The sequence below is a fragment of the Spermophilus citellus genome, assembly GCF_964194105.1.
Source record: "Spermophilus citellus genome assembly, chromosome: 1".
Classification (NCBI taxonomy): Eukaryota; Metazoa; Chordata; class Mammalia; order Rodentia; family Sciuridae; genus Spermophilus; species Spermophilus citellus.
In genome coordinates this window covers 34,183,220-34,471,577 of record NC_138182.1, presented here as the reverse complement: position 1 = coordinate 34,471,577, position 288,358 = coordinate 34,183,220, and the positions used below count along the sequence as shown (strand labels likewise).

General features: G+C 34.7%; 2 protein-coding genes, 1 long non-coding RNA gene and 1 pseudogene across 4 annotated transcripts; 2 read left to right on the top strand and 2 right to left on the bottom strand.

The window, feature by feature from the left end:
• Window positions 1-4,101: 4,101 nt before the first annotated feature.
• LOC308653581 (N-alpha-acetyltransferase 50-like) lies at window positions 4,102-4,929 on the top strand (annotated as a pseudogene). The gene has a single exon. The product of its transcript is annotated as an N-alpha-acetyltransferase 50-like (transcript).
• Window positions 4,930-51,647: 46,718 nt separating this feature from the next.
• On the bottom strand, window positions 51,648-67,125 carry UFM1 (ubiquitin fold modifier 1). Its single transcript, XM_081287210.1, has 6 exons — window positions 67,001-67,125; window positions 66,868-66,924; window positions 65,277-65,334; window positions 62,263-62,302; window positions 61,223-61,255; window positions 51,648-59,741 (listed from the first exon to the last, which is right to left on the bottom strand). Coding segments are annotated over exons 1-6 (258 nt in total). The 5' UTR covers window positions 67,003-67,125; the 3' UTR covers window positions 51,648-59,673.
• A 467-nt stretch (window positions 67,126-67,592) lies between these two features.
• LOC308650096 lies at window positions 67,593-191,466 on the top strand. The gene is made up of 4 exons (XR_014022247.1): window positions 67,593-67,701; window positions 71,703-71,755; window positions 119,663-119,782; window positions 191,349-191,466. It is a non-coding gene; the product is annotated as an uncharacterized lncRNA (long non-coding RNA).
• Window positions 191,467-213,436: 21,970 nt separating this feature from the next.
• On the bottom strand, window positions 213,437-214,957 carry LOC308644195 (sperm motility kinase 2B-like; the record flags this gene model as incomplete). The annotated part of the gene is made up of 1 exon (XM_081285028.1): window positions 213,437-214,957. The coding sequence occupies one exon, from the start codon at window positions 214,955-214,957 to the stop codon at window positions 213,437-213,439; it is 1,521 nt and encodes a 506-aa protein (XP_081141154.1).
• Between the last annotated feature and the right edge of the window lie 73,401 nt (window positions 214,958-288,358).

The following is a 288,358-nucleotide window of genomic DNA, read 5'->3' as shown; positions in this document are numbered from 1 at the left end:
ATCAATATTTTTACATGTATCTTCTCTTAAATTCATTTTTGATGTCTAAAAGTATGCCATTGCATAAATATACCACATTTTATTGATCCATTTACCCACTGATGGACATTTGGATTGAACCCAGGGGTGCTTTACCACTGAGCTGCATTCCCAGTCCTTTTCTTAAATTTTTATTTTGAAACAAGGTCTTGAAAAGTTGCTGAAGCTAATCTTAAATGTGTACTCCTCTTGCCTCCACTTCCCAGGTTGCAGGGTTTATGAGTGTGTGCCACTGTACCCAGTGAAATTCCCAAGACTTTTGAAAAGTAAAACATATACATGTTCCAAGCATTCATTATGTCAATACCCTAATTTCACACAATATAATATTCAAATATTTATATGTGTTTTAAAATGCAAGAGAGTTAAACCAATATGTGGAAGTTCTTTAAACTCTTAGAGAATTGTTATCATTTAAATTTTCTGCCTTATACAGTCTCAAGTATTGCTTCAGAAAATATTTGAAAAGTGTTTTGTTATGATAATTTCTAGTAAAATTTGCATTCCTATGCTACTGAGTATGTGTTTACATAATTAAATTCTAGGCAATTGCTCTAAGAGACTATTTCTGAGTTTTCTTGAACAAGCTAGAAAATAAGAAATATGACATTATATGACATTGATGATTTAACTGAGTATCATGTAAAACATATGAATAATTTTACTAGAATATGTTGATCAGTCACTGATGTTGTAGTGTCAAAAGGAGAATCTTTCTCTTAACTGAAAGGAATTCATACTGAAGGGTAATTTCAGCCAAAATTGGCCTGTTAAATAAAAAATTAGGAATAAATGAACAGTGAAGTCAAATGACTGGCACTTGTTTAAATGGCAGTTGCCAGACATAGGGGTTGATTCTTAGTTCTTGGCAGCTGCTGTACCTGGATGGTTGTGAGATCATACTTGAACCTGAATCTGTACAGCTCAGAATATCCACTGTCAGAGAGAGGGGTACTGCTGCCAGAAGTACACTGGGGCTTTTAGTTCCTCACTAGGACTTTGGGGTATATATTCAAAATCACATTTAAAGAAGAATAGTCAAGCACAGCTACAATGGAGCAGGAGACCAAAAAATAGACTTTTACAAAGTCAACTGGTCTTTTGACTAAAGAACAATGGCAGGACAATGGAGCCAAGAGAGTATTCAATAAATTATACTGGGGAAACTTCACATTCACATGTAAAATTTAATTCTAAACATAGGTCTTTATGCTTTCCACCAAAATTAATCCAGAGTGGATCAGACCTAAATACATAATGCAAAACTATAAATCTCCTAGAAGATAACATAGGAGAAGGATCTAGATGACTTTGTATTTGACAATGACATTTTGATTGCAACACCAAAGGCATGATCCATGAAAGGAAGAATTAATAAACCAGACTTCATTAAAATAAAAAACTTCTGCTCTGAAAAGGATGACTTCAGGAAAATGAGAAGAAAAACCATACAAAATGCAAAAAACATGTGAAATAAACAACAGTTATCTAAAGTATAAAAAGTACTCTTAAAACTCAACAAGAACATAAATGCCCCAATTAATACATGGGTCAAAGTTCTTAATAGACACCTCACCAAAAAAAGACATAAAGGTGGAAAACATGCATATGGAAAAAAATGATCTGCATGATATGTCTTCTAGAAAATGCAACTTAAAATGATAAATTAAATGAGGCACTACTCAATTTCTATTAAAATTGCCCAAATTGACAATACTGATAACATCAAATGCTGGCAATATGACGAGCAACAGGAACTCTCTAATTACTGGTGAGGATGCAAAGTGGTACAATCATGTTAGTGGGGAGATTTTAAAAGAAATAACAATATTCCCACTTTAGGATCCAAAAGAGTTTTGCACAAAAACTTGGACATAATGTTTATAACAGAATTTTCATAATTGTCAAAACTTAGAGGTCCTTCAATGCCCTTCAGTTAGTGAAAAACTGATAGATCTAATGAACTATCAAGCCATGAAAAGACAAGGAGGAAGTTTAAATGCATTTTACTAAGTGAAAAAAACCAATTTGAAAATAGTATCTGCTGTGTTATCTAACTCTTCAGAGATTTGGAATTCTGGAAAACACAAAACTGTGCATCTTTCAATATGAATTCCTTTCAGTTAAGAGAAAGATTCTCCTTTTGACACTACAATATCAGTAACTGATCAACATATTCTAGTAAAATTATTCATATATTTTACATGATACTCAGTTAAATCATCAATGTCATATGATGTCATATTTCTTATTTTCTAGCTTGTTCAAGAAAACTCAGAAATAGTCTCTTAGAGCAATTGCCTAGAATTTAATTATGTAAACACATATTCAGTAATATAGGAATGCAAATTAGTGGTTGCCTGGGAGAGGGAAGGATGCACAGACAGACACATAGGATTTTTAGGGCAGTGAAACAACAAGTTCAATGTTATCATGTTCAACACACATAATTATCCATTTGTCCAAACCCATAGAATATACAAAACCAGGATTAAACCCTAAGGCAATTATTAATTCAGGGTGATAGTGATTTCTAAATGTGGGTTCATCAATTGCAACAAATGTATGCCTCAGGTGGAAGATATTGGGTTATAGCATTGGAAATCTCTGTGTCTTCTGCTAATGTTTTGTAACCAGTTTCAGTTCTAAAAAAAGACACTTAGTAAAATATATTTAAATAATTTGAACTTTTCAGATTTAAAAAACAACTCAACTGATAAGGAACCCAGAAGCTAGAAAAAAAAACAGTAACTGGCTCATCCCCAGTCCCACAGTATCGTCGAAGCCCTGCATGCATACTTTGGCTGAGTGAAAACCATTTTGGACTTGTGACCTCCAAAACTTTAAGAGAATAATTTATGTTATTTTAAGCTACTATGATTATATTAATTTGTTATGGCAGTCATAGGAAATTAATATAGATAGCATATGATAGTGTCTGTTTATATTTCCCCATTCCCACTCTGTTCATTCCATCCTGAATGCATAATTAATTCTGATAAAATTTATGTTTTCAATCTTTTTAATCACAGGATCTACCATAATTCTTGGCACATAGTAGGCATTTGATAGATATCTGTTGCATCAGTAAATGAATGAGAGACTGTTTTGGATTTACTTTTGGCTATGTATTCCAGGTTTATCTTTTCCTACCATATAATTTTTTTCATGGCCTCATAGTTTGAAGTTGCCCAAGCTCCCTCCCACTGACAGACAAAATAGAGCAGCAAATTTGGCAATTTCATAATGCTAATCAGATATTGAAATAGATTGTTAAAAATATCCATCAGAAGTTGCACACCCCTCTGGCCTCCACCTCCCACTGCCTTGCTTTTCTTAGTTTCACAATTGAGTATAAAGTTTGGTTCTTGTAAACCATTCTGGTTGCCATTTTTAAATGGATTTAAGAATGAATGGGTCCTGGAACATAACCCTTGCAAATAGAGTGTGAAACAAACAAAAAGCCTGTGAAAAGCTATAGAAAGCCTGAGAGACTCTAATTTGGAGTTACAAATCTTGATGTTTTTGTTTTACCTTCTTCCACCAAACTGGTTAGCTCCCACTTAATGGTTCACAGATATTAGTACTTACATATGTCTACAGGGACCTCCCTGTCTCTCTGATAGTTACATTGGAACACCCTGTCTCACAGATGGTGAGATTGTAAAGATTGGTTTCTCATTTGTTTTTAGCCGTTTCATCCAAAATTTTTTATAGTATAAAAAAAACTTCATAATATAAATTTACTAATCACTATCACAGAATTATAAAATTTAACTATGAGCACTTTGAATACTTAACATTGTATTGAAAGCATTTTTCGCACTTTAAAAATATTTTAGAATATAGAAAAACCCCAGACAAAGCAGGTAAAAATCTCATAATCTCACTATACTTTCGTAAATTATGTAAGTAACCACTTTGAAGTTCTGTTGCTCATTATTTCAGACTGTCTTTCCATTTTGAAATTTTAGGCGATTATCTTCAAAGTATTCTTTGAGTTGACACGTAATTTGAAATTACTACATTTAGTTAGCCATTGGAAATAAAGATGAAAGGGCGGCGGGCGGGAGCGGCACCAGCGCGGCTGCTGGAGACACCCCCGCCCCCTTCGAAGACTCAGGGCCGCCCTCGACTTTCGCGGCCTCCGTCACCCCTTTAGCTCTGTGCCCTAGGCGAGGAGGCCGGCTTGTGGGGTTGAGTGGCCCCAGCTGAGGGCGTGGTGAGGACGACGGCGTTGATAGCGGCGTTGATAGCGGTGGTAACGACAGCCTCAGCAGGCGGGAAAGATGAAAGGTAGCCGGATCCAGTTGGGAGATGTAACACCACACAATATTAAACAGTTGAAGAGATTGAACCAGGTTATTTTTCCAGTCAGCTACAATGACAAGTTCTACAAGGATGTGCTGGAGGTTGGCGAGCTAGCAAAACTTGCCTATTTCAATGATATTGCTGTAGGTGCAGTATGCTGCAGGGTGGATCATTCACAGAATCAGAAGAGACTTTACATCATGACACTAGGATGTCTTGCACCTTACAGAAGGCTAGGAATAGGAACTAAAATGTTAAATCACGTCCTAAACATCTGTGAAAAAGATGGCACTTTTGACAACATCTATCTGCACGTTCAGATCAGCAATGAGTCAGCAATTGACTTCTACAGGAAGTTTGGCTTTGAGATTATTGAGACTATATAGAACTACTATAAGAGGATAGAGCCTGCAGATGCTCATGTGCTTCAGAAAAACCTCAAAGTCCCTTCTGGTCAGAATGCAGGTGCGCAGAAAACAGACACCTGAACAAATTACAAATGAACTTTCTTGCACTTGCTTGTCGCCAAATAAAAGAGAGGCCCATTGATTCCCTGCCCCTGTCCCCCGCTGCCTTTCCTAAGTTTTCCTCCCTCCTTGTTCCTTTTTTTCCTCATTTCTTTTCTTCCTCTAGAAGTTTTAATACTTTCAAGGACTTTTAAAAATAATCATGTTTGGATTGTTTTAGTTTTTCTTTTTCTCTCTGTTTTTTTTTTTTTTTTTGGTGTGTGTGTGTACGGTAACCACACTTCTTGAAAGAAGGAGAAGGTAGATCTGTTTAGTTTCACAGTTAAAATGTATGGTCCCAACATTTGGGTGTCAGATGATTTCAATTTTTTTTTCCTTATTTCTTGCTTTCACATTGAAGGGCAGAGCCTACAGATATTGTTTATTTCTAAAGATAAAAAGAAGCAGCAGCAATATCTTGTTCTGTAATTCATAGACAAGTTTAGTGTGTTTGTGGTACTCTAGGTTCTTAAAAACTATTTGTGGGATGTTAATCCCTAGACATTGCCTTCACACCACCTTTAGTCCTTCTGAGCACTTTCTCAGGAGTTGGGCCATTTTTATCTTCGTAAGAAATATCAAGTTTATTTAGGTTTTTAAAGCAATTTTTTTCCCCAACTGATGGATGAGGCAGTTTGTGTAGGTTGTGTTATATTTTGGTCTGAAAGCATTTGAGTTAAACTGCTTTTTTGCTAATGAGTGAGCTCTGGTTATTAGAAGATTTGTTTTTCTTGCTATTGATATTAGAGTCATTAATTTTTAGAGTATGAGCTGGTGAAAAAAACTTTTTTTATTCTCCCAGCTAGAGATATGGCCTTTAACTGACCTAAAGAGCTTTGTTGTGATCTTTTTTTTTTCCCCCAACCTTTTTCCTTCAGCAAACCCAATAATAGTCTAACTTTAAAAGTGGAGTTGATGTCCTTATAGGTCAATATCCCTAAATCAACCTAAAGCAGGTGTTTTCTCGTATACATATTTAAAAAAATACCTAAAAGGAAGCCTAGATGGACTGTGGCACAATAAATGCATTTAATGTCAACTAATGCAGGTTGTTAATTGAAAGTGTGGCCACTGAACATTTGATTGTATAGGAAAAAAATATCTAAACAGTATATTTGAGAATAACATAGCTATGCTATTGCTTATCTGTTGGAGAACATCCCAGATTTGCTTATACTCTGTGCCTACAATATTGAGTTTAAGGATTTGGGATAAGGGGAATTGTTAAACAAATTGCTTCTAAGAAAGATAGAAGCATAAAGTATTAATAATGCAGATATCACTGTGACCTCCACTACTGACAGACTGGTTTTTGTCAGAACATTTTCTGACACGTAGAGAGTGGCTTTAACAGGTTGATAGCTTTACGAGAGACATCTGAAATACTTGTGTTTTACTCCCATTGCCCCATCTTCAATATTTAGAATTTTTTGGTTTGTCAATAGTGATGGTTCTAGAAATGCTCTCATTAGACTTTACAAACAATGCACAGGGCTTGAGTTTTCTGTCATTTGACTTTAAGGAAGTTTGATTCATAATATTGATCCTCATGTAAAATTCTGGTATAAAAGTCTCATGTCCAAATAGGTTAAATGACAATATTATTTTATAGAATGTACACACTTTATATCCTTAAGTTTTTATTTGTAAGTGTGAGAGTACAAAGTAAAATAGGCTTCCATAGTCTTGAGTGCCAAGAAAAATATAAGAAAGGAAGATGGTTGGTGAATGAATTTTTAGTGTTCTAATCTTAAATTAGTAAAAATGTGGAAAGACCACACTGTTTTCTTCATTATCAATTCCTTAAACAATCCAAATGTAGGCTTAGAAGAAAAGTTTAGCATTAAGCACCTTTACCTTTGTGGATAAGATTCAGCTTGCTCTTGACAAGAAAAGAGTGCTTGAGTTACAGGAAGTGTAATTAGTGTGAAGAATTCAGCCTTTTTGTAAACTTCCAGATATCAAAATAGATTTTGATATATAACTGAGTTTTCTGAGATGACACTTCCTCTATTTCTATATCCATTTCACCTGGACTTTCTAAGCAGTCCTATGAATGTATCCCTGTATGTGGTTATCAAAAACCGAATAGCTGCCTCATGACAATTAAGTACTTGTTATTTAAAGAGGGAAAAATATTAAAGTTTGAATTGAGTTTGTAAAAAAAGAAAAGAAAAGAAAGATGAAAGTCAAAATTGAAAGATTAAATAGTAGATTAATTTTGAGAAAGACCACTAGAAACACACCAGGAGATGAATGAGTTGGGTTACCTGCTAGTTTCGATGCCAAAGAATTCATACCATGGGGACCAAGGGTGTATCCTGGTAAGGAGTTTTAACAAGGGCCAGGCAGGATCAGGGCTCTGGTTAGTGAAGTATGTGGGGTTCAAGGAACCAAAATTTACTATGACCCGACTTTGTCAGGAAGCAAGGATAATTCTATAACTGAGTATCTCAGTCAATATTATCTGGAAGGAGGGTGCTTTCTGGTGATTTCTAATGCCCCACTCATAACCAGACAAGCTAGGAACTTGTCTGGCAATGTCAGCATGCTCTGGTGTTGCAAGCTACTGGCTTGGCAGCTAGCTAATTTGGCCACTAGCTAACTCTTAGTAGTCTCCTACTATAGAAAATTTCAAAACACCAGCATCAGAGAAGGTGCAGAACATGGTGGTCAAGATAAAGATAAAGTCTCTCCATAATGAAAACTGAAACAGAGAAACAAACACAGACTTTCTCAGGTAACAAAAATAATGAAACCCATATTCAATATCCCATATTGAATAATATAAGTAATAACTGCTTCTCTACTAAATATAGCACTGGTCTCACACTCATTCTCCCTCCTTCCAGATGAGATTGATGGAGATACTTGTTATAGAATTATCCCTGCTTCCTTCAATCCTCCTTAAAGTCACTAATCAGTGTCCCAATCCCATAGACAGTTCTCTATAGTAATTCCGTATTAAGATGCAACCTTATTCCCATGGCACTTATTCTTTGCCACTGTGACTAGCAGGAAACCCAACTCTTACAACTTTATGTGTGTTTCTGGTTGTCTTTGGCCAACAAACATTAACATTTTAGAGAATTACTTCAAATTGAATGAAAACTACTTTATCCAAAAGTTGCATATTATTATATATTAAGTGAATTGTTTTAAACATTTACTATATGTCAAACTTAATTCTATGTGTTAAATAGTTAATAGCAAATATAGCAAACATCTGTTACTTTTGGATTGCTATGGTCCGAATGTTTTTACCCCCCTCCCCCTAAAATTCACATGATGAAAACTAAGCCCTGGGTGATGGTATTAAGAGGTGAAGCTTTTGGAAGATGGTTAGGTTATAAGGGCCCACTTCATGAATAAGGTTAATTCCTTTATCAAAAAGGCCTGAGGGAGCTTGTTTATGTGACGATATATCAAAAAGGTGCCCTGTATGAATGAGAAGTGCTGGTGCTTTGAACTTGGACTTTTAGCTTCCAAATTTGAACAAAAAATTTTACTTATAAGTTAATTTACTTATAAATTTTACTTATAAGTTTTACATATAAGTTTTGTTATAGCGATATGAACTGATTAAAACTTGGGATTAGCATTGTATTGGTATTTGACATTTTTTTAAAAGATTAAATATTTCCTTAAGATGTGGATGATACATTCACGAAACGAGTTTTTTTCTATAGCATGCTCACTGCATATAAGTGTCTCTGTGTAGCTCTCTTCCTAGGCTTTCTCATAAAGAAATGTATACTAGAAAGATATTATTATACAGCATACACATAGTTATAAAGAAAAATTATAAGACAGATATACTTTATTTTATTTTTATTTTTTATTTTTTTTAAAGAGAGAGTGAGAGAGGGGGGAGAGAGAGAGAGTGAGAGAGAGAATTTTTTAATATTTATTTTTTAGTTCTGGGCGGACACAACATCTTTGTTGGTATGTGGTGCTGAGGATCGAACCCGGGCCGCACGCATGCCAGGCGAGCGCGCTACCGCTTGAGCCACATCCTCAGCCCCAGACAGATATACTTTAAAGAAATTATCTGCATGTGCACTATGTATGGCAATATGCTCGTGTTTATGTAATATACTGGGTTAGATACAAGAAATTTTCTTGTCATTTTTCCAAAATTTTCATTATTTAAACATAAAAATATTTATAGTTCAGCCATCTTGATTATAAAAATCCTGTATGTAGTATTTTACATGTGGATTGATTTTTAAAATTTTTTTTTTGAAAAATGTTTACTGTTCTCAGATTTTCTAACATTCATTCAGGGTGACTTGGAATTGTATGAGAAATTTCTCAGGAAGAGTGAATTAGGTGTGTTGCTTTTAGAAAATACAAAGAATATAACTGGCTGTTTTTTTCTGAGAGTCCCATGTTAGACAGGCAATCTCCTTTTGTCATAGTGATTTTCATTAGTGTGGTGACATTGCTATATATCTCTGCATAATTTTAGCTAAGGATAAATATACTGTTAGCAAATTTAGAACAATTATAATATGTATAATTTCAGAAGGCTCTCTCTCCTCTTGTATATTTGCAAATGAACTATTTTCTGAAAGAATTTGTTACTTTATCTCTGAGTTATGTTAGGTTGATTTTGAGTCATAGAAGCCAAATTGGAATACACTGGTATTGGGTTTACAGAGTGTGTCACCCTTAACACAATGGAACACTTTTTACCCTGGATCCATTAATTCTATCAGTCCACCAACATTTTACATTGTGATTAGCCTATATGCAAAGAGAAGTCCCTTAGGTGCAGTCCATCAAATAGAAAATAAATTACAGGTGTGCAACGCTTGATCTTTTATAAAATATCCCTGGTCTGACTCAAAATAAAACAGAATTTTCAAACCATTTTAGTTTTAACATTCTATTTAGAATTTGGAATACTTATAGATAATCTGGCATTCATTTTTCACTTATCAGTGATAAGAACAGTGAACAAATTAATTACTAACATGAAAGAACTATAATCTCTCATAATTATACTGATTTGAAAAGTCCATGTGGGTGGACTGTTATTAAGTATTGGTACAATTTGTTCCTGAGTAGGTGGCAGTGCTGTGCCTGACCTGTCAGGAAACAAGACTCTATCCAAACTAATGCAAGAAGCATTTTCTTCATCAGAAAGTATCTAAATATTTCGGAGAACTAACCCCATCGTCAGACTTGTTTTTAGGATAACATTCAAACTCCTCAGCACATGCTTGAATGTAGCTTTTTTATCATCTCACTCTGTCTGCTCTCCAATTTCAGCTCTCACCACTTCTCAGTTTTAACACAAGGCTGTAGACATTAGCTACATGTCATTCCCTGAATCAACTTTCCCAGCCTTCATTATTTTTTCACATTCTCCTTCCAGCCAGGAAAACTCCTTCTCCCACTTTTCCAGTCTCAAGATAATATCCTGTTAAAGTTTCCAGACTCAGTTCCAGTATCATCTCTCCTAAGGAACCTTCCTGAATCTCTTTGGGGTTAAGTGCCCTTCTCTGCATTGCCATAGCACACTGTGGATCAACACTTTAATCATTAACCACATTGCTTTAAATACTCATTTTCTTGTTTACCTGTCCATATGGACTGTAAGAACTTTAAGTTCAAAAAATCTTCTTCATATTTGTGTACCTGAGCCTTTCAATAATTTGCATGAATGATTCAATAAATGAATATAAATAAATGGATTAGTCAATATTAATAAATGACTTAATATGCTAATGTATATAATCCTTAAGGCCTATGTTTAAATAAAGTAGCTGGATATCTTACCTAATTGTAATGTATTTAGTTAGGTAGATTGATTTATTTGTTTTGTTTTTTCAGTTGAAACTAAGAAGCCCATATTTACATATACATATTTATGGCAGTATTATTCACAATAGTAAAAAGACGGAACTCAGTCAAAGGTCCATAGACAGATGAATGGATAAATAAACTATGGTATATAAAATGGAATATTATTCAGTTTGAACAGTAATGAAAGTCTGTCACATGCTACAACATGAATGAGGCTTAAAAAATTTGTGCTCAATGAGGGCTGGGATTATAGCTCAGTGGTAGAGTGCTTGCCTAGCATGTGTGAGGCACTGGGTTCAATTCTTAGCACTGCATCTAAATAAATAAATATATATATAAAAGTTCTGTCAACAACTAACCAAAAATATTTTTTAAAAATATGTTCAGTTAATAAACTGGATACAAAAGCACACATCATCATCATCATCATCATCATCATCATCCTTATTATTATTATTTACTTTTTGGTGGTGATGTTTGGGATAAAACTGAGGACCTCATGCATTCTAGGCAAGCATTCTACCACTGAGCCACATCATGAGCTAAGCACAAATGCTTATGATTTTATTTATACCTAGAAAAGTTATTTTCATAGAGGCATAAAATGAAATAATTGTTATTAGGGAAATGGAGAACGCAGAAATTAGGAGTTGTTTAATGAGTTCAGAGCCTCAATTTGGGATGATGAAAAAGTTATGAAAACAGATATTGATTGTGATTTCACAATGTAAATGGACTTAATGCAATTGAGTTGTACATTTAAAAGTGGTTAAGTTGGCAAATTTTATATTATACGTATTTTGCTACGATATAAAAGAACTGTATTAGATATGGAACATGTATGTATTGTGTCTTTATATAACACAGATGTACATGTGTTAGAACATCTTGGACTGGGTCAAAGTTAGAACAGAGGTTAGAGAATTGCACCCTCTGGAAAGGTTCTCTATTCTAAGAAAACTTGCCTTTTATTAGCACAAAAAGTTTGGAAGAATGAGCCCAAAGATCTGGGACACATCTTAATTTACATCAGGCTCAAGGGACTAAAGGAAAAAACTTGTTCCTAGTCTACAATTTGGATGTAGACTTTTCTCTAAGGATAAGATCCAGAAAAGATAATGGAGTTCCTGGGGGTACTACACCAGCAAGAGCGATGCAGAGCTGTATTTGGCCAGTCCTTACTCCTTCCCCCAATGTCTCTGTGACCAAAGTAGAGGGTTGTAATTCAAAGCAAAAAAGAGTTACAAGGGAGACGGCTGTCTTGGGGGGAATCAGTCTAAATGAACTTGTCTTGAGAACAGACAGGAGCTCTCCTACTGAGAGGAGAAATAGAGAAGGAGCAGAAGTCAATGGTTTGATGGTCTGAGGTAGGACCACGGTGGTATCCAGGAGTATTAAGGATGGAAATCAGCCAAATAACAACATACAGGTCTCAAGGGCAGCAGGGCTATAGTGATAAAGACTGTCAAGAGCAGTGAATGGAGGAAATGCAGAGCTGCTGTCTGAAGCTCAGACTATGCAAAAGAAAGAAGAAAAGCTTGAATATCTTTCCATTAAGTGAAGACTTAGAGCATTGAGATATGTAGTATTTACTGTAAATGCGAATTACTTGAGTTCATCTGTGTATAAACCCAGAACTCATGAGGGTTTTAAACTTTATGGATAGATTTAAAATATTAATGTTAGAGTCTTAGTTGCCATAAATTGAGACTTCATATAGTACTAATGACATTTTCTTTAATTCTCTGATTAAAATTTAGATATTGGGCTGGGGTTATGGCTCAGAGGTAGAGCACTCACCTTGCATGTGCGAGGCCCTGGGTTTGATCCTCAGCATCACATAAAAATAAAAATGAAAACAAAGGTATTGGGTCCAACTACAATAAAAAATAAATATTTAAAAACAAAAAACTTAGATATTAATTATTTCTATCCCATCCGCCTCCAAACTCCAAGCCCAAGAACCCCACAAAGAATGCTGATAGTTAATATCATGCGATAATTATAGAAACTAAATCCCTTAATTTGAACCATAGATTTTTAAACATCTATTTGAATTACCATTACTTTCTACTCTAGAACTAATTTTATTCTTGCATTAACTAGGTTATGCCAATGTAAACCCAGCAGGAAGCAGGAATGAGGAAAGGCTTTTCTCCCATTTAACTGGCTTTAGTGAAAGCCTGTGGAATGTACTTAATTTGACTCCACCATTGAAAATGTTTGAAATGGAGAGCAGGAAATTCCTGCATAGTAAACCATTCTCCAAATATCACCTCCATATATATTTCACTGAAACACTATACAAGGGTATATATAATAAACTCATTCTAGCCATAAAAAGAAGAAATTGTAAATGTAAACTGTGTTTTTCAGGGTAAAGTTATTTCAGCAAGATAGTATCTATTATTGTTCAAGGCATAAAGACTTAAGACAAGAATAAGAACATTCAGTAGCTACATGAAAAGAAAGAATTTAGGGCTGAAACATATTAGGTGGAGTAGATACTTCTCAGGATGACCATTCAACAATACTTTATTATAACAGTTGTCCCTTCTTTGCAATTGGTCATTCTGAGAATAGACACCTAGTGCAAGTAGACCAAGGAGATGCTTTCTCTCCAGATTGGAAAGTGGTCCAGAGAATAATGGAGACTAGTAGTCACTAAGCTAAATTCAATAAATTATCATATTCTAGAGAAAAATAAACACCTGCTTTTTCCATGCTTTAGTCCTCATGGCAGTAGAGTTCCCAAGACTCTCTTCCTTCCTAAGTCTGAGATAGTTCAACCTTTTCTGCTTCTTTGCGAATACTCAAGTATTCTTCAAATATTTTATTTCTGCTCCTCCTCCTTTTAAATTTAAGACCACCTGAATTGATGGTTGTAGTTTGCTTCTAAAAGAACTTAGCAAATACACTATTTATGACACAAAGCTCTTCAAATGTGCAGCGGGCTCAGGAAAACTTCCCAATAAGCATCAAGAAAGAAAGTTCCTCCAGAGATGTTGGTCCAAGTGCCAAGAAGAAGAGGAGGATGCCAGGACAGAAGAGGACATCAAGGACCAGGAATCAGGTTAAAACATTACCAGAAGAACTACAGAAATTTCTCCTTTGACCTGTCTTTTTGTGCATAAATCAACTGTTCAGTAAATATTTATTTTATTCAAGTTTAAAACAGCACTCAGGTATGGTTAATAATCTTTAAACTATAATAGACCCAATAACTATCATAATGTAAGATATTTAATCTAATTTATTTTTTAGGTGTGAGTGTTCCCCAAAAGCTCATGTGTGAGACAGTGCAAGAAGGTTAACCAGAGGCCTGGCGTGGTGCCACATGCTGGTGATCCCAGCAACTCAGGAGGCTGAGGCAGGAGGATTACCAGTTCAAAGCCAGTCTCAACAATGGCCAGGCACTAAGCAACTCAGTGAGACCCTGTCTCTAAATAAAATACAAAATAGGGCTGGGAATATCACTCAGTGGCTGAGTGCCCCTGTGTTGGGGATGCAAATCAAGTCAAGATGGCGCCTGGCACTTTGCCAGGAGGAGTGGTTTGTGAAGTAACGCCAGCTAGCCATTAAGATGATGAGGATCCCTTAATGACTGACTGCTGTATCTAGATGATGTTAATTAAGTTAAGCTGTGTATAATTAGTTGGGTATATGTATCTCTGCTGTCTCGCAGAAAGGCGGCTCCTGCTATCTAACTTTGAGTTCTCGCTCAGTTCCTGCTGAGTTCACTCGCAATAAAGTAGTTCTCGCTTCAACCTTCAAGTTTCTTATCACCTCTCGGTTACTTAGCCCAGCCAGACTACGGCACCCCTGAGTTCAATCCCTAATATCCCCTGCCCCCCCCAAAACAAAGAAGGTTGAAGAAAAATGATTGGGTTGTAAGAGTCTAAACCCAATCAGTGATTTACTCCCCTTGTAAGGATTAACTGAGTGATAACTAAAGTGGTGAGGTGTGACTGGAGGATGTGGGAATTGGGGTGTGGTTTTGGGTTTATATTTGTATCTGGAAAATGGACTCTCTCTCTGCTTCCTGATTATGACATGAGCCAATTCCCTCTACCATAAAGTTCTGCCTCCCCTTGAGCCTAAATAATGGAGCCCGCTATTTATGGATTGAGACCTCTGAAACCTCAAATAAACTTTTCCTCCTCTACAGTTGTTTTGGTTGGGACTTTTTAGTAACAGCAGTGAAAAAGCTAACTAAAACATATGGCCTATGCTTTACTAGTGAGAGACCTCTCTCTTTAACCTAGGAAACTCCATTCCTGTTCAAGTTACCCATAAAAAAATCAGTTATAAGAGTGAGCAAAAAGATTTCAGGAAATGGAGAATACTCGAAAGCAATTACTGTGAATTAAATTAAATTGTAACCTATGTTCATAGCTACCATACAATTAGCACTTATTATATTAAAAGTCTCAGGAGTTGCAAGCACGACAAACTGTATCCCTGGTCTGGGAGACTAGGTCCAGAAATATCACCTGCTGAAAATGAAATCAGGAAAGGTCTATGAAATGTGTTAACCATTCATATATGCTAGCTTATAAAACCCTATGAAAGTTTTTCTTTTTCATTCCAATGTTTAGTTTACCAACAACAAAAAATTAAATCTCAGAAATTCATTAACTCATCTAGGGATGCAAGGATTAAGTAATGTTTTGGGATTCCGTAAGATCTGTTCAAATCTGAATTGTTTGATACTTATGCAGAATGGAGAATTTAGTCTCTAGCACAAAGCTAAATGTCGATTCATACATTTATATAACAAGACTACAGTGTTCACTATGTATTAGGAAATAAGACATATCCTTAGAAAAATGGGCTGTATGTAATATAAAGGAGGATTTCAAACATCAATAGTAGAAATTGGGTCTTTTTTGTGTAACATCATAAGGAAGAACTTTGATATTGGGTATGTAATTTAGTGATAGAGTGGGTGTTTAGCATGTGAAAGGCCCTCAGTTCAATCTCCAACAGACACACCAAACAGAATTACAAAAATAAAAACAACCAGTAAAGGCAAAGGGTAGGTAATGTTCCAGAGAGAGAGAGAGAAAGAGACAGGGTGGAGGACTGGTCGAAACAGTAATGTTTATGATAGGACCAATATTTTCACTCTTGCAACTGGAACTCCATATAAAAAAATTGCTTAATACAAATATTACATTGTCTGTATGGGGAATAAGAGGAAAATGATAATTTCTGAGTGATTGATTAGTAATTATGTGTAAATATGAATTTCACAGACTGATAATTTGCCATAAAGACAATTAAGAGTGAAGGAATAGATTATGTTTATATGCACAACTTCTCTACAGTCTTAGAGACTGTCAAAGGGCTGCCATTCAACAATGAAAGTTGGCTAAATGAATGCAAATGGGTTTCTAATCATTATTTTAATTAAATTTCAACAATATAAAGGTCTCAATAAGTAGCAATAATTTTCATCTTGGGATAAACTTTGAATTTATATTGTTACTGAATCTTCTATAATATGGGGTTCTGTTTTAAAGGTTTCATCATGGATTAACAATTTGGCAACTTCTTTTAAGATCAGAGTAATAAAATAAAAATGTTCTTGACTGAAAAATGCTTTATTTGAATTTTAGGTCTATTTGATAACTAATATATATGAATACTTCTGAATAATTATGCCAAAAACAACTAGATGACTGAAAATAACCTTTTCAAATAAGATCAGGGTTCTTATATGTCCATTGCTTTAACATGTGACAACTAACTTATTTTCACCTAAGTGTTTAATGCTGCATTTCCACTCCGTTGTGAAATGTAGAAAAATCTTATGTTTCATAATTAAAATGTCATTAAATACAAACAACAGAATGTATGTTCACACATTTATTTTAGTAATACATAAAATTGTATCCTAAGGAGTGATTGAAAGTACAATATTTTGATATGAAAAATATAGTAGTAAACATGTTTGTTCAGAATTTTAAGAAACTGCAATAAATTAATTCTTTAACCTAAGGTAGTAAAATATTCTGTATCTCTGTCCTGCAGCTAACTTGAAAATCATTCAGATTACCTACCAGCTTGAATATATAGTTTGGCAGTTACATTTTTGAAGTAAGAAAGAAAGAAAAAAAGAAAAAATGTAAAAAAAGAAAGAAAGAAAGGAATTTATTTTCTCCTTTTGTTTTTAGATCTTTGGGATTTTTTAAAAACATAAACTCTTCAGTTCAACTCTTTTATGTATAAAGTTCTCCGTATGTTTATGTAAGTAGTAGTTTATTATTCATTGCTTAAAACATGTTTGTTTTCTTTGAACTTGATTTTGCTGATAATAATTCACTACTTTTAAAAATCTTTACTATGTTTTATTTGATAATACATATTCAGTATAAATATTCAAGAAACAGAAAAAAAGACAGAATGAAGCAAATCAACTAGGATAGCATTATCCAGATATAACCAATGTGAACACTTAATGATTATAATTCTAGACAAGTTTCCATACAAAAGACATGGGACAAAGAGAAATGATAAACTATACTATACATATTATTTAACATTTGTTGATAAACCTATTTTATACAAACTTAGAAAAAACAAACATTGAAATAAAATTTGGTATACATTCAATTATGTTTGAGATAAGGATTTACAAGGGTTATTAGGCTGGTGTTTGTGGAAGCCAAAGCTAATAGATTCATTTTAAACATGTCCTGGGTTATTATCACCCCAGGGCAATGTACAGAAGCAAAAGAAATTGCACTCTGGAGAAGAAAATCCCTATTTATGGTTTCACATGAATCTGTTGATATTCAGTTGAGCAAATACTAGTAAAAGGTCCAAAATTACAAAACATATAGGGAAAATGTGCCCCTCTTTAAAGTCTTTAGAAACAATAAATATCAGAATTAAAACTTTATTATTTTGAGTGAATTATTTATTACATAGGTTATATAATATATCTATAATAACCTATGTAAAATGTTGGAGGAAATCAAAATTATAAGCAAGAAAAGATATTAAAATAAATTATCTTGATTTGATAAAGATAAAAGAAAACAAATACATCATCAATGAAATTTGAATAATGATTTTTAATATTACTGTGCAGATAAAAATGCAGCTCTAGCCACCTCTGAGAAAGTCTTATATTTCAAGTCATTCAGAATCATCAGCTACTTCCTTGAGTGGTTATTTTAAAAAATTCAAATCAAGTTCTCTTGGTTTTCCACAAATAACTTACAATGTTACTGATGCCCCTTCAACCTGGATAATTATCTCTGTGGGAAAAAAATAGAATATGTTTAAATTGGGCACTTAGTCACTGTCAAAGGAGTAACTTGGTCACTCTGAAATTTGAGATAAGAAAAATTGCTTCTAGATAGAAAAAAAGAAAGATTTAGGAAGTATAGTACAGTGCAAATAGTATGATATGTTGCTTGCATGCTAAAAAAAATCCATGGTTTAAGCAATTTTTGAAAACAAATCACTAGGAATCTTAGTATGTGATGGGTTTCTGCAGTAAGGATTGATGCCAAAAAGACATTACCTTCCTAAAAATTCTGTACATTCGCCAGGCATGGTCGTATATGTTTGTGGTCCCAGCTACTCGAGAGGCTGAGGCAGAAGAATTCCAAGTGCAAGGTCAGCCTGGACAACTTACCAAGTTCCTGTCTCAAAATGAAATAAAAAGAGCTGGCATTGTGGCTCAGTGATGCCTAGGATGTGCAAGGTGTAGGGCTCTGAGTTCAAACCCCAGTACCACCAATCATCATCATCATCATCATCATCATCATCATCATCATCATCATCAAACGGAAAGAAGATGGGATGTTAAGAGAAATACATAAATTCTATCAAAATATTTGTTCTGCCAGTTTTACTAATTTCATACATCCACATGCTTCAAGAAGGAAAATGCTGGGGGTAGATGAAGAATATGAACTAAAAATAAATATGCAAAAATTATATGCAATTATTTTTGAAGAATTTTATTTTCTAGAGCACTTGTTGGTTTTCAGCAAAATTGAAATGAAGGTACAGAGATGTCATATACCTCCTGCACCTACCCATGTATAGCTCCTTTTGTTATCAACATTCCCCTCCAGAGTGGTGTATTTGTTACAATCTATAAACTTACATTGACACATTTTTTTTTATCAACCAGAATCCATGGTTTATTTTAGGGCTCAGTATTGGTGTTGTACATTCTAAGGTTGGACAAATCTATAAAGACATATACCATGGTTGTAGTATCATATAGGGTAGTTTCTCTGCCACAAAAATCATGTGTACTCTGCCTATTCATCCTTCCTTTCCTTAACTCCTAGCCATCACTGATCTTTTTACTATCTCCATCATGTTTCCTTTTAATTAAGGCCAAATAGATGGAAGAAATATATAACTTTTCCAGATTGATTTCTTTCACTTTGAATAATACATTTAATTCTTCCATGACTTTTTATAGGTTGATATCTAAGGTTGTTTTTAGGTGCTGAATAATATTACATTGTCTGAATGTAGCACTTTATCCTTTGGCATTTTATTTGTCAATTATGGTTTGTTGAACAGTTGTCAAGAGTAGAAAAGTAATTTATGACTATAAATGAAACCACTTTATAGGATTAATTGCATTTCTACACAACTAGATAATTCTACTGAATTTGCTGAATGTTTGTTAGCGTCTCTTACTTGATGTATTTGTTCCCCCTACCAATGAGGAAAAAGAAAAAAAATTTAAAAAAGCATCACTGAAGATCTGAGAGCCTTGTTAGTTGAGAAAAAAAATTAACTTCAGGAAGGGATGCCTCTAGTAAAAGCAATTTTATGTTTACAATTTAAATTATTCTTATGAAATTATACTAGGGAGTGATGGCATCTATCAGTGCTAATTCCCATACATAAAATTTCAAAATAAAACTTTTCCTCATCACACATAATAACTTAAGTTCATCAACTATCTAAAATGTGCCAGTCAATGTGCTAAGTTCCCTTTCAGCATTAGCTTGTTTGATTCTCATGTAATAGAACAGGATTCCTATGACAATTTTCCCTGAATTTCTAACGTAATATAACGAAAACCCCAAAGCCATTAACATCATTTGCAAGCAATGCATGTGCATGAATGTAAAAATTAAGTTGATGAGAAGATTAGAAGCTTCAACAGAGTAAAATGAAGGGATAGCAGTAAATCTGAAAGAGGAAAATTGAACAGTTTGTTACAGATGAAAGGAAGAGAGCACTAATTCTCAGGCAATCAGTAATTACAGACTATATTGCTATCAGGTATAAGACTTTAAAACACAAGAATGACAAAATGTCAGACTCTTTGGCAAAGCAGAAGTTTGTTTCTGAGGTGTTTTGACTACTAATCAGGGACACCAAGACCTCTCAATTCAATGAGTGAATTGTTAGACCACTTTCACTTCATAGTATAAAATTAACTCAGTGAGTACAAGTTAATTAGCAGTTTTATGATAAGATAAAGGTTCCATTTATGTGGAAGTAAACCAAAGAACTTTATCTTTCTTATTGAAAAAAAAATAGATGCTAAGGTCATTTTAATTTAAATACATTTGCTGGAATCAAGGCGATTATCCTAGACTCAGGAAGACTGGAAAATTCTTCCTTCATTTTCTTTAGAAAGGCATATCAACACTCTGTATCCAGTGCTGATATGCTCCTGGGCAGACAGCCTGTAAATCTTAGACACAAAACTAAAGGAAAATCCTGTCCTCATAGGACACATTATTTGTTTTCTGTTTCTGGATCTTTTTTGGAAACTCTCTTTGGATAAATTATATCCTTTGAAATAGGTGTGTCAGAGGACCTATCTGTTCCAGAATAAGGAAAATAGGCAAATAGATATTTTCCATAACCTCTCTAATGATATTTCATACAACATAATGTAAGTGAAAGATTATACAATTATTTTTACTACTTAGGATCACAAAGTGTATACTTAAAGATGGATTCACATCTTTACTAAGATGCCAGCTGAACCAGGCAAAACTGGTAGTCTGAGAAGATGAACCAAGGATCTACTTTAGAAAAAATGAATCTTTTTTTGTTCCTCTTAGAGACAATTACTAGAATGAAAGCCATAAATTCTGCTTCTAAAGTCCCTGATAGAGGTAAATCAGAGGTGCTTTCTGATCTCCCGGGTGGTGTTATAGCTGGTGCAGATGAGCCTGACAAGAAGCACAGGTATAAGCACTGGGACAGCGTAGTGGCCTTGCCAGGTTTCCTTCTGGTGAAGATGGCAGAGTCCAGATGGGAAGTCATGCAGTCGCCAGTCTTACAGTTCCTAGACTTTCCTACAGGCACTCATAAATAGCACGTCAAGGCTTAAAATTGCACACCACCCACCAGTGTACCTAACACCCGTTCACTGTTGTGGATTTTTTTCAGACATTTGTTTCAAAATAGCTATAGTTCATTGAGCTAAGGCCTTTAATTTTTGTCCTATACACACATATATACATACATTCTCATTTAGTCTTTCTACAACAAATAATTAAGTAGTATCTGTCAGAGCAACAATACAAATTTTCAGAAGTTGGTGTTATAAATGCTTGCCTGCTAATAATAAAAATTATATTTGTATATAATTAATGTCAAGTTGAATGTAATATATATACATTTAAAGCATCCATTTTAAGTATATAGTTTACTTGGTTTCATAAATATGTTCATCTGTGTTATAAAAATCATTATTTATACACATTAAATAATGACTTTTTTTCTTTTTCTTTCTTTTTCTTTTTCTTTTTTTCTTTTTTTTTTTTTGGTACCAGAGATTGAAGCCAAAAGCACTTAACCACTGAGCCACATCTCCAGCCCCTTTTGTTTTTAATTTTGAGAGAGTCTCACTAAGTTGCTCAGGAAATTCTAAGTTGCTAAGGCTGTCTCTGAACTTGTGATCCTCCTTCCTCAACCTCCCAAGCCACTGGTATTATAGGTGTGCACCACTGCATCCAACTAGACATTTTTTACCACATACACACACACACACACACACACATTTTAACATCATAGAAGGTCCTTTATGTCCTTTATGCTCTCATCCTTCTGTAATTGAACACTTCACTCTCAGTCTAAATGCAACATGTCTTTTGATTTGTATCATTATAACTTAATTGTCCGTGTTCTGGAACTTCATATAGATGAAATCATATAATATATTTTCTTTTATTTTGAGCTTCTTTTATTCAGATCATGTGTTTTGAGATTCACTTATGTTATTGCATGTGTTCTTATTATTACTGAATATATTTATGGAAATATACCAAGACTTCTTTATTCACTATTGGTGGAAATTTTATTGTTTCCAATTTGGATCCATTATGAAGAAATCCACAGTGGATTTACTTGTGTTGTTCTGGTTTTCAACATGTATCTTTAATTTATCTTAATAAGTAAGTAGGAGAAAAAATTGCTATATTGTAGGGTATTCCTTTAGTTATATAAGAAACTGCCAGACTGTGTTCCAAAATGTGTAATTTCATATTTGCATCAGCAACGTAAGAGCGTTCCGTTTGCTCCTCTTCTTTGTCAACAACTAGCAATATTGGATCTTTTAGTCGTATGATTCCCTAGTGTATGTGACAAGACATTTCATGGTGGTTTGACTTCTTTAATAACTAAAGATTAGTAACACTTTTTTATGCTTACTAGTTACTACTATATCTTCTTGTTGCAATATTTTTGTTCAAAACTTTGACTATATTTTTAATACAGAGCTACAGGAAAATATATAATATTTTATTCAAATAAGTTTTCATGTTTTAAGTGTACATTTTGAATAATAGAAGTTTTAAATTTTAATGATCTATTTTATTGATTCTTTTCTTTTATGGTTAATCTTTTTGTGTCTTATGTAAGAAATCTTTTCTTAAACCAAGGTCATATAAATATTCCTCAGTTTTCTCTAGAAGCTTTGCATTTAGTTTTTATGTCTAGGTTTGTGATCTATATCAAATCAATTTTTTTCTGAGATAGAATTGATATTCAATTTTTTCCATATTCTTCTTTAGTTGTTCCAGCACCATTTGTTGAAGACTATTCATTGCACATTGAATTATTTCAATACTTTTGCTAAAAATCAATTTACTACATATGTGTGGATCTCTTTCTAGATTCCATTGACCTCTGCCTATCTTTATGCCAAGACTACATATCCTGACTGCAATGGCTTTATGATAAGCCATAAAATCAAGTAGCAAAAGACTTTCAACTTAGTTATTTTTTAAAAATTGCTTTGGCTATTATAAATCCTTTGTATTTCCATTCAAATATTAGAAATGCCTTTTAAATTTCTATAAAACATCTACTTGAAATTTGGAATTTTATGGATATATAAATTAAATTAGGAATTAACTGACACTAATTTTGAGCCTTCAAGTCTGAAAACGTATCTCCTTTTTGTGTGTGTCTTTAATTTCTCTTAGTAATATTTTGCATTTCTCAAATATTTTATACCTTTAAGTGTAGGTGTCTTACATATATTACATTAAATTGATTCTTCAGATAGTTATGTTTTTGTTATTCTAAAAAAGAATCTCTTATTTTAACTCAATTTTTCAATTACTATTGCTAATATTGAGAAATACAATTGTTAAAATTTTGATCTTGAGTCCTATGACTTTGTTCAAATAATTTATACCTTCCTTTATATGCATCAGAATTTTCTTCTCAAAAATCACACTGTGAAAAAGACAATTTTACTTCTTTATTTACAATGTCTGTGCTTGTACTTGTTTATTTATAACCTTTGGATTCATTAGAACATCCACTACAATGTTGAATAATAGTGGTGAGAGTGGGCCGTCTTGAATTACTTCTGAATTTTGACAGGCACAATTTCAATATTTAACCATTGATAATGATGTTAGTTTGAAATGTTACTGTTGTTTTAATAAATATCCTTTATCACATTGAGTATTATTCCTTCTAGGTTTTGTTGCTGATAATTTAAATGGATGTTGAATTTTTCCAAATGCTTTTTCTGCATTATTGTGATGATCACACATTCAACTGTTTCTATTGTCAACATGATTTTTCCTTTGTCATCTTCACTTTAGTATTGCACCCATGCAATGACTTTTTTGTTTTTTTAAATTTCAAGTGTTATATTTCAGCTTCTAACATTTCCCATTAAAAATGTTTCATATTTCTTTGTGGAAAATTTTTCGTTTTTATTCATTTATTGTGTATTAAGCTTTACTTCATGAAACAGTTTACTTAGTTGCTTTAAACCCTGAACACTTCCAAAATCTGGCTCTTTTCCCAGATTATCATTTCACTTCAGTATTGGTCAGATTCCCTGGGTCTTTTTATGTCACATAATTTTGGATTGGATCCTAGAAACTTTGGCTATTATTTTGTGTAAACTACAAGCTCTCTTATGATCTTCTTGATCATGATGCTCTTTTGTTTTTGTTGTTGATTTAGCAGGTCATCAGCCCAGTTAGGTGCAGGCCACAAGTTCTGGTTTGCTTTATGTGGGTAGTGGCTCTAATCTCAGTTTAGTCTCCAAATTTTTGCTATGCTTATTTGGTCTTTCACACATACATACCATTCAGGGATTAGGCCGAGATTGGGGCTATGGTTTAAATCTTTGTTTAGCTCTCAACATATTTGTTATACTATTTGGAATCTGTTTAATTCATGCATAGCTCAGAGGAGTGTCTGAGACTTGTGCAGGTTTATTTAGAGAGTAAGAAATTCTTTATCACTCTTTCTGAAATTCCCCTTAACAGTCTGCCCTGATTGAGGCTCCTTTTCTAGATTCCTCTTTCATACATGTAGGATTTTTTTAGAAGTTTTATCTTCTCCTGTCTCTGTTCTACTATGCAACTGTGTGAAATCAATATAAACGTTACCCTCATCATCCCTGCCCTATGTCTGACTTCCTTTCATAAGCTATTTACTTTTGTTCACACTTCAGAATCCTCAAGCAATTGGTTTTGCATTTTTGTTTAGAGTTTTTAATTGTAATCAATAGAAAAGAGGGATGGGGGGAGGGAGAGAGAGAGACTATAGGGGTCATTTCTCGCTTTAGCAAAAGCCCAAATTTGTCTTTATATTTAATTATCTAAATGTCTTTATTTTGTTTAATTTTGAAAGATTTTTCTGGGGATAGACTTCCAGGTTAACAGGATTATTTGTTTGTTTAATTGGTTGTTTGGGTTCTTTAGCATGTTAAAGGTACTATTCCAATGGTCAAGGAAGGTAGGTCTCCTTACTGAGTTCTGTGTGTTATGTGTCTCTTCCTTCTGCTATTTTATATATATATATATATATATATATATATATATATATATATATATATATATAAATTTTTTTCTGTATTTGACAATAATATGTCTAGATATAGCTTTATTTTTTATTTTTACTTTTTGCAGTGCTGGGTATTGAACATGGTAGCCAAATATTCTATACCCATCCTCACTAGATATATTTATTAGTCTTGCTTGGTCCTTGCTGAGCTTTCTGGATTTTTGAGTTACTATTTTTAGAGAAATGTGTGAGAATATTTTTGAACAATATATTTCATGCATTTTTTGACCCATTTTCTGCTTTCTTCCCTTTTGGGATTTCAATTACAGATATTGAATTATTTGATACAGTCCCACAAATTATTGAAATCTGTATTTATCTTTTTAAAAAACTCTCTTTTTAGGTCCTTCAACTTGTGCCACCTTTTACTAACTTGTCTTCAAGTTTATAACATCTTGTGTTGTTTTATTTAAGTTGCTTATTCCCATAAAAGACTTTATAATTGAAGCATTGTATTTTCAGTTCTAGGATTTCCTTTTCATCTTTTTTTTTGTACTTTTAAAATCATCTAGCTTTCCCACCATGGTGTTGATCTGTTTCTGAAGAATTTCAAACATGTTTAGCATAGTTATTTATGCTGCTTTTTTTGGAGGGGGGTGCCAGGGATTGAACTCAGGGGTACTATGGCTACTTATTATTTTTAACTTTAATGTCTTAGATATTCATGTCTTTTTTCATTAACTTTTTTTCTTGGATACATGTCATGTTTTTGTGATTTTTTTGCTTGTCTAGTAATTTTATTATATATTCTGCATTGGGAATGACTCATTTAGTCACAATTGTTTATCTCCCTCTCAAAGGTGTTTTATTTTACTCTAGCAGGCAGTTAAATTGTTGAAGAATGATCTTAAATGTGTAGACTTTATTTTAGTTGTTAGGCTTTGCCTTCATTGTAGGGCATATATCTTTTTCTTCAGATTTAGAAGTATAAACTACTTCTCTGAAGTAGGTCTTTGCTAGTTTCAATGAAAATCACAATGTATTTATAAACATCTTTTAGCTTAGACTTGAATTCCAAAGTATTTTCTCTAAAACAGGCAGCAGATAGCAGCTGAAATTTCTGCATCCTCTTTCAGTCTTCTCCATTTCTCCCTTCCTTAGCTGGGCTCCTTAGATTATCACTCAGCCAAATACCTAGCTGAGGTTCACCAAAAGTTTGGTAAATGTTTCTGTGCATATTTGGAGGCGCTCTCCCTCTCTTCATTTTACTGGAATTTTTCTTCTCAAATTTTAGATGTTCTGTTGGTCCCAAAGTCCATCATATGACTTCTGATATCTGTCTAAATTCTAGTTTCCCCAAGCACCATGTTTGGAGAATGCACTTGAGGAAAAATGAATATAAATGATTGTTACACAAATATATAGAAGTGATTCACCATGTCAATTCTGCTTTTCATTTATGATCGTTGACTAATGTTTGAGATGATTGCTAAGTTTGGTCAATATACCAAATTTGACTTTAACTTTATAACAAATGAAATGTGTGTATGTGTGTGTGTGTGTGTGTGTGTGTGTGTGTGTGTGTTTGTATACACATACATACTTGGAATTAGTTTCTACTTTACATATTGATAAATAGAAACACAATTAGAAAAAATAACACTTGATTATGTCTTAAAGTGTGGTGGAGTCAATAGCTATTTTTTAATCTTTCAAAAATAGCTCCTTTTTCCCACATAAATTCATTCTCCTGTATTCTAAAAAATTATCCCTTTTCTGTTGTTGCAATATTACCTTGATAGGAAAAATTCAATTATTCATTTAGAAATAATTTCTGAAGACCTACTGTAGATGGAAAACACTGTGGACCCTGGAGATAAAACAGTGAATATAGTGTTGACATTTTAATCAGCCTGGAATAAAATTTATTTACCTTTAAGTTCAATATGTTGGGAATATGAATTTACACATATTTTTGGAAAAGTGTAATATATTATGTGTTGATTGTCCTTTTTAAAAATGATATTTTGATATAACAATGCTATAGCTACAGTCTAAGAAAAAATTTAAATGTATTAAAAATCTGTTAACCATAGTAAGTGACAAGAAAGAACTCATATTTCCATAATAGAGCTATGTCAATAAAGGATGTTAGCCTATTTGATAATAAACTGTAACCAATAAAATATTGTTTATAAGAAGGGTTTAATGGTGTGGGAAAATGCTTACCATATAATGATAACTGTAAAAAGCAGAATAATGCATATAGTTTAATTTCAGTGATACAAAACAATATGTGAGGAGGCAGAAAATGTACCAAAATTTTAACAGTGCTTATCCCTCAATGGAAAATTACTGATTTTATTGTTTATTATTTTCTTTCCCATGTTTTCTATAATTTCATCCAGCCATTGCTAAAGTTCAGACTTTAATTATAGTGTATATTTCTTATACTAGATTTTATTTTTCTTTTGAATAATTTTGATATTATTACATGATTTATTCATTTAAATTAAGTACAATGAAAGTAGCTACTCAGATAAATTACTTATCACAATAAAGGGAAACAGGCAAAACTTTCTTCTTTAGAAACCAATACTTACATATTGTATTTAAAAACCAAATTCAATTTTGCATTTCTCATACAATAAATGAATTAAAATAGCAAAACTAAAACAATGGAAAGAATTATAAACTACAAACAAAACTAGGAAAATGTAGCAAGAATTTTATGATGCAAAGCAAAAAAAAATCAAAGCAAAAAATAAATTAGGACAAAGGGAGTTATTCTACATTGATAGGATATATAATACACTGTGACAGCTTAATAACACAACATCAAGACATGTAGAGGAGGGGAAAAAAACAGTAAATTCAGAGAAAAACTAGCAGGAGCAACCACTGTGAGAAACTTTAACACAGCTATTTTAGCTTCTGTCACATAAATACATAATAACAAAAGAATACACAGACAAACAGAATTTGAATAATATATTTCACCAAGCCTAATATTTTAACCCTGCATCCTATGGAGAATGAATTTTCTTTTCAAGCATGCCTGAATCATTTTTAAAACCCATTTTTATTTTACACTACAAGGAAAATTGCATCATATTCAAAGAAGCAAAAATTATGGAAGTCATAATCTTCTAAATTTGACACAATTATACAAGCAGGTAGTGACGGCAGGTGACTAAAGGTTCCAGCTGTGTAATAGTTCCCAGCAACAGCAGCCAGGGCAGCTCTTGCTCAGAGGCAGTGTCTCCAGCAGCTTCCAAGGAAGCATGGAGAGTCTAAGGGTTGCAGATATCTGATCATTTATGTGGGAAATGGATTATAATTTTTCTAGACCAAGGAGGAAAGAGTATAATCTGGCCAATTCTATTGAAATCTATGAACTGACAAGAGATTCTAAATTCAACAAGTCAGTTCAAGGAAGCAGGAGTGATACCAATACTTTGATAAAATGATTAACTGGAACCTGGCTTGAACCAAGGACTCTCTTAAATGAAGTTAAGATGCAAGTAGAGAAGGAAATACTAAGTCTTAGGGATATAAAAATTCTGGGATTAACTGATTATCTTTTTTCTAATTGGAAGGACAGTGAGGAGGCTTCCTTCACTGAGTCATTTAGAAATACAATGGTAGAAAAAGTACTGGCAACACTGGAAAGCTCTACAGTAGTTCTCTGCATGATGGGGAGGTCTGACAGAGATGCCTTCATGGGAAGTGACTGTCTGATTCCACTGGGGATTGTGGGGTTCCAAAGTGACAGAGGCTGGAAAGCAGGGATTCACTACCAGAGAAAGGGTGGGCAATATAAAGAGGCAAATAAGAGAAGAACTTTATACTGAAAAAATCTGACTAATATCATCTCAGCAAGATGATCAAAATTATAACAGTGATGTCATTTTGGTAGTCCAGATCCTATATATGATGTGATCTATCCTTAGTCTAATCATGGTAAAAACATCAATTCAGGGACACTCTGCAGGTCACCTTATTGCTACTCCTCACAACTGTCAAGGACATTGAAAACAAAGTCTGACAAATTATCACAGCAGGAGAAACCTAAGGAGACATGATAAATGTAATGTAGAATACTTAATGGAATCCTGTGGGGGTAGAAAAGGACATTAGGGAAAAATTAAAAACATATAAATAAAATATGTACTTTGGTTATTAATGAAGTATCAATATGATGCATTAATTGCAGTATATGTACCACAGGTGAAAGTGTATAGGGTACACAGGGACCCTAAGAACTAATTTTCCTTTCTTTCTGTAATTCTAAAACTGTCCTAACATTTATAATATCTTGGAAATATTTTGAGACAAGTGGGCACTATACTAGGCAGTCCTGTAAAGTTAGGGGACTCTGTTGAAAGAGATTCCACAAGCAGGGTTCTTGGTGGACTAGCTTCCTTCTTATTATTCCTAAAGCATCTTCTAAGTGTCACATAATATTCAGGGATCCTTAAAATAAATAATATGTCATATTCTCTGATTTCCATGGTATCTGGGGAACCTCATGAGAAAGAAAGCAAAACCTTTTGGAATTCAGGGTTTACACAAATACTGTCCCACCAATATTCAACCAACTGTCTCAGTTCTCTGTCTGACATTTTTGCCTTATCTGTGACAACATCTCTGTCATTTGTGTGTGTTAACCACACTGGCCAGTTTGCTCTTCTTCAACCCTCTAGACAAACAATTGGAAGACCCTAGATGAGTTGTAGACTGGGCTTTGTACTCATTACATAGACATCACTTCTAGTGAATTTACCTGTAGTAAACCAGCTATACCTGAAAATCATACTAGTCACAGACTTGGGTTTTACTGCATTGAGTTTTGGTCAATTATTGTTAATTAATGGACATAATTGGACTATATGTATGATCTGATAGCTCCTTGGATATTTGACTGACCTCTTTACAAGAGTACAGCATACTTTAGCCACTTCCAATCCTGCATCTCACAGTGCTCATTAGAGCTTCTCACAGTTTAGTATTTATTTCACATCATTGCACAGTTTGGTATCTGCCACAGATTTTCTATTTACTCCTTTCTCTATGAAGGAGTACTCTTTTATGTGAACTAACCTAGACTTAGAATCAGATTGTAACCCTACTTTCTTTGAAGTTTTCATTTTCATCATGCATAATGCAACATGATGCTTTTATCTAAAAAATGCTTTTAATGCTAAGAGTCCTATCCATTAGTGGTACTGCCTAAGAAATTATTTGTCTTGAAGCACCACAATATCAGCTTTCTAAATGAGAAACAATAAATTATTTGACCCAAAATGTGTATTGCACAAAAGTTATATAAATATGAAAAAAATCCATTTAGATACCTTCTGTGTGTATTTTATTTAATTTTGACTTTAAATAAGCAAATTTCTAAAAAGTACCATGGGCTCAACACATACATATGCAATTCACCAAGACTAGAATTTTTATAGTTTCCTTTCTTTTAGAAAAGAGGCTAAATAGAAACTAGATAAAACATATAATATTAATTTGAGTGTTCATTGTTGTATATGCTCATAAGATCCTCTTTTTTAGAGTTGTAACCATGATAGGGTCATTACAGGTAAAGGTCCTTTCTAAGGAACTACATGGATTTCTTGCTGAGAAAATTCTAACTTCTAAAGAGTAGTGATATGAGAAATTAAATGACAACTTATAGATGACTCTCATCAAAAACTTAAGTGCAATCTCAATACTATTTCAACAGAGAGACCTTTTCCCTTACGTTAATATTCCATTCTGTGGTGGTCTTAAAGTGCAGTCTGCAATCAATACCTCAACATTATCTGAAAACTTGTAAGAAATGCCAGTTTTAAGCCTCATCCCAGATCTACTGAATCAGAAACTCTAAGGGTAAGGCCCATTCATATGTGTTTTAATAAGCCCTTTGGGTGATTCTGGTATACACTAAAATATGATGACCATTGCTTTAATAAAAAAGTTTAAACTTCAGGATCTGCTTTTCATCTTCAGATTAATGGCATTTATAAGTTTTTGAGGCAAGAGAAATAATTTATTTCTTTACTTTCTCTTTTATGTCTCCAGATACATTTAGCTTTTTACTCATTTCAAACTTCTATAATCTGCTGACACCAATGTAATAAAGTATTTTTCATTTCCATTAATCAAGCTTTCTATTTCCTTCACTATGCTTCATTTTGTTTTCCCACATCTTCTGGATATTTGGGACAGCCTAGCTTGAAAGCACAATTCCAAACGTAGCCCATTTCTATATGAATGTTCTAAAACTCTGTCAAACACACTTTTTTAAAAAAATTCAGTCTATCACAGTGGAGACTTTTACCAGTCTTATCATCAATGTTTTACCTACCTTCAAAAATGCTCAGGAAATTATTTCTTTCTTAAAGAAAGATATGGTTCTAATACTGAATTATGAATCCCAGTCTTAGCTAAATTATTCATGATTTTGGTTTGAAAGGATGATACTTCAGCTGCAAGATGTAAAGTCTTTTATTGCTTTAGAACTATAAACTTATTCATTCATGGTGGTCCCTCCAATTGGTATTTATCCTTTTTTTTTTTTGAAAATGCATAAGTTTCTTGATCTAAAATTTTGCATGGGATAAAAAGATGCATTATCTCACAACTGATTTCTGTTATACACAGTTATTTCTTAAAAAGAAAACAAGAACACTACAAGACATTTATAGCACTCAGGAAAAATCATTTTGGAAGTTAATCACATGAAGAGAATTTTTGTAAAGACCAATCTTTCACAATAGTAAAACTGTGAGTTGTGCTTTTTTCAAAGATTATATCCAAACAAGTCTGACAAAATGATATCAAGCAGGAACAGTTTCATGGTAGATACAATCTCAGCTGCAAATGGTAAACAATAAGCCTATGTGCAAACTCATTTTCTTTTTACTTATATGGAAGCATACTGCAATTACACATTAAGACAAAAAGCAGGGGAATCTAGGCTCTAGTCTTGGTGTCATCATTTACTAGACATGAAATACAATTAGCAGATAACGAAATGTAGCTTCATTATATTGATTCACTACTATTTTAAAAGTGTTGAGTCCCATTTTCAGATATATACAGGGATTGTCAGAATAAAAAGATTTCCAGGAGTCCTCTCTAGCCAGGTGTGGTTGTGTGGGCTAAATGATCTTGTCAAAAATAGGAACATAATTTACAGAAACTACTAATTTTCCCTTTCTTCTTCAAACTAGTCTGTGATTATAATTGCTTGAGATTCAGCAGTCTTCTTTGACTAAGAGTTGGTTTTGTGAATGAAACCAGAATGCAGCAGAACAGTAAGAGAAAAGAAGCTTGGATCTTTCAATAGTAAAACCATAGAGCAGCCTTGAACTTGAGAAAGAAGTAAGCAAAAGAGTTTGAGAAAGAACTAAATTCTATCATGTTTAAACCAAAGTGTTTTGGGTTTATATTTCAGCCAGGCCTAATCCCAGCTAATGAACTAGGTATGATATTTAATTATTTTGAATATCATCAGTGTTCAGTCTTGTAAAATGCTAATATTGTATTCACACAGCAATTACTGATATTTATTAATATAAGTAAAAATACTCCAGAGTGATATATTAATAAGTTATCAACATAAATTATGCAATAATTTATAGTAGCAATTTGCAGAAGGAACTCATTTAAAAAAATTTGTTGACTTTTTCCTATAAGAACAAACACATTTAAGAAGATTCTTGGTCAATAATTGTTAGAATGGTTTAGCATAAACTACATTAGAATCCTAAACTTTTCAAGTAATTATGATTTTCAACATTTCAATGGACAATTTTAATATCATTATCTAAAGGTAGTTTCTGAGGATTTTATAAAGTTTATGTTTCATATAAATTACCCAGGAATATTTTAGAATGCAGTTAATAGTTTTCTGTGGAGCTGTGGAACTGGAAAATATCATGTTAAGTGAAATAAGCCAGACTCAGAAAGCTAGGGGTCAAATGTTCTTTCTCATATGTGGAAGCTGGAGTAAAATGAGGAGGAAAAATGTAAGAGGATCCTACAAGAATAGAAGAGAAATCAGTGGAGTAGATAAGGGTTTGAAAAGAAGAGAAGACAGGCAGGAAACAAGAGAAATTGCAGTATGAAATTGACCAAATTATGCTATGTACATATATGAATATACCATAGTGAAATTCCAACTTTATGTATATGTATAAAGGACTAATTTTTAAAACTATACATAAATACAAGGAATATCTGTAGACCAGAGGAAGGAGAACATGGGGAGGGAGCAGAGGAGGGAAAGAGGAAATACTGGGGACTGAAGTGGAGCAAATTATATTCCATGAATGTATGATTATATCAAGATGAACCCCAACATTATGGATAATGATAATGGACTAATTAAAGCATTAAAGAGAATATCAAGTGCCTTAAATATTTTAGGGCAATAATATATTAGGCTATGAATCAGGACTCTGATTTTGATTATACACAACTTCAAGTGCTTGAGAAAGATCTAATTTGATTTATGAGGAAAATTCTGGACTGAATCATAGGTATTCTTGTGAACTTCATCCCATCCAAACAAGTCTTCCATAGTTGGACTATAATTTTCATGAAACAGATTGTGGCCTTGAAAAGCTGTTCATAAATCACATAAAGCTCCTACTAATCAATTACATAGCTTATAGATACTTGTGGTCTTCATCAGGGAAATCATCTTTGATTTGATTTCAGTCTAACACCAAATACCTGGTGAATATGTAATACATTTGATATTCATATCCTGTGATTTAAATTGTTGCATTCTGTTAGATCACAAAAACTCAGTGTACTTATATAGGAAAAGGAGAAAGACGTTCATTGGTTATGATCCATGTTTATACTCTTACCTGAGGGGAAGTTTTTCTTTGATAATTATGTATTTTGTTTTGGTTATACCATTTTTTGAAATATTATTTAATGTTTTATTGAGGATGAATAAGGGAAATTTCCTATTAAATTCTATGAAAAGCCTTTCTCTTTTGATGAGGACATATGCATGCATTCAAATATATTTTATATCAAATGTTATTTAAATATATTTTAATTGGAAAAAAGAAATTCAGTTATTCAAGTATTTTTTTTTTTTAATTTTAGCTGCTAGGCAACTCAGAATATAAATTGAACTAGAAGAGATAGATTATGTTTTACTGTATTATAGAATCCCCAAATTCTTAAGAGTTAAGCCAATATACATCTATTTCTTCCTCACAGCCTTCTACTCATCCGATGACTCAAGCAGCCATCCTCCACAAAGTGACCCCAAAATCAATGCTTCTCACATATTGTGATTCTCATCTTGCACAACACCCCTACAGAGAAAGACTAGGATTCAAGGAGTGCCTTTTCTCTTCCAATTTAGAATTGACAGTGACATATGTCACTTCTGTTCACATTCCACTGACTTCAACTTCGTCACATAGGCTCATCTAACAGCCTGAGAATGTACTCTACTCTATCAAGATAGAGAGTAATTACACTGATGAATAATCAAGAATGCCAGCCTGTTAGTAATGGTGTCTGTGACCATTTACTAGGAGTCTTTGGAAGAAAATGCTCAGAATTGTGTGGGAGTCCTCATTCAGACTAACTAACCCTAGTTCACCAGGAAATAATCATTTTTTTTTTTTAGCTAATGACATTTGCACCATAGCTGATGCTGTATATTTTCTAGGATTCTGATAATAGTTGAAATGAATTTTTAAAAATCTTTACAGGGGAAATTCAAAGAAATAAAATAAACATGTGCTTAGTCATGGAAATAAAAAATAGCACCTCACAAAAATTAATGTGTGACACAAAAGTTTTATGGGGGTACAGATGGTGAAGGAATTCTTATGTCTTAGAATGAAGATAGAGTTCTTATTGTTATAAAACAGCCTTTTTTTTCATTTATGGCAGGAAGAAATAATGGAAGTACAGGAAAAAAAAAAAGCTAAGTTTTAAATGGGGGGCTTTTCCAGTTACTTCCATATGCATCGATTCATGCTTAGTGTCATTTTTTTTTAAAGAGAGTGAGAGAGGAGAGAGAGCGAGAGAGAGAATTTTTAATATTTATTTATTTATTTTTTAGTTCTCGGCGGACACAACATCTTTGTTGGTATGTGGTGCTGAGGATCGAAACCGGGCCGCACGCATGCCAGGCGAGCGCGCTACCGCTTGAGCCACATCCCCAGTCCGCTTAGTGTCATTTTTAAAAACAATTTTAATTTTCTGTAAAAAAAGTAATACAAGATTTAAATCTGCCTTCCTGTGTCTTTCGAGTATGCAAGTTCCCTTCTACACCTAAGAATCTAGGTGACTTCTCCAGCCTGAAAAGGGAGACTGACCTGTTAAACATGATTGTTCTCAGAATTGTGGAAAAAACTGCTCTACAAATTTCCAAACACTAACAATGTGATCAAATCTAGACACCTTGGATCAATTGTATTCAATAAATTTATGGAGAAATCTATGTCTGGAAATGAAATTAATCTTTACAAAAGAACTTTGATTTTTATGCGTATATAAAAATAGATGTGCAAATAATGAAAAGTCCAGGTAAAGAATTTCACAAATATACACAAAGCACATAAATGCTCTGATAATCTCCCGTCAGGGAAAAGATAAATCCAGCCCAATCTGATAATAGAATTTGTAAGAGGAAAAAAAGATTCACAGTAGTGCCAAATTGTAACTGCTTTTGTTAGACATAACTTAATACAAATGTGCCTTAATTCAAAAGCTGAGGCTGGAAGTAGGTGTTCTCTCCATTTATAACAAATCATGATACAGAAGGGTCAGCTGGGGTTATCTTTTGCTTCCTATTTTTCTTAATAGCTGTGGGCTGGTTCTAATCCCAAGATATAGTCTTTAATGGGATGAATTCATTGAAAAATCAAAATAGAAGAAAAATACATAGGTAAAATCATTCAAAGACTTTAAATATCTCGATAGGCAGAAATATGTCCCTCATAGGGATGTGTACATAGTACATATGCACTGACTACATTTCCTGATTATGGTTTTGGTAGTTCATCTGTCTGAAGTAATTAATAAACATTTTGTAAACTTTGGTTTACAGCTTGCCTCTTAATTTATCATTATTGAAAATGTTCTCTAGGAATGAAGACCTCCTAACATCATACATTCTCAACAAATTTTCTCAAACTTTGGCCATCAGTAAGGTGATTTTTTTTTTACTATTGTTGGCATTATGATAGAAGAAATATTTTCCTTAGAAATTATATAGAAGAATACCATCTTCATGGCCATGGGTACAGCTATTAGGGGATCTATGGAAGCATTAGTCTAATAGGAACATCTTAGACATTAAAGACATTGTCAGGATTATTTCCACCCCAGTCTTAAATAATCAGTACTAGTGAACCTTACTCTAATTGATCTTGTTTAGATGAGTAAGTCACAATGATAAGTCATTGGTCTGCCAGCTAACCATGACATTTTTTTCTGTGGTAGGGTTTTGGATGAGAAGCCAAATATGCCTGATAGGATCAGTGTAGCATAGCAACAGATAAGGTGGGATCTGTTGGACTTTGTGAAGGCAATCCTTCATTCAATGTGGTATGAATTTTAGCAAGTTGCTTAATTTTCTTTTTTTTAATAAAAAAATTTTAGTGTTAGGTGGACATAATACCTTTACTTATTTATTTTTAATATGGTGCTGAGGATTGAACCCAGTGCCTCACATGTATAGGCAAGCGCTCTCATACTGAGCTACAACTCTGGCCCCAAGTTACTTCATTTTCTGTTCCTTAATTTCTTTTTCTGTAAGTCATGAATAAATGCAATCACCTAAAGAGTTAAACAGTTAAATCGGACTCAATATAAATAATAAATACTAATTGGTATCCATTTTACTAATAATTTAAAACAGAGAAGCCATAGCAAGACCAGGTGAACATTCCTTCCATGTGGATGTTGGACACTGCCTTCCATGTTTTGAGGCCTTATGGTTCAGATTCAATACATAGTTGTTATATAAAATTTGCAAAAGAATATGGCTTAAACAGGGAATCATTCGGTTCCAAAACATCTCCTTTTGTGTCCTATTAATTAGATAGGTTACATGAGTTTTTCCAGGAAATAAAATCCTCCAAATCCTTAAATTTCAGTTTTATTTACAATAAACAACATAATCTGACTGAGGATACTCTGCTAAAAGCCTTTCACAGATTAAAACTTTTATTTTCCTGCTAATAAATAGCTTTAGTGTATTTATAAGCAGGTCTGATAACTGAAAAGTTGGCAAAGAAATTTGAACGCTTAGCTTTTCCTTTACCAGGCATTTCCACTGAAGGCAGAAAATAGGTCACAGGGCTGCTGGTAGGACTTTAATTCCCACTCACCATTTGTGTTTTTAAGGAATAAATGAGTTAGAAACACATGAAGCACTTAAAATAGCCTTTGCCATATAATTACTCAAAGATATCATTTATTGTTGATATCATTATTATTAGTTTGATATTGGTATCAATGTAATGAAAGGTTAGGTAAAATCTAGTCTGGGGTGTCATTTTGGTACATGTGACTGCTAAAGAACAATCAGGGGAATATGATTAGTACAAAGAAGAGAAAGAGGATGAAAGAAAAAGAGGAGATGCCATGTGGCCCTAAATAAACAAAAGACAGAGAAACCACCTCAAATCTGGGTGCTTCCCTGTTTCAAGCTGAAGTTCATGTGAGATTATCATTGGCTTCATTTCTGAGAGCAGTCACTGAATCTCTTCATAAATCTCATTTAACTATTACAGATTTATTTCTCTTCCTCCAAACAAGAGACTTGTCTAAAATATTGCTACCTTTCCCAGGACACGCAGCAGCCTGGAGTACTTTAATAACAGTGCTACAGATTCAGCTAAACTGAGAAGAGTCTCCTCTCCTACTACTACTTCAGCAGCTGTCTCAGATTAGGGGATCACATCAGCCCTTTCACTTTGGTTGGGAACACATTAAGCTTATGTATGCAGTTCAGAGTTGCTCTCTGTTTCTGCAAAATTCAAACTTTTCTCACTTTGATTAATTGACTGTATAAATAATACATCCCTTGCAACTCATTAAATCCATTTCTCCATGTAATTTCATGAAACCAATAAATGGTGAAAGAAAATCTTTTCAACAAATGGTGTTGAGAAAACTGGATATCCACATGCAAAAAAAAAAAAAAAAAAAAAAAAACTAAGTTAGATTCATTTCATGGGTAAAAGTCATCTTGAAAATGAAACAGACTTAAATTGAAGCCTTAAGAACTATAAAAGCCTTAGCTTAAATTCTTAAAACTATAAAACATTGGAGAAAAATCTTTATGACATTGGATTTGGCTATGATTTCTTGGATGAGACACTAAAGCAGGCAACAAAAGTAAAAATAATCAAAATTCACTACATCGAAATTAAAAACAACTATGCACCAATGTTCACAATCAACAAAGTGAAAATGAGACTTTTCAAATGGGATAAAATAATTGCATTTCATACATGTATATATGAAGAATATATGAATATATGAAAAAATATATGAAGAATATATGAATAAATACTACTACTCAATGACAAAAAATAGATAACCTGATTTAAAAGTGGGCAAATAACTTGAATAGACATTTCTACAAACAAGATAGACAAATGGCTAACAAGCACTTGAAAAGATGTTTGGCATCACTAATCAACAAGGTAATAAAGTTGTTATAATGAGATATCTTGGCATTCATTAGGAGAGCTACTATTGAATAAAACAACAAATAATAAGGGCATGAATAAATCGAAACCACTGTACACTATTGGTAGGAATAAAAAAATGGTGCAGCTAATATAGAAAATAGTACAGTATTACCAAGAGGTAGAAACAAATGTCTATCAATCAATGAATGCACACAGAAAATGTGGTATGTACAAAAAATGGAATATTATTTAGACAAAAAAAGATGTGTCATAGCTTCAACATGAATCAACCTTGAGGATATTAGGCTAAGTGAATTAAGATAGTAATAAATTGACAATAACTACATGATCCTACTGACATGAGGTATCTAGAGTAGTCAAATTCATGAAGAGAAACTACTCTTATTGTTGAAAATAAATTCTGTGGTGTCAAATCAATGTTCAATTTATATTCTTTGTTCTAGATCTTTCAGAGAATTTGAAACAGCTGATCATTTTCTTGCTGAACAATGCTTCAGTTTTCTGTTTGGATTACATACTCTTTCTATTTTCCTGATACAGTCCTGGCAATATTTTCTAGTTTCACTCTCTAGTCATTTCTTGCCTTCCCAAACTTCAGATGTTGGATTACCACATGACATAATTCTTGGAGCACTTTATTTTTTAATCTACCCACTCTCTCTAAGTGTATTTATTCAACTCTTTGGCTCTAAGTATCATTTATATATGCATGCAATTTATTTGTTTATATCTCAGAGCTCACTTCATCTCTGAAATTCAGACCTTGTGTCACTGCCTCCTTCACACCTGAATTTAGATACCTAGTGGGCATCTGAATCTCAATAAGTCCACACCAAACTTTTATATCCACTGTTTTTCTGCTCAGTTATCCCACTAATTAAATGGTAACCTCGTTCAGGCAGTTTCTTGACCCAAGAAAGTAAAAGTCATCAATGATTCATCTCTTTCTTAGCAGATTCTACTAGTTTTATATATAAAACATATTTAGAGTCAGATTTCTTCTAATTGCCTTCATTTCTGGTCCAAGCAACTCTATTTTGCCTGCACTGATACAAGAGCCTTCACATTGGTGTTATTCTTTCCTTCTTTTCCGTCTACAATCCTCACAGCAATCAGCATACTCTTTAAAATTGGAGATCAGATGGCATCACTGTCCTAAATCCTTTTGACAATGTTCCATAACGCTAGAACAAAATCCACAAAACTTATAATTTTATGTATCATTGAAGGTCTCCTTCAATGATACATAAAATTATAAGAGGTTATGAGGGGCTAGGGGGAGGGAAAAAAAGGGAGAGAATTGAACAACAGCAGAGGAGGTAGAGAGGGAAGATGGGAGCGGAGGGGAGGGGAGGGGGGATAGTAGGGGATAGGAAAGATAGCAGAATACAACAGTCACTAATATGGCATTATGTAAAAATGTGAATATGTAACAGATGTGATTCTGCAATCTGTATTTGGGGTGAAAATGGGAGTTCAAAACCCAATTTGAGTCAAATGTATGAAAGATGATATATCATGAGCTATGTAATGTTTTAAATAATCAATAAAAAAAATCCACAAAACTTAGACAATGATTCCATGGTGCATATACTCCTCTGACCTGATTTTCTCTCACTCTTGTCTTTATGCCCTCCACTCTGTCACACTGGTCCTCCTGCCGTTCTTCTAGCATGCCAAATCAGTTTCTGCCCCATGGCCCTGACACCCAGGTTTCCCTCTGCCTGGCATGTTGTCCCTCTGACATGAACATGGTTCTTCCTCCATTTTGTTCAGGTTTCCTCTCCACTGATACCTTCTTGAAGAAGCTGTCTCTGACCACGTTACTGTACACCATCCTTCTCCTTACTTGTGATCCTCCTATGGGGCTGTATATGTTTGTTCTAGAACTTACCACTGTCTGAAATTATTTTATGTGATTTTTCTGGTTACATTTGTGTGAGACTTACTTATTAAAATTGAAAGTCTTTCAGTCAGGGATATGTTTGTTCAATGGCATTCCCTCAGTACCAAGAACAGGTCTTAGAATATAGGTATATACCATAAATATCCATTAAATAAATAATAACCATCAACATACTGAACATGCCCTATTTTATGCAAACATAGAACAAGTTGGGAAAGAAAAGCAAAACTTAGCAAAACAACTTGAAGATAATTTTAAAAAAACTTTTAGTTTGTTCTTTACATATTTCAATATTTTAAATAATTTGTATGGCCATCTATTAGTTTATAACAAAAAATAATCACTTGGTTAAAAACAACACCTGTGTCTGGAAATAGCTTGTGGCATAGTGAAAAATATTAGCAGAGCAGATACCCGTCAAACAACTGAAACATTAGGAACTGTGCCAGAAAGTAGAAAAAGACATAGAAAATTTAAACAGAACAATTTCAAGTAAGGAAATTGTAGCAGCCATCAAAAGCTTACAAACAAAGAAAAGCTCAGGACTGGATGGATTCTCAGCAGAGTTCTATCAAACCTTTAAAGAAAAATTTGTATAAATTCTCCTCAAATTATTTCACAAAGTAGAAAAGGAGTAAACTCTTCCAAACACATTCTAGTATCATCCTAATACCAAAACCAAAGACACATCAAAGAAAGAAAACTTCAGACCAATATCCTTGATGAACAGAAGTGTGAAAATTCTTAATAAGAGAGAAGAAAAAAAGAGTATTAGTTACATTTTCCTCATGAATAAATATTTAAAGGTAATATATTAAACATTTATTATCTCCAAAATTTTCATACATTTTCAATGACCTTTTCTTCCTTTGGTTTTGAGTATTTGATAACAGGAACTCTTTTAAAATTAAATACATACACACAAACACAGTGAAAGGCATTTATTTTATAAAAACCTTGGACAATTCAAAAAATTAAAATCACATATATATAGTTGAATTTTTAACAATCTATATATTTAGCATATTTTATTATATTATCAAGGTATTGCTTTTTATTTTGAATGCTACAGCTTCATAACTGGATCTCTATTATTAAACATTGAGATTAATTTTTTTTCTTTTTTCTTTTTCTTTTTGGTACTCTGGATTGAATCCAGGGTACTTAACCACTAGGACATATCCCCATCTCTTTTTAAAAATTTTTTTTGTTTTGAGACAGTGTCTGGCTAAGTTGCTTAGGGACTCACTTGTTTTCTTCTTTGCTTATGTTAATAATGCTATGGTAAAAATCCTTGTACAAAAATCTATGTGCATATCTCTGTTTTCTTCTTTTAAAAAAAAACTCCTAGAAATAGAAACTGGATAAAAGGGAATATTTAAGACATTTCCCAGTAACCCTCCAGAAAGATTGTATCATTTTACATTTACCTCTGCTCTTATGAGAATGTCTGCTTCTTAAATCTTTGCCAACTCTGAATGTCATATTTCATTTTAGTTTTTGGTATTTGATAGAAAAAATATCATCTCAGTGTATTATTTTGTGCTTCAAGTGAGTTTTGAATTTCTAGCTTTTCTAGTTGTTTGATATCTAGGAAATTTGAAAATGTTTAAATATACTAACAGTTCCTCCCATGATCCCTCTCCCTATCCCACTATGAATCAGCCTCCTTATATCAGAGAAAACATTCAATATTTGTTTTTTTGGGATTGGCTAACTTCACTTAGCATTAGGGGAAGGGAGGGGGCATGGGCTTATTAATGATGGTGGAATGTGATGGTCATTATTATCCAAAGTACATGTATGAAGACACGAATTTGTGTGAAAATACTATGTATACAACTGGAGAGATGAAAAATTGTGCTCTATATGTGTAATTAGAATTGTAATGCATTCTGCTGTCATACATAAATAAAAATAAATTAAAAAAACAATAGCAGCACCCTCAAAAAAAAAAAAGACTATAGAATAGGAACAGAGAGGAGGTGAAAAAAATAATGTTTTCTGGTTGTTGATAATCAATTTGATAAGGAAGAAATGACAGAACATGGACCATGAACTTTTCTGAGGAATTATAGATAAGCAGATTAGTCTTATTTGGGGTCTAGGTGATATCCTTGAAGACAAGAATTCCCTTTTGGTATACAGTCACAAGAAAGTTTCAAGTCAGTGACATATTATTGTTTAGGAGTTTTGTTATCAGTTAAAAATTAGACCAGGTAAATATTGACTGGAAACAGATGGAGTGAAGGAGAAGATTCTGGCCTTAACTGAATGGGCAGAATGGTTTTTTGCATGGTTGGTGTCTGCAGATACTCAACACTTTCCTCTTGTGTTTTAGTATTCCATTATATTTCTGAATTGCTTTGGACCCTACAAGTAATGTGAATGTCAATTCTATAAATCCATAGTAAATAGAACTGGTGAGAAAAAGATTTTTATGAATTCTCTGTAAATAGAAACAAATGATATTTCCAAAATAAATAAATAAAAAATAAATACACTAACAAGCCATCTGAATTCCTTGTAAATGAATTGCTATTCATCACTTTTTTTATTTTCTTATCAAATTGCAAAGACACTTATATGTAAACACTCTACCTACCATATACAATAAAAATATTCTTTTCTCCACTTAAGAGAAATTTATGGAGTTACAACGAGCAGAAACAACTGCTCCAAATTAATTATAAAAATGTGGATTGATGTAATCACACAGTTCAACATATTGATATCTTTTCCTGTGTGCCAAGCACCACACTGGCCACTGACTGAAAATACAGAAAACACATTCTCTGTTCATATGCAATCGACTGGGGACGCAGGTGCATCAAGAGCTAACTAGGAAAAACATGCTGAACTTGAGACATTTACCTGCTGGGTGGCTTCCAGGAGGAGATTGTGTTGTTACTGAATTCCTACCTATCCTTATTTTGCCTTGAACATGGATACACAAATAGATTTACCTGTTGCACACATACACCACTCATTACACACATATCAAAAACAGTAATGAATAGTAATTCATTTCAAATGTTAAATATTTAAATATGTCACACATATACACCACTCATTACACACATATCACACAACATACACATGCACATGCTTTTTCCTCATGTATGCTCTTTACAGATCTCCTTCTCCTGCCTACAAAGTAGGCTGTTGGTCAGGAAAAGGTGGAAACAGGACCATACAGATCTGCAGCCCCTTTGAAATTCATGGTTTAGAGACATCTTTTGTGCAAATGTAGCACTTTGTTTGGTCTGGCCTTCTGCCACCCTAATCAGACAGGAATACAGTCCAGGCTCAGCTGTTAGCTCATCATTCCACATCCCACTGACTTCATATAGAACAGACAAGGAAGTGAACCAAGGATAGAGCTAGGCTAGTTTGCAAATCAAAAAATAATAAAAATAAAACTTATTTCAGGCAAAAGAAGAACATAGAAGTCTCTGTCAAAATAAGATGAAAACATTTAAATTTTTCTAAGCACATAATAATATATTCATTTAGTGTTCAGAAGATAAGCAATAATTATTCCTGAAGAAGGTAGGAATGCCTTCTTTTCTGACATTTTCTGGCCTTTTCTGTACCCTAATTTATACAGATAATGAAATAGATTAATAAAGGTTAAGTAATACAAGTAATCAAAAGTAACATTAGGACTGAATCCAAATATTAAGAGCCCTAGCCCAGCACTCATCTCAGCATAAGATGTTGAGAATATAAAACACAGGCTAGATTTGCAATCCATTCATCCAATACAAGATGTATGGTCTATGTGGGGAATATTAGGTGGATGCTAAAAAGTGAGTGAAAAATGGGGAATTCAGTGTGGTTTAAAGGGGACCCTTCACAACAGTACACAGCCAAAATTTTGATGTCTTCATTCAGGAATCTCTCATCACTATCATCACTATTGTTGCTTTGGTTTGTATATTTGTGTCTCCTTCAAAATTCATATGTTGAAACTTACCCACCAGTGTGATAGTTTTAAGAGATGAGGGCTTTGTAAGATGATTAAGTCATGAGGGTAAAGTCCTAGTGAATGAAATTAAAGCCTTTGTAAAAGATTTCACAAGATCACTTCAGCTTTCCATCATGTGAAGACACAGGAACAAGACACATATTGGAAGCAGAGACTACCCTCACTTGACACCAAAGCCAGAGAGGCTTGATCTTGGACAAATAAATTTTTGTTCTATGTAAATTACCCCACCTATGGCATTTTGTTATAGCAGCATAGACTAAAGCAGTTATCATCATCCTCAATAATATCTCTTGCTCTGCACAAGCACAGCTTCCTGACAGCTTTCACTATGGTCAATCTCATCCTCAGATTTCATATAGAGATTACATCAAGTATTTTGTCAAAGTGATAGAAAGTTGACCAATGCAACATATTACATACAAGATGACATTTAAGTTATTTGACCTCATTCTTCTATGACCTGTCTCCTCCAATTCTCCAGCATTATTTTCCATCACCCTTGTCTCACACTTGATGCTCCAAGTTTATTTCATCCTTTTGGACAATCTCTTTAACTTGGTTAGATAACCATCTGTGGACCTCTGTATATATTACTTCATCACTCTATGTAACACATTACATGAATGTTTTCTAAGGAATCAAATTTTTAATTTTGTGTTTGATAACAGACACTCAGGTCAGGCTTGTTGGGTAAGGCCAATGACTTTATTGGTCAAAAGTATCTGTCATACTCTACAGCCCAATTCCCAGGATTTGAATCACAGATCTGACACTTGAAAAAGTTATCTCATCTGTTTTCCTCAGACCTTCTACCTATAATATGGGAATGATACTGTTTATAATTATGAGGAATAAATTAAATAAATACATAAAGCACTAAAACCAGTGGCTAGCACATACATGATCTACAGATATTTGCTATTATGATGGTGAATAAAGGTAAAATTAAAAATGAACTTATCCTCAAGGAGCTTAGAAAGACTAGGAAGAAAAATCATGTGTGTAAAAAGAAAAGAAATAATAATTGAATTCAAAATACATTAGTACAAAAATGCACAGACTGAGAGAAAGAAGTGTTTCTTAAATTTTGCAGAGGAGCAAAGCATTTTAGGCCCAAGGGTAGAGGATATCTAAAACCTCCTGGAGGTAGTAGGACTTGAAGGGTTAGAGTCCTCAGTAGGTACTCAATGAGCATCTGACACAGAGTGACTCTGTTGTGAGGAGATGTCCATACAATGTGGCATTGCAGATTGTTAAGCATCCCCAAATCCAGGGCACTTATTATCAGAATAGCAACCCCATGGTGATAACCATGGATACCAAGATAATTCTAAACAATCTCCTAAGAGAATGGTATTGCACTGGTTAAAAATCTCTTGCAAAAGAAGAAAAGTAGAAATGGACATTTCAGACAGAAAGAATAGCAAGAACAAAAAAAGTATTGATGTATGCCCATAAAGTGTTTATAAACCAAGATTTAGGCCAAAGCATAGCAGAAATATAATTTTGATAATGACCTCAGGGACCAAAGCATGAAGAACACAGATATTATGAACTGAATAGCTATGTACCCCTCAAGTTTATATGTTGACATTCTACCCATCAATGTGATGGAATTAGGAGGTGGGGCCTTGAGACAATTAGGTCATGAGGAGACAGCCCTCACGATGGGGATTAGTGCTCTTAGGAGATGAGATGCAACAGGTGGTTCTGAATTTCTCTGCTATCTGCCATGCAAGGATAGGTAGCAAGAAGACATCCATCTGCAAACCAGGAAATGGGCCTTCACACTTTCAATGAAACTCAATCTCTTGTCACTTTGGCCTTGGGCTTCTTAGCTTCCTAGAACTATGAGTGTTTCAATCAGCTTTTTCACTGCTGTGACTAAAAAGACCAACCTAGAACAATTGTAGAGGACAAAAAATTTATTTGAGCCGTACAGTTTCAGAGGTCTTAGTCCATAGAAGGCCAACTGCATTCCTTAGGGCTTCAGATGAGGCAGGATATCATGGCGGAAGAGTGTGGCAGAGTGAAGCAGCTAACATGCTGATCAGGAAGTAGAGAGAGAGAGATCTCCACTTGCCAGATACAAAATATATACCCCATAGCCACACCCCAAGCCCCACCTCCTTCAGACACACCCTATCACTTCAATTACCACTCAGTTAATCCCTATCAGGGGATTAATTCACTAATTGGGCTAAGACTCTTATAACCCAATCATTTCTCCCCGAACCTTCTTTGCACTGTCTCATACATGAGTTTTTGGGGGACACTTCATATCCAAATCATAATGGTGAGAAATAAATGTGGTTTTTTAAGCCTTTCAATCTGTAATATTTTGCTACAGCAGCCCAAACTGATTATAACACCTGATGACGAGTTCAGAAATTAGTTTGGAATATTTTTAAGCACTGTTCCCCTATGCCTCACTTTCTGGAACTGAGTGGAAGGAATATAAACCTCGGTGTCAAACAAACATGCGCTTAAATCCTACATCTATCATTCACTTCTGTATCAGTCATTTCATCTTTCTCAATATCCATGAATCAATCAAATAGACTATTGTGAAGAATAAAGAGGTATGTCTCATAAAGCACTTAGCAAAGTGTCTAAAACATAAGACTTATACCAAAAATATGGGTTTGCTTTTTGAAATTCCTCTTTGTTCTTTCTGCCAGCACTCCAGGTTAATAATTTGCACCTGGATAACATTCTACTTCATTTTATTTTTAACTCTAACTAAACACATCTAATTATCAAGTTTAGAGATTGGGAAAGAATGTATTTTGCCCAAAGTGTCTGGAACAAATTATAGTTTTGAGGCTCAATGGAGGATTCCTAGGGGGACTATTCTTAAGGGGGCCACCTGAGTGTAGTTTATTTAGAACACCTAATAACAAAACATCACAGAGAGGCAATTATCTTGTGCCTTGAATATGGGAAGATGAAGAAAGAAATTACTTTGATAGGCAAGTTGGATGTTCATTTTTATATATGGTCTATCATAATTCTTTTTCCAAATCTTGCTTAAAAGAAGACCTTTATAGGCAGATTTTAAAATCTTCTATTTTGAAGTCTCTTCAACAAATAGAAATGTAACTACAATTGGCTCGGCTCCTTCAATTTCCCATTTAATATGAAGCCTCTGCATTAATAACTTCTTGCTGCTTACAGTCTGTTCTTTTAGAGGTTATTTTGGGTACTCACTCCCCCCCTTATTTAAATCAAAGGGGTTGTTGAATGCTGGTTTGAGCTCTTTGTTAAGAATTGTAGGCAATGGAAAGTAGTCTGACTACTGGAAACAAGTAAACAATATTCTGTTCATTGGAATGCTGTGATTGTATACAGTAACACACACAAAGCTATGGCACCTCACAAAGAAAACCTTTCAGCCACTGTTGAAAACCCGAGCTGATGATTGGGGATTAATCGTTAGGTGTATGAATTACTTGCCCGAATTTCTTTGCCTTTCAGAAACCTACCTTTGGGGCCATTGTTCTACTCTTTAGAATTTCCAAGGGAGGACTTAAGAGAACTGAAACTGCTGCTTAACAGTGCTTGGTAATGGACTGTGGTGAGGGTGAAATCTGTAGATTAATAATGCTTCTCTTTTTTTTCCTTCTATTTGTTCCATTTCATTCAATTAACTATTTAAAATTATGGAGATTTATTCATAAATTTCAGATTGGATTTGTGAATTGTAATTACATATGCAAAAAACATTTAGGACACATTTTGCAATTTATATATTTAACTGACAGCCCTGTCTGAAAAGCATCCACCAGCAAATTGTATGAGGTAGAATCTTGCAGGCTGAATTATCTCTCTCCTACAAAGCAAGATTGCTGGAGTCCTAACCCCCAGTACCTCAAAAGTTAGCCTTATTTTGAAGTAGAGGATTTATAGAGAAAATTGGATTAATGAGGTCATTAGAGAGGGCCCTAATCTATTATGACTGATGTATTTATAATAATGGTAAATTTGGATACAGACCAGTGGAGATGGAAAGATGATATAAATGACATGGAGAAGACGATCACCTACAAACCAAAGACAGGCCAGCTGACACTTTGGTATTGAACTTCCAATCTTGAGAACTGTGTTGTTCAGTAAACCCCACGCCCAGTTTCTGGAGCTTTGTTAGTTCTAGAAAACTAATAAATAGGCTTACACTTTAAAATTGGTATTTATTTCTATTATGTATGAATTTCCAGTTTTCCCAGCACCATTTGTTGAAGAGGCTATCTTTTCTCTAATGTACGTTTATGGTGCCTTTGTCTAGGATAAGATAATTGCATTTATGTAGGTTTGTCTCTGTGTCTTCTATCCTGTTCCATTGGTCTTCGTGTCTCTTCTGGTGCCAAAACCATGCTGTTTTTGTTACTATAGCTCTGTAGTATAATTTAAGATCTGGTATTACGATGCCATATGTAACAGAATGAAATTGAACCCCTATCTCTCACCCTGCACAAAACTCAACTCAAAGTGGATCAAGGACCTAGGATCAGAGACCCTGTACTTACTAAAAGAGAAAGTAGACCCAACTCTTCTTCAGGTCCGCTTAGGAACCAACTTCCTCAATAAGACTCCTAAAGTGCAAGACATAAAATCAAGAATCAATAAATGGGGCTGGAGTTGTAGCTCAGTGGTAGAGGATTGCCCCATGCATGACACACTGGGTTTGATTCTCAGTACCACATATAAACAAATAACTAAAATAAAGGTCTACTGACAACTAAAAAAAATTTCAAAAAAGAATCAATAAATGGGATGGTATCAAACTATAAAGCTTCACAGCAAAGGAAACAAGTACATGAACAGAGATTCTACAGGATGGGAGAAAATCTTTACCAACAGTAACTCAGATACATCATTAATCTGCAGGTTATACAAAGAACTCAAGACACTTAACACCATAAAAACAAATAGCCCAATCAATAAATGGGCAAAGGAACTAGGCAAGCACTTCACAGAAGAAATATGAATGGTCAGCAAATATATCAAAAAATGTTCAATATCTCTGACTATTAGAGAAATGCAAATCAAAACTACACTGAGATTCCATCTCACTCCAGTCAGAATGGCAATTATTAAGAATGTAAGTAACAATATTGGTAAGAATGTGGGGAGAAAGGTACTCTCATACATTGTTGGTAGGACTGCAAATTGGTGCAACCACTATTGAAATCAGTATGGAGATTCCTCAGAAACCTTGAAATGGAACCATCATTTGACCCAGTTATTACACTTGTTGGCATGTACCCAAAAGACTTAAAATCAGCATACTACAGTGATGCAGCCACATCAATGTTTATAGCAGCTCAACTGACAATAGCCAAGCTATGGAAACAACCTAGGTGTCCTTCAGATGAATGGATAAAGAAAATGTGGTATATATACAGAATGGAATATTACTCAGCCATAAAGAAGAATGAAATTTTGGCCTTTGCCTATAAATGGATGGAACTAGAGAATATCATACTAAGTGAGATGAGCCAATTCCAAAAACCCAAAGGCGGAATGTTCTCTCTGGTATGTGGATGCTAACCTAAAACAAGGGAGGTTGGATAGTGGAAAAATAGAAATCCACTGGATTAGACAAAGGGGAAGGAAGGGAAGAGGGTGGGGAGTGGAACAGAAAGGACAGTAAAATTAATCAGATTTCCTCCTGCTTCTTGGTTGGGACAGCAAGAGTGGTAAGCTAAATGTCCAATTTCTGAACACTTCCTGAGACACACCTTCACCAACATACCTACAGCATCTTGACCTTTCTATCTCCTATGGGCTTTCTAGTTCTTTTTAGGGGGTAAGGGAGTACTGAAGTTTGAACTCAGGGGCACTTGACCACTGAGCCACATGCCCAACCCTATTTTGTATTTTATTTAGAGACAGGGTCTCACTGAGTTGCTTAGGGCCTTGCTTTTGCTGAGGCTGGCTTTGAACTCATGATCCTACTGCCTCAGTCTCCCAAGCTGCTGGTATTACTACCATGCCTGGAAGCCTTCCTGATTCCTGATGCAGTTTAAACTTTCTCGTCTCATCTTTTAGTTCTTCAATTCTAGGTTCTATTTATTTTTGACCTTCTCCTTTGTCTGGCTATGATCTTGCCTTCTGGCCTTGACTTTTTCTCTTTACTTATAATTCTACCCTATGTTCAGATTCAACAGCATTGGCCTCAGTCTTCCTCTGGGGGCACTTTTGCTCTTTACTAGACACCATTCCAGTTACATAATGAAGGTTAAGTTTAGGTGAGCACAAATGTAGCAGGGATCTGTCAGGCTTTAAGCATTGGATGAGAATATCCAATAAGACCAACAAAATGTGGTTTAAGGTTTAAGACAATCTGTAGTAGTAAGGCATGTTTTTATACTGTGAACAGTTTTGGGTGTACTTACTAAGAAACTTTAGTAGAATTTTTAAAGTAAAAATTAAGACTTTGCTGCCAGCCTGCTCTGCTCCCAAGCCTCTGCATAGGATTCCTAAGAGCAATAAGCAGAGATATTTAATATTTTTGTCTTCAGTTAATAAATGCTGAATAAAGTAATGACAGAACTCCAAATAGATAGATATGAGCCACCATGAGAAAATATGGATGCACCATGTCGCCTTCCTTTCTCAGTGGCTTTAGGATTTATGAAAGGATTAGAGAGTAGGTCAAGAAGAGTAAGAAAGTAAGAGAGATAGGCAGATGTTGATGTCATGGGTAGCAGTATCTTTCTGGGTTTTGAACTAGGTTAACTTACCAAAGAGGCTATGCATTGTAGTGACTGAGAGGGGGTGTCTCTGAAGTCTGCAGGCAAGATTTGAGTTATACCTTTGCTTGTCTATTTTAGCTGTGTAACCTTGGAAAAATTACAAAGTTCCTTACAAAGTTCCAGTTACCTAAAGTGTGATGATGACAATATTATCAAGCTGTAGACTATATTAATTAAATAAAAAGGTAAAACATAACACAGTGTCTGATACATAGTAAAAGCTGCATGAATATAAATTGTTTCTGTGTGCTACCATTTGCAGAAAGAAACACTCATAGTGATTTTATAAGACTTTTACATTTAAGGTTCAAAATAGCAGGTGTATTCCTCCATGTCAAAAAATAAATAAAACATGATTTGATCATTTAGTAATTTTAGGTGGGGGGAAATGAACAGCCTTTATTGGTTGCAAAAGGAAGAGGGAAAATGACAATTACTGCTCCTAAGTGATGTCTGAAAACTCAGTTGCCAGTCTCCAAAGAGCAGCCAATTTTTTGAGGCTTCTTCTAGACCTCGGCCAAATCTGAGAGTGTTGAGTCAAACAGTCTGTCAGGAATACAGGTGCACAGGTTACAAAGGTTTAAAACAATCTATCAAACAGTCTGTCAGGAATACAGGTGCACAGGTTACAAAGGTTTAAGACAATCTGTAGTAGTAAGGCAAGTTTTTATACTGTGAGCCATTTTAGGTGTTCCAACTAAGTAACTTTAGTGGAATTTTTAAAGTAAGGTGAAAACATTGATCATGGTTCTGAACATTTAAAAAGAACAGTTAAAAGTTCAAAGTTAAAAGTCTAGTTAAACCTATATACTGTCAGTTGCTGAGGGTATTAAGGCCAAGAATAGATAGCTTGTAACTAAGAGTGTATAACCTTCTTTGGTATCTAAGACAAACTCCTGACATTAGCCCTGCCACTCCTTCCAAGATGTTCTTTTCCCAAACCTGTTCATCGCACCAATGGTAAAACCATTCATCCAGTTAGTCATTCAGCCCCTAATGGTAAATACAAATTTACTCTTCTTTTTCTCTCATATCCAATATTCAATGGTAAATTCATTCAGGTCTATAACCGATGATATAACAGGAATCAATGAGTGGGCTCATGTTATTCATGGGGGACTGGTTCTAGGAATTTGATGGATGCCCAAATCCTTAGATGCTCAAGCCCCTTATTTAAAATGATTAACATTTGCATATTACTTATGCATATTCTCCTTCATACTTTAAATCATCTCTACAAAACTTGCAATTCTTAATACAAATAGTTGTAGAATTGTATTGCTTAGGAAGTAGCACTGAAAAAAAGTGTACATATTAAAATAATTTTTTCCCAAATATTTTAGATGTATAATTGGTTGAATCTGAGGACAGAGAACCTGTTTTTACAGAGCCAACTGTCCTTCCCACTACTCAGGTCAAATTCATCATTATCTCTTGCTGAAAAACCTCTTTATTTGGAGTTCTGAAACCCAGCTTTGTTCCTACAGTTCTGGTGCCATGCTTTCTCTGTGATCTTATCTCTTACTCAGTTTACCTCTCCAAATGCATTCCAGTTTCACTGGCTTCTTTCACATTCTCAAATTGATACCTTCTGAGCCCTGCAAGATGGTACTATAGGAGCCAAGAGGAAGGATCCACATATACCGTTTAAGTACCTACCAAATGCAGTTTTTTCCACAGGCAGCTTGCATTTTCTTTTCCTACTCTCTGGAACATTATTCTCCCACATTCACATGAGGCACTCCTTTTCATCTTACCTAAAATTGCATCTATTCCTCATCACCTTAACTAAAATGCTACATTGACTTTTTTTCTTTAATCATAGCCCTTGCCATTATGTTTATTTATTCACTATTTCTTTTCCACTGTCCTGCAAGCTCCATGAGAGCAGGGACACTTTATTCCATTATTCTATCACTGATGCTCAGAAAATGTCCAGGATCTAAGTGCTCAAAGTATGCTTGTTGACTAATTCACGAGTGCCTTCGTCTATGTCTTCTCATTAAGCTCCTGCTCAAATTATCCTCATTGCTGCTAAATCTTCTATAACAGCACAGCTTTCAATAATTCTTTGAATCACTGTGACATTATCTGTCATATTCACTTGGCACTAATTATATGACCCCTGCAAGTTAATTATTAACTAATTTTATTCCAAGACATGAAACACATGAAAATAGAGATGATGTTAATTACCCGGAGAAGACTGAACTATATATTTCATTGACACAAAATTCTTATTGATCCTCAATTATGAATACATCTAGAAGTATCTACTAAAAAACTAAAGTCCAGTTGCATATGATAATATGGGGAAAACCTTTTCTATTCTGTGATGCTCTTCACGTCCTGTGATTGCAAAGGTTAACTTAAATTTACTACATAGTAGTATAGCCAAGTAGACTATGAGATGATGTATAGATCTGTTTGAAACCAGAACAGGCATTACAGTTAGTGTTTAAAAAAAAATATCTCACACTCAAAAAGCAAAGAAATGCAAAGTCTGTCTAGACAGATTGAGGATAAGGTTACAATGCCAAATACTGACTTAGTTGATTTTAAAAAATGCTTCAAAATGGAGGAAAGAAAGTGCATTTTATGAAAATCTAACAACTTTCCAGAACAAGACAGATGTCTTTTTCATGCAAGTAAGGATGAAGATGAAAAGCAGGAAGCAAAAGGTAAGGGATAACAGATTGGAATTTTATATTTATTTATTTGTTTACAGCAAGATGATGGCATCTTTGGAATCTGGCTTGCTTCATTAAAGTTCCTGTAAAATATTTTTAAATAAAGATTTCAAAAATATATCTTTCTATGGAATCACAGGGAGGCGGATTACATTATAGAGGATCTCTCCCCAAACAAAAGGTTCTGTGAAATACAGAGATTATCTTTTCATAGGTAATAACTTGTTAGTATAATTTAAAAATTAAGTCAAGATATTTGGAATATTACTATTTCCATATTGCAAAGCATCTGCAATTAAGCCCTCAGAAATCTCTTAAGAGGGAAATCTCTTACTTCTTTTGCTCCCTACTCAAATTCAAATGGTAGGATTAGAGAAATTCAAGATTAAATTTACTAAGCATGTGGAACTGACTACAAGTCACCAGAGATCACAATGCCCACACTGTCCAAGGCCTTCATTTCCCACTGTTGTGAGAAATAGTCTTTCCAGGCTCAAGGATGTAGCTTCCTGCAAACACATGGTGATTCTCTTTTGGTAATTTATCTCTGTAGCTTGCCCATGTATTCATTCACTGTTTCTTATGTTTCATTCCTACATAATGTGGGCATCTGAGAATAACTACAAAAGTCCTAATCTGTCCATACATTTATCTTAAAAATTCAGAGAAGCTAGCAACTCCATTTAAGACTTGTCAAAATGTTTGTGGCACTGACAACAAACAATACATACAGTTGATTTCTAAAACAGCTCATCAGTTGTAAACTGTGCATTTAAGAATTTATTAAATCCAAGTGTTACTCAGCCAAACAAATATTGACATGATGTATCATCACAATATGCTCTCAATAACAGCTTTTACATTGCTAAAAGAGTTTTGCCAGAAAATCAGATATCTATGCCAAAACACTGGCTCTCTACATTTGCTGCCAACCTTGGCCAGTGTTTTGCATCCAGTGACAAAATTAAAGCACATTTTATATAGGAAAGCAGAGAATAGGTCATAAACCTACTTTTCAAATATTCACAACTGTGGTATATAAATGAATATGCTTACTAAGAGGGAATCTGTAAGTGCCAATGTTTATGTAGTTACTATTAAAATTTCCAAGCACAGTGAGATCATAGTAATGTTCAATAGCAATCTATGAAGCTCCTTCCAGATGTGCTCATTTTGAAACATTTAAATATAATTCTATGAAAAATGATGTAAAATATGATTGTGTGTGGTTATCATCATATAAACCTTATAGTCAAGTCTTGAATACATTAACAATTGTCTCAGCTCCCTTAACAGTAAAGAAATAAACACGAGCATTTGATCAATCAAATGAGAGAATGCATGTGAAACGCCTGGGGCCTGGGGTGACCTGTACTTAGTACATAAAGAAGCATCTGATATATGTCTTCATGTCTATGACTCCTTTACCAGATAGTGGTTTTTTTTTTTTTTTTTTGCTTTTGAAATGGATAAATCCCAAGAAGTCCAAGAAAAGGAAATATGTCTTAGTTATATTTTGCCTTCAGTAGTTAATATCCAGCATATTTTATAGCTAATATATTTTTAAAATGATAGAATACTCTGTACTTTTTTAACTCATTAGTTCATTTCTGAGAGTGAGAGTAAATTTCCACCTCAATAGAAATATGAATATACTAGTTGATTAAATATCTTGTCTAAAGAAGTTACTATGGACAAAATACAAATAATTTCAATTTCTAGTATATTTGTCTTTCTTTTATGTAGTCTTTCAAAGTATTTGTTATGAGCAAGGCAATTCTGAAACCCAGTTTCAGTCATGATCTTAGACTTATATAAAATTTATAGTTTACAAATAATTCTATATTTAATAAGAGCTATAATAAAGAAATGTACAAAATACACTGGTTGCTTACATAGTTAAATTCCTAACTCTGCTTAGAAGAGGCGAAGACAGGTTCAATGGCTTTCGGACTTGAAAAATGAGTTCTGTATTTTCCAGGTACACATATGGGAAAGTAAAGGCACTGCATGCTAAGAACAGGCACAACAATGATACTGTGTATCATTGTTAACACTAAGATAATACTAAGTATCATCTGCAGTTGAATGTAGCTGGAGCATAGAGAAGGAAACCAGGAAAGCGGTAGTAACATCTCCAAAAGGCCTCATGTGTCATAGAAAGTATGCGTTTTTATTTAGCAGAACTTTTTAGTGGGAAGTACACAATCAGGTCAAAAAGCTCATTATAGCAACTGTGAAAGAAGAAATGGGAATAACAGTGGCTTTTTAAATAATATAAAAAGGGCTTTAATTGAACAATGGGTGTGGCTTAGAATTAAGGTAATTGTTTGCTTTTATATAGTGAGAAAGGAATCATGATTAGTAAAACATATCTGGTATATAGACAGTTTTCAGGATGTGAATGTTAAGAGCGAGCCTTTTAAGAATATTTATTTCAATAATAGTCTAATTAAATGTCCCAGTTTAAATAATGTTTCATCCATCTCTAGCATTAACCAACAGAGGACAATTCCAGAATTTCTGTATTCTAGAGGGGCTTATGAACAACAACCTGGTGGGAAGAGTGGGTTATTAGGGAAGTAGTCTCACAGCTAAATCTGTGATACTTAAGATTAAAAAAACAAATGGTCTGATGGGGCTGAGAAAAAGAGAGAGACAGTTCCTACTTCTACAAGGCCACCTACGGAGTACTATCAGTATTATAATTTTTATTTATTTAGTTCATATTTAGTTCATATTTAATGCCCTAGAACTTTATATTTATACCATCATACTATGTTAAAAATTAATATAGTTCCTTATTATTACATGTGTATTTAGTACTGACATATAATTTTAAGACTTAAACATTTGTAATTTTTGTAACTCCTAATTCAACACAGCTCTAGTATATTACAAGAAATGAATACTATAAATTTCTCCCAGTATGTCAAAGTCAAAACAAGGGTTCAAATTTCAAATCTCAATCTAACTAAGCCTCTTTCTTCTTCTATAAAGTGAGGACAATAATTTAGCAGTTTGAAGAATGAGACAACATAAATAAAATTATCCTTCAAACAATATAATCCATAGATAAATCATGTTTCCTGTGGTTTTACAAATGGCCCTGAGAACATTAATATAGTTAATTTAGAGTCACTACATTAAAGTATATTAGTTCTTCCAATTTATTTCAAGTCCTTGGGTAAAAATGTATGGTAGATAGTAAAAAGGTTGATTTTATTAATTCTAAAATCACCTGCACTGAAGAAATCACCAGAACTTTTTATAAGAGGTTCTTTTACACTATTCCAGATTTAATAACTTGAATTTAATGGGTGGTTTCCAGAAATCTGTATTTTTAATTCCCTACATGACTGATAATCACCCAGGTTTAGGACCTACCAGTACAGTTAATTACTATCACCCCTTCTTCAGTTTTAATTTTTTATTTTGTAAAATAAACTGACACTTGGAAATATACATTCTTATTCATGATTTATGGTATTTAATTATCTTTGCTTTTTAAATTACATTTTTAATAAACTGGCACAACCGGTGTGCTGATTAAGAATTCTAATAATAAAATAAGGATAGGCAATATGGTTTACAGTATAACAAAAGTATTTTCATAAGATATTAATTATGGACTATTAATTAAACTAAAGTACAATACTTCAAAATATTTTGCACAAAGAGCTTACAGATCATAATTGTTTAGTAACAAAATATCTCACTCAATGAAAGGTTTTTGAGAACTGCAATCTAATTTTCAAAACTGAAGAACAAAAGTATTAAATAAATCACTTTATGGCACAGAACACAATAAACTTATCTAAGCAAACAACAGAAAGGTTTTTTGTATTAGAAGCAAAATGGAAGAAATTTTAAATTAAGCCCCAAATTCAGGGAATAGTTATTCATAACTTTCTGGTTAACTTATGCTCAATTATAAGAAATAAGGGCTTTTAAGCATCATAACACTGTTTTTTTTTTATATATAAAAATATATATGAAATTCCAAACATTAGGAGTATATTTTTTTAACTTGGCAAAAAAAAAAAAAAAAATCTTACTTTGATAATTCAGAATCCTGCTGTTCATTAAATCTGTGAATAATATTTGGTAATATTTTAAACTACCGATGTCACCCTTAAGATGATTCAGTTGTATTTTCTTGTATTTATTTCTTCCCCATCAAACCTAGGAACTATAACAGGGAAGACACTGAAACATGGTAAGATAAAAACTGGTCTTAGACTTTATTCATGAATAACTCACCAAGTATTTACCGAATGTCTACTACACTTTCAGCTCTAGAAAGAATCTGACATGATAAGCCCTGCCTCTAGGGAGTTTGTCATTCAAAATACAGCACGTCAAGAAATGATTCTGAATCACTAAAAGCCTTCATTTTATCTTTCAAGATGTACCTAGATACTGATATCCTCTGTAAGATCAAGTATAATTTTTTATTATATTCTCTGAATTGTCATACGGGGTACTTTGAAATCTGTATGCAGGCAAGGCCCTCTGTCTAACTGCCTTCTGCTACTTAGATTAAGTCAAATATTTTGTTTTCACTTTCAGGTTTCTCCAACATACCCTCCACAGCTTTATCCAACCAGCTGGCTATTTCTGTGACACTTTACTTTCCTCTTCCCTGGGTACTTGTTGCTTTCCTCCTTGCAAAAGCCTTGTCAACCAGTCTTTCTCATCTTTCTTTACTTGGTTTCTTATCCATTTGGTTGAAAAATATTAGCACTTTTTTAAAGTCAGGTCTTCAATAAGTATAATTCATTGGAATTTTCAATTGATATCTTTAAACTTTGTTGTATTCTTCATATTTTCTCTGCAACAAAACTCTCTTCTTCAAAGTTATTTGGAAATATTATCCTCCAAAGGACAATGGTTTCTAGAAGATTTCTGTCTCAAACATTGTTCTACACAAGACTGATTCAGAAATGCATAATTCAGTAAAGGACGTTTGTACTGCATTGTCAATTCCCACTATTACATATACTGGATTCTGCCAAGATGACTGTTAAAAGACTTATTTGTTGTGGGATGTGACTTTATATACATAAAGGTTAGATCAAAAGTAAGATTTTTGGTCCTCTGGTACTGAATTAAATGTAATTTACATGACACATTAAGTCTAAAATTTACAAAACTAAATGATAAAGTCAAGACAGTTAACCATCATTGATATGTCTATCACCATCATCACAAACTATACACTCAAAAATCAAACTATTTATGAGTCTGTAAGTCAGATGCTGTCTAGCAAACTTCCATCTATGACTCATTTCCTTTTACATTTTTAATTCAAATACAAATATGTAAGAGTAAGTAAATTTTAATTTTCCAAAACTTCTCCAGAAAGAATTATCAGAATCATCCAGGTAAAAAACACAGTTGGATAATCCATTTTCACAAATGAACTCCGTACTTGTGTTGTGAGGTAGCAATCAACAACTCTAAGACCTTCTGTGGTGGCAGTTCCCGCTACTCACAAGCATTCCCTCTGCACATGAAGATCATGAACAAAGAAGGGACCAGAAGAGTCCACTTTTCATTGTTTCACTGACTTCTCGTGTTTTCGTAGTACGCTAAATGCCTGATTTCAAATTTACAACAACAAAAAATACCAATATTTATTCTGAAAAGTAATTGTATGTTCCAAGTAGCAGATATTAACAAGTTCCAACACGATCTCTAGGAATAATTCGAAGTTCTGAACCGTGCTTTAGAAAAACATTTCCTACACAAAAAAATAAAACATAAAGTTAGGTTTCTAAAAATGACAAATTGACAAGTTATCTTAATAATCCAACGATTATTACATACAATAAACAGTGTATTAAAAAGTAAAGTGGGTGCAAAAGATCAAGTAACATCAGAATCCAATTCCAATATTTTGTTTTTTTGTTTTGGTGGTACTGGGGAATTGAACCCAGAAGCATTCTACCAAGGTGCTATATCCCCAGTACTCCTGCTCACTTTTTTTCAAATTTTGAGACAGGATTTTGCTAAACTGCTGAGGCAACTTGCCATCCTCCTGCCTCTCAGCTCCTTAGTAGCTACAATTACCAGTGTGTACCATCATACTTGGCTCAATTCCAAGCTTTCTAAGTTTGTTCCTATTCTTCCCATAGCTTTACAATCAACAAATGTTTGCTTTAAAATTTTAAATAAGAACACTAGCCATGAAAATACTAACAATCTGCAAATAACAAGAATTAATTTCATCATGAATACTTGACTTAATACACAATAGAATACCTAAAGACAGAAAAAAAATTAAATTATCACGAGACAAAAGTTACATAAATTACAAAAATCTAGATACTCTGAATCTATTTTGGGTCAATTTTCACTGAGATTTCTTCATGTCCAGTGAGATACACAAATTAATTTTGAAATGTAATATAATAAGCATAATACTAGAGTAAGTAATAGCTAAAATTAACATATGCTACACAAAATTTCCGGAATAAGACAAAACCTTCATGTACTAAGTTTGAATACATGTATATAATAAAATGCCTCACAATTTTCAATAAAAGCCCTTTTCAATTAACAATTTACAATTTTATATCATTCCTTACTTTCTACATGGCTAAATTTCACTAGTGGTCTTTAAGGAAAATTTTTTTATTATAATTTAAAAATACCTTAGAATATAGTAATTTAAAAGTAACTACTATTTAAGAATGAGGTTATATTATATTAAATCATATGCAATTTCAGAACATTAAAATTAGGTGGTTAACCTAAAAGAACATATTTCAGAAATAATAAAAGTTTTTTTTTTTTTTTTTTAATAAAGCTTAAGACTACTTTTATCAAGGACTTTTACTTTGCATGTTGATTAGAACATCAATGTGTCACTCTGAATTATGTGTAACAGTTTAGAAGTTTGGAGTGTGGACTCAACCCTGTTACATGTAAATGACTATGTTCTTTAAAATAAAATAATAATAGCTAGGACCTACTGTATGCTAAGGATGCATAATGCAAACATTAAACACCTGCTCCCTCACAACCACCTTAAGAGGCCAAAATTATCATTTCCATGAGAGTACAATCTTACCTTCATACATTTTGTTATGTATTAGTTAAAAACTTTCCCTAAACAAGAGCTACAACCTATTGAAAATCTTTAATTAGAATGAATTAAATACTCATCATCAATAGACATATAATTCACTCCTACTTCATGATTTTCAAATAGATACTCACCAGCAGTCTGTGCAGGATTTATTCCTATTCCATCTAGAAAACAAGTTATAAAGTCATGTAAGTTATTTCTAAAGAACCAGAAGAGATTTACCAATATAGTGCTGCTGTATAAACCCCAGAACATGATTGAGAATCTTCCAGGTAAGTTACCTGTTTAAATCTACTGTTATGTATTTATGTACATTGCTGTATTAAACAAAAATAGCTGTCAATGTGATGAGTCTAATAAATTCTATGGAAGACACAATTTTTTAATTCTGGTTTGCTACAAAGCATAAAAATGTTTGTCAATTCTTCTAAAAAGCTAAAGGCATCTTAGGTATGCCATTAATAATTTCCATTCTGGTTTGAGATATGAAATCTTAAGGGTGGTAGGGTACACAAAGTCATTTAGTTCAAGTTCCAATTACAATTTGAAAGTTTCAAAATATTTTCTTGAGTTATTCATTTGTGAACCTAAAACTTTCCAGAAAGTAGGAAAACTTTCTTATAAACAGAAACACTTCAATTTAATTACAGCATATTTCATAGTAAGAAATTCTGATATACCTAAGTTACATCATGATACCATACTTTAAACTCACCTCTCTTAGTATTCTAATTGGACATAAACCACTTGCTCACCCATTTATATTAGTCTGTATACTTGAAAGACAATTAAACCCTCCACGCAAGCTTCACTCCCATTTTCTTATTCTATTATTTCATCATAAGAATAGTTCCATCATGCTAAACTTTTATCAGTATTCAAAGATATTCAAATTTTTAAAACTGTATCCCTAAATGGATAAAATACTACAAATCTGGAAGAGTTTTCTACCAGGAAAGGTAAAGCAAGGCATGGTAAAAGAACATGCTTGCTTAAGTTCCTGTATTCTACAGCATTTTCTGATACAATAATCCTGGCATAGTTTACCATTAACTTTATCATTTATATTAGTATATTTGGGCTTTTTGGATATAAGTTATTGTTAATTAATTTGATTTCTTTTAAACAATATCTGTATCTCTGAGGTAATAGTTTTAAAGTAAATTCTTACCATTAGTAATAATTGCACTTGTTGCTGCAGGAACTTTAAACTAAAAGGGAAAAAGGAAATAAATTTAAAAAAATGTGTAACTACCAAAGAATAACAAGGATGGGATACATATCACCAATTCTAAAATCCCAAAATGTATGTGATTAATCTTTCAGAATAAGTGACATTAAAGCAAGCACAATTTGCTTTAATAAAAAGCCCTGTACTCTAAATAATGCATTTGACCACATAAAGGAGACCAATAATTGTAAAACATTCCTTATTTATATACCATACAAAAGAAAACATTGTCAATCTATGGTCCAATCAAGGCCTATTCTTTTGGCTTAGACATTTTACCTTTATCATGCATAATTCTCCTACATAAGCAAAATAATAAGTATAGTTGATGAAAATATTTCTGTAATTTCTTCATAGAAATGGCAGGTTTCAAACAGATGCTCTCTTGTGTTTAATGGGAGTACCTCCAGAAGATTTTTAGATAACCACCAAGGCCCGTATTCCTTCCTCAAAATCTCCTTAAATGATTTGTTGATGTATATCTCAAAGGACTGTAATATTCCAATTATGTTGCTAGGAAATAACTATGAAGTTCAGTTAGGTACAGGTAATGTCAATTAGACAATTATGTGACTGCTACATGGGCAACAGCGATAGGAAGACACTCCTGACCTATTTCAGAGATGTTATAAAAAGATGTGCTTTTTGAATCAAAGGATAAGGCATGGAACTTATTGGTAGATAAGGGAGAGTCCATCTTGTAATGCTCTAGAGACCTGGAGCTGACAAAGTGTTCATGTCTTTATAGTTTATTCATTTTATCCAACAAATATTTATTAAGCATGTCTGTATGGACTAGTTTTATAGAATATTATCATTCAGTTTGGTGACCACTAAGTTTGAAAAACATTTATACTGAAGCAATACTCTTAATAAAGCTCTGATCAAATACCAAATTATTAAACAACTCAGATTTTCAAAGAATCCTACAAAGTTTTCAATTACTCTACTTACTCTTAAATCATGACTCAACTCTTAAATCATGTCCATTTTAACATACGTTGTGTATTTTCTTAAATCACATTTTGTAGTGGCTGAGTATTTTATAAACTTTAAAAGCCAAAAGCAACTATTAACACAGTTTGTCTCTTCTCCAAAATACAGAAGCAATGATTAAGGTGAAACCTGGGCTGAGTGTCACTAGTGATGTCAAATACAATAAGTAATCTTCTGATCTTACACTACTGTCATGTTTTCTCTTGGATACAATATTTAATGTTCTCAGTTTTGTTTTCTATTCCAATTCAACAATTCTTTTAATTTAGGATGCTAAGAAGCTCTTCTGAGGTTTTGACAACTCAGTGAAGTTAATTCCAAGTCATGTAATAGGAAATTTTGTTATTGTTTATTAAAATAATTTTATTAGGGACTTAAATCTGGACTATTAGCTTCTCTGTGAGAGCCCTTCTCACCTCTGCCTGAAGTCATATTCTTTCAAAACATGTAATACTCACAATTCATAATTATATGCTACATCAAAACTTTAATTAACATATATGGTTGAGTGAATGTTGTTAGTTTATTTTCTACTATATGTCCCTTGGGATTTTCTTCTACTTTCCTGAGAAAACCAAGGTTATAACAATGTATTAAAATTATAAAAGATACACCATAAAATAACTAAAAATATACTATAATAATAATGATTTATTATAACTTTTACAGATCTGCTTCTTAAATCAGAAACCTACTATGCCCAAGACAGGGAATATTTCTTGCAAATGATGCATGCAGCAAAGCTATAACATCCTGTATTCAGATCTGTGTCTCATCTTATTTTACTTACTCTTTTTGCATAAAGAATAAATCAAAATTGACTATAAAACTTTGTAGTTTAATTCTAAGTAAGGAACAAATGATGCTAGTAAACTAACATTAGTTTAGGAGCTAAGAGCAGTAACTAGTAGGCTGACTTCTCAATAACCACACAAATACAGGGAAGGGTTATAAGTTAATCATGTTTCTTGTTTATTTAGTTATTAACATCATTTTTATATGACTATACTTTCCTAAGACCAAAACATTTGGCTTTGGGTTACTCTGAACCTATCTAAAACTTTTAATTACCCATAAAATTTTGGTAAAAGGTATTATATCTTTATACAAAATTACTTAGTCAGATAGGAAGGACAGGCATTCACTACTAATTTTACAAATTGATAAAGAAAGAGTGCTAGGAATGTAGTTTAGTGGTAAAGAGCCTCCCTCGCATGGGTGAGGCCCTGAGTTTGATCTACAGCAAAGAAGGTGGGAGGAGGAACCAACACACACACACATACATACACACACACACACACACACACACACACACACACACCAGCAAAATGGAGAAGAAAGGAACTGAAGGATTTATTATAGCATACAGCTACTTAATGATATAACTAAAATAAGAGATCTACAGACTCCCAAGTTACATTTCAGTGCCATTTCTACTTTTCCATGAGTCACATCCAAAAATTTGATTATACATGTTTCTGATAATGGATGAAAAATTTTTTACTTCTCAACAGCTAAAAACTTCACCTTTTAAAACTAGACACTTTTCAAAACAATTTTACTCAGAATCTACAAGGTCAGGCATAAGATTTAGAAAATATGATAAAAATGTTTTTTAAAAATATATAATTCCAGAATCAAAACAAGTAAAAATTAGTGTACAAAATTTAGAGTGATATAAAGTTGTTGTTTTTTTTTTCAAAGTTTACATATCTTCACTACCTTCAATTTCAAGGAAAATTCTCCTTACAGTTTTTAACAGTTGCATAAAACTGGTGTGACAATTTGTTCAACTCATTTTTTTTGGTCTAAAAGTAAGCCTTAACTTTCTCTGTTATCACAAACATAACAATGAACCCATAGGGAAATGCCAAGTCACAATACATACAAACTAAAAAATTTTTGAAAGCCATTGCCAAAGTGTATTACATAAAGATAATTCCAATTTCCATACTTACTTCTTCTGCCGCAAATTTTAAGACTGCTGTAAAAGGTGTACTCTCAGGTACACTAAGTCTGGAAGAAGAATTAAAGAATGTTAAAAACTTGGATTTATTTCAAGAACCTTTTTTTCTTATTTCTTCCTTTGTAAGTGATCTAGACAAAGCTGTCTTTTGAGTTTCAGAATTATTTGTTTTGATTACAGTACTATTTTCATTGACTCTAAAATTTTTAAAAAAAGGAAGTAAATAGCCTTAGAACAATTACCCACTTGAAAACTTTTAAAACTTTAAAATTGAAAGCTAATGACCACAGATGTAGATTTATGTATTTTACCTTTTTTGATACAATTAAGTTTAACATATCAGCTAATTCTTTCTAGAGACAGATTTCAAGAAGTTTAAATCTCTTCTTGTTCCTCAGTCCACTTTATTGCCTTTCATCTAAACATTATTTTACCCAATGTGGCAATGTGTTTTATTTTCCAAGTTGGCAGCTTTTCATAGGGGTAGACATGTTTTGACTGTAAATGCACAGAGGACACTATGGTTTTATAGGTTCGTAGTAAATTTACAGATGAGGGGATGGTAAAAATGAGAGAATTCCTCCTCTATTATCTTGATAGCAAAGGGAAAAGGAGTTGTGGAAAGTTTTGAAATTTTTATAAAATCCTTTCTGGCAATAAGAGAAAAATGAGCACGCTTGAGGAATACAGGAGAGTGCTCATTATTAATTTTATATAAAGCACATAAGCTTAATTATGTATTTTTCCAGGAATATTCAGTCACAAATAGAAAATGAAAATGGTTAAGAGTTGGTCTCATGAAGCAAAATATGTCAGGAAGAGAAAGGGGGACATCAGAATTGAGGGCATTTGCAAGGGAATGATTTTTAAAATGGACCACAAACTATAAGCTGGATAAGGAAAAAATAAGTGGGATATGGCACTGGGGAGTGGAGAGTGATAGAATAAAAAGCCACTGTCATCAGTGGATTAAAAAAGTCTTGTATAAGACATTAGAGTAAATCAACTGGAAGGAGAGAATGTAGTAACCTGTAAGACAGTACCTGAAATTAATATTTTACGTTCTTTATTAACTTTCAACACAGGAAGTGTGTGGCTTGAGGCTCAATTACTTTGTGATATCCTGTTGAGTCATATACACAACAAAATAAAAAACTTAACAAGCAGTCAAGTAACTTCAGAGTCTGCACTGGGAAGTCTTCCCTAACTTCCTCTAACAGCTGCCAAAGTGGCTCTAGGACTTTGCAATCACCAGGAGTGAGGGGCTGTTCAAGAGGACCAGAGCCTTGTTCAAATATCCTCCCGCTCTCTCGTTCACCAAAGGAATTCCAAAGGGGATCCGGATAAACTAGAGTCACGCAGCCCTACCCCTGTGCGAGGGCCCAGCTGTCACTCAGGGGAGCATGCGGGGACCTCTTCTTTAGGGTTCCTGCGGGAAGGATTCCTGGAAGGGCACGGACTGGGCATAGGGAGGGAAGGGAAGCAAGCTGCGTAGGGTGGGAAACCTTGGAAAAGTTCGACAGTGTCCAGCCCAGCACCTGCTCGCCCAGACCACAGGCCCTCGCCGCGGCACAGCTACTCACACTTTATATGGCAACCGCGGGTCCGACGTCAGCGTAATCTTAAAGGAAACCTTCGACCTGAGAAAGAGCGAGGGAGAGAATTAGGATCCGGTAGAGAATCAGAGACTGGGGCGCCTAGAAAACAAAGACTTACATGGTGGAGTAGGTCTGGGCGGACACCCCACGCCAATTTGGCGGAGTAGCTCCAAGCCCTCACCAGTGAGGAAGCGTCTGGGCCCCTCCCGACTCAGCTCCACGTCTCCCTCCGCAAACTGGGGACCTCCAAAGCTGCTATTGTCCAAAGAACTGCCTGAAAACTGGTTTCAGATTCTCAAGGTAGACGAGGCCCCAAAGTCACTAATATCACGGATTTTAGACTTCTATCTCTGAAAACATAGCAGTAGTTACATACAAATACTGTTTTTCTAAGTTCAGTTAATTTATGTTACATTTTTAGTAAGGCACAATACGTCTGAGCATAGAGAGTAGGACCCTAGGCTCTACTGGGAGGTTGGGTCGGAAGTAAGGAAATCCACTAGACCCAGGAGGTGCGAGTGGGTCAGGGGCGGGACTCGGGGGCAGGGGCGGGACTCGGGGGCAGGGGCGGGACTCGGGGGCAGGGGCGGGACTCGGGGGCAGGGGCGGGACTCGGGGGCAGGGGCGGGACTCGGGGGCAGGGGCGGGACTCGGGGGCAGGGGCGGGACTCGGGGGCAGGGGCGGTGGTGGGCGGGGCCTTTCCCAATGTTGCGAGGCAACCTGCACACCGGAAAGCTCCAAAGATGCTCAAGAAACTGGACTCTTAACCTTACTTTGTCAAACATTTTCTTTTGCCTTTCCAGTATCCCAATCCTACTGTACGTTTTTTAATTCCTCTTATTTTATTCTTCATATTTTACTTTCCAATACTGAGTTCTATTAAGTTTCAACAAATAAGAGTGTTATCAAGGACAAATAGTATATGTGAAGTCTCATGCTCAGGTGTTTAAGAAAGAAAAGATCCCAGTACTTGAGCGATTTGGACTCCAGCTGAAAAGATTGAATAGAAGATGTTAGTAGTTCATTAATAGAAATAAACCCGGAGTTCTAGATTGCCAGTCATCAGCTGCATTTCTTCAGTTTAACGATGAACTTTGAATCCTTTCTGGGTGCCAGTCACTAAGCTAAACTCTGGGGGATCTCAAAACCAGTAAGACAGGGAGGTGCCAGCCCACTAGTTAACAGTTGGTAGTGCTTGTATAATGAGGCAAGAGGGCTGTCCTCTAAACTTCATACAAATGTAAACCTCTCTATAAAATAAGCATTACTTTCAAAGTATTTGTAATTAGCTTTTTAAGAAATATTGCAATGAATAAACAAAACAGAAAAAAAGGTAGGCACTAAATTAATGGAGAGATGTAGTTATCTTTAGAATATGAGTTGGGGGGCTGGAGTTGTGGCTCAGTGGTAGATCCCTTGCCTAGAATATGAATTAGATCTTAAGGTGAAATGTCTAAGAGACTAGCAGGCAAGAAATTATAGTGGAGGTGCTGAAGACCAGTTTCATCTTTGCCAAATTTTTAGCTGCTTTCTGTAGTGAGATCTTCCAAAGGAGAGTTCTGATTTTGACCAAAATTTGCAGGAACATTATCTTCACTTTCAAAATTGTAGGTCTTGCCATATACAAAGATGGAAGCAAATATTGATAGATTTGGGGGACAATAGTTACACCTTTCATAACTAAAACTACAAAATTTGTGGGAATGACTATGATGTTTGAGAATGGCAGTAAAGATAAGCCTACTGATAACATCAGCTAGCCAAATAACAATGGAGAGATTAGTATACATTATCTAGTCTTTATTTTTAATAAATATTACATTTTTAAAGTAAAACAATACATTCAGTTATTCACAGGTTGGTTTCTGCTCCTGTATAAAATGTGACAAATACTAAAGAGAAAAATATACTTTTATTAGTGAATTTCTATTGTATTATATAAAGTAGTAAAGTCATATCCAAGGAGGTTAAGTACTCAGATTCATATTCCTCTTTGGAGTACACATGTCAAAATAACAAAAGAAATATAAAGTACACAGCTTGACAAGCTTTCACATAGTGAACATACAATATTATATTCTCAAAACATATCAAAAAGTACCTATTTCAAAATATTTAGAATTCTTTCTCATCTCAATTCTCTAGCTCTAGCTTCTTACATGTGTGTTCTCAGAGTCAGCATAATTTCTAGATCCTTCTGATTTTTTTCATAAGAAAGGAAATTATAAATGGATTTTTATAAATGGATTCATTTATACTTTTTTAGTTTTTAAAACGTTCCTAAGGCATTTTAAGTTTTCAATTTTTATAACAAAACAAGGACTTTCTGATTTACTGAAAAGCTAAAATGCTACAATATATTTGATGGATATAAACAGAAATTTTAGAAGATAAGTGGCAAATGTAATATTTTAAGACAAGAAATGGGATAAATGGCCCAATGGGTTTTGGAAGAGATCCAATTCATATCATGTAGAGACAGAAATGATTGCGCAAGTACAGTGTGACCATATTAGATCTCACTGTGAAACATACTGATATTCTATTTGCAAAAGCATATGAATTTCTCATTATCAGAATGGAATCAGAAGGAAATGAAATTTCTGTGAGGATTACAAGACTTGAGGACTAAAATTTATTTTAATAATTATTTATTTAGGAAGGTTTAAGTAAAATAGAAAACATGCAATATTTGGATGCCAAAAAAAAAATCACCTTCTTAAACTTTTTCACCTTGTATGGTTGTATGTATTGTTATGACTAAGACCACCTGATAGTCAAATTATGTCATCCTAAAGAGATCACAGTGGGGTAAATCTTAGGATCTTCTATTTCAAATACTTCATGTTATAAAATTATGCCTTGATCAATTCATAATAAGTTGCTATATGTCTGAGTAAATAATTTGTCATTTTATTCTATTATCTTTACTCACAGTACGCTAAAAGGCACTAATATCATTGGGGCAATGATAACAGTAATGACTTAAAATTGATCAAGATCTCAAATACCACATAATCTCACTCATTTGTTGAATGAATAAGTTGATTTTGTAGAAGAATGAAAGGGAATAATGATTGCTAAAGACTGGGAAGGGCAGAATGAGAAAGAATGGAAAGAAGTTCAGTAAGAGGCACCAAACTCAGTGGAGGAATAATGTTTGGTTATTCTTTAGCACAGTGTTTTAACTATTTACTAAAATAATCTATGATATATTTCAAAATGACCAGAAGAGTGAGAAGTTTCCAATACATGAAAAAGATTAGATGGAAATGCTTATTCTCCTGATTTGATTGTTACACACACACACACACACACACACACACACACACACACTCTATCTATCTATCTATCTATCTATCTATCTATCTATCTATCTATCTATCTACCTACCTATATAGTGACTCAGATGGGGAAAAAGAGGGGCATCCTTGGTTCCATAATGTTTCTTGAACTAAAGGGTGCTTATCGTATGTTCACTATGTGAAAGCTTGTCAAGCTGTGTACTTTATGTGTGTTACATTTCAACGAAAGAGCTTATCTTAAAAAAAATCCTCCAAACTAAAAGAAATAAAATAGTTACAACAACAAATGACTGAGAATGATACATAATTTTTAGTGGGCAGGGTACTAAGGGATTCACAATAGTATGTTCAGTATAGAAGAGAGTAAAAATTGTGTATTAGATTTACTTAACTTCCTGAGAAATTGTGTCATCGATAGCTATAGCACTCTTTGTATTTGAATTGCTAATTCAACATGGCTATATCTGAATGTATTTATGACTGTAATATCTGCGTTGAATTTACCTGTTGAACAGATATTATCTAATTAACTATGATTTCTTAACTCACTGTGTAGACATGAAATATATATTGAAGTAATTTCACATGGTGATAATTTGGTTTTAGTTTCTTAATATTAAAGGTTACAATATGATGTAAATTTTTTAAAATTATATGTATAGTCTGTTATTATCCAACAATAAATATTTAGGATTAAAAAATGAATCATATTTCTAAATGTGGAGATATAGATAAATTTGGCAAGAGATCATTCTCACATCAGAACAGCTCTATAAAATTAATCCATTGAAAGCCAGGCATGGTGGCACATGCCTGTAATTCCAGCAGCTGGGGAGGCTGAGGGAGGAAGATAGCAAGTTCAAAGCCAGCCTCAGGAAAAGCAAGACTTTAAGCAACTCAGTAGGACCCTGTCTCTAAATCAAATACAAAATAGGGCTGGGGATGTGGCTCAGTGGTCCAGTGCCCCTGAGTTCAATCCCTAGTACCCATCCCCCCCCTAAAAAAATTAATCCATTGAACATGTGCCATTGTGAATTGAAGACATGCACCACTTTATGATACACCACATTGGGCTGTGGGGATGGGAGTATGGATTGTAGTTCTCATTTCTGTCTAAAATTCTTCTACCCAAATCTTCATTTATTGCTTTACTTTCACATCAATCTATCAGAGAGTTATCTTATAAATTAATCCATTTTGTAGCAGAAGTTAAATTATACAAGAAGCAAATAGCATATAAATCCACACTACCCTGTGAAAGTTTCTCTCCCTTAGCAAAGTATTATTTGTAATAATGCCAAATAATGACCCAAGGCCTTTATGAAATAAAGTTTTAATGTTATAAGAAAATAAAAATGTCAGTAAAGGAAGGATTTTAAAAATCAACAAAAAATAGGAGACATGTGGATAACTTAGCATGTTATTTAGAAAAGAAACTAGTTTATTTTAAAAATAAAATAAATTATAAAAATAAAATTAGAAAGAATAATGACATAATTCATATTAATTTACAGTTCAAACATGGAGTGAAAATATACTTCAAACTGAAACATGATGCCGCCAAATGGTAAGTAAAATGCCCAGTCACTAAGAAAGAAAAAAGTAATTTCCATATTTACTGGAAATATTTTAATTTTGACAAATTGAATGGACTAGTCAACACATGATAAAAAATATGTGATTTAAAGAAAGAACAAAATTGTCTTTTCCTTAATTTTTTAAATTTTACTGTTCTATAATATTCTATTTTGTGAATTCTTGTCCTAGATTCATATTTAACTAATATTTATTTCTTGGGTTTCTTTAATAGTATCAGATGATATTTGTTTTTCCTTTAATGCTTCATTTTTCATGTTTTGCCCTAACAATAAATAAGGTGATAGAAGAAGAGAATTTCCGGTTGTTGTTAAATGTTACTAATTGTCAGATGTGGCTTATTCTCTGAGACTCTTTGAAAGGATTAAAAGCAGTGTGACATCTTAATTGTCTAAAAATTGCATCACAAGTTGCAATGATATGAATTCAGAAATACTGCTTAATTACCATTAAAATAGTAAAGTTATTTTCAATTTGATATTGTTGATCTTGGATATATAAAAATTTTCATTTATAATTCTCCATCATCCTTAATCAAAGCAAGAAACAGTGATTGATAATCTTCTTTTATATTTATGCAGCATATTGCCATTTTTTAAGTCTTTTGCAATTACAGCCACATTTTATTTCTATAATAAGGCATTTAGCATTCAGGATGAATTCAGTTGTTTCTGAGGTGACGCACAGGCCCAAGGTAACCCTGGTGGTTTTTGAGAGACTGTGGAAAAACACAGTTACAAATGTAGTTTTACAAAACTTACCTAATTTGAGCCCATGCAAGTTATTTTTTGATTATTAATTGTTTAAACTACAAGTAATTGAATTAATAAACTCATTTAATGAGCTTCTCAATGAGTTTTTGCTGATTTCCCAGAACCTAGAATAAATATCTGCCATACAGCAGGTACACAGACAATATTTGTTGAATGAATTCATCTTTGCTTAAAAATATTACAGATTGGTAATACTTTCCAGTTGCACTAATGTTTGTAGATTCCATTAACCGCACTCATAAAAGCTCTTAATGCAGGAACTTACACACTTAGATTCTTGCGTTGTTCTTATTTTAAGGCTTGTCTGTTCAAAGGACAAGGCAATTCATGCAATTTACTGCTGCTAGTAAAAGCAGAGGTTAAAAAAGGCTAATTAAAGATTCTTATCAAGTGTGACTAAAGAAGCCATTAGAATAAAAATATGTGAATATCCTCACATGTTCCTTCACCATTACTTTCTGTAACATGTGACATTCTGAATCAGAGACCTTGCATTAGAAACCTCACTACTGACTCTTTCAGAATTTTATACTTACAGATACAACATTGCTCATTGTTATTAACCTTTCTGGCAGCTTCCATAGTGATAGAGATGGTGATGTATAGAACAGAGGTGGTATGCTGGTGGCAAGTGGCTCTGGGAGTTTTGGGGTTGTTCTACACAGTACAGCTAAGTGCATATTACATTTGGAACAGATCCATATGGTTCAATACCTATTGTTCCTATCAAACCTTTATGTTTTTTGTTAGTCTTCTGCAGTCATTTGAGTTTATGATCCTTGGTATATAGGATCAGACTTATGGAAGCATTTTTGATGCAATTCTATTAGCCAAAGTACATATGGGTACTTACATAGTTTAGTATACTTTAAAGTTATAACAGCATGGTATTGGCACCAAAACAGACATGTAGAACAGTGATAGAGAATAAAAGACACAGAGACAAACTCACACAAATACAGTTATACAGGACAAAGGTTCCAAAAACATTCACTGGAGAAAAGATAGCCTATTCAATAAGTGATGCTGGGAAAAATGGAAATCCACATGTAACAAAATGAAATTAAACCTCTATCTCTCCCTCTGCACTAAAAGTGGATCAAAGACTTAGGCATTGCTGGGCACGGTGGCACATGCCTTAATCGCAACGCCTTGGGAGACTGAAGAAAATGTCTGAGGCAGGTGAACTGTGACTTCAAAGCCAGCCTCAGCAACAGCAAGGCACTAAGCAACTCAGTGAGACCCTGTCTCTAAATGAAATACAAAATAGGGCTGGGGATGTGGCTCTATGGTCGAGTGTCCCTGAGTTCAATTCCCAGTTCCAAAAAAAAAAAAAGAAAAAAGACTTAGGTACTAGAACAGAGACCCTGTGTCTACAAGAAGAAAAGATAGGCCCAAATCTTTACCCTATCAGCCTAGGAACTGACTTCCTTAACAAGACTCCTACAGTGCAAGAGGTAAAATCAAGAATCAATAAATGAGATGGATTCATACTAAAAAGCTTCTCAGAAAAAGAAAGAATAATGTGATGAGAGAGCCTATAGATTGGGAGAAAATCTTTCTCACATGCACCTCAGATAAAGCATTAATCTCTAGGGTATATAAAGAACTCAAAAAATTTAACATAAAAAAATTAACCCAATCAATAAATGGGCAAAGAAACTGAACAGACACTTCACAGAAGAAGAAACGCAATCAATCAACAAATATATGAAAAAATGTTCAACATCTCTAGCAATTAGAGAAATTCAAATGAAAACTACTCTAAAATTCCATCTCACTCCAGTCAGAATGGCAATCATCAAGAATACAAGCAACAGAAAATATTGGCGAGGATGTGGGGGAAAAGGTACACTCATAAAGTGATGGTGAGACTGCAAATTGGTGAAACCACTATGGAAAGCAGTTTGGAGAATCTTCAGAAAACTCAAAATAGAACCACCATTTGACCAGCTATCCTTCTCCTCGGTTTATATCCAAAGGAGTTAAAATCAGCATTCTACAGTGACACAGCCACGTTAATGTTTATAGCAGCTCAATTCACAATAGCTAAACTATGGAACCAACCTAAGTGTCCTTCCATAGGTAAATGGATAAAGAAAATGTGATATTTTTTTTCCAGTGGAATATTACTCAGTTTTAAAGAAGGATGAAATTTACTGGTAAATGGATGAGTTGGAGAATATCATGCTAAGTGAAATAAGCCAATCCCAAATAACAAAAGGCCAAATGTTTTCTCTGATATGCGGATGATAATTCACAATAAGGGGAGTGGGGGGACTAGGGAAGAATAGTTAGATTAGGTTGAGCAGAATGAAGGGAGTGGAGGGGAGTGTATATCGGGATAGGAAGGGTAAGTAGAAGGAAACAGATATTATTACCTGATGTACATAATGAATGCATGACCAATGTGATTCTACAATGTGTACAATCAGAAAAAAAATGAAAAATTATACCCCATCTATGTATGATATGTCAAAGTGTATAAATGCATTCTAATGTCATGTATAACTAATAAAAGCAAACTTAAAAATTCAAAAGTTGGAGATTTCTAAATCCCAATTGTATATGTGAAACCATTACCCATGGTTTAAGAGTTGTGTCAAAATGGGAAATTAGGGAGTTTGGGCTCTTGATAGCTATTTTAGATATTAGGATAATATAGTCTAGGTAATTCAAAAACTGTTAATTGTTACAGATTTTAACTGTTTTCAGTATTAATTCTGAAAATCTTAGATAATCAACTGCCTTACATAGTTTAGTATATTGTAACAATGTTATTATCACCTGAAACTCTGGGTGTCTTTTTGCAGCTCTGTTCACCTCAGTTTAGTTAATTCTATATACACAATCTATAATAATTTCTTGAAAAATTTTTGCGTGATTTTTTTTAACATTCATAGCCATTTTGTCTTGCTGTCCTGGGGTATTGAAATGTATTCTCTCTTACAAAATGTCAATTAATTATTTTTATTTATTTTTGATTAGTGGTTTAAAGGTGGACTTACAATGTAAATGACCAGTTCACAAACTAGAATTGGTAAGGATTTCTTCTAGAAGCTATCAGAGTATTAACAGAGAGATGGATATTTCTCCCTTACTTCTTTAAGCAGTTGGAGAAATATGATCTACATTATTTAGATAAAAATAAAATATTGGTTCATTATGTCCTACTTATTTTATGATTGATAAATAAATAAACTTTACTCAGAAAGTCTTATTTTTACTACCATCAAAAACTGTCATTATTTTCTAAGAGATTGGGTACCCTAGCCTGTTTTGTTTTGTTTTTTTATCCTAACTCATTGATAGGAACTTCAAACTTCTATTACACCTACAACAACAATGAAAATGAAAACCCTTTCTAATAGAAATTTACATTATTAAATTTTTCTTCTTCATTTTTAACTCTTTTCAACTGTAATGCTCATAAATATAATCATGTTAACTTTTTATTTGACTTTCCCTAGCATTAATAGTGAATTGAAGACATTTGTTTTGAATATATCTGATCACACTATATAGATTTCATAATTCATAAATAATTCCTCATGGAAAGCATAATATAGAGCATTTAATTTACAACCTAAGATTGAAGTCAAAAGGCTTTTTCAAAGCTTACTGTTATCTTCTATTTTTCTAGAATATTTATTGTTTGGTTTTGTGTTTAGGGCTAATAAAAGTACATTTGTATTTCTGTGTATCTTAATCACACTTTTATTTTCTGTGTTTTATGATGTTTGCACATCTTACCAAGATTGCCGGCAGCTGCGAGGTTCTCCCTCCCAGGCTTAGCCAATTCTTGGAGATAGCACAAGGCTCAACTTTGTTACCTTTTATATGCAAGTCAACTAATCTCCAGGTGTCCATAGCCCCATCTACTTCTGTGTTAGTCTGTTTCCTTCTCTATAAAAAAATACCTGAGATAGTCAACTTTATAAGTTTCTAAAGAGAGAAGGTTTGTTTTGGTTTGTGGTTTCAGAGGCTTCAGTTCATTACCAGTTGGTCATTTTGCTTTGGCCTGTGGCAGCACATCTTCTTGGGAAAGCCTGGGGGAAGTGGAGAATAAGAGAACAAGGCTGGGGTCCCACTGTCAGCTTCAAGGGCACCCCACCAATGACCTGAAGACTTCTGACAGGCCCACTTCTTAACGTTTTCACAACTCACAGTAGTGCCAAAGGCTGGGTATCAAGCTTTAACATGTGATCCTTTGGGGGACTTTCAATGTCCAAACCATAGCAATCTCCCTATCTAATTCTTTTTGTTGTTGTTTTTCTTCTTAGTTCTACATGACAACGGAATGTATTTTGACATATTATACATACATGGTGTAAAACTTCCCATTCTTCTGGTTGTACATGATGTGGAATTACGTCGTCGTGCATTCATATGTGAACGTAGGAAAGTAATGTTTTGACTCATTCTACTGTCTTTCCTATTCCCATTCCCTCTCCCTTCCCTTCATTCCCCTTTGTCTAATCCAAAGTATTTCTATTCTTCCCTACTCTCCTCCCCTTATGGTGAATTGGCATCTGCATATCAGAGAGAACACTCAGCCTTTGGATTCTTACATGTTATCTAATTCACTTGTCCTGAATCAACTCTGGTTATTTAGTAAAATTTCGAAATGGATTTCTGGATTAAGATAAGATAATGCTTACAATCTCTTAAGTAGACGTTCTAGCCTTCTATCCTTTCTAAAATTCCTAATAAAATAGCAATGAATTCATTAAAGTAAAACATGAAAAATGATGATAAAGCAGTTTCATTGTGTGCTGGTTTGATAGCCAATACTCTGTTTTTCTTTTTTCTTTTTTTTTAAATACTCTGTTTTTCTTGAAGATGTTTTCCTTAACGCAGAGCTAATGGGGATACAATGGCAAATACAATCCTCTGAATGTGCATGTTACATGTCAAAGCCAAAACAAATAATCAGTGGGATGGGGAATTTGCTTACTGCTCTGCTTACCTTAGTTGGTTAAGAGTTCTCTGTGCTCTTACTTGTTCAAGGTCTACACCAAGAAGAAAATACCTCTGTGCTGAAGAGGTGCTATGCTAAGGTGGTATTTTTTTCTGATAACACAAAACTGTATATTTTTTTCTCCCAGTTCTAGCTATGGATAAACGAGTACACTCTTAAATTTCCTTCCTTTCTTATTAGAATGGAATTGGCCTCCTTTTCTTATATCTCTAAATATAAGATTTAATCAGCCTGATTCTACAACAGGACCAGACATTCTCAAAAGACAGGAAGATGTGTTCTTTACTAAGGCCAGAGAGTTCAGGGTGGTATCTAATTTCTTAGCAGGGGGGATTAGGTGTAGTTACTTCTAATACCTACCTGTTGTCCTTTGTCCTATTGATGCCATGCACTTTGTTTCTGCATATAACACCCAACACCTTTTTATTACTTAAGCTTTAGACAATTAACTTTTAAAGAGTTAAAAAAAGAGACAAACTATCATTCATATTTACCCATATAGTCATCATTTCTTCCATTCCAAATTTCATTTTGATATCTGGTATTAATAACCTTCCCTAATATTTCATGTGATACAAATTGTTGTCCACAAAATATCTCAGCTTCTGTTTGTCTGGAAACATTTTTATTTCACCATTTTTGAAAGATTCTAAATATAGAGTTCTAGTTTTCTTCTAGCATATTAAAGGTGCTACTCTTAACTTTTGGCTTGCAAACTTTCTGACAAGAAATCTGATAGATTTTTTTCTTCTGTTCTTTTGTATATATACCCCTTTAGAAATAAATTTCCATTTTTATTTACATTATTGAAAATCTCTTTCAATACAAATAAATGGAAACTACTTACAAATAGTCCATATAAAAATGTGTTAAAATCTGTAGAGCAAGCTTAAAACAAAATAATTATACATAATCAGCCAATAATAGAGATAAAAGTAACCATAAAAATTCATTCTGTCCCAAGGGATGATGAAAAGATAGAAACAAAAAATAAAGAACCAAAGTGAAAAATGGAAAACCAATAACGTGGTGGATTTAATTGCAACTATGTTGATGATTACATTGAATATAAAAGGTCTAAACACATCAATAACACTTCAGAGATTAAGATAAGTCTCCACTGGAAATACAACAGGAAAAAAATTAAATAACTAAATATGAGAACCTGCTTAAAAGAGTTTATGTTTCTTTATGAAAAGATATTTTGTAATTTATGCATAAGCTTCTGTAGCCTCCGTATAATGTCAGTTAACTCATGGATAGGGTTTAAGCTTTAATTTGGGAGGAATTTGTATAACTGTTGGAGAATGAGAAATCTGAAAATTTGGAAAGAGTGAATTTGTTTTGTTTTGTTGTGATTCTTCAGCACCATAATCTGTTAAGGTTTTTATAATTTTGAATTTTTCTGGTAGCTAAGCAGGAGAAAAAAATAATTCATGTATTCTATTATTAGGATGCTTTCCAGATATGTCGAATTTCCAAGGCCAACATCCACTGAAAACTTCCAAGGCCAACATCTACTGAAAACAGGTTCTAAAATTGGAATTTGCTGGACTATTGAAAATCTCTTGGCCAGCTGCTTGGCAGCTAGTAGGTGATAGACTCAAAGACTTTCCAATGGACATTTTTAAATTCATTTTTTTGGTAACAAAATAAACAGATTTAAACATTCAGTGTAGTTTAGACTGAATATATGACACAAAATGAATTTTAATTGATTTTATATTCTAGGAGTTATGGAAGTGTGGTCTAGCAGGCTGAGCTTAGGAATGGAAGCCAAAAGTTTTAAAATTCTCTGACTACGAAGACATAACTTACTTGGCCTTCTAGCACTTTTTTTCACATTACTTTAATTTTCATCTCCTTGAACATCATAAAATTCAACTAATTGAGTTCATCTGTCCTGAAAAATTCCAATACATATATTAAGAAATTTTTATTTTCTAAGAATTTTAATAAAGTTTGTTTCCCAGTTTAGAATGCTAATGTGATTCCCAATTTTCAGAGAACTTAGACTACAATCCAGTATTTTAAAAATATTTAAAAATATTGTGTTAAAATATATCAGAATCATAGTAAATTATTATTTAGTATAATAATTTACTATAATAATTATTGTTATTTTAACACAATATTTTAAAATAACCTAATAACTTTAATATCCCCTATCTCTTTCTAGCAATGTCCCTGCCATCACAGCTGTCAGCAGTGTCTTTGGGTCAATGTGATCTGCCATTATCACAGGCAAAGTCCTTGTTGTTTTTTAATGGTTTTGTTGAAGTTGTTTTGTTTTGACATTTAAATATTGCAAGTAGAGTACTTTTAACTAGGTTCTTTTTGCAGGGGAGAGTGTATACCAGGGATTGAACTCAGGGGCACTCAACCACTGAGCCACATCCCCAGCCCTATTTTGTATTTTATTTAGAGACAGGGTCTCACTGAGTTGTTTAGTGCCTCATTTTTTTTTGCTGAGGCTGGCTTTGAACTCTTGATCCTCCTGTCTCAGCCTCCTAAGCCACTGGGATTACACTGAGTTCTTAACTTTGAGGATACATACCATTCTTTCACTTGTGCTTGAGTTAATTAGAGGAAGATCATAATGAGTTGTCATAGGTTTTTGGGTAAAATCATCTATAAAAACATGCCATTCAACTGTGAGTGAACAGATAGCAGTTTTCTATCACAAACATTCTAACAAAATGATTTCCTATAAATATATTTTTAGTTACAATTTTGAGTAGCAATTCTTAGACTTATTACAAATTATATTACAGGAAGCACTTTGACTTTCTTATTGAACAGACTTGGACATATGGGCTTTAAATATATATTTATAAATCTATATTATATATAGACATACATAATATTTTTTACTTTGTTAAGAAGACATTTTTAAAAATTAAGCAAGTCTAGGTTTAAACAGCCTTGATTTAAAAGAGACTAAAAAACTGAATAGTGTGCTTTGATAGCTGATTAAATTATCTGTGAAGTCTCTTGAAAAGAATAAATTAAATACATCCTGTTTCAATATTGAAACTGTGAAGCTTTCTTTTCTGCATGATTTTTCGTTCAATATGAAATGGTAACAATGAAAGAAGATAATATGTATGTTAAAATGTTTTCAAACTAAAATGTTGGCATTTGGCATATAACCTTTTAATCTGTAAATTGGATCAAACTGGAACAATAAAACATACAATGAAAGATTCTCAGTTCATAAAGCTCCTAATTATTTTTGCACATGTTGTAAATACCATAGTGTGGTTGTCATTCTTTTGTTGTTGTTGTTCTCCAAACGGTATTAGAAGCTACAAAAATATTTTAATTTTTTAGGTGTTTTCTCTTTTGTCATTGTCAGGTTCAGAGCTCAGTTGTGCCAGGGCAGCAGGGTAGGTTGCAAAAATTGTCAAGGAAAGTGTCCGGAGATAAATTGGGAGACATGATTTATTTGGAAAAGTTTATGAGCAGTCAGCAACTGCTCCATCTTGAGTTCAGTGGTGATAGGATGGACAGATAGCACCTCCATCCTTCAAGGTGCTGTGCTGCAGTGTCTCCTTTTCCTCACGTCATTTTGTTCAGTGGCACTAGCTGGACAAGTAAGATATATCCTTTCCACAGGGACTCAGCACCATCACCATTGAAGGAGGTGGTGCACCCCCCCCCCCCAGATAAATTAAGTCTGTTCATTGCCTTGATCATTAGCATTAGCTTGCTCAGTTTGCTTGTATAACCATGTTCTTCAAAAAAAAAATGTTTATGGACTTTCCAGTCTAGGTTTGATCTCATTGTTCCCTCACGTTGGCTAGGTTTTTGGGAACAAAAAGGGACCATTCAGGTACACGGTGTTTCACTGTCTCCTTGTCTTTAAGGATGTTGCAATTATTTCTTTTGGCAATTTACTATGATTCTGATACATTTTAAACAAACACAGTGAGTATGCCCCTTAGTGAGGCAATGACAATAAACACAACCAAGAGATAAAAGAGTGAAGATTTCTTACATGTACAATAAGGAGGTCACGGAGGAAAACTCCCAGAACAGTGTCCTCTTGAAGAAAGGAAGCAAGAGACTTTTTGGGAGAACACACATGTTCATACTGGAGAGATTTGTCACTGCATATTGAAGCAGGCATGTTCCTGAGCATGTTTAGTTTGAGGACATGCTTTTTCACACATTGCATGTTTAAGATGACGGGGAGGAATATCTCTGAACCGGAGAATTTAACACTATAATGAGCTTGTAATCAGAGCAGTTTAGGTCACCTAGAAGAGGGGCTAGGTGTCCTTTGGTGATATAAGTTGTTCCCTTGTGGTTTTCTCTGGAAGGCTTTATCTGAAACAAAGATAAAACTTGAAAGGGTATTGCCATCAGCAACTTGTTCTCAAGCAAGTACAGGTGATTGCTCTTTTAAATTTCTGCCCACCAGCTAACAAATTCAGATAATTCAGTATAACACTCAATCCAAGTTATTTTATGTTAGCATATTGCTGAATGGTATTCCATCCTATATGCATAATTGTTAGTGAACATTTGGGTTGTCTCCAGGTTTTTAAGTGGTGTAAATAAGTCTGCTGTTAATATTTTCATATGTTTTGGACACAAATATTTTTTATGCCACCACAGACAAATTTTTAATAGTGGATCTGCTTGGTAGTTGAATGTTTAGCTTTTTAAAAAATCGCCAAAGAGATTTACAAAGTAGTGGTACTGTTTTACAGTTTCATCAGCCATTTCTGAAGTTCCAATCCTTTACCTTGCAAATATTTGATATCATCATAAAAAATAGCCATTCTAATAGTTATGTAATGGTAACTCAAAGTAGTTTTAATTTTTATTTCCAGAATGACTTTTAATATTGAACATTTTCATATGCTTATTGGCCTCTTACATATCTGCTTTAGTGAAATGTTTATTCAAGTAATTGGTCTATTTCCTTATTTGGATATTTGTATTCTTATTATTGAATTGTAAATATTTAGCAGATATATGAATTAAAATAGTTTTTCATAGTTTTGGCTTGCTTTTTGAGTTTCTAACAATATTTTTAAAAGCTAGGTTTTTAATTTGTAATTTTAATTTTATAATTTATGGCTAGTTGTTTTTTCAACTGGTACAAGAAATTGGTACCTAATTTCAGACCAAATATCTACTCCTTAATATTTTCTCTTAGTCTCCTGATAATTTTAAGCTTTTTCATTTTGTCTCAGAATCAATTTCAAAGTTGTTTTTGTGGGTGGTATACGGGCAGTGTTGAGGCCAAAGATTTTTTTCAAAGAGGAATCTAATTGAACTAGTTTCGTGGCAAACATAACAAATAAAAAACCAAAAAACACAACCAACCTTTTTCCATCATATTACCTGGGCAATGTGGCTGAACACCAGGTATACTTGCAGATTTTCGATGCCCTTCCTTTTTGCCATGCTCCTCTGCCTATACCTTCTAGGAATCTACAAAACCAGGCGGTATAAGTATCTCAATTTTCTTTTTCAGCAATGCTATGGATGTGGAAGTCCATGTTCATTTTAGAATCAGCATAAAAATTTCAGTAAATATCCCACTTGCATTTTAATTAGTATTGTGTAGTCTTGAAAATTTAGTCAGGATTGGCATCTAAATAATACTGAATCTTCAAATACATGAGGATGGCATTTTTTTTCCATTTATATAAGTACTTTAGAATTCCTCTCAGAAATACAGCCATGCATCACTTAATCATGGGAATATACTCTGAAAAATGTGACAGGTGATTTTATATTGTTTGGACAGAACAATGTGATTAAGATGGCCCTGATGTCACTAGTCCATATAATATTATGGAATCATTGTCAGATAAGCCACCAAGTGTTGACTAAAACACCATTTGCAGAAGTTGATTTTATTTTGACATTTTGAGTACGCAGATCACTTGTATTTTTCAATCAGACTCTCATTATATTTCTTTCTAAATGTTTTGGTTTTGATGTTACTTTATATTTTGTTATTTAAATTTAATTTCCAATTGTTCATGGCTACAAATTGAAAATATAATTGTTCTTTATGCATTGTCCTTGTATAAGTTTGCTAAATGTGCAGTTTGTTCTAACAAGGTCTGTTGTTGTTATTGTTTTTTCCTTTGTTAACTTCTTTGCAACTTTTGTGTAACCACTATATTCTTTATAAATATATTTTTACTTCATTCTTTATGACTTTTAGTCCTTTAAATTTTCTTTATTGTACTAAATAGTACCTCCCATAAAATATAAAAAATGATAGACATTTTGACCTTTCTCCTCAAGGAAAAAAATCAATATTTTATTATTGATTTTGATATCAGCTATATATACTTTGCATATACATTTGATCAACTCAATAATGTGCCCTTCTATTCCCATTAAAATATTTTCAGTTTGTTGAGATTTTTTTTCCTGAATATGTATTGATTTTGTCTAATGCTTTTTATGCCTCCATTGAAAAAATCATATGTTTTTTTTCTGTTTTATTCTATTAATGTGCTGTATTACATTGATTGATTTTTTCAATCAGAATCTCATTCCTGAGAAAACCCTTCTTGGTCATGTTATAACATCATATTTCCCTAGATTCCACTTACTAACATTTTGTTGTAGGTATTAAATTCTTGTCATATAGCATATTTTTCTTTTCTTATTAAGTTCTTGTTAGGTTTTGGTTTAAGGATTATTCAGGCAGTATAAAACAAGTAAATAGGAACATTAAATATTAAATATTGAGGTAGGTTTGATAAAGTAACAAATGTTATATTGGACATCGATTCACTTTTTATTGTGTTTTGATGGCCACATATATTCAAAATTCCTGTTTTCCAAGTTATAATAAGGACTTTCTATTGTGCTCTGCAACATATTGCAAAGACCTCTTTCTCTAGAGTAAATGAAGACTGAATTTTACAATTATGAAGTTATATGTTCTATAAAAATAAGAATATTATTGAGCGACCCATGGGAAGCTCAGTGGTAGAGTGCTTGCCTAGCATTTGTGCAGCCCTTGGATCTATTCCCAGCAGAAAAGAAAGTGTATGAGTATTGTAATGGTTAATCTGAATTGTCAACTTGATTCGATTAAGAGATGCCCAAGATTAAAAGGATTCTGGGTTTGTTAATGAGGGTGTGTCTAGGAATGACTGACATGTGGGATATTGATCTAAAGTGGAGACCTTCCTTAAAGTGGGCAGCATCATCTAATAGGATGGTGGCTTGGACAGGATAAAGTTGGAAGAAAAGGAAGCAGCAGCAGATGCAAGCTCTGTTCTCCTTGAAGGAATTCTTGATTACTCCTGCCATCTCCTCAGGACATCAGACACTTGCTCCTTCAATCTTCCAAAGCGAACTCTGCCAATGATTCTCCAGGGAGTTTCCAGAAGCCTTCGGTCTACTATTGATCCCTCTTGTTCTTATAATATAATTATACAGATTAATTCAGTACAAACTTTAAAATATACTCTCTATATAATTCATCATCTTTAAAGCCATAGAACCTTAAAAAAATGATCCAACATATTAAAACTATTAACACCCATTTTCAGTATTGTGCTGGCACTAGAGTAAAAATCATGAAATATTAAATAAGATCCCTAGGCTTACAAATTATCTCTAGTTAGCAATTCAAAACATGCATATTAAATATACACTAGAAAGCTGTTTTTTAAATGACAAACTAGTTACCATATTTAAAATTACAAAGTATCTCCTTCACTTTTTTTCTATTTTTGATTTTTTTCTTCTCTTTTCTATTGGTTTAATTTACTTGTGAACGTGTTTCCAGGAATCAGGTTTAGAAAGGTGATTGTCACTCTGAAAAAGGGTTCTAGTAGTGTTTTAGTCAGCTTTTTGTCACTGTGACCAAAACACCTGACAACTTAAAGGAATTTATTTTGGCTTTGTGTTTTAGGGGTTCAATCCATGGTCAGCTCGCTTTTTTGCTCTGAGTCAAGGTGAGGCAGAACATCATGGAGGAAGGGAATGGCAGAGGAAAATCACTCTGTCACCTCATGGTAGCTGGGAAGCAGAGACAGAAAGGGAAGGGACTACAGAGAAGATAAACTAAGCTACACCCCACCTACCTGTAGTTACCACCCATTAGTAATAATTTCATATTATCAACCCATCAAATGGGTCAAACCACTGATTAGGTTACACCTCTCATAATTAATGATTTCATGTCTGAACATTGTTTTGTGAGCTTTTGGGGGGACAGCTCATATTCAAGCTATAACAGATACTTCCTATCAGAAGTTACTGCCTACAAAGAAAAGCATTTCAAGACAATATAAATGTAACTACATCAAATTTTCTTTTTCTTGAATCTTCCCTCTTGTTTTTTTCCATTCTCTTTCCATCCTGAAAAGTTCTTAGTTCTTAAGAAAACAACAAAAAGTGTTCTGAAAAATGTTCCCAGAACATGCTTCTGCTTGCTTACTTCTCCCATTTATTGTTCAAACTCTTTTTTTAAAGAGTACCATTGATTGACTGCTTTCACTTTCCCTGCCTTCATTCCTTCTTTAACAAATATCTGAATTTTATTCTAGCCAATCTATTAATACTCTTCTCTGTAAGTACAACAATGTTCTATTTTTTTATTTATGACTTTAGTTACTAAAAACAGAATCTGTATTCACTTACAGACAGACAGACAGTCAAAAGCTGCAATCAGATAAAGAAGTGTTCCCTCTCACATCATTTTTGTTTTATGCTGGGACAGGCTGGCCTAGAACACAATTTATAATGCCCTTGCAACTTTCAAATACTAACAAATAAAAAAGGTCTCATTCCTGAAATTGTACAAGGGAAAATCCCATTGATTCAACTCAGGTTGTATACTGAGTCAAACACTGGCCAGAGTTGTATCTTTAGGGCTGAAGTGAGAGATGGGCTCAGTCTCACTCTTAACAACATTGACTGAGCAGAATTACTCTAAAATATGGTAACCGTGGGTTACTATAAAAGAAATGTGCATCGTGAGAGAAAATTTCTTCTCACATCTTTACTAAGAGCCAGAGTTAATTACCTCCTCATAACCTCACGTTTGAACTCTGTCCAATTTTCCTACCGGTGACCAAATTTACCTTCTTAGGAACCATCTCTGTTGGTTTCTAGACAAGATTATTTTCTTTTCATTTTTGGTACTTCCTCTTCATTTGCTCCTTCTTTATTTTTCCAAGGGTCTGTTCTTGTACATCCTATATTTTTTCCATCTATCTTTTTCTCTTTATCTCTGAATTTCTTAGACCCACACTTTGGTGTCCTTCATTAACATTCTACAATTCTCTGCTTTGTGCTTTGGAACAATAGCATTTGATACACCACTGAAATTGTCCCACAGATGGTCTGTTCTTTATCCAGTTTTATTTTTTTTTCTTTTTCATTTCAGGTTGGGAAATTTGACTGTCTTCAGGTCATGGATTTTTATTTTCTTCATCTGTGTTTAATCTACTATTAAGCATATTAGAAACATTCCTGACTTCCATTACAATTGTTAAAAATGGATTTTGATTTTGAACGTTTCCTTTCTTTTACTTTGCGTTTTTGTCTCTCTGCTTGCCACCCATCTGTGCTCCAATGTCGTCGACTTTTTCTATTACATTTCTTAACATATTATCATGGTTATTTTAAATTCCTTGTTTGAGGATTCCAGCATCTGTGTCATATCTGAGTTGGGGCATGATGGACTGCTCTGTCTCTTCAGCTTGTTTTCTTTCTAGCCTTTTGGTATGTCTTGTTATTTTTTTGTTGAATGCTGGGCATGTATTGAGTAATAAGTACTGAGATAAGCAGGCCTTTGCTGTGAGGATTTACATTATTCTGCCCAGGTGCTGTTTGTTTTTAATACTTGTTCTAAATAATGCCATAATGTGTGCGTGCCAGGGACTCCAAATTCCTGGAGTGTCTTTGTTTTCATTTTCCCTCCTGACTTTGGGCTTCTCTAGGTACTCTTCCCCAGAGACAGTCTATGCCTTGTAGCTGTTAAAGCTCTAATCCACTGTTATCATCCTGGGGAGCCCTGATGTATTGGTGGTAAGGGGTGGGGAATGGAGAATGGCCTGTAATTTTACAATCAAATATAAGTTGTTGTGCACTGTGTGTCAGGGCCCACTAAAACCCGTGGTTTAGCTCTTCTGGCTGCAGTGCTCTTAATCCATTTTCTTCATGTTCTGACCCCTGTTAACTGTATCCCGCCCTCGAATTAGGTGAGACAGAAGGCCATAGGGGGCTGGAGTGTGAAGTATTTCCTTCCTCAGGCTAGAATAAGTCAAAGGTAAAGTGTTTTTCCCTATAGAGTATATGCTGTGGAGTGGGGTCTGGGAGTGTATCCCACAGTGAGTCGTTCCCCTCCTGCTAGAGACAGGCTGGGGGCTTTCTCAGATTACCATGAAAACCTGGTGGGATTCCTAGAGATAAGGCCCACAATGTTTTGGGGACCATGTGCAGCAGAAAGAGTTGTTACTCTCAAGATAGTTCATATCCAGCCTCTAGCAACTCATGAGATTTACCATTCTAGTATTCTTATCAGTTTATGGTTTCCATGACTCCTGATGTAGTAGGTAGTGTTTATGATTCCTGTGTGTGTCTGTCTGCCTAGAATTTTGGACTTGCAATTTGTTCGGAGCCCCCAGTTTTCTGTTGGGGTAAAAAATGACTGATTTTTAGTTTTCCCAGTTTTTTTCCCCACAAGAAGTAGTCATGTTTTCCAACCAACTACATGTCAAAGTTTAAACTGAAAGTCTGCAATTTAGTTTGTCCTTTTCAAATTAAGGCCAAGATACATACTTTCTAATTCTTTTGTACCTTATCTATGACTATAATATCATCAACAGAGACAGTATCTTAATTGGTTTACATCTCCAGCAGCTAGAGTGGTAGTTGGCCCATATTTTGGTGATTTGTATTTTTAGTTGCCTATATAAAGAGTCACCTAATTCCTATTGACATATCACAATAATCATATTTTTTTCCTTGAGAGACAAATTGCTTCCTTATAAATTAAACCAAGGATGAAAAATATAATGGATAGTCATTTGATCTGATACTTTGTACATAGTTTGGAAAAATACTTTCAGGAGATATTTCCTAAATCCGTACAATTTACAAAGCAAATCTGAATAATCATTACATAGTTTCTACCATTTCTATATAACTAATATAATTTCTCTATATTTCTTGCTGTAAATTCTAACAAAATATAGAAAGAAAGTGCTAGAAACAGAGTAGGTGAATGTGCATAGAACCTCCTGTAGAGTTAGGTCATTCAAGAGTAGATTCTCAGACACACATCACAGAGATTCCAATTCAGTGAATTAAGACCAATTAGAGAATTTGCCTTTTGATGTGAGAACCACTCCATAAGACTATGATACTGGAAAACTACTCTTCAAAAGATAGTGCCCTACTGAGAGGGATTACTACATATTTCTGTCTGTTATCTCACTTGTGCTTTAAACAGGAGCTGGATTACACCTACATTCATAATTAAATTTTAAGAGCCACCTGAATTTCTAATATTCTGTGCTGTTGGTTACGTATCTATATGCTTTTGAGGCAACATGTATAGGAGGCATAGTAATCATCTCATGGTGAACACTACAGATTCTGCCTGTGGAGACAGTTGGAGAACCTTCTTCTGCTGCAGGAAGGTGGGCCAAAAGAAGGCCTGACACAGTCAAGGCACTTTTTCCCTTAAAAGTTTACCTTTTGGTAGTAGTTAAACACAAGTGTGAACTTATTCAAAATCTCCAATTTTGCATGATTTTATGTTTCCTGAGAGGAACGACTTTGTTCTGAAACAACATAAACATAAATGATATTTTTGCCTTTACCATAAATTGCTTTGCCTGAGGGCTGAATGGAATAAAAAAGGAATGAAAATGTTGGGCTGGGAGGGAATTCATTATCATTAATTCTAGCCTCATGGAGTTGATGTTAAAAAATTTGAGCAAAAAGAGGAAAAGCTCTGGTCTGTGGGAAGTGAATTTTGTATGGAACATGTAGGAGACAGTGTTATTTGGTGGGAAGAGTGTGGCTCCTTAACATGGCGATTGTGACTGATAATTAGAGCCTTAGCTGCTTAACCTCTTGTATCTCAATGCCTTGTGCCTCATTTTACTCACTGATAAATAGAAATGTGAAAATATTGGCTCATGGTGAAACTTATTAATTTTGTTAACAGATAAGGAAAGAAGAGAGAGAGAGAGAGAGAGAGAGAGAGAGAGAGAGAGAGAGAGAGGAAGTTCCTTTCCCCCATCATCCATTTCCCTATTTATTTTCTAGTAAAAGTTGAACTTTTACATTTCTTATTTAAAAACAGAAATGTAATTTTTAAAAATAATTTAAATATTGTCTAAAAGCAAATGAAGTATAATAGTAATTCATGGAAGTATCTGTAACTACAAAAGATTTATGAAACAATCCTCTACATCATAGAAGAGAATGAATCCTGCATTTGATGATTAAATAACAGAAAAAAAATACTTGCCCATAATAAGCTTCTACAAGTGATGGAAGAATGCTGGACTCCCTTTTGGAAGGGAACTTCTTAAGTTGACATTCCTATAAGTGGTATGACATTGAGGAACTGTAGATGAAATCTCTTATGCTTTAAGTGTTTAGTTTACCTCCTCTAAGAAATAAGTTAAGAAATTATCTACCATATTCAGACATTATTTCCCAGATTTTATAGATGAGCTAACTAAAATTCAGAGAAATTTGGCAACCCCTTAAATCCTCAGAGCAGATGAAGAAACATAGATGTCATATTTTTATGTGGTGTTTAGGTATGTAAAAAGCAGGATGGTATAGCAGAAAAAGCATTAATTTAGAGCCAGGAAGTACTAGTGAAAACTCTCAGTTCTCTGATTTGCCAGCTTTGAAACTTTAAACAAATTATCCTCCCTAAACCCAATTTCCTCATTTTAAAAATAGTAACAAGTATATCTCTATCTTGTGGCTTTTGGAAAAGACTTGAATGAATTCATATTCAATATCTAACATACAGACAATGTTCAATAAATTGTGAATATAGTTATCAGTCTAAGAAGTTGCATGTAAACTGGGATTAAAGATCTCCCTAGTTGGTTGGAAGGGTGATTCATTGCCTTAGTTAAGGGTTTTCCTTTATGTAAAAGTGCCTTAGTGAAGGGTTTTCCTTTATATAAACATATCTAGTCAAACTGCTTCAGAAAAAAATACAATATAATTAAAGGATACTGACATGTCTTCTGGAATATGATGCTTTTACCAGGGCAGGACTATGGTTTATGGATTATGATATCTAGGTACCTAGAATACTGTTTATACCGAATATAACTAGTGTTTAGTAATTACTGCTAATTAAATAAATAAGGAGCTGGAGCTGAATTTCTCAACTTAAACCATCATCACACTTGTAAGGTTCATTTTTAAGAGGTTCTTCTCTACCATCTTGCTCCCTTGGAATTAAATACTAATAAATAAGGTATTTTTCAGGTCGAGTTGAACTTTGGAGGGGGCCAAAGTTATTGCAAAATCTAAAAATTTTTACTTCTACTCTGAGAACTAATTATTCCATTGAAAGTGATATTGCCCCTGTTGAGCTTGCACAGACCATTCTAAATAGGAAATTAAAAAAATAAACAAAACAATACTCTAAGGAAACAGGTTGTTCTCTTCCTCACTTTTCTTTCTCAAGGACTTTTATTACTACTTTTCTCTGAAAAACCACTTTTGTCCCTTCCTGTCTGTAAACATGCACCTTCTCTTTAGTACTTACTCTTTGCTATCCTAGATCTATACCACTTTATAGTCCAAAAATCTAAGAGACAATTTAAGAGTTTCCCAGTTCCAATTTCAAATTTCCAAGAAACAGTTTAAGTCCAGTTTTTGTGTGGTGTTTTTCTGCAACTCAGGCAAACAGGGACATGAATGAGGGTGCGTTTATGTCGTTCACAGCCAAACTGGAAAAGAAAGCAAAATCTGTAAGAGGAAGATTTGAGTAGATTCCTTAGGAAGTGAACCATGTGGGAGAAGGTAATGAGAGTGATTTTTAAGAAGTAGTAAAATGTTGGCATAGTGTCTGAGCTCAGGTTGTTGGAAGAAAGTATATGGAGTTTTACTTTAATTCTAAGATTTGGACACTCATTTCAGTGTTTTAAGTGTAATATGATGAAGACATATTATAGTAAACTAAATCTAGTTTGACTTAAAAATTAAGTGGAGAAAGGAGATTCTGGACAAATATAGATCAATAAGGAGGCTATTGTTATATTAGTGTATAAAGAAATAATTTGAATTAGCAAGATGGCAAGAAAAAGATGCTTATATTAAAGATAGATCAATCGTCGATGTGAAGCTCTAATCTTTGACTAACAAAGGATTTAGTTTACTTATCTATAAAATGAATACATTGATATCCACCTTGCAGGGTTATTTTTCAGAAGATTAATCATAACAGGAACATTACCTGTGTCATGTATGGAAAATAGTATATGTTCTGCATATATATAGACTATTGATCTTGCCTTCTCTCTGACTTTCACTCTCCGTTTTAACTTTTTCATCGTACCTATCTCTTCAGGCTTTTTTCTCCTATGCTTTACTTAGCAAAGAATTTAGACTGATCTTGTACCTCTTTGTTAGTATTTTGAAAGAAGTTTTTTTAAAAAATAAATTGACAAATTCACTCCCCACCCGTCCATTGCATAATATGATTGGGTCTGGGTAGTTGAGTCCTTGACTAGCCCTGAGGCTTCAGCTGACAAAGTACCATAGTTCCCACCACAAATTAAAAGAGAGCTAGTCAGTCCCTTGGCTTCACTGCTGTCTCAAAAACTTAAAGGAATAAACCTGGATGGTTCAAGAAACCACTGAGTAGATGGTCATACCAAATGATAGATTCAATCCTTTTTGTGTTATTGGTAAAGTTATCATTTTTAGGACTAATTTTTTTTTAATCTCAACTTGGATTCTGCAAAAATCTGTCAATATTTTTCTGAGAGCTTTGGCTGTTACTCTATTTACTTCCTGGGGACCACTCCCTCCTACTTTTCAAGTCTCTAGACTTAAAATCACATGATAGTATTAAAATCACATGATAGTATTAAAATCACATGGAAGTATTGAAAGTCAGGATTTAATAATGGAGCAAAAGACATTGTGAGGTCTCCAGTGATGCAGGGAACATTTGTAAGTGTATCGGAAGCAGTTTCATAAAAAAGCAGGGGCTGTTTTGAAGGAAATAATAACATGGCCTATAAAGAGAACTGTCATACATAAGATGCATCATTTTAGAAGCAACCATGTGAAGTTATATGTTTTATTCTGAATAGAGCATTTCATTATAATAGTCCACCAATTTTGCTGTATGATGGGATCAGTTTCCAGTTTCCAAATAATTGTATTTTGTTTCATGAATAGCTTAGATTGATCCTTCAAAATACATCATATGGAGTATGCCATTCTAAAAATTTACTCACCAAAAACACACTATCACTTCAGGACAATGGTTGCTAGGAAAAATTTTAGGAAGTGCAAATTATTGCTTTAGCAGGACACAAAAATGCAGCAAAACTATTTGCTTCTTGATTTGAAATGCAGATTTTGAGGGAATTATTTAAAAAAAACAATTAAACAGAGGTTAATTCTGCCATCATTCATACCTGTTGGCTCTCAGTAGACATGTGGAAATCTGATAATGATTGCTAGTCTTTGAAATGAACGATTAGACTTTTAACCTCTATGTTTAATTTTAAAAATGACCAGAAATTATTTGCTACTTGCCTTATGAAGAAGTACAGTCTGTTTCCTCATATCTTGAGTATACAATGGATTTATGGCTTTCTTTGGATAACACAGAGGTGAAGATTTTAACTTCAAAGATAATTTGCTCACTTCAATTTATGCTCTTAAAAATATCTACTATCACATGAATGTGTCCATGCTAACCTGCCAGAAGATGATAAGCCATTCCAGTTGAGACCTCTCTAGCCAGTTTCCTGGCAGTTGACCTGAAATTCATGAGAGATACATAGGTGCATTAGGTGGCATCAGAAGAACCACTACCTAGTTGAGCCCAGCCCAAATCTAAATCCACAGGAGCATGAGATGAATAAATGGTTGCTATTTTAAACCACTACATTTGAGTGGCATTTTTTTTAAAAATCAAAGATCAACAGATAAAACTTCCTTTTGATGAGGAGTTCCTAGATTATCCTGCCATTATTTATTTGGATAGTATTTGATATATACCATAAACTAGTTCAGTATGTATTCTAGATATGAGTGTTTTTCAGGCAACTAAATAATACCATCTTTATAGAAGCATTGGGGAATTGTTGAAAATCACTGATTTGTCCTTTTTTTTACCATAAATTCTCTTCTTGGAGGTATCCATCTGAATTTTCTTTATTGTCTACATTTTGATGATTTAAATTAGATTAATCAATCAATACTGTCAGTGACATCCCCAAAGAGATACTGGGGAGTTTGAACCTCTCCTTACCAAGCTCTGCCTCAATAAGACTGTCCTTGTGTTATGGTTTAGATATGAAGTGTCCCCCAAAAGCTCATGTGTTGTGTGCTGGGAAACATGATATCCAGCATGGCAATTGTTCAGAGGTGAAATGATTAGATTATGAGAGCTGTAACCTCATCAGTAGATTAACTCAATTGAGGACTAATAATTTGAATGAACCACTGGATGGTTAACTGCAGGCAGGTAGGGCAAGGCTGGAGGAAGTAGTACAGGGGGTATGGTCTGAATGATATCTGTCATGTCCCTTTCCTCTTTCCCCATCTGCTTCCTATCATCCTGAGCTGTGCAACTTTCTACCATGATGTTCTACCTCACTTGGGCCCAGAGCAATAGAGTTAGATGATCATAGACTGAATCTCTCAAACTATGAGCCAAAATAAACTATTCCTCCTCTAAATTTTTCTCGTCAGGTATTTTGTTCAATGCAACAAAAAGCTGTTTAACTCACTCTTTTCCTACCAGCAACACTATAAACCCTCATATACTCCATATATGATAATTCATTGTCTATCTCCCCTTTAGGATATGTATAATTATGCCTATATTGATAAATTCTTGTTTGTTCAGCCTGATTTTCAGGTGATATATCTCCCCATAAGAAAAAAAAAATATTCAAAATAAGTGAGTTACTGACACATGGTGATAACTGGATGATAATGTTTTATTCACATTTTAGTATACTAATTCACTCAACATTACAAAATTGGAAATCATCTTTTAGATATTTTTCCTGGTAAAATAACAAACTGTCTTAGATAATTAAAATTTATCTATCATTTCCTTATATCTGTCCTTCTAACCCAGACCCACCATAACGTCCAACTCCATACAGTGGCCTCTTCAACCCTTAATATTGATGCTGGTTTTAATGAATCAGAATATGAAATGAGCAATGTTCTAAACTCCTGCCAACACTTGCAATGATAATATTTTTCCAACTAGAAAGGGCCCAATTTATAAAATTAACCTTAGAACCTTTTTGTTAGAATACATAATTTTATTCTCTTTCTCTTTATGGTTTCATCTTCATTAGGTTGAAAAAAGTGAGAAAAACTTAGGTGGCTGTGAGAAAATGGGTTGAAGGATATTGCTGGATTTAAAATAATGATGAGGCAGCATGAAGGATTCATATATAAAAAATAACTGGCAGCAAATGCTTATTGACAAAAGTAAAATATGCTTCAAGAAGAACCAAAATATCTTGTATCTACATGAAATAGGCTTTCTGTACTGAAAGGCACCTGGTTCATGCACTGATTAATCCTTACACATTCTATCAATTTTTCCTCTAGTTTGACTTCCCAGCTTAATTGCCCTTTGGTATATAGTAATGGTGTCCTCTTCCCCAGTTTCTAGGCTTCCTAGGTCAGAGTTCTGTCCTGGCTTCATATTGTTCTATAAATTTGCTAAACTACTATGTCTAAAATTTGTTATATATCTAATACCTCAACTGTACATGACAACATGATTGCATCTCAATATGTAGGTATTTCTTGTTCTAGACCCAGAATCACAAATGCCTATTCTAGGATAGAGAGCCTTTATTCATTAGCCTTTCTGCCTATAGTTTTATCCACAGAGCCTTCTGTTTGTTTTCTATGCCCTTTTCACCAGAATTTCCCAGCAGATCCCAAAGTTTACTAAAAAAGTTCTGGGTAACTTCCTATGAACTCAGTTTCTTTTAGGTGGACTGTACTCTTCATTAAGCTGCTTTAAAATGCTTCATTGACCATAATATCCCTGGTGGTTGCCTATGGATATTCTCTAATCTAAATTTCTTTGAATTAGCAGAAGTTTACTTACTTGGCTACAATATTATTGCGTCTGCTTATAGATTCCTACTCTTGTGAACAAAATTATCAATTTCCCCTAGAAACTGATATAAAACCTAAGGTGATGGATTCCTTCACATGCTTTCTAGATATTGTAATTTGAAAAGATGCTCTCTTATCCTTGGCCCTTCCTCCTCATTTTCTTTTGACATGCATCATAGATGAGTTTAAAAGTACTTTGATATGCATCATTGATGAGTTTAAGAGTACTTGAGTCTAAAGTCCAATATTCATGCATGAGATACTATTGTCAGTATTGAATTCTAACTCACTTTATTTTCTAGGTTCTTATTTAGTCTGTGATTTTCACTTTGAATGACTTGTTACCAAGGCACATTCTTGATTAGTAGCAAATTAATTTTCTATTCAGATTTCATAATAGTGAATCAGCAGTCTAGGAGGTGAATTTTATTTTGTTTGGTTCTACATACTAGGACAAATATTTTTAAATGCCTTTGTTAATCATAAAGTTAAATGATTAAGTCAAACCAAAGCTACTAAAATTATGGCTTTTATTTTGGCAAGGTTTTCTTTTCTCCCTAGGTATAAGCCACTGAAAGGAATAAATAACACGTTTATGAAGTCTGAATCATACCTGGAAAATATGTTTATTTAAGGAGAAGAAAGGAAAGATTCTGACAGCAAACATTTCTTTGAACTTGAAGATTGAGGGTTTTTTTTCCTTTGACCACTGAAAAGTTTTAAGCTAATGTAAAAAGAAAATGTAACTGTTTATCAACAAAAATCTAAATCTCATTAAACTTGAAATATACATTTATTGAGACATATACCTTTTTGGCTCTACTGAATGCCCTGTAATAGAGGAAGAACTAGATAAATATTCACTAAATGAATAAATGACTGGGCTCATTGCATGACAAGACAGTTCTTAAGCTCACATGTTAAAATAAAATAAATGCATTGAAGAACAAAACAAAGAGGAGTCATTTAAGATGTGCTTAAGTGCTTCCTATTATCTATTTTATGGAACTGGTCCCTATTTAGACAGTTGTTGCTTGGAGATCAATGACAGGTGAATTGCATATCTTTCACTATTAAAAAACATAATTGATAGTGTGGATTGATTTTTTAGTAATATTTTTGCCTCCGTTCTTATTATTCAACTACCATTGGCAATAGCAAAGACTTTTTTTTTTTTGCAAAGATTTTTAAAATGAGAATAGCATGTGATTACAATCTCTTGGGTAAAAGAATAAAGGAGATACATTTATACATGTCATTCCATTTTAAAGCTATCAATGTTTCCTGCTGTTTACTAGGTTAAACTCATCATACTCCTCAAATTGATTAATGGCTCATTATCTTTCCATTCTTTTACAATGTTAACATAGGAACTATAGATGGGTATTGTGGAAGGTAATTATTCACTGCTATTGAGTTCCCCTCTACTTCCAAATAATTGGGATGTTCACATTTCCTTATTGTCTGAGGCCAAATTACTTACCTTTGCCCAAGAAATGATAGTATAAAGTGTCACTTATAGACAGAAATATTTAATATTTGACTTAAACTTATCCATACTCTATTTCTATTGTCATGATAACCACTCGAATTGCAAATGATGAAATTCCATCTCTTGAGAATGAACAGAAAAATAAACTATTGTGATTTGGGAGTTGTTTGATAAAGCAGACTATCCCGAGTAATAACAGACAGTAATTTTTTTCTTTCCCTCTTGCTGAGTTCCATATGATAATCTCAGTAGATGCAAATAAATCTTTTGACTGAATTCAACACCTATTAACAATTAAAATGTAACAAGGAGCATGTGGCACCAATATAAAACAAGCTATACGATGGTATATTTAATTCCAAATGTATTAAATGGTCTGTCGGAAGCCATGTATAAATTATGGGTTTGTTTGAGCCAACATAAGGCAGGGAAGCTGCTTTTCTGGGAACTCCTAAGTGAAATTCCCCAAGAAAGCCCAGATCACACTGGCACCTTAGCCTTAGCTCACAGCCCTAGAATCAAACACTGCTGCACAGAGATGGTCGTAACCTGCCAAGCACCAAATATGCTGTTTTTCCTGAAGAAGCACCTTACCAATTCCCTTTCGTCTGTACTGCTATAAATAAAGTATTCTTGGGGTTTTCTCTTGATGAGGAATCAGAACCATCAAGTCTAATCCACCCATCACTGCTCCTGCTTTTATATAAATATATATATATATATATATATATATATATATATATTATGTATTAAAATATATATGTATATGTGTGTATGAATGTATATTTCTGGTCTTTTGTGTTTATTTTGTAATGCTACTTTCATAGCTTTTATTTCCCAGCCATCCCACATCTCTGACAGTTACTTACTCTCTTCCCGTGTAGGACATATCCAGAAATGGCCTTTTCCAGGTATTGCTTCCATCATGAAATGAATGTTTGTGTCCTTCAAAATTCATATACTGAAAATCTACTTCCTCATGGGATCATATTAGGAGAAGGAGATCATATTGATCTTTTAGTATTATCTTTTGGGAATAATTAAGATTATTTGAGATCATGAGCATGGAACCCTCATAAGAGGGATTAGTCTTTACAAGAGAATTTGCATCCTCTCTTCACCACTTGAGGCCCCACTCAAAGGTAGCAGACTTTCACATTAAGTATTACTAATTCTGAAATGTGTTTCCTCCCAAACCCCCCACAAAATCCAGGTTTAAAAGGTTTGGGCTTTCTTTGTTTCTTTATTTCCTCTTTAGGAAGTTGGAGGCTGAGGTAGATGACAAAAAATTCAAGAGACAATAACTTGTCTTTTGTTTTGGCGAAAGTATTCTACAGGTCTGCCACCTGTCAGAGGAGAACTAGAGGAACTTTGCCATGTGACAGGTTCTTGAGTCTTCACAGAGCTTATTTACCACGTGCTCATTCTTTGGAATACATGTGTTATGCTCAGGACTCCAGCATTCTTGAGTTACATGTTATTCATGTAATGGATCAGTGTGATGCTCAGGGATGTCTAGACCACCAGGATCTCTTCAAATTACATTATGAAAGAAAGCAGCATATTAACACCCATAGAGTAAATAGACATTATTATCAATGTTATGTTAAAGTACAATTATTTCTCTTTTCTCATAAAGACAGGAAAACACATTCATCAAATCAATATCTGTATGCTGTGCACCTGAGGCCCTAACTAATCTGCTTTAGCATAGTTTTTCATATTAGAATAGTAGGCCACTATACTGATGGTCCTTGACCTATGATGGCTTGATTTGTGATTTTTTTTTTATTTTACAGTGGTTAAAAAGTGCTATTTATTCAGTAAAAGTGGTACTTTGGATTTTGAATTCAGATCTCTACCTGGGCTATCAATATGTGGTAAAATGATCTCTCACAATTAAGGGCATTGATAACAAGGTACAGCTCCTAATCCTTATGTAATTAAGTAATGGAAAGAGTGATCTACTTCAGATGTCAAGATCCTGAAAAAAAGAAATAGCAGATTTGATCAGGCACTGGGGCAAAAAATAATAAAGAGTTGGATTTTTTGAATTGCTATCATGTTATAAAGTTTTACTCTTTCAATGTGATGAGTCACATGGAAGAGTCAAAATCAAGTTTAGATGGTAGTACAATTAATAAGGATAAAGAAGGACTACAGAATAATCAGGTTTAGAGAAGAAAGCAGGCATACTTTTGAATGTAAGTTTGAGATAGGAATAATATATTTAAGAAAAGGAAGAATGTAAGCAATTTATTGCAGGAATTTGAACATAGACAAAGAGGACAAGATTGGAAATATAGAATTGGAAACCAGTGTTTATAGTATTGAAGCTGGGGTTGAATAAACTCAGAACGAGTGTGAGGACTAGGGGGACTTAGAACAAAGTGATGAAAACTCCTATTTAGACATCAGAGAAAGGAGACGACTTGGACTTAAGATATTGAGAAGAAATATTCATAGATGTGGTAGGAGAATGATTAGAGATGGATGTCACAGAAATCAATAGAAAAGGCATGAAATGTTGATAAATATGCCAGGTGCTACCAAGGAGTCAAGAAGAAGTTTGTAAATGGATCTTTGATTGAAGCTTGAAGATTATCAGCAATAGATGTTGAGAATGGTGGGAACAGTATTCATATAGGAGAAGGTTGGAGAGCAAGTAAAAAGAAAATGAAGAAAAAGCAATAGAGTGCAGTCAACATAAAAGTTTGCTGTGAATAGAAGTAGAGTAGATTTCTAGAAATAGCTGGGAAGGTATATGGGTTCATGAATTTTGTTTAAGAAAGGGAAATGTTAAAGCATCCTTAAATGGTAATGTAAAGGATGAAGTAAAACAGAGAGTTTAAAAAAAGCAAGAAATGAAAGGTATAGTTCTTAGTGTATTTGACAAAGCCATGAGTTTATAGAACCAAGGATTCAAGTGAAGAGATTTTCTTTTGATAAAAACAATACTAACGAAAAATGTCACAACAAATTGAATGAAAGAAACCTCAGTATGCAGAATCTAGTACATGGCCCAAGAATTTTTTTCTGAAAATCATTTAGTTCTGTTCCTTAAACAACAAGGTTGGATGGGCATTGAATTGTTATAAAGAATCTGATGGCAGTTAAAAGAGTTGAGGTGAGCTGAAATGGCTGTGCTCTTGATCTAGAGATCTATAAATTTAAAATATATTATCACATCATAACTTAAACCTTCAGGAACTCTCTTATGTAAAAAGCAGGAATTCTTATTTTTATACTGGTTCTTTTTAATTATATACTAGAATCCATTTTGATATAATTATACAAGCATGGACTATATCTTATTCTAATTAGGACCCCATTCTTGTGGATGTACCGAATGTTGAGATTTACTGTGGCGTATTTATATATGTACATAGAAAAGTTATGTCGGATTTATTTCAGTGTCTTTCCTTTTCCTAACCCCTTTCCTTCCCTTCATTCCTCTTTGTCTAATCCAGTGAACTTCTATTATTCCCTCCACTCCCATTACTCTTGTTTAGCTTCCACATATCATTGAAAACATTTGACCTTTGTTTTTTTGGGATAGGTTTATTTCACTTAACATGATATTTTCCAGTTTCATCTGTTTACCACAAAGTCCATAATTTCATTCTTCTTTGTGGCTGAGTCATATTCCACTGTGTATATATACCACATTTTCTTTATCAATTTATCTGTTGAGGGGCACCTAGGTTGGTTCCAAAAGCTTGGCTAGTTTGAATTGAGCTGCTATAAACATTAATGTGGCTGTGTCACTATAGTATGCTGATCTTAAGTCATTTGGGTATAAGCTGAGGAGTGTGATAACTGGGTCAAATGGTGGTTTAATTCCAAATTTTCAAAGGAATCTCCAGATTGCTTTCCACAGTGGTTGCAACAATTTGCAGTCCCACCAGTAATGTATGAATGTATCCCTTCCCCACATCTTTTCCAGAGTTTATTGTTACTTGTAATCTTGATAATTGCCGTTCTGATTGGAGTGAGATGAAATCTCAGAGTAGTTTTCATTTGCATTTCTCTAATTGCAATATATATTTTTTTCATATATTTGTTGATTGTTCTCATTTCTTCTTTTGAGAATTGTATGTTTAATTTCCTTTCCCATTTATTGAATGAGTTATTTGTGGAGTTTTTTGCTATTAAGTTTTTTTAATTCTTTGGATATTCTGGAAATTAATGCCCTATTTGAGGTGCATGTGGCAAAGATTTTTCTCCCATTTTTAGGTTCTCTCTACACACACTTGATTGTTTCCTTTGCTGTGAAGAAATGAAAAAGCCGGAATTCTTTAATGCTTACTGCATATCTACTGTGTGCTCCATCTTGGATTATGGCTACATGTTTATTTTGGTTTATTTACAATTTACAGAAACCATATAGCAGAGCTATTATTCTTTTCATTTTATAGATGATAAAATGAGATTTTTTAAAGAGACATTAAGTTACTCAAGGTCACAGGGCTGAAAAAGGGGACCAAAAGGAACTAAAAATTCATGTATGCATAAGTCTAGTTTCCCATCTACATTACAAGAATGTTGGAAAATATAAATTACTATAATCAGTAAAGTGCCTTGTACTCTTTTGAGAATAAAATCCCATTATATGTTTAGAATGATTTTTAAAAATATGGTAATCGCAGATCTACCATGCATATCTTGAAAATTTATGTAACTAGAGACAGGAGTTAAAAAAAATCAACTGCAAATATTCAGTATTTCTCACAGAATTTGCATTGATGCATTTTTATTTTCCAGAGCCGCCCCTCCTCCTAGTCACAGCCATCTGGTTTCCTTCTACATCTTGCTATCTCAGTAAAGGAACAAACTGATCTGCCGGGAGCAAATCAATTTCTCATTATCCTTAATGTGTGAAGATGAGACTCCTGACAGTGATCACACTCTTTGTCGACTGGTATAGTTGAAAACTTATGTTTACATAACAAAAAACGTTTTCATATAGAAGAGAAAGAATGGGCATAAGTGGCTGAGGGATGCTGTGTCTTAATATGGAAACTGGTTTCTCTCAACAAATAAACTTAGCATTTCTCTATCTATAGGGCTGGAGTGCCTCTTTTCTGAGAATGTGGAAGAATTTTAAAATGGGGTGCACTTTAAAAATTCTCTAGAGTATTTGAAAGAATCTCTCTGAAAGAATTTAAGGATAATAAAATGAAAGCAAAGAAGGCAAAAATCAGGAGAAGAAGGCGTGAAAAAATAAATGAGCCCATTCATCATTTATTCATTCATTCATCCATCCATCCATTCAAATCCTACAATACTAGGCATTGTTTGAGATATCATTGTATTGCCAATAAAAGCAATAAAGTTCATATTACTTAGTATATAAATTCTAAGGAAGAAGAGAGAGGAAAAAAATTCGAAAACACCAATGGTAAGTGTGAAGAGTTAAAACAGGATAGTGACTGAATGTGATTGGGTGGCTTCATTATTTCAATGGTCAGGAATGTCGTCTCTGAGAAGGTGTCAGTTTTATAGGTAAACAGTCAATTGTTGGGAATAATTCACCAGTGCATGAGTTAGACAGAAGAATGTTTCCAGCAGAGAAAAGAGCCTGTGTGAAACTTTGAACAAAATTTTGGGCCTGACATAATATAGTGAAGTTTTCTACAACTTGCAGATAGGAGGTAGAGGGGATGAACTGACGTTAAACAGATTGGTGGGGACAAGATCTTGTGGGACACTGTAAGAATGGGATGTTTGCTTTTTATTCTGTATGCATAATAAACCCATTGGATGGTTTTAAGTAGGAAATGGAAGGAATCTGATTTGCTTTATGGAACTGCATTAGTCTGTTTTTCATTACTATAATTTATTTTGGTTCAGAGTCTTGGAAGTGCAAAGTTGGGGGCCTTATTTGTGCCAGAGTTCCTAGGTGGTGGCACAGAGCATCATAACATGGCAAGAGACATGGTGAGCAGTGTATGCATATGTATTCTGATATTTCCATCTTATAAACATATCAGGATTCAATCACTGGGGCTCAATTCTAACATCATCTAGTCTTCATCATCTCTCAAAGGTCCCAGCTCTAAGCATCATAACCAGGTTAAGTATTTCCCCTTTTATTATATCACAATGGGGACTAAATTTCAGTACTGAAAGCTTAAGAAAAACACACCATATTCAAACCATGCAAGAAACTACATAGAAGATAGGCTTTCGGGAAGCAGAATGTAGTGAAAAGAACCTGTAGTTGTCTTGCACAATTTCCTGTTTTATATAGTTCAGTTGTGTGTAAACTTAGCAATAAATATTTTTAAAAGATATGCTGATATTTTTATGGAATCCCTGTCCCCCTTTTTAATTTCCTTAGTTCTTTCTAGCTTCCAATGTAAGAGAAAGCATTCAACATTTGGCTTTCTGAATTATTTTTTATTTGGCTTTTCTGGATTATTTCAATTAGCATGATATTCTCCAGTTCCATCCATTTACCAACAGATGCTATAATTTCATTCTTCTTTGTGGCTGAGTAAAATTCCAGTGTGTGTGTGTGTGTGTGTGTGTGTGTGTGTGTGTGTGTGTGTATCTCATTTTCTTTATTCATTCATCTGTTGATAGGCACCTGGCTTGGTTCTTTAACTTGGTTATAATTGAACTGCTGTAAACAGTGATATGCCTGTATCACTAAAACATACTGATTTTGGTTCCTTTGGATAAATTCCAGTTCATGGAATAATTGGTTCTATAGGTTCCATCCTAGTCTTTCGAGGAGTCTCCATACTGTTTTCCAAAGTGGTTGTAGTAATTTGAAGATCTATCATCAATGTATGAGTAGACCCTTTTCTCCATATCCTCCTCAGTATTTATTATTATTTGTATTCCTGATGATTGCCATTCTAACTGGAGTGAGATGAAATCTCACCAGTACAGGAAAGGAAAGGGGTTTAAGCAGAAGGGGGAGGAATGGGAAAAGGGAGGAACTTCATAATTAAATTGATCAAATTATACTGTGTACTTATATGAGTATACTACAGTAAATTCCACCTTTATAAATTACCAAATTAAAATCAAAGGAAGGCTAGTAGAGAAAGGTGATTGGGGAAGGAAAAGGAGCAAGGGAGGGAAAGTGGAAGTTCTAGGGATTGTAATGGAGCAAATTTTATTCTATGGATATGCAAATATGCTGAAATGAACACTACTATTACCTTTAACTATAATTCACTAACAAAACATAAAAATTAAAGTAACTCAGAATCAAGGAAAAATTATGCTGCTAAGGATAAAAATGACAATTCTCATCTATATTAGCATTATAAGAAAACTTACCAAAAAGTACTGATTAGTCTACTCAAATATATTTTTTCATATATTCCCATAAGCTAGCTAAGTCCTTCTTTGCATCAGAAACATGAATATTTACTAGATTGGTCCACAATACTCCTACTTTTATTATTATTGTCCTTAAAATCTCTAATACATTGCATTTCTCAGATGTACTATAAATTCCCATTTGTTCCTTTGCCTGAAGCTGTTGATGTTTTTAGTGATATAATTTTAAGAATGTCAGTTTTATTTCTATTCTTCTCTGTTCAGTACATACTGTATAGCCTCAGGAAATTGTGCCCAGCTGTAAAAAGGTGTAGGCTATTACATTTTTGTAATTCTCAGTGAGACTCTTCCATTTTACAACAATTCCTACTGAGAAATGTCTTTGTTTAAAACACATGGACACCTGGAGTTTCAAAAAACTTAAGAAATCTGGAATCTAAAACTGGAAAAATATGTTTTGGATATTGTTCCAGTTATATTAAAATTGTAGGAGATGAAAGATATTTTTAAGCCGTTTTTATATTTATCCTTAACAATCAGCAAACATTTAATCATTGCCTACTATAATAACAAGATAACATTTACTAAATGCTCACTGTGTGCCAGGCAATAGTTTCTTAAACATTATCTTATTTAACTTTTTTAACAATATACTTCTGACCACTGCCAATCATGTGCCAGCTGCTTAGGACATCCAGTTAATACGTGAAGTTGTTGGCCTCAATGAGGCCATACTCCATGAAGCAAACAAACAAATAATACATTGCAGTGTGGCAAGTACTCTAATAGCTATATAGTATGCATCCAGGTTTGAGTTGAATATCCTCCAACAGCAGTTCAGATATGTTGAGGACTACTTGCAAAAATGGAATAAAACTGACAGAAGTTAATATGCATGAGAATTTTGGGGTTTGGACTTAGGAAGAACAAACATTTGTGTATAGGATTCTTATAGGGATGAATGAAGGTATATAGTGGGGTGGCTCAGATTGTGTTATCTAGCCTCATGAATTAGATGTGAGCCTTATGAAGATGCATGTTACAGGCAGGACAAAAAAAAAAAAAAAAAACCTCTGCAAGAAGACACAGGCACCAAAAAGGGAAGTTTTTACGGTTAAATGACAAAGATAGCTAACACCCAAAGACAGTTGACATCCTCCTCCCATGCTAAAGACTATTACTAAGAATTAGAGGAAATATCTATTGAAACCCTTAGTATAAAGTAGCAGAACTCTCTTTCTTACACTTTTCCCCAATGCTTTATTAGAAGATTGAATAAGGAAGGAAGGAAAATGGTAATTCACCCATTGATGTCATGGGTCAAATATTCCATGATAATTGTTAAAAATGTTCCTTCTCCTTCTATCAAAACCTTCTACAGCTGGGTGCTGTGGCCCAGGCCTGTAATCCCAGAGGTTCAGGAGGTTAAGACAGGAGGTTAGCAGGTTCAAACCAGCCTCAGCAATTTAGCAAGATTGTAAGCAACCTAGAGAGACACTGTATCAAAATTAAAAAGCAAAAAAAAAAAAAAAAGAAAAGAAAAAAAAAAGGAGGTGGGGCTGGGGATGTGGCTCAGTGGTTAAATGCTCCTCAATTCAATCCCTGTACCAAAAACAATGGGAAAACAAACAAACAAACAAAAAATTCTTCAACTCTCTCCCAAGCCAAGTGAACACAGGGAGCTTCCAGTTGTTCATGGGTTGGGGGGATTTACCTGAAAACTCATAGATCTACTCTGGAGTTACTTTTGGAACAGAGGTTGCTTACAGGCGTGGTGACTAATCCAGGCAGAGGATGGAGGAGAAAAAAGGATATTCGATAAGCTTTGTTGGGGAACATGAGGGCTAAGCTGTCTTTAAGTGTGAGAACCTGTCTGGATGAAGCAGTGACAACAACATGCATAAAACAGTAGAATTATCAGGGACGTTTCTCTCCAGAAACAGACTGGTTCAGATCAAAGAGGATATGCAGCAAATGAGAGGCTAGAAAGGTAAAGAGTGGCAAATGACAGGCTTCTGTGCTGTGTCAAGGATTTTTAATTATATTCTATAGGATAGGGTCACCATAGAGTTAGCTATTTATGATTATTCTGGCAGGAAATTTGAGAATAGCTTAGTGTAAGAACTATTAATTAACCTGGGGTTCAAGAATCAGTAGAGGGATTAAGGATGGAATTCTTGCATATAAGATCTGTTTAAAATTGTAAAGAAAAAAATCCCGTGTTAAGTGCATATGTGCATTTCTCTAACAAAGTAGCCATTACTCTTAGCAGAGAAAGAGTTGTATGATTCCAATGGAGATCAAGACCCTCTGGATGCAGAGAAATTTGTTGGGAGTTTCAAGAGACCAATTAGGTTGTTGTCACTATAATAGAGGAAATCAATAATCAGAGCCTAAACCAAATAAATGAAAATATGAAGCACATTTTTAGGAAAAGAGATTTGGGAAGGGATATTAGTTTTGTCGTGCTGAATTTTAGACTTCTCTGAGATCTGCAATTGGAATGCCAATAAGTGTTTGGATATGCCTCTGTGAAGACAATTAGTAAGAGCTAGACTAGGAAAATGTTTTGGATTTATAAGAATAAACACAAATCACAACAATTGAAATCATTAAGGTTGGGCATGCAAATATAACTGATGTCAAAAGCTGATATTATACCCTGAGGTGCTGTTTTGACAAATAAGTTGTTCTCTTCTTCTGCGACTCTGGGTCACATTCTCTCCCTTTCTTCCCTTTTTCTGCTCTGAAAATTCTTCCTTTTCTTTTAGGTCTCAGTTAAGATCTATTTCCTTTATGACATTCCTTTCTTTCAAAGTCTAAAGAGAGTGCATTTTATTTTCTAGAAGGCCTTGGGATTCATACTGTGGCTTTTTACAATGGCTTTAAATTCTCACCTGCTTCTACATTTGACATATGAAGCTGAGCATGACCTTCTCTAAATACCCATTCTTGAGAGATATGGACAGTGGTATGGTTTCCCCAGAGAGCTTATCTGTAGAAAACTGTTTGCCACGGTTTTGGAATTCTAGAAATAAGTTCCGTGATACATTTAATTCAGATTATTTATTTATTTATTTTGTTCATTATTGTGCCATAACAACATCATACTCACACAGAGGATATATTTAAAATTAGGAAGATGAAGGAGAAACATGAGATGCATATTTCCTTAGAATATAAAAACAAAAGAAAATAAATACTGGTAACTCAGAAATTAATGGTGGTGAATTTGGAAAATCTTTCAAAATATAAGAAAAATACAAACCTTGTCTTCTATAGTTTACCTTTTTATGTTTCAATTCTTCCTCTAAAACTGCTGTTTTTAACCACTCACTTCATCTCCTGTGGACAAAACTATTAGGTAGCATATGAAGTTGGAGCAGCAACTTGAAACATCAGTCTTTTTAAAATTGATTTTATTATTTTTTTAAATATATGACAACAGTGGAATGCATTACAATCCTTATTATACATATAGAGCACAATTTTTCATATCTCTGTATATAAAGTATGTTCACATCAATTTATGCCATTATACATGTACTTATTTGCATTACAATTCTTAATACACATATATACCACAATTTTTCATATCTGTTTGTATATAAGGTATGTTGACACCTAATTCAAGTCTTCATATATGTACTTTGTATAATGATGACCATCACATTCCACCATCCTTACTAATCCCCTTCCCCTCCCTTTCCTTCCCACCCCTCTTCTCTATCTAGAATTAATCTAATCCTCCCATGCTCTCCCTCCCTACCCTACTGTTAGTCACCCCCCACTTATATCAGAGAAAGTAGTTGGCATTTGTGTTTTGGGGATTGGCTGACTTCATTTAGCATTATCTTCTCCAATGCTATCTATTTACCTGCAAATGCCATGATTTTGTTCTTTTTTAATGCTGAGTAATATTCCATTGTGTATAATTGCCACAGTTTTTTATCCATTTATCCACTGAAGGGCATTTAGGTTGGCTCCACAGTTTAGCTATTGTGAATTGTGCTGCTGTAAACATTGATGTGTCTGTATCCCTGTAGTATGCTGTTTTTAAGTCCTTTGGGTATAGTCCAAGAAGAGGAATAGCTGGGTCAAATGGGGAATCCAGTCTTTACATCCTACTTTCCATGCTCGGGGCCCTTTCCCACCCAGATCATGTAGGACACAGACACTAGATTAGCAATGATGTGGTTGACTGGAAATCTTCCTAAGGGTGATAAAACTTGTTAGAAGATCTAGAATATCTCTGACCAACTTCAAGCCATTTGAAACAGTCACTTGCCCCCTCTCCCAACCTCTCTCTCCTCCCTTGCTCCCTTCCTTCCTTCTTTCTTTCCTTCCTTCCTTCTTTGCTTCCTTCCTTCCTTCTCTCTCTCTCTTTCTCTCTGTACTGGAGATTGAACCCAGGAATGCTCTACCACTGAGCTATATCTGCAACTTTTTATTTTGAGACAGGGTCTCACTGAATTGTTAAGGCTGGTCTCAAACTTGTGATGCTCATTCCTCAGCCTTATGAGTCACAGGGATTATATGTGTGAACCACTGTGCCCAGCTCACTTGTCCTTTTCTTCTTATTTCTTGTTTCTCTGTAGGCAAGGGAATTCAGTATGCTTTCCCATGTTCTGGAGTTTCTAAGATAGTCCATAATCAAGATAAGGAGCGTTTTCACTTCTCATTGTTATTGTGTTGAGTGGCAGAACCAATAAGTAGATGTGGAGTTAACAACTGGCAAAATGGTGTAGAAAATCAGGAAATAATGTGAATGGATCATCTTTCCAGTTTAATATTCAAGATTTGTTTTTCTAGTATCTACTTCTTAAAGTTTCTTCTCTGATATTTATTACTTTCTTTTTGCTAAATTTGGACTTAGTTTGCTCTTCTTTTTCTAATTTTTTGAGGTATAGAGTTAGATTCTTTATTTGGGATATTTCTTATTGAGTCATCACTATCAACTTTCCTCTTGGAACTACTCTTGCTGCATTTCATAGATTTTGCTGTGTTTTGTTTCCATGTTGTTGCTTACTTCCTGGATATTCTGATTTCCTTCCTTCCTTCTTTCCTTAATTCATTCATTCTTTCCTTCTTTATTTCCTTCCTTCCTTCTTTCTTTTTCCATTCTCTTTATTTTTTTTTTATTTTTAAGTTCTGGAAGTTTCTATTGTCATATCCTCTATCTAAGGAATTCTTTCTTTTTAAATTAATTTTTAAATTTATATAATAGCAGAATGCATTATAATTCTTATTACACATAGACAGCACAATTTTCATATCTCTGGTTGTATACAAAGTATATTCACACCAATTTGTGTCTTTATACATGTACTTTGGATAATAATGTCCATCAAATTCTACCATCATTTCTAACCCCATACCCCCTCCTTTCCCCTCCCACCCCTCTGCCATATCTAGAGTTCGTTTATTTCTCCCATGCTCCCCCTTTCTACCCCACTATGAATCAGCCTCTTTATATCAGAGAAAACATTCAACATTTGGCTTTTTGGGATTCCCTAACTTCACTTAGCATTATCTTCTCTAACTCCATCCATTTACCTGCATATGTAATGATTTTATTTTCTTTTATTGCTGAATAATATTCCATTGTGTATATATGCCACATTTTTTTATCCATTCATCTATTGAAGGGCATCTAGCTATCCCTTTCCTTGTTCTATACCCAAAGGACTTAAAAATGGCATACTACAGGGACACAGTCACATCAATATTTATAGCAGCACAATGCACAATAGCTAAACTTTGGAAGGAATTCTTCCTTTAGCCATATCCCATCTACTAATATGCCCATCAAAAGCATTCTTCATTTCTTTTACATGTTTTTGAGCTTTACTTTTTCTTTTTGATTCATAGAATTATATCTCTCTGTTAAATCATCTATCTTTTCCTACATGTTGTCCACTTTTTTCTCTTAAAAGTCTTGATTTTTTATATTTCTGGTCTGATAATTCCAACATTCCTACTCTATTTACTGTGTTTCTGATGCTTGTTCGTAACTTTTACTATGCCTTTTTTTTTCTTTTGAAAGAGGAATATGATGTTCTTGGTAAAAGAAACTCGATACATAGGCTTTTAGTGATGCAGTGGTAAGGTGTGGGGGAAGGGGAGGCATTCTATAAGCTGTTGGTGAGCCAGTGCCCTTGGGCTTTGAAATTCACCCATGGTTTTCAGTATCCCATCCCACTTTGATGGAGCAGGATGACTGGAGTGGGCTACGGTTACAGTTTTGCTTTCCCCTCTGTGGAAGACTAGGACATTTTGGAATTGAGTAAGTTAGTTTAACCAGATAGGTCAGGTTCTGATATAACCCCAGTATGTCACCCTCCAAAAAAATACACTGTCCTAGGGGTAAGCTTTATTAAGTAGGCCAGTGCTTTGGCATATTTCAAAATGATTCATTCCCCTCATACCCCACCCCCCATTGGATGCAATGAAAAGATTTTTGTCTTATATTCGCTTTGGGGAGCTGTCAGAGTGCCTAGAGGTAAAAATTAGTGTGATTGCCCCACTTTGATGGGGTTCCTGTAGATTAATCACTCAGTTTTTTGTGCATTGAGCTCCCGAAACTTGTCAACTATGGTTCAACAGCTGTCCCAACAGCTGCTCTCTGGCAGTTTCTCCTGGTAGGTAAGTTGTGATTCTCTGTGTCTGCCCATTTGTCTCTTTAATTTCATGGGCAGCCGTTTGCTCTGTGACCTTACTGCATTGATGGTTCTAAAAAGAGTTGTCAGCTTTTCCTGTTTGTTCAGTTTTTCACCTAGTATAATAATGAGTGGAGACTTTCAGTTCATTACATATCAGACCTCAGACTGGATGTCTCCTCTTTTTATTTTTTTCCTGACATGATGCTCCCCAGTCTTCAACTTCTTTTTTCTCTTATATTCGCATTGGGGAGCTACCATCTCTAAGCCCATCTTTAAGCATCTTTAAGCCCAAACTGGCCATTGATCTTATTACCTTACACTGTCTCTCATCTCTTGAATATCTTTTATGGCTTCCTTGTCCAATCCAAATCCCACAATCATCATCCCATTGCATCCATACCCTTGTCCTCACTCTTCATCATACTTTCTTGACAGGACCACAACTCTAGTTAAAGGCAAATGTTTTATTATTTTGCACTCATATCCATGGAAATAAATGTGACTAGAGAAAACTGCATAACCACAATGACCAATTCTTAGTTAAAAATCCATCAGCACACACTGCTAATGATTTCTTTAAGAACCAGGCAATTGTTCTATATTCTCCAGCTCACTGATTGGGGAATTATTTACAACCAGTCCTCCTATCTCCTCCACCTTGTCTTAACCTTCTGAAGACTTCTGAAGTCCAAGATATAGGAGCCAGAAAGATCAAGGGTCTGGTGAGGATCGATTTCCTGTTTTGCAAACTCTTTTTGTTGTTGTTATAGTTTCCTCACATAGTGGAAGAGAGAGAGAGGAAAAAAAAGTTTCTTTTATGTCTTTGTAACTAATTTAAATTAGTTGCATTCCTTTAGCCTCCACCCTCATGACCTAATGACATTATTAAGGTCCCACATAGAGGTAAGGATTTCAGCATATCTTTTGGGGGTATATGTTTCAGACTCTAGCAGGGCCTTTCTTCTGTTCTCACTCTTTAACTGTTAATATTGATTTCTGTTTCACTCAGAAAATTTTAAAAATCAGAAGAAAGCACTCACCAATTAGTATTTGATCATGTGCTCTATACCTTCCTGCCTACTATATATAGGTAAAAATATTTACGCTCCTATTTGAAACCAAGCTCCACAGCTACGCACTGGGATCTAATCCCCTCTTCCATCCACGGACATCAGTTCAGCGATTCTCTTTCTGGCCTCCTAATATTACTTCTCTAATAGTATTGGGCCCCTTAAAACATGCTGCTGTTTCTCCACATTAGAGACCCTTTCTATTGACCTCACCTCCCCTGTCACTATTGGCTATAAGCTATAGCCACATAGCCATGTTGTCTGTGCCTCAGACATGACATGGAAATATTTACATCAGGCTTTTGCACTAACTCTTCTGCCATGCCTTCTCTTCTCCTTAAATATTGAATGTCTGGCTTGCTCTTACTATTTAGGTCTCATTTTGCAGCTTATATCAGTAGATAGGCAAACTATAACCTTTGAAGTTAACGTAGCTTCTCTGTTAATCTATCATAAAACCCAGTTTTATTCAGCCTGTTCTATTCAGGAAATTTTCACTATTTCATAATGATTGAGTCTTCATGTTTTGGCTGTCTTTTTCCTCTAGAACATAAATTCCATTAGAGTAGGTGCTTATCTGTCTGCTCTCTATTTTGTGTTTACAACAATGTGTCTCGACTTCCTTTAAAAATTACGTACACCCTGGAGAGTCTTTTAAGATGTTTTCTCAATCATTCCCAGCCTGTGAAACTTTAATACCCCAGATGTATTATCACCCTGCAGAAGTATACAAATCATATAATATTTATGGGTTTCTTGCCCTTGCTATCCCAGAACAAATTTTGCCTCCTTGGGGTAATAATGACCTGTTGAGCATGTGGTCTAGAATAATGCCTAACAGGTCCTGGGTGGTGTATATACACATACCCATACATACATCATACATTTTAATTAATTCTCAAAAAATTCCCTTGAAAACCCTAATCTCCAAAGCAAATATTTTGAAGGTTTATTTATTAAAGAATTATTGAAAAATAGCTGTGCATGCTATATCAGAGAGTGCGGCAAAGACACATATTGCAGTAAATATTGTAGCTAAAAACTTATAATTTTATGAGAAAGATAAATCAGCAACTAATTATAAGATAAGATAGCTACATGCACAATAGATGCCTAAATGAAGTTCTATGGAACCAGAGTAATAGAAATCATTGACTTAAACAAAAGGTCAATGCCTAATGGAAGGAAAGGCAGATGTGGAGGTGGCCAATGGAAATGAAAATGGGATTTTTTTTTTTTACAAGAAAAGGCACTTCCAGGTCCTTAGATTCTGGTGTGAGAAACCACATCAACAAATGAGCCTGGCAGAGAGAATTGTGGAACTTTGTATGTGAGGACAAGGTTCTTCCTTTGGATATTATTCTGTTGGCACTAGTGAATTTTTGAAAGTTAAACTACAAAAAGATATGAAAAACAAAAAAAGAAATCATCACTCTAGTTTTTGTAGCCTGTTTTAGAATGAAAAAATCTGTTGCTATTTAACATTTCATATTTAGGCTTCCACATTGCAACCAGATTAATTTACCTAAAATGCACATCTAGTTTTCTGTTTAAAAGGATTCATGACTTTATAGGCTATGTTAGATAAAACATTAATTCCTGAATTGAAGAGGTTCTTGCTCCATATAATCAGACCCTTACATACTGACAGAACCTTATCTCGTGCCATGCCATACTTCAAACTCTTACTCTAGGGAATACTAACTTTTTGCAGTTTGCAATTTGGAGCTTTCTAATTCCCATCTAACTGTCCAGCTATGACAAGTCTGATAAATTATGTTTAATACAGAAAATCATTATCTCTTTCTTGTCAAACTCAACTTCAATAGCAAGAGGACCTTTTATAACCACTGAGATTTGGAATAGAGATTAACTTCTATCTTCTGGTTCAGGCTGGGGTAGCTTTAGAAGTATTTAAAAATGATCTTTCAAATGTCACTAACCTGTACTTTTTATTTTGAAAATATGTACCATTTGACTATTTTATAGCAGACTCCTCACTTCATTTACATTCTTTTTAATTGTGTAATATTCCATATGCATGGAAGAGTAAAAAATAGCTTCACTTTAAAAAAGCAATTGGAATGTTATGAAATGATCACTAATGTAGGTAATTAACACAGTACTAGTTTATTTGAGCACCTTGACAAATCTTGGATTTTGTGATATTTCTCTTTCTTTAAATGTTTACCTTCAATGTAGGAACATGTAAATATGTAGTCTTTAATTTTGCTGTCTTTGCATTGTATATTCATATTATCATATAACAAACATTACATTGTATTGAGTACTTTTTGTTCAATGTTATAACCATGCAGTTAATCTATGTTGTTCTATGTAACCAGAGTTCATTTATTCTATTTGCTCTATAATATTCCACTGGGAGACTATGCCCTAATTTACTTACACATACATACCACTGTTGATGGATGTGGGTAGTCTCCAGTTTTTCCTATGATGAATAGTGTAATAATGAATATTTCTCTATGTCTTTGTAGGAGAATGCATTTCTGAATTTTTGCCTGATACTTTGAAATGGATTTTTTTGGATCATGAGACATTTTTATATTCAATGTTAGGCAAACATCAGTGTTCCAAAACTAATTTCCACTCCAATAGGCTATATGTGAGAATTCTAGTACTCCACATACTCAAGATTATTGGCTATTGTCTGCATTTTTCATTTTATTTAGTTTAGTGGTTGTAATTATATTATATTATGTTTGAATTAAATTTCACCGCTCTTGATTAAAGGAGTTGAGAAGCTACTCATGTTACATCTAAGAAATTTAGATATCCTCTGTGAAGGTATAATTTATGTTTATCACCAACATATCCTATTGGGTTAATGTTATTTCTTTACTGATTTTCTTTATGGTATGTGTTTTTTCATCTTATTAGTTATTGTGGTATTCTTTTTTTCAGTGTTTTTAACTTATTTGAATCGAATTTGCTATTATTATTTCTTGATTCTAAAAACAGAGGCTTATTGTTTTTCAGCCTTTTTTTATAATTTATCCATTTCTCTTTGAGTCTGCTTAAGATGCAGTCAATTATCATTCAGTTAAAAATGTTTCCTTTTCTCCCTGGGGATTAGTTCTTTGGCCCAGATCTTATTTGTAAGGGTGTTGGATACAAATATTTAGAGATTTTGTAGTTATCTTTTTGTTCTAGACTTTTTAGATAAGTTCTACTGTGGTCAAATATTTCAATTGTTTGAAATTCATTCAGTCTTGCTTGGCAGCTTAGATTATGATGTATTTTAATATATGCTCCAAGGAAAATTAAAATATGTACTTGCCGTTTTTGAGCATAGCATTTTACAGTTGTCAAGTATGTCACTTAATAGTGTTACTAATAGCCTAGTTAACAGTGTTAATAACTATTAAAGACTTCTTAATTAGTGTATAGATATGTATACAATATATTCTTCATATTACTATGATATGCATGTTTAAAAATTCTTTTAAGGGGCCAGGGTTGTGGCTCAGCAGTAGAACACTTGCCTAGCATGTGCGCGCCCTGGGTTCGATCCTCAGCACCACATAAAAGTAAATAAAGGTATTGTGTCCAACTACAATAAAAAATAAATACTTAAAAAATTCTTTTAATTGTGGACTTATCTATTTATTCACAGTTTGTTTTATATATTGCAAATTGTTATTAGGTTGACATACATTTGTTATTATTATTATTACCATATCTTTCCATTGAATTGATATTTATAATTATGTCATTTTTCTTCCAAAAATTCAAGTAATCTTTCTTGCTTCAATATCTGCTCATTCTGGTATTTATAAAATCACATCAGCTTTCTTTTATTTCGTTTTTGAATAATATTAATTTTCCTTTCTTTTAATTCAACTAATATATCATCTTATATGTAATGTGACTATAATGATGGCAGACTATAATTGCTAATGGTATTCATGATTGTATTTGTTTTTAATTTAGAGTATCCACTTACATATAATTCCTGCTATTTTATTTTACTAAATCCAATTTGTATCTTACTTTTGATTTACATACTTTCTTTTTTTTCTTATCTTAGTTAACTACACTTATGGTAAATATCTTATTGGTCTAGATGAAATCTATAATTTTCCCCACTTACTGAACAATGCAAAAAAAAATATAAAAACTTCAGTTAATCTCCATTCATTTGTGCCTGCCTTTTATGTAATAGTTAACATTTCTGTGCTCAAAAAGCATTATAAAACCTTTTGAAGCATTGTTATTTCTAGTTGGTAAAAGATGTTAAACTGTCATATTTTTATCTTTCAGGTGTATTTATTATTTCTTTGCAATTTCGTGCTGGGATCATTTTCATTCAGCTTAAAAAATTCTGTAAAGTATTTTCAAAGGTCTGCACCAAACATAATCTCTCAAGTTTTGTCTGTGTAGGCACATCTTTATTTTTCCCTCAATTTTGCAGAATATCTTCAAAGAGGCAGTCATTTGTATTTGCAGTTTAGATGCCTGCTTTTTAAAAGATGTTATTCTTTTGTACCTTGGGTCTCATAATTTTTGTTAATTAGCTATAAGTGTTATTGCTGTTTCTTTGAAAACAAAGTGTGTGTGTGTGTGTGTGTGTGTGTGTGTGTGTGTGTGTGTGTGTTTCCCGGGGTTACAAGTCAGATTTTCTTCTTTGGTTTGAGTGATTTGATTAGGACGCATTTTATTGCTATGTTCTCTGGTTTACTTAGATTTTTTAAAACATATTTTTAGTTGTAAATGGACACAATACCTTTATTTTGTTTATTTATTTCTATGAGGTGCTGAGGATCCAGCCCAGTGCCTCACACATGTGAGGCAAGCACTCTACCACTGAGCTACAACCCAAACCCTCACTTAGATTTTTAACCCATTCTTTGATTACTTTAATCAACCTTGGGAATATTTTGAAGCCACCTGTGTGAGTAGTTATGAGCTAAGTTTGAAATATCTGAAAGTCAGTATTTTCAGGGTGGAAGCCATCTCTCTCTAATGGTAAAATACTACATAATCACAAGTGAAATTATCATTTATTTAATGCATTTACTATGAATTATGGTATGGCATTAGTTGTACTATGACCTTACTTGTATTTGCCTGTTGTCCTACTAATGTATTTTTTCTTGTCTAGCATTCAGTCCAGAACTCAAAATTATATTTAGTTGTCAATTTTCCTTGTTTTCCTCAATTCTGAAACAATTCTTTCATGCTTTTCTGACTTTTGTGGCCTGATATTTTGCAAAGCACTGGAAATTATTTTGCAGATTACCCCTCAATTTGTTGTCAATTTGTTCTCATGATTAGTTAAAATATCACCTTTTTGTTAAAAAACCAGAAGTGGTGCTGGGCCCTGCTTACAGCATCATACCAAGAAATGCATGATGACACTGAAACAAAGATGTGTTGTTGTTGTTTTATTTTTAGTTGTAGATGGACACAATACCTTTATTGTATTTATTTATTTTTTTATGGGGTGCTGAAGATCTAACCCAGTGACTCACACATGCTAGGTAAGTGCTCTACCACTGAGCTACAACCCCAGCCCCCAAAGGTGTATTTTTAAATCATGATTATATAGAGGTATAATTGATATGAAATAAACTCATTCTCATTTATGCATAATTTATTATTTTTGGCAAAACTATACAATTAGGAAAGCTACACCATTATCAGATATATAGGGATTGTTTCTCTTCTGAAACATTTGCTTATGTTCCTTTGTAGTAAAACATTCAATCTACCTCTAACTCCTAGCAACTATTGATGTGTTTTCTGTCTCTATAGTTTTGCCTTTTCCAAAATGTAATATAAATGGAATAATGCAATATGTAGCCTGTTGGATGTTGCTTCTTAACTCAGCTTATTATGTCTTAAGTTCATGCATGTTGCAGTGTGAATCACTAATGTTTTCCTTTTTTTTTTTTTGCTGGATGCTACTCCATTATACAGATGTACCACATTGTGTGTACTCACTAAGTAGTTGAAGGACATTTGCATTATTTGTAAGTTTTTGGTAATTATACATAAAGCTGTCCATATATTACATTTAACTCTAAAATACAAAATATTTCATATTGTCTTTTTTAGACTTTTAAAAAATTTGTGATCTCAATGCAATATGTTTTCTCTGTAGCTAATTCATGAATAGTAATAAATGAATAGAGATATTCATTTATACAGATCTGTATAGTCAGGAAGCAGCGAAATCAACTTCAGGGCATGGTCAGCTAGTCTTATCTAACTTGGAACAAAGTGTCATTGGCTGGTTTTGTTAGGATGCAAGGCATGAAATGCACTACCTTTATGTCTCAATGTGTGTGACAGTGTTGCTTTCAGCATCCCCAGTGTTCAATCTTGGAATTACTACCAGAAAAAAAAAATGAAAATATAAGTCAGAACTGGGTGAACTGAAAATCAACAATTGAAAGAGCTATTTATTGGTTCAATGCAATTAGCAAGATATCAAGAAAGTGACATTTAAATTGGTTTGTGCCCATTTTAGTTTAGATGAGTGTATATCCAGTGTTTTATAAAGTAAAGTAAGTATTTAATGCTAAATGTAGAATAATGTATTGTTGGATAATTCATATTTATAATACATCTGGAAATGAGGAATAGAAGCTAGAGTTATAATAAGAAAAAAAATATGCATTGTATTAAATCTCTGGGATGAACATTGGTATCTGAAATACATAGGACTTTAAATTTTAATTTAAAAACAGTCGCAAAAAACTTATAGCTGCAATGCTCAATATTTTTAACTTAAAATTCTGTTAGTATTAATACTGTTTTACAAATTTTAAACTCTTTACATTTTCTAGCTAGAAGCCATTATATATGATGGATTAAGAATCCCGTTCTTTTCATTATATTGCTGCTTATAGAATAAAACTTTATTTCTTTTGTTTATTGAAATAAGCAAAACCAAAACCAAAACCAAAATCAACCACCTGACTTCATAGATTCTGGACCAAATTATCTCGTCTGTCTTTTCTGCATTTCCATCACCTTCCAATGATTAAATAGCATTTTGATTACAATTTGATAAGAAGGTCCTCAGGATTTCTGCTTTTCAATGTCTTCTTTAGTAACTAATTACCCTTTAAATTCTCTGTTTCTTAGGTTGGTGTTATTATGTTTATGTTTGGCTGGTATATTTGGGAAATTCCAAATATTTTCTAAATGGAGCATAACATAATTATTATTGGTGGGCAATGATTGATCTTAGCTTAGCTGTCACAGAAATGCCATAATTTTTGCTTCCCTTCATGTTACAGGCATGGTGCTTCTATTGTCTGCTCTTACCTTTCCTGCTGTGCTCTCTTGTCTGAAGTCAGCATCACCACAAGTCCTGAGCACTGTGCTCATGAGCTTCACTCCATGCTGTCAGATTCAAGGTAAACTCATAATAAACTTCAGTAGTCATGAAATCAGGTCTATTTATCTTTGTCCCTACTGTGCATACTTTGCTCTGATCTCAAACCACTTCCTCAACTTTCCATTGGCTATATTTTATCCTTCCTCCTCTATCTTTATTTTTATTCTTTTTTTTAAATTATTTTATTGTTGGTTGTTCAAAACATTACATAGTTCTTATTATACCATATTTCACAGATTGATTCAAGTGGGTTATGAACTCCCATTTTTACCCTGTATACAGATTGCTGTGTCACATCAGTTACATTTCCATTGATTTACAAATTGCCTTTCTAGTGACTGATGTATTCTGCTGTCTATCCCATTCTCCACTGTCCCCTCACCCCTCCCCTCCCCTCCCCTCCCCTACTCTCTCTCCATCCCCTCTACTATAAATCGTTTCTTCCACTTATATAATTTTTCTCCTACTCCTCCTTTCCTCTTATATGTAATTGTGTATAACCCTGAGGCTCACCTTCCAGTTCCATGCAATTTCCCTTAACTCTCACTTTCCCTCCCGCCTATCATCCCTGTTTAATGTTATTCTTCTTCTCCAGCTCTTCGTCTCTACCCTGTCCTTGGTTACTCCCCTTATATCAAAGAAGACATTTGACATTTGTTTTTTAAGGATTGGCTAGCTTCACTTAGCATAATCTGCTCTAATGCCATCCATTTCCCTCCAAATTCTATGATTTTGTCATTTCTTATTGCAGAGTAATACTCCATTGTGTATAAATGCCACATTTTTTAATCCATTCATCTATTGAAGGGCTTCTAGGTTGGTTCCACAATCTTGCTATCGTGAATTGTGCTGCTATGAACATCGATATAGCAGTGTCCCTGTAGCATGCTCTTGTTAGGTCTTTAGGGAATAGACCGAGGAGGGGAATAGCTGGGTCAAATGATGGTTCCATTCCCAACTTTCCAAGAAATCTCCATACTGCTTTCCAAATTGGCTGCACCATTTTGCAGTCCCACCAACAATGAACAAGTGTACCCATTTTCCCGCATCCTCGCCAGCACTTGTTGTTGTTGGATTTCTTAATGGCTGCCAATCTTACTGGAGTGAGATGGTATCTTAGGGTGGTTTTGATTTGCATTTCTCTGACTGCTAGCGATGTTGAGCATTTTTTCATGTACTTGTTGATTGATTGTATGTCCTCCTCTGAGAAGTGTCTGTTCAGGTCCTTGGCCCATTTGTTGATTGGGTTATTTGTTATCTTATTATCTAATTTTTTGAGTTCTTTGTATACTCTGGATATTAGGGCTCTATCTGAAGTGTGTGGGGTAAAGATTTGTTCCCAGGATGTAGGCTCCCTGTTTATCTCTCTTATTGTTTCTTTTGTTGAGAGAAAACTTCTTAGTTTGAGTAAGTCCCATTTGTTGATTCTGGTTGTTAACTCTTGCGCTATGGGTGTCCTATTGAGGAATTTGGGGCCTTACCCCACAGTATGTAGATCATAGCCGACTTTTTCTTCTATCAGACGCCGTGTCTCTGATTTAATATCGAGCTCCTTGATCCATTTTGAGTTAACTTTTGTGCATGGCGAGAGAAAGGGATTCAGTTTCATTTTGATGCAAATGGATTTCCAGTTTTCCCAGCACCATTTGTTGAAGATGCTATCCTTCCTCCATTGCATGCTTTTAGCCCCTTTATCAAATATAAGATAGTTGTAGTTTTGCGGATTGGTTACTGTGTCTTCTATTCTGTACCATTGGTCCACTCGCCTGTTTTGGTACCAGTACCATGCTGTTTTTGTTACTATTGCTCTGTAGTATAGTTTGAAGTCTGGTATCGCTATACCGCCTGATTCACACTTCCTGCTTAGCATTGTTTTTGCTATTCTGGGTCTTTTATTATTCCATATGAATTTCCTGATTGTTTTATCTATTTCTACAAGAAATGCAGTTGGGATTTTGATTGGGATAGCATTGAACTTATAGAGAACTTTTGGTAATATCGCCATTTTGATGATGTTAGTTCTGCCTATCCATGAGCAGGGTATATTTTTCCATCTTCTGAGGTCTTCTTCTATGTCTCTTTTTAGGGTTCTGTAGTTTTCATTGTATAGGTCTTTCACCTCTTTTGTTAGATTGATTCCCAGGTATTTTATTTTTTGGGGGGATATTGTGAATGGAGTAGTTGTCCTCATTTCTGTTTCAGAGGATTTGTCGCTGATATACAGGAATGCATTTGATTTATGCGTGTTGATTTTATATCCCGCCACTTTGCTGAATTCATTTATTAACTCTAATAGTTTCTTTGTAGACCCTTTTGGGTCTGTTAGGTATAGAATCATATCGTCTGCAAATAGTGATAATTTAAGTTCTTCTTTTCCTATTTTTATGCCTTTAATTTCTTTCGTCTGTCTAATTGCTCTGGCCAGTGTTTCGAGGACTATGTTGAACAGAAGTGGTGAGAGAGGGCATCCCTGTCTTGTACCAGATCTTAGAGGGAATGCCTTCAATTTTTCTCCATTCAGGATGATGCTGGCCTGTGGCTTATCATAGATTGCTTTAACAATGTTGAGGAATGATCCTGTTATCCCTAATTTTTCTAGAGTTTTGAACATAAAGGGATGCTGTACTTTGTCGAATGCCTTTTCTGCATCTATCGAGATGATCATATGGTTCTTATTTTTAAGTCTATTGATGTGGTGAATAACATTTATTGATTTCCGTATATTGAACCAGCCTTGCATCCCAGGGATGAATCCTACTTGATCATGGTGTATAATTTTTTTGATATGTTTTTGAATCCGATTTGCCAGAATTTTATTGAGGATTTTTGCATCTAGGTTCATTAGAGATATTGGTCTGTAGTTTTCTTTCTTTGAAGTGTCTTTGTCTGGTTTAGGAATCAGGGTGATGTTGGCCTCGTAGAATGTATTTGGAAGTTCTCCCTCTTTTTCTATTTCCTGAGATAACTTGAAAAGTATTGGTGTTAGTTCCTCTTTAAAGGTTTTGTAAAATTCTGCTGTATACCCATCCGGTCCTGGGCTTTTCTTAGTTGGTAGTCTTTTGATGGTTTCTTCTATTTCCTCTATTGTTATTGGTCTGTTTAGGTTGTCTATATCTTCCTGACTCAATCTGGGCAGATCATATGACTTAAGAAATTTATCGATGCCTTCACTATCTTCTATTTTATTGGAGTATAAGGATTCAAAGTAATTTCTGATTATCTTCTGTATTTCTGAAGTGTCTGTTGTGATATTGCCTTTTTCATCCTGTATGCTAGTAATTTGGGTTCTCTCTCTTCTTCTCTTCATTAGCATGGCTAAGGGTCTGTCAATTTTATTTATTTTTTCAAAGAACCAACTTTTGGTTTTGTCAATATTTTCAATTGTTTCTTTTGTTTCAATTTCATTAATTTCAGCTCTGATTTTAATTATTTCTTGCCTTCTACTTCTTTTGCTGTTATTTTGCTCTTCTTTTTCTAGGATTTTGAGATGAAGTATGAGATCATTTATTTGTTGGTTTTTTCTTTTTTTAAGGAATGAACTCCAAGCAATGAATTTTCCTCTTAAAACTGCTTTCAATGTGTCCCATAGATTCCGATATGTTGTGTCAGTGTTTTCATTTATCTCTAAGAATTTTTTAATTTCCTCCTTGATGTCTTCTATGACCCATTGGTCATTCAGTAACCTATTGTTCATTCTCCACGTGGTGCATGATTTTTCCTTCCTTCTTTTATCGTTGATTTTCAGTTTCATTCCATTATGATCAGATAGGATGCATGGTATTATTTCTACTCCTTTATATTGTCTAAGAGTTGCCCTGTGACATAATATATGATCTATTTTTGTGAAGGATCCATGTGCTGCTGAGAAAAATGTGTAACTACTTGATGTTGGGTGGTATATTCTATATATGTCAATTAAGTCTAGGTTGTTAATTGTGTTGTTGAGTTCTATAGTTTCCTTATTTAACTTTTGTTTGGAAGATCTGTCCAGTGGTGAGAGAGGTGTGTTGAAGGCTCCCATGATTATTGTATGGTGGTCTATTAGACTCTTGTACTTGAGAAGAGTTTGCTTGATGAACGTAGGTGCACCATTGTTTGGGGCATATATATTTATGATTGTTATGTCTTGTTGGTGTATGGTTCCCTTGAGCAGTATGCAGTGTCCCTCTTTATCCTTTTTGATTAATTTTGGCTTGAAATCTATTTTGTTTGATATGAGTATGGACACTCCTGCTTGTTTCCGCAGTCCATATGAGTGGAATGATTTTTCCCAGCCTTTCACCTTCAGTCTATGTATATCTTTTCCTATCAAATGCGTCTCCTGTAGGCAACATATTGTTGGATCTTGTTTTGTGATCCATTCGACTAGCCTGTGTCTCTTAATTGGTGAGTTTAAGCCATTAACATTTAGGGTTATTATTGAGATTAGGTTTGTTCCTCCAGTCATATTTGTTTATGTATGTTACTAAACCTGATTAGTTTTCCTCTTTGGTTACTTTCCCCCCTTTACTGTCCTATCTCCCACTGATGGTTTTCAATGTTATTTTCAGTTTCCTCTTCCTGTAATGTTTTGCCAAGGATTTTTTGAAGAGATGGTTTTCTAGCTGCAAATTCTTTTAACTTTTGTTTATCGTGAAAGGTTTTAATTTCATCTTCCATCCTGAAGCTTAATTTCGCCGGATACACGATTCTTGGTTGGAGCCCATTTTCTTTCAGTGTTTGAAATATGTTATTCCAGGATCTTCTAGCTTTCAGAGTCTGTGTTGAGAGATCAGCTGTTATCCTGATTGGTTTGCCCCTAAATGTAATCTGCTTTCTTTCTCTTGTAGCTTTTAAAATTCTCTCCTTATTCTGTATGTTGGGCATCTTCATTATAATGTGTCTAGGTGTGGATCTCTTATGATTTTGCACTTTTGGCGTCCTGTAGGCTTCTAGGATATGGGATTCTGTTTCATTCTTCAAGTCTGGGAAGTTTTCTCGTATTATTTCATTGAATAGATTGTTCATTCCTCTAGTTTGGAGCTCTGTGCCCTCCTGTATCCCAATGACTCTTAAGTTTGGCCTTTTAATGTTATCCCATATCTCTTGGATGTTCTGCTCATGGTTTCTTAGCAGTCTTGCTGAACTGTCTATGTTCTTCTCAAGTTGAAATACTTTGTCTTCATTGTCTGATGTTCTATCTTCTAAGTGATCTATTCTGCTGGTAGTATTGTCAATTGAGGTTTTAAGTTGGTTTATTGCTTCCTGCATTTCTAGGATTTCTATTTGTTTGTTCTTTATTACTTCTAGCTCCCTGTGAAATTGATCTTTTACTTCCTGGATTTGTTTCTGTAGTTCCTTGTCAATGTGATCTTTCATTGTCTGATTTTGCTGTCTCATGTCTTCCTTGAGAGTCCAGATCATCTGAAGCATGTATATCCTGAACTCTTTATCTGACATTCCATCTGTTGCAGCTATTACCTCTTCAAGGGTTGAGTTGACCTGCATTGCTTGTGGTCCTTTCTTTCCTTGTCTTTTCATGTTGCTTGCGTTTCTTTCTGCTTCGTGAAACTGTTGTGTTTTTGAAATTTTTCCCCCTGTTTATTTTTGTTGCTCTTGTATATTTGGGATATCTCTCTTGTAGGGCGGGTAGTGGCTGTGATCCTCCTCTAATCAGGGTGATCTATATACTACGCTGGTTGGTCGTAGGTCTGCCCGCCCTGCGGGCACGGGTGGCTGCTCTACTCTGCCCCCACTCCAATTGCGGTGACGTTCCTACCACGTCCTCGGATCGTTGGTCCTGATCCAGACGTGGGCAGCAGCTCTTCTCCACCCCTACTCCAATTGATGTGACGTGTCTACCACGCTGGTCGGCCTCCAAGCCTGTTCCGCCGGTGGGTCTCAGATCTGCCCACCCTGCGGGCCTGGGCTGCAGTTCTGCTCAACCCCCACTCCCAGTGGGGGTACCTAACTGCCTCTCCAACGGGTCTCTGGGCTCCTTCCGGATGCTGGCGGCGGCTCTGTTCAACCCCCACTCCAACCAGTGTGACGTGACTGCCTCGATGCTACTCGTCCACTACACTGGCCGGCTGCCGAGCCTGTCCTGCCAGTGGGACGCAGGACTGCCTACCTTGCAGGGTCAGACGGCAGCTCTTCACGGCCTCTACTCCAAGTGGGTTGACTTGGCTACCCTGCCGTCGGGTTGCTGGTCCTGTTCCAGGCGTGGGCGGCTACTCTCCTCGGCCCCAGCTGCAGTTGGGGTGTCGCGATACCACACCAGCGGGACCCTTAGCCTGCTCTGGGCACAGGAGGCAGCTCCACTCTGCCCTCCAGGCCCCCGCAGTAACCAGCAGGACCCGGACCAAGAAGCAGTCCCTGTAGGATCCCCAACCCTGAGCCAGAGCCGCTTCGGGAGCCAGGAGCCGGTCTCTCCAATCCCCGCCACTTTCTGCTAGGAGCAGGCTCCTCAGGGCAACCGCCGCGGGTTCCCCAAACCCAGGCCAGAGCCGCCCCGGGAGCCCAAGCCTGGCCGCACCAGACTCTCCCTGCTAGGTGCCCAAGCCTGGCCGCACCAAACTCTCCCTGCTCGGTGTACGCTCCCCTTGGAGCAGAGTCTAAGACGCACTTCCCGCGGGCTCTCCAGCTCCGGGTCAAAACTGTTCCAGGAGACAGAGTCCCGCTGCCCCTCGTCGCAAGTTTCACTTGTGGCTGGCCTCAGCTCGCGGTCCCCGCAGGCTCCGCGGCCCTGGGCTCAAGCAGCCACGAGGGCCAGAACCCAGCCTCTCAGATCCCTGCCACACTCTGCTCGGAGCAGGGTCCACAGAGGTACCCCAGCCTCAGGCCCAGGAGGCCCCCGCCCGGACCTGGCAGCTCCAACCTCTCCCAGCTCAGTGTACGCTCAGACAGGGGCAGGGTCAAAGACACAGTCGCCGCGGGTTTCGCAGCCCCGGGCCAAGAAGGATCTCCCGCCCTGGGCCAAAGCAACCCGGGGAACTAGAATCTGGCCGCTCAAAGCCCGGCGCCCGCCTTGCCAGGGGTGAGGCCTGAAGAGTATTCTCCTCAGAGTTTCCAATCCCGAGCCTGAGCGATCTGTCTGCGCGACGCAGGCAAATACCAGCCTGGAATCACCTGTTCTGTAGTTGAATGAGCTGAGATCAGTAGAAAGCAGGGATGATTGCGTCAGCTCTCCATGATGGCGGCTGCAGTTCTCCTGCGTGTTCCGACCGGTGTCGGGAACGAACTGGACCGATTCTCTCCTGTATTTCAAAGCTGGAATTCAGCACTCAGCGCGGCTAGTGTGCCACTGGCAGGAGCCTGCAGAATCCGCTTCGCTGTAATCCCTCTCTGGTAACTCGCGGCTAATTAACTCGGGCGCGTCCCAGACTCCATCCACGGGGCCGTCCGCCGAACAAGTACTGCTTCGCTCCGTGCGGAGAAATCGCCCGCTACCAAGCCCCTGCAGCCGAATCTCGCGCGCTGGAATTTTGACCTCTAGATTCTGGAGCACTTCAATTTCACTGGGGATTCCCACCAAGGTAGCCTTCAGCCATTTCACCTCGTGTTTCTCCCACACAGTGGCGCAGCGTACTTTTATTTTTATTCTTGAGAAAGAAGTTCTACTATACCATGGCAAGGCTAGCCCTCTTCTTGTTTTATTCTTTACCTCATTCTGTTCCATTCTATTTTGAGGAACTCTGCTTTATCAATTTTTCACACCTAAACCCCACATCATTGTACTACAAATGTCTTCTCGATTTCATTCTGAATGTGATCATGCATATGACTCGATCTTCTGAAAGTAGATTAATCCACGATAGTTATGGTCATTTTTAGCCACAGATTGAAATTAAAGCAAGAGAGGGTATACCCTAAAATGTTAAACTGAGATTTCATCAGATATGTGGTTCAGACTTGATTTTAGAACACAGAGGATGCATATCCTTAAAAAGATCACCATGGCCAAAAGATAGTTAGGCAGTCAGTAAGTAAAGGTCAAATGGAAGAGAACAGCTATGAAAAGATCAAGGTGATTCATAGCCTCTCTATCTGCTTACCAACTAACATGTTAAGTTTTTTGGTAATAGGTAATATTATCAAGAGTTGATATAATATTTTCAAAAATGTTCAGCATCTAATCAAAAAAAAAAGACTTGATTGAAACAAAATAAACAACTAAGAGTGATAGGACCATGGACTAGAAGAGAAAAAAAAAAAAGATAAAAGAGAGACCGCTTAGTGATTGAGATTTCAGGGTGTCAATCAGAACAATAAAAATGCAATTAGTTGTACAAAATCATAGTGAAAATTGTGGAGGATTTTAGTGTAGACCCCAAATCACAAAAAAATAAAATGGTAGAAAACATATAACTAGAGTAAATATTTCAATTGATCAATGTAATGGAATGTTAGAAACGTCAGATAGTGTCTGGAAGACAGATCAGTAAAAAAAGTATCAAGATGGTAATTTATGATGCGCACAAGAAATATGTAGGGCATCACAAAAAAAAAAAAAACTCTAGAATATGAGCAATTAGAGTCCCTGAAGAAGAAAGAGAGAATTAGATAGAAGCTGCATTTGAAAATATGCCACAGGAGAATTTCCACAAGCCAGTGAAAGTTAGCAACATACATTTTAAATGTTTTCTAGTTGTGTATTTTGAAAACCCAAAGAATGTATAAATAAATTGTTAGTATTACTAACTGAATTAAACAAATTTATTATCTTAGCCAACATATGGGAATCAACTCTATTTGTTGATGTCTTATTAAATAATAGAATTTATACCTACTGATTCCTTTAAAACCCTTTTTAACTTTCTCTTTCTCTATAAGGATGTGATTTAGTAAATGTCCACCTTCCTCTGCTCCACTTCTTGCAACTTTCTTTTCTTCCTCTCTTTTCCTCTCCACATCTCTTTTAAGTTTCTCCTTTCCTCTTTCCCTTCTTCCTTTCTGTTCTTACTTCCTCGCTTCCTCCTAGCTTCTTTCTATGTTCCTTCCTTCCACTTCTTTTCTCTTTTCTTTCTTCGTGTTCAAGTCTTCATAGTTTGAAATGTATTGAAATGCTAAAATTGTATTGATGCATTCATTTAGCCATAGAATATGTATTGGTTGGACAATTGCTACAAAACTATCTTAGCTGAACTCTCATGGTCACACTTAACTTTAGAGATTACTTCTAATCCTATTTAGTTCTTATTAAAGTTATTTGGAGGAATCTTGTCTAATTAAAAAAATTCATTTATAATGGTTTGTTACAACCTATAAGAACATTAGAGATATGACCCTTCAATTGTTGCCCAATCAGATAAATTCTGGGACTTTGAGAAAATAAATAAATAAATGAACTGGAGGGTGACAGAGGCAGGTGGTATCAAGTCTGTAAATATCTCAAACCACTCTCTTAAGTGCGAAATATGAAAATAAATCCAATATGAAGTAAATGGTCAGTTATCATGATTTTCGAGAGAGACTCAATCTCTCAAACATTCAGCTAATAAGGATTCTATATTTTTAACAAGGTTAAATTATACTTTACTCTTTCGCTTTCTTTTCTCTTTTCAATTCATACAGTTTTTCCTATAAAAATTCATATCACATACATATTATTAACTACTCAGTATATGTAAACATTTTGCATAAATTGATATTAAGAAAACTGTAAAAAGTCTTAACAATGAATGTGGATAAAATGCTACCATCTTAGAAATTTTCTTTTGCAAATGTTAATGATTTTGCTATTAAAAAATACTGGGAGTGCTAGTCCTAGCTCCATATGTTGTTAAAAGCACCCAGATGTCTGAGAAATATAATACCATTCATTTTAATCCCTATAGTTAAGCCATCTGGTACAGTTTAGTACCGAAAGCTTTATAATTATTCATGATTCTGATTGGTACAATGCCATTTATACTATTGGTGAGTATATTTACAGAAATACTATTGGTAAGTCTGAAAAAAGTGCCCACCTGCAAATAGATGTTGATGTTCCCATTAACATGTATCTGCTAATACTATTGCCTACATTGTTTAGCCCAAAGACAAATGAGATGGTACCCTGAATACCTACAGTTTCATTGAATATTGGATTACAATACAAATTACATGCTTTGTATTGAGGTCATTTTATTGTAATATCACATATAAATTTATAACCTTTGTGGCAATCAAATAATCTTATTTATAACTTATGAGGGTGTTATATAAAAAATAATTCAGAGTTGAGTGAGTCTTCAAACACTTTTCTGAGTTGTTTTGTTCCTATAGCTGTAGCAACTTGGAAGCAACAAAACCATCAGAATTTCAATACAGCCAGAATACATAGTATATAGCATAGCTTCCTGCTTTTCTAACATGTTTTCAGTGGCAATATCTGATGCTAATCCTTTGCTTCTGCAACTACATGGTCAGAGCAGAATATAACATTTATTCAGTAAATCTTTATTAGGAATGTCAAATGTGCTCTTTGAGAATTACAAAGTCAAAGGAAGTATGATAAAACCTTTTAAGCAGGTTGTTTCAGTCTCTCTGTTGCAACTGCTCACTTCATTTATTGGCTCTATGAACTTCTGTTTGCTTTAAGCTTGACAGATGCATCTGATGGAATAAATCCCCAGAATCAGGTGGTAGAAGTTTCAAACTTCCATATGCTCTTAAAACATACATTTAATAAACATTTATGGAACATTTTTAATGTGCAAGTTTCTTAGCCTTAAGAAAGCAAACAAATATAAAAAAAACAAGAGAAGAAGAATATTCATAAGAAATCTTTAGGCTAGTGTAAATTATAGAAATGTGGACAAATTACGAAATAAAATTTTAATAAGTATTAAAACAAAGGCAGCTTGTGTTTTTGGAGTACATTGGAAGGAATGACTAATTCTGAAATGGTTTGGAGATGGATTTCCAGAGTAAGAAATGTTTGAGCTAGTTATTGAGAAGTGACTTCATACCTCTTCTCAGCTGAGATAAAAATCATTTCATGATAAACAAAAAATAGAAGAAGGTATCATTTATACTGAACTTTGGGATCATTTTTTTGTGATTTAAGAACCATCACAACTATAATATATCAGAGCTTTTGAACTTTTGTGCTAAGTGGAAGGCAGTTGGCTTTATCGTCAAGAATTTTATCTAGAAGTTGCTTTAAACCTCGTGAGTATATAACATTTTTAATATACATGGCAACGGAATCATCTAAGACATCATTTTTTTATATCCCTGTGTTAACTCTAGATATGGGCTCATTTCAGAGTTTTGACCTGCATTTTAAACGTTCTGGCTTTTATTTGGAGACCCCTGAATCTCAGAGCTTCTGAATGGCTTAAGATTCACTCCTATTTGTCTATTATACACAAATAGTCAATACTACTTGGCTTTGTGTCAACATAGTATTTACATCCTTTGAATCAAAAGCATAAAATAGTTACCACAATCATCTGCAGACTTCTATTGAGAACTATTTATGAGTAAGTGTATGTGCTATGGATTGGAAATACCACAGTGTGAGAATGACATTGTCCCTATTCATGAGGGATTTAGGATGTAGTTGTGGGGATAAAATACATACATTAAGAATAGCAAACTACATTTAAAAAAGTAAACTTAGAGCTAGCTCTGTGACAAACAGAATATAAACTTTATGTGATACAGAATTTCAGGAATGAGTCAATCCATAAAAACTGGGGAAATAAGAACTAGTCACCTGGAAGAGCTAGTAAGGTATATTTAGAAATAAGGAGTCCAGATTTCCATGGCAAGGAAAGTATTTTGAAAGGTAAAGATAGAAATGGGTATATATGCATGTATGTTGAAGAAACCATATATAGAAATGTTTGCAGTGGTATAGAATTATTTTTAGAAAAGGTATTAGACTTAAAAAGATAGTTTGTAATCCACACTGTGGAAGCCTTTGTATCTTTTACACAAAAGAGACAGAAATAGAAGTTTTGGAGCAGAATTATGACATATCTAAAGTTGTATGTGGTGCATATTAAAGAGATTGTATGTAGGAATCTAGGTATCCAGGAAGGGGTGTGAAAATTCAGCTAGAACATTGTCTAGAGAACAAGATGATGTCAGAGTAAACGAAATGTCCTGGGTCTTTCTTCTTCTATGTTATCTCTTTCTGAAATGTAGAATTTCTTTGACCTTTCTACTCAGGGATTGTGCTCTGCTAATATATTTATGATGATATTCAATAATATGCTTCTTCTCTCAGGGAAAATTTATTGACCTTTAATAGGAGTTTACCAAAGAGGACTTTTAAATTTATTTTTTACTGAAAAATAAAGGGTGTCACACTAAAAAAAAAAAAAAAAAAAAAAAAAAACGCAGGCCTTATGGCTGCTTCATATATAGAAATGTTTGCAGTGCTATAGAATTATTTTTAATATAATATTTTTATTTTTAAAATAATTTTTAATTATTTTCTGAATTTAGATCATTAGTTTCATTTGTTTCTGTTAAGTAAACCCTGGCATGAAAATTATTCCACATGAAAGAAAGGTATTAAAAAAACACAGTAAGTTTCAGAAGACAAATAATATTAATATATACAAACTATGCATAATTAATCTCTGTATCGTTCCTTTTTTATTTTAGGACATCAAAAATATTAAAAACAATATATTTCAGTAAGACTAGAATAAAATGAAAAAGTTAACAAAAGACAAAGGTTTCATAAATTAGAAGTTATGAAACAAGAAAGAACAGCAAACATACAAAATAGCTTCATTTTTTGTTCAAAATAGATTTAACTTTTCAATTTAAAAATGCACTGCACTAGCAAAAAAGAAATGCAAAGCTGATAAAGCTAAACAGAAGGTTCACGATATCCATCTTAGTGTCATGTACCCTGGGGAGGCTTGATATTGTTTGAACGTGACAGGTTCATCTTTTAAAGCATACACATTAGTATATCATTCAAAGTATGAATACATATTCATATTCATATATTTGGAAAAAGAAATTACAGAGATGAACCTAGACCAGTGTTTTCATTTCACAGTGAGGAAACTGAAATCCTGAGAGTTAAGTTGATTTATCTAAGGTCAAAAACTAATTTGTGGATTGATCATGCAGTATTCTTGGCTCTTAGTGTATGTGTCCTATACAACAATTCCTCCTTTGTCTTTTCTTTATATAGTAGTCTTCCCTAATTCACAATTAGGCCTTTGCAGTTCCAGTTAATCATGGTCAACCATGGTCCAAAAATATTAAATGGAAAAACTCCCCAAATAAACAATTCATAAATTTTAAATTTTGCATACTGCTCTGCTCTCAGTAGCAGAATGAAATTGCACCATCATACCCCATTCCACCCACTACATGAATCATCCCTTTGTCCAGCATATGTATGTTGGATACACTCCAGACCAATTATTCACTTAGTAACCATCTCAGTTATCAGAATGTCTGTGACAGTACCACAGTGCTTGTGTTGGAAGAACACTTAACATTGTAGCCTAATGCTAAGTCACAATGTCTAAGTGATTCACTTCTATTAGTCTTGAATCATCTCACATATCACAAGAAGGGCGAGTATAGCAAAAAGATTTGAGAGAGACAGCATTCATATACAACTTATTACAGTGTCTTATTATAATTTTCCTATTTTATTATTAGTTATCATTGTCAATCTTTATTGAACCTAATTTATAAATTAAATTTTATCACAGACATCCATGGATATGAAAATTGGTATATGAGGCTTAGTACTCTTTATGGTTTCAGGCATCCTCTGGGGGTGTTGGAACACATTACAAGGTGAGGATGTTCTAACCCTAACTCTCTAATGTTTAGGGTCAAGTTATATAATTCATTTTTCTTAAGAAAGCCTTTCCAGAGAGTAGTAGACAAAGTAATGGACATAAATATGTCCTAATCAAAAATCCCAGGTACCTGAGAATATAGTAATTACCTTATATTGCAAAAGGTACTTTGAAGATATGATTGAATTAAGGATCTTAGAATACAGAGATTATTCTTGATTACTTGGCTGTGTTAAATGAAATCATAAGAGTCTTTTAAACGTGGAAGACAGAAACAGAAGGAATACGAGTGATATAGCATGAGAAAGTCTCAACCAGTCATTGCTAGCTTTGCAGATGGAAGGGGATGATGAACCATGGAATGTGGGCAGCTTCTAAGAGCTAGAGAGTGATGATAATGGGTGTCCTCCAAATCTATAGGGAAAAGAAATGAAACACTTTGTACACTGTGATTTTAACTTTGTGAGACCCATTTTGGATTCTTGACATCCAGAATTATAAAATAATAAATTGATATTTTATGCCATCAAATTTATGGTAATTTGTTACAGCAGCAATAGAAAACTAATATGTTTGGTCTACTTTCTGTTCATTTAATTATGCACAAGCTTCTCATTATGCATTGTTTAATTTTTAATTCAAGTATCTTTCTATTTATAGATAACAGAATCTTTAAAGCACATACTCTGGATGCTAATTCTAATTCTAAAATTAGTAATACCTACTCTGGAGCAAACTACTTGACCTCTTTCAGTTTCAATTTTATTACTAAAAAAATGTTATTATAAAACTTAATGTTGGAGAATTTTGTAAAGATTGCCTGTAAACTATTCCAAAAAAAAAAAAAAACCAAATGTCAAATGTTTTCTCTGATATAAGGAGGTTGACTCATCGTGGGGTAGGGAGGGGAAGCATAGGAGGAATAGATGAATTTCAGATAGGGCAGAAGGGTGGGAGGGTAAGGGAGGGACAGGGCAGGGGATTAGCAAGGGTTGTGGAATGTGATAGACATCATTATCCAAAGTACATGTATGAAGACATGAATTGGTGTCAACATACATTATGTACAACCAGAGATATAAAAAATGTGCTGTATATGTGTAATAAGAATTGTAATGCATTTCTCTGTCATTTATTTTTTTTTAAATATCAATAAAAAATTAAAAAGCAAACAAACAAACAAAAACTTCTGGTTTAAGTATCAAAAAAAAAGATTGGCTGTAAATTCTTTACAGGAAAATTCTATGATATGCAGAATAATAGTATTTATTTGAACACATTTGTTAATATTAAAATAGTTATAATATTATATAATATATGTAATTTTTAACTAGATTAACCAAAATTATACCAATTTATGAAATATAGATAAAAGGTGAAATAACTCTAAAGATAAAATTATAGACTTAAGCACTCAATTCAGCCATTATGTTTTCTCTGTATATTATTGTTCATAAATATACATTTTTGCAATTAATAATTTTATGTCTAATTAAGATAATAAAATAAATTGAAGAAGCTAGGTGTGGTGAACACACCTGTAATCCCAGTGACTTGGGAGACTGAGGCAGGAAGATCTCAAGTTCAAGGCCAGCCTCAGCAACATAACAAGTCCCTATGCAATGTAGTGAAACCCTGTTTTAAATATAAAAACAAAAAGGTCTGGGGATGTAGCTCAGTGGTAAAACAACCCTGAGTTAATCCCCTAGTGCAAAAAAATTTAAAAATTAAATAAATAATTAAATAAAATAAGTTGAGAAAATTATCTTTGAATATATTTCACATTAATACACAAATAAGGACAAGTTTAAATTTTGTGAACTTTCAATTATGTTATGTTTGGGGTCAGAAATACTTTGTAATTTTGACATATTTTGTGTTTTCCCAAATTGTAACACAAAATTTACATATGACCTAGAAATATGGTGTTTGTAAAATCTGCTTTTACATTTACTTTTATTCATTTATTTTTCTGTGGTGCTTAGATTCGAACCCAATGTCTCACACATGCAAGGCAAGTGATCTACCACTGAGCTACAACCCCAGGCCCTACATTGACTTTTTAAAAAGAATTTCATTAGATAAATATGGAAGAAAATGCAGCTTTAAGTAAAGAAGCAGAAAGATGAAGGCATTTAATTTAAAAACACAATTCAAGGTGGTACTATAACTCATTTTCACCATGTGTTAGTTGGCTTTGCATCACTGTGACAAAATATCTGAAATAATTAACTTATAAGGAGGAAAGGTTCATTTTGATTTACGTTTTTAGTCTATGGTCACTTCACCCTGTTCCTTTGGGCCTGTGGCATCATAGGATATCATGGGGATAGCATGTGATGGTGGGGGGGGGGAGCTGCTCACCTAGTAGTGGCAGGAAGTACAGAGAGAGATGGAGATTAGTGCTCTATCTGATGTGCTTGTGGTAAAGACTTGCTCCCATTCTGTAGGCTCTCTATTCACCTCACTGATTGTTTCTTTTGCTGAGAAGAAGCTTTTTAGTTTGACTTCATCCATTTTATTGATTCTTGGCTTTAATTTTTGCACTATAGGAATCTTATTAAGGAAGTTAGGGCCTAATTCAACATGATGAAGATTTGGGCCTACTTTTTCTTCCATTAGGCACAAGGTCTCTGGTTTAATTCCTAGGTCCTTGATCCACTTTGAGTTGAGTTTTGCGCATAGTGAGAGATAGAGGTTAATTTCATTTTGTTACATGTGGATTTCCAGTTTTTCCAGCACTATTTGTTGAAGAGGCTGTCTTTTTTCCAATGTATGTTTTTGGCGCCTTTGTATAGTATAAGATAACTGTAGTTATGTGGGTTAGTCTATGTGTCCTCTATTCTGTACCAGTGGTTGACAGACCTATTTTGGTGCCAATACCATACTTTTTTGTTACTATTGCTCTGGAGTATAATTTAAGGTCTGGAATAGTAATGCCACCAGCTTCACTCTTCTTACTAAGGATTGCTTTTGCTATTCTGAGTCTCTGCAAATCTTTACCACAAGCATATCAGATAGAGCACTAATGTCTAGGATATATAAAGCACTCAAAAACTTTAACACCAAAAAAACAAATAACCCTATCAATAAATGGGGCAAGGACCTAAACAGACACTTCTCAGAAGAGGACATACAATCAACAGATATATGAACAAATGTTCAACATCTCTAGCAATTAGCGAAATGGAAATCAAAACTACTCTAACATTACATCACATTCCAGTCAGAATGGCAGCTATCAAGAATACAAACAACCATAAGTGTTGGCAAGGATGTGGGGGAAAAGGCACATTCATACTGCTGGTGGGACTGCAAATTGGTGCAGCCAATCTGGAAAGCAGTGTGGAGATTCCTTGCAAAACTTGGAATGGAAGCACCATTTGACCCAGCTATCCCACTCCTCAGCTTATATACAAAGGACTTACAAACAGCACACTACAGTGACACAGCCACATCAATGTTTGTGGCAGCACAATTCACAATAGCTAAATTGTGGAATCAACCCAGATGCCCTTCAGTACATGAATGGATAGGGAAACTTTGGTATATAATACAATAGAACATTACTCAACATTAAAAGAGAATAAAATCATGATATTTGCAGGTAAATGGATGGAGTTGGAAAATATAATGCTAAGTGAAGTAAGCCAATCCCATAAAACCAAAGGCTGAATGTTTTCTTTGATATGAGGATGCTGACTCAAAATGGTGATGGGGGAGAGCATGGGAGGAATGGAGGAAATTTAGATAGGGCAAAGGGAAGCGGGAGGGGAAGGGAAAGGGCAAGGCAGTAGGAATGATGGTGGTGATGGTGGAATGAGTTAGACATTATTTCCCTAAATACATGTATGAAGACAAATGGTGTGAAAATACTTTGTGTACAATCAGTGACTTCAAAAATTGTGCTCTCTATGTGCAATATGAAATGAATTGCATTCTGCCATCATGTATAACAAATTAGAATCAATAAATAATTTAATCAAGAAAGATGTTGAGAGAGAGAGAGAGAGAGAGAGAGAGAGAGAGAGAGAGAGGGAGGGAGGAAAAGTTCCAATGTTTCCTTCAAGGGTACATCTCTAATGACCTACCATAAATCCACTAGGGCCCACTCCTAATGGCTCCAGAATCTCCCAGTAGTATTACAGGCTGGAAAACAAGTCCTCAATACATTAGCCCTTGGGGGACACTCTAGATCCAAACTGTAGCATATGTCCAGATGCTCTCCCATCATAGTCTCAGTAGGTTAAAATGAAAGATCTTTTTTGTTAACTTCACTTCCATGTTAAACAATCTCAAGTGACTTTCCATTTAAGTTGAAAGTTGAAACCAAACTTTTCTGATTTGCACTTAACACCCTCCACATGTAGAACTGCAATTAATCTTGCTGGTCATATTTACTATTATTCTACAATGAGATGAACACACTATAATTCAGTCAACCCTCTCTAAATGTAGGTTCCACATCTGCAGATTGAACCAAACCCTGATTGAAAATATTAGAAAAAAAATTGTGTCTGTATTGAACACGTATAGACTCTCTTTTTCCAGGTCATTATTCTCTAAACAGTATAGTATAATAATACTTACATAATATTTATAATTATTATAAGTAACCTAAAGCTGATTTAAAATCTATGGGATGATGTGGGTAAGTTATATAGAAAGACAATACCATTTTAAATATAGGGTTTGAGTATCAAAAGGGTTTTGATATCAGGGTGGGTACTGGAACCAATCTCCTGCAGATACTGGGGACAAATGCATGTATCTAGGCAGCAGAAGAGTGACCTTTGTTCTTTCCCCAGTTGGGAAATGTTTTATGAAGTTTATCTTGTAAATGTTCCCAGTTGGAATATTTATATCTGGTTGGAATATTTACTACTTTTCTTGCTCAGAATCAATATACACATAAAGATTAAAATTTCCATGTCTTTGGAATTTTTCCATTTGGGATGGAGTTTATACCACATTTGTAGTTCCATTAAAATTTATGTATCCATCTTGTAGAAGTTATCATATTCTGCCTTAAGTTATGTGCACGAGGAATTTTATCCCACCCACTCACTCTCACCCAGAATAGCTTTCACCTCAAATGGTTGACTAAAGAACGTATATTTGCATATTCTTAGTACATGGCACAGTACCTTTTTTTATAGATATAGTCTTATCATTCATTTCAGGATATAGTAAATATTTTTCCATGTTCCCCACAGATGTTGGGACACAAAGATTGACAGGAAACTTGGAAACTTGTGCTGTTTTATCCTATTCCGCCTCATCACTCATCAAATCCATTCTCCCTTGCTGCAGAGATGGCTGCCAAGGATTTACATCTCTTCTTTCCTCTAGGGGATTGAGGTGAGATAAATAAGCATACGTGTCCTAGAAAGGTGCCATCACTTCTTTGTACAGTCCAAAGGCAATGAACAAGTGACCCAGCTGCCAATGGGTCAAAGTGGGAACAATTTTAAAATAGAATTCACAGCTCCCAGTTCTCTTTGGGGTTCTGTTATAATTTGGATCTGAAATGCTTCCACAAAGCTCATGTGTTAAAAGACTTGGTTCCTAATGCAGTGATAACCTAGGGATGAGGCTTTTGGGAAGTGATTGTATGTGGATTATTACCTCATAAATGGATTAATACATCAGATGGATTAATAATGAGAATGGACTTCTGAAAGGAGGTAGAAGCAATAAGTCACGACTGCAGGAACTGTGTCACTGGGGGTATGCCCTTGGGGTATTTGTCCCTGGTCCCTTCCTTGTCCCTGCCTCCAGCCCCTGCCTCACTTTCTTTCAGCTTCCTGGATGTCATGAGCTGAGACACTTTGCTCTGCCATGCCCTTTCGCTTCACCTCAGGCCCAAAGTAATGGACCAGCCGAGCATGAACTGAAACCTCTGCAGCTGTGATCCAAAGTAAATATTTCTTTCTTTAAGTTGCTCCTGTCAGGTATTTTGGTCTCAGTGACAAAAAGCTGGCTAACGCAGACTGAAGGATGACTCGAGGCTCCAGTTCTTGCTTAGCTTCTTCTCTGTCCTATCTTGCTTGACGTGTTCACTTTTTCAAGGAGTGTTTCCTCAGTAAATCATGTGTAATGACTTTATCTTACTCTCAGACAAATCAACCTTAAACAAGACTGCATTTTCCTTTTAAGAGGTCATCCTCCAGAGAAAGCTGTTGATGTGAAAAATTATACATTATATCACAAAGTATTAAGTGTTCCCAGGAACTGATCTATATGCTGCACCAGGATGGGACAGCTACCTATCTGTGTATCTTGAGGATGTTACAGAAACTTTGCTGATTAGTGACTTTAAGGAGAACTTTGAAGGGGTACCAACCATATTCCAAGTATAGCATTGAGAAAGGAATAATCCCTGAATCTAGAAAATCTTACTATGAGTTGACTCATTCTTAGTTTTTGGTTTCTGTGGGGAAACTTCCTTTGTATCTATGGTCTCCGTGTGATGGTCATTTTTATCCTAGACATTTTGTTCCTAAAGATTCAGACCAAGAGACAATCAGTATCTCTTTGCAACTGTTAACACAAGTCCCATTCCCTATCCTTTAGTGTGGCAGACAATGGGCAGGATTTGGAAGTAAATCCATTAAAGATGGAATGGGGATGAATGTGGGAAGGGAATGATAAAGAAGCAATCAGAAGGTAAATTATATAGGGACTTGAAAGCCTTCACGGGGATGAAATATTTTAATCTAAATGTGACAGGAATCCATTTGTCAGAAACTGAGGTGGAGAAAGAAATGATAGTAAGTTAGAACAAAAGTCAGAGAAGTGTGTTGTCCTGTAAGTAAGTCAACTGAAAAAAAAATTGTCTTGAGTAGGAGAAAGAAATTAACTGTTCTGATTAAAAAAAAAATGTCACTGTGCATATGAACATATATATTCCCTCTTTAGGAGAAGACTTGGAGGGATAGACTTACATTGAACAGGATATACTTAAACAAGGCATGCCCCCAATGTTTTGGCTCTAACAATGTTCTTTAAATCTATTTGAATTTACTATTGCCCTCTAATTTATGAAGAGTAGAATGTGCACTTGGAAAACTTACAAGCAGCATCAAAGAAGTTAATTTTGTCAGTGAGGAATGGTGTGAGATTAGATAGCATTTGGTTAAGGACTGAAATCGTTTCCTTAAACATGTACTCCTACATGTGAACTCAGAGAAATATATCCTAAAGGATAAATCAAAAGCAATCTTTTATACAAATATTCAATTTTAACCACTAAACTATTGGTAGAACTCCAGTGAGTTTGGTTAGACCCTACAGGAGATTTCTTTGAACTAGACATGAAGTACGTACCTGAATCTTAAATAGCATCACTGAAAGACAGAAAGTCTATTTTAAATAAAGCCAGCAGTGAGGATGCTTGGAACTTCATCAGCTTGGTGGAAGCAGGCTAGTCCAGAGGCATAGATAAATTGTTCTCTTGGTTCTCCCTCAAGAAGACGGAGATCATGTGGCAGTTTTATTTTTCTGTTTCCTTGGAGGAAATTCATCCAACTGGAGTCAAACAGGAAAAAGAGATGTGCCTGATCTTTCTCTTGGATTGAGAATCCCATTCCCCTTAGTGCTATGGATGCAGAGCACTTTCTTATTCCTAAAGCATCTCATCTTCCTAGACATCACAGGTGAGCTGTGAGAGCTGGGGGAAGATGTATCAGGCCCATTATCTGATGCTTTTCATTCACCCATATCTTATATCCTACTCAGGACTTAATGAATAGGTCTGATTCTCTGATGAGTAGCACACAATATGTAAGTGCAACTTTTCTAGGGTGTCCTCTGCTAAGTGAACTGCAAGCCCGCAGCTCTGGAGACACATATTGCTATGTTTTCATGGGTTTCTATTAATCTTGTCATTTATATTGCCTGAAATAAAAATTGAGGGAAGAGGATTTAAGAACACTCATAATTCCCACTTTCCCTTTCATCCACTTTCTTCCTTTTTCTCTTCCAGCTATTAAAAAGGTTTTCTACTGATGAAAGTTATTTATACTCTCTTTCTTCTTTGCTCCATCAACTTCTTCTCTGTAGGATGGTCCACTTTTCCTTCACTGCAGATCTCATAGTTTGTCTTAATGATGGAATATCTAGAAGGAAAACAGAAAAACATAACATTTTAATGGAAAAAGTAAACTGTGATCTTTTTGCATGGTTTACCTTTTTTAAAAGGTAAATTGAGCTAAGTGTGGTGGTGCAAAATTGTGGTCTCAGTAGCTCAGGAGACTGAGGCAGGAGAATTGCAAGTTTAAAGCCAAATTGGTGAGGCCTTAAGCAACTTAGTGACACTCTGTTTCAAAATTTAACAAAACAAAGCAAAACATTTTTTTTAAAAAGGGCCTGGGATATGGTTCAGTGGTTACACACCCCTGGATTCAATCCCTGGTTACCCACCCCTGCCTACCTCCCCACTCAAAATCAACAAATCAGGAGAAGATAAAGAAAACAAAACAACTTTTCTGTCCTCAATGTTTTCATCTAGAAAATGAAGGAACTGGGTTAAATGATTTCTAGGGTGACATATTTTTTAAATCAGCCCTTAAATCATCTGAGTGAAAGGCAAAAGTAACTCAGTCTACTGAATATATTAGGAAGGGTGAAATTAGACTTGGTATTTTCAGTAAAACAAATGATATAGAGGTATTGGTTGTTAAGTCATAACTATTTGTAAATAATTATGAGAAATAACAATCTGCTCTTGAGTGTTAAATAGAGATCGATGAAACAATTTATATGCTCATTAAGGAAATAGCACTTTGGGGAATAAAAAAGTCTGCCAGGTTACAACTCTAGGTACCAAAAAAATCTATTTATCTCATGACAAAATTTTCCAGTAAAATATGGCTAAAAGCAGAAAATCAATATCTTTAGTTGTCCACACTTTTATTTTTTTTTTCCCTAGAGACATTTTTTAAATTTTTTTATGCTTTTTTTTATTGGATGTTCACAACATTACAAAGCTCTTGACAAATCATATTTCATACATTAGAATCAAGTGGGTTATGAACTCCCATTTTTACCCCAAATACAGATTGCAGAATCACATCGGTTACACATCACATTTTTACATACTGCCATATTAGTGACTGTTGTATTCTGCTACCTTTCCTATCCTCTACTATCCCCCCCTCCCCTCCCATCTTCTCTCTCTACCCCATCTACTGTAATTCATTTCCCTCCATGTTTGTTATCCCATTCCCCTCATAACCTCTTATATGTAATTTTGTATAACAATGAGGGTCTCCCTCCATTTCCATGTGATTTCCCTTTTTTTCTCCCTTTCCCTCCCGCCTCATGTCTCTGTTTAATGTTAATCTTTTCTTCCTGCTCTTCCTCCCTGTTCTGTTCTTAGTTGCTCTCATTATATCAAAGAAGACATTTGGTATTTGTTTTTTAGGGATTGGCTAGCTTCACTAAGCATAATCTGCTCTAGTGCCATCCATTTCCCTGCAAATTCCGTGATTTTGTCATTTTTTAGTGCTGCGTAATACTCCATGGTGTATAAATGCCACATTTTTTTTATCCATTCATCTATTGAAGGGCATCTGGGTTGATTCCACAGTCTAGCAATTGTGAATTGTGCTGCTATGAACATCGATGTGGCAGTATCCCTGTAGTGTGCTCTTTAAAGGTCTTCAGGAAATAGTCCGAGAAAAGTTCTCTATAGGTTTAATGCAATGCCAATCAAAATCCCAATGGCATTTCTTGTAGTAATAGATAAAGCAATCGTGAAATTCATATGTCCACACTTTTATAAAGTTGTTCTTTTCCCATGTGTTCATCTCTGGCATTACTCACCATGTTGGCATCTTCCTAGTGGGTCTTCCTTTATCAATTTACTTTCAGCTCAAAATCATCAAAGATTTCACTCTTTCTTCAATATGCAAGCTGTCTACCTTTCAAAACACAAAAGATCAGCTTCATACGAAGGAACCAGAAGTTAATAATAAAGTAGAATACCAAAATTTAGCTAGGCTATTCTTAAAAGTAGTGTAAAGATCAATAAACTCACACTTTATTACACCATGTAAAATAAATCAAGCAGAAGTTAGATAATTCCTGTTCCATAACCAATGTTCTGGTCAATTCTGTTAGTATTAAAGGATTTAGGCCTCATATTTCTGATTCATGACTTTTCTGTCAAATTTCAGAATTGCCTAAAATGAGACTAATGAAAAGCTGAAAATGCTTGGAATCATTTTTCAAATTCTATGATATTTGGCTAATTTTTTTTTTTTTTTGCAAATTTGCCTTAAATCTTCTAAGGAACTATAAACTACCCTGGTCTGGTACACATTAAAAGATGCCCTTTTCTCCACCCAATCTTTAAAAAAGTACCCTACATTCCAAAGAATGCTTTGACTTTAACATTATATAGGTTAGTTTCTGTAATAAAAAATTAAAACAAAAAATTTCAGCAAAGTTTTAAAGGTTTGTGGTTTAAAATAATGATGATCTATTTATCTCACAGTTCTTCAGATTGACAATTTGGGCTGGGCTTCATCAAGCAGTTATTTTTCAGGTGTTGCTTGGGTTCATGTTGTGTCCTTAGTCAAACTGACTAAGGACTGCATAGTCCAAGGGGCCTAAGCTGTGATGTAATGTTTACTCTGTGTATTCTTTCATCTTCTGGGAGGTTTAACCTATTCTGGTTCATACTGGCAGAGAAAGGTTCTGAAAGCAATGAGAGAGAAAGCTACTTCTTCAGTCATAAGATCAAAAGTGGGATACTTCACTTTGGCTACACTTTTTTTGTTCACAGCCAATCAAAAAACCATTTGATAATCAAAAGGTTGGGAAATTAACTTTACCTCTTAATGGCTAATTTAAACTACTATGAGTATCCAATTCAGAAAATGTCCTGAGAAATTTTTCATTACCCAAATTTCACTACTCAGCACCAATATTTTTCAGCACACTTGCCTTGAGGACTATCTTCCAGGCTCTAAGGAACATTCTCTTAATTTGTTTGGGCTATTAAAATGAACAATGATAAACAAACAAACAAATAAAACCCTACTATAGGATGGGTACCTTATAAACAACAGATATTTATTTCTTATAGTTCTGCAGACCAGGAAGTACAAGATCAAGGTGCTGGCAGATTTGGTATCTATCAAAGTTCTGCTTCCTGGTTCATAGACAGGCTTTCTTTTCCTTGTGACCTGACATGGTAGAAGGGACCAGGGGCCTCCCTCAGGCCTCTCTTAAAAAAGCACTAATTCCATTCATGAGAACTCCTCTCTCATGTCATAACACTTTCCTAAAAACTCACCTCCAACATTATTAATCTGGAAATCAGGCTTCAACATATAAATTCAGGGGCGAGGCAGGCCACAAACATTTGTTCCAAACATAGACATAAAGAAAATAATAAGTATTGTTTATTACTGAGTTAAGCACTGAAATAAGATTTTTGTATAATAACTCATTTGGTAACTTAAAAAATACTATCCCCATTTATAGATGGAAGAAGCTTGGAATTCATCAGAAATTCAACAATCTGCACACTGCTTATTATTGGAAGAGCTAGAATTTGAGCCCCAGAGTATTACTTCATGCTGATTTAATTCCAAATCCATGTTTTCAACTACTCCATTAAATTTAGTTATTTGTGCCAGATAGACAAAGTCCTTCAAGGCATATCAACATAACATGATAATACACTATTATATTATAATTAGAGGGAACACAATTCAATATAATTATAGCACCAAAAGTCACTAGCTCTGTACATCACAGAGAATTAGGAGAGTCTTTAAAACCTTCTTATGTGCAAAACATTTATTTCAACTACTTATTGTGGTACCCCAAACCATTCCATCACTGATTGTCTCCTTTGTGCTTAAAATTTTTCCTGAAGTTTTTAAAGGGCTTGTTTCAGAAGGAAATACTTTAAAGCATAATCAACTAAGTGAGTATAAATTGATTCACCACCTGAAGTCTAAGACTTTTTTGTGAAGAACACCAAGAGAGATGCTGCAGAACATGGGGGCCAGGGATAAGGAAGGAGAAAGCTTTGAAAATGGAAAGACAGAGCACATTTATTATCCCCTTTCCTTAATCCACAATTTGCACTGAGGTCTCTATCCTGTGATACTGTGGACTAGGATGGAACCTCTGGACCAGATTTTGATCCTCAAAGCAGTTCTAGATTTCCATTGAGCAAGACCAGAGATTCGGATCCTAAACCACCTTGAAGTTATTTGCTCTAACTTTGGCAGTCTCTTGTTCCTTGTGATTTCAAATGTGGAGATGGGATGTCAGAGCAATTTCAAATTCTTTCTACAAAGACTAGCAAAACCAGAGAGGCAGCTTCTCAGGATATTTCTTTGTGTGTTTTTTTTTTTTTTTTTTTTTGTAGCAGGAATTAAACCCCAGGGAGCTTAACCACTTAGTCCCATTCTCCACCACTTTTTATTTTTTATTTTGGGACAGGGTTTCTCTAAGTTCTTTTGGACCTCACTAAGTTGCCGAGGCTGGTTTTGAACTTGTGATCCTCCTGCCTCAGCCTCCCAAGCCACTGGTATTACAGGTATGTACCACCACATTTGGCTTATACTTTCTATTTTAATTGTTTTTTACATTTGAAATCACTCTTTTAAAAACACTGAGTAGCTTGATCCCAAATCTACCAAATAGCTAATGCAAATCAGTTAAAACTTAGTTCATTTAAGCTCTACAGCAGAGATGGGACTTGGGGCATAAAATCTGACCTCTAAATACATCTTAGGGATATAGAAATTTTCAATATATCAAGCATGTGCAAAACATTTAGAAATAAAGGTAGGAGAAGAATGAAAAAATTAAAAAGAGGACATTTACTTTCTCTCTCCCTCAATGGTTGACAGAACCTTATGAATTTCCAAGACCCTCATTACAAATCAACACCTTGGATGAGGCTTCCATAAGCTCTTTATACAGATAGCATTAGTCACTCCTGTAATTGTGTTCTTATAACCCCATAGGATGTATCTCAGTGTGTTCTAATTATTTAGGTATGCATGCACCACCATTTAGAAACCTACTTGTGCAAGTACTTCATGCTTATTGCTTTACTGTAGTGATTGTGTGCATGAGAATCTGTTACACTAGACTGTTATGTGCTGACAGGAAAGAAATAGTAAATGTAATTCTTCTTCACTTCTGTGTCCTTGTGCCCAAAATAGACACACAGTAAACGTCTTTAGGGAGACTGATGCTTAGACTATGAAATTATTTTAAAATTGTCTTTATTATCTCCTAATTTTTTCTAAGATAAGGTTTGGAATTCAAGGCAATCATTACATCCAAAGGCATCCTGGATTTGGATATATGGTTCTAGATGTCCCAGTTACCATTTTATAAACACTATGAACCACATAAACATTTTACTCACAATAAATGCCATGCTACAGCAAGATCAGGTTTCCCAGTCCTAAAATACAGCACATCTCTCTCAAGTTCTAACATGAATTATAGGAGTGAAGTAGGTTTATTATTCCTTTTTCATGTTCTATAGAATTTATTATTCAAATAGAACATTTTGTTATTCAGGGTTGTTCAGTGATGATTCTATCTTCCCAGAGATGGTGTAATTCTATAAGTCTTTGCAAATAAATTATATTCCAATGTTAGCTTCTTCAGGTTGAGTGATAAAAATATTGCTTAATGGAACATATTGAATAGGATCAAGGGAAGTCTTTGTCATTCAAGTGTGAGTTACAACTTTTCTTCTTTACCTAACAGCATGCAAGTTATTTAATTCCAGGCACAATTTTCTTATTGGTAAATTATGATAATAATGCCTGGAGTTGCTGAGAAATTAAATGATAACACATGTAAGAAAACTTCACTTGAGAGGTATTTAATAAATATTAAATATTATTATTATCACAGATTTGTTACTGCCAATTCCTTGTTTCTAGTAGTGAAAAAATGCATGTTTTTAAAAGTAAATAAATACATAGCAAATTCAAGACAAGAAAAATTCATCTCAAAGTAATTGTCTAAAAAAATAAATAAAAATAAATGTTTGCATTCTTTTGAAATCTCTAAAGAAGAAATTGTTGATATTAGAAGACAAAAAGAAAGATAAGGTAAGATAGTAAGGAAATGAAAAATTTTAGAACAGATTTGAAGCCAATATGGAGAGGAAAAAACAGAAATAATACCAATAATATCTCTAAAATAAAAATTCAGTACAAATAAGATCCCCTTCTAAGAAAACCAAAAGGAAACAAGTATAATTCTTAATGTATGTGCAAGATTCTTATGAGAATTTGAATTTTATTAATTTATTTAAATATAGAAAAAAGAAGAGCACTCCAGGTTCTTACATAAGATGTTCTGTTTTGGACTAGACAAGAACATTCTAAACTGGACAAAAAAGAATAAACCAATGAGAATAACAAAGACATAACTTTTAAGAAATGATTTTGGAGAGGGTTTTTTATAAGTGTACTTACAAGTTAAATAGGAAAAAATAAACACCATACTTGGAAAGCAATGACTAAACAAAAATGAGTGGTAATTCTCAAAAGAAGAACTTTTATAAATATATATGAAAGTGTTGGGCTGGGGATGTGGCTCAAGCGGTAGCGCGCTCGCCTGACATGCGTGCGGCCCGGGTTCGATCCTCAGCACCACATACCAACAAAGATGTTGTGTCCGCCGAGAACTAAAAAATAATAAATATTAAAAAAAATTCTCTCTCTCTCTCTCTCTCTCTCTCTCTCTCTCTCTCTCTCCTCTTTCACTCTCTCTTTAAAAAAAAAAAAGAAAGTGTTCAAGTTTGTATTTAATTGATTTAATTTTTTTTTGTATTCTCTTTCCAAATTGGCAGATACTCAAAATAATATCTAGTGCTGTTGGGAAGGATCCAGTAGTCAGCATGGTACATATTTGATGTGTGAAAAAATTTAACAGATTATCTTTTGAGTACTATTTTGAGATTTATAAGATCTTAAAAAATAACTCCCTTTCAAGTCATTCTTGTTTTTCAGTCTTGCAGGAAGGAAATAATTAATTGTAAAAATATATTGTATGAAGGTTATCATCACAGTATGCTTTATGGTAATAAAAAAACCCTTAGGAACAATGTTTAACCAATAAAGATCATCATAACAATGAAAATGAGCATATGTTATTGAGTGTTTACTGTATCACACCCTTTTAAATTTTATATATGTTATTACATTAAATACTCATGACTTGCCCATGTCATTTTGGGCAGGGGGTACTGTGAACTGAACTCAGGAAGGTTCAACCACTGACCCACATCCCCAGACTTATTTTGTATTTTTTTTAGAGACAGAGACCCACTGAGTTGCTTCGTGCCTCACTATTGCTGAGGCTGGCTTTGAATTTGCCGTACTCCTGCCTTAGTCTCCCAAGCAGCTAGGGATTACAGGCTCCATGTTTTTTGTTATAGTTTGTTGTTGTTGTTTTCTAGTATTTTACAGATAAGAAAACTAATGTACAATTGGGTCAAATGACTGCACATGATATTGTTAAGGGTAGAGAAATGACATGATTGAGGCATGCTGATATCAGAAACCATGTCCTATCTTTTATAGTCCTCCCATATACACATCCTCTATAAAATGAAAATAAACATGATTTTTATGCTGCATGTGTTTACTGATATGGAAATGTGAGTTTGAAATACAGTGTGTATATGTATGTGTGTGTCTACCTATGTCTCTGTGTATCCATTGTTACATATACATATATATCTATGTCAAAAGGAAGGGTAGAATTATAATCAACATATCAGCAGTGATGTCTCTGGTGACATTGGTCACAATTTTTAATTTTTAATTTTTTTATGTTTTCATTACCTGCTTTGGCATAACAAATTCATTCATACATAATGGTTATCAAAGAACAATCATGTTAGAAAACTGAAAATTTTGAAATGCAAGGAAAATAACTCTTATTAAACTATATAAAAATATTACCAGGAGTAGAAATCTGACTAATGTCATTATGTTTATCTTTGGTTTAAAATTTCTATATATGCAATACTATATGATGTAATGAAAAAATACCTTTAAAATTAGCACATGCTACTTGAAACCCATAATTTGCTATCATTTAAAATAAATACACAGCCAAATAATCAAAGGAAATATGGCAAGTGGCTATGAACTGGAGTTAATTTTCTCTCATAAATATATTTTCAAAATATAAGAATGATTACAGGGGCTGGGGTTGTAGCTAAGTGGTTTGAGTGCTTGCCTTGCATGTGAGAGGCACTGGGTTAGGTCCTCAGCATCACATTAAAAAAATAAATAAATGCCTGGGAAAATGAGTCAGAAGTTGAGGGCTGCGCTATTGTCTAATGTTTTTAGGAAAGATAAATTAGGTTGATTTTTTTAAAAAGAATAATTACATAGTATTGCTATGACAAAATGATTATTCATCAAAAATAATTATGTTAAAATTGACTTGGTATCATCACCCATGTATAATTTCTATTTCAGATTTCCTAAGATATTGTAAGTGGTACTGGAAATTTGTTTCTGAAATATTTACATTTTTCAAAGCTTTTGATTTTGTAGTCCATTGACCCTGTACTTTCTGTGTAGTTTTATATCAGTAAGGATATTCCAGCTTTGACAACTGTCTTTCAGGTTTCCAATAGCTTGGTTCATTCTTTTGAATACCTAATGCCCTCAGCAGTTAACTGAAAATCATAAAATTCGTTTTTCATGAACAACTCATAGTACAAATCTTTTTGGAGAGCTCTTCTAAAATGCAAGTCTTCAAAGAACACTGGTACAATGATCTCATTAAATTCTACCAGGACCTCAGAGGTAAATGGCAAGTGTGACCTGGGAAATGGATTAGTGAACATTTTCATTAAGCCTGTGGCAGACACCAAGGGAGGTGGCCAGCACTTAGCCAGATGGAATTAGAAATTAAAAAACACTTTAGAAAAGCAACTAGATGTTACAAAATGGAATTTTAGAGAGACAACTTCTGTACTGTAACTTAACAAGGATAAATTGTACTGTAAATCGGGAACAAACATAAAATGAGAATTGGAAGTCTTAAGTGAAACACAGAAAAGCAAAAGCAGTATATACTATACTGTAAAAGAAGTCAGACAGATGTCTGATCTAAAAAGAAAATAACTTAGCTTTCTAATATATTAAGTATTTGTGACATTCGCTCTGAAGTGCATTTTTTTAGTTTTACTCCAACTTCAGAGGAATAAGGAAAAATTCAAACATAGGCAAAGAAAAGTTCATGATAGAGAAAAATGCATAGGTTGTTTAAAAGAGATTAAAATGCTGATTTCGGATGGAAGAGAAAAGTTTATATTTATAATAAATTTTAAGTATGAGAAAGGTTATAGAACGATGGAGACTTTATAATTTCATCGTCTATAAAGGTCAAATAAATGTAAATAACTGTAAAGGGCAACTGAAGTTACTCAAGACAAAAGGGGAACTTTTAAACATTACTATATAAACAATAACTGCAGAGGCTCAGGACCATTGGGGAAGGATCTTTTTGTATTATAAAATATACCTAGCATAAGACTACAGGGCTAACATTTTAAGTGGTGTGCAGTTCTGTGGTGTTAATTATATTTGAATGCTGTGTAACCATCACTCCTCTCTAATAACACCCCATTCGTTTCTCCAAATTTCTGGTAATTCTAATCCCTGTTCAGTCTCTGTAAATTTGATTATGGTAGGCATCCCATGTAAGTGACATTACACAATATTTGTTCTTGTGTGTCCAACTTAATTCATTAAGCATATTTTTTTCAGTTGTTAGTGCATTAAATATACACATAATCAAGCATTGCATTTTCAAGGCTCTTTCATGTATGTAGCAGATATCAGAACTTCATTCCTTTTATTTGCTGAATAATATCCCATTATATGTATGTGCCACATTTTTTTAAAATCCACTCGTATGAATGGACAGTTGAATGAATAATGCAGCTGTGAGCACAGCCTTTTAAATATGAGTTTCAGGACCTGCTTTCAATTCCTTTGGGCATATACCTAGGAAAGAAATGAATGAATCATATAGAAATTCTCTGTTTGAAGCAAAACACAACTACTTTTCACAATTGTTTCACTTTCTTCCCAGAAATTACATGGGTTCCAGTTTCTCCACATCCTCACCAGCATTTGTTATTTTGATATTTTAAATTTTAACTTAATTTTTCTTGATAGATGCCATCATAAAATATGGTGCAGCCACTATTGAAAACAATGTAATGTTGTTGGTCATTTGTACATCTTATTTGAAGAAGTATCTATTTAAATCTTCTTGAGTTGTATTTTTGTTGTTGAGTTGTAGCAGTTCTTCATATATTGAGAATTAATACTTTTTCAGGAACTTTCCTTAAGAATGAGATAAATTTTGATAAAGATAAAATGTATAAACTGAAGAAATAATGAAATTTTAGAAAATGTTTTATTGAGATGCAAATAAAGTATTTAAAACTTAACCATATAAAGTGTAATCAAAATAATTTTAGCATATTCACCATGCAACCATTATAATATAACATAATATTATATTATTTTAACTACCTCACAAATTATAACCATAAGCATTACAGTTACTGTCCACCATGACCTCGCATCAGTCCTGGGGAACTGCTAATCTGTTTTCTGTCTAGAATTGTTTATGCTGGATGTTTCGTAGAAGCAGAATCATGGAATATATGTTCTTATGTGAATATCTCCTTTCGGGTTTCATTCATGATGTATTGTGCATTAGTACATCATTTTTGTTATAGAAGAATATTCCATTGAATGTGTATACTACATTGGTTTACCCACTCTCAGTTGATGGGTATTAGAGCTATATCATTATTTTGACTGCTGTTTAATACAGGTATGAACTTTCATGTATCAAGTTTTGTATGGAAATGTTGCACCTCACCTATCAGAGAGTAACTTCATGTGTTACATGCAAAATTGCTTTCGAATGTGAATGTACCATTTTATATTCCAATAAGCAATGCTATGGATACCAAATTCTCTACAACCCCATGAATACTTTACATTGTCTGATTTACTGTTTTCAGTTGTTCTAGTAGGAATGAAGTTCTATATATCTTTATGATTTATACTTACATTTTTCTAATGAAATTATTTACACATTTTAATATGTTTTAGACCACTTTGTTTCTTATTTGGATTTGTGTTTAGCTTCTTTGTCTGTGTATATATTGGGTTGTGTGTTTATTACTGTTATTTATGCTTAGCTACAAATACCTTATCAGTTATATGATAAGCAAATATGTTCTTCCTTCATTCTATAGAATTTTTCTTTTTTGATAATGTGCTTTGATGCACAAATGTTTTTAATTTTATTTTTTCTTTTCTGTTTTTTGTTCATGTGTTTTTTGCCACATCTAAGAAATTGTCAAGTTCATCGTCAAATCCCAGATTTACCCCTATAATTTCTTTGAGAGTTTTAAAAATTAGGCTTTTATATTCAGATTGCTCATCAATTTTGAATTAATGGTTGTGTGTCTTTTGAGGTAGAGCTTCAACATCATTCTCTTGCATGTGAGTATTCATTTCTCTTATGAAATGGCCTTTGTATCCTGGTTAGAAGTCAATTAACCAGGGATGTATAAGTTTAGTTCTGAACCCTCACTTCTATTACATCAAGCTAGAAGTTAATATTCATCCTGTTTACACATTGTTTTGATTACTATAGCTTTGCAGTAATAAAAAAAATTTGCAATTGGGAAATGTGATTCCTCTAAATTTGTCTTTTCCAAGACTCATTTGAGTGTCTAGAAACACTTGCCATTCCATATGAATTTTAGAATTAACATTTCTGTTTCTGGAAAGAAAAAGATCACTGAGATGTTGGGTTTATGAAATTTATATATCTTTTCAGGCAGCAATGCCATCTTTTTGTGGTGGGTACCTGGGATTGAACTCAGGGGCATCAGTGGCACTCGACCACTGAGCCACATCCCCAGCCCTATTTTGTGTTTTACTTAGAGACAGGGTCTCACTGCATTGCTTAGTGCCTTGCTTTTGGTGATGTTGGCTATGAATTTGTGATCTTCCTGTATCAGCCTCCAGAGCCACTGATATTAAAGGCATGTGCCTTGGTTCCCGGCCAAGAACTCTCTTTTGATGTTGGTGAGCTTTTCCCTCATTTTTCTATTCTCTATTGCATTTATAACTCTTCTGAATGTTATTTCTTTTCTTCTATAAGCTTTGTGTTTGCTCTTCTTGTTTTTTGAGATGTAAAATTAGATGACTGATTGTAGATGTTTCTTATTTTTTCATGTTGGCCTTTATAACTGTAAAATTTCTACCAAGCACTACTTTCTTTGCATTTCATACATGTTTAAATTTTGTGTTTTCATTTTCCATTTGCTTCAAAGCCTTTTTCTGAGTTCTCTTGCAATTTCTCCTTTAATCCATGGGTTGCTTAAGAGTTTATTGTTTAATTTCCTTATATTTGTGACACTTTCAGTTTTTCTTTTGTTATTGACTTTTAATTTTGTTCTAAGTATGTTAATCAGTTTAGCATTGCTGTGACCAAAATACCCTTCAAGAATAACTAAGAAGGGGAAAAGTTATTTTGGGCTTATAGTTTCAGAGGTTTAGTCCATGGTCAGCCTGTTCTATTGTTCTAGACCCAAGGTGAGGTGAAGCATTATGGCAAAAGTGCACAGTGAAGGAAATCTCAGTTCACAGCAATTGGGAAGCAGGGTGGGAAATGGGAAGAAGCTTCAGGGAACCAGTACACTTCTGGGTCATACCCCTTGTGACCTAGGGGTGTGCCATGACCATCTACCCACAGGTGTTACTGATTAATGTACAGCTCTCATAATCTAATCATTTCACTTCTAAATTCTCTTCCAGTAACATAGGAATTTGGGAGGAGCACCTCATATCCAAACCATGACAGCTGGGGAAATATCTTGCATGATTTTAATATTAATTTTGTTTCAAAAATTTAAAATAAATTTTTATAGCCTAATATCTAATATATCCTGGAAAATGTTTCATGGGCACTTGAGAAGGATATACATTCTTCAGTTATTGGCTGGAAGGATCTGTAATGTTTCCTAGGTCTAGTTAGTTTATAGTGTCACTTGATTTCTCTATTTCTAAGTGATCATCTGGCTAAATGTTATATTTATGTTGAAAATTGGATATGGTAGTCTTCAGTTATTATTATTGATGGTCCATTTATCCTTTCAATTCTGTCAATGTTTTCTGCATGTATTTTGGAGCTCTATTGTTTATTCTTCATTTTTAATATTTTTATATCTTCTTGATAAACTGGCCTTCTTATAAGAATATAATGCTCACTTCTTAATAGTATAGACATCCCAGCTTTATTTTGGTTCTCATTTGTATGAAATATCTGGTTTCATCTTTCATTTTTAAATTGCTTGTGTCTTTGTATCTGAAGTTAGTCACTGGTAGACAGCTGGATTATGTTTATTTTTCATTCATCTTTCCAGTCTCTTTCTTTTGATTGTTGGATTTAATCCATTTACTTCTAAAGTAATTACTGATTAGGAAGGGATTGGCTCTGCCATTTTTCCTATTTAAATTCAATGTATATTTTCTTTGTTATTTAAATACTTTCTTGCTTAATTAATTTTCTTGTTGTGTACTTCTAAAGTTATTTCTTCATTTCTTTTTCTGCATATCTTTTAATTGTTTTTTCAGTAGTTATTTTGGAAATTATATCGAAGAGCCTAGATTAATAACAATATAGTTTTCATTGATATCAATTTAGGTTCAAAGGCATATAAAAATTATTGCTATACAGAGCCATTCTACATTATATAATGTTATTGTTTCTTATTTCTTAAAATAGGTTCAAGTTACTGTTAAATGTTAGTATGGTTGAAAACATCTCAATGCAGCAAGAAATCTACTCCAGCATAAGGTGGGGGAAGCAAAGATCATCATCTTTTTCAGTCTTTTAGGGGAATCATTAAAAGGTGTTTTAAAGATCTAAGTCCATATTCGTTCCTTGGTAAGTTATGCCAAGACTGCAAACTGCTTTCCACGTGATTGTGTCTACGTGTGAGACTAGGGGATCTTAGGTGAGCAAAAATGGTACAACAGTTTCCTACCACAATTCATCTGCATTTTCTTCATTAAACACTCTTCATAGATCAGATTTCATAATTGGAAAAAAATTCTGTCAGTTTATTAACAAAAAATTTCCAGTTTAGTGGCTACTTCACAGGAGGACATATCCCCCACCCCAGCTTAATAACCACTGAGCCATATCGTTAGTCCATTTTATTTTTTATTTTGCGAAAGTCTCTCCAAATTGCTTAGGGCCTTGCTAAATTGCTGAGGCTGTATTTGTGATCCTCAGGCTCTGGAGTTGCTAGAATGATGTGTGTGACAACTCTCCCATCAGGACATATTTTCTATAAGAAGACAGTTTAAAATTCTAACTTAGCTTTTTCTTGCTGCCTGGGTGAGGTTTCAATATAACTTGAAGTGGCACATTCAAACTCTTCCTGACATAGATGTAACTCTGTACATGTGTGTTATCTTCTAGATCATCAGGAATATGTCAGAACTTTTTAAAGTCTCCTAAGGACAGCTTGTTCCACAGATTTTCCTTTTGTGTTTTGTATTTCCACAGCCACCACTCCTGTTTAACTCAACTCATATCGGCATCATTAGGAAGTTGGGATGTTAAAAAAAATTCCTTTGATTCCTTTCAACATATTCCCTGGGATTAGGGTTTCCTTGTGGAGTAGACTTTAAATTATAAAAAAAAAAAAAATCATCCTGCAAGTGAAGCTTATCAATGGATCTGAGCTACTGGTCAAATTGACGATGCTCTGAGAATGAGACTTACTTATGCGCTCCAGACTCATCTGCTCCCTCTAGTGGCTGCAGTGCTGCTGTGTTTCACAGATTAGTGATGGTTAAGACTATGGAGTTGAGTAGCTGGGGATGGGAAAAGCTCAAAGCCACTTTTACCTAGCCTCAGTAGTTCCTCAGATTCTCAAAGTCATCGGTTAACTTCCAGATTTCCAAAAAGTTGATCTTGACAATTTTTTTTGTCAGTGCTCTGGTGTTTTTATGTAAGGACTGTATCCCCAGGGGTCTATACTCTGCCTTTCTTTCTTTCTTTCTTTCTTTCTTTCTTTCTTTCTTTCTTTCTTTCTTTCTTTCTTTCTTTCTTTCTTGATTTTAATGGCCATATTTATTAATTTTCTAGCTGGTTTATATGGCTTTGAATGATTTTTGTAAAATAAATGAATAAATTTTAAATTATTCCCTATTTTAAATTATTTTCTTCAACTTTTGTATATATGACATTGGAATGCATTACAATTCTTATTACACATATAGAGCACGATTTTCATATCTGTTTGTATACAAAGTATATTCACACCAGTTCATGTCTTCATACATGTACTTTGGATAATAATGATCATGAAATTCCACCCTCATTAATAACCCCATGTCCCCTCCTTTCCCCTCCAACCCCTGTGTCCTCTCTAGAGTTCATCTATTCCTCCCATGCTCTCTCTCCCTATCCCGCTATGAATCAGCCTCCTTATAAAAAACCATTTGGCATTTGTTTTTTTGGGGGGATTGGCTAACTTCACTCAGCATTATCTTATCTAATTCTATCCATTTACTTCCAAATGCTAAGATTTTATTTGCTTTTATTGCTGAGTAATATTCTATTGTGTATATATGCCACATGCATTGGAGAAAAGATAGCCTCTTCAACAAATGGTGCTGGGAAAACTGGAAATCCACATGCAACAAAATTAAATCAAACCCCTATCTCTCGCCATGCACAAAACTCAACTCAAAATGGATCAAGGACTTAGGAATAAAACTAGAGACCCTGCGTCTAATAGAAGAAAAAGTAGACCCTAATCTCCATCATGTGGGATTAGGCCCCAACTTCTTTAATGAGACTCCTTTGATGAAAGAATTAAAGTCAAGAATCAATAAATGGGATGGACTCAAACTAAAACGTCTCTTCTCAGCAAAAGAAACAATCTGTGAGGTGAATAGAAAGCCTTGGGAACAAATACTCTGCATTTCTAAAAGCAAATAATTTGTAATTGACAGCATTTCGGTGTCTGCTAAAACTCAGTAAACTATTGGACACGTGTCCCAATGACTTGAAGAAGAAAAAAAAATCACATTTTTTTTTTAAACAGAAAGTTCAGTAGGATAATTTGTTTTGCTCAAAATTGTCTCTACCAGTTTAGTATTTTTTAAAATATAATAGCAGACATTTTCCTAGGTCCCAGGGACATAACTCCATGAATGTGAGAAGGACAGTATTTGTAGTGGACAAGAAAGAACATGGAACTCCAGCCCAAATGTTTAGATTTAAATCCTGACTCTATCACAGGATAGCTGAATAATCTTGCCCAAAGTATATAACTTCTTTGTGCCTGGTGATTGTTTTCAAATATATGAAATTTTTACAATATACTTGCTTTAAAGTGCTTTTAAAAGGATTTAGTAAATATTTTCACTGTTGTTTAGATATTGTCTGGCATATATAACAATATTATAAGTGCCTTTTACCTAAAATTTTAAACAAAATAATGCTATGTAGGATCCATAACTATATACAAGAATCTCCATATAGTTTGTTCTAATTAAATAAAACATTTTAACTTGCTTCTCATTCTTTTGACTCCAGTGACAATGAGTATGTGACTTCACCTTTACCTAATTAAATGGCTTAAACTAAATGGAAAATTAGGAGAATCAGAAATCTTCACTGAGAGACAGAAGGAAGAGGGTGAAATCTCTGTTTCATGTGTATCCATCTTAGAGTCTGGGTTTCTCTTTTTGTAATTGGGCTAAAATTTAAAAAAAATAACTGTCAATGTTTTCTCTGATAAGCGGATGCTAATCCATAATGGAGGGATTAGTGGAGGAATTTTGGATGGGGTAAAGGGGAAGAGGGGAGAGGGAAAGGGGGTAGGAAAAATGGTGGAACGAGAGGGACATCATTATCCTAGGTACATGTATAAATGCATGAATGATATGATCTACTTCATGTACAACCAGAGAAGTAAAAAATTTTGTTCCATTTGTGTACAACGAATTGAAGAGCTTTCTACTGTCATGTATAACTGATTAGGACTAATAAAAAATACCTACCAATGAAATTTCAGGAAAGCAGGAATTTTACTTCACTAGTACATATATATCAGCCACTAGAATTAAATATTAAAGATATAATTTATGAATTAAAATGAGTTTTGAAAGTAAGCATACTGATTCATATAGATTAAGTTAGCTGAAATAGTTTCATTTGGCCATTCCTCTGGTTAGAGATCTAGAATTGTCTGATTTTAGTAATGTTTTACTCCTAAGGCTAACAGAGAGATGAAGTTAATTATATGACCAAGTTTATAATAAGCAATAGAAGAAACCAAGTGATTAAAGACCAGCTGAAAATCAAATGTTCAGAATTTCCATCAGAAAACTCTGTACCTTCAATTTCAACAAAGTATAATTCTTATAGAGTCCATAGTAATAGTCTAAGATAAAGCCTAGAAAAGTTAATGAAGTGCACAAAAACCCTGAATAACTTTATTTCCTTCCCTTTTAATTATAGGAATTTTGTAGATGTCAGAGCCAGATGGGCCTTACACTTTTAAAAAAATGGTATCTTAGAAAAGTATGTAATTAGTTTGTACACAGTGTTTTCTCTCAATTACTCTTTTCAGTTACTAAGCAAATGGTAAGGGTACAATTTTAGGCTTTTGGTATCATATTTGATCAGTTTTGACAGAACACCTCATTTTCATACTAGTAGAAAACTGCCTTATGTTTCTGTTATTTTTTAAAGAACAGATCAGTTTGTCAAAAATGTAGTAGTATAGAATTGAAGTTGTCTTCTACAAGGTAATATTATCTATTATTTTAAGAATAAAGTAGGTCTTACACTATTTTAAGGTTTCTTATACTAGAAGCTTTGCATGAATAATCTTTTTTGTAATAAAACAAAAAATAACTTCTAATAAGTATTTCTTGAGATACATTGAAGTAACAGAAGTAATCAAATTACTGAAGCTTGGTGTGAATTTTTAAAGGAAAATTTACAACAAAATTACTAGTAAAAATTCCAAAATATTTAACATTTCATGATCAGGTTCTTTGAAGCATAAGACACTAACAGTATTTTAGAAGTTTTTTAAAACTTCCTGCATTTTCAAAGAAATTGAAATTGCTTCTTGCCCTAATTATCTTTTATTTCTCTACTTTTTTTCCTTTTAGAATTGAAGGTAACAATGAAGATCAGTTTTATGGATGACCAGTTCTTAGACTTTCACTTTGACTAATGTTTTATTATAGAAGCCAGAAAGAAGTTTACCTTTTAAAATACAGTTAAATAAAGAAGGAAAGATAAAGTTGACTCACATCAGTTCTGAAACTGCCTATGGCACTGTGAAAAATGATAGTAGTGTCTTTGCTTCCCATCTTCATGTAGACAGTTTTTCCTTTGTTATCTGAGTTTTTTTCTTTTAATTTAGATAAAGAAAATCTTTCCTAATATGCCATAAAACTCTCTCATATATTTCTTTTTTATAAAGATGTGGAGTTTTTTATCTTAATGATTTTTATATATTTATAATATATTTAGAATGTATTTTTGGCCACATGCAGTGCCACAGGTTTGTAATCCCAGAGGGTCAGGAGGATCCTGAGTTTAATGCCAGCCTCAGCAACTTAGCAAGACACTTAGCAACTCAGAGAGACCCTGTCTCTGAATAAATATAAAAAAAGGGCATGGGATATCGCTCAGTGTTTAACTGCCTCTGGGTTGTGTGCCCAGTACCAAAAAAAAAAAAAAGTAATTTGATAATGACATGTAGTCAGGTAACAGTTTTTTTTTTTTTTTTTTGGTCCTTTACTTCAATTTATTTATTTATTTATTTTTTATTGGTTGTTCAAAACATTACAAAGCTCTTGACATATCATATTTCATACATTAGATTCAAATGGGTTATATGAACTCCCATTTTTACCCCAAATACAGATTACAGAATCACATCGGTTACACATCCATATTTTTACATGATGCCATATTAGTGACTGTTGTATTCTGCTACCTTTCCTATCCTCTACTATCCCCCCTTCCCTCCCCTCCCATATTCTCTCTCTACCCCATCTACTGTAATTCATTTCTCCCCTTGTTTTTTTCCCATTCCCCTCACAACCTCTTATATGTAATTTTGTATAACAATGAGGGTCTCCTTCCATTTCCATGCAGTTTCCCTTTTCACTCCCTTTCCCTCCCACCTCATGTCTCTGTTTAATGTTAATCTTTTCCTCCTGCTCTTCCTCCCTTCTCTGTTCTTAGTTGCTCTCATTATATCAAAGAAGACATTTGGCATTTGTTTTTTAGGGATTGGCTAGCTTCACTTAGCATAATCTGCTCTAATGCCATCCATTTCCCTGCAAATTCCATGATTTTGTCATTTTTTTAGTGCTGCGTAATACTGCATTGTGTATAAATGCCACATTTTTTTTTATCCATTCATCTATTGAAGGGCATCTGGGTTGGTTCCACAGTCTAGCTATTGTGAATTGTGCTGCTATGAACATTGATGTGGTAGTATCCCTGTAGTATGCTCTTTTAAGGTCTTCAGGGAATAGTCCGAGAAGGGCAATAGCTGGGTCAAATGGTGGTTCCATTCCCAGCTTTCCCAGGAATCTCCATACTGCTTTCGAAATTGGCCACACCAATTTACAGTCCCACCAGCAATGTACAAGAGTACCCTGTTCCCCACATCCTCGCCAGCACTACAGTTTTTATTGAAATAATAACTCTCCATAATTTACTAATAAGCAGATATTTCCCCACTGATTTGTACACCTGTTACATACCATATTCTGATATGCATATATATATATATTTTTTCTAAATTCTTTCTTTTTTGTCACTGTTTCATTAGTACTCTAGTCTTAAGATCTATTACCAACTAGATTTCTAATACCTTCTTTACTATTGCAAATGTTATCTTTTAAAAATTCTATTTCTGTATTGGTTGTTGTCTGTATAAAGGAACACTGTAGGTTTCATTGGTTGCTGTTTGTATAAAGGAACACTGTAAGTATTCTCTTGTCTAGCAATCTTATATCTAGTAAACTATACTCTAAATTCTGCTATAAATTCTATGAATTTTTTTGTTAATTAATTTATTTTAATTAGGTACATATGACAGCAGAATGTAGTTTCATTCATTGTACACAGTTGTAGCACAACTTTTCATTTCTCTAGTTGCACATGATGTAGCGTCACACTGTATGTGCAGTTATACAGGTACCTAGAGTAATGATGTCCATCTCATTCCACCATCTTTCCTGGCCCCATGCCTCCTCTCCATCCTTCCTCCCACTTTGTCCAATCAAAGTTCCTCCATTTTTCCCATGCTCTGCCCCCTTATGGAGCAGCATCCACTTATCAGAGAGAACATTTGGCCTTTGGTTTTGGGGGATTGCCTTACTTCACTTAGCATGATATTCTCCAATTCCATTCCATTTTCCTGCAAATTCCATAATTTTATTCTCTTTTAATGCCAAGTAATATTCCATCATGTATATATACCACAGTTTCTTTATTCATTCATCTATTGAAGGACATTTAGGTTGCTTCCATAGTTTATCTATTGTGAATTGAGCTACCATGAACATTGATGTGACTGCATTACTATAGTGTGCTCTTTTTAAGTCCTTTGTGTATAAAATGAGGAGTGGGATAGCTGGGTCAAATGGTGGTTCCATTCTAAGTTTTCTAAGGAGTCTCCATAATGCTTTCCAGATTGGCTGCACCAATTTGCAGTCCCACTAGCAATGTATAAGTGTGCCTTTTCCTTCAAATTCACACAAACATTTATTGTTGTCTATATTCTTGATAACTGCCATTCTGACTGGAGTGAGATGAAATCTTAGAGTAGTTTTGATTTGCATTTCTCTAATTACTAAGATGTTGAACATGTTTTCATATATTTGTTGATTGAAAGTATATCTTCTTCTGTTCAGCTTCTTAGCCCATTTATGGATTAGTTTTCTTTTTTTTTTTTGGTGTTAAAGTTTTTGAGTTCTTTATATATGCTGGAGATTAGTGCTCTATCTGACGTGCGTTTGACAAAAATTTGCTCCCAAAATGTAGGTTCTCTGTTCAACTCATAATTGGTTTCTTTTGCTGACAAGAAGCTTTTTAGTTTGAGTCCATCCCATTTATTAATTCTTGACTTTATTTCTTGTGCTTTAGGAGTCTTGTTAAGGAAATCAGGGCCTAATCCGACATGATGAAGATTTGGGCCTACTTTTTCCTCTATTAGGTGCAGGATCTATGGACTAATTCCTAGGTCCTTGTGCATGCTGAGACATAGGGGTTTATTTTAATTTTGCTACATATGGATTTCCAGATTTCCCAGCACCATTTGTTGAAGAAGCTATCTTTTTTCCAATGTATGTTTTTGGTGTCTTTGTTTAGTATGAGATAACTATATTTATGTGGGTTTGTCTCTGTGTCTTCTATTCTGTACCTTTGGTCTACATGTCTATTTTGGTGCCAATATCAAGCTGTTTTTGTTACTATAGCTCTGTAGTATAGTTAAAGGTCTGGTATTGTGCTGCCTCCTGCTTCACTCTTCTTGCTAAGGATTGCTTTGTCTATTCTGGTTCTATTATTTTTTTCCAAATGAATTTCATGACTGCTTTTTCTATTTCTATAAGGAATGATGATAGGATCTGAATCAGAATTGCATTGAATCTATATAGCGCTTTGGGTAGTATGGCCATTTTGACAATATTAATTTTGGCTATCTAAGTTCATGGGAGGTATTTCCATCTTCTAAAGTGTTCTTCAATTTCTTTCTTTAGTGTTCTGTAGTTTTCATTGTAGAGATCTTTCACCTCTTTTGTTGACTCCCAAGTATTTTACTTTATTTTATTTTTTTGAGGCTATTGTGAATAAGGTAGTTTTCCTAATTTCTCTTTAAGATGATTCATCACTGATGCATAGAAATGAATTTGATTTATGGGTATTGATTTTACATTCTGCTACTTTGCTGGATTCATTAATTAATTCTAGACGTTTTCTGGTGGAATTTTTCTGATCCTCTAAATATAGAATCATGTCATCACCAAATGATGATAGTTTGAGTTCTTCTTTTCCTATTTGTAGCCTTTTAATTTATTTTGTCTGTCTAATTGCTCTGGCTAGAGTTTCAAGCACTATGTTGAATAGAAGTGGTGAAAGAAAGTATCCCTATTATGTTCCAGTTTTTAGATGGAACAAGATAGATGCTTTCAATATTTCTTCATTTAGAATATTGTTTGCCTTGGGTTTAGCATAGATAGCTTTTACAATGTTGAAGTATGTTCCTATAAAGCTCTAATTTTTTTCTAGTGCTTTGAACACGAAAGGGTGCTGTATTTTGTCAAATGCTTTTTCTGCATTAATTGGTATAATCATGTGATTCTTTTCTTTTATGTCTATTGCTGTGCTGAATTATATTTATTGATTTCCTTATGTTGAACCAATCTTGCATTTCTGGAGTGAACTCCACTTGATCATGGTGCTAGTTTTTAAATATGTTATTCTATGTGATTTTCCAGAATTTTATTGATAATTCTCTCATCAATGTTCATCAGGGATAGTGGTCTGAAATTTTCTTTCCTTGATGTGTCTGTGCCTGGTTTTGTTATCAGGATGATACTAGCCTCAGAGAATGAGTTTGGAAGGCTTCCCTCATTTTCTATTTCATGGAATAATTTCAGGAGGATTGGTATTAATTCTTCTTTATAGATCTTGTAGAACTCAGCTGTGAATTTGTCTTGTCCCTGGCTTTTCTTGGTTGGCAGGCTTTTGATGGCATCTTCTATTTACTTGCTTGAAATTGATCTGTTTAAATTGTGTATGTCCCCTTGACTCAGTTTGGGTTAATCACATGCCTCTAGAAATTTGTCAGTGTCTTCAAGGATTTATATTTTACTAGAGTATAAATTTTCAAAATAGTTTCTAATTGTCTTCTGTATTTCAATAATGTCTGTCATGATATTTCATTTTTCATCACAAATTTTAGTAATTTGAGTTTTATCCTCCTTCTTTTCATTAGGGTGGCTGAGGGATTACCAATTTTATTAATTTTTTTCAAAGAACCAGTGCCACAGTCTGGCTGGGCACAATTCAGGAGCCACTTGTCAAAAGAAACGAACTTTATTTTTAGAACCACACACGCCAAACAAAACAGCTCCTCAGGAAAAACCTTCAGAGCCCAACTGCCACCACCTCTCTACCTCCCACACTCCTCATGCTCTTGAGGCTGATTGGCTGGGTCACGTGGGCGGAGCCAAAAAAGTCCCCCAATGAGCAGCTCCATGGTCTGAAAGGGCAGGGAAACAGCCCAATGAGCATCACCACAGAGGAGCCAATCAGTTGGCAGCTAGAAGTTGCTGGGGCCACTGTGAGCCAATCATCAGCTGGCAGCTAGAAGTTTGCTGGGGCCCCTTCAGCTGTGGCTCTCAACATCTCCCCCTCTCTGTTTAAACAACAAGCATGTGGCTTAGGGACCGTGCCTGCCTTAGGTTGTCCAATAGTACATATGGTCCTTACCCGTTATCGGATGAGCTGACCTCAAGGTGTCAGCCTCCTGTCTTAGGTTGGTACCATTGCAATTGGATCTTACCCGTCACTGACTACCGGTCCAATATACAGCCACACCTGTGGACAGGTCTTTGTACCAGCGGGGGGGGTGAGGTTCTTTGCCTCACCTCTGTTGGCCCCCAAATTTTAGCTGAATGACCATGACAAGCAGAAGGGAGGAAGATACACCAAGCCAATTGACGGCTCCTTTTGGAAAAATTGTACCACCGATGACACCATCAGCATAAATACCCCAACACTACCACAATTCGCTGCACCAACAGATAGTTCACAATGCATACAAGTGTGTTCACAATGCATATAAGTGATACATAGTCCAGGCAAGTTCTGCAAGCAGTTCAGTGATGACTATTGCCGAAGCTGTAGATTGGTTTTATCTTTGTCTTCACTGGCACTGGGATGAAGATAGGAATTCTGGCAATAATGGCTAAAGAAAAAATTATATAGCATTACAGAAGGCACTAAAAGAAAACAATTTTCTTAACAATTTACATTATCTTGAACAGAATTATTAAATATAATGAAAAGGAAAGGTGAAAGTAAACAAACAGATCTGTTAACCTCCTTTTTTGTTCACATATTAAAAAAATCCTCAACAGCTGTTTACCCAATTTAAATTAAACCATTTAAATCATGTGAATAAAAAAAAATTTGGATCCATTTTTTCATGAGCACTCATCATATATGATATATGTACATACGTACATACAAACATACAACATAAAACACAAGTGTGCACACAACACATAATAGTAAAGGCCTTGTAACTTTTTACAGGTGAAATCTCCATTGCAATGTTTAAAAACTCTATAATCAAAAAATAGAACTGATCAGCAAAACATTAACCTAGGTCTGTGTGAGCTCAAAAAACAAAATAGAACTTCATGATGTGGGAAAGGGTAATAATAAAATAGATATTGAAAAAAGCATCCTGGTTCTGTCGCAGATGTAAGAATAGCCAAACTGGAGTTTTGGATATCAGTTGTTTTGGATTTGAGCCAAATCATCTTCTTTTTGGTCTGTAGAAATCGCTTTAGTTAATCTTTCTGGAATCCATATCGGCTGCTGTTCTCCCTGTGAAAACACACAAACAGACGCCCGACTCCAGACAATTACTGGGTCAGAACCTTTCCATTGTCCTGTTAGAATATCCTTCCAAAGTACCTTGGGCTTATGTAAATTTTTTGGACACATATGCCTTTCAGCAGCACTAAGCCCTGATGAATCCAATTTAAAAAGTTTAGAGTAAAAAGGGTTATTTTAAGTTTATCTTTGGGGAATATATACCCCTTCCCAATTCCCTCTTTTTGCTTTAATAAGTACTTTTTAATAGTTTGATGAGCTCTTTCAACTATGCCTTGTCCCTGTGGATTGTATGGGATTCCTGTTATATGAGTAATGCCAAATGATGAGCAAAATTGTTTAAAAGAGGTAGAAGTATAACCAGGGGCATTATCTGTTTTTAACTGTTTTGGAACGCCCACAGTGGCAAAATTTTGTAAGCAATGAGCTATAATGTCTTTAGTTTTTTTCTCCAGCATGAAGGGAGCCCATCAAAAATCCAGAAGAAGTATCAACTGTAACATGCAAATATTTTAATTTTCCAAATTCTGGAAAGTGTATGATGTCCATCTGCCAAATATGATTAGGTATCAGTCCTCTAGAATTGACTCCAAGATTAACTTGTGGTAAAAAGGTCACACAATTTTGACATTGTTTTATTATTTGTCTAGCTTGTTCCTTATTTATTTTAAAATGCATTTGTAAAGTATTAGCATTGACATGGAACTTTTTATGAAAATTTATAGCTTCTTCTAGTGTAGAGATAATATGTATGTCATGTGTACTTTTATTTGCTAAATAATTGCCCAAACTAAGGGCTCCAGGCAATCCTGTATGTGCCCTGATATGTCCTATAAAGAATGGATCTTTTCTGTCCCAGATTAGACTTTCTATAGTGGAAATCAAGGAGAAAACAGTAGAGGAAGGGGAAATCCTACCAGCATCTTCAAGGGATACTATAGCATTAACTATATACTGACTATCGGAAAATAAATTAAATACAGAATCTTTAAACATCACAAAAGCTTGTAATACTGCATTAAACTCTACCTTTTGAGCTGATTGTTTGGGTACTAAAAATGTAAAAGTTTGATCAGGTGTAACTATTGCTGCTGTACCATTATTTGACCCATCAGTGAATATATTTGGAGCATTCATGATAGGTGTTTTTCTTGCCATTTTTGGAAAAATTACAGGATGCGATGACCAAAAAGACAATAAAGGATTAGATGGGAAGTGGTTATCAAATGAAACATTATATTTGCACATGATTATTGCCCAACTATTTAACTCATTAGCTAACTCATCAATTTGATTCATAGTATATGGAGTAATAATTTTATTGGGAGAAATTCCAAACACTCCCTTTGCTGCTTTTCTTCCTTTGACTATTAATTGTCCTATAGCCTCAGGCTACCTAGTAAGAATAGTGCTAGGAGAATAAGATAAATGTATCCATAATAATGGACCTTCTTGCCAAAATACTCCTGTAGGAATATTATTTGTTGGTAGTACAATAAATAATAAAGGCAAACTTATATCAATTCTATCCAAATGCATATTTTCCATATATGTTTCAATGATTTTTAATGCCTTTCTTGCTTCAGGTGTTAACATTCGGGGTGAATTTGGATCTGATGGACCTTTTAGGATATCAAATAAAGGTCCCAACTCTCCTGTTGGTATACTAGATATGGCCTTATCCAATTTATGTCTCCTAATAACTTTTGAAAGTCGTTAATATTTGAGTTGATCTACTCGTATTTGAATTTTTGGTGGACAGACCATGGTTGAGGATAATAGAACTCCTAAATAATTAATTGGAAAATTTAATTGTACTTTATCTATTGCTATCTCTAGATTATATTTTTTAATAAGTTTGTAAGTGTGGCATAACATTCTAGCAATGTGTTTTTATTTTTGTATGCTAATAATACATCATCCATATAGTGAAATATTTGTAGTTCAGGATTTTGATTTCTAAGTGGCTGGATTACTTTGTTAACATAAATTTGACACATAGTTGGGCTGCTAGCCATCCCTTGAGGGAGTACTTTCCATTCATATCTCTGATCAGGACCTTCATGATTCAGTGCAGGGATAGTAAATGCAAAATGTGGACTATCCTCAGGATGAATTGGAATTGAAAAAAAAATCTTTAATATCTATAACTAAAGCATACCGAGTTTTTGGCAAAGCAGACAATTGAGGAATCCCCAATTGAGCAGGTCCCATAATAACTATCTCATTATTAATAGCTCTTAAATCTTGCAATAATTTCCATTTACCAGATTTCTTTTTGATGACAAAAATGGGAGTATTATGGGGAGATACAGAAGGTTGTATATGTCCTTCAGCTAATTGTTGTTTGACCAGGTCATGGGCTGCTTGTATCTTTTCTTTAGTCAGGGGCCACTGAGGAACCCATACTGGTCTTTGTGATTTCCAAGTAATTTTTATTGTCTTAGTGGCCCTTTCTGAAAATCCAACTCATGTCTGTCCGTTCCTTGATCTATTTGTATTGGTGCTGCTATACCTTGTTCTTGTTTTTCTAATCTTTTTCCTTTCCTAAAAGCTTGTCTAGTCATAATAGTGGGTGCATTTTGGTTTATGTTATTTGTTAATGTCAAACCTAATTGATCTAGGACATCTCGTCCCCATAAATTTACGGGAAGATGATCCAATACATATGGCTGTATAGTTCCTTCACATCCTTCAGGATCCTTCCAATCTAATACCATTGCACGTCTAAGGGGATTAGTCGCCACTCCTAGGTCTCGAAGCATTTTAGTGGCTTGTTGTAATGGCCAATGTTTTGGCCATTCTTGATGAGAGATGATGCTAAGGTCTGCACCTGTATCCAGTAGCCCATTAAATTCATGTCCTTGAATATTTAGTTTTAGCATGGGGTGAGAATCTAAATTTTTTTTATTATTATTTTATTGTTGGTTGTTCAAAACATTACATAGTTCTTAATATACCATATTTCACAGAATGATTCAAGTGGGTTATGAACTCCCACCTTTACCCCGTATACAGATTGCTGTGTCACATCAGTTACATTTCCATTGATTTACAAATTGCCTTTCTAGTGACTGATGTATTCTGCTGTCTATCCCATTCTCCACTATCCCCCCTCCCCTCCCCTCCCCTTCTCTCTCTCCACCCCCTCTACTGTAAATCGTTTCTTACACTTATATATTTTCTCTCCTACTCCTCCTTTCCTCTTATATGTAATTGTGTATAACCCTGAGGCTCACCTTCCAATTCCATGCAATTTCCCTTAACTCTCCCTTTCCCTCCTGCCTATCATCCCTGTTTAATGTTAATCTTCTTCTCCAGCTCTTCGTCTCTACCCTGTCCTTGGTTACTCCCCTTATATCAAAGAAGACATTTGGCATTTGTTTTTTAAGGATTGGCTAGCTTCACTTAGCATAATCTGCTCTTATGCCATCCATTTCCCTCCTAATTCTATGATTTTGTCATTTCTTAATGCAGAGTAATACTCCATTGTGTATAAATGCCACATTTTTTTAATCCATTCATCTATTGAAGGGCTTCTAGGTTGGTTCCACAATCTTGCTATCGTGAATTGTGCTGCTATGAACATCGATGTAGCAGTGTCCCTGTAGCATGCTCTTGTTAGGTCTTTAGGGAATAGACCGAGAAGGGGAATAGCTGAGTCAAATGGTGGTTCCACTCCCAGCTTTCCAAGAAATCTCCATACTGCTTTCCAAATTGGCTGCACCATTTTGCAGTCCCACCAACAATGAACAAGTGTACTCATTTCCCCGCATCCTCGCCAGCACTTGTTGTTATTGGACTTCTTAATGGCTGCCAATCTTACTGGAGTGAGATGGTATCTTAGGGTGGTTTTGATTTGCATTTCTCTGACTGCTAGAGATGTTGAGCATTTTTTCATGTACTTGTTGATTGATTGTATGTCGTCCTCTGAGAAGTGTCTGTTCAGGTCCTTGGCCCATTTGTTGATTGGGTTATTTGTTATCTTATTATCTAATTTTTTGAGTTCTTTGTATACTCTGGATATTAGGGCTCTAAATTTAAAGAAAGCATAGCCCAATCTACACCTGTGGAGCCTAATCCCTTGGAACCTCTTTCTACAGTACAACTGGAAAATTTATCATGTAGGCTGGGTATTATTAGTAACTGTGCTATTCTATCTCCTGGTGAAATTACTGATATACCCTTTGGAGAACTGGCTATAATTTTTATTTCACCTTCATAATCTGGATCAATTACCCCAGGAATTATCATAAGTCCTTTTAGAGTAGAAGAGCTGCATCCCAATAATAAGCCTACTTTTCCTTTGGGAAGAGGTCCTTTTACCCCTGTGGGAACGATTTGAACTCCCATCTCTGGAGTTAGTACTGCTCTGGCGGAGGTGCAGATGTTCAACCCTGTTCTCCCTCTGTTTTGTCTGATGAAGAATCTAATGGACAATGTGTCCTAGGCACTACCCTGATGGGGTTGCTGGGTTCCTCCAGTGCTCCGTATATTTGTGGTTTTGGGCCCCGGAGCATTGGGCCCCCCTGTCCATTTTTTGGCTATGGAGCCCGATGCCTTTCTCCAGGATATCGTGGATAAACACCTGGTCCTTGTTCATTTTTTGATAATGGAGTACCCTCTATGGTGGTGTGAGAATGGCATTCATTAGCCCAATGTCTCCCTCTACGGCATCGTGGGCAAATACCCGGTATTCTACTCCTTTGATACCTAGTTTTGTTAAACCCTCCTCCTATGGGGCAATTCCTTTTAAAATGTCCTGTTTGTTCACAATTGTAGCATGTTCTTGGCCTGGCATCTAAAGCCTGTTTTACTGCAGCTGCCACGATTTACCCTTGTTCATTAATGTCTCTGGCATCTAAAGCCTGTTTTACTGCAGCTGCCACGACTTGCTCTTGTTCATTAAGGTCTCTACATAATTTAATATATGTGTTTAAATCTTCATGTTTCCACGGTCTAATGACTTCTCTGCACCAACAGTTCGGTTGCTCATAAGCAATTATTAATGGCATTGCTTGTTCTGTATTCCCCAAAACTCTGGTAGCTGTTTGAATAAGCCTATCTACAAATTCAGCGTAAGATTCATTAGCTCCTTGTATTACCTTAGATAATTGACCATGTAAACCTCCATGTCCTTGTAAAGTCTTCCATGCCCTAACCACCTCTGCAGCAATTTGTGTGTATACGCCACGATCATATGCAATTTGTTGCTGCTGATCTTCATAAGGTCCCTTTCCTAACAACATATCTAGATTTCTCTGAGGATAACCAGCTGCTGCATTTAGCCTAGCCGTCTCCTTGCAAAATTCCTCATTGGCAACCTTCCATAACAGGTATTGACCTCCATTTAGCACAGCTTTACACATATTAGCCCAATCTGCTGGCATCATGTTCAAGTTGTTAATGGATTCGACCATGCTTACAGTGAAGGGTGTTTGAGGACCATAGGTTGTTACAGCCTCTTTTAGCTGCTTCACTGTTTTGAAATTTAAAGCATGGTGAATTTGCTGCCCTCCTGCCTCAAATACAGGGCATGTTAATACTTGAGATCCTGTCTCAGGATCTCAACTATCAACTGCGGGGGTTGGGGGCCTCCCAGCATATGGAGGTGGCCTTGTTAGTTGGACATTTACGTCCTCTGGTGATAGAAAGTAGTTAGTAGCAGTCTTCTGTAGAGGTGGCACTGTTGGTTGGACACTTACACCCTCTGGTGATAGAAAGGTGTTAGTAGCAGTCTCCTTTTGTAACTTTCCCCCTGATGGCTTTTTCTGCTCTAAGCTTTCTTCCTCTATCTTTATCTGAACTGAAGGCTTTGGACTAAGCAAACCAGATACCAATGCCCACAATGTCAATGTGCCAACTGTCAGAGTTCCTGGGCTTTTCTTTTCTATTCTTTTTAAATCTTCACCATTATGGTTCCATTGTGATATATTTAACAACTCCTCCTTAAAAAGCCATGGACTACATTTTTGTATTGTATCAACGTATGCCCTGACTGTTCTTGATTTTACTGGGATGCTTCCTTCCTCTAACAATTTACTTAACACTCTTTCGGTTTGTTTTTTACTAATTTCTGATCCCATATTTCTACTATAATACAACCCAACAAGATAACACCAAACAAAACCGAGACAGAATGAAATAAAAATGGAACCACACAAAATCATTATATCAGCCTTTCTATCCTCCTGAAATGTCCATCCGTCCTTTCTCCCTATCTGTTCCTCAGACGCAAATAGTTTTTCCTCAGATGTGAGCGGTTTTTCTTCTGTCTCACTCATCTCCAGGGACAGGCAACTTAAAACAAAAGTGAAGCAAAACAAATGAAGAATCCAGCTTTTTCTTTTGTCAATTTTTTGAATTGTTTCAATTTCATTGATTTCTGCCCTGATTTTAATTATTTCCTGTCTTTCACTACTTTTGGTTTTGGTTTGTTCTTCTTTTTCTAGGACTTTGAGATGTAATGTCAGGTCACTTATTTATTGACTCTTTCTTCTTTTAATAAGTAAGCTTAATGCAATGACCTTTTCTCTTAGCACTATCTTCATAATGTCCCATAGATTTTGATAAGCTGTATCAGAGCTCTCATTTTCCTCTAAGATTATTTTATCTTCTTCTTGATGTCTTCTGTTATCCATGTATCATTCAATAGAGTATTTTCCAATCTCCATTTGTTGGAATAGCTTATCTTTTTAATTTTACCATTGATTTCTAATTTCATTCCATCATGGTCAGATAGAATATAAAGTAGTAGTATCTTTATTGTTTTCTATTTGCTAAGACTTGCTTTGTGGCATAACATATGGTCTATTTTGTAGAAGGATCCATCTGCTGCTGAGAATCAAATGTATTCACTCACTGATGGATGAAACATTCTATATATGTCTGTTAAATTCAAATTATTAATTGTATTATTGAGTTCTCTAGTTTGTTTATTTTTGTTTGGAAGATATATCCAGTGGTGAAAGAGGTGTATGAAAGTGTTGTGGTCTATTTGGTTCTTGTATTTGAGAAGGTTTTGTTTGACATACATAGATGCCCCATTGTTTAGGGCATAGATATTTATGATTGTTATGTCTTGTTGATGTATGAATCCCTTAAGCACTATGAAATGTCCTTATTTATTCCTTTTCAATAACTTTGGTTTGAAGTCTATTTTATCTGATATGAGGATGGAAACTCCTGCTTTTTTATGTGGTCCATATGAGTGGTACATTTTATTCCCACCCTTTCACTTTCAGTCTGTGGATGTCTTTTATTTCCTCCTCCTGGAATATTTTGCTGAGAATGCTCTGTAGTGCAGACTTTCTCACTGTAAATTCTTTTAACTTTTGTTTATCATGAAAGGTTTTTATTTCATCATAATCTGAAGCTTAATTTTGCTGGATATAAGATTCTTCATTGGCACTCATTTTCTTTCAGAGCTTGGTATATCTTGTTCCAGGATTTCCTGGGTTTGAGGGTCTGGGTTGAAAAATCTGCCAAGATATGAATTGGTCTTCCCCTATATATGATGTGATTCCTGTGTCTTGGGGCCTTTAAGATTCTCTCCTTATTCTGTATGCTAGGCATTTTCATTGTAATGTGCCTTTGTGTATATCTGTTATAATTTTTGTACATTTGGTGTCCTATAAGCCTCTGGTATTTGATTTTCCAATTCATTCTTCATGTTTGGGAAATTTTCTGATATCATCTCATTGAAGAGATTGTGTATTCCTTTGGTTTAAATCTCTGTGCCTTCTTCTATCCTAATGAATCTTAGATTTGGTCTTTTGATGCTATCCCATAATTCCTGAATGCTTCATTTATGGTTTCTTGCTATTGTCATTATGTGGTCAACTTTTTTATCCAGATTGTATACTTTGTATTCATTATCTGATGTTCTGTCTTCTAAGTGATCTAGTCTGTTGGTGATGCTTTCTATTGAGTTTTTTATTTGTTTTATTGTTTCCTTTATTTCAAGGATTTCTGAATTTTTTCAGAATAACTTTTTTAAAGTAATCTTTTGCTACCTATATTTTCTCCCTTATCTCTTTGTCGGTGTGATCAATGTTTGCCTGTATTTGCACTCTTATCTCTTTGTTGGAATGATTAATTTTTGTCTGTATTTTCTCATTTTGGCCATTCTTTAATTCACAGATCATTTTGATTATGTATATTCTGAACTCCTTCTCTGACATTTCATCAACTGCACTGACCATGGGTGCTATTACGGTAGTATCCTGATTTGCTTGGGGTACTTTCTTCCCTTGTTTTTTCATGTTTTCTATGTATCTTCCTTTCTTGTGGTGAGGACCTGAGGTATTACAGTTTCTACCCTATAATCTTGTAGTATCCATGCAAATTATCTGTGCCTCATCTTGGTGTTGGGCTTCCAGACCCTGCTGGTGTCCCACAATGGATGTTACTGCAACTAAAGGTGGTGGTGGCAAGAGTGGAGGTAACTTAAGATAGCAGTGGGGGTATCCCAAGATGGATGAAACTTCTTTCAGAGATGGGGCTGAAAGTGTGGGCCTTCTCTGACTTTGGGATGTCTGTTCCGAGATGGAGCTTCTTTTAGGCCATCTGTTGTCACAAGGTGGAAGATACTGTATGCAGTGCAATATGATGATGGCCTGGGCTTGGGCTCCAGAGTGGGTCTGCTGGTCAGTGGGGGTGGTCCTGGGCCTGAGCTCCAGTGTGGACCTGCTTATAGAGGGAAGGACCTGGGCCTACCTTGGGCTTAGGCTTCTGTGCAGGTTGGTAGAGGCAGTCCTAAGAATTTTTCTTTCAAATCTTTAGGATTTTCTTATTTCACTTAATATATTAGACTGATTTTTCAGGACAAGTTTAAGCAGAGGTTATTATAAACATTAAGGCTTGTTTTTTGGTAGGTTTTTCATTTATCAATAAAGGATATTTGTATATATGTGTGTGTGTATGTTTGTGTATATATGTGTATATAAATATATGTATACTTATACATATTTGTATACTTGTACATATATGTATGTGCATATATATACATAGATAAATGTATAAGTATGTATATTCATATATATGTATATGTATTCTTATTCAGAGTCAGTTTTTTTCTAAATCAAAAGTGAGTGATGGTTATTATTCAATACTTTGTCTGCATTTATTTACAAGAGTATTTGGATTTTGATCTCTGATAATCTTATGTATTCAATATAATAATCTTATAGTAAAACACTAAAAATATTGAGTATAAATGTATAAGAACAAATACAAATTATTTTTTCCTCTAATTTTAAAATTCAACAAGGAACACTTATGCTGATTTTTAATACATGGATTTTATTTCCATGTATTTACTTTTCTAGCACCAGTTGGCTGTTCTGTAACTCAATTGAGTTCTGAACCTATCTACCTGGAGATAGTTGGATCCAATGGGCATAAGTTGAGTCCCCTCAGAATGCCCTTTCTCCTACATCAAGTGCCAAACAGAAGTCCAAGTTGTAACTGGTGCTTTCATACCAAGGCTATAAACCAGTGATTCACATTACCAAAACCCAAAAACTCCCATTAACTTTGTGTTCAGTAATTTTCTACAGTGGCTCACAGAACTCTGGAAAGTGCTTTACTTGCTGCTTCACATTTTTTTTTTTTTTTTTTTTGTACAAATGTACAACTCAGGAATAGCCAGATGGAAAGATGCTTAAAGCAGGTATGGGGAAGGCACATGGAACTTCCATGCTCTCTGGATGCACCACCTTCCATATATTTAGCAACAAAGAAGCTCCCCAAGCTCTGTCCTTTTGGGATTTTCTATAGATTTCATCTTATATGCATGTTTGATCAAATATTTGTACTTGAGGATAAATCAACCTTTATCTCCTCTCTCCTCCCAGAAGTCAAGGGATTGAATCTTCCAATCCTTAAGTCACATAGTTGGTTCCCTAGCCCATCCTCCATCCTATGATTATTAGCCCTGTTTGTTACCCAAGAGAAATTAAAACATATACCCACCCAGATATTTTTATATAAATGTTCTCAGTGGCAATGTTCAATGGTGACTAGGAATTGGAGCCAGACTTGGTGTCAATGATTGGTGGATCCATGGAAACAGTATAGTTTATCTTTATAGTAATGATGTATAGCAGGGTAGAAAACAGACTTCTGATGTTCATATGACATAGATGAACCCCACAAGCATTGTGCTGGGTGATGAAAGCCAGATACAGGAGGACAATTATTGAATTATTATATTTTTATAGTGTCCAAATGATAAAATTCAATGAATATAGAAAGTGGATTAATGTTTGCCTGAGATTGGGGAGTGCTATACTTCATGAACATAAGACACCATAATGAAGCAATGAAAATGATCTAAACTTGTATTATGGTCATAGTTGCCTAACTCCATAAGTTTATTTTAAGTACTTATATTTGTGCAGTTGAAATGGTTGAATTGTGTGTTAAGTTAAAGTATTTTATTGAAGTCAAATAAGGCTATTTTCAGAAAAACAGAGCTTGAAGGTATCTATTACTGAGAACATACTTTCCAAGATAAGTAAAAAAGACCAAGAGACTAAAAGGGACAATTCTGGTGAATGAATAAAATATACAGGCAGAAATGAAGAACACCCAAGATGGTGATCTTGGATTTCAACATAAACATTGCCTTAGTCCAAGAGTCTGAATAGTGCAAATTTTGACAGGCATCACTGAACGATGTCTCTTCAAATCAATAGCACCTCTTATCAACAAACATTCAACATAATATATCTCTAAACTATACCAAAATGTAGGCCCTAAACTGGCCAAACATTAATTTTAAAAACAGGAAATTTTTATAACACCCCAAGATATATCTTCTATTTTAAAATACTATAAAAACAGAGGACTTTGCATTCAGAATATATGGCACTTGATTATTGGGCTTAAAAAGCCCAATAATGGTGGCTCATGCCTGTAATCATAGCAGCTCAGGACACTGAGGCAGGAGGATCAAAAGTTCAAAGTCAGCCTCAGCAAAAGTGAGGCCCTAAGCAACTCAGTGAGTCCCTGTCTCTAAATAAAATATAAAATCAGCCTGAGGATATGGCTCAGTGGTTAAGTGCCCTTGCGTTCAATCCCTGGTTCCTTCCCCAAAAAATATACATGAAAATTATTGCATATGGGATGGAGGAGAGAATGAAGCTGTATGGGAGCAAAATTTGTATACTTTGGTGGAATTCATTTAGTATTATGAAGTATATTTCAATAAATCATGATGCACATTGTAATCATAGAGCAAACACTGAGAAAGTAACTTAAAAATATATAGTTAAAATTAACAAAAAATTAACAAAGGAATTAAAACGAGCATTGTGAAGTATGTAATGGGCTGGGGATGCAGCCCAGAGAGAGAGCTTGCCTAGCATGCACAAGGCCCCAGTTTGATCTTTAGAACCACAGTAAATGAATAAAGTATTTAATATAAAGCAAAGCAGTCAAGGAGGAACAAACCAACAGCAATACAGGGAAATTAATGTATCCCTGAACACATTCAAATAACAAAACCATTCCAATATTGTGCCAGCCAAACCAAAGCCATCTTCAGGTCTAATATAGTTTTTTTTTTTAATTTGGGCTAATATAATAATTCTATCACTCTCTGTGTAACCTTAAGTAAACTAATTTTTTCCAAATGTTTCATTAGTAAAATAGGGGTAATAATAATTTCTTTATGGAGCAAAAGAGGGAATTAAACATAATTAAAATTTAAAGAGTCTCTAAAGTATTAACACTCTGCTTAACATTTTAGAGATTCATTTAAATGGAAGCTATAATATAATGTTAATTCTGATGATAAATGCCACCATTGGTGGTTATTTTTTTACAATGTTTTTTTTTCTTGTTACTGTAGTCATAGCTAAGATTTACTATTCCTGAAGGCATCTGTCTTAGCATAGAGGAAGTGCAAAGATCCAGCCCACTCACTTTGATTCTATGTTGACATGAATACGACTAGAGTTCTTCATATTCTCTGAATATCTCTTCCCTTCCCACAGCAGATTTGAGATTAGAAGATAGATATTTTGTGTGATGTGAGGGGCTGGTTCAGGTAGGTGCTCTGTAGCAATAGTTTTGTGTATTGTAGCTCCTCAATTTATGTTACTCTAGGATATATTGCAAAATCTTTTCTTTCTTTAGGATTTCAAAGGGGCATTAACTAGTCTAATGCCTTGAGGAACTAATGCTTAAAGGCCCTCATGATAACTTTTATATGCAACCAAAGTAAGGAGTAAGATTTCCTAAATGTGTATTTGTTGAAAAAGCATAAACTTACTTGTGGTAAAAATGTGACTAAAGGTTTAACAACACCTATTTGATTTAGGCAATAACAGATACATGTACATTCATGGATTCATATTACAGAATACATTTATTTACCTGGATAAATAATTAATTTAGCTGAATTACTAACTGGGGAGAAAATCACATCTAAACATCATTTAACTAATGTCCTGTTGTCTAAATTTCCATAAGGTGGACTTCACTGAAGGTTTGCAACAAAAATCTTACAACTGAATTTTAGGGGCAATAAAAGGGTAAATGGCACACATCAAGGAAAGGAGCATGTCAAAATGATAAACAGAGTGCTTAAAAACTCCCTACTCTTATCTCTAAATGTGAGAGGAATCTTCTGGGTCCTGGATACCTCTAGCAAGGGGTACCCACCAAACATCCTAGTATCCAAGCCAGAGGGCAGGTCTCACTGACCAAGCTGCTCTGTGTTAAGACTGAAGTATCTAAAGGCAGCAGCCCTCCCTGGATACAAATGGTGGTTCACTAGTGGAGCTTTGTTGTAATTTGTTGTCTTTGTTGTAATCACACGCCATTACCATTTCACTGACTAGATAAGTCAGCTATAAGGCACTGCCATAAATTTGCTTTCAATAACCTCTGAGTAGTCCCAAACACAGTTGATCTCAGAACCATCTATAGGGATTCCACAAATAGCAAATATAAAGCACTGTTCCTGACATACCAAAACAATCTACTGGAGAGGCTTTCAGGAAAAAGGTGTTTAGGCTCTGATGATCAATAGTATTGTCAGGATGCATTACCAATGAAAAACTCTATGTCCTTATAATGTTGATTAAACTATTTCATTGATACTTGTTATAAATATCACTGCCTAAGATTTTGCTACTTACTGAAGCCCTAATCCTGCCTTTTTGGAATAATTCAGGAGAAAAAAGAGAAGAGCAGGCAAAGATCATTAAAATGCATACTTTTGAGCCTCCCAATGAGAAGTGTGAACTCTGTAATAATTATTGAGCCTCAACATCAACATTGTTGAGACCAACTAGAACAAGACTTTACAAACTCTTTTCTGCAAGTCTGAGTGCTTCAGAGCCACAGCTAATAATATTAAAAATATCATGATTCTGCAATCTGTATTTGGGGTAAAAATGGGAGTTCATAACCCACTTGAATCTAAAGTATGAAATATGATATGTCAAGAGCTTTGTAATGTTTTGAACAACAAATAAATAAATAAATAAATAAATAGGTGGAAAAAAATAATAATTTGTTCAAGGTTATATAATGAGTGACTTGAGATCCTGAACTCATTTTACTTGGTTGGGTAAAATGTATCTGAAAGCTTTGCTATTTTGAATTAATTTTTAAGTTCATCTTGGTTGGAAAACTGAACTTACAAGTTGTCTAGACCCTGCTTTTCTAAAACACTAGTTTATTAAAGACTTAATTTTATGACAAGGATCAAGAAACCACCAAGATGAGGCTGGGGCTGGGGCTCAGTGATAGAGTGTTTACCTATCCAGTGTGAGGTAGTGGATTTCACCCTCAACACCAATTAAAATAAATAACTAACTAAGTCACTAAATAAGTAACAAAGGTATTGCATCCATCTACAAAAACAAACAGACCGCCACGATGGGTGAGCGAGAGAAGATGAACAGTGAGATAGTAAAAAAAAAAAAAAAATCAACAAGCATAAATCAAAGGCATTTCTGTATATCAGTGACAAAACTTCTGAAACGGAAATGAGAAAAAACACTCCATTCACAATATCCTCAATAAAAATAAAATACTTGGGAATCAACCTAACAAAAGAGGTGAAAGATTTATACAATGAAAACTACAGAACCCTAAAAAGAGAAGTAGAAGAAGATCTTAGAAGATGGAAAAATATACCCTGTTCATGGATAGGCAGAACTAACATCATCAAAATGGCGATATTACCAAAAGTTCTCTATAGGTTTAATGCAATGCCAATCAAAATCCCAACGGCATTTCTTGTAGAAATAGATAAAGCAATCATGAAATTCATATGGAAAAATAAAAGACCCAGAATAGCAAAAGCAATTCTAAGCAGGAAATGTGAATCAGGCGGTATAGCAATACCAGATTTCAAACTATATTACAGAGCAATAGTAACAAAAACAGCATGGTACTGGTACCAAAACAGGCGGGTGGACAAATGGTACAGAATAGATGACACAGAGACTAATCCACAAAGTTACAACGATCTTATATTTGATAAAGGGGCTAAAAGCATGCAATGGAGGAAGGATAGCATCTTCAACAAATGGTGTTGGGAAAACTGGAAATCCATATGCAACAAAATGAAACTGAATCCCCTTCTCTCGCCATGCACAAAAGTTAACTCAAAATGGATCAAGGAGCTTGATATCAACTCAGAGACTCTGCGTCTGATAGAAGAAAAAGTTGGCTCCCATCTACATATTGTGGGGTCGGGCTCCAAATTCCTTAATAGGACACCCATAGCACAAGAGTTAATTACAAGGATCAACAAATGGGACTTACTTAAAAGTTTTTTCTCAGCAAGAGAAACAATAAGAGAGGTAAATAGGGAGCCTACATCATGGGAACAAATTTTTACTCCTCACACTTCAGATAGAGCCCTAATATCCAGAGTATACAAAGAACTCAAAAAATTAGACAATAAGATAACAAATAACCCAATCAACAAATGGGCCAAGGACCTGAACAGACACTTCTCAGAGGAGGACACACAATCAATCAACAAGTACATGATAAAATGCTCTCCAGCTCTAGGAGTCAGAGAAATGAAAATCAAAACCACCCTAAGATACCATCTCACTCCAGTAAGATTGGCAGCCACTATGAAGTCAAACAACAATAAGTGCTGGCGAGGATGTGGAGAAAAGGGTACACTTGTACATTGTTGGTGGGACTGCAAATTGGTGCGGCCAATTTGGAAAGCAGTATGGAGATTCCTGGGAAAGCTGGGAATGGAACCACCATTTGACCCTGCTATTGCCCTTCTTGGACTATTCCCTGAAGACCTTAAAAGAGCGCACTACAGGGATACTGCCACATCGATGTTCATAGCAGCACAATTCACAATAGCTAGACTGTGGAACCAGATGCCCTTCAATAGATGAATGGATAAAAAAAAATGTGGCATTTATACACCATGGAGTATTATGCAGCAGTAAAAAATGACAAAATCTTGGAATTTGCAGGGAAATGGATGGCACTAGAGCAGATTATGCTCAGTGAAGCTAGCCAATCCCTAAAAAACAAATGCCAAATGTCTTCTTTGATATAATGAGAGCAACTAAGAATAGAGCAGGGAGGAAGAGCAGGAGGAAAAGATTAACATTAAACAGAGACATGAGGTGGGAGGGAAAGGGAGTGGAAAGGGAAATTGCATGGAAATGGAGGGAGACCCTCATTGCTATACAAAATTAGATATAAGAGGTTGTGAGGGGAATGGGGAAAAAAACAAGGAGAGAAATGAATTACAGTAGATGGGGTAGAGAGAGAATATGGGAGGGGAGGGGAGGGGGATAGTAGAGGATAGGAAAGGTAGAAGAATACAACAGTCACTAATATGGCATTATGTAAAAATGTGGATGTGTAACTGATGTGATTCTGCAATCTGCATTTGGGGTAAAAATTGGGAGTTCATAACCCACTTGAATCTAATGTATGAAATATGATATGTCAAGAGCTTTGTAATGTTTTGAACAACCAATAAAAAAAAGTATCAGATAAACAAGTCACTGAGCTCCTGCTCACTAACAAGCTAGAGACAATCTATTCTTCTCAGATTTTATGATCTGAATATTATTTTAGAATAGGTATTTGGAAATATGGCCCTAAAGAAATTAGCCTCCAGAGTGTTCACCAAGTAGGACTCCCAAGAAGCTATGTTCTTACCGACTTTTAAGAATAGAAGAGCTCCAGAATTCTCCATTCAATTTTTCTATCTATGCATTTTCCCTGTGTGATCCAAATCATTCTTTGACCTAAGCCACAGTCTATATATCTCGATGTTATGAGTTAAATATTAGGTATACCCCAAAAGATCACCACGTGTGAGACAATGAAGGAAAGTTCAGAGGTGAAATGATTGGGTTATGAGAGCTTTAACCTAATTTGTGCACTAATCCCCTGTTAGGCTGGTAGGTGTGACTGGAAGAGGCAGGTCATGGGGGGGTGCTTTTGTTATGGAAAATGCAGGAAAAAAGAAAAAAAAGGAAAAGTATGGCTCTGGAAACAGACAAGCAGCTCTTGGAGATGTGGAAGAGCAAGGTTTATTCAGCACTGGAGCAGGCTCAGTAGAAAGCAGAGCACAGCCCTTTGTTCTCAGTATCTTTTATATGGACTTCTTGGTTTCAAGACTTTCTCATGCAAGTCACCTTGATTTTCCCCTCTTTCTTCAGGCAGCTCTGGTTCCTGCCATAGTTGCTAAGAAAGAATGATTACAGAAGCAGAAACTAGCAGGTTGCAGTTTTTAACAGAAAGAAAAAGAAACATCTTAGGGAGGAAGTGCTGCTTCAGCTTTGGGATATATTTTTTTTTGTTCCTGGAGAGTGGAGCTCTGTCTTTCTGTTTCCTGGTGCCACATTCTGAGCTGCTTTCCTCCAGCACACTCTTCCGCCATGATGTTCTGCTGCAACTAGAACCCAGAGCAATGGAATTGGCTATGTATGAACTGAGACTCTGAAATCATGAGTGCCAAATACACTTTTCCTTCTCTAAAATGTTCTTGTCAGGTCTTTTATTCACAGTAGTGAAAAAAAAAAAAGCTAACTAAAACACAATATGCTGATGATGACTTTTAAAATTGAATGAGTAGAGCAGCCCACTTCACTGAGTACCAGACCATACAACTGCAAAATCTTCTCTTGGATGGTTAATAAGTACTTCATAATTAACATTCAAAGAGAGCACCTTTCCTCTACAGAATAACTAGAGCGATATTTCAAAAGGGAAACAAAATTGTGTCATTAGCTGGCCCAAAGTTCTCTACCATAACCCTTAGATAAGTTTGAACTCAACCAGGGATCTATGGGCATGCAGAGCATACACACATCTTGCAGGCATGTCATTCTGTTAATAAACCATTGTCTCCTGGCTCCAGACTTACTCTTCTTTATTGGCTTTATAATGCTGGGAATGCTTCTCTGAAATTTTATTTCCCTTTTGATGACTGGACTGGGGCCCAGTGTAATTATCATCTAAGATATTGTTCTGACACAAGTTGGAAAACAACACTTTGAAACAACGGTTTTCTGTCATAGAATGCAGCTGTTAAGTTTTCTAGAGAAGTAGTTTCAAACTGCTTTCTGAAGATGGCTTCATGCCTACACAAATATCTCAGCAGCTACAGCAATGGGAAAGAGTTTACTTGTGAGATGCAGCTTAAGTTCACAGAGCAGTTTTGTTCTTACCTTAAAAGAGACCAACATTTCTCCCCAAACTGGAATATACGGATCTGTAAATCAAGAAATGCAGGGTTTGCTCTCTCATTAAACTCTGTAATAACACAGCCACAGAATCTGTGCTTTCTGTTTCCACAATGTTTAGCTCTGCTGACCTAAGGTCTAGGAGTCAATAAAGAAATATTTCTACCAAAGGAACCTTTTGTTCTCCACATGACATCAGAGAAATATGTAAGAAGATGGCTACTTCATTGCAATGCTGGATGGTTGATCCTAATTATCAAGGAGAAATTGGGCTGCTGATAAGCAATGTGGAGTAGAATAAAGGGCCTCAGCTGTCTCTAGAATAGTTGTCTTATATCACTTTTATATCTTGTGTCAATCATGAAAGGCAGTATCATTGTGGAGTCAGACTTTTTAAAACTGAAAGATTGCATTGCTCCATAAGATAAAGAGGAGCAAAAACTGAGATCCTCAGTGACATAAAGAAAACATGGATTGCAGAGTGTACATAGAAGTAGGGAGTAAAAATTGAAGTTATTAATCTAAATTATAGATTCATGATCTGGAATGAAGATAGTAGTAGCTATGAATATTATTTTCTGTTATTACATGTTTTTATGAACTAATATTTATTTTCCCTCCCTTCTGCTACTTAAGTATCTAAAATAAGGACTACCATGATGGTTAACTTTATGATTTGGGGTTTAGATTCTGAACATTCAGGTGGGATGGCTAGCAAATTTAGGGAATAGTTCACACTTCCCAGAAATTGATGCTTTGACTATCATCCAGTAAAGAGTGCATTGACTATTGGGACTCTGTGTCTTCCCCCTTGGAGGAGAAAATGACAGTTATTTACACATTCAAATAATGATTTTTAAGAGAAATGTTGGTTGAAATCTTGAAAGATTCAAGATTACACAGAACTTGGACTACATGAAGATAACATACTGAGTAACCAAAGGGGTGGACTCCATTGCTGATCAAGCTTCTGTCTCAGCTCTATACTCACCTTGCCAGGTTGGGGTGCTCCAGAAGTAGACACAGACTGTGTTTGGCAATCAGCATATAATAGAAATACTCATAGGAGGAAGAGTGGAAGCAAGATTGGGAAGAGGAAGAAGATAATAACTATATCATAGGACTGATAAAGACTTGCACAGTCCTACATGAAGCTTGGATTTATCTATGACTCATCAGGATAGTCTTACAAATGGCCAGGCCTATACAACCTAGTAAAGAATAGTCATTAAGTATAAGCTGCCTAGGAATAGGTATGTTCTGGAATGAGGTATCTCTGAGGAGCCAAGGTAAACTCTGAAGAAGCTACAAATCCACACTGTTATAACAACTCCCAGGGCTGGTCTGAGTAACCCTGTGTTTGGTTTATAAAGCTGGGTGTGAAAAACCATATGTTTTCCTTCATCAGATACCTCCCTGTTAGGTTCTGAGGAAGGGGGCACTACAGGGAGATTGGAAGAGAAAACTCATTTTTTTCTGGGTTGCTAACTATTTCTATTGGCATCACCCAGCCTAACTTTGCCCTCGCAGTGAGAGTTGCATCCAGCAGCAGTTTGAATTGAAGTCCATTTGTTTTCCTGTTCTCCTAGAGACATCTACACTATACCACCTCAGAGAGAGCAGCACCAGCTGGCAATGTCCTATTCTCAAAGGCTTGAGTATCAGCAAAGAAGGGCTGAGTTCAGAAACACCAGCTGGGGATTTCCAATTCTGCTCATCAGAGTAACAGGAAATAGATTTCCAGATAATGGACAATAGCACCAATTACTGTTCCATGAGAGAGGGGAATTAAATGTGATGAGCCCTGTGAATGCTCCAACTATTTGGGAAGAGTTTGTTAGTTACCATGAAAGGGGGCATGGGAGGAAAGGAGAGCTTGGTGGTCTTCTTGAATTAAGGAACAGGATTGAGACTTTGATGGAGCAAGGCAGCTAGAATTTTCAGGGAACAGTACTATAGAAGAGGAATCTATGTGCAAAGGAGCAGGATCTGTGTTCCTTGGAGTAGAATTTGCACCTGTCTGTGAATAAATTATATGAGGCAAAAGAAAGAGCTGAAGCAAATCTCTGGAGTTTACACAGGGCTGGAGAAAGTTTATGTTCCCAGTAACAAGGACGAAAAAAATCACAATGTATATGGAACACTCAGTAAATCATTATTAGATTATTGGGCATTTAAGCTCAAGACTGTTCCTCTGGTCCTGCCTGACAAGTCTAAGTAAACTTTGAAAGCTACCCAAAAAGCAAAGAATTAACAATGGCTCTCAACAAAAAGTTAATTGGCATGCAAATAACCAGAACAAATAATTAATAATAAAAAGTCACTGAAATGACACAAATATAGAATTTGTCAAAAAAGAACATTAAGAAGAGCAATCATAATGATGTCTCACATATACAAAAAGGTAAAGGAAAGCACAAGCAGGTTAAGGAGGCACATGGAAGAATTAAAGGAAAATTTTAGGGATTAACAAAATTTTGATTTAAAATATATTTATTGGCATCAACATTAATTTAGTGAGAATATGAGTTGACTTAAAGACAATTATATGAACTACTTGAAGTAGAAAAAGGACTGAAAAATACGAATAGAAAATATCAGTGAAAAGAGAAAGAGGATGAGGCATGGGGTTCGATCCTCAGCACCACATAAAAATAAATAAAGTAAAGATATTGTGCCCATGTATAACTAAAAAAAAAAATTTAAAAAAAGAGAAAGAGGAGAAGGTGGAAGACATATTTGAAAAAATAACAGCCAATATTTTTCAAAGTTTGATGAAATTTCTAAATCCATGCTTCTAAGAATGTCATTCCAAGCAAAATAAAAAATTTTATATTGTCAAATCATAATCAAACTACTTAAAACTACCAATAAGAAGAAAAATCTTACAATCAACTGGAGAATCAAAGAATGAGGGCAGACATCTCACTGGAAAAATGGAAAGCTCAACAGCTTTATAGTAGTAAAAGGAAAAAATATAACCTAGAATCATACACACAATATTTTGAAAACTATCTTTTAAAACCTAAGGAGAAGTAAAGTTGTTCTTAATACAAAAGAAACTAGAAGATTCACCCTACAAAGAAAGAACATCAGAGATAGCACCTGTGAGTGAGAAGATGGAGACATTTCCTTTTATGTTAAGAAATCCAGTTAAGACAGCTGATCTTTGTAAGAAAAAACAATTTTAATGAAGCACATTATGAAGTTAACAATACACATAGAAGTTAAGTGCATAACAAGAAAGACCCAACATAAGGGGAAAGGGAAGTGGAAGTATATGTTGGACATTCCATTGTAGGCAAGACTGGTAACTCCATTTATTACTTGATGGAAGATCAAACATAACAATAAAGATGGCTACTGTACCTCTTAAGCAATCTGTATTAAGCCACAACAGTGAAGTATAGCTAATAAGCCTACAAAGGTTTTGGAGAGGTGCCTGGACTTAGCTGAACTTTACCTGAAGTATGCTTCTATTAATTGACTTCTTTTTGACACATTTGTCAGCTCTGGTCAGATTGGTGTGAAGCCTAGTTTGGTCCTTCTAATTAATGTCTCAAATCAAGTCACTTACCATATATTTCTCAATAGTATTATTCATCATTTCTGGTTCCTTTTATCTGTATGTTAGAGATTATTAGGGAGGTATTTTTACTGGTTTTAATTTTTGCCAGAGGGCAGTATCTGAATATTAAAAGAAATTGCCAAGTTTTATGGAAAAATTGCACAGATACCTGGACATAATTAAGCTAATTATTTGTCTTTCAAAATATATATTTTTTAATTCTTTAAAATATTCAGCAAAAAAACTAAAAAAAAACCCCACAGACATTCAAACATAAGCAAAATTCAAATATCTCTTTGTAAATTTAAAAGTAAAAGCAGCTAATAAGTTTCTAGAGTTTCCAAGAGAAAAATACAGTGATGATAGGATTTAATAAGTAGGTAAGCTTTTTTCATTCATACTGAAGTAAAATGAAAAAAATGTCAGATACTCCAGAGCCCTTCCTCATGAGTACTTTGTCAAAAATATACTACTTAAAGAAATACTCTATCCAACCAAAAATACTTGCAATAATTCAAAATGGAAAGGGAATGTCATTTGAAAAGCAGAAGTGATAAAACACACCAAGAAAGTGGAGCATTGAATCTAAATTTTCATTACTAACAAGATTGCTTAATGCTAAGATATAATCCAATTCTATATAAAATAAAACAAAACACATAATATGAAATTATTTTAGGACTGAATAAATCAGACATACATATAAAGCTCAGAGGTTAAGAGGAGGAAATATGGTAGAAATATATAATTTAAAGCCAATTAAAAGTTAACTTTCTCATTAAAATAAAATTGATAGACATAGAATAATAAAATATATGATAAATTTTAAGTATCTTAGAAGTAGGTCAGTGAAAGCTTATCTAAAAACATGACAAAAAGACTAGTTGACAATTCGCAGAAGAAATAATAGTGGAGGTGAATATAAGGAAATGACCACTAGTAATTACAAAGAATGGCAAAATAAAGCTTTAATATAATCTTTTTCTCTCAAAAAAGTTGTTTTCCAAATTATTATTTAAAAACTACATCCAGTAATGGTAGTGTCATAGTCTGATCCAGAAAACTTTTCTATAGACAATAATTATAAAACTTAAAATATTCATCAAAAAACAATTTGAAGACACTATCTGGTATGTGACTAAATGCTGGAATTAACTGCAAGAAAATTCTCTCTTGAAAGACAATATATGTGTAATGAAATATCACACTGTACCTCATAAATATGTACAGTTATTATGTTAATAAATTTTAAAAGCTTAAGGGATAAAAATTCTACCTACTTTGATTTAATAATTTCTTGCGCATATGTATATCAAATTATCATACTGTACCCCATAAATATGGGCAATTAAAATATGAATAATTAATTTTAGAAAAGACAGTAACTGTAATATGTAAGAATTATGAGTTTGTGGCTTAAAAATATCATTAGAGTGTTCTGCATCTTCTTTTTCCAGTAGCAGAAAATAGCAACTTGCTGATTGAAGTAGCAGAGAACTGAGGTTACAGTCAGCAGAGGAGATGCAAATCAGGAGAGAGTCATGGAAGTGAGAGCCGATTAAAAAAAAATTAAATAAATAAAAACCCACCTTTGGATCCTTGTAGTTAAGCACCAATCTGTGATCAGCACTTTTTTCTTATATGCAATCAGATAATCTTGTTTAAGATAGTTCATTTGCAGTGGTTGCGACTGAATCTGTTGTTTGATTAAAAACTATCATTTAATAATTTGTATATAATGAACTTTGGGCTGAGATTGTGGATCAGCGGTAGAACGCTCGCTTCACACATTCGAGACCCTGGGTTCTATCCTTACCACCCCATAAAAATAAATAAGTGAAATAAAGGTATTGCGTCCAACTACAACTAAAAAATAAATATTAAAAAAGGAATTTGTATATAATGAACTTACATGTTTTATGTCATTTTTATTTTCATTTGGAACATTTCTATTAATAAAATATTTTCCATTTAACCTCTTATATATGTGTTCTTATGAGTCCATGTATATCTGTGTGTATGTATATTATATATTTTATATAATATGATATGTATAATATTTATAAAATATATAATGTGTTATATATTATGTATAATAATGTATTATGTATACTATGTATATATGTGTATATATATCATAATGTATATATATATACAGATATATCTATCATAATGTATGTATATATACATAGTAGAACAAGATTCTTTATTTTCAGAATTATCAAATAAATTACAACATGTCTTCACTTACAAGTAGTATTAAAACCATTGCTTAGGCAATTTCTCCACTAACATTAAGATATCACATTTTAGCTACATATACCCTTTCCAGACATTTTTGCCATGAATTTTAATTCCAAAGTATTTAAGATTTTCTAAAACACTACCACTTTACACAATTCATTTTTATTCATATCTGCCAACATATTTATCCTTTCCAGTACTCTTCATTCTTTTCTGCATTGCTATTTCTGGCTGAAATAATTTTTCTCCATATTCAAAAAAATTCTTATAGGATTTTTCTTGGTAAAAATATGTAAGCAACAAGTTTAGGTTTGAGAATATTATATCTTTTACATTTATGAAGGATACTTTTGCTGGCAATGTGTTAGAGGTTTGCAGTTTTTCTGTTTTAGCATTTTTATAGTACTCTTCCTGTTTGGTCTTGGATGTTTGAAAATCATTTCAGCTGGTTTTTTTTCTCTTCAATTTTAAGGGGTCCCCCCCCCCCTCTGTTTCAATGTTTTTCATCACTTTGACCAGGTCTTACTTTGATGGACTCTCTTTTATATTTTTTCTGCCTGTCATCTTATAGAGCTTCTTGAAACTATGGAGTGATATATTTCAACATTTTAAGAGCTTTACTAGCCATTTTCTCTCCAGTGCTTGCTTCTGCCTACCTTTCTTATTTCTCTCCTTTTCATGGGACTTTTATTGCATATGTTTAAAAATTCTTGACTGGGTTGTATATATGTGTTTATATAAATATACATATTTAACTGGTATATTTCTAGACTCAGAGACTGGGAGAGAATGAGGATATATAAAAAGAGATAATAATAGATGATAATAAAGTGTTTATGAATACATTTTAAAATCTCAGTGGAATGATTTTTTTGAAAATATATGAACTGCCAAATTGTCAAAATTAGCAGAAAAATCTCAATATATCCATACCTGAGAGATATATTTAAGAGTTTTATAATTAATTTGCACACACTGGACTCAAAGCATAGTTATAATTTGACAAAAATATTTCAAGAGGAGGGATATGTGACACATATTTGAATGTTATTAATATTATATCTTAATCAGTAAAAGAGATAAGTAATGGTTTTATCTTCTCATCCTGTGTCTCTCTATATTGAAGTTTTTCTTCTTTTCTTTCTGTCTTTTTAATTTCTTGCACAACATTTGGTAAGTTTTTCTTTTTTACCAATTGCTTGTTTTCAAGAGTTTTATTATATTTGGAACCACGATATATATATTTTCCATGTAGAAAACAGGAAAAAAATTTTCTCTTCCTTCATATATACCTAAAACAATTCTTATGAATTCAAACCCATTTTGTGTTAATGGGGATTCTGAAGTATTTTCAAGGAGCACTCAACAATCATGTAGTGTCTATGATGGCAAAATGTGAAGAAAGCTAGAACTTATTTTATTTATGTTATAAGTTATAATTGGCCTAAAATATTAAAATGTGAATTAGAAATATCCATTATAACAAAAAGTCAAAGTCAAACTTGGGGAAAAAAGTTCCAGCAATAAAAAGAATTAACTTAAACTTTTTCCTGGTTCCAGATCCACAGATTCTTCTAATGTTTGCATAGAAGCGGAATAACTCTCTTTCAATTTGAGCTCATCGTTTTGAACCCCTTGGCTCCTAAGATCTGTCCTAGAGAATATTGAGGTATGTGAATGAGTAGCCCTGTCATTTGTTTTTAAGTAACATTTAGATTTTATTTCTTCCTGAATTAATTACTTTCAGATGGATTATAAAGAGTTTCTGTTGAAATCACCTGGAAACTTTAGATACATCAATGTAAGACATTAAGTGATCCTTCTCCAAGGATGAATCAATCACACCCACCTTTCCTGGCTGTGACATCTTCTATAACTATTCTAGGAAACTTCCTGTTGTTGACTACCTTTAATTAAATTTTCTATCACAGGCAACCTTTTGTATATCTAATCTTTTTTGTGTTAATGTTGTATCTGTTTGTAATGCATTTGAAGACATTTTGAGAAACCGATTTAAATTTAAGTTTAAGGTAAAATTCAAGAGCTTGCATTACTTCCAATGAATATAATTCAATGGAGATGAGGACTTAATCAAGTAAACATATCTATATGGCTTCAGGGTTAAGGTTTGGTTTCTTGCCCTTGCTTATAAGCAGACTTGAATTTCTGCTTTCTAGTCCTCTCCAGTAGCACATAAATCAATTTTCTATGAATAGAAAAAACAAAAAACCCTACTGCTTTTTGGCAACTGTTGGGCTACAGCATATATAATAACAAGAACATCAGAGACTGCATTTTAGGCTCAACTTGTTCTCCACATCAAACAAATTTACACAGAGCTCACCCTGCATAGCTTTGTGCAGTCATGAACTTGGACCAATCAGAGGCTAATCTGATAAAGGGTATTATATAAATATATTTTCGGGTAGAACTCAAGCAGCATCAGCCCATTCCAGTGCTTGTTATTCTGTCTTACCATCTGCTTGGCTTCATTAGTTCTAAGAATCAAAGTGGAATAAAATCAGCAAAATTGATCAGATTCTCTTTGGGCACCAGAGTCCATATAACCCAACCAAACAAATGAAATTGATGTGGACATATAGAGAGACTTGAGAATCTGGTCCTAGTATATAATCCCTGGACCTCTTGTTTTCTTCTGAGATCCCAGTTTTCCTTCTCTACATTCTCTCACCCAACACCACCATCACACAGGATGAAGGTTCAGGATAGAATAACCATATTTTAATTATTTTAGGCACTGTCAGTCTTTTCCAGAAGGATATATGTCACAGAGTTAAAACTTTTAAATTTACCCAAATTTATCATTATGTTTTAATTCTACGTGAAGAATTAAAAGTTGAGAATACACAGTGTAAAACACATGAGAAATTTATTGAACCAAAGATTTAAACAACTCACAGGTGCTAAGAAATTATAAGTAAGCACCATGCCTTCTTTTCTCCCAAAGATTAAGGACTCCAGTGTTTGAATTTACATACATTGTTTGGAATTTCTTCACTATTATGTGCCATATGTAAGTGTCGCAGTCTGGCTGGGCACAATTCAGGAGCCACTTGTCAAAAGAAACTAACTTTATTTTTAGAACCACACAGGCCAAACAAAACAGCTCCTCAGGAAAACCTTCAGAGCCCAACTGCCACCACGGGCTTCCCATAAGCCTCTCCCAAAACCTCACCACCTCCCACAATCCTCCTGCTCTTGAGGCGGATTGGCTGGGTCGCGTGGGCAGAGCCAAAAAAGTCCCCCAATGAGCAACTCCATGGTCTGAAAGGGCAGGGAAACATCCCAATGAGCATCACTGCAGAGGAGCCAATCAGCTAGATGTTGCTGGGGCCGCTGTGAGCCAATCATCAGCCGGCAGTCTGAAAGGGCGGGGAAACAGCTCAATGAGCATCACCAATGAGCATCACCACAGAGGAGCCATTCAGCTAGATGTTGCTGGGGCCGATGTGAGCCAATCATCAGCCGGCAGCTGGAAGTTTGCTGGCACCTGGAAGTTTGCTGGGGCCCCTTTGGCTGTGGCTCTCAACATGTAAGGTTCTTGGTAAATAAATCTCAGTGACGGTCAGCCTCTCTGTTTACTAACATTGAGGATTTTGATGAAAGTGTTTTTTTTTTAATATAAGAATTGCTTTAATAGTAGGTAGGCATTGCATTAATAGTAGATACTAATTTCATATAATTTTAGCCAGTCTTACCTATATAGGGATTTCCTTAGTGAATGACACTAATTAGTGGAAATATGATACAAATGAACCTTTTTTATCTCAAGAAGAGCTGTGGAAAAATAAGGTATGTGTGTCACTGAACCACTTTCCCAAGGTGAAGCCCTCCCTCCAGCACCTATAGCATAATTGATCCAGCATTTAGTTCTTGGTGAGATGCTATTGGAAATAAGATGGATAAACTGCTACAACAGCCAAGGAGTATATTCATAAAATTTTAGCATACAGAAGGAAAAAAAACAATCAGTTAAAACAAAATAGGCCACCCCAAAACTGTTAGGTAATCAATTGACTGAGTACTTAAAATGACAAGATGGGTAACCTGAAAAGCCATGGTGACGTGCCTTCAAAAGCTTGAGGTAGAAACATGTGAAACCTGGAATGTTAGTCAAGTATGAGGGTGGAATGATGACCATTTTGTATACAAAAGGTCTTAGAAATTTTACTTTATGTATATTTATTCCACTGGAAATTGTATTCCTTCACAATAAAGAAGTAAATTAAAGAGAATATGTAATAGACATGGTAAAGATATTATTCCAGGTTTAGAGTGGTACATCTTATGTCAAGAACAAACAGTCTCAACTGGAATATATCAGAACCCTGGGAGAGAGAATTCTAGTAAGAAATTAAGGTAATACTTGATGCATCTGAATTTGCCTAAAAGCAAATCTATGCAATTGGCAGAAAATTAGTGTATGAATAAACAATACATTTTTGGTAAACTGAACAGATGAAAATAAATGACCATTATCAAAATTAGAGGACAAGAACAAAAGAAGATCTGTCCAGGCAAGGAATACTTGTCATGATGCAAAATACAGCTCAGCTGTGAATAGTTATGTATGTAATCTTCATAATGCAGATGGAATACTGATTTAACAAAGTAACCAGGCGGCAATATTGATAGAGTAAAAATATTAAAATGTTTGTGTGCAATATAGCAGATTGCATTGAATGATGGAAGTTGGGAGGCAAAGAGACCATTGAGAAAACAAGACTGAATGATATAAGTGAATTTAATAAGAATGTGGTGCCAAAGATCCAAAGAATAATTTAGCAAGTTTCAGGTGGTTGTTTTGGGGGATAGATGTGAGGATAAATGAAGATAAGGGAGTCTTTTTAATCTGTGTTTGACCCGTATCCATTTTCATTACTTATCTTCCCTTCTTAGTTCTCTGGAAGACCAACCTCTGTGGCTTAAGCACCCAGACTCTGACAGACAGCTGAGTTTGTCCAATGGGAGGCACCAGGAGGAGACTTGATTATGGGACAACAGGAGGAGAAGAAGTTTGGGAGTACCTGCCTCTATCCTTCCTGCTGTCTAGTTCCATCTGGCTTCTAATTTGTAAATTTGCCTCTGTGCTCTGTTGGTGCAGATGGACAAGAGCATGTCTGAAGACTTCAGGTAAGTCCGCTTGTAGGGGTTCTGTGTTTGGGATTGGGGTCTCTGATAAACTTTGTGACTGTGGCATGCTTGACTGCTATGAAGTTTCTTTGCAAAACATGGAATGCCTGACTGCTGGGAAACTTCTGTGCAAAGACACAGGATGCCTGCTGCTGTAGAATGTCCTTGACGAGGAAACTCTATTGAAGTCTTATCAGTTTGGATCTTCATCTCAGGCACACAGCTCCTGGGAAGAGAAAGACTTGTGGTTATTCTGACCATGAAATTGTACCTGAAAGCATTCCTCTGGTGAATTCCTGGGGGGCAACTGGCACTCTGTTTTCCATGCTTGGAAGGCTCAGTAGTTTTCTCCTTGAACCTGGTAAGATAACTAACACAGGTGCAGTATCTAGTTACTATGGTAATGTCCTTCAATAAGAGATTCTATGATCTAAGATACCCAGCACCTGGGATTAAAGTAATACTAAATAATAATGTAGTCATGACACTAATGACCTAATGTAACCTTTTGTGATAAATAAATGTGTCTACTTGAAAGGGCAGCCACTTCTTTTCCTGCCTGTGTATCTTATCTCTGTGTCTCCTTTTATTTTCCTTACAGATACTACTTAGAGATACTGAGGGACTTCATTTATAAAACCCTGCAATCCTTCATTACCCCACCCTTCAACTCATTAGAGCGCACACATGCCCCCAATTATGCACAAATGCACACACAACTGGGGGGAGAAATGAGAATGCTTACCTTTGTTCAAAAATTTAAAAAGCTGAGTGCATGTATCTTGCTTCAGATACAGCAAAAAGTGGGGAATGAAAGGTCAATAATGTCACTAATCATATTGTTCAACATTAAAGCAGAAAGCTTAAGTCTTTGTATAATGTTCTTAAGGAGATTATTAATAATACATATGATTTGTTGTCATAGCTTTGTCGGGAAATCTACCTTAATTTATGCTTAAATAAATAATTTAGGTGCTGGGAATCAAACCCAAGGCCTTGTGCATGCTAGGCAAGTGCTCTACCACTGAGCTGCATCCTCAGTCCAAGAAACCTACCTTAGGTGTCTTCAAGTGATGATACTGAAAATGCAGTGCAAATCTGTCCACCTATGTGACACCTATAAATATTTTTATAAAATTTGAATTGCTGTTAAGAGGGTCACTGATAAATAGAGCTCTTAGAAGTAGCCATAGATTTCTATAAAAATGGCACTTCTCCAAGAACAGATCGGGATGAAGTCAGGAAAGGAGGGTGGCTTTGATGATCATAGTTGGACACACATTGATCCTTTCTTGATTCCATATAATTGTGTTGAGCACATTTACTTGACACTAACATGTCCCAAAATGCACAGTTATCCTTTTCTCCAATCACCAATCCAAGAATGCATCAACAAGCTATGTATATGTCCCTGTTTGGAAGATTCCCATCATATTAATTGGCTAATTCCTCTTTATTTTCCTTCCAAGTCAGCTCAATTTGCTTTAAGATCCAAATCTTAAATTCTCTGGGTCCAAATCTTTTATTATCCAATACATATAGATAATTATTTTATGAAACAATTTCTGTAACTTGCATGGTTCATTAGATGCTGAATCATACCATCAGGTTCATTTTCGTATTTCATGTCTTAATGTCTCATTACAGTTAATGATATTTGGAAAATTTTATCAATTGGGTAAAAGCTCAATTTAGGGAATACACTATGTCTTAATAAAGCCATAAGGTAAATTATGCCCTTTCCTTCTCTTTTTTTTCCACTCACTGTGCTCATCTTTTCAAGAGCTCTAACTAGCTTTATAAAACCACCTTTTAATTACATGAAATAGATATTCATTGAGCACTTAAGATTTCCCAGGAGCAATGCTAAGGAACTCTCACAGAGCTAGCGGCTGGGTCCATGGCAGCTGACCTCAAGTTCAGTGCTTCATCAACATTCACAAATTCACTCTGATGGAAGTATAACCAGTTACACAGACATTTCATCATCCTGAAAGATGGAATCAAATGTAGTCTCCTATGTTCTGAACAAGTTTAACACAAAACATACTATCATCTTTCCCTGAAGTTATTGTGTATTCTCTTTGATGAGGAAAATTTTGAGAAATATAGTGTTATTATAGTTGCCCTCTCACCCAAAGATGTACCTGCTCTAATTCCCCAAACCCATAAACATTACCTTACTTGGAAAGGGAGATTGCAGATGTGATCAAATGAAAGCTCTTGAGTTAGGGTGATTATCCTGGTTTACCCAGGTAAGGCTAATGTAATCAGAAGGCAGAAAGATTAGAGGAGTTGTGAGGACAGATGTGGAAGATGGACAGTGTAGCCAGGTGCCCAGAAATGTGTACAGACTCAAGGAGCTGGAAAGGCAAGAAAGGAATGGATTCTCCCTTAGTTCTTCCAAAAGGAACACAACCCCCACCACCACCTTGACTTTTAGCCTGTTAAAAATCACTGCTTTGGAGAAGTGTCTGTTCAGTTCACTTCTACAAATGGCCAAGAAATATATGAAAAAAACACGTTCAACATCACTAGCAATTAGGGAAATGCAAATCAAAACTACATTGAGATTTCATCTCACTCCAATTAGAATGGTAGTCATTTGGGGTAAAATTGGGAGTTCATAACCCACTTCAATCTAATGTATGAAATATGATATGTCAAGAGCTTTGTAATGTTGTGAACAACCAATAAAAATAAAATAAAAAAAAAAATCACTGCTTTATTTCTAACCTCCAAAACTGTAAGAAAATAACTGCATTATTTTAAGCTGCTGAGTTGGTGGTAATTTTGTTACAGCAGCAATGGGAAATCAACACAGTTCCTTTTTAATCTGCCAAGTGCAAACCTCCTTCTGTGAGACTGGCCAGTACATGAGGATGAAGTGCAAACAAAACACAATCTGCTTTTTATCAACTAGGCCCATGTCATGTTTATTCACCCTGTGTCATCTGTCCCCAGTTACCAATGTGTGGGGCACTCAAAGACAACATGTTTATGCTGTGTTTAATGACCATTTTTTTTCCATTATCTTTTGTGCCTAAGATTCAGGAGTGTGAAAATGCATTGTACAAAACGGAGTTATTCACCCCAATAATGTTACTTCCAGTTACCAATGACAAGTTCTGCTCCCTCAAATGTTGAAGTATAACATTAGAGAAGCACGCCAAGGCAAGCATATAAAGCAGGGTTTATTTAAAAAAGGGGTTACATAGACTTCTCCTGGAAGGGAGAAAGGGGCCATAGCTGGTACCCTGGTATCCCAAGAAGCAAGGTGTTCTGCCTTTTTATATGTCTTAGGCTTCCTTTGTTCTCCTGCCCTCTTCCCCTTATCTTTCTCCTTCCTGCATACCTGACTAGGCCCAGGAAATGCTTGGTGGGAGGGCCAAAAGGTGGAAACCAGGTGGGTAAAGGAGGAAGGTCATGATGGAGCAGCCCAGACCACATTAATTAACAACTTTATAACTCCCTGTAGGGAGCGACAGTTCCTGGGATAGGTTACCTTAGCAACAGGTTGGAGCAGGGGCAGGTTACCTTGATAGGGTGGAGGAAGGGCTCTTTCATTCCCTCAGGGGGCAGTCTCCAACTTCCTGGACTCACTCAACTTGGCCTCCTTGATCTGATCTGCCTTGCTTTACCTATCTATACTGACTGCCTGTCTTGTCACAATAAGATAGAGTCCATGTCCAGGGAAAAGAAGGGGAACACCCAAGTCACAGATGCCTGCCCCAGAAACTACCTCAGCACCTCTCCAAGGAAACAGCCTACATTATCTTGGAGACTATTCTTACTTAGCAAGGAATTCTAAACTGGTGCGACTTACATTAAATAGTAACTCCTACTGCTCAGAGTCTTTAAAGCCCCAAAATGCCAGAAAAGGATATTTTTGTTGTTGTTTCTCTGGTTTTTTTTTTTTTTTTTTTTTTTTTTTTTTTTTTTTTTTTGTGTGTGTGTGTGTGTGTGTGTGTGTGTGTTAATAAAATTCCTAAACCCCTTTGTTCTCCGAACACATACCAGAGGCCATTCTGGCCGATACCTGATTGCAATATTGATTTTTTTTTTATTCCCAAATAAAAGATTCTCTGTTGGACATTTGTTTGTATATTTTTGTTTGATTTTGACAGGGGTAATATACACATACTGGTTCACACAAGAACTACACTGAAAATGGAAAGCAAACAGATTTTCCCATGTGTTCTAGTGGACCCGGGGAACACTTTGTAAAACAGCAAAGGAGTGTTCCATGAAGGTCTAATACAAAAATACAAGTATCCATTGGGAGTCTTCTCTTTTTTAAATTTTTTTTTTGAATTCCAATAGAAATATTTCCTAACAAATACTTCTAAAAGTAAACCAAGTCAGATGCAATGGTGCATGCCTGTAATCTCAGCCTCTTGGAAGGCTGAGGCAGGAGAATCTCAAGTTCAAAGCCAGCCTCAGCAACAATGAGGCACTAAGCAACTCAGTGAGATCCTGTCTTTAAATAAAATACAAAATAGGGCCAGTGATGTAGCTCAGTGGTTGGGTGCCCCCAGGTTCAATCCCTGGTACCCTCACCCCCTGGGGTAAAAAAAAAAAAAGTAAAACAAGCACAGAGTAGGAAACTAGGGCTCAGAGTAAAGAGCCAAGCTTTCTTGGACTCATTTATCACTACCAGAATGATCTAGTCTTGCTTCAAACTTCCAGACAAGTTGGATCATAGTTAACTTTCATTTCACTAAGGAAGGTCAAATAATACAATGGAAGGAAACATTGGAAAGGGACTATGGATCCTGAGTTCTATCTTTGGCTCAAGAAGACTAAACTCCTGGAGAGTTCAGCTCGTACAAATAAATAAGGCAAGGAAAATGACATACTTTCCAGGTTTTCCTTCATCTCTTGGTGTCCTTAATTTTTGTGATTCTTGTAGACTGCCTCATGTTATCATTTCCTATCACTTGCCATCTAGTGAAGTGAAATACCAAGTTTACCCTGAATGCTTAGCATATTTTTAAATATGCTATGAGGTTTAAATGAATATGTGACTGCCTATGTAGAGAGAAAGCTTTCTGTATAGTTTGAAACAATGAGATCATGTCTGGCATGTACTTAGACATGCCACAAGAAATAATATATGGATAGAGCTAATGATAGATGGAGATATAATGGATTAATTTTGCCTAAGAACCTAACGATAAGAGCTAATATCACATATTTCTCTGAATTTCTTACTACTTATTCATTTCCAGAGGAACACAGAAGGTCACACACACACACACACACATACACAATCTTTCCTTTTGGCCATGATTTCAGCACTGTGGGAACCAAGTAGAAACAGATGTTAAGTGGAAATTAGTAAGTAATAAATAGAAAACAAACTAGACACACTTTTTTGAAAATAAAAGTAGTCAGATGAGAAATAGAATATATAGAGTATAATAAATAGGATATGCATTATACTATGTGGTATGGGTGTATATATAGCACATATATACATATAGTATAATCTGTTTCATAACATTGGACTCTAGTATTTTCTATCTAAACATGAAACTCCTCTTAGATTATGTTTTATTTAATTTCCCAGAATTTAAAAGAGCTAGACTTTCTGCAAATATATGAAGATATAGATTGTGCCCTTACATTGTGCCCTTACATAGTTAATCTTTCAATAGGTTGCTAACGTCTGCTAGCCGGGCTGGCAACCTGAGCTGGTTCACAAGAGCTGGCTACATCAATAACTAAGAAAACAGTTCAAGAAGCATGCAACACACAGAAATACCTTTTGCTTGCAGGAATCAGGGACAACTCTCAGCCTCAAGGGTCAAGGGTCCTTTGGAAAAAAAGAGAGAGAGCACGTGGGAAATCATCCTATTTATTGAGGGGAAGGCATTCTAGAAAGTTCAACCCAAATGAGGCAAGAAATTGGGTTTCAGGAAGGTGTAGCCATTCATTCTTCAAAAACCTTCTGCCCTTATCTACAGACAAAACCATCTATTGCTTTCTGTTACTTGAGAGTAGTTTACATTTTCTGGAAATATAGGAATGGAATCATATCCTATATACAATTGTTTTCTTGCTTCTTTCCTTCAGTATTTTTTGAGATTCACTTATGTTGCATGTATCAATAGTTCATCTATTTTTAATGCTGAATAAGATGGAATTGTATAGATACACGGAAACTTTTTTTTTCCAATTCATCTTATGGTTGGAGATTTGGGTTGTATCTCTTTGGTTGTTACATATAAACCTGCTATGAACATTCAAATATAATGCATGGGTACATGCTCCCATTTTTCATGGTAAATGCATATAGATGGAATGTTTATAATGTGATACACTAGGTGAATTTTTAAAACTGCCTAATTGTTTTTAAAGTAATTTGACCATTTTCCATTTCTACCAACCATTATACAGATTCTAGTTCCATATGATCTTTAAAATTGGTGTGACTACCATGTTGATAGTTGTGTAATGTCATCTAACCTTAATTTATACTTCCTTAATGATTTATATGCTTATAATTTATATGTTAAAATGATTGACATATATATCTTTTTAAAAATATTTATTTTTTAGTTGTAATTGGACACAATACCTTTATTTCACTTATTTGTTTTTATGTGGTGCTGAGGATTGAACCCAGGGTCTCACATGTGCCAGGCGAGTGGTCTACCGCTGAGTCACATCCCAAACCCCATGAATATATCTTTAAATACAAGTCTGTTCAAATACTTCACTTTTAAAAAATTGTTTGCTTGTACTCTTTTTACTGAGATTTGAGGATTAGAAAATTGCTACCTTTTTTTTAAGAGAGAAAGAATTTTTTTTTCTTTTTTAATATCGTATGTGGTGCTGAGGATCGAACCCGGGCTGCACACATGCCAGGAGAGCACGCTACTACTTGAGCCACATCCCCAGCCCCAAAATTGCTACTTTTTAAAACAAATATTTGGTAGAATTCATCAATGAAGTCATCTAGAATGCGAGTTTTCTTTATGGGGTGAATTTTAACGATAAGTTCATTTTCTTGAATAGATACAAAGCTTTCCATATATCTATATCTATCTATCTATTTATCTGTCTACATACACACACACACACAGACACACACACACACACACGTATATATATATGTATTTATTTTATTTTATTTTTTTTGCAGGTGAGTTTTGGTAAATTGTATCTTTCAAATATTTTCCCCATTTCATTTATTGAATTAAATTATTCAAAATATTGCTATTGTACTTTAAATATCTATAGGTTCTATTTTGGTGTTGTTTCTCTTATTTTTGATATTAGCAATTTGTTCTCTCATTTATTGATTTGACCATTTCATTAGTTTCTTCATATTCTATAGGCCAATTTGGATTTCTTTTATTATGGCATTAGATAATACAACAACATTTCTTCTTATTTTTTCTAGTTAACACATTTACTAATTTTATTTATTTTGAAGGGCTGGGAACTAATCAGGACCATGCTCATGCTAAGCTAAGTTCTACCACAGAGCTATATACCCCCTTTATTTAGAAAGGCATAACTTAGTTTATCTTTTGTCATACATATTTTTTAGTATGCCATGTTTTTCTATGTCTAAATACAAATATTTGTATTTTTAAATAAAATGGTGCAATTTATAGAAAGAGCTCTTCAAGTAAGAAGAATTTGGATTTGTATCCTAAATGATATCCACTATAATTCTAGTTATTGCATACATAAGTGGAGGTAATTCTACTTAAATTTTATTCCTTGGGCATATCAAATGAAGTCAAGTATATAAAGTTCAGTGATTGACAAATATAAGAGTTTTAACAACTGTTATTATTTGATTCTAAATTCATCTATACTTTTTCTAACCATTGTCATTTTAATTATTGTTTCCCATTAAAATTTAATGAATAAGTACTCATTAATCCTCTAATGTGTTTTCTTCGCTAGAGCATATTATGTTATTGCATTTAGAATTATACAAACAATATCTTTGCCTCTTAAATTAGATTCTGCCAGAATTTCATTTAAATGGTAGAGCAGAAAATTATCAAATATGCAGTATTTGGAAAACTTCTTTTGCAAATACATGGAAGTTTGTTTTGGCCTTTCTATTTACAAAAGAAAACCATTATGCCTCATTTTTCCCTATCTTACAAAGCTGTTCAGCACTGGTTCAGGCCTGCCCAGGAAGAATGCATCCCCCATTCAAATTTTGTGACAGATCCCAAAGGTGCTAGAGCCAAAGGTACTTAGCTAACTGCACTAATCACAGTTGAACACCAAGTTCTGTCTTAAAGGAGTTCCCAGAGAAGCCCTTGCAAGCCTGATCTGTGAGTGTGTGTGTACATTGGGCTAATTCATTGATAACTTAAAGTGCACAAATATTAAGCTAATTAGTAAATATAATCTAATAGAAACTCAGAGACTTTTCACACATCTCCATAATTCAACCAAAATAAAGACATAGACAACTAACAAAGAACATCAAAATTCTTCACCCTGATCTCCTTCAGTTACTAATCCACTAAAGTAAATAGCATAAATTAGTTTTGCCTTCTTTTGAAATTTTAGTAATGGAATTATAACATATGTACTCCTTTGTACATAATTTAATTCACTTACATTTACACCTGGAAGATTCACAAATGTGGTCATCTGTGATAGTAATTCTTTAATGGCAACTGCTAAAAAATAAGACAATCACTATGTATCTATAATGCATGTCTATTCATGAAAAGAAAAGCAAGACATTCCCCCTGTCTGGAGTTAAAAACCTTCTCAGCTTTATCTCGTAAATTCTCCTGCTATATTTTACACTCAACTTTGAAAAACAACAACAAACACATTTTTCTTATTTTCACTTTTTTTACAATGAGAGATGCTCAGAACAGGTAATGTACTGGCTCTGGCTCTCCTCATGGTGTTGTATCAGGATCAGAGCAGCTTTTCAAAACAGGAAGTACCAGTCATTTCTCTCTGAATTACTGATTAGTAGGTGTCAATTGTAACTTGCAATTTATGACTTTAAAAAAAAAGAACTAATCAAGTTATTCTGTACAGCTCAAACACTGCCTCAAGTGACTGTATAATCAAATAACCTACCTTTAGGAAAATGAAAACTAACTCTGATATTTTATATTTTCAAGGAATATATTTTCTCTGAGGATTCTCTCTCTCTCTCTCTCTCTCTCTCTCTCTCTCTCTCTCTCTCTCTCTCTCTCTCTCTTTGCCCATCAGAATAAAATATAGTGGAGGTTAGAATTAAATAGAAAGCGATACCCTGATGTTCCACTCAGCCTGACTAAACTTTACATACTTTTTCTTTCTGACCTATAGTCCCCTAACTTTTCTTTCCCTAAAGCATTTACTCTGGAAAACTTGAAACTGCATTGTTTTTCTCTTTACCTTTGAGATGTGTATTTTATCCCAGCCTCTTGCCAGTTTTACAAACTCAGTGGTATGTCTTCCTCAAAGATCTGGAAGCCATCTGTTTGAAATGTGGCCATCCAGAAAATTAGCACACCATTATGGAAAACAGTACAGATGTTCTTCAAAATTAAAAATATATATACATTTTTTAAAATAAAGCTACCACATGACACAAAAATCTCACTTCTGGGTATGTATCCAAAGGAAATAAAATAACTATTCCAAAGTGACTTTTGCACTCCGATGTTCATTACATCATTATTCATAATAGCCAAGAAACAAAAAAAAGTCTATTGATAGATGAATGGAGACAAAAACATTATAAACACATGCAATCATGCACCAATCACACCCTGATATTTGGGTCAATGAAACACATATACAAAGGAAATTTCATAAGATGATAATGGAGCTGAAAATTTTCCTACCTCTGTCACCAAAACAGACTTGTCTAGGCCTGCCTCAAGGGGCTGAAACTCAAAACTGTTCTCACCATTTGTCAAGAGGTTAAAACTCAAGTGTTCTCACCAATAAATTAATTAATTAATCAATGTATATGCATACATAATTGATTATAATGATCATTTCAAATGTATATATACATATATCAAAATATCAAGTTGTATGTCTTGAGTATGTATACTCTGTCAATTATACCTCAATAAAATAATAAAAAGAAAGAAAATATAGCATTCCTATTTCCCAAGTTCAGTGTGAAAGAAGCAGTCTACTTTTATAAAGCCCTAATTGGCAAATTCAGATAGCCTAAACACATAGACCCATTTCACTCCATAGGGCCTTCAGTGCTTTTTCGCTATCTCATTCCAGCACCTGAAAACTTAGCACTTTTTGTTTCAGCTGGCTTTAATCTCTCTCTTCTATTGCAAAGTTCTTGACTCATATTGCAAATCTTGAAGAAATCCTTCCTTGCCTGTTGAACTTCATCCAGTGCAATTTTTGATAAAATTCTCAGTAAATATTTGTATACTTTTTACAAATTTATAGAATTAGAATATATGGTTCATAAGCTCCTTTGCCAAATGACTATAATTATATAAAGTTCTTGAACCTTCAATTTGCTTTGAGAAGGAAGGAATCTGATTTTCTTTCATCTGTATATGAAAAAGGGAAAGAAGTAAAGGAGATGGTGTGCGATCCTGATTTAAGACCCTAATTACAGCAAAGTTTCTCAAGCAGTGTGAAACAAGGTGTTCCTGTGAAAATAGCAAAGAAAAGACTCTGGAGAAGGGTTATCAGGTAATGGAGAAGGCTGGCAAAAATTCTTGCTGCACTTGACCAGATTCAATGCACCTTTGAGAAGGAGTCAGCTAGTTCCTGAAGGAGGGGATTAGTTTAGACAGAAACATTAGGAAAACCTTAGGAAAAGGTTTGTGTGCTTGTGTGTGTGTGTGTGTGTGTGTGTGTGTGTGTGTGTGCGCGCGCATGTGTGTGTATGTGTGCATGCCCACACATTCATAGTACTTTCGAAGAAATTTTGTATACTTTTTTCCATTGTTTTAGAAACAGGGGGTTCGTATATGCCATTTACAGAATTTAATGAATTACCCTCAGGAATAATTATAATTTAAGAAACCAAAATGAAGAAATTTCTACAAATGTGAGAAAAATTGCCTAATTTTTAATCTGAATGATAAGATTAATATTGTATATAAATTCTATATTTAGTGTTGTATATACACTTTTTCTATGTTATTAATACTTTATGATTTGGGCGTTTTTCTCAGAATTTTTCTCTGTATTATTGGCATTTTGCTTGGGATAATCTCAAATGAAAAAAGCTTCTTTTTTTAAAATTCACTTTTTTTCACAGAATAAAATCCAACTTCTAAAATAAATGATAACAGAATATCCTTGTACACACAATGATAATATCTCTGAGTCTACTACAGTTTTCATCATACTTACATTACAATAATAGCAACGTTGTGAGCATTATACTTTATAATTTACAAAGTACAAAGCAATTTCATTTGATCATCACAATAAATGTGGAAATAGGATTAAATTCATTTTGTAGTTGAGTTTCAAGTGAAAGAATTTGTCTATGGTCTCAAACAGGAACACAGTTATAAATATTTCTCGATTGTGTGCTCTTTTGATATGATTTGAAATAGCCGAATAGTCATTGCATCAATTATACAAAAAGTTTCATATATTCACACATATGTCTCTGATATTTGTGTGTGTGTGTGTGTGTGTATAGTTTTTTCTGTGCATTTTCCCAAAATATGTATATTCTTTTCCATAACTGAAATTTCAAATCAGGAAATTAACGAAGCCAGAATTAGACAGGCAGTTAGGCAAGCGTAGGATCTAGAGAATGGAGGGTTTAAAATGTTAATGCCTTCAGATCCCTTTCTTCATCCTTATCAAAATAACCTGCCCCTGCTCCAACCTGTTGCTAAGGTAACCTGTCCCAAGGATTCTCCCTCCCTACAAGGAGTCATAAAAGTTGTTAATTAATGCACCCTGGGTCCCCTTCCTGCCTGGATCACTCTACCTTGGCCCCTCCAGCCCATCTGCTTGTCACCTTTTGGCCATCTCACCTAGGCCATCTCCTGAGCCTAATCATGTAAGCAGGAAGGAGAGAGAGAAGGGGGAAGAGAGCAGGAGAGGAAATTTAGAATGAATAAAAGAGGCAGAATGCTTTAACTTCTTGGGATACCAGAATACCGAATATGGCCCCCTTCTCCCTCCTGGGAGCAGTCTTATGTTACCCCCCTTTTAAATAAACCCTGCTTAATTTGCTTGCCTCAGTGTGCTCCTCAAATGTTATACTTCAACTTGTGAGGAAGCAGGACTTGTCATTGATAACCAGTGGTATCATTAACATGAATGCAAATCTTATTTTCTTACTGATTTTTTCAACAGTTCTTGTCCTATAGCACCTCCCTTCTTGGGCTAGGTAGGATAGACTCTAAGCTATTCTTCTTTTTCTTTTCATGTCATCCATGGTCTCTATAGGATGATTCACTCTTAGGCTTATTTTTTCTTTCTGCCTCTATATTTGTTTTGCTCAAGGACTCACTTCTCCCCGTCCTTCCTTAACATGTCTGTCTCTTTGTTAAAGTTTTCTCCTTCTTCATTCTAGTCTAACTTTATGTGAAAGTTTTGATTTTTAGAGGACCACGTTGGCAGTGCTGTGATGGACTCTCCAGGTTGTTTATCATCCATTTTCTTCTTCAACACATATGAATACCTGGAATTTAAGGTGCATATCTGTGCTCAATTAATATCCATTAATATTTTTTCTTATGTGAATTTCTGACCACCTTCTCCACTTTTCTTGCTACCTTAAACTTATTCATAAAGAAATTAGCCTCATATATTTATCTAAAAGTATTTTTCCATCTGTCTGTAGATTCAGTTTATATCTCCCATTATTAAGCCATCTATCTCTAAAATAATACTTTTCCCATACAAATGACATAGCTTATTGGCAAGAGATAAAATGTATCATTCTGGTACCTTGAGTCATAATTTGGAAATGCACATATTTAAAATTTTTATTTTCATGCCCAGTGTTTTTATTCCCATATATTTCTTTTTCTTTCAAAGTTCCAACTGCCAGTGGAGAACAATGACTAAAACACCACCTGTGAATGCTTGTCTTTATTAATTGCCAAAGAGTTTATAAATTAAAATTGCAATTAGAACAACTGAAATTTACAATGTGGCTTGGTTGAAAGTGCCTTGTGGGGAGGATCTCTTTAAGTAACATGGGCCAGGTAGTCCTTCCTGGTCTGATAAAAAGTAAAAACAAACATTTGGAGAAGAGAAACAGGTGGGGGAAACTTAAGAACAAGTCTACAGCGTCCAAATATGGGTTTGCATGATGTGTAGGTATGGCTATTGAATCAAATTTTAAAAAATGTGCGTCTCTTACTAACACTATGAGGATTGTAGTGAAGATATTATGGATAGTCTAAGAAGTTCCTGTTTCTGATTGGATAAAGAAGGAAATGAAATAATCAAGGATTTGTTCTGATGACAAACTCTCAGAATAAGATCATAATCTGCTTAGTGACATGGGGTTTCAGGGTCATTTTTTTCCCTGATCCAGTGGTGGTGTTGGGGGGCAGTTTTGCTTTTTGCTTTACAAAAAGGAATTGACTATCAGGAACACAGGCGTCCTTCTCCACAATGTCTAGAGAGTTTATTATTTCAGTGGTCTAAAAAGACTGTCATTTCCCTAACTGGAATCAGGTCTTCACCTCCATAGATGTTCTAATCACACTCAGGGTCTTCTTGCTTTTTTCTCTTTTGCTTCTCTTGACTCAGATATAACTCTGCTCTTGTCCACCACAAACAAGCTTTGTAGATTAAAAAAAAAAGTATTCAAAATTGTTTCATGGTCAGTTTCTTCACCTGTAAGAACATTGCTAGTAATACTGCCTACCATTTGGGCTGTATTCAGGGATTGTAATTAACACAATCCTAGAAACTAATAAATGCTCAAAATGTGTTAGTTACTAATTTTCATTATGAGAACCATGTACTTCTTAGATCCTCCGCAACATCACCATTTTCCATATTCTCATTTTGTGTATGTTATCCATTTTTGTACACTGAATAATGGATAATGGAGTGCTTTTATTAAGTCTTTCCAATTCTTCATCTTTTTAAAATCATATTTTAACTTTTTATTGAAATTTATATTTGAAGGGTGTGCACATTCTGAGGGATCATCTAATTTTCACAGTGAACAGAGCCATGTGAATATCACCCATAGTAAGAAGCTGAATATTAATAGCATCTCATTTGATCCTTCCTACTACTTTCTCTCAAAGACTACCACACTTCTAACTTCTGTAATCATAGCTGAGGTGGGAAGTTATTGAATTTTGTATAAATGAATTTAAAGAGTATGCTGTCTTTTGCATTTGGCCTCTTTCTCTGTATGGTATTGGAAAAAAATTCTTTCCAGTTGTTGCACACAGTGGTAGTTTGTTAATTCTTTGGGTTATAATACAGAGGTGAGTCAACTGTTGCCTATGGGTAGAATATGACCCAGTGCCTATTTTTCTAAATAGTTTTATTTAAACATTCACCCTCAGCAGTTCATTATTGATACTGATGGCCCAAAGGATGCCTAAAAGATTGTTTACCATGCTGAGGCACATAGGCCCTCAGAGCCCACCTCAGCTTTGATTCTGCCCAATGCATATTTGTTACATTGTGACATCAGTAACTGAGGCAGGTGGGGATGGAAATGTCCAAGACCAGCATTCTCCATGTTACTGAAGTTATGCTGTTACAGGTTCACATCAGTCATTTCTCTTTCTCATGTTAAGGAGATTGTTTTTGCTAAATACACAGAAATAGCTGTAGAACATCCAAACAATGAGAGGCATGGGAATTCAAACATTTCACTTCAAAAATCAATTAGATAGGGGAAAAGATAATAATTAAGGATACAACACACAGTGATTAGCTTGCCCTTTTTTCCTTAAAAGGACACAAGTCACAGTAATGAGCCACCTGCCCTGTTCTTATAATGATGCAATCCCACTTAATCAGCAGCCACCCTGCTCTCCTTATAAGGTCACAAATGTTATTAGGGTATAAAAAGAACTCAAAAAGCTAACCCCCCCAAAAAAATAACCCAATCAATTAATGAGTCAAGGAACTGATGATGTACAATCAACAAATACATGAAAAAATGTTTATCATCACTAGCAATTAGAGAAATAAATTAAAATTACTCTTAAGATTTCATCTCACTCCAGTCAGAATGGCAGCTATTATGCATACAAACAATAAGTGTTGGTGAAGATGTGGGAAAAAAGGTACACCCATACACTGCTGGTGGGACTGCAAATTGGTGCAGCCAATATGGAAAGTAGTATGGAGATTTCTTGGAAAATTGGGAATAGAACCACGATTTGACCCAGCTGTCTCTCTCTTTGGTCTATACCCCCAAAACGTAAAAACAGCATACTACAGGGACAAAGCCACATCAATGCTTATAGCAGCACAATTCACAATAGCTAAACTGTGGAACCAAACTAGATGCCCTTCAATAGATGGATTAAAAAAAGTGGCATATATACACAATGGAATATTACTCAGCAATAAAATAGAATAAAATCATAGCATTTGCAGGTAAATGCATGAAGTTAGAGAAGATAATGCTAAGTGAAGTTAGCCAATCCCACAAAACCAAATTCGAAATGTTTTCTTTAATATAAGGAGGCTGATTCATAGTGGGATAGGGAGTGGGAGCATGGGAGACATGATGAACTCTAGATAGGGCAGAGGGTGTTGGAGGGGAAGGGAGAGGGTATGGGGTAATCATAAGATAATTAATGATGGTGGAATGTGCTAATCACTACTATCCAAATTACATGAAGGCAGGAATTGGCATAAATAAACTTTGTAAACAACGAGAGATATGAAAAATTGTGCTCTATATATGTAATAAAAATTGTAATGTGCTCTGCTGTCATAAATAAAAAAATTACATAAAAAAATATGGTCAAAAGTTCCATTGAATGAGCAGCCTGCTCGCTCTCCTTATAAAGACTCAAGTCATACAGAACCAAGAGCTTGACCTACTCCCTTCTGACACCATCTTTGGTAATTATATCATAATTCAGTCATTTGTTAGGGGGAGCTGTGATTGCTAGGTGTGGGATTAGAACCTAAGAAAATGCTTTGGAAGATATAATTTAACCCATAACACTCTCTAATCCTACTTTTCTCAGAATTTTTATCCACTGGTATTGACTGTGATATTTCTACATCAATCCATGCAATCATACAACTTTGTGGGCTTGTCGTGAAGTACATATCCTTGGTGGGTATGGTCATATCCTTGATGGGTATGGTCTTGTGAATTACTTCTGCCTAATGACCCAATGATCTTTCACTTAGTCCACCTTTAGACTTCCTTGATCCATAGGTTACATAGAAGTGTGCTTATTTTCCAAAGTGTTGGAGATGTTCTTTCATCTTACTATTTTCTAGTTTGAGTCCTTTGTGATGAAAGAACACACCAAGTATAGTTTTAATTCTTTTCAATTGGATAACTTCCAATGAAGAAAGATTCTGAAAACAAATCTGGAAAATAAAAACTAAATAAACAAACTGGATTAAGAATTCAGTGGAAAAATGTTACCAATAGATTAGACCAGTGTGGTCTAAACAACAAAGGAAATACAAATAAAGACAGAGTACTCCTTGCATAGATAATAATGGATGAAATATAATAAAGGAATAATAATAAAGAAATTCCAGCACTACAATTGAAGATTAAATGCTACACTTTTGCAAAAGAAATGAATTGTAGAAAAGAAACCTTAGAAAGAAATCAGAATACACATATTACAAAAATCTATGTGACAGTGTGAAGACAACTTATAATTTTTTAAAAAATATAGAAACCCATTGCTAAAAATTTAAGTTGTCTTCACACTGTCACATAGATTTTTGTTCACTTTTTTATTATATATTTTTTAAATTATAATATACCAAAAATACCATATAGCTAACTAATGTTACACCCCAAGGTCATAGAGAAAAAAAAATAATCCAAATGTCAGTTGAAGACATGCAGAAATCAATAAATGTAACAAACCACATAATTAGAATTCAGGACAAGAATCACAGGATTACATTGATAGATGCAGAAGATGCATTTGCCAAAGCCCACTACACATTCATTTTTATAACACGAGAAAAAAAGGACAGAAGGAACTTCCCTTAATATCTTAAAGCCTATATATGACAAACCAAAGGCCAACATCATTCTGAATGGAGAAAAACAAAACATTTCCTCTAAAACCAGGAATAAGGAAAACATGTCCACTCTCCTATGATTCAACATAGACCATTAACTATCAAAAGCAATCAGGCAAGAGAAAAAAATTACCAAAGTAGCATACAAAACAGTCAATTTCCTTTACTCCAACAACAATGAATCTGCTGCAAAGGAAATTAGGAAAAATCTCATATGTTCCATAACTTCAAAAAAATTAGAAATAAATGTAACCAAGGAGGTGACAGACCTCTACACTGAAGTCTATACAAGGATGACATAGTTTAACATAGTATACATTTCTTACCACAAAGGGCAAGAGCTGGAAGCTGGTGTGAGAGCAGCACCTGGTGCCAGACCAGTGGACATGTCAGAGAAACAAGGTGCCCAAGCCGTCACCTTTGACAAGCCTGACCATTTCTTATTTTTCATTTGTGTAAAGACTATTAATAGAATGCAAAGGTAAGAGTAAATCCATGTGGGTGCACCTTGCCTTAATGGATAATTGCGTCCATAAGATGAACTGACCCTCCAGTCCTGAAATCCTGAGTACTCCCTGTCCCATACTTTAGCAATAGTCATGACAATTTTGAGGAGGCTGCATGGCAGGTGCTGAGGCACCCAGCCACTGCTGCACTGGCCAATTCTTCCTTCCCTACACACAGTATCATTAAGATGCCCTGGAACACTGAGGTCTCCCATGCCTTCTTGGTCCTTCCATGCCTTCTTCCATGCGTTCCATGCCTTCCATGAAACCTGCCATGCCCACACATCTCAGTGAGGTATTCCTCCTGACCAAGGTCACCAGCTAAAGGTCATGTCTACAATGGCTCAATGGGAGAGACTCCATGGACACTGGATCAACAGAAGCCAGACTGTACTGTACTAGGTGAAAGCAAGTGAATGTTCTACACTGGCTCAAGACAAGTGAGTCCTCATCTATTCTAAGGGCAAGGGAGTCTACACCAGAGAGGGAGGCACAGTGGTCCAGGCCTGGGAGATGATGGCTGGTGGGACCTGACCCACCCTGAGGACCCTCCTTTCTTTGAATCAGAGCAGACCCTCATTTGAATCAGAGCATTTTTTAAAATTTTGCAACAAAAATTTTATTATACAATTTGTCCAAAATCAATGTATGAAGAAACATGTCAGAGGAATGGGAGAAGGGAAAGGGGCAGGGCAGGGTGAAGTGTCCCAGGCAGAACAGTCTCTGGTGTCTTCGGCAGGTGGGGGCAGAGGAATCCCAGGCTGTCCACTGGTCCTGTCTGGCTCAGCTCTCCAAGGAAGTGGAGAAGCCACAAAAGGTCTACTGATCCGGCTCTGGCTCACTTCTCCTGCGAACCCTTGGAAACACTCTATTGCGGACACGGACACGTGGCATGCAACAACAGCACAGTCTTTGGACACAGTTAGCGATCCTCCTGGTCCAGCTCTTCCTGGGTTCTCGGGGTTGCTCTGGGGATACATCTTGGGCGGAACTGCTGCGGACTGTCTCTACTAACCTGACCAGGCGCTTCCAGCGGTTGGGCAAGTAGGACACCGAGTGAGACTGGGAGGCTTCGTCAGGAGGCGGGGCCTCAGCAGGCTGGAAGTCCAGAGGAAGAGCAGGCAGGCTGGCCCTTCTGATGCCCACCTGCCCTGGCTGTTTGGCTTCCTCAGGCAGCTGGTGCTTATGGGGCAAGGGCAAGGCTCGAAGGGCAGGCTCACTCGTGCTCCCCCTGGGGAGCACAGGGCCACGGGAAAGGCCCGCAGGAAAAGAGGAAAGCCGAACCCTGCGAGGCACAGGCTTCGCTGGGAACTCGCACTCTACCCCCTGGCTTTTCTGGTGCTGCAGAATCAAATAGTTGGCCATCCCTGCATCAAACTTTCTCTTGGCCAGAGATACCCAGGTTTGGTATGGATCGAGACCATGGTCAACCAGGAGTGCCATTATTTGGGGGTCTGGGTGTTTGGGAAGAGCCTCACTGCGCTGTTGGGGTACATGCTCCCCACCCTGCTTCAGCCATGGGTGCTGAGAGATTTGCTTGACTGTGGGCCGCTTCGGGGGCTTCACAGTCAGTATGCTGTGGATGAGCCTTCGGGCTCCCACAGGCACCGAGTCAGGGACAGCGTACCTTGCGTGAGTGATCCGCGTCAGCAGGTCCTCAGGGGAGGTGGAGTCAAATGGGAGGCTCTGTGTCAACATAAAATACAAGATGACCCCCAGGCTCCAGACGTCCACCGGGGGTCCCTCATACTCTTGCCGCAAGACACCTTCAGGGGCAAGGTATGGGAGTGTGCCCCGGATCCGCCTCAGCTTCTCCCCAGCCCTGAACCACGTGGCGGCACCAAAGTCGATCAGCTTGACGTGGCCTCTGGTGTCCAGCATGATGTTCTCTGGCTTCAGGTCTCGGTGCACGATGCCCTTGTCATGGAGGTAGCCCACGGCACACACGATCTGCCTGAAAACCCTCCGGACCTCCTCCACCTGCATGCCACGTGTGATGTGATCAAGCAGTCGTCCCCCACCTATGTGCTCCATCACCATGTAGATGGTGCTCTGGGTGCCAAACACGTGAAACAGCTGGACCACGTTGGGGTGCTCCAGACTCATCATTATCTTGGGTTCGTTGAAGGCCGGAATGTTCTGCACTTCCAGTTCCAGGGCTTTCACTGCCACCTGTGCCCCTGAGAGGCGATGGAGGACTAGGCTCACCTGGCCATACCCACCACGCCCGATGACCTTCAGGAACTCATAGTGCTCCATGAAGGCCGCCACGCTGCAGGAGCCTGGCACCTGCAGTGCTGCTACTCCACTCTCACTACTCTCACTACTCTGGCTAAACATCCTAAGCAGGAACACCAACTAAGGGTGATAGCTAAAAAAAAATAACAAGCCAAAACAACAAAGCAAAACCAAAAACCAAAACAAAGCAAAACAACAAACCCAAATCAAAAAACCAAAAGCCAAAGCCCACAGCACCACCAACCACCAACCAACCACCAACCACCAACCACCGAATACCAACCACCAACCACCAAACGCACTAACTATCTGGGAGTCCGACAGGTCACCACCAAGAGCTTCCTCACAATGAAGATTCCTCACAATGGCTCCTTGTGAGGTCAGAGCAAGAAAAGGACCAATCATGCCCGGCCTAAACCCTCAGTGGTCATCTCCCTTTGGGGCCTCCAGAACTGTTTCCATGTCACAACAAGAATACAAATGGACTCCAGACATATATATATATATTTTGCTTCCATTGGTTATGGAGACTAATATTTACTTGTTTACAAATTAAAACGACTTGTCATTTCAATTATAAACATTTCTAATAATTCTGGGATTCTGAAGACCTTATCATATCTACATTCAAGGTATTCAACTTCTTTTTCTTCCAAATCATTGGTGTCAAAATAGAGTAGCACTTGGCTCCCATTGTGATACTGAAACAACATGATCTGTTCCCGAAGCACAGTCTTAACACCTATGGGGCTAAGAGGGAGGAAGGCTTCATCTTAATTGCCCCATACAGTCCTACCAGGGAATTCTCATTGGAAACTCTGGAACTCAAAAAAGAGTGGGTTGATATATTCAAAGTGATAAAAAACAAAATGTGGACGCCAAGAATCCTAGCACTGGCAAAAGTGTCCTTCCCACAGAGAGAAGAAATGGAGGTCTTCCCAGATGAACGAGTCTCTTCCTGCTGCTGTAACAAAATACCTTGGAATGGGTAATTTATTGGTAGTATTTCACTTCTCCCAGTTCAAGTTCAGAACATTTTGTGGCCATATCCTCACATGATGAAAGGGGAAGAAGTTTTGAACTCAATCCCTCAAGCACTTATTTTTTATTTATTTTTTTTTGGCTGAGGGGACATACTGGTGATTGATCCCAGGGTCTCAAACATATCAGTCAAATTCTCTAACAGTGAGGTACATCCCCAGCCACTTATTTATTTATATATTTATTTTGAGACAAAATTTTGCTAAGTTGCTCAGGCTGGGCTTGAATGTGTGATCGTTCAGCCTCAGTAAACAGAGTACATAGGCTTACAGTCTGTTAAACTTTGGACATAAGTCCCCTCACCCCCCACACTCCTATATTCATGCAGAAATAGTGCTGAAATTATTGGAATGTGGAGCCTGTACCCTAACTAGAGCATCCAAGTTTCAGTTCAGGTTGTAACTGTAGGCAGGTGGGGTGCAGCTGGAGGAGCTAGGTCACTGTGGTCATGCCCAGATAGCTCCTACTTTCCTGTGATCCCTTCCTGTCTCTCTGCTTTCTCCCTGCCAAGAGAGGAACAGCTTTCCTCCACTGGGCCTTTCCCTCATAGTGTACTGACTCACCTTGGACCCAGAGAATTGGAGTTGGCCATCTATAGACTGAGCCCTTGGGATCATATGCCCATCCTCTAGTTTGTATTTTATCAGAGGTTTGGTTAGAGTGAAATCAAAGCTAACAGAATCAGACATTTGTGTAGTGAGAAGTGGGGACGCTCCTCTGAATAAACTGATTGTGTGGGTCAGTAACCTTTGACCCACAAAGACTTTGTAAGTCTTTTTAACAGTGAGCTGGAAAAGCTTTAGATTATTGTAAGAACAGTTGAACAGGTAATTCTGGAGTTCTGAACACCAGAATACCAACAGAAATGGACACCTGGCTCATGAGCTTTCAGAAGGAAATAAAGACCCTATTAGAATTTGGACGACAGACTACTTGTGTTACAATCTGGCAAAACATTTGATTATTTATCTAATTTCTTTCTTCCTTAAAATCTCTACTCAAATGTTTTCTTCTTGAAAGCTCTACACAAGTGACCTTATTTAGTATTTCAGCAAACCCTATCCCATCCCATTATTCAATAATTTTCTACATCATTCTACTTGTGCTGCTTCTTCCATGTATATTGTCACATAAATGTAGTGGTAACATAGAAATATAATCATAATGCAGGATATAATGTATCACTTTTAAGTTAGTTCTTGCTCCTCCTCTTCTCTTAGAATATAAACAAATTTCTGTTGTACAGCCCATTATAGGCATCCAAGAAAAAAATTGTTGAATGAGTGAATGATTGAAAGTTTAAACAGGTGTTATACTCCAAGAAACAAAATAAAAGTATACAGACATACAAATAAACAATTTGAAACCTAAGTTACAAAGTTTTTACTTAGCCATGTTTTGATCCCCCTTTTTCCATTCCAAGAAATAAGTGTTTGATTTTACACAGAATATGATTTTGTCATATGAAGGACATTACATTTTGAAAGGATGTTTATATAAAGGAACCAGAGATCCAATGCTTCATTCAAATTGATGGAGAAAAAAGAATAGCTTTAAAACATTTTACAAGAAAAATATCTTTTTAACAATCTCATAGAGTCCCTGAAAGGAAATGAACCAAATGCAAAGAAATAATAGCCTGAGCAGAAAGCTATAGATAATGGAAAGTTGAGGTATGGCAGTTGCAGTGAATGAATTAGACTTTAAGTGTCAAATTGGGCTTAAGAAGTGAGACTTACAAAATATAAACTAAAACAAATAAGGCAAAATACACGTCAAGTAATTGTATCTTTCTTTATAGTATTTTTTAAATGTTTTTATTTGTTCTTTATAGATATACGTGACAGTAGAGTGCTTTGATATATTATACATACACAGAATATAAGTTATTCTAATTAGGATCCCATTCTTGCAGTTGTACATGATGTGAAGTGACACTGGTCATGTATTTATGTATGAACATAAGTAAGTTATGTCAATTCATTGTACTGTCTTTCCTATTCCTATCCCCACTCCTTTTCTTCCCTCCCATTTGTCTAATTCAGTAAACTTCTATTCTTCCCTTACCCACCATCCCTTGTTGTTTGTTAGCATGCAAACATCAGAGAGAACATTTGGCCTTTGGCTTTTGGGGATTGGCTTATTTCACTTAGCTTGATATCTGCAGTTCCATCCATTTACTATTAAATGCTATAATTTCATTGTTCTTTATGGCTGAATATTATTTCATTGTTTAGTATACCACATTTTCTTTAGCCATTCATCTGTTGAAGGGCACCTAGCTGGGCTCAATAGCATGTTTATTGTTAGGTGAGCTCCATATACATTGGTGTGGCTGCATCACTATGGTATGCTGATTTTCAGTCATCTTAGTATGTACTGAGTAGTGGGATAACTGGGTCAAATGGTGGTTCCATTCCAAGATTTCTCAGGAATCTCCACTTTGCTTTTTCTAATGGTTACCCCAATTTGCAGTCCCAGCAGCAATGTATAAGTGAACCTTTAATTTTTCTCATCCTCTCCCACATTTATTGTTACTTATATTCTTCATCATTGCCATTCTGACTGGAGTGAGATGGAATCTCCATGTGGTTTTGATTTGCATATCCCTAAGGGTTAGAGATGCTGAATATTTTTTTCATATATTTCTTCACCAATCATCCCTTCAGTGAAGTGCTTGTTCAGTTCCTTTGCTCATTTATTAATTGGGTGATTTGTTTTCTTGGTGTTAAGTTTTTTTGAATTCTTTGTATATCCTGAAGATTAGTGTTCTATCTGAGGTGCAGGTTGCAAAGATTTTCTTTCATTCTGTAGGCTTTTTGTTCCTGTTCTTGATTGTTTCCTTTGCAGTGAACAAGGTTTTTAGTTTGATACCATCCCATTTATTGATTCTAGTATCATTTTTGAGTACAAAAATTCCCAATTAAGAGACAAACAGTAAATGTTGGATATAAGATTATTGGTTGACTTCCATTATCTTTTAGAGCTTGGTATATGTTGTTCCAGGTTCTCCTGGCTTTGAGATTGTGTTGAAAAATCTGCTGAGATCTGAATTGGTTTTCCCTTATAGATAATCTGATTTTTCACTCTTGTGGCCTTTAAAATTCTACCCTCATTGTGTATGCTAGGCATGTTCATTACAATATGACTTGGTGTAGATCTGTTGTAATTTTGTACCATTGGTGTCCTATAGGCCTCTTGTATTTGATTCTCCAATTCTTTCTTCATGTTTGGAAATTTTACTTTCATTGAAGAGATTGTGCATTCTTTTGCTTTGAATCTCTGAACATTTCTCTATCCAAATAAATCTTACATTTGGTCTTTGGATGGTATCTCATAATTCTTGGGCATTCTTTCTGTTCATGGTTTCTTACCATCTTCACTGTGAGGTCAACTTTATTTTCAAGATTGTATATTTTGTCTTCATTGTCTCAGATCCTGTCTTCCACATGATCTAGTCTGTGGGTGGTGCTATCGATTGAGTTTTTAAATTAGCTTACTGTTTCTTTCATTTCAAGAATTTGTTTGTTAGTTTATTTTCTGTATTTCTATCCCTTTCCAAAAATAATCTATTTCAACCTATATTTATTCTCTCATCACTTTGCTAGAGTGACTGATTTTTTCTGCATCTGCTCCCTTAGATCATTCTTTAATTTTTAAATTATTTTAGTTGTGTATATTCTGAATTCCTTCTCTGACATTTCACCTTCTGTACTATCTATGGATCCTATTGTTGTTGTGTCTTGGTTTGTTTGGGGTACTTTCCTCCCTTGGTTTTTCTTGATGTCAATGTGTCTCATTCTCTTCCAGAGTAGACCCAAGGTATTACAGCTTCTGCCCTATTGTCTTTCAGTGTCCTACAGGTTACCAATACCTCACTTTTAAGGGAGAGATCAGTATTACAGTTCTCAATGTATACAATGTGCAGCCTTTTATCTGCTTCTATTTTTACATTTACAGTTTTGCACTTTAATCAGAAATGATGAGTTCACTTATCTTTGATCATATAGTCCATTGGTTCAGGTAATGGTTTACCTGAGATTTTTATGAGGTAGGATGAGAGAATGTGGAGTTTTTAGATTATATGACTAGTGTGAGGCTAATCATAAGTTGTTGGCTGTTAATAGTAGAAATAAAAGATAGGCAAGCCCATGCAAGACTCTCTGTTACCTTAGCAATTGGGTTACTGTTAGTGTCTCTAGTAGAGAATCTAGTAGGCATGGTGCAGCCATGCCCTCAGGGACATTGGTGATGTCTTATCAGGTCCTTAGTGTTGTCCCTTGATAGAAGTAGAAATATCCTAGTTTCTTGGTCATAGCAGCCTGAAGCCTATATGTACCCATCAGATAGAGCACTACTCTCCATTATATATAAAGCAATCAAAAACTGTAACTCCAAAACAACAAATAACCCAATCAATAATGGGCCAAGGCACTGCACAGACACTTCTCAGAAGAGGATATACAATCATCAAATATATGAACAAATGCTCAAATCTCTACCAGTTAGAGAAATGCAAATCAAAACTACTCTAACATTTCATCTCACTCCAGTCAGAAAGGCAGCTATCAAGAATACAATAAAAAATAAGTGTTGACAAGGATGTGGGGGGAAAGGCACACTAATACATTGCTGGTGGAACTTCAACTTGGTACAGCCAATCTGGAAAGCAATAAGGAGATTCCTTGCAAAACTTGAAATGGACCCACCATTTGACACAACTATGCCACTCCTTGGTTTATATCTAAAGGACTTACAAACAGCATACTACAGGGACCCAACCTTATCAATGTTTATAATAGCACAATCCACAAAAGCTAAGTTGTGGAACCAACACAGATGCCCTTCAATAGAAGAATGAACAGGGAAGCTTTGGTATATATACACAATGGAACATTATTACTCAGCATTAAAACAGAATAAAAGCATGACATTTTCAGGTAAATGGATGGAGTTGGAAAATATAATGCTGCTTGAAGTAAGTCAATCCCCCCAAACCAAAGGCTGAATGTTTTCTTTGATGTGAGGATGCTGGTTCATAATACAGGATGGTGATGGCAGGGAGCATGGGAGGAATGAAGGAACTTTAGATAGGGCAAAGGAAAGGGAGTTGATGGGAGGGGGCAAAGAGATAGGAATGATAGTGTGATGAGTTAGGTATCATTACCCTAAGTACATGTATAAAGACAAGAATGGTGTGAATATAATTTTTGTACAAGCAGTGACTCGAAAATTGTGCTCTATATGTGTAATAAGTGAATTGCATTCTCCCTGTCATCATGTATAACAAATAATGAATATATAATTTAATTAAGGAAAAGAGACAAACATTTGCACATATCTATTTAATTACACAGAATGTAAATTTTTGAAGGCAAAACTATAAAATATAAACATTGAGCTTGTAAGTGAAAAGAAAATCTAACATCAGTAATTGTAAGGGATCTTTATTCACAAGTAGTGAGTCGACAACTGTAGCAGGAAGGCAACCTGTCAAGGAAGGGGTGCCAAGGATGGCTAGTTCTGCTCCTGGGAGCCCTGGCTCCATAGGCAGCCATGAAAGAAACTGGAGAGATTTTGAAAATGGAGTGAGTCAGTGTGAGGGAAACCATGTTAATCAGAGCAAGGGAATCCAGGGGCAAAAGGCTGCATGGGAAGCAAATCAGGAGGAAGAGTGCACTGTCCTCTTCCCCCTCTAGATTCTTTCGATGCTGAACTACTGAACTTCTAGATCTTGTCCAGTAGAGGAGGCTTCCCCAAATATGTTTGGGATAAGAGCTCTGATTAGAACATTGAAATATCTACATATTCCTGACCTTGGAGGGCCAATTATCTGTTAAATGATGACTTAATTTTCATTTCCACTGATGTCATAAAGCACCATCTCTGGTGGCTGAATCAGCTTCCCCAGCAACTGTTCTCCTCCTAACCTGCCCTTAGTGGTGAGGTGTGGACCACCTCTCTGAAGAATTTAACTTAATCATTTCAACTAAGAGGATGGTTTAAAAACTTACACCATTTTTCAGAGAACCAAACTCTTAAAAGTCCAACAACTTATAGCATTCTAAAGCATTATAGAGTTCATCCCTATGCATCTTTTCACCCTGTAAAATGTAAAAGTGTTTCTGGAATAGAATAAAGTTCTAATGGTTAGCACACAAATATTTGGAAAAAATACCAAGTAGCAAACATTAAGAAAAAAGACTTGTCTCAGCAATTAAAACTTTTAAGAGGATATCAGAAATGAGAGCACCACATATAGGCATTTGTAGGTCAAGAGTCACCCTGTCTCGGGAATCTGTGCAAACCTGAACTGTATGAAGGAAACAAGAAACACTTCATTTAACAACAACAACAACAATGGACTGCCTTTTATTTAAGAAGATGATGAATTATAAGTGTAGATCCAAAGGAACACTTGACATTCAGTCATATTATTTGTATCATTTATCTGTTGTAGAGAAAGATCAAGGTTCTGGCTGCCTATGGGAACAAAGATACAGAGCACAACTAACTGGCATTGATTTTCATAAACTCCAGCAACTGCCAGGGCTTCTGCCAGGTGCTTACAGTGATCACAGTTTATCGGGCATTGGGCACCAAGTGTCATTGTCAGCTCTTCACTTGTTCACTCAGTTGTTTTGTATTCTCTACTTTGGTCTGACAGGGAGATGAATAAAATGGAGGGGGAAATAATAACAAAAACTTATTATTTAAGCCACTACAAACTCCAAAACCAGTAGAAAGTTCCTGCATCTGCAAAATGTCTACTTCAAGGATTTAGGGTGATGGAGATATTCCTCTCTAAAGACAGAGGGACAGATGGACAATAGATTAGAGAGAAATATATGATTATCACAATAGCTAAAATGTGTAAGCAACCTAGATGCCCTTCAATAGATGGATGGATAAAAAAATGTGGCATATATACACAATGAAATATTACTCAGCAATAAAAAGAATAAAGTCATGGCATTTGCAGGTAAATGGATGGAGTTAGAGAAGCTATCCAATCCCAAAAAAACAAATGCCAATTTTTTCTTTTTACATAAGGAGGTGATTCATAGTGTGATAGGAAGAGGGAGCATGGGAGGAATAGATGAATTCTAGATAGGGCAGAGGGTTTGGAAAGGAAGGAAAGCAGCATGGGGTAATTAATGATGGTGGAATGTGATGATTATCATTATCTAAAGTACATGTATGAAGACACGAATTGGTGTGAAATACTTTGTATACATCCAGAGATATGAAAAATTATGCTCTATATGTGTAATAAGAATTGTAATGCCTTCCACTATCATAAAAATAAAAAAGAAGAAATACATGATTGTATTTAAAGTCCTTTAATGAATGGAAGCAAAATCTAAGGAAAGTAAGCTTACATGGCAGAAATTAATTTAGACTCAAACCTGCAATTAAGTCATCAACTGCTATTATTTCCAAACTAGCTGAAATTTGGGCTCAGTTAAAATTTAAACTCAACTATGCAGCAATAAAAAATGGCAAAATCATAGAATTTGCAGGGAAATGGATGGCACTAGAGCAGATTATGCTTAGTGAAGCTAGCCAATCCCTAAAAAACAAATACCAAATGTCTTCTTTGATATAATGAGAGCAACTATGAACAGAGCAGGGAGGAAGAGCAGGAAGAAAAGATTAACATTAAACAGAGACATGAGATGGGAGGGAAAGGGAGAGAAAAGGGAAATTGCATGGAAATGAAGGGAGACCCTCATTGCTATACAAAATTAGATATAAGAGGTTGTGAGGGCAATGGGAAAATAAACAAGGAGAGAAATGAATTACAGTAGATGGGGTAGAGAGAGAAGATGGGAGGGGAGGGGAGGGGGGATAGTAGGGGATAGGAAAGGTATCAGAATACAACAGTCACTAATAGGGCATTATGTAAAATTGTGGATGTGTAACCGACGTGATTCTGCAATCTGCATTTGGGGTAAAATTGGGGGTTCATAACCCACTTCAATCTAATGTATGAAATATGATATGTCAAGAGCTTTGTAATGTTGTGAACAACAAATAAAAAAAGAAAGAAAAAAATTTAAACTCAAGATGGTTTTGTATAGGACTGGCTTCCCTTATGTACAGGGGAGGAAACATATTCTCTATATAAGACTCATTGTTACATAATATGAATGTAACAGACTGCCTCTATGGTGTCATGACTTTAAAAACTGCCTCTGATCTCCCACAGAACACACAGGATATACCAAGCCACAAGGCTGGATAACCACACAGTATCTAAGGATAAGAGCACCATCACCTTTGATTTCCCTTTGGGTATATTCATTGTGAGTCATAACATCCATTGAATGTTGTATTATTTTCTCTGATATTTCTGGGATATTTCCCCTTTCTTAATTGCAGGTCAGTTCATCAATTACAGGCTATTTAATTCTATTTTGACAGTGTGGTTAACATTGAGATATTTGGTCAGCACATGCTATCATCCTGGATTCTTTGCTACTTTAAAAAAATGTTCAAAGAGAATTAACTCAAATATTCTTCCTAGAGGCAAGAAGAAAGCCTATAAACCAGCAATCAAATCTTCTTTCTAGAACCCCATCTGAACCACAAGTAACTGTGATACCATGTGCCTCCATTTTATTCATACTTAATGAGGAAATCCTTAAAGGGCTATTGTAAAAATAAATATTGTAATTGTATCTGAAATATTTAGCTAATATTTGATACAAAGAAGATTTGCAATGTGTGTAGAAGATTCCATATATAAGACTTATTGTTAGTATGAGACAGTTAACAATTTCAGCAAGATCTATTTCCTTGACTATGAGCAAGCAACTTGATCAACTTCCATTCCATTACTTTGTAATGAAGACGGAACAAAACCTTCCCTCCAGGTTTGATGTTAGGATGAACTATCATAGTGACTGACAGCACTATATATAGTATAGCTATTAGGGCCATCATTAATTATCTAGATATTATTACAAAACAATGGGCTCAGGAAGCAGATAATGATTTAAAATTATTCAGCATGTTAGTTCAGCATGTTAGAAGTGACTTTGTTGGAATTTAGGAATATAGTCAAAGGCTTGTAACAACCAAGGGAATGTTAAATCAAGGGAAAGGCAACTTAAAAATTGTGGGTAAGGTTTGTGACATTTTTACTTGCCTCATCCCACTCCTTCAACGACTTTGTGGCAGTGTTTTGGATAATAACCTGGATTCCCAGGGTACAATCCTGGGAATTCCAGGATCCCCGGGTGTGCAGGGAGTAGAGCAGACCTTATTCATATAGTATTGTGTGTCTTTCTCACCTGCTGGGGACTGTCAGAGAAATGATACAGGATGAAGCTCATCTCTGTTTGCCTCACTCAGAACTGGGGATCAGAAAAGAGGTGGGCACTGCAATATTGTAGGGTTGTATGAACAACCCACACAAACACCAAGGAAAAAGTTAGGGTAGACACATATGATACATGAAAGGACTCAGCCAGGAAAGAAAGCTTCTTTAGAAAATTAGGATATTGAAAAATATCCATGTATACTGAGAAGACATATGGATGCCAAGAACAGACTTGAAAGTATCTTAGATATCCATCTTTGGTTTATTTCTTGGCTCAGTAAAAACCAAGTAAGTGTCAAATAAGTACCCCAGTACAAGTTCAATCTGCAAAGCCTGGGAGAGGTGATTTGAAGACAACTGGATTTTCATATGCAAAAAGTAGAGTTTGGTTCCCTACTTTACAACATATATTAAAGTTAATTCAAACTGGATTCACAGCCGAAGCTTAGAAGCAAAAAATCATAAAATTCTAGAAGAAAACATCAGGATAAATATCCATAATCTTGGATTGGCAATGGAGTTTTGAAAGGGGCACAAGGTAAACTAGATAGACTTCATCCAAATGGTTTTGAGGCATGAAAGGATATGGTTAAGAAAGTGAAAAAAAATCAGAGATTGGGGCAAAAAAAATTGCAAATCATATATCTAACAAAAAATTAACAGACTATAGAAAGAGCTCCTACCACTTCACAGCAAAAAGAAAAACCACCGAATATTTTAAAATGAACTAAAGACTTGAGTAGACACTTCCTCAAAGGAGATGTTCCAATTGCTAAGCGCATAAAAAGATATCAACATCACTAATCATTAGGGAAATGCAAATCACAACCACAATAAGATTAGTAGCTATTAACTATCACAAAAAATGAAAAAAATAACAAACGTGAGAATATGGAGGCATTGGAACCCATATAAATTGCTTGTGGAAATGTGAAAGAGTACAGCTTTCAAAAATCTTTAGCCTTCGTTTGTAAGTAAGTTGAAATTTCTATTCACGTACTTTCATCTGTCCTTTAAAAAACTCCACAGAATCTTAACATTTGAAAATGCATCCCCTAATTCATATAAATAAACCAGAGAGGTAAGAGAGATGCTCAAATCCAGACACAAATTAGAAAATGAATCAAAATTAGAGTTTCTTTCCCAATTAACTTCCTATTATCATTTAGCTGACTGTCACTCCTTAAGCATGTCATTGCTTTCCAGTTTTGGGAGAAAGTAGAATTTTAATTTTGTTGATCATCACCCACTTTAGAACTTTGCCCAGGGTCAGATGGAGGATAAGATGCTCCATGGAGATTTCTTCAATAGTCAGAAATCATAACTTGACTGTTTTGTGATCTTTTTGGTGGTTTAGTAACACTGTGGCTCAAAATCAGAAGGAAAAGCAACCCCAGCAGCTCAAATCAGACCACACTTGAACCACTTGAAACTCTACAGTTTAAGTCATTACCAGTGGAGGAAGAGTTCCCATCCCCAGTGAATTATCTCCATAAGTATTAACCAGAAATAACCAGCTCAGATGGTCAGAAGAATCATTGTAACAGAAAAGAATGAAAGGATGAAGTAGATATGGTATGTTTTGAATATTTAATTATGTTTTATAGTATTTGCAATCAAATAAATTCTATAATACTGACATCACCAGAATTTATACTAACCAGCTCTGACTTTAAAAACAAAAATGTCTTTGCAATTTGCTTATATCATTCTTATCAGAGTGATCAATAAGAAGCAATGTTGTTGCTTATTTTTTAGTAAAACAAGCTGCCAAAAGTCAAATCAGAAGCAGAAGCAGAAACACCTTGTTTTGGAAAATTCACATGGTAGAAGTGTTTATTTGGCTTATAAAAGGCTTTTCTGTCTCCTAGAGAGTCAAACGTGGGGTAGTCTAAGGAGCTGAGTGCATTCTGAGAGGGAAAAATCACAATATCCAGTGCCTTTCACCCCATGTTTGCAAACTTAGAGAAACAGTGGGAATGAACTGATAGGGTCACCAGCAAAGTTTCTAGCATGAAAATACTCCGAAAAGGAATGAATTCACCACAATAGTAGAGAACACCTGGCCTTGTGATCTGGGTCTAACATAAACCATATCAGGAGGGCTTGTCTTGACCCAGGCATGAAACCAAATGTGCAGCCTTCTGCAGCTCCATCTGCCTGGCATGTGGCAGTACTTTGGGAAATGATTCAAAACATAAGTGTGAAATAAATAAGCCAAAATCTTGGATCTCAGCAGGATCCAAAATAATCTCTGCATCACCTGAACTGGGCAAATATTATTAAGTTATAGAGGATTGATGTTTAAAATTATTGTTGTGACAACATGATTAAGAAATGCCAGTGGTTCTGAAGAAACATTCCAGTTCTCTTGCTTCACTTTGCTATTGGAAACATGACTGGAAGCCCTCAATTAAGAGCAAGTAAGTGCATATCATGTCTGGACAACTCAAGGAAGAAAAGGGAGGTGGTTCAGGAAGTTTGAACTCTCTCATTTAGGAAAAAAATGGCTGATGCATTGCATAACTAATGGACAAATGAAAAAAGTGCAATTATGTTTACCTACTGGATTGATTAGTGAGTACCAATGCACACACTCCTACCATTATTCAGGATTTGAGGAAGCATTCTCCTGATGCTTTGTTGTTGTTGATTTTAAAATTGGATCTCTCAATTATATTGATGAAATAGGATATCCAATCCTCCTGCATAAATGTAAATGAATCAAATTTCTATATACTTGGTATATAACTTATAATTAAAGACATCATAGAGATTAAAAGGGATTGGACATTAATAATTTTAAAGATCAATATAGATAATTATTCAATACATGGAAAATGTTCTTACCAAGTTAGGAAGCAAAAGACTTTAAAAAATATGGAGGTACTGTGTTACTCAGCTTTCCCTCATTATAACAATATTATAAACAATTAACTTATAAAGAGAAAAGGTTTATTTTGGCTCAAAGTTTGGGATGATCAGTTAGGGCTATTATTTGGGGTCTGTCTAGGGTCAGCACATTATAGTGTGGAGTGTGGCATGGGGTGGAGATAGAGAGCAGAAGAGAAGAAGAGGAAGGGTCCACAGTCCTACTGACTCCCTTTGAGGGTACAACCCCCAATGATGTAAAGTTCTCCTCCATGCCTCCATTGGCTGGAGACCAAGCCTTTAATACACAGACCCCAGGAGGACATAAATCCAAACCATATTAGGTAGCATTTCCCACACATCAAATTGGCTGAGATTTGTTAGGTAAGTTTTCAAGACAGAGAGATAGGCACGACCAACCTCTGCTAGTGAATAAATGAATCAGTGCAACCTGTAGGGAAAGGAGGAAAAGTGAACATACAACACATATTATTAAGAATTCTCAGTCTCTTATCCTAGAATTCCCATATTAGTAGATTCGCTAAGGAAAATAAACACTTGTACAGAAAGTATACAAAAATCTATTTGTTATACCTGTATGTATGATGGCAAAAGTTAACAAATAAACAAATAACTAAACAAAAGATGAAACAAACATATAGCAATGGAGATTTTTTAACACAAGCGTTATACAGCATAACTTGCATTATGACATCATACTAAAAGAAGTTAGTTTCAGTTTAATAAGCATTATTATTTTATGAAAAATGAAAAGTGAAAAAAACTATATGGAGAGCATTAAGCAAAATCATGCAATAAAATAATTATTGGTATTAATTGCTATTATTCCTGCAGGTTAACCTCTTTCATGATCTATAAAATAAAACAGGAAAATACATACTCATATCTGAATAGCATCTAAATATCTGGATGGTAGAATGATGTACAATATTGTCTTTTCCAATATTTCATATTTTCTAAGTGTTTATATATTTTTATATTTTCTCCATCAGAGAAATGAAAGTAAACAAAATTTACTGAAAAGAAATAGATTGCAACTGTGAATTTATATCAGCGTTTGCCTTCATAACAATAAAAGCTGCCAGTTATATTGCTTGTGATTATCTAACAAATCCTAGGTTTGATAGTCAAAGCCATTTCTTGAGGTTTCAAAACAGCATCCAGACTGTTAAGTAAATTGAATAGAAACTGACTGTTCTTCTTTGCCAAAAAAGTAAAAGTCTTGCAAGTAGCAACTTGTAATGCTAAGTTGCTCCTTGCAGTTATCCTTTTGAAATAACTCACCAAATAAGTCCAGATCTATGCATCTGGGGTTTATGATAAATGAAATGTCACCACTGGTTTTTGTAAGGGATCCATATTGCAACATGTTCCTTCTCAGAGTTGGTCCTGGGGCTCTTGTTCTGTAATTGTATACCAACCAGATGAGCGTATCCTGAACAGTGGGAGTGAACATTTCCAGTTTTTGGCAGGCTCATTGATTTCTCAGCAAGAGAGATAGTGCCTTCAGCAATAGCCTTGGAGAATCCATGCTGGGAGGAAAGAGTATTCACACTTCTCTATATCACCTCCTTGCTCCATTCCTTGGATTTTTTTCTTTCTTTTAGCTTTTTATTTCACCCATTGTTAATAAAAAAAAGAAAGCAAAAACCTAGTTCATAAAAAATAAACATACTTATCACAACTGAATTTGTATTGTATTTAATATGGGTATAACTATTACATAAATATGCTTAGTAACATGCTTCAAGAGAAAATGCAAAGTAAAAATTCCCAACATAAAAGACCTGTCAGTTGTAAATATACATACATGTGCACACATACACACGCATCAAGAAAATATCATTTGAAGCTAGAAAATTGCCTGGGAGGTTTTTAATCAGTGATGAATATTATGAAAATATTCTTTATCTCCTCATTAATAATTTATAATAAGGGGGTTTGTGCACAATAAAGACAGCCTGTATTACTCATTGATCTTTATATCCTCAGCAAGGGCTAAATTGTGTCTGCCAAATCGGTGATCTCTGTGGTCATTTTCCCTTATGTTGATTGCCTCAATTATAATTGTTTATTTATTCATTTATCTCTCTACAGAATTGTGCACTTTAGCATGTCTCAAATTATTTTGGTGGCAACTTTTTTAGTTTATTTTTGTCCTCAAACAGTTGTCCTATAAATAATGGTGCAAAATCTGCTATGGTGTAATCTATATTATTGGCAGAATTCTTCATGTTTATGCATTAATTGTCACTAAAAATATATTCCACATTTTCATATTGGGGAAAGTGTTAACCTTTTAATCTCTTAGGATGTAACTCACAAATAAAACAGAAATAAAAAGAAATGTTTAGAGGCTTCCAATATAGAAAAAATGGAACCACTCACATTTCAAAATTCAACTCGGATTTATGGAATTAAATATTTATGGCTCTAATATTTAGTTCTTGAAGTGTGAATATTTTCTCCAAAAACATTGTAAAGGTGATATATATTCTGTCACAGGAATGATCAGTCTTTTAATGATTTAACAACATTTGCCATTTCTTTTGCTTAAATTTTCATTTGAATCATAATCTCTAGACCCACCTGAATTTAAAGATAACTGCCAATATGTCTTATTTTTTTTTAAAGAGAGAGTGAGAGAGGAGAGAGAGAGAGAATTTTTAATATTTATTTTTTAGTTCTCGGCGGACACAACATCTTTGTTGGTATGTGGTGCTGAGGATCGAACCCGGGCTGCACACATGCCAGGTGAGCGCGCTACCACTTGAGCCACATCCCCAGCCATATATGTCTTATTTTTAAGTAATAAAAACTGCATATTGAATTTAATTTTGTTATGTTTGGTTATTATTTTATACATTATAGAAAAAGAACACCTTTGATCTTGACATTGGTACCTATTAAAAAGGAATATGCTACTGAGTCCTGAAAAATAAGAGTCAGAACTAGAAGAGATCCTCTGGTCCAGTCTTCTTATTTTACAGGAGATAGACCTATGACAAAAGATAATAACTTGCTCAAAGTCTAACAGAACAAATAAAATGACATTCATTCATTCAAACAATTTGTAGATTGAACACCGTATGTCAGGCCTTTGGCACTGTACTGAGATTTGATAGAATGTTGATTAAGACAGACAGCACAGCTCCATGGAGGCCCTTTTTGAGGGGCAGAGTTGAATGGTAAGCATGTGTACACACATGACCAATTTTCAGGTGCTGATTAGTGCTGTGAGGGAGAATCCAGCATGGTAAGAACACAGAGTTGGGTTGTGAATTTTAATAATATTCCTAAAAATGTGATTGTAATTCTGAAATTAATGAAGGAGGTGGGGGAGATGATTTTAGGAAGGAAATTCTAGGTACAGAGAATAAATAGCCTGGGTCAGAAATAATCTTAGTTTTGACACGAAACAGAAGGTAGCTAGAGTGTTTGCAATAGAGAAAGCAGTGGTAGTAGTAGCATGGTGAGAGAGGAAGTGAATGATGTATGGAGAGGACCCACAGTCAAATTAAATAACAAGGAAGGCCAAGGGGATTTTTTCAGAGATGTAAAATAAATTAATGATTTTTACAAATTATTAACTTTGAAATGCTGGAAAGGTGAAATGAAAGCAGGCTGCTCTCTGAGGACATTTTATGGGTGTCCTGAGATGAAATGGATGGGGAAGGTGGTGGTAGACACAATGATCAGTACCTGGTCTCAAAAATACTTCACATGTGGAACTGAAAGGAGTGGCTAATAGATATATGGAATCAAGAAGGACTTCCTGGTGTTGAGTTGAAATAGAATATCATCTAGTTAAAGTAGCATTTGGGTGCAGGTTGGAGGTACGGATTCAAAGTTACACAAAGGCAATGGGTAAACCTTAAATCTGATTATGATAAAGTTGGAAACAAATCTGCTCTTTCTAAAGCCTCAGGGACAGGTAAGCCTGGACTGAAAACTAAATGAAGGAGACCGAAATATAGAATTAGACAGAATCAGGATGTATTTCAAAGTCTGGCTCAACTATACTGAGTGATAATTTGAATACAGGGTGAAAATGAGGAAGGAATCAAGGATGAGCCTCTTTTATTGTATCTGGAAAGAGTTATCAGGTGTCTCCATTAATTGAAGTAAACAGAAAGATTGTTATTGAAGAGAAAAGGGAGCAGAGGCGGGTTGGGTTCTGTGTCAGTTTGGGGGAGACCTCAGGCTTGGTGGTGAAAGCCCAGAAGTCAACTGAGCATGTAAGCCTGGGGTTCATTCAAGGAGTCTGGAAGGGTAAGACAAGGTAGTAAGAAACCTAAGCAATGGGTGTGTATAACTTTCAAGAAATTTATCATAGGAAGAAAGAGATAGAAAACCCAAACTAAATGTTAGGGAGACATAAGATAATTTTTATTTGATATGACATATTTAAACAAAATAGACTTTTTAAGCATTGTTAAAAATGTTGAGAGAGAGAGAGAGAGAGAGAGAGAGAGAGAGAGAGAGAGTGAGTCAGGGAGAGGAAGAAAGAAGAGGAGATACCAACAAAGACAGATTTCTGCAAGGATGTTTGTGAATAGAATCCAGAGAACAGGTGGTAGCAGTGATATAAACTTAATTAGATGTGTACTTTTCTATGATCATTTTTAATCTTAAATTTTCAACACAATTTAACACACTAGCAATACACTAAATGTGTATTAACTTGGTACAAGATATATATATATATATATATATATATATATATATATATATATATATATATATTATATAATATATAAAATATCATGTTTTCCCCAATAGGAAGATGATTTACAATTACATAAATAACCATTAATAGTGATAATTGTTATTTGTTGTAAACTTCTTATGTATCCAACTCATGTTATTTTTATATTAATTGTTGAATTTATTATCCTCTAAGAAGTCTTATGAAATAGAATTATTATCCTCATTTACTAGACTAAAAACTTAATATTCAGAGAGATTAATTTCCCAAGTTACCCAGCTAATAAATAGCAAACTAAGATCAGATTTTGATGCATTGTCCCCAAAATTCTTTATTTTCTAGTATATAACTTTCTAAAAAATCCTCTATTAGAGCAGCCAACTACCCATACAGGGCGATTTGCAGAGGGAGCAAACAATGTACCCACCCAGTACTTGGCTGGTAATTGATAGAGAATACAGCTTTATTAGAGAAAACATGTTTTCTGACAAATGGGACATTGGACACTCACTGGAAAGCTCATCACCTATTATTTTATAACTTTATTGGTGCCACAGGTGTATTTCCCTTGCTGATGCCATTCTTTTCTGATTGATTTTGAACCTTTTGAAGATATAAGTTCTATTTGCTGTAACTCAAAAGACTGTCACAAAAGACAACATCTCCTTCTTGACAGGTGGGTGGTGAAACACCAAATTATTTATTGATTGTGACCCATATGCAAATGTGCCCCAAAGCAGCATATAGGTTTAAATCACCAGCTAAACAACAATGCATGTCTTACTCTCCCTAGAAGTAGTGGTGACAGAGAGATGCTCAAAGAGGTGGTTGTGGTATTGAAGCACCACCCAGGAAGACAAAAGATGAAGAACCAAAGACATCCCAAGGGAACAGCCTCATTTCCAATGTTTCCATTTGTCCTTCCTGATTTAACAACTTGACCAAAGCCTAGACTTAAAATACCACCAGCAGCTGTTATTATCACTTTCAAAGAAACTTCTCAGAAAAACACTCACTAAGGCACAGCAATTAGTGACTTTGTATTTAGGAGTAAATTACCATCATTAGGACCAACAATTTTTAACATGTGGAATGCTAAGTTTGTTGTGTTTTACTTCCCCTTCGTTTCCCCCTCACAGAAGGGATATTTCTTAAAATAATATTTTTTTTTTTTTGCAAATTATTGTTCTCAGTATGGGAATCTATCGATAAAGTGTAAAACACTGAAAATGATGCTCATAATCTTGATCTGGGATAACCAATTCTACCTACTTAAATGCACGTCTGTAAAAAGATCTTACTCTTCGTCCAGAGTACACATTGCAAGCCAAGGACAAAGTGAGCTTTTCCACTTGATCTTTTTTAAAAACTTTCCTTGAGATTTGTATAAGTGCTATTTAAAAAAATGCCTTATTCCTTTTACCTCTTTTGTGTTCATAGTGATTAGTCATTTAGAAGTTCAAACAAGACAGTATGTAAAGGGATTTGCCTAGTACTAGAAGTATCACTTATTTGGGAAAGAAATAAGCCAATATTTTGAAATATTAAAAAGAAAAAAAGAAGAAGAAAATAGTGGGCAGGGATGTAAGAAGGAAAGAAGAAGAGGAGTTTGAGTAGAATAAAGAAATATTTAGAAATGAGGAGAATAAGGGCAGAGGAGAACTTGAAGTACTCTATTAAGTAGAGAGTAAACAGCAAAAGGAGACAGAAATTAATTTGGTAGCTAGCTTTGGAATTTTTCCACCAATGACCTTGAATGTTAATGTAGTACCTTAGGAATGTTCAAACTGTGACAAGGGCAAAGAATACATATAAGTAAACAAAAGTACATTGACATAACAATAGACTGTGTAGGATTTGGGGTCCATTTGATTCAGCAGCCATTTTTCTTTTGTTCTCTCCTCAGCAATGATAATGCTTCAGCAGCAGTTACTGAAGTTCAGCTTCATTAGACAAAACCACGGCAGATGATGAAATAGAGAAAAATATTGACAAAATAATTATATGCTAAAGATGATTTAGGCAGTCATATATTGTAGAGGAAAAAAAAAACAGAATTAAAGATGCAGTGAAACTGAATGCTAAAGCTGAGCCAAAGAAAGGCAAGTGGAATGCAGGAGCTCATGTTTTGAGTCTACACAGGTGCTTGGCTGGGGACAATTTGCCAGCTGAAGAATGCTCAACGAGCTCCATCCAACCAGAGCAAGGCTGTTGCATGCTCTCAGTACAGACAGATGGAAAGCTCTGGCAAGCTCCTCTTTGTCTTTTTCTCTCACCATATAAATGCAGGAACTCACAGATACCATTGTAAACCTCCAATTGCTATTCTTAGGGGTCCAGTGCTGCCTGAAGCATCCTAAGTAGGGGAGCTCTTGTGTGGACATTTACCCTGATGCACTGGCAGCCTCTCATAATACCACCAGGAAATGCATCCCAGAGTTCAAGAAGAGAAAGACTCACTAACCAAATGGAGACTTTCAAATAACAGTTAAAAGTGAATGAATTCAAAAAGCGCACCGTGAGAATCGAGGGAAAAGAATATATGAAGCATAGTGCTCTTTGGATAAAGTACAAGGAGGACACAAAGAATGCACCGCTTGAGTTCTCATATATATTCTGTTAGACAGATACAGTTGGAAGTATGCTGGGCCAAGCTGAAGTTTGCATTGACCATGAAGAGCAGTTGTAGATTTTATTTATGTTTCTCGGGAGATGACAGGTCCAGAGAGGTGACTCCAATGGCTGGCCAATTTATAATGTACTCTAGTAAACATATGGAGTACTCTCATAAGCCTCATGAATGTGTCATGCATCAAGATTATTACATGCCTCAGGCATTTTTAGAGGATTCTGAATATTAAGTGCCACTTGATCTTTCTATTTCTATGTTTAGCCCGTAGATGTTTATGTTATCTGCATCTGTCATACAGTTTGCAGATTTATTTACCTACCGTTAACGTGTTCCATGAATTCTGTCTCACAAGCTACTTGTTTCTATATTAATTTGTGATCATTTTTGTTTTTCTAATTTTCTATAGAAGAAGTGAATGTTCATGAATAATAAAGGAAATTCACATTACATCAAGGAAGAGAGAACTTGTTAAGGAATGAAAAACCTAAAACGCTGGGAGAAATGAGTCAGTGATAGCTACTATGAGATTGTAATTTGACAAAGTTCTAGTGAAGGTTGATACATAAAAAGGTAAACACAGAGAATGATTGCAGGTCTACTTACAAGTTTGCTGATTCATGTTTTTTCTTTCCTATTAGAAGCAGGAGTGTGTACTGCTAACAGGAAAGCCCACCACCCTGTTTCTACTTTAAATTCCAGAACCTACCCTTAAAAGCCATAGAGTGCAATAAATATCTTCTGTTTTCCCGTCCAATTATTGCCTCTCCTGTAATTGTTTTCTCTCTTAAGAACTTTTTTTTTTTTTTTTTTTTTTTTTTTTTTTTTTTTTTTTTTGGCAGAGATTGATAGAGAAAGTGTTCACTTTTCAGGATAAACTCTGTTTTCTACCCAATGGTCCCAGCAACATAATTACCACAAAGAAGGTGATCACCTTTGGACTCTTGAACTATTTATTTAAACAGAAATCATCCAAAGATCTTAATATGAGATTTTGCATTCTAATTGAATGATTCTTATATAAGGAAATATATTAAAACCAAGTAACTATAGAAGAAAATTTAGTTTCCTTGAAAGTCATCTTTTAGTGAGAGATGAGTTTATATTTGTGTGCTTTCCCACAGCTCCTAGTTTCTCAGTCTTCATTCATCAGTTCTCATTATTTCCTGCCTAGTCATCCCCAAACACACACACACACATATACACACACACACACACAATCATGTTCCAACCAATTAGATGTGTTTCATTATGTTCATACAGATGCCAGGAGAGTCTATCTACACACATCAATTTGTGTTAATATAAATTAAAATTATATATTAATTGTATATAATATTTATGTATATATCAATATATATTTTATTAACATAATCAATATATACATATACATACACAAATACATATCTTAGGTTTAAAAAATTTTTATTCAGACTGCAAGAAAAATATGGTAATGTGGCAATATAAATGTAAGACTGAAGAGGTACACTACTTCACAAAATCAATTTTAATTTAAATGTGAACTATGTTCTCCACTATGAAGATACTCAGAAAATAAAACTTTACGATAGGAAGATAGTGCTTTAACAACTCTTATTTCTTGAGGTTTGTTTTGTATTGCTGCCTATTACTGCCACTTCGATTTTTGTACATAGAGCCCTGGGATCTTAAGCAGCTCTTGAGCCATGCTGCAGGACACTTACTGTGTACTGTAGTTTTGCTGCTGGTATAGAAAACATAATATCTCTTTTCAATGCAGAAGTATGAACTTAAGAACTAGTTGGAGTATAAACATGACTGAGAATTTAATGATAATTCATCTTTGTAGAACATTAATTTTTTAGTAGTAAATACTCTTTACTTTTTTTGCTCTTCAAATGTGTATTGCTACAATAAGAAACCGAGGTTCAGAAAGGATGCATTATTTGTCTACAGTCATTCAGCAGGAATCAGGATTGAAGCTGATTTCTATGATTGAAAGATGGTTCCCTCTCTACTGGATCATTGTGCATCAATAGAGAAGATTCCTTGAAAAAAGATAATATAAAAATGGAATAATCAGAAAGATGCTTTAGTTCAGTGTGTGGGGTGACTCTCTAGAAGACTTTTTATATATGGGGCTCCTGTTAAGAGTAAATGGCAAAAATAACATAAGTATGATCAAAGATTATAGCAGTGGAATAGAAAAGGAAGGGGGGAGTCATAAGCAATTCCCTGAAAAGACAAATGCACAGAATATTTTATTCCTCTTTGTACCTCCTGAACCTAGCATGATACTGTCTAGAGGTACTTGGCATTTGCTCTTTGAACTTGAAAGGGCAGCATAGTAGATGCTGGTGACTCTGGGAGAAAGCAGTATTCACTCCCATCCAAAGGACATAAATCAGGAATGGGACAGCATTTTAAAACAAGAGACTCATTCAGATCAAGTGAAAAGAAATGATGACAGTTATTTAGAGATAAAAGTATTTTGAAATAATGCTTATGGCTATAATACAGAGAAGAGTTTTATTAAAGTGAGAAAAAATAAATGGTTGCCAAGTATTCATGTTTTCCCATAAGCACAAACAGAGCCTGAAGCATCTTATTCAACTACTCATTAAACACATATTACACAATAATCAAAACACGTTTAAAGAGATATTTTACAGTTTATAAGGCATTTTCATGGGAGATACATTACCTAAAAATTGAGACAGGATTTTTTTAAGGTAAATGGAGCCGAGAGAACAAGAAATTTTATTATCATTTTATAGCTGATATATATGAGGATGAGTGGTAATAATTTTAAAACACAGCTGGTTGAGAGGCAGAATTAGATTCCAGAATTATAATTTTTCTTTACTTATCTACAGTATTTTAATTAAATCTATAGGCATACATTTCATACAATAAAATTCACCAATTGTAAGTGTCCAAATGGGTAAGTTTTGACAAATGTGCTATAGCAGTTGTAACCACAAATAACTCACAGAAAATTTACACCACTCCCAAGAGGATCCTTATATGAGTTATGATAACTTTGCTCTACCCCTCCTCTGACACCTTGTCACTGTGGACAAGTTTTGCTTTCACTATGATTTCTTATGAATGCGATCTAGAGTAGGCAATCTCTCCTCTCTTGTTTCCTTTAAATAACCTAACAATTATGATATGAACCAATTATGATATAAGCTTGTTTTATGTGCCCAAATTTTGTTCCTTTTATTGCTGAGTAAAATTTCAATTTATGGACATACAATGATGTATTCATTTGTTTGCCTGTTCTTGGCCATTTGGCTTGCTCATGATGTGTGGCTTTCAGACCAGAACTGCTTTGAAAATTGACATGCTTTATGTGGAAATGTGTTAATTTCTCTTAAATAATACCTTGGAGTGGGAATGCTGAGCTTGAATAAAATTGAATTTTTAATTTCATAGAAAGTTACCAAACCATTTCCAAAATCCTCATCAACACTTGATATATTTAGAATTTAAGTTTTTGGATTTTTAGTGTTAACAGTCATATATCTTATAGAAAGATACACCCACATGGTTTTAGTTTGCATTTTCTTAATCATTAATCTTGTTAAGCATTTTTAAATGCTTATTTTCCATTCATATATTATCTTTGGGAAAAGGTTTTAAAAGCATTCTACATATGTTTAAATAAAGTTTATTTTCTCATTATAGAGGTTTTAGTGTTCTTTATATATAAATATTGAATGGTGGAATTTTGTCACATACACAGTTTATAAATGTATTTTACCAGTTTGTGACTCAACTTGATGAAGTCCAATTTACCATTTTCTATCTTTTGTGGTTCATTTTTATGAGTTTGATCTAAGAATTATTTGCCTAACTTGTGTTCATTGTCTTATAAATTATTCTGTAAATTGTTTCATGTTACTAGATCTTTCATTCTATGATCCTTTTAGCATTAAATGTGTAGTATGAAATAAATGATGGCATTTATATCTTTCACATACCATTTGTTAACAAGACAATCCTGTCTTCATTTAATTATATGGACAATATAGCCAAAATCTATTGCTTATTATAAGTGAAGAATCCATTGACTCTGTTCTGTTTTGTTTATGTAATGTCAATCTGTACAACAGTACCATACTATGCTAGTTATTGTAGGACTTCATAATTAAATTTAAACTCTAGTAGTGTAAGTTCTTTAATTTTTGTCCTTATTTTCTTATTTTATTTTATTTTGGGGGCTAATGTAGTTCATCTTCACATTCATAAATACTAAAACAAGATTGCTCATTTCTTGAAATAATAACTCTAAGGTTTTAATTGTAATTTTGTGAATTCACAGTTTATTTTGCATAAATTGACGTCTCGATAATACTGTCTTCTATGCATTCATATAGTACATATTTCGCTCATCTTGTATATCTTGGTGATTTTTCTCAGTTTTTCTATACAAATCTTTAGCATATTTAGTGAAAATTATTCCTGTTTCATGATTTTAAAGCTTTGAAAATTTCAGCATCCAAATATTAATTTCTAGTGTACAGATGCACAGTAATTAAAACTCTATAGTATCCTACAGTTTTTATAGATTCATATAAAAGTTTTGTTATGGATTAGATGTGGTATCCCCCAAAAGCTCACGTGTGAGACAATGCAAGAAGGTTTGGAAGAGAAATGACTAGGTTAGAACCTTAATACCTGATGGGATTAATTGAGTGGTAACTGGAGGCAGGTGCCTTGTAGCTGGAGGAAGTGGTTCATTGGGGCTTTGGGGTATGTATTTTATCTCAGAAGAGTGGAGTCTCTCTCTCTGCCTTCTGATCATCATGTGAGCTTCTTCCCTCTGCCACACACTCCACAATGATGTTCAACTTCAACTCAAGTCCTGAGGAATGGAGCCTGCTGTCCATGGACTGAAACCTCAGAAACTGTGAGCTCTCAAATAAACTTTCTCCTCTACAATTGTGCTGGCTGGGTCTTTTAGTCACAGCAGTGCAAAAGCTGACGAAAACAAGTTTTAATGGTTGTTTTGTTTTGTTTTGTCCTCTGATGTTCTCTTATACGCTTTTCTTCCCCATTGGAAGATGTGTATTTATATCTTCAATTTTAATTCAACTTAATTTTTAAAAAATTATACATGAAAACAGTATACAGAAACTGTTGAAACCATGTTTTCTTAGCACCATTTATGAAAAGATTCTTACCATTTTATTTCCTTTGCTCAAGATTATTTCCCCACATCTTGGATCTGTTTCTGAGAGATCTCTAAATTGTTCCTTTAATCTATTTGTTATTTCACTAATACTACACTGCCTTGGTCACTGTAGCTTTACAGTAAGCCTGACCTGTTGTTCTTGTTAAGTTGAGTAGTGTCTATCATCTGAACTTGTTCTCCCGAAGTATTGTGCTGGCTGTTCTGTACCTTTTGTCTTTCCACATAAACCTATTGGATCAGTTTCTTGATATCCACCAAGTAACTTGTTGACATTTTAATTAGGTTATGTTCAATTTACATATAAATTTAGAAAAAATTCACATTTTATAATATTGAGTCTTTTCTATATAAGAATGTGGGCTAGATTTCCTTTTATTTAAATCTTTGATTTCTTTAATCAGCTGTTAGATTTCTTTATTTAGATTTTGAACATATCTTTGTTGGACGTGTACAAATGTATCTTTCTCAGTATCAAAATGTAAATCATGTTGTATGTTTATTTCAATTTCCAATTTATTGCTAGTATAATGTAAAGTAATTGACTTTTGCATATTAACCTTGTATTCTTTGATCTTCGTGAAATAGCTTATTTGTTCTAATAGTTTTTATTAATTCTTTGGGTGTTTTACACTTATTGTTTCATTTTTAAACAAAGATAGTTTTAGTTCTTCATTCCCAACAAACCTTTCTATTTTTTTTTTGTCTTAATGCATAAGTTAGTATTTATACCATAATATTGAAAAGAAGTGGTAAGGGAAGTTTGCTCTCTAGAGATCATCTCTACAATCTCATGAAATTGTATTATGTATTTGCATAGATCAGCATTGATCCAAATAATTTTTGAAATGCTTCTTTATAACTAGCTTCTAACTCTCCATTAGCTTATCATACAAATTCTAGCCACCCGGATCTACCTGTAGTGTTGTCTTTGTTGCTTCCAGTCTGTAAGGCCACCAGTAGTTTCTATTTCTCTTGTTGTCCTTCCCTTAAGAGCTTAGAGCATTGTCTGACCTATTTTAAAATGTTTAATGTATTTGTCCATTTTTTTTGTTTATCATGGTGATGAAATACCATATAAAATTTTCTGGGCTGTAGTAAAAATCTCACATTTTTGTGTTTTGAGACATTTTCAGTGTTAAGGCACTACTTGTTTGTTAATAAGCATGGAACCCTTTATTTTGATCTCTCTTATGACCATTTTTCATATAGAGATCACCTATGGAAATGAGTTAAATGGCATTAATCCTCCTTCATTCTTTCAGAAACAAAATACATTAGAAATAAACAAAGAAGAGATAATATCTACTTATTCTAGATTTTAATTTGAGCATGTCACAGGAAGGTTCAAGGTATTATATATAAGAGTGCCCAAACTTACCATAACAATATATCAAACCTATCCACAGAAAAAATTTTGAAAAACCAAAATGGGCAAGAAGACAATAATCCATAAATCACAAAATAACATACAATGCATGAGGGACTATAGATTAATTGAATTTTTTTGGAAAATGAGAAATATTATAAGAATTGAAAAATAAGCCATTAAATAACCATTTCTCCACTTGAATTTTGAACCAAATATTGATTATGACTAAATATAAGATGAATGGAGAAGTAATATCATTTTTGTTACTAAGGAAATGCCAAAGGAGAAACTTTTTTCTTTTATTGATAGTCATATGGATTTCCTAATACTGAAACCAAAATGTATGCAGGCTTATTCTTCAAAACATTGGTAGAATTGGACTCTTATACAAGATTCAGGGTTTTTTTTTTTTCTTTCACAAACATATGGCTTAAAGGAACAGAGCAGAAAGTGTGTTCTTCCCCACACACCCAGGGTTCCAGAAGTGTTCAGAGACAAAGAAACATGGCTACACATGAAAGAAGGTTCTTTCTTCTCCCAAATTCTCAGTCCTCCTGCAAGGGAAGGATAAAGACTGGAGAAAACCCATTGTATTTATACTGATAATACTAATGGGGTTGCTCAAAACCGTGGAAATCAAACAGCAGTATTGATTTCTTTTCCTTACTATATACTGCTCCTATAATGTCAGGAGACAAAACAATGTTTAGCTATTTATATGTTTCACTATGTATAGGTCTATACTGAAGTAAAAAGTTTAGAGTGGTTAGAAAGCAGACAATAAATGTTGGCAAAAATGTGGGGGAAAAGATACACTCATATATTGTTAATGGGACAACAAATTGGTGCAACCATTATACCATTATGGAAAGCAGTATGGAGATTCCTTAGGAAACTCAAAATGGGGCCAAATTTTGACCCAATTATCCCTCTTCTTGGTTTATACCCAAAGGACTTAAGTCAGCATACTACAGTGAGGCACCCATCTATGTTTATAGGAGCTCAACTCACAGTAGTTAAACCATGAAACCAACCTAAGTATCCTTCAACAGATGAATGGATAAAGAAAGTGTGGTATTTATACACAACGGAATGTTACTCAGTCTTAAAGAAGAATGAAATGATGGCATTTGCCAGTAAATGAATGGTGCTGGAGAATATCATGCTAAGCAAAACAAACCAATCCCCCAAAACCAAAGGCCAAAAGTTTCTCTAATAGGTGGATGCTAATTCACAATAAGGCGGGGGGGAACTAGGGAAAAACAGAGTTTCTTTGGATTAGGCAGAGGCAAGTAAAAAGATGGGAGGGCCTATGGGGGTAGGAAGGACAGTAGAATGAATTGGACATTATTACCCTATTTGCATATATGACTACATGATCGGTGTGATTCTACATCTTGTATACCCAGGAGAATGAGAAATTATACTTAATTTATGTAGGAGGTGTCAAAATGTATTCTACCATCATGTATTAGTAATTAGAACACATTTTATAAAAGGGAAAGCAGGCCATATGGAATAAAATTGTTTAAAGATGATAGAAAATTGTTTAAAAGTTGTGGAAAGATAAACCAGGCCCAAATCATAAAGGGTCTTCTTATTGGCTATTTGGAAATTAGGTTCATATTATTCTCTAGAGCCATGTGGGAGGGACAGAATAGGGAGACTTTGGTGATTGAGACATCACCTAAGAGGTTATTATAGTGATCTCAACCAGCCAGCAGAAGGACCTCAGGTATTATTGATTAACATGCACCTGAATCTCTAACTAGGGTGGGGGAGTTCTTTGTTATCCACGTTTTGATAACATTGCCTTGTTCCAAACTAGATCCCTGGTTTACTGACAGGCGAAAGTTTATATCCTTCCAATAGATTTAAGTTGTCTATGATGTTTGGCATGAGTGGGAAGGAGACCTTCAACCCTTTGGCCTATATTGCCTATTAGTTCATTGTTAAACTTTTTATCTAATATAATTCTGAACAGCCCCTGTAATGTTAACACTTAATCCTGAAAATAATGCAACATATATCATGTCATTGGCAATAACATCATGGCCCTGGTTGAGGGTATTTTGGATAATTAGCATCTTAAGATAAACAGAGCCAGAATTGGTTAACATCACTATACTATTTTGTATTGCTGTTGCTTAAAACCGTATTAGAATATCATGCATCTTCATAGATCCATTTTCATATAGGCTTATAATTAATTCCTCTTTAGTTAAGTGACAAATTCCTTAGTCATTGTCAGAAAAAGACTCTACCAAGAAATAATAAAGCTAACAGAGTAATTTCTTGCTTTAGAGAGAAAACACCACATGGTTAGTTTGAACAGAGAGGAATGGAGGATGGGATAGTTATGTATTTATCATCATTTCCTCATACTCATTCAAGACTCCCACTAGCCTTGTTTTGAGTTTGTTTATTTGTGTCTTAGAAAAAAATATATAAAGAAGAGGTTGGGAATTGCATGGTTGATGATTTTTAAAAAAGAAAAAAAAAATTCTCAAGAAAAATGTTATATTACTTAAAAAAGAAATCTCAGTGACTTTGGCAAGTTTGTTAGTGATTATACATTTAGGAAGAAGATAAAAGGGGAGAAAGCTCTTGAACCTAAATTGTCAAGGTTTCATGAAATTGTCACTTTCCCAGGAAGGCTAATAAAGAAAAAAAAAAGTCTGAGCCTTAAAAACTAGGCAAGAAACAACAAAAAGAACACTGTTGCTGGGTTCAAAACAGGAAGGAGAACAAGGAAGAGAGAGTTCCATTGCTGAGAGCAGATGGTAGAATGTCAACAGAACAACTTCACTGCTGTTTGCTTTTGTCCTGTTCACAAAGGGAATTTGTCTCATGGAAACTTGGTGGTGGTAGAAGAGATGCTTTGAAACCCCAGTGAGGAGTTAGAGCAGGTAATGAGTTAGAAAGCTCAGAGATCAGCACCTTAAGGTCAGAGCATCTCCAGGTAGGAACATTTCCCTGAGCACAGATCGTCTGGATCCAGGTTCAGTGATTGCTGCCAAATGTGGAGTTTGTGAGAGGCAACCAGGGTCCATGTGAAATCACCCAGTTTAAAAAAAAAAGATATTAAAAAAAGAACTTGATGATAGTCATTTACATTGTTTGAGAGCAGTGTAATTAGCAAAGAGTGAGATAAATACAATGCCAGAATAAACTCATTAAGAGAAGACCATGCTTGTAGTATTTCCTTTTTCTCAGGAACACAGGGATATGTCATTACCTTGGTATATATTAACTTTTGTGAAAGCCTTCTTTTACTAGTATGCTTATGAGATTTTTGCTTATTTTTGCTTATATCAATAATACAGTACTTTTTGAGTAATATTCTAGTAAGAATACACTATAGTACATTTATTCTGTTTTGAAGTGAAAGGGAATACACTACATTCCCACCCCCAACACATAAGCGTCCCAGTGATGTCTCATTCTTGCCAGTATTTGATTTTAATAGTCTCTTTTTAATTTTAAATATTTGTGGTTCACATGGGTATACTCATGCATGTATGCCCACTGTATGGTATCCATTTGAAAAAGCATTCTTAAAAATCTCTTAAAATATCATGGGCAAATACTGGTAGGATATACTTGGTTGAATAATTATACCCTAGGAATAATAATCACTCTATCACCTTTAGCTCTCTGAGTCTATTTTAATTGCACAAGCTTGGGCAAGTTAATCAGGTCTTAGTTTTCTTTTTTGGGACACGATCTAATGAGAGAGCCACCTCAAAGGTTTGTTATAAAGATTAAATGAAAATACCCATCTGAGAGTTAAGAAGGTGTTTGTCACATATCAAATGTCCAACACATCTTAAATGAAATTATTACATTTGTCATTCATTCATAGGTTTGGGGCCATGACTATGAGGAGACTGATAATTCAGGCCCATTCACACACAGGATAAACAGTTTTTAGAACATGAAATTCGAAGTCATTCTGGAGGGACAAAGAAGAAAGTATTGTATGGAGATGTTTTTAGTTATAAACACAAAGAAGATAAAGTGGTGGACCATAGCAGGGTCTAGCAGGTGAACCACACACTCTAAATGGGGAAGAGAGAAGCCTATTTAAAATGAAAAAAATGTGGAGAGAGTGCTTGTGACATGCACATGATTAGAGTCTTAGAGACCCCTTTCGGAGACACTGTCCTAGATTGGAGCAGGTCCTTCAGAAATAGTGAGCATTTCCCTGAAGACATTTATTTTATGCCACACCAGATTTACAGAACCTGTTCTTGACTTTATATTGGTCAGCATTTTTATTATTGCCTGGAAGAAAATATAAGCAATGCAAATCAACTCTCTAAATCTGATAGGACAGTTAAAATTTTTGCACTTAGAATTTACACGCAAAATATCTATACAGATTGAAACAAGCAACATGATTTAATAGAAATAAATAATTTTTATAAGCAAGCAAACAAAATGAAAAAAAATCTGCATTTATGTGGTCTTGTTTCATTTAGACAATCAGTGAAGAGAGAAAACATATTTTAGTATAGCATATGACCTTAATTACCAAGATCATCAAATGAGTTCATAGAATTAAAACAGGTGTATCATGCCATAGTATTGCATTATTATTTTGATAATGTCATTTTAAGGAGGGTTGTAAAATAAGTGTATCAGAAGAAGATGAAAAAGATGCTCACTTCTTTTTCTTCTTCTTTTTTTTTTATTTTTCAGTTTTCGGCGGACACAACATCTCTATTTTATTTTTATGTGGTGCTGAGGATTCAACCCAGCGCCCCCGCGCATGCCAGGCGAGTGTGTTAACGCTTGAGCCACATCCCCAGCCCGCTCACTTCTTTTCATCTGAGAAAGAGTTGATGAGCTTTAATAGAAGATGGTGGCATTAGTGTGCCCTTAGGCCAGAAGACAAAGCCAAACAAGGAAGCAAACAGAACAACAACAATATTTAAGCACCTGTTGTGTGGGAACAATGTTTTATTTCTTCTGCACTAAAATGTAGAGCTAGATAGAAAGTACAAACATTAGGGGGGAGGAGATTTTAGCTAAAGGTGGCAGAACCAGAGCTCCTTTTTCTTTTCCTCCTAGAATCCCATTTCTGCTGCTTTTATGGCACTTGTCAAACTCTGTTGTAATATCAACTTTACTGCCATCCCAAGTTCTTTGAGGAAAGAGATTGTATTTTGTTGTGTTGATCCTTCACAATTACTTCAGGGCCAGGAGAACAAGTTTGAAAGATATGTGTTAAATCGAGTAGAATAGATTACTTAATAAATAAAAGCATCCAAAAACATGAGTCCATGCATTTGTAGGTAGAATATCCCCAGGTCCTGACCATCACTAGACAAGAATTAAGGTACGTGGTAGACACACCTTAGAGGAATTTGTGTGTGTGTGTTAGTTGGTAGTTAGTTCTAGAAACTCTCCAAAGTCATGTCTTTATGTCAGTTCTATGAAAAATAAATGATTCAGATATGAAGTGCTATTTTATTATCAATTCTGCATATATTAATAAATTTACAGTATTCATTAGAATTTAAAAAAATAATTTAAAAACCCCATTAAGAACATCAGTAGTACCTCTTGCAGGAAGGCCAAAATCTATGACTAACTTGGCACACAGAGTATTTAATATCCTGGAAGTGATATTAGATTTTGCTGGGGTGTGAATCACTCATTTTGTTTTTCTAGAATGTCAGTTTCTGCTATTTTCCTGAAAACCATATGTCATTATCAAAAGAATCATACCTCAAATTTAAGGTTCTTTCAGTATTGAATATGTGGTTTTTAAAAACTTTTTAAAAATTTAAGATCATAATATTCACCTCCATTACTTAAAAACATTTCATTTGAAAATGAATAGAAATATTAAATGAGGCTCCACAAGATCTCTTTTAAAACTAGAAGAATAACTTTCTTTACTGTCATTCATGACATTTTGCAGATAAGATAGGAAGAGCATGGTGACTCAACCAAAAAGAACCTTAGCTTTTTCACTTTAATTCTGGTTGCCATAGTTTAACCCCTTTTATTTTATAATGTCATTTTAAAAATATATAAATGTCTTTTATAAGTATAAAAATCATGCATTAATTTCCATTGGCAATATTACAGTTTATCTGAAAATTATTTCCATTTTACTTTATAAAAATGCAGTTTTTGTTGCTGTTTTTATCCCTAGAGCTTTGGGTCACTGCCTTAATATCTTCATCAAAGTAGCTTATAGATAAATTCATCAAAAAATTTAAAACTCCAACACTTATAATTCATATTCATGTTAAGAATGAAAATATCTAAGAGAAATGATTTCCCAAGTACATTATGAGTTATTTACTAAAAACACAAGCAATTCATTATGGAATCTGAGTTTGTTGAGGCCTAGACAATTATTATTTTGCTTCTATAGACTGATTTGTAGGTAATTTTTAAATCAGAGAAAAAAGAAAAAGAAGTTAGAAATAAATTCATTTTAAGGTTAAATTTTAAAAAATGCATAAGAGATAAAACAATGTCGTATCTCATACCAAATATAGAAATGATATCATTAAAATGGAATAAGACCATGTCTTACAATATTTCAGGAGCAAGAAGAATCTGGGGTCCAGACTGTCTAGCTAGCAGCAGATGGGAAATTTACACCCACTTCAACTGGGGCATAACTTTTTCTCCACTGTGCATTTCATGAAATATAAACCTCTACTCACTGACTCAAAGGCCTTTCTTTGGAACAGTTGTTATGCATTTTAAGTTGGTTCTCCTTGAGGACAATGTTAGGTGGCTATTAAGGGGGATTTAAGTTTCCTGTAATGTCTGGTCCTAAAATCTACAGTGCATAAAAGATCATTATTATTCAAAGTTAGGGAGAATGACCCCCCTCCCCCAAGTTTGTTCAGGACTTTCTGATTCATGCCTTGTGTCCCAGCACAATTAAAAATAGAAGTTCCATTTCACTCCCAACTGTATTCCAATTGAGTGACACAAATCCATGGTCACTTCACTTACCATTTGCTAAATGGGTTCTACTTGAAAAAAGTACCAAACCTGCCTCACATGGCTTGAAGCCCTGCTCCTCAAAACATATTTCTTGGACTATGGAAGAGGCCCTCCACCATGGCTTGTATACCTGCCTCTATTGGCTTACTGAGTCAGAATGTGCATTTAAACAGGATCCCAAGGTGACTCCTATTACAATAAAGTTGAAGAAAAGCTACCCTAGAAAAAAAGGCTGACCTGACAGTTGTTTGGGGACAGTTATTTCTTCAGAAAATAGTGCAAATATCTATTCACAAAATACCAAGTAAAACAAAGAAATTTGATTAGAGGAAAAAAGCCAATCATTTTGTCCACTCTGATTTACAATTAGATCATTTTATTTGCATTTAGATCATTAACGAGGCATTTAAAAAAAACCCTTTCTTTATATGTCTATTTCATTTTTAATTTTCACTTTTAACTGCTCAATTTCTTGTATAAAAATAAAGCTAAAATAAGATGTTGCAGTTTTAACATAATTCTGAAACTACAGTCTTTGGGTTCTTTTGATTTTTTGGAGATATGGAGGATTAAAGACCCCACATATGCTAGGCAAGTACTTTTATTTGGAGCTCCACTCCCATGCTTTTAAAATCTATTTTTAAGATAGGCTTTCACTACATTGCCCAGGCTAGATTTGAACTTGTGACCCTCTTTTCTCAACTTCTGGAATAGCTGGGAGGGAGTGTGCTGATGTGCCCTCCTGAAATTACAGTGATAATCCTTCAAATTCCCTCCAGATTTCTCTTTCCTAAATGTAGCTTTATTCTAAATTTGCAAAAAATCATTTTCTTGCTCTTTAAAAATTATTTTAAAAAATGTAAATGAATTCCCAAGTTATGTAATTTAATTTGTCTGTTTGTAAACTTGATATAAATGGAGCAACACTGCATGTATGTATACTTTAAGTTTTCTTCTCATTCAACATGATGTTTGTAAAATTAATGCACGAAATATAATATGAATACACAGAAATATACAAGTTTGATCTATTACTTAAGGATGTGTCATTTGGTTTTAAATCCATTTTAGTTTAGCAACTGAAGTGCCAAGAGCATTCTTCCTCACCAATGATGATGTTATATGGAATTCAATTGTTGCCCTGTAGCATATTCATATCTTTAGCTTCACTAAATAATAATAATTAGCTCTTTAGAGTGTTCATATGAATTTACGTTCTCACCATTTTTTCATTTGGGTACATTTTCATGCTTACCAACATTAATAATTGTAAGACTTTTATATTTTTGCCTTTCAATCAAATGTGTTTTAAATCCTCAGATCCATGAAAAGAATCTGATTAAATATGGTATCTCCTGGGTTTTGAGCATTTAAATATTTTTCTTTGTAAACTAAATAGTCAAGTTAATTCATTACTCTTTATATTTTCACTTTTTAAGGCATGTGTGCATGACAAGAAATCTCTCATTTTTATGTAGTTGAAATAATTACTTATTTTTAACATTAACATTTTCCCAACAAATAAGTACATGTTGAAGTATTCTTATCACAAAAATGATAATTTGTGTGAGGTGACACATTTGTCAATGGGGTAAATTTAACTAGGTACTTCAAGACATCATGTTGAATGCAAAAAAATACATATAATTTTATATAGCAATTTAAAAATAATGAATACACAAAAATAGCACTTGTCTATGTTGTTTGAGAAATACTTCCCTATTTTGAAATCACAAACATTTTCTTATTTAATTTACATATGCATTTTTATAGGTTTTCTGTGTACATTTAAATCTTCAAAACCCCAGGAATTACATTTTATATGGTGTGAGATTGAATCTTACATTTTCTTAACATAATTTATTTGTACATGTAGGCCAATTTTTCACATAAAAGTAACTAAATATGAGTCTATCAGTTTTGTAGCATGACATTCCATTATGTTGGATATTTTCCTATCTGATGGGCAGTGCCAAACTTAACTTCTATAAGTATAAAAATTTATATTGTACTTGTTTGGGCATAGTTTCTCATTTTGCTTTTTAATGGTATGTGGCTATGGTATTTCCATACAAATTTTAGAATTGACTTGTCAAGTGCCATAAAAATGAATGTCTTTGTTTTAATATGAATTGTCTTGCATATCTACATTAGTTCTTCAGGTTTTTATAAGCCGTGAACAGGAGATATTTTCTATTTCTGTGCTTCAGTGTTTTTCAAAGAAACATCATTTTCTCAGTAAAGTCTTACACATCTTCTATTAGACTTGCTTCTATGTAGGTCATTTTTGGTGCTGCTATAAACAGCATTTTTTCATTTCATTTTATAAAACATTATTAGGTATGTTTATTGGGATACTAATAAATTTCTATCAATTGGTTTTGCATCTGACTCCCTACTTAAATCTCCTATTAATTCTAATAACTTACCAGATTTCTTTTGAGGTTTGCAATATATACAGTGAATCATCTGCAACTAGAGCCTGTTCTTCATCCTTTGAATGCTGCATGTACCACATTTCTTCATTTTTTCCAGGAAACATCAATAGACTATTTAATAGACACAGTGATGGTGCCTTTTTTATTTCTTATGTCAAAGAGAAAGATTTCAAATTTTCATCAGAATAATGTCAAAGGGAATCCATTAAAGTATTTCACAAATGTGATCATTTTTCATGTAATTTCTTATAAGAAAACAATGATAAGACAAAGGAAATTTCCTATTTTTTAAGTTTCATCATAAACTGATGTCTTTTATCCATTGAGATGGAGACATTTGATTTTTTTTCTCTAATAGAATTATGTGAAAATAAGAACTTGATTTTTAATATTGAAATTGTATTTCTATAGTAATGATTTTTTATCGTGATATAGCAGCATTCCTCGTTACGTATACTTCTAGTTTATATTTGACAATAGTTAAAACTTTAACTATTTCTACAGGTGATATAGGTGTGCAACTTCTCTATTTCATACTTTTGTTATCAGGTTTTGATGAATGAACTTCCAAAAATAAACTGGAAAATATTAACACTTTTTCTGTTCTGAGTTGGCCTATGTTTTAATTTTTCCAGCTAATTGGTGTATAGAGATTTCTTTATGGATAAGTAGTTGATTACTGGTTTAATTTTTTTATGAGCATAGTTATTTCCATAATCTGTTGCTTGAGTCATTTTTTATGAGTTTGACTTATTTTTTCCTGTGTATTTTCTGACATTTTAAAAAAATCTTGTAATAGAATTGTTTGTATCACATGTGTGTATGTGTTTCATTTTATTCCTGATATCATTTGCTTATACCTCTTTTTCTCCTCATCAGTCATATAAAAGATTTATCAGTTTTATGACTCTTCTCAAATTACCAATTTGGGATATTTTTCCCCTTTTATTAATTGGACAGTTTGTTCCTTCCTTTTCAGACTTTCTTATCTTCTGGTATACACTAGGTTCATTTTTTAAGGCTTCACAACCATGTACTGCAAACTATGTGGCTTTAAAGAGAAATTTATTCTTGTATAGTTCTGGAGGCTGGAATCGAATATAAGTTCAAGGTGGCAGCAAGTGAGTGCTCCCTCTGAAATTTCTAGGCAAGAGTTCTCCTTTGCCTCTTTCATCTTCTGGTGATTTCAGGCCATCACTGGCATTCTTTGGTTTACGATGTATCACTTCAGTCTCTTGCTCTATCTCACATGGCCTTCTCCCACTCTGTATAGGTCTGTTTGTATCCAGTTTTATGTATTCTTATAAGGATACAGTGAGTGAATAAAGGCCATCCTAATCCATTATGATTTCTTAATTCTATGACATACAACAGAACTGGTTTGTATCTTACCAAAAGCAGAAGTCTCTGTATGCTGCAAAACAAGTTTCAGATTCAAAAAAGAAACATTTATCTCTCAGAATAAATTAATCATTGTTTATCTCTTTTAATATTGTCTTATATTTCCATTATATACATACATAATACATCTAATCATTGTTTATCTCTTTTAATATTTTCTTATATTTCCATTATATACATGCATAATACATCTAAAATAATTGTATTCATAACATATAAACATGTGTTATCAATTGTAGTACTGGATGTTCTTTGTGTTTATAGATTTAAAACAAAAACTTTTTTTTTTTTTTTTTTTTTTTTTTTTTTTTACTTTTTAGAAATATCTAAAAGTCCAGCCAGGCACTGTGGTACATGAGTGTAAATTCCATCTACTTTGAAGGCCTGAGGCAAGAGGGTCACAAGTTTCAGGCCAGCCTGGGCAACTTAGTGAAACCTTGTCTTAATATTTGAAAAAAGTGCTGGGGATGTAGCTTGGTGGTGGTAGCACCTCTGTGTCAATCCCCAGTATCTATCTATCTATCTCTCCCTCTCTCTCTCTCTCTCTCTCTCTCTCTCTCTCACACACACACACACACACACACACACCCACACACACAAACACACACAGAAATTTAGTGCAAATTAAAGTAACCACATATCAATAATTATTGGTGTCTCTATTATTATTTAATTGCCAGTATTTCTAAAATGTAATTAAAATTGTAGTTTGTAAATGATAAAAATTTATTCAATGTTGAAAATGCAATTAAATTGCCAAATAATGATATGCTTAGGAAATTATTATCTCTCGAACAGTTAGAGGGTCAAAAACTAGATAAAACACTATAAAGCACTTGTTCAATCCTCAAATTATGAATTTAAAACTTTTTTCACAAACCTCAGGAGTTTATTATATTTCTCCCAACTACAATTTATTGGCTGTGTGGCCATCCACCACATACTTTGCAACAGAAATGTGTAATGTGCTTACTAAAATGTTTTTTTTCCACTTTATCTCTGTACGTATTTACTTAAATCACATTCAGCCCCCCTACAGGCAGAAGAGGCTTTTTGTCTAGTCTGGCCAACACAATGCAAGTGATATTATTATATTATCTGCCTGTGCTTACCTCTACAGATCCCAAAGTAACTTAGCACCTTTTCTCTTTCTCATCAGTTCAGCCAGATGTAAAGTTTTCTATGTTTTGAACACATATTATGCTAGAGTTTCAAATGCCTGAATTATTAGTTGAAGGAAATCTGACCTAAAGAACCAATCAAACGGTTTCAATCTCAATTATAAGTAAAATATAAATCATTATTAAGACAAACCATTGGTATTTCAGTAAATAATGGTTTTCACAGCATGGACATGTGCTGTCATGGCCTATATAAGTAATTGCTAACTTGAATTTCAATATTATTGTAGAAAAAAGAATAAAATATATAACATTTCTTATATGCAGTATGCAGCATTAACTACTTGAATGCAGCATATAAGAAGGTACAACAGGACTGCAGGCTGAATATTCCTGTTATATAGTTATAAAACATTTCATAAAACTTTCACCTACTATAACTTGAAATGTACACAATGTTCTTAGTCTGTCTATAGCTCTAGAGTGGGTGGGCTTTGGAAAGCAGGACCATAAAGCACGCATTGTTAACTCTTATATGTGTTTGGCCAGATATTCCAAGAACAAGGAAATGAACTTGGTAAAGAATTGGCTGGTTTAAAAGGAAGTAAAGGAAATTCAGAAACCCAGGGTTTTGCAGATTTTGAAGAAAAGATTTTTTCTATTCTCCAAAAAGTATAAAATGGAGCTTAAAATGGCCTTGAATGTTAAGGACTAATTCAATTTTGAGTAAAGTTACTTACAGCAATATCAGATTAAGGTGGTGGCCTTCCTTGCTATATTCCAGATCACCTCACAGTTGTAGCTTCTGTCAAATTTAGAGAGTGGACCCTGTTCAAGAAAGCCCCAAAATAAAGCAGATAAACAATACTGGTTCATTTCATTCGAAGACTGATTATCATCCTGCCTAGTCCAGCAATTCATTCCCATGTGTTAGTATGGAGAACAAGTCTTCCTCTCCATTTTCTCGTTCCGATTCCTACTGCTGCTAATTCATTCTTGCAGCTGACATCTCACTGATTCCAGAATTAGTCATGACAGTTCATGGGAACTCTCAGGACTTCAGGTGGGCAGTGAATGAGACAATAAACCCCCAAAGATTATAGATTGTCAAAGGGATCAGATTTGAGCATGATTCACATTTTCTCTATTTCTGTCCAGATAATATTTAATGAACTGAGAAGTGACCACTGGCCAATGTGGGCAAGATGTCCTTATTTCTTGTCAGAGCCGACATTTTCCCTTGTCTCTATTCTGACACTTGTTTATGAACCGAAGCTCACAGTTTTCCATCAAATCTGGGATCCTGTTTTTAGCCTTCCTACTCCTGCATACTATTGTTGGTTTTACATAATCCATTTTTATAATTATAATAGAATGACCTACATTCTCTTTCTTACAATTGCTTAATATTTCTTTTTGTCATATATTCTACTATAAGTTTTGAAAGCTTTATAGGAGGCAGTTCAGAAGGGAAAAGTAGGTATATTTTTGAAGAATTTAAAGCTAAGCAAGTCCTTTATCTGGAGTATCAGGTTCAATGAAGAGTGACAGGGAATGTCCAAAATTAATGCTGGAGAAATATGTGAGAGTGTTCAGGCTGAAAAGAGAAATACTCTGCTTTACCTCAATCCCATCCTCATATCATCTCTTAGGGAGAAGACAGATTCCCTCAGGCAGACTCTTAGAGGATTCTTTCCTAGAAACTGACCCAAGGCTTTGGGTCGTGTGTGTGTGTGTGTGTGTGTGTGTGTGTGTGTGTGTGTGTGTGTTGTTTGCCACCCTTTAAAACCAAGAATGGTTTTAAGTTCACTTTTCATACAAAAATAAACATTTGTCTCTTGGGTTATGGTTTGAAAAACCCTGATTTAATTCTTGTTTTATCATAGACCTCTTAGGAGATTGAACAGGTATTTAGTTTGTACTATGTATAAATAAATCTTGGATCATACAGTTGTCACGTCATATTGCCCTTTTGAGATTTTTCTCAAGTTGCTTGTCATTCTTCTAGATAAAGCATAGGAGTTTTATTGGAAACTTCAAGGTATTTCATGAAACTGTTTCCCTTTCCACACGGTTAATTTCTGACCTCTGCCTTTTCCCAGTGGTTCCCCAAAGCAGTTGAATATACCCTAAGCCATCAGCATTGAATCACCCATAGTCTGGACACAGTGCAGATCTCCAAGCCCAGATAAATACATGAAAGAATTTTTGGACACCAAGAATGATTATTTTGGGGTTGTGGTTGTGGTTCAGTGTTGGAGAGCTTGCCTAGCATGTGTGAGGCACAGAGTTTAATTCTTAGAACCGCATATAAATAATTGAAAAGGTCCATCAACAACTAAAAAAAAAAAAAAAGAATGGTTATTTTTAAGAAGCTCTTTATAAAAAGATTCTTACAAACTGTATGTTTTGAAAGCACTGTGTCCTAGCCATTTCACTTACCTTACACCAGCCTCCTAAGTACAGTAGGCTTCCTTGTGGTCTTCTCTGTAAATGTCCCCATTCTTGGGACAGCTTTGGTCTTAGCATTTGCCACATCCTCCCAACAGTTCTTTCCCCATTAGTATAAAGGAAATTACAGATATACTAAGTTGTATCTCATCTCTCACCATCGGATTCTCTTGCGTGTATATATTATTCTGTTTTTTTTTTTTTTTAACATAAAGAGAGTTTCAGGCCCATGTGTAGAAATAAGGCTTGTTTCAAATTATTCTGTGATTAGAGATGGCTTCTACCCAAGTACAGAAGAAAATCTGCTTTGAAATAATAATGCTAAAAGAAATCTGCCCAACTCTGGCAAAGTGGTAGACCAGGCTGGCCAGAAGCCTCACCCACACAAACAAAATATTCTGGGAAAAATAAAATATCATTTTCAGAAATTGTCCACGCACACATAAGGGAAAGGAAGCCTGTGGGGTCTAGAAGTAAAGAGGAAACTATGTGGCACAGCAGGAGGAGCAGGCACAAGGACCGTGGCAGATCTGGAGGATCATCAGGCCATCAGGAGAAGGGGATCTGTGAGGGGTATCACATAATTGGGAGATTAAAGGCTGCAAACCCAGGGAGATGGGACTGACAAACTGCACTTGCTTTTCAGTGACTAAGAATATACTTGTTCCCTCTAGATCTAGGGGAGAATCATTTTTCTCCTATGGAAAACAATATGTGACCTAAATGTAAATTTGGGAGTAGAACTTACAATTACTTCATAGTATAGGAAAATCCCAACTGACAAATTAGCATAAACAAGTGAAGTGCTGGAGAATCTAAGAGAATTGGAGGGAAAAAAATATATTTTGAAAAACATCTCAGGTTGTACAGGAGTGTCCCTAAGGGAGAAAGCACTTGTGTCAGACAGGATGAGACCATTCAAAATATTATACACAACATAAGAAACCATTCATTGTAAATAAGGAACAATTGTTACTGAAAAATAATAGCTTGAGATTTTGAAACTTCAACCTCAAGGAGATTTTAACATAATTACATTAAAATGATTCAAGAAAGATAAGATGGAGGTATCCTGAGCAAATAATTAAGCTATGAAAAAAGAAAAACATGTAAAGAGATATGAAAGACTCAGAATTTATAGAAAAAAATTTAAAAATTGGGCAGCCAATGGGAAGTTTCCACATTTCAGCAGAGAGAAATGATATGGAAAAGGAAACATAAATAATAAAAGGACAATGTTCAATTTATATTATAAAAGCATTTTCATAGCAAAGGAATAGAAACAATAGAAGAGACTCAATATTTGAAAAAAAATTCAGAACTGGGGAAAGACATGGATCTTAAAATCCTCCATGTTTTGAGCAAAATTTTAAAAAGCCATAATTAAATATATTATAATAAAATGATAGAACACTGATGACAAATATTCTATAAAAGCTTCCAGGAAGAGTTGAGATTACTTACAAAACAACCAACAGTTAGACTGATGGAAATTTTCATAACAACACAGAAGAGGCCAAAAATTTCATGGAATGATGTCTCTAGTGGCAGAAATATCCAGTATTGCAGCAGAACTATCACAGAATGAGGTATTTTTTTATTTTCTAAAATATAGAGAATTTTGACAAATAAGTCAGAGATTGAAAAAGAAATCAAAGCGTGTGTTATTCTCCCATGAAAGAGTTATTAAGCATATAGTTCAAGGACAAAAAAATTAATTGAGCCCATGAAAGATGAAAGAAATTGTAATAATTTTGTGTGTGTTTTTGTCTGTGTGTGTGTGTGTGTGTGCGTATAGAGAGAGTAAACATATAATTCTAAACAACTATTGATTAAAAATCAATAAGGAGGATACTTAAAACTGGCCAGCACTAGAATATAATAACTTAATTGTTTGTAAGGTCATTTTTAGCCTTACATTCTTGGGTGACATTCTAAGAATTTTATAGCTAGTTGGAAATCTTAAATTTATTTACAGATAACTTAAAAATTACAATTAAAATATATACTGCATTCTATTATCTAGGAAGTATAATTTATTCAAGTGATTATCAAGTGATACAATTTATAGTGTAAATATCATCAATTAATCATTCTAAAAATTTCCAAATCACTTGCTAAGAATGTGAGGGCCATCTGGCTTTGACATCTGTCACCTCATGGATTGTCAGGGTTGATTCCGCTATCTGGCTGGCTAGGCCAGTGTCCCCTTCCTCATTCACTGTTCCATGTGTGTCCCTCATGAAGTTGCAGTGCTTGGTCTCAGAGGACAACCTTTCTCTATAGGGGAGGACCATTCTTCTGCCAAGGGTATAAGAGTAGCTATGCTCCCTTGCTAGAACCTCCAAACAGGCTCTCAAGGTCCAAATCACTTACCGATTTTCAGAAATTATTGCTATGATATTGTGTTTTCAGAAGTTTTTTTACTTGTTGAATGTTTCTTCCATTGATGACTTGACTTAGAAGTAAGAGTAACCTCTTTTAATTACCTTCACTCAATTAAATTATTAATAATTACATAATAAATAGTTTTGTGGAAAATAATAATTTTTCAACATTATTAATGCTATGGCTTTCTCTCTCCAGTTTTTCCAATCTACAAATACGTTAAATATCAATACACAAATCCTATAAGCACCTGGAAAGGAATGCGAGGTTACTTATAAAACAAAAATAGATCAAAGGAAATTTTCATTACTTTAATAATACTGTATATGATAGTTACATAGTTAATATCTCCATTTTTCTCAAGTCATGAGACTCATGGATTGGATTCCCAGTTAATTCTTCAGACCAGATGACTATGAATAGGTGGATACTCAAGAAGAGGCATCCAGTTGCTCAGCTGCTAATTACAGGTCCACCACAGAAGCAAGAAAAGACCTCTCAGAGTTTCAGTTTCTTCACCTTTAAAGTAAAGATGGTGATGAAAATTTACCATCCCATTAAATTATTATGCAATTGGAATTATGCCTAGCACCAGGAAATTGCTTTATAAGCATCAGCATTATAACATTTCTACCTATGGTAATGGAAATGAGGTTAATATCCATGATGGATGAAAATTTGAGGGTTTTTCATGAACTGGTGTGATTAAATGGAGATAACATCCCACAGAAGCCCACATTCTTCCTGTTCATGGCCCCAAACCATCTCAATGTTTCCTTGGGTTCCTGTGGTCTTCCTCCTGGTGTGCTCCCTATGCCAGTAGAAGCCACAGTGCCCAGCCAGAGCCAGCAGTGGTCCTTTGATACTACCTATAGGCTTTTCTGGTACCTTTTCACATTTCTCAGAATAAAACTGAGAAGGAAGTCAGATGTGCACTTGTGCCCTTGCATACCAGTCATGCTGTCCACCATGCATTGTCCTGTTCTGACCAGGCTTTCTCTGAATATGTAGAATTGTGGGGATCATTGAGCAAGTGCAGGATCATATGTGAGATGGCTAGTGTCAGAGCGTCCTCTGTGTTGTCTACTTGTGGCATCTTGGAGCTAGATAGCTCCAGTGCTTTGGAAATGAAAATGGCAATGTCCAGGAAGGAAGAATGTGAAGGTTCTGACTGCCAGGGCACTGAGAAATCAGATTGGAGTTACCTGGAAGAAGACAGATCTAAAGACAGTGCCAGGCTGAGCCGGAAGAATGCTCCTGGCTTTTATATTTGCTTATCAAAATTTCCTTATATTTTGAGCCTAGTGGAAAAAAACTAATGAAAGTCTTATGACCAAAATACATGCTATATATAACACTGTGCCATTTATCCTCTTTGTCATGCCATCATCAGAGTTTATGCAATGCTAATAAACTCACCTGACAGGTGACCTGTGGATTGAGGATTACATGCTAATTGCAAATGACTGTTCCTATTAGATGATATTAAAACAAGCAAATGACAATAGTCTGTTTAAATTCATAATTTTTACATTATGTTCAACAAGATTTTTTGCATTAATTTATAAAATATTATGTGAACTATTTTTCTTGATTAGTGCAATTTTTTGAGCCCTCTTAAATATTATCTATCAGGAAATTATATGCCTTGTCTTATTCTAATCCTGGTCATATCTGGGGGCCTAAAAAAAAGTAGAAGGTCCAGGAAATAGTCTGGAAGGCAAGTCACTTATAGGAACATGGTAGTAGCTCAGGACAGAGCTCTTGACATGCCTGAATACAAAACTTAACTATTTTGACAACCCTGTATGCATGCTAACAAAATTCTATTTTACTTAAATACATAGTATAGAGAAGAGGTCCAACTAAAATCCTATTACAGAGACCTTAGAAGATCAAGCCCAACATACAAGAATTGTAATGACACACAAATGCGACCACTTATACAGGAATAATAGAAATAGAGCAAAATTTCCAAAGTTAGTTTTTTAATAAGATAAAAATAGACAAATCTAGGATTTAATGAACACAGCTTCAAATTTCTAACATGAAGTTTCAATAAATAGACTTTAGTCAAAAATGTGTTTATATGTGATACAGTCTGACAAGATATGGCTTTCCTAGAAATATAATAATATATAGATTAAACTTTTTTAAATATACTAATATTATTCACTGTATTAATGGATAAAACTAGAATGATTCATTTGTTAGAGATGTGTCCCCCAAATACCAGAAAACACTCAAGATATCACAACTGGTAGTAGCATCTAGCAAAAGTTTATTCTTAGGAGTTAGAAATATTTATTATTATAAATAGTATTGCTGCGTAATACTCCATGGTGTATAAATGCCACATTTTTTTTTATCCATTCATCTATTGAAGGGCATCTGGGTTGATTCCACAGTCTAGCAATTGTGAATTGTGCTGCTATGAACATCGATGTGGCAGTATCCCTGTAGTGTGCTCTTTTAAGGTTTTCAGGAAATAGTCCGAGAAGGGCAATAGCTGGGTCAAATGGTGGTTCCATTCCCAGCTTTCCTAAAAAATGACAAAATCACGGAATTTGCAGGGAAATGGATGGCACTAGAGCAGATTATGCTTAGTGAAGCTAGCCAATCCCTAAAAAACAAATACCAAATGTCTTCTTTGATATAATGAGAGCAACTAAGAACAGAACAGGGAGGAAGAGCAGGAAGAAAAGTTTAACATTAAACAGAGACATGAGGCGGGAGGGAAAGGGAGAAAAAAAAGGAAATCACATGGAAATGGAGGGAGACCCTCATTGTTATACAAAATTATATATAAGAGGTTATGAGGGGAATGGGATAACAAACATGGAGGGAAATGAATTACAGTAGATGGGGTAGAGAGAGAAGATGGGAGGGGAGGGGAGGGGGGATAGTAGAGGATAGGAAAGGTAGCAGAATACAACAGTCACTAATATGGCAGTATGTAAAAATGTGATGTGTAACTGATGTGATTCTGCAATCTGTATTTGGGGTAAAAATGGGAGTTCATAACCCACTTGATTCTAATGTATGAAATATGATTTGTCAAGAGCTTTGTAATGTTGTGAACATCCAATAAAATAAATAAATAAATAAATAAATGAATAAATAAATAAATAAATAAAAATAAAAAAATAAATAGTATTGCTATCATTTAAAAAGAATGCCTGATTTAAAAATTTCGAGAATAAATAAATATATTGTGAACATATTGCATTCATATGGAAGCCAAATATTTAGAGTTTTTGTACTTTTATAAAGCCTCAGAATTATGTAGCTGTTTTTTATATGACTGTAAAATACATAAGAGAGGTATAAAAAAATGAATACTTTAATGTCAAAATAATGCAAGTGCCAGGATATAGAGTTTGGAAGAACAAAATTAAAGACATAAGCAGATTGCCAAATTAATGCCAAGTGAATCAGGAAGGGAAAAGAAAGGGCCTTTGTAGGCATCTGGCAGATTTTGTGTTAACCAGAGAAGAAAATGTACTCTGGGAATTATTTCTATCTGGCTAGGTAAACTCATTATTTCCAGAGCTAAACAGTTACGAGATATAGAACATTGATCTTAGATCTGTTTTACTTGCTTGTTTAGTTTTAATGACATAAAGTGATAAATAGTAGATTTAGATTTTTGTTGGTTTGGAACCCTCCTTTGGGTTACAAGTCCATTCAAAGAAATCTAAAAATTTGTTCAGTTAGATTGTTAAATCTCTGATGAATTAAAAACGTCAAAACTCATATAAATTTAAAAGCCAGAATATAAAAACAATTGATTAAAAAAAATTCAAAAAGTCACCGACATTTAATATTTGCAATCTCTGGTATTGAAGAACAGAGTTCAGGCAAGGTTTTGTAACAGTGGAAGGCTAGAACAAGTCTCAGAGCTAGGTAACAAGACTGGCTTTCAACATTTTAACTTCCACAGAAAGTAAAAATGCCACTGATGATGTGACAGTTTTTTATAGAGTCTCACCTTTAAATTTCATCTGTCTTATTTCTTTTGTTGAAATGGTCCATTTTTTTTAATGAGGAAATTCATTTGAAAATATCTTAATCAGAAGTTTATGCCAAATCTGCAGATATTCTGGATGGAAGAAAAATGATGTCTTAGAGAAGCATGTTGCTTGAATCAGGCTGCCTATCATAGCTGTCTTTGTTTGTTTATGATAACCATCAAAACATCCTATTAGTAAAAAGTTTGTGATAGTCACATGATCAGTTTTGAACAAAAGAGTAAAGCAGTCATGATCCCAACAACACCTGGTTCTTACAAATTTTATAGTATATGCTTGAAAATAATACTTTTTTGTCAAGAATATAATTTTGTTGGCTAATTAGTTGGTCCCTTACATTCTAAGTCAACAGTTCCTTTGTTTCTCAAAACTGACCTAATCTGGATAATGTGAATTCCCACATTGCTCTTTTCTATAAGCCCCATCAAGAATACAGTAATTATACAGAATGAGATATTCATTTATATGTCCCCCACAATTTGGTTTCTTTATAACTATTATTCTTCTTAAAATAATATATTTTATGTTTATAAATATTTCTACAATACCATGTGTTCATTGAAGTCAGGATATATGCAGTATGCATCCTGTGTCTAATGAATTAATTTTATCTCCAATGCATTCTAAATGTTCAACCAATGTTTGATGAATGAAAAAAGGGAAACTTTATGTAATAGTTACAAAATGAGTGAAATGTACTATTAAAAATAAATAAAATCACACCTCCCGTTTTAACACTTTAGCTTGAATATTAGCTATTTATGGAGTTGGAGTAGCATGATAGATTTCACAGAGGAGAAAAAAGATGTAATAATTGGGTTTGTTCTGGGGAAAAGATACTAATTAACATGTACTACTTGTATTATCAGTGAATCATTCAGCATTAATCATATGCAAAATAAAAATCTGTTATATACCACAGGACTGCCACATTCTTCTGATAGCCAGCAATTAAAATTCATATAAAGGTCACATTAAATCTGATAAATGACAAGCAAGTGACACTGGAATGGAAATGAAGCATTTTTGAGCAACGGACTGTGACTCACCAGTGATCTAAAACCAATGAAGAAAAAGTGTTGTTGTTGTTGGTTTTTTTTTTTTCAGAATAAATCTGTATAACGAATGTTACTGTATTACCTATATTTTCTCTATTTTATAGTGAGATTTAGTTTATATGACACCAGACCAGCACCAGGTCCAAGTAGAGATTTTCTTGCCCCAACACTGGACCTTTCCAAGCAGAGCAACAAAGAAAGCTTAAGAGTGACTTTGTCACTACTGTCACCAAACACTGATAACCTTCTCTTCTTTTGACATTTGTTTCAAACTTTTTTTTCTTTAAAGTTTTCCATAATTGATTACATCATGTTTTTGATATTTCCCTTTTATGACAACACTATTTTCTCTTTAACATACTTCAGTACGTATGTTATCTATGTATCTAGTAAGTATGTTTCTGTGTATCTCAATAACTTTCTACCTTTCTTTTTCTGGCTTTCCCACTTTTTGTTGAGTAGTAAAACTTGTATTTACTTCAAAATCAAGGAAATAAAATAGAAAAGAAAAATAATTATCAATAGCCTAATGGTTTAATTTTCATTACCACTTCTCCCATTGTATACCCTATTAATATCAACATCAGAGACACAATTATTATCTTTTTTAAACTTAAGCATTTGACCTGCTGTTAAATTGTCTCAATTTTTAAAATAATAAAATTAAGTGCATAAACCAGAAACAAACAAAACAGGTTTTCTAGAATCTCTTAGAAGAAATCAGTTTGGACATGAATCACCACTGGATACATAATCTACCAGTTTATATCACAGCTGCTTTATACATAGGATGTCAATTAATCACTGCAACAGTCCCACTGAGTGAATATGAGTATTTACATTTTATGCATGAAGAAGCTGGGAATACAGATGGCCAACTACTTTGGGCAGAGTCAGCCAGCGAGTACCTGGCAGAGCTCAGAATTGTATCCGCTATTGTATGGTTAAACTACAAATGCTCATTTCCTTTCAAAACACTGAATACCACACAAAGAGAAATGTTTTAAATGGTATAGTAACCAAGAAAATGTAATTGAGGCTTTTGGAAGAGAGAGAATTAAAAATTAAGCTTTTTGATTTTGTTCTTTGTTATAAATACCACTGTCAGATGTTTTTTACTATATATTCCCTAGCCAAACAGTTCAGAAATTATAACAATTACTTACTTTATCAACCGTACTAAATTCCTCCATGGTAAGATTTCATTATGATTTGCTTCCGGTTTATATTTTCATGAAAATTTATTTCATTCAAAAACAAATATGTTGTAAACCTGAATTATAATTAATAACTAATTTTCCTTACAGCCTGTCACAATTTTAGAATCTGGCTTGATTTAAGCTCTTTTTCCTCTTTCTTTACAAACTACCAGCAAAAAAAAAAAAATGTAGAAAGTCAAATTGAATCAACATTGCTTTTATATCTGCTACATTAATACACTACAATGCTTTTAAAAAGAGCTCAGCACAAAGAGACCGTGAAGGATAAACACCTTGGTATTACATACAGAAACCAGATCTGAGAGCCATACACAGCATTTGTTCTTTCTATAAATACTTACATTTGTCCAAATTTTAGAAAGAAAAATGCAAATTAATTCAATAACTCTTGTCTCTTAGTCAGATATTTTCAAATGTGTTGCTACACTTTATTCATTGCTATAAATAAATTTCAGTGTTAACAAGCATAAATTAGACTGAGGTCTCTGACCCAAGCTTTATCTATCTAGTGAAACTGTAACAAATTATGAAATGTAATCACATACAAAAAGTTGTCAGAACTCTGTGTGGAGTAGATGGAGAACAATGGGATTCACATTTTCATTAAGTAGAACATTGGGCAATTTGAGATAATATTTTATATAATTTTTAAATAGATCATCAGAATTACATAACTGAAAAGAAATTAGAAATTGTCTAATAATCTTTTTTTCTTTGTGACTGTTGTTTTTACAGATGAGGCAACTAATGTCTGGAATGTTTTATGAGTTACCTGAGGTTACAGGAGTTTTTCTGGCAGATCTAACACTATAACAAAAGTTAGAAATATATATATATATTCTCCAAAGAAAACTACACATATGCCCAGTTATCCAGTCATATATATTCTACATATGTATCTATTGTAAGAAATAACTTTATGGTCTTAGTTATTTTATATCATCTTTGATTTCTTGGTATTTAAAGGGTAAGGGAAAAATATAGCTCAAAGTTAAAGCCCCAATTATTCTGATCTTTATTTCTGAGCCATTTGTTGATGACCATATACTATAACGCCAGAGTATAGTTTAGGAATCAATGAGATCAAATTTAACCAAAGGTTTTCTGGAATATTTTGCATATTTTTAGACCAAGAGAATGGAAGGCAGTGTTAGAATTGCAAAGCTTTATTGATGAGAGATTTCTGTTGTGACAAAATGGAGAAAGTTGACATGTATGTGATTGGAGACCAGCCAGAGAAGACAGGAAGGCAGCTGGAGTACTGTCAAACGTTTGTGGAGCCAGCCTTCTTCTTCGGGCTTAGTTTGAATGGGTCAAACTGGAAAGTGCTTTCTGAGTTGAACTGGTCTGGACACATGCACATTTTAAGATGCTAGTATTAATTTTTTAATTAAAATTTGGTGAATAAATGTTGTGGTAGGTATGCTTTTGGGTTCATGAATATATTAGAAAAATAACACAGATAAATGCCCCCCCCCCCATCCTGGGACACTGGCAGATTGATGGAGGCAGACAATACACAGAACAAAGGAGTAAAAGACAAGGCAATAGTGAAGATGGTTAATGCAGAATTTAATAATTTAAATTAATAAATGTATAAAATGAAATAATAAAATTTAACAATGTAATTAATTAATAACTGTGTGTAAAGTCAAATAAAGGTAATGGAGAGGGAGAGAAGATGGTGGCAGTTATAAATGGATGTTGGATCAGGCCACACTGAGGGAGATGCGAGCCAAGACCTAAAGATGGGTAGGGCTCACAAGACCCAAAGGGGGTGAGAAATGTAGTCAGATAAATATTTAGGCATTGGGAAAAGCCAGTGGGAAGAGCCAGTGCAGAGTTTCCAAAGCAGAGCATGGGGTGAGGGGATGGGGAACAGGTGAGGCTGCAATGGAGTGGCAGGGCAGTAGTAGGAGACGAGGTCAGAGGAAGTGATGGATGAAGAGTACAGGGATGTGGAAGACATTTCAAGGGCCTTGGTTTCTATTCCCAGTGGTATACATGTGTGACATTTTATGGCTTTGAATGTAAAGTATCCTTTCAATGTGCACGGAAGAGGGGAAGCAAGGAGACTGGTTAGGTAGTCAAGATAGTGACCCAAGCAAAAGATGATGACGACTTAGGCCAGGAGGAGGTAATAGAAGTGATAAAAGAAAGGGGAGGGGATTTCAAGGTATATTTAGCAAGTGGAATTGTTTCATTGTTTAATTTTTTAAGTTGATATTTAGTTATTTTTTATATATTTATTTTACATATGTATTTAATTTTAATTTTCTGTATTTATTATTCATATATTTTTTGATTTATATGTGTGTATATATGAATACACACACACACATACTTTATGTATAAAGTGTATATATATAAATTTAAAATTGTCAAATAGTCATTAGAACCAGAAAGTGGACAGTATTGAAAAACAGTCTCCAAATAAATTATTTAATATATAAATTTAAAAGATCAAAGAGTATACATGAGTTTCAGCAAATTCTTCAAGACTTATTATCCTATCATACTGTGATCACTTTTCTTGCTGTCTCCTTTGGATACTACTTCATTATTCATCAAATGCCCTTTCTTGAATTTAATCTGTTTTTTTTCCTATTATCTCATTACATTCAAACTTAGATGCATATGTGTGTGTGTGTATAATACATATATAATACACACACACACACACACATATATATATATTTCCTAAAATACCTGTAACTTATACATGCATAAAATATATGCTGTTTGTCCTCCAAAAATAAAAGTCAAATTCAAATACCATTCAAATTGTATCTAATCATCAGCCAGTTCTTCTGTCATTACAAACTTCTTGAAACGATGCTGTGCACAGGATTACTCTCATTCTTCAACCACTATTTATTCCTTGCCTCATTCTAATGTTGCCTCCACATGCTTGGCTCTTCTGAGGTTGATCATAACTTGGTCAATAATCATCTATGTATCGCTAGACCAAATAACTCCTTTTAAGTTGTCATTATTCATTGAATTTCATGCTGCTAATTAGACTAAACAAGTTGCAACTCAAACAAATTTTTATGAATTCTTCTGACACACATTTAGTTATTCTATCCTGTCTCTTACCCTAGAAATTCATCCTTCCTCATGATGCAGCATTTTAATGTCATTCCTCCTTTCCCAACATAAATGATCTCTTTTCTCCTCTCCTTCTTTCTTCTTTTTCCTCTTCTCTTCCCTTTGATTCTCATAAAAAAACACATTCTTTGAGGGAAACCTAAACTATTCCTGTCGTTATACCTATTACTTATATGCTCACTGAAACCTAATCCAGGATCTTTTTGAATCATGACAAATATTTCTGCTTTCAGGATTCAATTACTGAACACCTGAGCCAAGGCAAATGAAACCTGCCCCAAATAAAATCTCATTCTCTCTCTGTCAACACCATCATACTAATTCATAGCCATAGCAACATTTGTTTCCTCTCAGAAAATGGCTCTAACCACCATTTACACAAGTCAATTTTCTAGTTAGTTTTATTCCCAATTTCCTCATAATTGTAATTTTATTCCAAAAATATCTATGCCCAATAAATCCCCTTTTTACTCTATTCCATTACTGCTGTGTTATTTTTTTATCTTTTTTAGGTTGCTTTTCTCTTGGCCTGTGCACCTTTGTCACCATCTTTGTCTAGCAGTGTCCTGCAGTCCAAATTGGATCTGTAAGGGATAGCGTACATTCATGTTTGAACCTGTAGAACATGTGCTTCTCTTTTCTCTCACCGCCCCACTCCCATATTTCTAAAATCACAGTGAGAAGACTTAAAACAACCCAACAGGCAAAAAAGAAAGGAAAAAAAAAACCAGTATATTATTTAAGAATAAAAAAGGAAAATACAATTTGAATGTGGTACTTTCATTTCTGTCCCTGATAGTGTAACAAGGCCTAGATTCACCCTTCAACTGAAACATCTGAACCATAGGCAGAATATATAAAATGATGTCTGAGACACTGTACATCAACTGAGTAAAGGCATTGATCCCTGTGAAGTGAAAACAAGCCAGGTGAGGCCCGTGACTTCCCCAGCCTCCCAGCTGGAGAGCATCTCCAGGCCACAGGGCAGGGAGAAGTGACCCAGTCATAACCTGATGGTGTCCCTGAGTGGAGCTCCCTCAGGTGGAGCTGAGAGTGCAGGGGAGACTAAGGCAGCTAGAGTCCCTGAGAAGAGGAGTGGTGCAGAGAACTCAGGAAAGGAAGATTCTTCTTCATGTACTCAGTGTGGTATTGCTTAGTTCATACCTGTGAGAAACTTACTTTGGCCTAGGAAAGAACTGTCCAAAAACACTAGAGCAGATAGTACCTGGATTTTATGCAGGGCAGAGAATTTTGCCTATTCCCACATGGCAAACTGAAAACCTCAATAATCAATGAGTCATTGAGTCAAGTTCACAGAAAATCTTCCTTGCCTTGGCAGTGTGGAATAATTAGACCTGGAGCAAACACTACTGTTCATGACTACAGGTAATTTAACTGCAATACTGACCAAAGCTCAGGAGTGTTTATGGATATACGAAACATTTAGTACCCAACCATGTAAAGCTCCTTGTGCCTAGCAGAAAAATATGATCCATAATAAGAAGATAAATCAATTGCATATGACCCATAATTAACACAAATTTGGGGATTTGTAGACAGAATATAGAAATAGGGGAGTTACAACATGGTGGATTGGAGGAACGTTGCATTCCTAGTTGCTTCTGTGGCTTGTAATTCAAGCAGCAGAAATACTGCTTCTCAACAAGGTGGGTGAAAGAGTAATTTTGCTAAAATTCAGAATTTCTGGTGCATTGAACAAAGAAGAGTACAATGGAGCCAAGTCTGCTATGGCAGCAGCAGTTTGGGTTCACCACAAAAGGGAGGAAGAATGCACAGAGAGAAACACAGACAGATTTGGTACAGAAAACCCTGTAGGTCAGAAAAGAAGCCTGAACTTAGCTGATCCATATACTAATGTTTGAAAGGTGCTCTGTATTTCTCAATTGGTCATGGAGAGCTGAGGGGGAGCCATCTTGCAGCCACACAGCAGCTGCTGATGTGGAGCCACGAGGTCATAGGGAACATTGTCATACTGTCCTGGTAAGTACCTAACACGTGATCTCAGGTATACTTAGCAGAATGTGTGTGACACAGGCACAGAAAAGATTGTAGCCACAGGGATACAAGTCAGAAAAATGAAGGGGAGCCCAGTTGGCTTTTAGAAGGCGGGTAATCTGAACTTCTGGGTGTGAATAAAAGGCTCAGGGACTAAGCCCTGGAAGCCTATGTTCATGGGCTTTGGAGTGAATGGGGGATTGACTTCCCTGCCCCTCAAGTAGAACTCTTGAGAGATTCTGAAATTGAGACTTCCCACAGAGATCAGCAACTGCTTGGAGGTAGAGACAAGTTGATCTAATCTCTCCAGAATAGACACCATCCAACAAAGCCCCTGGGGCCTGATTAGACCTAAGTCCCACCCCTCTGAGTTCCTAAGTCAGAACTCCCCTCATAGAACTCAGTAGCAGCCCCTGGGAATGCATTGATAGGGTCTGTGCAGACAAAATTCAGGTAGATAATTCTTCTCATTCCACCCTATCTTACACTGGTGAGAAGGGAAGCTGAGAGCTATTTTGAACAGACTTCAGTCTTAGGACACTCCAGCTCTGGCAGTTTGGTAAGCAGCACAAAAGAGGAAGGGGTTAACAACCTCTAGCCTTACTCTTTCTCTTTCTCTACATATGTAGTCCAAAAGACATGGAAAGAAGAATTGTTGGGCATAAACAGTAATCATCCATCCTATTACTATCTTGACCAATGTAGTTAACTTTTTCATTATTTTTTTTATAATGTGTGCATGTATTCTTTCTGGGCTGATTCATTTGTGGACACATATAAATATACATATTTGTTTCTTTTCCCATTTTTAGTACTTTAAAATGTAGTTCTTTTCCCCTGCCTTTTCTTTGGAAGGGTCTACACAAAATCTATAGATGTGGCACCTACAAGTGGCCCCAATCTAGATCACTCTAAAACACTTTGGCACAAGAAGGCTGTGCCCTAAAAAGGCAGGCCCTCCCATAAGAGTGGGAGAGAAATCCACCCCACTGTTCTATAAAACCCAACACAGCAAAGATATTGACTCCAAAGATATTAAAATGGATGAAATGCTAGATAAAGAATTTAAAGATAAGGAAAAAAGAAAAAATTGTTTTTGATCCTCAAATTCTTCCAGAGCAGCCAGATCATAATAGGAAACAAAATAATTTCCCAAGCTAAGTCAGATATCACCTGAAAATCTTCCAGATGACACTGGAAATCTAAGGTCTACCCTTCCAACTTTAAGACACAGGGTTTCTGCTAAAGGCAGTTATGGATTTTCCTGAAGGTTGAGATGCCACAGGGAATATCCAGACAACATTTATGACCACTATTAAAGTCTTTTACAAATACAAGTAGTTGAATGTTCAGGAAAATACTAAAAACATGGATTTCCCATTCTCTTAAAAACTAAAGGCTCATAAAGCACTCCACATTCAGGATGCTGCATCCTAGGTTTTCCTTGCCAGGTCACATGAGGGTAGCTTAGCTTAAGGAAGAATTTCTACTATGCTTGGAACAAGACAGAAAAAGTTACCTTTTTTATCTTCTTATGCACTTGAAAAGACTTCTATTGCTATCTCTTGAAGTTTGTAGTTTTGTTTTTGCTTTTGTTTTGAAAATTAAGATGATGTTGTTCTCAGAATAATAAATATTGTGTTCATTTATCTTACTCTCATATAAAGAAAATTGGAATTCAAAATATCAAAAAATTTAAAGTCACTTCAGAAAAATACAGAAATTACTTCATCTTAACTCATGAAAGAGGTCATGTTACTTAAAGTAATGTGTGGAGGAGAGTCCTGGATGGTTTGGGGGACTTTGTATGAAGTCACTGGTACTTTAAAGATTGCTAATATTGCAAAAACTGGGCCATCCAGCCACAGATTTTAAATGTGCTCTTTACCCTAAAAGAACAATAAGAAAGAGCTAGCATCTCAATAAACAAAAAGCAAGACCAGTGAAAACTGAATGAGGTCTTTGAAAGTTGGAAGACAGTAACTGCCTTTGTAGAATACTGTACTCAGGAAAATCTTATATAGGAACAGAAGCACTCTAAATAAACAAAACCAGAGATTCAATTACTAGAAGTACTAAAATAAATATTAGCATATTAGTTTTCTGATGCTTTTAAGATTTTCTCATTGTTTTTGCTTGTCAGTAATTTTGCAATGATCTGTTTTCATTGCATTTTTTTTCCTGTTTGAGAATTCTCAGGTTTATTAGCCAATGATTTCTGTTCTCCACCTTGAAGAAAGAATCAGACCATGATCATGACTGATTAGTTCTTCTGGAGAAGAGCAAGATACAGCAAGGAGGCAGCATCACTGTGCATATTGCCCTAGGGCTCCCTACAGTCTCATTATGGTGCTATTGCAAGGAGTCATTGGAGCATGATACCAAAAAACCCACAGTTATCTCGTGATAATGGGTTTTATTAATAGGTACAAATTTCATCTATGAATATGATATTAATTTTTCTAAAGAATTGAGCATGAGGCACAAAACACTTCTCTATTTGGCTACAGTTTAATGAGAACCCATACAAATTTCATTTAGGAGCCTGAATAGTTGCCTATTTTTATTTGGGATGATATCAACTATTTCAGGATGATGCCAATTTTTAATTTAATCACAAATTGTAATAAAGCTCTGAATTAACAGACTTGGAAGGATAAATTTATATGCAAAATATGGTCCATCACAAAATTTTTAAATTTATGTTAACAATCTTTTTTTTTTTTTTTTTTTTTTTTTGGTACAGGGGATTGAACCAGGGGATTGAACCAGTTATTGCATGCTAGGCAAGAACTCCACCACTGAGCCACACCCCTGCCTATGAATATCTAAGTTCAAAGGAAATAAGCTAAAGGAGTACCTGCTGCAAAACTTTAAAAACCCTATTTTCTTATTTTGTTCTAAATACAGTCTCTCATAGGATAACTTTATGTAAAGAGCATTTCTCTGGTGGGTGATTTGAGTTAGTAAACACATTTATGCTTTTTCTCATTTTTAAAAGCTTTGAGAGCATTTAATCAGAGCATAGGATTCACTTACCAAAGACAAAATGCCATATTTTTCACTTTTGTGTCTTTGAATGGTTTCAAGTGCTTAGGAGACAGGACCCAACAGAGTTATCTGCTTTTCCTCAAATATATCTCTCTAGAGTATTATTCAGTAATGAGGTTTGGAACAAACCGAGCTTCTTATCATTGGTAAATAAAGTGAAAGATTGAGAAAGAAAAAGTTTTTCCTTCTTCCAAAATCTGAGGACTACAGCAACTACTCTATAACTCACAGTATAGCATTAATAATAATATTCTATCAACAACAGGCTCTTGGAGTATGCCTATAGGACGCTCATTTCCTACCTGGATTCATTTCTGCTGAGAACTGATGATAGATTAATTTGGTTCTTCAAAAAAATTGTTCCTGCATTTCTCTTCAATTTATACTTTTTTTAAAAAAATAGCATTTCGCTTTCAATATATTTGAGATGGAAAAGAGAGAAAATATCATGGTCAGCCTATCATCTTGATATATATGTCATCTTATTGATAAAATGCTTAGTAACATTTATGAATTTGACATTTTAAGCCCTTTATAAACATTGATACATGTAACTCACCCAATGACATTATTTATATAAATATCATTCTCATTTTGCAAGCAGGAGAAACCAGCTGCGTTCCAGAGATATTAAAAAACTTTGTGAGATGACATTATTGGTAAGTGGGAGTACTAGTGTTTTAACTCAGGTAGAATGTAGCTCTAGAAGTTGTGCCCTTGCGAGCTTTTTGTGAATATTTTTTCTCTAACCTATTTTTTTTCTATTGGCTTGTCAATAAAAAAATAAAGAAAAGCACTAGACATAAAAATTAGTATGTGTTCTCTTAAAAAGAGTACTTCAAGAAATACAAGTGGAATGGTAGATTTTTTTATTAGTTTAGGAACTCTGGAGTTGATTGTTGAATGAAGATTACAGAGGAGATGATGTAAAAAATGGAATTTTACTATTTGTAACCATCACTGTTTCATAAGAAGGCTAGATACATTTCCCAATACATTAAAGGAATGTGATAGGTTGGTGTTGGGCTGAGGCTCAGATCCTGGGAAACAGATTTGAGATCCCTGCAGCAGGTTAAAGAAGATGTGAAGTGCCGATGGGATAGTAGATGTGCTTATCTGGAGGTGGCAACAGTGCCCAGCGAGCAGCCCCACCTCCAGACATTTCTATAGGCCTTTTTTTAAATTTTTATATGCAGGCCAAAGAAGGCACATTGCCAACAGGTTACATAACTGAGCACATGTTCACAAGCAAATGTTTATGACCTTGAGTACATATACTAAATCAGGGTGTTTATGACCTTGGCTACATACTAAAAACATAGACATTCAGAAGCCTTGGTGAGGGAGCCTAACTGTGGCCATCCTGGGCCTGCCCAACAGTTAGTTGGCTCTTCAAGTTTGAGAATAAGAGTAAAAGAGGACTGAACTGCTTTGAAAAATGAAGAGAAAATTGTGTATAGTTTCATCACCTATAAAAGTGTATATTATTTGTAAAAATTGTCTTGGTTAAAGATATTAATATCTACAATTATGTAAAACAATGACTCAGATTTCTAGATTTCTGGACACATATTTTAATTAATCATATTTTCTATTTCCTAGTATGAATTTCATGGGTTAATATAAAATGTTAGTCAGGCTTTCAAGTTAATAATGTTCTGAAATTAGAACTTATAATAGTTTATTATGCATGATGTCTAATCCCTGTTAGATGAACTTGCTGTATTTGATAACTAATGGACTATTTACTATAATGGTTTAGACCTGGAATGTCCCCTGCCTCCCCAACAGAAGCTCATGTTCAAGCAGTGTTGCAGTTCTCAGAGCTCAAAAGATTGGATCATGAACTCTCTGAACGCATCAGTGGACTTGCTCTTGAATGGTCTTACTGGACTTTGGTAAAAAAAACAAAACAAAAACTACAGGTAGGAAAGGCAGGGATGGGGGAAGTAGGTCACTGGGGTCTATGTCTGTCCTTGGCCCCTTCTGGTCAGCAGTGGCTTTACTCCTTCTCTGCTTCCCAGTTTCTGAGCGCTAAGTAGCTTTCCTCTGCCACATCACACATTTCTGCCATTATGTTTCTGCCTTGGAGCCAGCACACCATGGACTCAATTCTCTGAAATCATGAGCCAAAACAAACTTCTCCTTCTCCAAATTGTTCTTGTCAAGTATTTTAGTCATAGTCACAAAAAGCTGAATAACACACTTACTAGTCTAACCTGGATATTATTTAATCTGTCTTTGTTACATAGCTCATCATTGTATATTTACATATTAAATATTCACTATTTATCTCTTGCCAAAAGGTTCTCATTTAAATGTTATTTACCTGAATTTTAGAGGGCAGACAAAGAGAAATATGGGTTTTGATGATGTGAGGATTTGCCAGTATCTTCAGGCATTATTCCTTTAATGCCCTGCAGCTGAGAAGACTAGTATTTGCCTCTCCTGCCAACTCCCTTATCGCCTGAATTTTGGAACCAGCAGTGGCTTTACCTGATAATTCCCACCTCATTCCATTCAGTGGTAATGTAGAGCTCTCGTTTCCTGCTGCTACATCTCAGGTGGCTCTTTCTCTTGACCCAACTCTAATTATCCATCTTCTATTAAACCTCACTGTTCAATACTCATTCCTTCTTCCCATTTATATCATCAGCGAAATATATTTTTATAATCTTTGTAAATGGCAAAAGGAAATAACTACTTCTTCTGAGAGACTGTTCCAAGTTTTCTCTGATTTGAGCTACTCTTCATATAGAAAATAACATTTTCTTTTCCTTCCCTTTAGGCTTATTTTATTACTTGGATATATAACTCCACCCCCTAGCTTTGGCAAAATGCTAGTCACCATATATAGAAGCACCTTTTCGAGGATCAAATATCTCCTGTGAGATAATAAAGTACGTAAGTGAACATCTTTTTGACAAATATGATTTTAGCATATTAAGTTATAAGTCATTTTCTCCTTGATTTTTTTCTTTTTAAAACTTTTTTTTAATTTATATATGACAGTGGAATGCTCTACAATTCTTATTACACATATAGAGCACATTTTTTTCATATCTCTGGTTGTTTACAAAGTATATTCACACCAATTCATGTCTTCATGTTTCTTCTGGATTTAAATAAAACGAAAGTAGTAATTTAAAAACAGGTTTCAATGGCATTTGAATCAACTTATTAAAAAACACAACAGGTTTTTAATCAGGCATAAAGTCACAGGTTTTGCATTGCTCAATGAAGTGTTGCTCTTTCTAATTAGGTAATTATATCCTTATCCAGGGGTCAGAATAATTAAGTTTATATCTATTAACCAAACGTGTCAGTAATAGTCTATAGCAGGGGCTGATTAAACACAGCCAAAGAACTTTTAAAGATAAGTGAGAACAAATTACAGCATTTTAGAACGAAAATATAATCCAAAATATATGATACACTAATTTTTAAGCAAATAAGTAAATATACTGTGTGGAAAAATGGTAACTGAGTATGAATGTCCCTTGTTATACATTTTCTTTCCCTCAAAATATTTAGCACCTTTTAAAAAACTCTTCTCGATATATAATTAGTGCTTGAGAATAATAAATACCCTGCAAATCCAAATATAGAACAGCAAAATAATGGAATATAATATGTGAGTGTGTTTTATTAAGTATATTAACCTTAATATTCAGTAGGCTCTTCTAGGTTGGGTGTAAAAGTCAACACATAATCTTATAATTGCCTTTTCAGATTTTATTTTATATAATTGTAGATTCTTTAAACAGTGACATATTTTAATGGTCTAATACACCTTCTTGACTTTGTAAGAGAGACTAAATGTCCTTTGGAAAGTCATCATACAAATGACTGTAAACATTCATAAATATTGTTAAATTGTTAATACCAATGTTCTAACCTGGTTAAGTAGAAGTAACCAGTTTTGTACAAGTGCTTATGCCTTTCCTTAATTACATCTCTCTTGAACTCCAAGTGGCAACCTGTAACATGGTTGATTAATCATTCTTTCCTTTTCTTCATAGTTTTATACGCAATGTAGTTATAACTCCCAAATATATTGTTTGGTTGTAGAAAAGTAGAGTAGCAAAAACAAATTTAACTTAAAGAAAGCCAGTCAGAGTGTCTGGGTCACAGACTGTTTCTAATTCCCTCAGAATAAGAACGTTAATGATCAATGCACTAGAGGAGTCTATTGGGTGATATGACTCATAAGAGAAGAAAAATCTGTCAGATCTATTGTGAAGACTAAATGCTGATTAAGTTCAGGCAATGTAGGCTACTATGTGTGTTTTGTTTCTAAGTTTACTATGGTGTACACCAAATCCTGGGAGATATATATATATATATATATTTTTTTTTTTTTTCTCAAGTTCTAGTTTAGGATTTAGCTGTCTCAGTTCTACGAAACAAAGTAAGCTGATACATCAACCTGCATCCCACTTTTCAGAATTCTATTACTATGATCTATTCTATTATTCCTACTCGTTTGAGTTTGGCCTTAAAAAGTATTTTTCTTGACTGTAATTTTACAGAGGAGATTCAAATCTATATTTAATATCCTAATCTGGAAAACCCTTAAGCACCTAAGTTTTAAAAATATTTAGGAATAGATAATTTGTATTATGTTTCTCTTCATTATGTGTTATAATGGCAGATAGAGATAAGATAAATTGATGTATTCTACTACAGCTTATATTTTTTAGTTGTAGTTGGACACATTATCTTTATTTTATTTATTTATTTTTATGTGATTCTGAGGATCGAAACCAGCACCTGCCTGTGCTAGGTAAGTGCTCTACCGCTGAGCCACAACCCCAGCCCAAGACTTATTTTTTTTAAATATTTTTTAGTTATACATGGACACAATATCTTTATTTTGTCTATTCATTTTGATGTGGTTCTGAGGATCAAAACCAGTACCTCACATGTGTAAGGCTAGTTAGTACTCTGCCACTGAGCCACAACCCCAGACCAAGGCTTATATATTTTTTTGAATCAAGAAACAAGTAACAGTTTAACCATATGCTGTCTATGAGCAGATTCTTAATGTTCAAAATATCAGCAAAATACAGCTTGTTCCTTTTTTATGGTGACTCTAAAAACCTAATAAATATTTTAATAATCTCTTATGAACAGATAATTAATGTTTTCACAAAGTTATCAATTTCCGTTAGTTGAATTGTTTCCAGAATACAATACTCAATTCCTATGGCATCATTGAAAAAAAAAAAACACTAATCAAACAAAAGGAACTGTTAGGTTTTTCTTAGATTAAGAATATTGTACATATTAAATTTTGCCTGCCTTTAATAGTTTCAATTCTGAAGTAATGTTGTTCTTGATAATATCACTAATACTCTGGGTAACAGATAAATTGAAGCATGTTTCTTTAATTTGAGGACAGTTAAGGGACTAAACAAACCATTGTGAGAAATGCAAGAAAATATTTTTAAAAATAGACAAAAGCACTCAATACTAAGATAAACATCATATTGTCAAAAACTGTGAAGAGTCTGAGATTTTACCTACTTGCAAATTAACACATTTGTCTGTCATATTTTCATGTATGCTGGCAGAAGTTACAAGACTCCGGGATTAGAAACACATGACTTAATCACTCACAGGATTAGTGGTAGACAGCAGTATTAGAATTTTCTTCTACAAGTTTTCCAAACCCCAATTTTCACTAGCATGGAGAGGGCCAGATAATATTTGCATATGCCATGCAGTACATTACAGGAGAGAAATCCTGAGTTTAGTGACCTCAAACTTTTATAATGGACAGTAAGCATGCCTGACTTTCCTCCAGAGAAAAGACTGGACAATATGCACATCTACTCTTTGCTCCAGAAGGAGACACTATTAAAAATTTCTAAACCTGAAAATAAACCTGCTCTTTGCTCTGGAGTGAAGCATCAGTTCTTTGTTTTAAGATTTTTTTTTATTTTTGCTATATAAACATTCTTGAAATGATCATCCAAAACAAAGCAGCCAGTGCCTTGTCCACAGATGTGCAGAAACGTGGGTGACATGGAGGGAGAATGTTTCTTTGCTTTCATTTTTATTATTTACTGGCTTATACCTTATATCATCAGACTTAGTGCTGATTCTTAAATAATTATAAAGAGAAAGTTCCTGCCATATATATTTTTGTAATGCATTGGCATATTACTATGGCACCAAAAGACAATAATTTTATAAAACAATGAAGTTAGAGATCAATTCATATTTTCAATATTATAATCCTTCTGGCTTAGTGTATTTTATCATGTTCTGGTATATATTCCATAAAACAGATTAATACTATCTTACTGTTAGTTTAAAATAACTTGCTAAAGCTATATAAGAAAATTAACTTATCTAGTCATAACAAGGAACATTATATTCATTGAAAAACCTGAGCAATATTTCTGCTATAATATATAAAATCTTATTCCATATATTTCCTGAGTTTATAAGAAAATTTATGAACTGTGATTTTTGTTTTTTAGGGTAAATATTTTGGAAAGTCAAGTTGAGTTATAAAAATAATTATTCCTAAGTGAATATTTTAAAATTGAAGTGGAATTTCTTATAATATCATTATTTCTATTTAATTAATCTTGTAACATCTACATATTAATCTTATGTACAAGTGTCAAAACTGATAAGAATATATGAAAAAATTAATATTACCTAAATTCACTCTTGAAAGTATGTTTCTGACCCTCCATCTATGTAAAATTTCTTCTGCATCGAGTAGGCTTTTATCTCAAGTACACCTGGTGAAATCCTGCATACATTTCAGGATTCAGTTTGAATGCCTCCCCCATGAGGAATTGCCTATTTGGTTCTGCTAAAATTTATCATTTTTATTCTATTATTTTGCACCTTAGAACCTGCTAGATGTTTCTTAGGTCATCTCCATATTCTGTTTTTTTTTTCAATTTCATTTTCTTTTTTACTCAACTATAGAATGATGTTGGGGGAAAACAAATGCTTTGTACATCTTAGTGTCCCCGGCATAGTATTTCTAATAGTGGTTTTTGCTTGCTTCCTTGCCTTAAGTCCTTATGCACACAGAGACAGAGATTTGCTGAAAATGTCCATATGTAGTTAGGTCATGTGGCAGATTTCATGGTGCATGTGGAAGTAAGTAGAAAAGAGGCCTCTTGGGAAGAGCAGGGCCTCCCATCATGACAGAATAATTAATTCTAGATAATAAGCAGCCTGTTCAAACTTCTTGCTTCTCTTCAATTAAACACCCCATATCACTGATGATAAAAGCCAAAGTCCTCACAGTGTTCTACATTGGCCTTTATGATCTACCCCCAGCCTCCTCCTTGACCCCCAGTCCTATTGCTGGCTGTTTCTATTCACATTTGCCCAGCCAAACTGGCCTCCTTAGGGTCTTTATACATGCTGAACCCTCTGTCCGGAGGGTTCTTCCCACAGGTAAATTCAGACCTCATTCTTTAATTCCTTGAATCCATACTCGGGCGTTACCTCCCTAAGGTGTTTCTTGCCTGCTTAATACTGGGCTCTACATCTTGTACCCCTTTAGCTCTCATGGTGGTGTTTTATAGCCATACCCACTTCAGTCCCACCCCCTACTCCATAACCCTTGGTACCCTCTAAGCTGTTCTCTATAATTCTGTCATTTCATGAATGTTTTATAAATTGAATCATTTAATGGATGACCTTTACATTCAGAATAATTCTTGAAAATTTCTTCATATGGTTTTGTGGACCAATTGTTTGTTCTTCCATTATTGCTGAGAATTATTCCTTTATATGGATGTACCAATTTGTTTAATGATTCGTTCTCAGAAGAATGTCTAAATTTTCTCTAGTTTGTGCTATAACAAGAGGTATTGTAAATACAAATATAAACAGATTTGTGAGAACATAAATCTTGGTTTTTCTGAGATAAGTACTGAAGACTGAAATTTCTGGGTCAAATTGGTCACATGTTTAGTTCATTAAGAAACTGACAAGTTGTTTTTCGTGGTTTTGGTTATTGCTAGCAGTCAATGAGTGATATAATATTTCTGCATCCTAAATTTGACATTGTCACTGTTTTTCCCCCCATTGTGTTAGGAGTATTGTAATGCCTTGTTGTGGTTTTAAGTGCATTTCCCTGGTGAACATAGAACACTAAACATGACATTGAGCATCTTGCATATCCTTTCATGTACTTATTTGCCATCTGCATATCTTTGGTAAAATGTCTCTTCATTTTTTTAAGCTGATTTTCTGATTGGTTTCTTTGTCCTTTTATGGACAATATTATGAGTTGTTTAAAAAGTGAGTCTTCTGTATCCATGGATTCCATGTTCCTAGATTCAGCTAACTGAACATTGAAAATACTTAAACAGGGCTGGGATTGTAGCTTAGTGGTAGAGTGCTTTCCTACCATGTATGAGGCCCTGGATTCAATCATCATCACCCCATAAAAATAAATAAATAAAATAAAGGTCTCCATCTACAACTAAAAAAATATTTTAAAAGAATACTTAAACATTTATGGGCTTTTTTTCTTGTCAACATTTTTTTAAAAAGAAGATTTAAATTGTATGAGGCATCATAAGTCATCTACTGATGATTTAAGTGTATGGGAGGATATCTGTATATTATATTTCAAATACCACACTGTGACATAAGGGACTTCAGTATCTGTGAATTTTGGGGGTCTTGAAATAAATTTCTTCCAGATAATGAAAGACAGCTGCTTATTCTAGATAATAATCCCTTGTTTAATATATGGCTTGCGAATTCTTCATCTCTGTATCTTGAATTTTATCTCCTTAACTGCTTCTGTCATAGAGGAAGCAATTTTAATTTATATTGGCTTGATTTTCCAACTTACTCTTTTATGTCACATCTAATATCTCTTTGTTTGAACCTAATATCTGAAGATTCTTACCTTTTTTATTTTATAAAAAATTGTGGCTTGTTTTTTACATTTAAGTTTATGATGCATTTTGAGTTAATTTCCATATAATCTATGAAGTTCTTCTTATAATTTAATTATTGATATGAACCAAGCTATACCTGCAACAGTATATCTTGTATTTCTTTGCTAAGTGATTTAATTAATCATAAATATTTCTGATTTTTCATTTGATTCAAATGTGTTGCTTGTTGCTTACTGAAGGATTTGTATCATGGCTGTTTTGAAATATTTTTCATGTAATACTAACACTTCTGTTTTGTCTTTTTTTTTTCTTTTTAATATACTGGGGATTGTACCCTCCTCATCCCTAGACAATTTTTGTATATTTTTTTAGAGATAGGATCTCATTAAGTGGCTTCGGGCCTTGCTAAGTTGCTGGCCTTGAACTTGCATCCTCCTGACTTAGTGTCCTGAGCCACTGGGATTATAGGCATGCTGCTCACTGAGCCTGGGCATTTCTGTCATTTTGTTGGTATCCATTACCTTTTTTCTGAGTCAGCTTGATATATTCCTGCTTCTCCGTAAGACAAATAATTGTCAATTAAAACTTGTGTATTTTAGTATTATGAAATGTTCATCTTATTCAAAAGCTCTTTCTCCATTGAAGCAGATCCATTTTGGCATATAAAGCTGGGGTGCTTGTTACCAAGGTGAATGTAGAAGTCCATGGTCACCATTAGCCACTGCTGACACCTGAAGCAGGTGGCTCCTAAGTTTCTACTTCCCACACAGCCTCCAATGACAGGGTGGGTGAGGAGTGCTCTTAGTTTTTAAACCTGAAATTAGCTGTTGGCATTTTTGCAGTAATGGGCAAAGGAACCTCATTACTGATAATGGCAGTAAAACGCATATCAGTTGTCTTAACTGACATGAGAGAAAGGGCTGGCAGGCTCATTATTGGTCAGTGAGGATAGAGATCTCAGCTCTTTACTGGGCTCTCTCTCTCCAATGTGCCATTGGGGTTGTTAGAGTACTGGTTACGTCCTCAGGAAGTTAGCAGTTTAAGATCTGTGCTATTTTGCTACAGTATTAGCATATTGACTAAAATTATTCTGCCTTGCTAGCTTGCCCCTTCTCTAGATCTGTGGCTAGAGAGAAGAGAAATCATTTCCTTTTGTTTTTTACCTGTTAGCGTTTCCAGGTTGCCGGCTTCTTCAGTTCTAAACCGGTATATGTGAATCAAGAAAGAATCTTAGGAAAAGAACCACTGTGTTGTTCCTTGTGTCCTGAGGTCCAAGATGAATCTTTCCATCTTTTGGAGTTCTTCTTATGTTTGTTTCAGATACAACTATAGGGGTTTTATATGTAATTTGCAGGATAAATAGAGAAAAAAAATCTATTCCATATTGTCAAGAGTAGAAATCATTCTGATTTGTGTTTATTTTGGTTACCAATATTCCACAAATGTCTATAACTGCACCTGGCACAAAAGAATTGCTAATTTTGTTAGCACTTAACCAAATTTAATAAATAATTATTAGATTATGAAAGTCTAATTAAATGGTTGTTAATTTGTTAATTAAAATATAAGAATTCATATTTGTAAATTACTAATTAGTAATGTGACATATGCATTAGCTTCCAAATGTTTTCACAAGATCCCTATGCTCTACATCCTTATCCAGTTAAATTTTGGTTGCCAAAAGTAAAATAAGTACACTATGAAATACAACTGTATTCTAGTCTTATATAGAATTCAGCCAGGTATGATAACATGTGCCTGTGATCCAGTGAGTTGGGAGGCTGAAGCAGGAGAATTGTAAGGTCAAAGCTAGCCTGGGCCATTTAGTGAGATCCTGTCTGAAAATAAAAACTTTAATATTCAGTGGAATATTACTCAGCTTTAAAGAAGAATGAAATTATGGCATTTGCCAGTAAATGGATGGAGTTGGAGAATATCATGCTAACTGAAATAAGTCAATCCCCAAAATCAAAGACTGAATGTTTTCTCTGATATGCAGATGCTAATTCATAATAAGAGGGGACATGCTAGGGAAGAATAGAGTTACTTTAGATTAGGTAGAGGAGAATGAAGAAAGGGGAGGGAATATGAGGATATGGAGATAGAAGAATAGGAGAATGAAACAACATTATATATATATATGACTGATGTGATTCTAAAATGTATACAATCAGAAAAATGAGAAATTATACCCCAATTATGTACGATATATGATATATCAAAATGTATAAATGCATTCTACTGTCATGAATAACTAATGAGCAAAAAAGGACTGGGTCTGTAACTCAGTGGTAGTGTGTCCCTGGGTACCATTCACAGTACTTCAAAGAAAAAATAAATCCATCTCTAAGATATCTTTAAAGTTCAAATATAAACAATGTGTTGAGGGTGCTTCTTACACTTCCAGACCTTTTCTCTTTCCCCTCTTCAATTTTCCACAGTGTGTTAGACACTTTTGTACGTGTTCATGGGGCCCCTTAGTCAGTGTCTGCCAATGATTTCTACTTCATGTGCTTCCTCAGGGTTTGGAAGTCCACATAGTAGATGTAGCCTGGAAATATATGAGAGTTAATAATCCAAAGAGCAAACCACAAATGATGAAGGATGGGAATTGATGAATCAGTGAACTCAGCTTTTTTTAGAGGAACAATTCTATTCACTGTTCCAGAAGGGTCCCTAATGAATGAGCCATAGTTTTATACAGATATGGCCAACTTAATACTATATTCTTTATATGTACTTTTCCTCTATTCCTTTCTTCCTCTCTCTTACTGTTGCTTACTGGAATTTCTTCTCAGTTGTCTGTAATCAAATCCCTATTTCAGACTTTATTTAGAAGGACCAAATCTTTAGTTAAAATAATTCCATTATATATTCCATTTCACCTATGAAGAATTTGTAAACAATAATATATATATTTATCTCAAGAGTGATGAAGACATTCACATCAAGGTCAGCTACAGGTGTAGTAGCTATAACACTTTGTACAAGAAATTATTATGTTGGTCAAATATTTAGGGCATGTTTTCATGGTGAATTTTGTTAAAGCATGCACGAGCTCCAGTTAAACACGGTAGTGACAATATTTTTATATTTCCTTGTCGTTCAAATTTCTGTCAATAAATGTGACAGTAAGTATAAATTTCACAAAGAAATTCAGCCACTCTTTCTGAAATGAGGGAAAAATACCATATGAGTGATTATTATATGCACTGAGATTTGCAGAGTGTTGGACAGAACATTGATCTTTAATAACTGTCTGTTGTTGAATATTTTAAATGGTATTTACTACCTCGCAGCATTAATAGAGACATAAAACACATCTGAGTTAATCACTTTATTTGTCTTGCATGTTGTGTTTAATTAAATAATTATTATAATACTCATTCTTCAGTTCTTATACATCCTTCTCTGAACTTAAAAGTTTGTCTCCATTAATAATATCAATATTTTATGTGTAACAAATATTATCAATCTCAATAGAACAACTTAATAAATTATGAAAAACGTTCTCTCCCTGAGCTGACATATTTAATAGGCTCATTATTTTTCCTTGAGGAACAGAGGTAATGGATTATGCATTTAAAATTGAGACTTCTTGTAAACCATTCTATTCTTTCTGACATGATTTTAGGCAGGATAAAAAGTAAACACTAATGGATTATTTGATTAGAAATGTGAAAAAAAATATTGCCAGTAAGGGGGAAAATGAGTATACTGTCTTTAAAGAATATTTAAAATCAATCTAATTTTTTAAATTCAGTTTTACCAGCCTAGAAATACATTTAAAATTCCTGGGGACAAATGATAGAATTTCTTTAAATGTCATAAAATGAGAATGAATAAAACCCTGAACTATAACCATAAAATAATCACTGTGATGAGCTTGATTCTTGATCTCTGGTCTCTACAGCTAACTCACTGTTTTATTCTGTGTTTCCCCAGGAAACACTTCTAAAAGAGAGGATCAGTAGTATAAGGAAGTTATTCCCTCTGCAGGCAATCAAGTATAGAATAACCCAGGATACAATGAACTTAGGTCCTGTTCAACATATTTCATTCATAATTGACTGAAGGTAGTCCCTGTGTGTGTTAATTTCCAAATGCATCTGAACTCATTTGCATAAGCAGAGCACATTCTCCTGTATCCACAGAAATAATTCAAGCACATAGTCACTGGTTCTTACATTAAGAAGCTATTACAGGCATGCCCCTGTAATCCCAGAGACATGCCTGTAATCTCAGAGGCTCAGGAGGCTGAGTTGGGCACATCAAAGCCAGCCTCAGCAACTTAGAGAAATCTTGACTCATTATAAAATATATAAAGGGCAAGAGATTTGGCTCAGTGGTTAAGTACCCTTGGTTCAATCCCCAGTACCAAAAAAAAAAAAAAAAAAAAAACAACCCACCAAAACCCAGTGACCCCCCCCCCAAAAAAAATACTATTGATAGGGGCCTATTGAGAGTAAGCTACCAAAGGGATGAGGATGAGACACCAACAGCATCTGCTACAGTCTATCTTTTAAATCAGTGAGATTCAGCTTGGCCCCATTCTGTGCATTCTGTGTGTTTCTGATTCTACAAGTGGTACCAATTAAAAAATAAGACATTGCTCTGGAGCTGTAAATCCCATTCTGCAGTTGACCCAAAGGCTGTAACTGACAATATTTATTCCCCTTTTCTGTCACCATTCTATAATTCCTTCTACTTCAACATTTCAGTTCATCCATTTTTTTGTTTTGTTTTATTTTGTTTGCTAGTGTATATGCATTACTAATTCATACTTTCATTCCTGAATGATATATATCTCTTGTTTTGGCAGGGGAGTACCAGAGACTGAACTCAGGGGCACTCGATGTGCTAAGCACAACACTAGCCCTATTCTTTGTATTTTATTTAGAGACGGTGTCTCACTGAGTTGCTTGATGCCTCACTTTTGCTAAGTCTGGCTTTGGACTGGCAATCCTCCTGCCTCAGCCTCTGGAGCTGCTGGGATTGCAAGCTTGCACCACCACGCCCAGCCTGAATGATATACATCTTTGTTACCATAAATTTATCAGGCCACAGTTGTTTCATTTTCTATTTACAACTTTCAGTAATCATGTAAACAATAAGACTCACTCCATAGAATTCCCTGTATTCCAGAAATACTCAGCACTATTCTATTAGAGAATAGCAAACTTATCTCCTCATCCTGGATCACCTCTGTCAGTAGAATAACCTATTTATTCTCCTACTGGTGTAGCTACAGGAGAATACCCAGGGGTAGGTCCTGTAACTTTAGGTTTAGTCTAGAAGCACTAACCTGTAGAACATGCACTGTGTCCTATGAGCATTTCCTGCAACAACCAGGAACTCTAATTCAGAAGAGGATTAAATTGGGGTCTAAGAGGCATAAATTCCCCACACATGTCACTGGAAATATTTATGAAAAGAGCAAGTCCTTGGAAATCTAGCTGTGAAGAACACAGCATCATATAAGTGTTCTTGATTCCAAGTATAAGTCACAGCTTACAGAATAGTGGATCAATACCAGAATTTCATTATTTAGTTAGCTCTTTGGTTGAGACAGTCTATTTTCATAGCCTGTCGGGACTCACTGGTATGGAATTTGAGCATAGAAATAGTGAATTCTCTGTCATACTTCCTTCACTGTAAAGAATATTTCTTGATCTATATTATAAATGATAACAATGATAAAGCATTGTGTAAGCCCTTAGATAATTATTCTTGCAAAAGCACTGTGGACAGGGAAGGTATATACCTATATATATACGTACAAACTGAAGCCAATAAGAATGACATACTAACTCTTCCAAAGTATAAAATGTTTTAATGAATCAACTTATTTGTTGTCTCAATGATTAATATTCTATGGATGGAACTGGAAAAAGTCATGTCGAGTGCAGTAAGTCAGACACAGAAAGATAAGTATTGCATGGTTTTTCTTGTACTTAGAAACTTAAAAAACATGAAAGGAGAAGATGGACTATTTTGGGGACTGGGAGGGGTAGTACAGGGAGGGGAGTGAGAGAGTGAATGAGAGAAGATGGAATGGAGAGTGGACATTATGAGCACATGAAATACACATGTATGGAAATGTCACAGTGAAATTCATTCCTAGGCACTGATCACAAAATTGTCCTGAGATCAAGTACATATGCTAACTTGGGAATTTTTAAAATATAAC

Coding starts and splice junctions, on each gene's coding strand:
- UFM1 (XM_081287210.1), bottom strand. Junction 65,335..66,867: donor CCGCGGTTGCCATATAAAGT/GTGAGTAGCTGT, acceptor TTCTTCTTCCAG/ACTTAGTGTACCTGAGAGTA. Junction 62,303..65,276: donor TAAAATTTGCGGCAGAAGAA/GTAAGTATGGAA, acceptor TTTCCCTTTTAG/TTTAAAGTTCCTGCAGCAAC.